At 40.6% G+C, this 270,690-nt stretch overlaps 6 protein-coding genes and 2 non-coding genes across 16 annotated transcripts; 4 read left to right on the forward strand and 4 right to left on the reverse strand.

Annotated features, from left to right (window-relative positions):
• Positions 1-32,150: 32,150 nt before the first annotated feature.
• On the reverse strand, positions 32,151-76,090 carry mapk8 (mitogen-activated protein kinase 8). 3 transcript variants are annotated; one of them, XM_008117741.3, is made up of 12 exons: positions 75,903-76,090; positions 69,151-69,312; positions 65,703-65,832; positions 63,180-63,238; positions 62,928-63,066; positions 61,425-61,590; positions 56,969-57,040; positions 45,965-46,147; positions 42,977-43,101; positions 42,379-42,442; positions 37,315-37,392; positions 32,151-33,571 (listed from the first exon to the last, which is right to left on the reverse strand). In XM_008117741.3, the coding sequence occupies exons 1-12, from the start codon at positions 76,073-76,075 to the stop codon at positions 33,426-33,428; spliced, it is 1,497 nt and encodes a 498-aa protein (XP_008115948.3). In that variant the 5' UTR covers positions 76,076-76,090; the 3' UTR covers positions 32,151-33,425. The 3 variants fall into 3 exon arrangements, with proteins under 3 accessions (XP_008115948.3, XP_008115947.3, XP_003225439.4); XM_008117740.3 differs by lacking the exon at positions 56,969-57,040 and adding an exon at positions 56,489-56,560 and having other exon boundaries at positions 75,903-76,088; XM_003225391.4 differs by lacking the exon at positions 56,969-57,040 and adding an exon at positions 56,489-56,560 and having other exon boundaries at positions 32,151-33,576; positions 75,903-76,087.
• A 24-nt stretch (positions 76,091-76,114) lies between these two features.
• ptpn20 (protein tyrosine phosphatase non-receptor type 20) lies at positions 76,115-113,196 on the forward strand. 4 transcript variants are annotated; one of them, XM_062975961.1, is made up of 10 exons: positions 76,116-76,482; positions 87,195-87,282; positions 90,366-90,436; positions 93,109-93,221; positions 95,935-96,086; positions 100,507-100,597; positions 102,316-102,650; positions 104,317-104,532; positions 108,466-108,528; positions 110,538-113,196. In XM_062975961.1, the coding sequence occupies exons 2-10, from the start codon at positions 87,199-87,201 to the stop codon at positions 110,616-110,618; spliced, it is 1,206 nt and encodes a 401-aa protein (XP_062832031.1). In that variant the 5' UTR covers positions 76,116-76,482; positions 87,195-87,198; the 3' UTR covers positions 110,619-113,196. The 4 variants fall into 4 exon arrangements, with proteins under 4 accessions (XP_062832033.1, XP_062832031.1, XP_062832032.1 ...); XM_008117743.3 differs by lacking the exon at positions 76,116-76,482 and adding an exon at positions 85,872-86,631; XM_062975963.1 differs by lacking the exon at positions 93,109-93,221 and having other exon boundaries at positions 76,115-76,482.
• A 2,353-nt stretch (positions 113,197-115,549) lies between these two features.
• On the reverse strand, positions 115,550-133,004 carry rbp3 (retinol binding protein 3). Its single transcript, XM_003225389.4, has 4 exons — positions 129,488-133,004; positions 124,934-125,124; positions 121,779-121,921; positions 115,550-118,010 (listed from the first exon to the last, which is right to left on the reverse strand). The coding sequence occupies exons 1-4, from the start codon at positions 132,527-132,529 to the stop codon at positions 117,694-117,696; spliced, it is 3,693 nt and encodes a 1,230-aa protein (XP_003225437.2). The 5' UTR covers positions 132,530-133,004; the 3' UTR covers positions 115,550-117,693.
• Positions 133,005-148,688: 15,684 nt separating this feature from the next.
• gdf2 (growth differentiation factor 2) lies at positions 148,689-159,001 on the reverse strand. The gene is made up of 2 exons (XM_062975965.1): positions 158,473-159,001; positions 148,689-150,480 (listed from the first exon to the last, which is right to left on the reverse strand). The coding sequence occupies exons 1-2, from the start codon at positions 158,807-158,809 to the stop codon at positions 149,564-149,566; spliced, it is 1,254 nt and encodes a 417-aa protein (XP_062832035.1). The 5' UTR covers positions 158,810-159,001; the 3' UTR covers positions 148,689-149,563.
• Positions 159,002-175,306: 16,305 nt separating this feature from the next.
• znf488 (zinc finger protein 488) lies at positions 175,307-183,952 on the reverse strand. 3 transcript variants are annotated; one of them, XM_062975966.1, is made up of 3 exons: positions 183,669-183,952; positions 181,063-181,182; positions 175,307-176,652 (listed from the first exon to the last, which is right to left on the reverse strand). In XM_062975966.1, the coding sequence occupies exon 3, from the start codon at positions 176,528-176,530 to the stop codon at positions 175,514-175,516; it is 1,017 nt and encodes a 338-aa protein (XP_062832036.1). In that variant the 5' UTR covers positions 176,531-176,652; positions 181,063-181,182; positions 183,669-183,952; the 3' UTR covers positions 175,307-175,513. The 3 variants fall into 3 exon arrangements, with proteins under 3 accessions (XP_062832036.1, XP_008115940.2, XP_062832037.1); XM_008117733.3 differs by lacking the exon at positions 181,063-181,182; XM_062975967.1 differs by lacking the exons at positions 181,063-181,182; positions 183,669-183,952 and adding an exon at positions 177,254-177,441.
• A 9-nt stretch (positions 183,953-183,961) lies between these two features.
• On the forward strand, positions 183,962-197,558 carry LOC100565131 (uncharacterized). Of its 2 annotated transcripts, none has more exons than XR_010004541.1 (3): positions 183,962-184,372; positions 188,363-188,478; positions 195,342-196,944. It is a non-coding gene; the product is annotated as an uncharacterized LOC100565131 (transcript). The 2 variants fall into 2 exon arrangements; XR_507118.3 differs by lacking the exon at positions 195,342-196,944 and adding an exon at positions 196,955-197,558 and having other exon boundaries at positions 183,963-184,372.
• Positions 185,392-185,574, forward strand: LOC134298128 (U2 spliceosomal RNA). Its single transcript, XR_010005085.1, has one exon. It is a non-coding gene; the product is annotated as a U2 spliceosomal RNA (small nuclear RNA).
• A 24,420-nt stretch (positions 197,559-221,978) lies between the features above and the next one.
• On the forward strand, positions 221,979-231,340 carry LOC134292280 (neuropeptide Y receptor type 4-2-like). The gene is made up of 2 exons (XM_008117738.3): positions 221,979-222,308; positions 229,605-231,340. Exon 2 carries the CDS (start codon positions 229,672-229,674, stop codon positions 230,800-230,802), a length of 1,131 nt encoding a protein of 376 aa, XP_008115945.1. The 5' UTR covers positions 221,979-222,308; positions 229,605-229,671; the 3' UTR covers positions 230,803-231,340.
• Positions 231,341-270,690: the final 39,350 nt, after the last annotated feature.

Consider the following 270,690-nt stretch of genomic DNA (forward strand, 5'->3'; position numbering starts at 1 on the left):
ATTCTTTCTCTAATGAAGAGGGGACTAACATATTTCATCAATTCTAAGACAGTACACACTGCTTTGTCTCTCTGGGCTGCCGCTCTTTGTCACTGTCATTGCTGAAAAAAGAGAACTGGCAGTAGTAGCTGAGAAAGCTGGAGAAGCCAATGTAAAGAAGGGGGAAGCCAACTGAGAGAGTGGGAAGGAAGAGTGGAGGTGGCAATGGTGAAAAGATGAGCCATGTGCCAGGAGCATGAGACAGCCACAATGGAGAAGTAATGAAGAGCTGCGGCTTCATGCTCCTGGCACAGCTTCTTTCCATCCCCTCCTCTCTTCACCGCTGTTATCCCCCACTCTCCCCTCCTACTCTCTCAGCTGGCTTCCACTCACTCAGCTGCTGCCACTATTGCTCATCTTTCTTTTTCAACAATGACAGTGACAAAGAGAAACAGCCCAGCAGGGCAGCAACACTGGGTGCAGCGTTGGGGAAACTTTTGGGGGACCAGTCAGGACAGCTGGCTTTCCTTTTACTCTCTCAGCCACCACTACCACATCTGATCTTTAGAAAAAAATCCCACGAGTCTAGGACATCGATTGTAAGATGTACCTGTTATGGAAATCTGGGACCCCAAAATCCGGGACCAGGAAAGGTCCAACCATAGTCAGGTAGGGTCTTTTAGAAAAGCATGACCTTTTAGAAAATGGCATTCATAACCTTTTACAGAAGAGCCAAAGCCCATTTGAGTTTAATCTTCTCAAGTTGTATACAGCCAAATGTAACTATGCAAGGAAATCGGCTTCAGTTGTGAAACTGAACAACCTATTGTCTCTGATCTGTTAGGAACAGAGAATATGCCAGTGCATAAAAATAGCAGTTCTTCAGAAGTGTTTTTCAGTGTCTATACACACACACACATACAGTGTTCCCTCACTTATCATGGGGGTTAGGTTCCAGGACCACCCGCGATAAGTGAAAATCCACGAAGTAGGGACATATTTATTTTAATAATTACACATTATTTTAGTAGTTATACACTATTTTAAGTCTTTATCAACTCATCGTGTGTTGATAAATCCCCTCCTTCTCCTGTTGCTGCTTGGGTTCCTTTTCTCTCCCTTTGGCTTCTCCTTCCTCCCTTCCTTAGGCTGTAAATTGTAATTTTTTATGATTTATAATAGTCTTTTAGAGTTTATTGAAAAACCGCAAAACAGCGAATCCACAAAAAGTGGACCACAAAGTATATATCTATTCTCCCATAAAACAACTTGTTTTATATCATGCACTCAAGAGACAAAATAAAGTAGAATTTGATAAAAAATAATATATTTGGTTTGCTCACAACCTTCATGTGTTCAGCATACACAGGTACACAACTTATCAGTCAGTTACAGATATGTTTGAGATAGTTTCTGTGTCGTTCGGTCACAACATCTCTCTTAGAATAAACAGCAGGCAAGTGTTTGCAAGTCTGCAATCTGAGCAGTCCCAAAGACTAAAGAAGTCTGTGCTCATCCCAGAGTGGATCATGTGCCCTGCAGCCCCTCCCACAACTTCTCAGGAAAAACATAGAGAAAAGAAAGAAAGCTGCATATCAGAACATGAATACAATAGAAAAGCAACATGATTATAAACAAACAAATCACTAGAGGAGGCTTGAAGAAGGTGGTAATTTCCAACAGGATCCCACTGGCTGACAGTCAAGAATGACCTTTTCCCCATATACACAGTTGCACAAACATACCTAGGGGCTAATTCTATTATTCCTCTGGGCAGCTGACACAACCACTGGATACCCAGTCTTCCTGGCCAACAATGAACCCTCAATTCACCGTCTTACCCATCATCCCATCTTTCTTTCTCTCTGGGTGTAAAATTCTTGCTGACAGGATTAAAACATTAGGATCATCAACCTCAGATCTTGTCCACATTCCTTCCTTTAAGCACCCAAAGGAGGTGGATGCAGAATACAGCTACAAAATGAGCAATGACATTATTAAATTTCCTGCCAGACTAGGAAACCAATTAGGCTGGTGACAAATCTCCACCAATCAGTGTACAGATTGTTGGTTTTTAAAAATTAATTTTTATTCAAATTTCAGTTATTAAATACAGCGAAAGTGTGAGAACATTTTTTTTAGAAAAAGTGAATGAAAAGATAGTATAGATCAAGAATAAGAAAAAGAAAACAAAAAATACCCACACCCATAGTTCCTCTTGATCTAAAAAGAAAAAGAAAGAAAGAAAGAAAGAAAGAAAGAAAGAAAGAAAGAAAGAAAGAAAGAAAGAAAGAAAGAAAGAAAGAAAGAAAGACCTCTTTGACTTCCGTTCTTCCTCCTTATGCCCTTGGGTGTTTGGATATAAATCCGTAACCCCCTTTAGTTCAGTAAAAATTACCCAATAGTATTGTTTCAGTTTTTCTTTCCTCCCAACACTCTTGTTATATTTCAAAAATATTCTATTTACTCATGTTTGTATAATCTTCAAAGATTGACCAGTCGGTCATTTTTATGCCTTTACCATTACTCTGTTTTAGTAAAAAAAAAAAAAAAGCTAGTTTGTCCATATTCTTTATTTCCAAAATTTTATCTAACCATTGTGTCTTTGTTGGAATTATTTCTTGTTTCCACAGTTTTGCAAAAACCATTCTAGCTGCCGTAGCAAAAAAAAGTGAACAATTTATCTTTGCTGGGATCCTTAAAGAGCTGGAAGTCGAACATTCCTAGCAAATAGGTTTCTGATTTCATTGGGAAGTCTGCAATATTTTTTTTACATTCACTATGAACCATTTCCCAACATTTCTCTGTTTTTTCACAAGTCCACCATAAATGATAATATGTCCCTTCTTGCTTTTGGCATTTCCAGCAATTTTTATCTACATTTTTATACATTATCCCCAAATTTTTTGGTGTAATAAACCAACGATGCAGCATCTTGAGCCAATTTTCTTTTAAATCTGCTGCATATGTATATTTTAAATGTTTAGTCCATATCTGTTCCCATTCATTCAAATTTATTTCCTTCCAATGTTCCTTGCCCATTTAATCATTGAATTTTTAATCTCTTCTGTTTCCATTGTTCTGTACACGGAAACAGTGTACAGATTGTAACTTGCACCAATCAGCGTCTGGAGCAGCAAAAGTCAATTATTTCAACTTGCTGTCAAGTCTCTGTAGATCAGTGGTTCTCAATCTGTGGGTCCCCAAATGTTTTTGGACTTCAACTCCCAGAAATCCTAAAAGCTGGTAAACTGGCTAAGATTCCTGGGAGTTGTAGGCCAAAACACCTGGGGACCCACAGGTTGAAAACCACTCCTATACATATACATACACATACATACACACACACACACACACACACACACACACACACACACACAGTATGTATCCGTTGCCTTTAAGTCTTATTTGGTAGTATTTTCTCCGCGACATCCTGTTTGTGTCTGATTCGAAACTTCAGAGCCTTGATTTTTTTTTGAGGGGGGTGCATCTTAGAATCTGTCAAATACAGTCTTGCTCATCTCAAACAATTGCAAAACTTAGTATTGCAAATGCATGAAACAGGTGTCAGAAAAGGTATTTTCAGAATGGAAAAATCTGACCAGTTTAGTAAATCTCCGTCAGGGAAAAACCCACAAAAGTCATAATGACATTTAAGAATTTGCAAATCTATATGAAAATCTAAATGTGTACAATTTCATGCAACACTTAACTTAAAATTTAAACCATTTCTTAAAAATCCACTGCATTGAAGTTGTCAAAATGATTGATGGGAGCACTGTTGTTTGTCTATGTTCTTTTCTCAGCAGTCCCAAATTGAATCAACATGCTAACTGAGCTTAAATTAATGTTATTAGCGCCATACCGCTTTCAGAAATTTGTGTCAACTTTGCTCTTGCCAAGGAAATGTTTCTGGCATATTTGATGTAGTTGTACAGAGTTAGGAAAAAACAATTGCAACTGTTTAAGCCAAATCAGTGTTGTTGAAACAATGGTCTTGCTCTTTTGTTAGGATAAGCTTAACTCCATACCTTTGAGCAAAAAAGAACAACAAAAAAGAATCATGACCATGAAAAAATAGTCCAGTTAAGAAATGTTAAGGTATCTCTTACCTTTAATTTAGCCATAGAAATAGACATTGGGTTGTTGTATGTTTTCCAGGCTGTATGGCCATGTTCCAGAAGTATTCTCTCCTGACGTTTTGCTCACATCTATGGCAGGCATCCTCAGAGGTTGTGAGGTATGGATAAACTAGGCAAGGGAAGGAAAGCTAGTGACAAAGGACTCTTGCTACACCCTGGACTTTCCACAGATATATATTTTTTCCTTTCCTTGCCTAGTTTATCCATACCTCACAACCTCTGAGGATGCCTGCCATAGATGTGGGCAAAACGTCAGGAGAGAATACTTCTGGAACATGGCCACACAGCCCGAAAGACATACAACAACCCTGTGATCCCGGCCATGAAAGCCTTCGACAACACATTAAATAGACATTGACGGTCAAATTATCATATTCATGAGTAATACTTCTTTTCTTTGAGACTGTGTAGTCAAATAAGATTAATTTACCCATTTACTTTAAGTGACTATATGTACTCATTTTGTCAAAGCACAGTGAAAAAGTAACTGTGTGTGCAACACATCTCTACAAAATGCCCCAATATTTTCAATTCATTGACTACCCTGGAACCCGATTAAGCAAATGCCATTCTGTAGATTTTGAAAATAAAGTTGAACAATGAGTCACTGTGGAGCCCCTGATGGCGCAGTGAGTTAAACCACTGAGCTGCTGAATTTGCTGACTGAAAAGTCGGTGGTTTGAATTCAGGGAGCGGGGTGGGCTCCCGTTGTTAGCCCCAGCTTCTGCCAACCTAGCAGTTCAAAAACATGCTAATGTGAGTAGATCAATAGGCACTGCTCCAGCGGGAAGGTAACGGCGCTCCATGCAGTCATGCTGGCCACATGATCTGGAGATGTCTATGGACAACACCGGCTCTTCAGCTTAGAAATGGAGATGAGCACCAACCTCCAGAGTCGGACATGACTAGACGTAATGTCGGAGGAAAACCTTCACCTTTACCCATAAGTCACTATCTTAAACTTGATTCTGATTGGGTTGCTGTGAGGTTTCCATGCTGTATGGTTATGTTCTAGAAGCATTCTCTCCTGACGTTTCACCCACATCTATGGCAGCCATCCTCAGAGGTTGTGAGGTCTGTTGAAAACTAGGCAAGTGGGGTTTATAGATCTGGGTGGGATAAAGACCTCTTGTCTGTTTGAGGCAAGTGTGAATGTTGCAACTGATCATCTTGATTAGCATCAAATAGCCTTGCAGCTTCAAAGCCTGGCTGCTTCCTGCCTGATTCTGATTGGCTCCCTGAGCCTTCGATCATAACATGTCACATTTAACGTTACAGGAATCTGTCCACACCAAATTCACCTGAAAGCCCATGATACCCAGGAGCAAGGAAGAACTTTGGGACATGGTGAAAGTGGTGTGCATCCAAGGCCAGGAACTGTGAGGTCAGCCTGGTTAAGACTTTGTCACAGGGAGGCAAGCATGGTGCTTGCTGTAGTATGTTCCACTGTTGAACACATCAATAAATTGGGAAATGGTTTGATACTGTGAGCGTTCTCTACATATATGCAAACCCTGCATGATTTTAAATTATAATAAAACAGGGTTCATGTGCAACTCTACATTATGTAGAGCAAGTACCAGTTTCAGATTCTCTACTCTCAGATCCTGTTGGAAAGAAACAGATTGAATAAGCAGGCTGTCAAGGTACAGATCATTGTGGGATTTAGAATCATAGAGTTGGAAGAGACACGTGGGCCCACATTTTACTAGTTTGTTTGCAAGAAGATCATTTATTTATTTGCAGTATTTATATTCCACCCTTCTCACCCCGAAGGGGACTCAGGGCGGATCACATTACACATATAAGGCAAACATTCAATGCCTTAACATAGAAAAAAGACAAAGACAAACGTGGGCTCTGAGCTGGCCTCGAACTCATGACCTCTTGGTCAGAGTGATTTGTTGCAGCTGGCTGCAGCTGGCTGCTCAACAGCCTGCGCCACAGTAAGACCTTCTTAAAGGTCTTACTGAAATCAAGATATACTACATCCAAAGCATTCCCTGCATCTACCAAGCTTGCAGCTCTATTGAAAAATAGTACTGTGCACTAGTTAACAATGGTACTGTGCACCAGTAAACTACTCATAAATTTCTTAGTTGGTCTGGGGTAATTTTTTAGAACTGCTAGCTGTGTTTCTACTCCTGTCTTTTTTTTTCTAATAAAGAAACAATTGTTTTTTTTATTTACTTGACTTCTTTTTGTTTTGGGGTCATTTTGAGTTAATTTTTATTAACACTTTTACCCTGCAGAGAGTTAGTGCCTGGGACAGCTTTTCCTCCAAACAAGTAAACTCAGACATTGCTCTTATCACTTTCCATTCACATATGTATATGAACTATTCCTATAGACTGCACCAGTGATTCCAGATGTTAAAGGACTTGGGAAATTATATGATGCTAGTCTGCATAGGAAGTTGACAGCTGGGAAAATGCAGTGAGGACTAATTATGGCTCCCTGAACAATCTCTGGCGACTGGTGAATATGCAACCTTACCGAGACTTAATTAAATTTCTGGACTCACTGACAAAGCAACCACAAGAGCACTACAGTCAGGTAACTAATTCCCCTTTCCCTTCGTAGTGTTATATATAACCTCATTTGGAGCTGCACTGGGTCCAAGAATTACCAGAGATATGAATGTTTAAAGGAGAAAACAATATCTGTAATATCTGTGCAGTATTTCATAAAGGCCGTGTAGTTACTATTATATATTTTATGCTACTGCTTCTTCTTCTTCTGATTCTTCCTCCTCCTTTTCCTCATCTTCTTCTGAGTTTCATGGCCTGTGACAAAAGATACCACAGATATGTTCCATCCTTTTCCCCATGCAATGTAGGGAAAAGGGAGTGGTGGCACGGGCACATGTGGATGGCTGGACCAGTTGGGATTACAGTGTTCCCTCACTACTTCGCAGTTCACTTTTCACAGATTTGTTGTTTTGCGGTTTTTCAATAAACTCTAAAGAATATTTGAAATAATAAAAATTACAATTTACAGCCTAAGGAAGGGAGGAAGGAGAAGCCAAAGGGAGAGAAAAGGAGCCCAAGTGGCAACAGGAGGAGAAGGAGGCGCTTTATCAATACACAATTGGTTGATAAAGACTTAAAATAGTGTATAACTACTAAAATAATATATAAATATTAAAATATATATAGTGTTGTGGCTCAGCCATCATGGCCCAGGTTACATCGAGAGTTGGAGTCAGAAACAGATGAGGCGGTGGAATTCGAAGACATTCCTGCTCAGAATTCAGGCCCCATGGCCTTGCAGGTGCCGGATATCTGGCAAACATTCCGAATTCTCTCCAGCGTTAACCATACCAGATGGTACAGACTTGGGGGAGAATGGAAGTTTTAATCAGAGAGATTTTGTTACCCAAGATAGAAGTAGAAAACAAGGACTGAGAAGAAATCAAAGACTCGCTCTCAAACTAGATAATGATTAGTTTTCCCATGAGAACTTTCATAGGCCCTGTACTCCCTAATTCTTACAGACTTGGGATCCTGTTAAAAGTACTTTGCACTGTATTTTCATTGCGGTGTCAACTTTGCCTATCCTAGGAAGAGGTTCCAGTTTCCAGCTCCTTGCCTTGTCTTCTGAATCCATGCCGAGTTTCCAGTTTCAGGAGAGCCATGCTGAGCCGCTACTCCCGAGTAGACCTTGCCTTGTTACCACGACTTCCTTGTTCCTCTGATAATTATTTTTATTGAAGTTTTGCTATACGTTACATATTGGGGGGGGGGAACAAAAATAGGGGAAGGGACAAGGAAAGGGACAGGAAAACCTAGGGAAGGGAAGGTTTGGACATGGGGAGGGAAGAGGTATGTTGAAGGGTTAAGGAGTGGGAAGGGGAGGGGCTAGGTGGGGTAAGGATAGATGGGGTAAAAGTGCGGGGAAAGGGGAAAAGGGTCGTGATAACTTCCAATCTTTATTCTTCTAGTTCCATTATCTTTGCTTCCTCAAATAGTCCTCCAGATTAGACCAGTCCGTCTCTTTCACCCTTCTGCCATCATTCTTCTTTAACAAAAAAGTTAGCTTGTCCATATCCTTTATTTCAATCACTTTATCGATCCACCAGTCTTTCATCAATGGTTTTTTAGATTTCCAGTGTTTGGAAATCACCATTCTGGCTGCTGTGATGAAAATGGTGAAAAGTTTGTCTGTGTTAGAATCCATTTTATCCAGTTGGTCATAAAGCCCTAGCAGGAGAAGCTCAGGTTTTGGTTCAAATTGTGTTTCTAAAATTTTGTTACATTCCCCTAGGATCATTTCCCAGTATTTTTTAACTTTCCTACAACTCCACCACATATGGATATATGAACCCGTTTGTTCTTTACACCTCCAACAGCTTGTATTCGCATTTTTGTACATTTGTCCTAAATTTTTTGGTGTAAGGTACCATCTGTGTATGGTTTTCAACCAATTTTCCTTCAGGTCTGTGGAATAGGTGTATTTCATTTTAACCCGCCAAATTGATTCCCATTCCTGTATTAAAATTGATCTTCCTATGTTTTTGGCCCATTGAATCATCGAATTGGTAATTTCTTCTTTTTCTGTTGTCCAGTTCAATAATTTGTTGTACAATATGGAAATATTTTTCTTCTCTATTTGGAGAAGTTTTTCCCAGAACCCCTGTTCCACATCAAATCCCACAATTTTATCTTTTTTGTATGCTTCTTTTAGTTGAATATATTGATACCATGATATATTCTTATTAATCCTTTGAATTTTGTCCATCTCTTTTAATTTAGGTGTTTCCAAATTCCCTGCCTCTACTAACAAGATTTCTTTATATGTGGGCCATTTCCGCCAGCCCAGCAGCCTTCTGTGGTTGGCTTCTAATGGTGATAGCCATGTCGAGGTTTTGAAATGAAAATATTTTTTTATATTTTTCCCAAGTTCTGAAGAGAGCTGATCTTATATAGTGATTTCCAAATTGCTTTTCTATTTTTGACTTTTCGTACCATAGGCACCCATGCCAACCCCTTCTTAATTCATGACCTTCCAATGTTAGTAACTTTATCTTCTCCAATTTTATCCAGTCTTTAATCCAATAAAGAGCACTAGCCTCATGGTATAATCTCAGGTCAGGGACTCCAAACCCTTCTTTGTTTTTCGGGGATATCATTGTAGTGTACTTAATCCTAGGTCTTTTATTTTTCCATATATTGACTTCCTTGTTCCTGGATCGAGATTGACTCCCCTTTGTTTACCTTGCTTCTTTGACTTTGCTACGGGACTTTTCAAGTGGATTTGCAGTGTTTTGTTTTTCACTATTGTTTCATGGACAAACTTTGATATCTAAGGGAAGCTATCGAGCTTCACTTGTGGATTACAAATTGGACATTGATTAACTCTTTCTGAATTGCAATAGACTATATATTATGGACTATTTTTTACTTTGACTTTCCACCTTAAATGCGCACAGACCTAAATATTTACTCTGCTTCAATAAACAGCTTGTGTGTTATATTGGCCTGGTTTTCGAGTCCTGGCCTGGTTATATTGGCCTGCCTGGTTTTCGAGTCCTCGCACTGCCTTGGGGTGCAACATATAGTGTCCCTACTTCGCAGATTTTTTACTTATTGGTCCTGGAACGTAATCCCAGCAATAAGTGAGGGAACACTGTATTGCTGGTCGAGCTCTCCACACCCCTGAATTTCAGGGCAGTTCTGGAATTTCAGAGACTCCAGCAAAAATGGCCGTCATCCAGATATTGATAGTACTCCATCTCAAAGCTCCAGATGACCTCTCCTAGTGGTTTTATGTATATGTTAAATAGCATGGGAAACAAAACAGACCCCCGAGGAACTCCACAGGCCCAGTAGCACTTTCTGAAAAGCACACATATCTTTGCCTCGAATGCCTTAAGCAGCATTAGAAACAAAGATTTGGAATCTGACTTGCATGTCACACTACAAAGAACAATTTATCAGGTTTGGAGCTGTCAGACACTGACATGATAAGGAATAACACAACATGAATAATGTTTCCCAGAAATTCAGCTTCTTTAATTATAAGCCTCTCTCCCCCTTTCAGCAAAGAAAGACAGAAGATGCAAAAACACTAATTTCATGCCCTGTGCCTGAATGATGTCTCTGTGCTGACTTTTCCAGATGGCAACCCCCTTCCACTGCAATAACTAATGATGTGGGTATATTTAGGGGAAATCTAATAACAGTCTTTAACCTTCAACAGCAAAAAGCATGTTGTACAAAATGTTCTTTGGGATGCATTAACAAATATCAATTACTTTAATCACTGATGTGCAATCAGCTGTAATAATCAAAATTAATTTTAAGAAATAATTAAACAGACCCTAAGGCAAATTGATGGGGCCAGCACTGTATGGTATCATGGACTCAGCACACCTGAAAGGAAGTGACTCATTCTAACTCCAAAGAAGGAAGTAAAGGACAAGTATTGTATTTACTCACCAATGGTTTATGGTATTTTGTATTGCTGGAAATGTCCTTCAGATAATTCAGAATTTATTATTTTAAAAATCTTCTAGTTGAAATCTGGAGTTAAAACTATCTTATTTTGGGTTACACCCTTACAAGGCCAGGAAATCGGAAGCTAAAGGTGATTTCTTAACCAATAGGCTCCATGATTTGTAATGATGATGTGCAATGCCATTAATTGTGCTTGTTTACCATTCATGCACCCGCGTGGAGTGCCTAGAACAAGCAAAGGTGTTCCATGTTGTCTTGGTTCTGTAAGCAGCAAGCAGGCATGGCTTGTCAACTCCTGGGAGAACTCTTTCCGCAATACAGAATTACTTTCTCTCAGATACAATGTGAGACTGTGGAGCCGTGGTGGCGCAATGGGTTAAATCCTTGACCTGAAGGTTGGGTTGCTGACCTGAAGGTTGCCGGTTTGAATCCGTGAGACTGGGTGAGCTTCCGTCTGTCAGCTCTCGTTTGCGGGGACATGAAGGTAGCCTCCCAGTAATACATCCGGGCATCACCTGTGGTGGAGGCTCCTTCTTTGGAGGCTTTTAAACAGAGGCTGGATGGCCATCTGTCGGGGGTGCTTTGAATGCAATTTCCTGCTTCTTGGCAGGGGGTTGGACTGGATGGCCCATAAGGTCTCTTCCAACTCTACTATTTTATGATTCTATGATTAATATCTCTGTAGACGGCCAATTCTCTCATGCCAAAAGCAACCTGCAGCATGTTCTCAAGTCGCTCCTGACGATCAAAAACAAATTGTGAGACTGGAATTGTGGACCGCACCTCATCCTCTTCATTCAGGTTTGACTTTAAAAACTCTGATGTAAATAAAATTATCAGTCCTAGGTATAAAAGAGACATATAAATCCTGATTTCCAAATTTCCAATTAATTCCATGGGTCTATTATAATTCGATTTGCAAGAATATCATGGGGCCCTTGTCAAAGTTCATACTGAAATCAAGATATGTTACATTCACAGCATTCCCTTCATCTACCAAGCTTGTAGCTCTATTAAAAAAAGAGAGCTCTGGCATGAGTTATTTTTGGGGGAGAAAGTTGATTTTTTTTATGATTATGACATTCCTTTCTAGATGCTGAAAAACTGTTTATTTAATGATCTGTTCTAGAATCTTTCCTGGTATTAATGTCAGGCTGACTGGGAGATAATTCCTTGGGTCTTTTTGATATGTTGTTATGTTTGAGCTCTCCTGATATTTTTCTCTTCTTGAGGGCATACCACCACGTTCAGGTTTCCTATCATTACTATATGACAAAGCTTGATTATAAGTGCTACATAAAATGCCACTCTGTCCTTATTAGGAGAAGATGACTCTAACACCAAAGGTTTTACTCCTTCCAAGTCTACCTGAACTCCCACACACCTGCCTTTATCTTCAGTCAAAAGTTGTTCTGGACCCAAACGTATATTTATATACAAGATAACTCAATTTTTCTTCCTCTGGTCAGTAAAAATGAATTGTTCCCCTAACTTCTTATTAATGATGTATTTGATATCTTTTTCTGCAATACATGTTTCTTAAGGCAAACTAAATTGTGATTAATTTTTTTTCAAATAATGGAATATCTTTCTCCACTTCTTTGCAGCTTTAGTTCCATTTATATTCCATACAAAACATTTAGAAACTATTCAAGTAGGTCTGCACCCACAATATCTATAATTCCATTTCCTTCTTCAGACCTGACATGAAACCTACTTCTTGCTTTTCTCCCCTCAATGAAATAATAATAATAATAATAATAATAATAATAATAATAATAATAATAATAATATAATAATAATAATAATAATAATAATAATGCTTTATTTTTCTATCCCACCTCCATCTCACTGAGGGGACTCAGGGCGGCTAACATGGGGCCAAGCCCAAAAAACAATACATGAACAAAATTAAAAGCATATATAAACAACATGCTGATCTTGATGTTGTTCTTGCCCTTATCCCTTCAAAGTATACAATTCATTTTTATCATCTTATCATTTCTACTGTGAATAATCCAAATTCTATTCTTTTCTTTTTTTGCTTTCTTTCAAAAATATTCCCTTACCTTCTGCATGGAATCCACTCAAAATATTTGTTGTTTAAAAGTAAAACTCAATCCTTCTAATTTATATAATTCAAATTTAATATTTCTCAATTTCAATGTGTCTGCTTTTATGCAGAATTCTCATTGGTATAAGGTATCTTCCTTATAACTTTTATCTGTTTCCCATTCCCCTCCATCTTTTTTTCTCAAAATCTTTTCATAAAATTAAATCTCTCAGTTTAAAACTTTAAATTTCCAACCTTTACTGTTTCTTTCCTTACACATTTTAGCAAGTTTTGCTGTGGTCAGATACTACCTGTTCATCATCTTTTTAAATATTTTCTCTAAAGTCGTAACATAAGTTTTTCTTTAAACCAATAGTAAACATTTTTTCCCTATTCATCTAATTCTATGATATGTCCAACATTTGCACCCATTTAACCATACATCACTTTATCCATTCTAATTCTACAGTAGAGTCTCACTTATCTAACATAAACGGGCTGGAAGAATGTTGAATAAGTGAAAATGTTGGATAGTAAGGAGGGATTAAGGAAAAGCCTATTAAATGTCAAATTACGTTATGATTTTATAAATTAAGAACCAAAACATCATGTTTTACAACAAATCAACAGAAGAAGCAGTTCAATACACGGTAACGTTATGTAGTAATTACAGTGTTTACAAATTTAGCACCAAAACATCACAATATATTGACAACAATGACTACAAAAATATTGACTACTAAAAGGCAGACTGTGTTGGATAATACAGAACATTGGATAAGCGAAGGTTGGATAAGCGAGACTCTACTGTATTTCCATATTCAGTAATACTTTATATATCTTCCAATAAGATATTTTTCATTAGTTCATCATTTCTTTTCAAATTCTGATTGTTCTATTTCAAATCCAATCATGTTGCTGTCAAATATATTCTTTTCCTTCAGTAGAGTCTCACTTATCCAACGTTCTGGATTATCCAACGCATTTTTGTAGTCAATGTTTTCAATATATCATGATATTTTGGTGCTAAATTCGTAAATATAGTAATTACTACATAGCATTAATGTGTAATGAACTACTTTTTCTGTCAAATTTGTTGTATAACATGATGTTTTGGTACTTAATTTGTAAAATCCTAACCTATTTTGATGTTTAATAGGCTTTTTCTTAATCTCTCCTTATTATCCAACATATTCACTTATTCAACATTCTGCCGGCCCGTTTATGTTGGGTAAGTGAGACTCTACTGTATCTGTACCACTGTAGGTGAAGTCCTGCATCCGTCAATTGGTCTTGATTTTTAAATGTATACTTATCATCTTCAGATATTATTAAATCTCCATATGTATTTCTTTCTTCTTAATTTGTAGAATGCTTCTTCCATTGTAAATGATAGTGAGGGCTTTGGACATAATTTTATATACTTATTCCATGTCATTAGCATGACTTGTCTTATAAAATGGTGATTAATATCTGCATGCACTTTTTACTTTTTGATACCATATAGCAGTAGTTCCCAACCTTTTTTTAACCAGGGGCCACTCTCCAACATTCGTACCAAAAGGGTTCTTCTTCTCCTCTTCTTCAATCACATAGTCGTTTCCGACTCTTCGTGACCTCATGGACCAGTCCACGCTAGAGCTCCCTGTCGTCCGTTGCCGCCCCCAGTTGCTTCAAGTTCATGCCAGTCACTTCAAGGATACCGTCCATCCATCTTGCCCTTGGTCAGCTTCTCTTCCTTTTTCCTTCCATTTTCCCCAGCATCATGATCTTCTCCAAGCTTTCCTGTCTTCTCATGATGTGGCCAAAATACTTCAACTTTGCCTCTAATATCCTACCTCCAATGAGCAGCTGGGCATTATTTCCTGGAGGATGGACTGGTTGGATCTTCTTGCGGTCCAAGGCACTCTCAGGATTTTCCTCCAGCACCAGAGTTCAAAAGCGTCTCTCTTCCTTCGTTCAGCCTTCCTTATGGTCCAGCTCTCGCAGCCATAGGTTACTATGGGGAATACCATTGCTTTGACTATGCGGACCTTCGTTGCCAGTGTGATGTCTCTGCTTTTCAGTATCACGGATCAACAATGTATAGTCTGATAGTTAAATGAATTATTTCATTTATTTATTTATTTACAGTGTTTATATTCCGCCCTTCTCACCCCGAAGGGGACTCAGGGCGGATTACAATGAACACATATATGGCAAACATTCAATGCCAACAGACAAACAACATTCAGTTTTAGACAGACACAGAGGCATTTTTTAACATCTTTCCAGCTTCACGATTCCGGCCACAGGGGGAGCTGTTGCTTCACCGTCCATTGGTGGCTGTTCTTCCTCTTCTTTTCTTCGTGAGCAGTTTTATGGTGTTGTAGATTAGTTAAATTAGCCTCCCGCATAAAGCGTCCCTAAATTTTCCCTACTTGACAGATGCAACTGTCTTTCGGGGCTGCTAGGTCAACAGCAAGCCAGGGCTTTTTTTTTTTTAATGGTCGGAGGCTTAACCCGACCCGGGCTTCGAACTCATGACCTCTCGGTCAGTAGTGATTTATAGCAGCTGGTTACTAGCCAACTGCGCCACAGCCCGGCCCCATGAACGCTGCTACTTGGAGACTACAGAAATGGGGTTGATGACTAGGATACCTGAATACAGAATATGGTTGCTAACTTTGGCTTAGATTATCAAATCTGATCTAATTAATGAACTGAAGTTGGCCATAGTGCAAATGCATTCTTTCACGTCTCCTCTTTCTAATAATTATTTTGCTTCAGCAAAAAGCAAGGTCAAAGGCGAAAAAACTGTATAGCTCTTGGCTAAGTAAATCAGTGTTTCTGGTCCAAATAAATTCAATATAGCTGTAATGGAGTACAAGGAATTGATTAGACTCATTATGACAGCTGGTCTGCCAATACCAAGATTGTCTTGTTTTGAGTAAAATGTGCAGTTTTCAGAGATGCTCATTCCAGTAAAAAAGGGGTTTTAGTGAAAAAAATAATAATGCTGACAGGAAACTAGTCTGTTTCCCCTGTTATTATTGATTGATTTTCCTACATATTACTCCCACAATCCATGAGGGATAATGGAGGTGCAATTAGAAATCACCAGAGTTCACAACTCTGCAGGTAAGGGTAAAAGTGTCACTCCACAACAGACCAGGTCTTTGTAAGAATTCGCTCCTCTCTTCTCCATTACATATGATTATTTTCATAACTGGGAAGTATACTTCTCTATCCTCAATTTGCAAATACTGTGATTGTATCATTCTTTGTAATTTCTGGTTTGTACATTAAATTAAATCCATGTATCTGAGACTGCTGGAAATGGCGATGAAGTGGAATATACGTTTCCTCATGCTGTAGAAATGTTTCAATTCATGTTCTCAAGAATTTACTTTGAATCTGAATTTTATGTACTTTTCTTAGATCAACAGGCAGGAGCCCCTGGTGGCGCAATGTGTTAAACCCTTGTGCCGGCAGGACTGCTAACCCACAGGTCGGTGGTTCAAATCCAAGGAGAGAGGGTGAGCTCCCTCTGTCAGCTCCAGCTCCCCATGAAGGAACATGAGAGAAGCCTTCCACAAGGATGGTAAAAACATCAAAACATCTGGGTATCCCCTGGGCAACGTCCTTACAGACAGCCAATTCTCTTACACCAGAAGCAACTTACAGTTTCTCAAGTTGCTCCTGACACAACACACACAAAAAAAGCATATAAAAATTTACACTGACCTATCCAATAATGCTCTATTAAACTCAGTGACTTTTCCCAAGGGCCGGGCTTCACAGTGAAGCCTATTTTTGCGTCTTCCTTATAACATTTTACTATATGAAAGAATTGAAACCATGGGAAATAATAATGCAAAAAGATTTAAAAAATTATTAGGATACTATATCAGCTATTGTTGCAATGGTCAACAGAAGAAGAGCAGATCAAAAACTGCCAAGTGAAGTGGGCAAAGGATATTGGACAAAACATAAACATAAACCAATGGGAAGAAATTTGGAACAAAAAATTAAAATTCACTACATCAATAGAGATCCGGGAAAACTGGTATAAAATGTTTTTAGATGGTACTACACACCAGCTAAATTAGCTAAATTTAATAAAAACAGCTCCAATAAATGTTGGAAATGTAATAAAGAAATAGGTACCTTTTTTCACCAGTGGCAGAAATGTTAAAAAGTTAAAGAATACTGGAACAACATACACAAAGCAACACAAAATCCTTTTAAAGTAAATTTCCCTATGATACCTGAAATGTACTTGTTAGGCATTACAAATGTGAAACTGAATAAAAATCAGGATAAAATGCTCTTCCTTATAGGGACAGCAGCAAGACTTGTTCTAGCTAAAGTTTGGAAGGAAAAAAATATACCTACTATCGAAGACTGGACTATAAAGTTGTTTGATTTAATACAAATGGACAGTTTAACGCAGAAACTAAGAGACATCAAGGATAAAAACAGATTGGTCTGGTTTCAACGCTTTTATTCGAAATGGAGGAAACACTCTTATAATAGACCTATCTGACGTTTGAAAACACTAAAATCTAAAGAAGGAAAACTGGGAAACACAAAGGACATTGACGAATCCACAAAAGTACTTCCCTGGGAGGACAATGGGAAGTCCCTCTCTATATATTTTTTATTTTATTTTCTCTCTCTTCTCTTTTGTTCTTTTTTTGTTTGTTTACTCTGCAGCACTTTTTCCTCACTATCCTATACTCATTATGTTTTCCTGGCTTTCACTGTAATATTACTTATAACATAATAAAAATTATTTTTTAAAAAAACCTCAGTGACTTTTGATCAGACATTTATAAAATGTCACTATTAGTGGTGCAAAAGATTTAATTTCCCAAATGTGCCAATGCAATTCTTGGCTCAAAAACAAAACTCATATAAAGTTTTACAGTGCCTTAAAGGCACAGCCTACATAATTGCCTATTCTAAGGACAGCCATGGTGAGGCAAGAAGGTAGAGAGAGAACGTCATGGTGTGTCACTATGCGTTCTAGTTATCTAGCCAGATTTTCCCTTGAGAAAACACATGCATAAAAGAAAGAATAAAAACTTGAAAGGACTATATTGAAAGGACTAACCGCAAACATATCTTGAAAGGTTTATGAACATAAAACACATCTCTTGATAAACATCAATGTAGAATGCAGATTTACTCAATGTTAACTGCCATGGTTCAATGTTACGGAATCATGTGAGTTGTAGACTGGATCTACACTGCCATATAATCGATCCAGTTTTCTGATCCCGGATTATTTGTTTTGAACAGGATTATATGGCAGTGTAGATTCATATACAGTAGAGTCTCACTTATCCAACATAAACGGGCCGGCAGAACGTTGGATAAGCGAATATGTTGGATAATAAGGAGAGATTAAGGAGAAGCCTATTAAACATCAAATTAAGTTATGATTTTACAAATTAAGCAACAAAACATCATGTTAAACAACAAATTTAACAGAAAAAGTAGTTCAATGTGCAGTAATACTATGTAGTAATTACTGTGTTTACAAATTTAGCACCAAAATATCACGATATATTGAAAACATTGACTACAAAAATGCGTTGGATAATCCAGAACGTTGGATAAGCGAGTGTTGGATAAGTGAGACTCTACTGTAATCCTTTTCAAATCAGATAATCTGGGATCAGAAAGTGGATTATATAGAAGTGTAGATCCATCCAGTAGTTTGTTGAGGAGTCAGCACTATTTGGCAGAGAAGGCTAAGACCTTGTAAAATTACAATTCCTATGATTCCATAGCATTGATAGTATTGGGCTGTGGCAGTTAAAGTGCTCTCAAACTGCATTAATCCTACAATGTAAATGTAATCTGAGTTTACTTGTGATTCTCACAGAAGCCGAAGGACAATAATATATTGTTTCAAGCTTGTCTTGTCGTTCAGCAAAATATTTTGGGGTGGAATTGTCTTGAACAGGAAATTAATGTATTAAGCTTTGGTGGAGATGGAAACTATTAGAACTTTTTTTTTGTTAAAAACACAATACATTTAATAATACATTTATACATTTTTAGCAAAAAAGTTAAACCATAATATTAAAGAGCTGATCAAGCCAATGAATAACTAAGGATGGTTTTGAACGAATGACTCCATGTGTTATTAGCTTTTTATAAATACACTATTCCAGCCTAATTATGCCCTCGTCTACACTATCATTTAATGCAGTTTCAAACTACATTTATATGACAACGTAGATGGGACCAGAGTTTTTCTGGTGAGAACTTTGGCTGGATCTACACTGCCATACGATGCAGTTTAGAACAGCATTTTGTGGTCAGTGTGGGTTAATGTAAGGCAGTTCCAAACCGCATTATATGGCAGATTAGATGGGATTTAAGAAGTGGTAGAATGCCTCCAGAAGGTTACAAATGAAAAATGGTAGCGTCTGGGCCCTTTATAAAATCTCATGTCTTAAGCACAATAAAAGCCTTTCCTGGTAGCATTCAGGTTCTAATCCGCACATTGACTCTTCAACAATGCTTTGTGCTTTGCATTTTCAGTTAACTCACCAACTGATTTTTACATATTCTAACAATATTGTCAGTGTAGAGCCATATAATGAATTATATGGGAATACACTGAACATATAAACTGTGTTATATGGCATTATAGATGTGATCCTAATGGCAGCAGTTTGAAACTGCTGTCCATATAAAGCAGTTCAATGCAGTTAAACTGCATTATATGAATCTACACTGACCATATAATGCAGTTCCAAACTGTGTTATATGACAGTGTAAGATCCTTTATACACTGCCTTATAAAATCCAGATTATCTGCTTTGAATGGCAGTGTAGACTCATAAAATCCAACTGAAAGCAGATTATTTGGATTATCTGCTTTGATAATCTGAATTATATGGCAATGTAGAAGGGGCCTCAGTAATAAGTGCAATAGATACGTTTTCCAATCAGTGAAAACTGATAAAAATTTATTTATTTATTTATTTACTATACCGTGTTCCCTCACTTATCACTGGGGTTAGGTTCCAGGATCACCTGCAATAAGTGAAAATCCATGAAGTAGGGACGCTATATTTATTTTAATATTTATACATTATTTTATTTATTTTATTTACTTATTTACATCATTTCTACTCCACCTTTCTCACCCGAGGGGACTCAAGGCAGCTTACAATAATAGGCAAAAATTCAATGCCTGACACAATACATTCACCAACAGGCACAATACATTCACCAACAGCTATTTTAGTAGTTATACACTGTTTTAAGTTTTTATCAACCAATTGTGTGTTGATAAATCGCCTCCCTCTCCTCCCATTTCCTCCCTTCCTTAAGCTATAAATTGTAATTTTTTATGATTTATGATAGTCTTTTAGAGTTTATTGAAAAACCGCGAAACGGCGAATCTGCGAAAAGTGAACTGCGAAGTAGTGAGGGAACGCTCTCTTCTAACCCCAAAGGGGACTCAGAACAGCTTACAATTTGGCCATATCAGTGCCACATTACAAATGCAGTGCATAAATACATAATATTAAACAATAACAACTAAACATATGAATACAGTGAAACTATTAAAACAGTTAAAAACATAACTCTAAACCCGTGGTTGTCCTTCAAGTTGCTGCATTCATATCTGTTCCATATTGCACTATTGCCCTATTCCCTGAATGCCTGGTTCCAGAGCCAGGACTTAACTTTTTTCCTGAAAACCAGGTGGGAGGGGCCAATTTAATATCATTGAGGAGGTAGTTTCATAACCGAGGGGCCACCACTGAGAAGGCCCTGTCTCTCGTCCCCACAAGTCGAGCTTGCGAATTGCGTGGGGCCAAGAGCAGAGCCTTCTTAGTGGATCTTAATGATCTAGCTGCTTTGTAGGGATAGATAAGTTTGGATAGTAAGTTGGGCCGGAGCTATTTAGGGCTTTACAGGCTAAAGCCAGCACTTTGAAGTGTCTTTATTAGTGCTTTTCTACCATTGTGAAACATAGACGTAATGACAATGAGACAAACAAGACTACATGTTGTATGACGACCGAACAGAAGTTGTGCCGACCCAAGTGATATATAAAGTATTAAATAAAAATACACATAGAAAAAAAGGAAAAAAATAATGAAATACAGGGCGGGGGGAAGAAAAATTAATTAATTAAATAAATAGATAAAATAAAAGGGAAGGGGAAAAGAGAGGGGAGAGGAAATTACTATTATATGGAAAAAATAATCATGATAAAAATGACAATAATAGTCATACGAGAGAAAGAGAAAAAAGAAGAGAGAGAGAAAGAGAGAGGGAGAGATAAATAAGAGCGAGTTTCCTAAGAAGTCCTATGAATGGATACATATGTACGTTGATATATATATATATATATATATATATATATATATATATATATATGTCTATATATAAACTTGGGTGTTTATATAGGTATATATATAACATTGTAAACAGTAACACAAATACAACCCCAAACCCCTTGTGTGAACATAAAGGTTGACTTCCATCTGATGCCCCACGTCTTTACCTGGGCAAAAAGTACATGAGTATCCTAGGACGCCTAAACAGGTAAACACTTTGAATTGTGCTCAGTAGCAGATTGGCAGCCAGTGGAGCTGACGTAGCAAGGGGGTTGTATACGTCTCTATACGTCTCTCTGGTGAGCAATCTGGCTGCCGCCCATTGGACTACTTGAAGCTTCCAGTCTTCAAGAGCAGCCCCATGTAGAGCACATAGAAGCAGCCTATTCAAGATGTAACAAATAGCACACAAATTTTAATTGTGCAAAATCACCCCTGGGGTACCAGGTTCAGCAATGAGTCCAGGCGGACTCCCAAGCTGCGAACCTGTGATTTCAGCAGGAGTGTAATACCATCCAACACAGGCTGCAACCCTATACCATGTTCGGCCTTTCGACTGTCCAAGAGTGCCTCTTTCTTGTCTGGATTCAATTTCAATTTATTTGCCCTCATCCAGATAATCACAGCTGCCAAGCACTGGTTCAGGACCTGCACAGTAAGTAGGTGGAAAGGAGAAATAGAGCTGGACATCATCTGTGTACAGATGGCATTGAACTCCAAAACTCAGGATGATCTCTCCCAGCGGCTTCATGTAGATATTAAACAACATAAAACAGTTGTGAAATCACTGATATAGCACACACATGCTGCCCTCTAGTGCCACTGCATTTTCATACAGTTGCTTCCACAAATTACCATACAACAGAAGTTAAAATTTCCAGGTTTAGGTATACAGTAGAGTCTCACTTATCCAATGTTCTGGATTATCCAATGCATTTTTGTAGTCAATGTTTTCAATACATCATGATATTTTGGTGCTAAATTTGTAAATACAGTAATTACTACATAGCATTACTGTGTATTGAACTACTTTTTCTGTCAAATGTGATGTATAACATGATGTTTTGGTGCTTAATTTGTAAAATCATAACCTAATTTGAAGTTTAATAGACTTTTCCTTGATCCCTCCTTATTATCCAACATATTCGCTTATCCAACGTTCTGCCGGCCAGTTTATGTTGGATAAGTGAGACTCTATTGTATCTCAAAAAACTACACATTTCTCTTTATGTTGCTTTAACTGTGAAAGTCGAGTCTGTTGTTTTAATAATTGTCACAAACTGTACCCAATTGCCTGCTGGTAAGAAGGAATCCCAAGCAGCTCAGGGAGCATGCATGAGGACAATAATGGGTGGAGGGAGATATCACATGGGTCGACAGTCTCATTATCATGGAAGAAAAGAGGTTCACAGGGTGTTGGTTATTCCCAGGGTGTCCCACACTGAAAACCTTGACAACTGGGCTTAAAAACCTGCTGCTTAATACCAAGACAGTGAGTAGTAATGCCTTTTCTCTGTCCCCTGTTAGCATTTCAGCATCATCTGTACACAGTGGCATGAAGCCGATTGACTGAGCCTGCAAAAACCTGGGGATTGATTTGATACTGTTTCTGTTCTGCTGCTGCAGAACCAGTTTGGACAAGTTTTCAGTGCTGGCTGAGTACTGCTGGTGAAGAGAGCTGCGTACTCAGAGATTTTTTGAGGCTTGTTTTTTGCTATTTTGAGGCTTGTTTGCTGCTGAGAAAAGAGGGAGAAGAACCAGGACTGTATTCTTCTCTGAAGCAGAATTGTGGACTGAGAAAGGACCATTTATGACTGTGGACTTCTGTAAGTGATCAGAGGGACCATTGTAAATACTATTGTTTTTTTGATCTCTTGGAATCAGTAAAGTTCCTATATTTTTTGGAGCCCCCAGTGGCGCAGTGTGTTAAAGCGCTGAGCTGCTGAACTTGCAGACTAGGTCACAGGTTTGAATCCGGGGAGCGGAATGAGCGCCCGCTGTTAGCTCCAGCTTCTGCCAACCTAGAAGTTTGAAAACATGCAAATGTGAGTAGAGCAATAGGTACCGTTCCGACGTGAAGGTAATGGTGCTTCATGCCAGCCACATGACCTTGGAGGTGTCTACGGACAACGCCGGCTCTTCGGCTTAGAAATGGAGATGAGCACCAACCCCCAGAGTCAGACACGACTGGACTTAATGTCAGGGGAAACCTTTATCTCTACCTCTATTTTTTGTTCTGCAAACCTGAGTGGGATGTTATTGTTCTGTGGGTAACTCTGGATCGCGGACACAAGTAAGAGCTTCCATTTATCATCATTAATCCATAACACTTATTGTATGGAATGATTATTTATAGGATGTCAGCAGCATAGCAGAAAGGTTACTACAAAAGTCAACCCCCATACTTCACTCAGTCTCTGACATTCTTACTAAAATGAAGCTCAGGGGCCAAAGGTTAGAAATATCACACCCTGGAAACTATTGCCAGATAGACTAGATAATGCTGGAGATGGTTGAAGCAGTGGTTAGACACGCTATGCAGCACAGTATGCAGCAGTTCCACATGCTCAGCCACTAAGGACTATTTAAATTTGGAGAATCCCAAAGGCTGTTCACACCAGGCAATCATATCCGAATGTGGCATAAATCTAATAAACTGGACTTCAGAGTATCAGAATGATTTTGACACTTATTTGGAGAGGTCAGTAGCAACTACATTTGTTCTCATTCTGACTCAGTTACAATTTAATTGTCTGTCTATCTGCATTGAATCTATAAAAGTTTTGCCTACAGTAAAAACCCCAATTGAGTTATAGCTAACAGAATTTATTTTCACACTGCATTATTTGTTATTCTTCATAAATGCCTTTCTCATGCCACTCTGGAATATTGTAGAAATAATCACATTAGAGTTTAGGGTTTAACAGCTAAATATACATTAGTAAATCAATCTGAATTTATGCATAATGTAATTGCAGGCCCAACAGCTAAAGATAAATTCATTTTCTTACATTATGTATTAACACATAATTTGTTAGAGTTAGGCCTCAAAACTCCTTTTATTATTATCTTTCAGTTCAAGGAAGCAACACGCTTTACTAAAACATTCATGACGGCAAAGAACAAATGCACATTGCCATAAAGATAATGCAGAATTGTTCACAATTAAAAAGTCTGCTGAGGTCTCTGCAAGTTTTAAAGATTGAACACACATAGGCCTTAGAGCAATGTGTGCTACCATTTCTTAAATAACAGTTATATTTAATAACTTTTGTTTTGTCCCCAAGGAACACCCCAGTGTGCATCGTGTGCTGAAACACATTAGGCAATATAACTATATATATGTGTGTGTGTGTGTGTGTGTGTGTGTGTTTATTCACTTTCTGTGCCCGGCCACGCGTTGCTGTGGCGAAATATGGTGGTATGGGAAATAAAGTATTGAGGAATTGGTGGTAGTTAAGGTAAAGGGTAAAGGTTTTCCCCAGACATTAAGTCCAGTCATGTGTGACTCTGGGGGTTGGTGCTCATCTCCATTTCTAAGCTGAAGAGCCGGCGTTGTCCGTAGACTCCTCCAAGGTCATGTGGGATGACTGCATGGAGCGGCGTTACCTTCCCGCCGGAGCAGTACCTATTGATGCACTCACATTTGCATGTTTTTGAACTTCTGGGTTGGCAGAAGCTGGGGCTAACAGTGGGGGCTCTCTCCGCTCCCCCAATTCAAACCTGTGGCCTTTTGGTCCAGAAGTTCAGCAGCTCAGCGCTTTAACACGCTGCGCCATCAGGGGATATTATTTCCTAAAGGTTGTGAATATACAATATTTCTGAATGGTTTTTTTTTCTGTTGGACGCAAGTGTGAATGCTGCAATTAGGAAAATGATTAGGATGTAATGGCCTTGCAGCTTTAAAGCCTGGCTGTTTCCTCCCTGAGTGAATTTTTTGTTGGGAGGTGTTAGCTGGCCCTGATTCTTTCCTGTTTGTAATTCCCTTGTTTTCAGAGTGGTGTTGTTTGCGATATTTTATGTGCGTCTACTGTCTGTGGCCCTGAGAAAACAGAGGATTTGCCAGACTTTGATGATGGGAAAACTTTGTTGGGAGGTGTTAGCTGGCCCTGATTGTTTCCTGTGTGGAATTCCCCTGTTTATTTACTGTCCTGGTTTTAGAGATTATATTGTTCTGTATTATTCTATCCCAATAATTATTTCATATTAAAGTAGAATCTCACTTATCCAACATTCACTTATACAATGTTCTGGATTATCCAACGCAGTCTGCCTTTTCATAATCAATGTAGTCAGTTTTGTAGTCAGTGTTTTAAATTCATTGTGATATTTTAGTGGTAAATTTGTAAATACAGTACAGTAGGGTCTCACTTATCCAACATAAATGGGCTGGCAGAATATTGGATAAGCGAATATGTTGGATAATAAGGAGGCATTAAGGAAAAGCCTATTAAACATCAAATTAGGTTATGATTTTACAAATGAAGCACCAAAATATCATGTTAGACAACAAATTTGGCAGAAAAAGTAGTTCAATACGCAGTAATGCTATGTAGTAATTACTGTATTTCTGAATTTAGCACCAAAATATCACGATATATTGAAAACATTGACTACAAAAATGCATTGGATAATCCAGAACATTGGATAAGCGAGTGCTGGATAAGTGAGACTCTACTGTAATTACTACATAGCATTACTGCGCATGGAACTACTTTTTCTGTCAAATTTGTTGTATAATATGATGTTTTGGTGCTTAATTTGTATAACGATTACCTAATTTGATGTTTAATAGGCTTTTCCTTAATCCCTTCTTATTATCCAACATATTCTCTTATCCTGCCGGCCTGTTTATGTTGGATAAGTGAGAGTCTACTGTTTATTGATAATCTTATATTATCTGCTTAGAACTGGATTATATGAGGCTCCTTCTTCACAGCTGTATAAAATGCACACTGAAGTGGATTATATGGCAGTGTGGAGTCAAGATAATCCAGTGCAAAGCAGATATTATAAGATTATAAATGGGTTATATAGCTGTGTGGAAGGGCCTTGAGTCTACACTGCTATATAATCCAGTGCAAATTAGATAGCCTAAGTCTGCCTGTCCCCTAACTGAACCCTGGCTGTCCCTTGGCTTGCTAGGAGTTGGTTGCTAGGAGACGAAGTGGGCAGAGATTAGCCCTCTAAACTGGCAGGAATTGGATAAAAAAATTATTGCTCTCCCTCTAATTAGGACTTTGTTTTTCTTTTCTTTTTGTTGTATCAACCTGGAGGCATGGATGATGGGTTGTGTTGTCAAATTTCGAGGTTGCGGGGCCTGTACTTTTGTTGTTTTGTGAGTCGCCGTGATGCCATCACTCTTTTATATATATAGATATGTGTGTGTGTGTGTGTGTATTAGATATATACACATTACGCAGGCATCTACCAGAATATAATACAGTAGAGTCTCACTTATCCAACATTTGCTTATCCAACGTTCTGGATTATCCAATGCATTTTTGTAGTCAATGTTTTCAATATATCATGATTTTTTGGTGCTAAATTTATACATACAGTAATTACTACATAGCATTACTGCATATTGAACTACTTTTTCTGTCAAATTTGTTGTATAACATGATGTTTTGGTGCTTAATTTGTAAAATCATAACTTAATTTGATGTTTAATAGGCTTCTCCTTAATCTCTCCTTATTATCCAACATATTCGCTTATCCAACGTTCTGCCGGCCCGTTTATGTTGGATAAGTGAGACTCTACTGTAAAATAATGGGTGGAGGGAGATACCACAAGATAATACATGGCATATCTCTCTTCACCCATTTTTGTATTATCTTCTTATTGCTTATTGCCTGGGCCTGGCCCCATGTAAGCTGCCCCGAGTCCCCTCGGGGAGATGGGGCGGGGTATAAAAATAAAATAAAATAATAATAATAATAATTCTGGTAGATGCCTGCCAACTTTGCTTTGTTTATGCTAAATGATATAGAGTATGTAAATCCTCACCCAGCCTGATAGCTTCAACTTACAGACTTAATTTTCCACCCCTAGTTCTCCATTACTGAATGGTGGAAGAGGAAATCAGAACTTTGAATATCTTTATCTGTTTTATAAGATGGATAATAGGAAGGCAGAATAACTTCTTAGATTTTATTTTGCTTCTTTTGCTATGTTTAATGGCAAGATGACCACAAATTCAGAAATGAAAAATGTAGAAATAATTGGAGATTTCAACTATTCCGATATTCGTTTGAAGAGAAACTCTGTCAAATCCTGCAAATGTCTTACTTGCCTTGCAGACCATGTCATGCTCCAGAATGTGGAAGAGACCACAAGGGGATCTGCTATTTTAGATCGGATATTCGGATCTTAACAAACAGTGATTACCAGGTTAATGGGGTGGAAATGGCAGGCTTGTTAGGCAGGAGTGACTATATTCTTCTGAGTTTGTTATACAGCAGAAAGGAGAAGTCAAACATAGTCAGACAGGCACTCAAGACTTTAAGATAGCTGGCTTCAGTAAACTTAGGGAAAACCTGAATTTTAAAATATTAAAAGCAAAAGGAGTTTATGATGGATGGTAGTTTTTGAAAAGTGAAATATTGGAGTGTTTTTCTGTACTGATACTGGAAGTGAGAGAGATGTGGGTTTAAAAAGAGAATTTTCAGAGATACTTCAAATGACTATATGTTCTGATTTTACTGCTATTTGACCTAATTTGCAAAAGGCCTTTGTAAGGCCTATGTTTGAAAGAAAACGCTGATGTTTGGAAAAAGAGTTGTTGAGGAAAGGGAGTTACTTTTCAAGGATAACAGATAATACTTCAGCAAAACATAAAGTACAGTACACTCAGTGAGATAATGCAAAAGAAAGCCAGGATGTCTTACTTCAGACAAAGAAACAGGCATAAATCCAGATGCAGACTTGGAGTAGGCACACAGAGAGTGAAGGCATTAGAGTCAGTTTGTTACCAGCAAGAGCTGGCTGCACCTGCTTCTGCTTTTATAGCCCTGGGTCCCCACACAGCTGCTAGGGCAGTTCCTAATTACTTATTTCTGCATTTCTGGCAGCTTATCTAGCTGAACGACGTCTCTGCTCTGTTTCCTTTCGCCTCTCTTGGAATGAGGGTACTAGCAAAGTCTCCTCCTCAGACTCCAACTCACCCTCAGATTCATGAACACTTTCCTGCTCCCCTTCCTCTTCTGAAGAGGAATCCCTGACACCATTTGAATTTCTCTCTAGCATCAATGATGATGCAGAACAAGAAGTACAACAGAGCTTTTCCTCAGGGAATGTGCAGGTGTCCCTGGAAGAGTCAGCACATGAAATGGGCCGTCAAACAACTAAGATGTGTGGTGCTGGAGGGGAGTCCCTGCTGAGGGGAACAGAAGCAGTGGTTTGAAGAACTGACAAGTTGACTTGAGAGGTCTGCTGTCTCGTGGAGCAAAAATCCAAGTTATAATGAGAGAGGCTGACAAGACTTGCCAAGCCCACAGACCGTTACCCCTTTCTTTTGGTTCATGTGATACTATAAAGTCTATCCTTCAGGAGATCACACAGGATTTCAAAGCTATGGGTAGGAAGCTGAAGGGTCTGACAGTCCATTGTAGTACAACTGGATGCCAATGACAGAGTCACGGAATTTGTCAGCATCTCTTAGAAGTGACACCTCACAAATTTGAAGTTTATACTGACCATTGTGATTTGGAAGCTCTCAAAATACTATGCAGAATGGGCCCAAAATAACTGAGGTGGGCAATGTTTTTTTTCCTAAATTCAATTTTGAATTAAAGTACTTCCCAGGAAAAAAATATATACAGTAGAGTCTCGCTTATCCAAGGTAAACGGGCCGGCAGAACGTTGGATAAGCGAATGTTGGATAATAAGGAGGGATTAAGGAAAAGACTATTACACATCAAATTAGGTTATGATTTTACAAATTAAGCACCAAAACGTCATGTTTAACAACAAATTTGATAGAAAAAGTAGTTCAATACGCAGTAATGCCATGTAGTAATTACTGTATTTACGAATTTAGCACTAAAATATCACAATGTATTAAAAACATTGACTACAAAAATGCGTTGGATAATCCAGAACGTTGGATAAGTGAGTGTTGGATAAGTGAAACTCTACTGCGTTTGTGTGTGTGTGTATATGTATGTATATGTGTGTGTGTGTGTATATATATATATATATATGCGCAGTGCTATGTCAGTTTTCAGCAGAATTATTGTGTTGTGTTGTTACCATTTGCAGAAATGACCTACAATAACTCTGTAAACACAAGCACAGGCTACTCACCTTTTGAGATACTGTATAGACAGAATCTTTATGCTTTGCTGATTCCTGAGGTCATCAAGCCTGACCTTGTGCCACTGACAGAAAGAGTGGCAAAATCATAGATCCTTGGTCGGTGATAAGCTAGGTGCTTATAAAAACCAGATAGACAAATGCAGGGCCACTGATTAGGTCCTTAAACCTAGGCAAAATATTTATCTGGCCACAAAATATTTTAGAAGTAGACAGCCTGCCAAAGAATTAACACCAAAGTATATTGGACCTTCCCAGATTACAAGATGATAAATGAAGTAACTGCTGAACTGGGGTTACTAATAGAAAGTTGCACCCAGTTTTCCATTTCAGTTTGCTCAAGAAAGTGCTAGAGGGATAGTGCTGTTGGGGTACCTATTTATACACTTGAAAAGGGAAGGAAGGCAGGAAAAGGAAACGGAAAAGATATGAGAGGGAAGGAAGGAAAGAAAAAAGGGAAGGGAAAGGAAGATAGAAGAAAGTGAAGGAGGAAGAAAGAAAAAGGAGGGAAAGGAAGAGAAGGGGAAAAGAAAAGATACGAGGGGAAAAAAGAGAAAGAAGAGAAGAGAAAGAAATTGAAGAAAAGAGAGAAGAAAGAAAAAGAAGGGAAGAGAAGGTAAGAAAGAGAAAAGAAAGAAAGAACAGTAGGGGAAAGGTGTATGTATGAAAAAGATCTTGGAGTCCTCATGGACAGGAAGGTGAACATGAGCCAACAATGCAATGTGATGGCAAAAAAAGCCAATGGGATTTTGGCCTGCATAAATAGTCTAGCGTCTAGATCCAGGGAAGTCATGCTACCCCTCTATTCCGTCTTGGTCAGACCACACCTGGAATACTGTGTCCAATTCTGGGCACAACTTAAGGAAGATGTTGACAAGCTGGAATGTGTCCAGAGGATGGCGACTAGCATCGACTGGTCCATGAACACATTTTTAAAGTTTGCCTAGCCTCTTAGCAAATTTTGCTTTAATCCTCTTGCTGCCTGAATCCTTCTATTAATTTCTATAATAAATTATATCATACATTAAATTTTTTATCTTGGATATTTAACTTGGTTTTCAAACTTGTATTTATTCTATAATTTTTCTCTATTGTTCATGTGGTTTTAAAAAAAACCTTTCACCTTCCTGTTTCTCTAAAAATTCTTATCAGTTTTCTAAGATTTGCTTAAATCTCAGCTTTGATATTTTTTCAAACGGACACTGTTTTATTTTGTTTTCTTTTCATTATTTTGTTTACTGTTCTCCTCCAAGTCCAGTTATAAATCTAAAAAACTGGTTCTAACACTTTCTTCAGTGCTAATGTTATTTTGTGTTCACCACACCACAGAAGTATTTGGACTTTTCTTCTGAAGTCTGTTCTTGATTAGGTTGCAATTTGAATTATTGCTAAATTATATTTTGTTGCCCTTGGCTATTAGCAGACATTTCCTTATTTAATCTGAAATCCTTCAGTAACAATGATTGCTTAGGATGTTTATTTTGCATCTTTTTTCTTTTACTTCCTAGTCCATCTTCAAGGTGGGAGAAAAGAGGAGTCAAATTAAAGACAAGGGGTTAAGAAAAATATAGAAAAATGGCATAAAACTGTGAACGTGAAAAGGGGGAAATTAAAAAGCAAAGTACTCACTTAATAAGGCCAGTTAACACCTCCCAACAAAGGATTCTCCCAGGCAGGAAACAGCTAGGTTTTGAAGCCGTAAAGCCGTTCAGTGCTAATCAAGGTGGCCAATTGCAACATTCATACGTGCCTCAAACACACAAGAGTTCTTTCTCCCACCCTAGACCTTCCACAGATATATAAACCCCATTTGCTAAGTTTCCAACATACCTCACAACCTTTGAAGATACCTGCCATAGATGTGGGCAAAACATCAGGAGAGAATGTTTCTGGAACATAGTCATACAGCCCGGAAAACTCACAGCAAGCCACTCACTTTATAATTTATCACTTTTTCCTCTCTTAAGTTGGCCACTTTGGATATTACTTTTTTCTTGCAACTCTGTGATTCTTTGAACCTCTAAATATACCCAAGGATTACTACTTACATTCAAGCAACAATGTCATACTCAGTTTAACCACCTGCTGCTTTAGCCACCAGGCCTGATTTCAAATTGTGAAGCTGTCAATTTGTCAAGGGTGCAGAAAGGTGGGAGGAATACTCTTCAGCTCTTCACATAAGCCGAAATAGGATACTAAAATGAGTAATTCTGTAGTCCTCATAGATACAGCTCCACCCAGACATTTCAGCTGGCTTTTACCCTTCTTCATTCTTGCTTCCTAATAAACTATTAGGGCGAAGTAAAACTGCAGTTGCTGTTCAGAGGCATTGCAGTTGCCTGTTTTTCTTTCACTGGAAATTCTCATGATATTGGACAAGCAATATTAAGTCACCATATTTTGCTGTATATTGGTCCAATTGAATATTTTAAGAAGTGAAGACAGTGAGTCCTCTGGCCCCTCCAATGACAGTTCTGTCAATCTTCTAACATGAAAAATGACATGTCTGCAAACAAAGTCTTCATGTAATCAGAATTAAAACATCAAGGTCATTACTTTCATGATCATCTATGTGTAGGAGACACTCTATGGGACTGTGACATAACGGAAAAGGAAAAACCAAGAAGCAAGCTATTGCCTTCTTCTCCTTGCTTCCAGAAGGAATGATAATGATTATGTTTTGACACATTTGCTCTTTTTGTAACTACTGAAACATGTAAATGTACATACATATACAGAAGGGTAGCTTCTCTTAAAAAACAAACTAACAAGCAAACCTGAGTGAATAAAACACCAAACAATGTAAGATGTATTGCTTAAGAATGTAAACATTAGTCTTTGTGGTATTATCCAACAAGATATTTGTGCTATTCTGTTTAATATTTGTTGAATTTACACTTTTGTTCACATTGAAACCCAATACACAAACACTTCTATCTACATAAGGCAGTCAGTACAGCCTTAATTCACAAAAACGTTGCATTTTCTGAGCACAACTTCTCAACTGATTGTTTTACTCACACAGAATGTAAATCAGCTGCACAATAACCCCATTCAATAATGTCTAGTGTAAGGAGTTAAGATATCTCAAAGAGAAGCAGCACCTTTTTACAACATATTTAACATTTCTACACACATCATTATTACTTTTTTTTTTAACAGGAGGGCATTACAAAATTGGGATTTCAGTGCTGAAAGCTACTCAAATCTCATGGCTTCAGAATGACCCACTGCCAGCCTTTGACACTTCTGCTGTCCAACGCTGCGATGAGCCAAAAGATTAAAGCTGTTGATCCAGTAGGATGAACTCCCTTGCAGCATTGTGTATCTATCCACTTATATAATACATTCTCTACAGGACTAGAACTTAGGAAAAAGTGCTCAAAGGCAAAATGGCTTGTAAAAGAAAGGACTACAGAAGAATAAACAAAGAAATACACCATTTTCCTATTACAATGAGGAAAAACAAGAATTTGCATTGTTAATGAACTTCACTATGGCTGAAGAAAAATGCTAATTGAACTACAAGTGAAGAATTATTTTCAACTGTTGGCATGTTTTATCATGTGCCGCCATCTTTTATGTAATAAGAAGCTCTGTCATGCTAAACATCTGAATATCATTCCCTCAGGTCATAGAATACTTTTGATTCTAGATAACCTGACAGAGACCTGATTCGATAGGAGCTCACAGAAAGAAACCTATACACCACGCCTTTGCCTACATTTAGCTGTTTCACCCCAAAAACATGGCTAAAAGGGGGAAAATATGCTTCTGAACTCAGAAAGTTCCTGCAAATATACACAAATAATCTAATAAAACTATTTTGAAAGACAATATAAACTTAAATAAACTGAACAACAATGTTACATTTAATAAAACTTCTTACAAATTCAATTTTAAAAAATAAAGTCAGCATCACAGTAGTAAAACACATCATTTTTAAAATCTGTGGTAAAAAAATTTAAGCTTAATACTGTACAATTAATTACAGGAAAGCATTGTGGCCCGTCATTAAAACATACAATTTAAAATTAGTAGTGTATCCCATAATTATTTTTAAAGATTTTTTAACACAAAATAATATAATTCTGTAACTAATTAGTCCTAGCTGATCTATCATCTACAGCATCCTAGGGGGCCGGCTGATGTTTCTAGACTGCTGTCTATATCGGAGATCAGTGTTGGGTCAGTGGACATTGAAGCCGCGTCATTGACAGATGATGATGAGGACTGAGGTTGGGAGCTATTGATCATTGCTGCACCTGTGCTATGAGAAACAAAATATCAATTCAGTTACATAGTGATTGGCCACCTTCATTGTATTCATAGTTTATTTCCCTATTAATGCTCCATCCTCACAGTTAAAATTAAGCTTGGTTCTTATGATGACTTGCCTAAAACCTGCAATAACTCTAGGGATGACTTACAGACTGAAGGAAAAACTCAAATTCATAGATATAAGAACTCAAATTCATTTTGGATTATGAATTTGTCTCTTTCATCTCAGATTGCAGCCTCTACAGATAGCAGTATGAGTAAAACCTTGGATTAACAAACGTTCGGTCTCTTCTAGCTATCACTTTTCTATCTCTGGAAGAGTGTGCAGCAGGGATCACCAATCTGTTGCTCTCCTTGTAAAATAGAAACCTCCAACTTGTAAGCTCTTACAAAAATTGAACACGGCTATTCATACAGTAGACTAGATATCCATGTGATCATCTGGTTGTGGAGGAAGATCTTAATACTATGTAAAGTAAAGGTAAAGGTTTCCCCTTGACATTAATTCTACTAGTGTCTGATACTGGGAGTTGGTGCTCATCCCCATTTCTAAGCCAGAGAGCTGGTGTTATCTGTAGGCGCCTCCAAGGTCATGTGACCGGCATGACTGAATGTAGCACCGTTACCTTCCCTATTGATCTACTCACATTTGCATGTTTTTGAACTGCTAGGTTGGCAGAAGCTGGGGCTAACAGAGGAAGCTCACCCCACTCCCCGGATTAGAACCGCCGACCTTTCGGTTAGCAAGTTCAACAGCTCAGCGGCTTAATCCGCTGCATCACCAGGGGCTCCTAATACTATGTATATACTCTCAAATTACATGATTGAGAGTACATATGAACCCACATAAATGGAAGAAAATTAAGTGGAATCAATGCTCATGTTAACTCATATTGTAACCCACCTTGAGCCACGAGGAGAGGTGGGTAAGAAATGATAACTGGACAGAGTCTGTTATTTCTCAAAGTGCTGATAAGGGCAGGTTGAAACCTATAATGCCCTTCGAGTGATAGTCTGTGCATTCACATTAACCAGATCCTTCTAGCTAGTAAAGTTTTGGCTCTGTCCTTCTTTTAAACAGGTCGTTTCTCTAGTTCTAACTTGTCTGGCACAGTGGCTGCAGTCAAGATTAGCAAGAAGTAACAAGGACTGTGTAAATATGCAAATGACCACTCCAAGTTAGAAGTTAGTAACCTGTTCTTCATGATTTCTACCAGTTGCACATTTGGTACCAATTAGGCAGCACATTTAAGGAAAAGGGAAGTTTATCAGTTGACAATTAGAGAGAAGATGGCCCTATGAAAGCTGCATCAGCTCAAGCCTTCATGTCCAAGTAGTACTGCTGGATGAACATAGAAGGATGTATTGTGGCCTGACATAGTTCTGGCAGAGGGATGCTTCTCAAAAAGACTGAGGATGTTACAGTGGTCCTTGTGGAGTAGCTTCTTATGTAGTCTCCAAGGAACAAGCATGCAAACCTATTTGGTGGTGACTTCTGGCAAGCATTTGAAGAAGAATATTTTGACCCTTCTTAGAGATAAAAGGTAAAGGTAAAGGTTTCCCCTGACGTTAAGTCCAGTCATGTCTGACTCTGGGGGTTGGTGCTCATCTCCATTTCTAAGCCGAAGAGCCGGCATTGTCCGTAGACACCTCCAAGGTCATGTGGCCGGCATGACTGCATGGAGCACCGTTACCTTCCCGCCGGAGCAGTACCTATTGATCTACTCACATTGGCATGTTTTCGAACTGCTAGGTTGGCAGGAGCTGGAGCTAACAGTGGCCGTTCACACCGCTCTTGGGGTTTGAACCTGGGACCAGCTCAGCGCTTTAACGCACGTTGCCACATAAACAAGAAAACACATAAACAAGAAAGGAGGTCTTAGTAGAAGCGACAAGTTATGAAGACTAGGAAGACTACCTTATAACGTACAGGAAAAATCAGTCAAGTATAATGGATGCCATGGATTCAAAAGGAAGCTTGATAAACTGCACCAGAAGAACAAACAAGCTCCATATTAGGGTGATCCCAACAGTTAAGAGATTCTGGAGAGGTTTCGAGAAATTTATTTGTAGCAGATAGATCTTAATCATCTGGTACTTCTGGCAGGTACTGCGACGAGAATGAAGACATTTTGGAGGCCAATATAACAGGATTCCTTAAGTGGAAGCAGAAGACTACTGCCCTCATGTGAGAAGAGTCTCGACGAGGCGTGAAAATAATTAGATGTTGACTAAAGAGTAACATCAGTCTTCTAGGCTTCTAAAGCTTGTGCTTTAGATTCAGCTTCTTAGCTGTCTTGGCATTGAATAATTTAACACCACCAAAGGCCATATCCTTTGCCTTCATCCTAGCTTCCTGCTCTAAAGCCATGAAGTAAAAGGAATGCCTTCAAAGGGCTATAGCTCCTGCTAATGCTATTGAGGCACATTCTGCTACATGATTGGCTGCCATGGCCTGGTTTCTGAAGATGTTCTCCAGTTTCTTGGGGGGAGGGGGGTCGTGAGCAAAGAGAGAAGATCCATGACGCTGGCAACTTGTGCATCATTATTGATGCTGAAGAGAACTTTAAATCAATTATGTAGCTCAAAACTTACAGAATGATTCCAGTTCCTGATCCTTCTACTCTTGTGTGTAACATTTCCCCAGGTGTCTACCTCCTGTGTTTGGGGTGTGACCTCCTCCTCCTCAGAGAGTTCCCCTGTATGATTTGCCTGCAAGACAATCTGCTGTGCTGCACCCAAGGCAACATCTTCCCAAGTTGGGTTGTTGTATGTTTTCCGGGCTGTATGGCCATGTTCTAGAAGTATTCGCTCCTGACTTCTAGAACATGGCCATACAGCCCGGAAAACATACAACAACCCTGTGATCCCAGCCATGAAAGCCTTTGACAACATATCTTCCTAAGTATCTCATAGTATGGATACTCGAGATGCTAGAGATCTTATCTTCCAAGAGAGCCACTAATTTGCACTTGCTGCAAATATAGATATCCATCTCCTCTGGCAAGAACACAAACATTCCAGAACTGTTGAAGGTGACAGCATGAATTCCCTCACCATCTATTCTAGCAAAGTTAGAGAATGAAGTAGAGAATGAAAATAAAATATGGGCCATAAACATCCCCAAGGAATGTGCTCATGCAGTTGTAGCAAATCACATAAGATTGTTGATTACAGAGATGGTGGCCCCTCTGGCTGTAGTTTAATTGACAGCATCAGGAAAGACAAAGATGGACTGTAACTGTAGGGCTGTTGGCACGAATGTACACAATGTTGAAACTTGAGTTGTCGGTGGTACTTTAGAACAGGAAGGAGTGGTGATAAGGACAGAACTCAGTTATCCAGAACAGGATCATAGTGTTAAGTATGGGGATCAGGAATGATACTACTGTGTATGCCAACATCTGGGTGGAGATCTTCTCAGTGCATGTGGAGCAAAGTCCGAAGAGAGGTCATAAGCCCATAAGCTCTACTTTTCTAAAGCAAAATACTCTCATCAACTCCATAATGTATATAAAAACAGGTACCACTAAAGTGATAAATTAGCTGAGGTTCAACTACAGTCCTGCTGCTGGGGCAGACAAATAAAAATTGGGGAAAAGGTCACTGAATCACCAAATCTGTGCAAGCTAAAAAGCTCTATACAATGTGCCTAGACTGGTCTAAAACCCCTTTGTATGATGTATAGAGACAATGAAAAACAATTTGCACTTTTATTGCAACCAACCTAAAGGAGATGGCTGTCCGCGTATAATTCCATTCTTGGTTTTCTCCTCCAGCTCTATAACTTCATTGTAAATCAGTTCTGAAAAACATCAGATGCAGTGTTACCTGATCAGGAAAAACGGCTAGTGAAAATGTCTCATATATCCAAATACTCATATATTATAGAGGATAAACAGGCACTAATCAAGCATTCAAATGAGAATGGAGTCATTTGATAAATCAAGCAATGCCATTCCCATACTATTTCAAAAAGCATACTAGTGAGCTGAAATTACTTAGAAGGTGTATGGATGACTCATTCTGTGTATGGTGCCTTGGAGCAGCAGCCATTGAATTTAACACACAGCACTTGAAAAAATTATAAAAGATTTTACCTCTCACATCTAAAGTATTCTGTTATCTTCCATTAGTAATAGTCTGAACCAAAGTCAATTCTCTACCAAATACCCTCAGCACTGAATTTAAGATTGTTCACAAAAAAAGTATGTTCACAAAAAAGCCCTCGTTTACGACTTATGTTTGTGGAATAAACAATTCCACAGCCATACAATTTGCAACTGGAGAAGGGATTGCCATAGTTTATCAGCAAGCTAGTTAGAGAAATTTGGATTACTTCCATCATCCATAGTTTATTACAGAAAGCAGCAATAAGCATTAAAACAGAACAAAAATGCCCCACCATGTATACAATATTAAGAGATTACACTTGCTGCCCTTTAGTTTGAGATGAAGCACAAAACTGCACTCTTCAGTCTTTATCAATGACATGGATGACTGAATCGAATGCATACATATCTTATTTGGAGATGGCACCAAATTGGGAAGAATGGTTAATACCCCAAAGGACTTGATCATAATCTAAAATGACCTTAACAGATAGACATCTGGTCCAAAACTAACAAAATGAACTCCAACAGGGAGAAATGTACATACTATACTTAGACGAAAAATGTGTAATGCAGAAATAGGTTGGGTGACACCTGGCTTGAAAACAGTACATGTGAAAGGAGTATTAGACTACAAAGATGAACTTGAGTCAACAGTGTGATGCGGCAGCTAAAAAAGCCAATGTGATTCTGGACTGCATCATCAGAAGTACAGTACCAGGGAAGTCAAAGTCCCACTACATTCTGCTTTGGTCAGACCACATTTGGAACACTGTGTCCAGTTCTGAGCACTACAATTCAAGGATATTGACAAGTTGGAAGGTGTCCAGAGAAGGGCAACCAAAATGATCAGAAGTTTGTAAATCAAGCCCTATGAGGAATGGCTAAGGGAGCTGGGTACGTTTAGATTGGAAAAGAGAAGGCTGAATGAGGACATGACAGCCATGTTTAAATATCTGAAAAGATGTCATATTAAGAAGGAGGCAAGCTTATTTTCTGCTGCTTTAGAGAATAGGACGCAGAGCAATGGATCCAAATTGCAAAAAAAAAGAGATTCCATCTAAACATTAGGAAAAACTTCCTGATGGCGAGAGCTGTCTGACAACTGAATATGCTACCTTGGAATGTGCTGAAGTCTCCTTTTCTGGAGGTTTTTGAGCAGGAAGTGTATGGGCATCTGTTGGGTATGCTTTGATTGAATGCTCCTGCATGGCAGGGGGTTGGACTGGATGACTCTCATGGACTCTTCAAAATCCAGAAACTGTACCATTTAATCTACATTTTAATCACCAATCAATGTAGGATTTCAAGCTACAGCATTCACTAAAAAAAAAAAAAGCTTTCTAGCCTCTTTCTGAAGATATTCAGAGGAGACCCCAACTACCCCTCTACCTAATGGGTTACACTGTCAAGCAGCTCTTACTGTTAAAACGTCTTTTCGATGTTCAATTAAAATCTACCCTCCTGTAATTTAAAATGATTAGATCTGGTCCTACCCTCAGGGCAGCAGAAAACAAACCTGTACTCTCTTCTTTGTGACAGCCTTTGAGAAAAATGCAATCATGTCACCCTCAGTCTTCTCTTAATGCGGCAGAATATTCCTGAATCACTAAACCTTTCCTCATAAGTTCTCCATACCTCTCAGCATTGTTGCCCTTCTCTGAACGTCCTCCAGCCTCTCTATCACCTAAAATGAAGTGCCCAGAACTGAATGTAGTACTCCAGATGCAGAATATTGTGGAACTTTAACTTTGAATATTTTAATGGATTTTAACTGAATTTTTAATACTGTTTGTGTTAAACTCTGTTTTAATGTTTGTATATTTTAAATTGGGTACTAATACTTTTATGTCAAGCCGCTTTGAATTGCCTTTGAGGAGATAAAGTAGGGTATCCCAGGGTAACAGCTCTGCACTTATTCTCAGTCCCTTGCTTTATTGTTTACAGCCTGGCCAAGTTTACATTAGTTATCACCACTGACGGATGAGTGCTGTTTTATTTTGAATGTTATGTTGTTGTTTACATACTTGTATGTTTTATTCAATTGTATTTTATATTGTGTTTTTATTTTGTGTTCTGCTTTTTAGGTACCATCTACTTTGGGGAGATGATAGTGGAATACATGAATAAAGATGTTGTTGTTGTTATTATTATTATTAAATATAATAATAATAATAATAATAATAATAATAATAATAATAAATGTAGTTCTATGACTGTAGCTTAAAATATTATTTGTCTCGTTGCTGCAGCACAACACAATTGTGTCATGATTAATTTATGATCAACAATAATCCCAAGGTTCTTTTCACATGCATTGTTGTTAAGTGTAGTATAACCTAATCCAGGGGTCCCCAAACTAAGGCCCGGGGGCCGGATGCGGCCCTCCGAGGTATTTACCTGGCCCCCGCCCTCAGTGTTATAATATAATATATTGTATATACATATAATATTGATAATAATATTATAATGTAATACAATATAACACTAATAATAATACCATATAATAATATTATATTCTATATTATGTATAATATTACTAATAATTTTACAGTATAGTGGTATAGTTCAATATAGTAATATATAATGCTAATATTGTGCTATGCTAATAATATAATATATTGTATGTACATATAATTTGTAAGCCACTCTGAGTCCCCTTTGGGGTGAGAAGGGTGTGATACAAATGTAATAATAATAATAATAATAAGTTTATTTGTATCCTGCCTCCATCTCCCCCGAAGGGGACTCGGGGCGGCTTACAGCAAAATCAAAATACAAACAATGATAAAATATAAAACAATATAAAATGTAGTAAATAAATGCAGTAAATAAATAATAAATAAATACATTTTAGACTTAGGCTCGCCCAAAGTCTGAAATGACTTGAAGGCACACAACAACAACAACAACAACAACAACAACAACAACAACCACAACCACAACCCTAATTAACTTGACTATCTCATTGGCCAGAAGCAGGACCACGCTTCCCATTGAAATCCTGATAAATGTATGTTGGTTAAAATTGTTTTTATTTTTAAATATTGTATTGTTCTTTCATTGTTCTTGTTCTTGTTGTTGTTGTTGTTGTTTTTGAACTACAAATAAGACATATGCAGTGTGCATAGGAATTTGTTTGTATTTTTTTTTTCAAATGATAATCTGGCCCCTCGACAGTCTGAAGGATTGTGGACCGGCCCTCGGCTTAAAAAGTTTGAGGACCCCTGACCTAATCTATCAGTATGCATTCAAGGTTTGCTTTTTTCACTTTTGTTCTAAATGTATATTTTTGCATTTGCCTCTGTCAATTTAATCCTACTAGTTTGAGCTCAGTTTTCTAGTTTATCAAGGCTTATACGAACTATGTTTCTATCTTTTAATCAGCAAACTTGATACAGATTTCCTCTAAGCCAGTGGTTCCCAACCTATGGCCCTCCAGGTTTTTGGGACTTCAGCTCCTAGAATTCCCAGTCAGCTTAGCCAATAGTCAGGAATTCTGGGAGCTGAAGTCCAAAATATCTGAAGGATCAAAGGTTGGGAACCACTGCTCTAACATATCAACTATGCAATTGATAAAAATATTGAAAAGTTTGGCCTCTGGTCAGAACCTTGCAGAACTCCACTTCATTTGAAGCACAGGCATTGATGATGACTTTCTGAACATAGTTTTCCAACCAATTATAGAGGGACCTAAAAGTGTACTCATCTATTCCACATTTCCGTTTGTTAATGAAAATGTAATGGGGAACCCTATCAAACATTTTACTGCAATCCAGATAAATGACATCAACTGCATTTCCACTGTTTACCTTTGGCATCTCGCCTGTTTGTTAAAATTTCTCAAATACATATGATGGCAAACAGTTCAGAGTACAAGGTTCTTAAGTATTCCTTCAGTATTTTCTCAGAATCCTTTCCTGCAAGTTCCTTCAGTATTCTGCAATGCAGTTCACCTCGTCCTGAAGATGTACAATCAATTACAACTATCTGATTCTTGAACATTTCATGGTCAATTCCGATTCCCTTGTCATAGTATCTGCTGATGCATACTCACACAACTATTTTGAGGAGAAAACTGTAACAAAATAGGTACTGAGCCTTTTTGCTGGGTTCTACTACCAATTTAGCATCCTTACTGAGTAGTTGCCCAACTATCTCTTTGGTGTTTTTGTTGCTTCAAATATATCTGAAAACCTTCTTTTTTGCTGCCTGCTTGTCTAGGCAGTGTCAGCTCAGTTTGAGGGACCTTCCAGACAGGCCCAGGATCTGATCTCAGGTTTTCTGTTTATCCCAGATTATCTGGCAGTGCGGACTCATATAATCCAGTTTAAAGCAGAAAACCTGGGATCAGAGCCTGGGATATAGGGCATGTCTGGAAGCGCCCTGAGTTTAAACTATTTCTGCTAATCTATACGCTTCCTGAGTGATTTGTTTTTCTTTCTATTCTTTATACATCCTCTTTTTTATTTTCACTTTCGCCTCGAATTTACTACATAGCTACATTGTTTTTTTCCAGATGTTTTCAGTCTTACAGACTCCACATGAACAGAGTCCAGTTTACAATACCTTAATATATCGGATGTGCCTTAATATATTAAAAAGTCTGTAGAAGAAGAGGGCAAAACAGAAATGATCAACCTTACCAGAGGAGACACCCAACCACATTTTATTCTCACCTTTCCATTCTTCTATTGTATGCTCTCTTTCATCTAACTGCTTGTCTGGTATCTTTGGAGGAGGCTGTTAACACAAACAGTTAAAATGCAATAAAGTTGACAGATATAATTATAAATATAAATTCACACCCTCAATGTAGTATACTGATGGGTGTGTCTCATTTCACTCTATTTTTTGCATTAGGTTCCAGTCAGGAAAATTCTGCAGCATTTTTCCCCATCTACAATTTTTCAACCCTGGAGACAGCTGGGAAGCAGCATTTTGGTTTCTCCATAACTGTCATAGTTCCTGTATAAGAGTGCTCCACCCCCTTGTTTACAAGGTCAGACATTAATAACAGAGAAACAGAGAAAACCTTTGAATCTGATGAAACTTTGTGAGACATACTGTCTCCCTATTGGGCTCAGCATTTGAAAAATATTACTTTGACACAACAGATTACATTTTATTCAATGTTTCCTGGAACTCTAACCCAATAAAACTGAATTAACTGCTGGTTGCACAGCAAAATAGAGCATCCTTACTGAGCTACCCTCTGGAATTCTACATCATGATTTCTCTTATTCTTTGCACAAATTAAAAAACCTTAGAACGTACCGCTTCTGCTTCTGAAGGGTCATACCAGACATTGATATAAGGGTGTTGTAGAGCTTCATCTACTGAGATTCTTTTTGAGGCATCAATCACCAGCATTTTGGATAACAAATCTCTTGCCTGACTGGCTGCAAAAGGAAAATTAAATAGAGCATGTCATGCCTAAAGATTCAAGCAGCAGAAAATTAAGATAGAATAATAAGCTTAGAAAGGAAGAGAAGAGAACAAAGAGAGATCAAATTTTCATACAATTTATTTTGAGGTACAGTAAATATCCTTTGTATTAATTATTGATTTACTGACTGAAAGGTTGGCGGTTTGAATCCGGGGAGCAGGGTGAGCTCCCACTGTTAGCCCCATCTTCTGCCAACCTAGCAGTTTGAAAACATGCAAATGTGAGTAGATCAATAGGTACCACTTTGGTGGGAAGGTAATGGTGCTCCATGCAGACATGCCAGCCACATGACTTTGGAGGTGTCTACAAACAATGCCAGCTCTTTGGCTTAGAAATGGAGATGAACACCCACCCCCACAGAGTCGGGCATGATTGAACTTAATGTCAGGGAGAAACCTTAATCTTTTACCAAGAATAGAATCACAGAATCATGGAGTTGGAAGAGTTTACATGGGCCATCTAATCTAACTCCCTGCCATGTAGGAAAAGCACAATCAAAGAACCCCTGACAGATGGCCATCCAGCCTCTGTTTAAAAACCTCCAAAGAGGCTCCGCACTCTGAGGCAGAGAGTTCCATTGCTCAACAGCTAACAGTCAGGAGGTTCTTCCTAATGTTTCGGTGTTCTCCTTTCCTGTAATTTGAACCCATTGCTCCAAGTCCTAGTCTCCAGGTCAGCAGAAAACAAGCCTGCTCCATCCTCCTTATAACATCCTTTCACATATTTATACATGGCTATGAGTAACCTTCTGGGGTGTCTACTGACATTGCTGAGAAAGGTATTTGTTTTAACACTAGAACTGGGGGAGAAGATATGACCCCTGAACAAAATGGGAGCAAGTTTGAAATGGTTCTATGACTATTGGATTACAAAGACAGAGGCAAAATTCTCAGGCTAATGAAGGGAGGAAGGAGAAGCCGAAGGGAGAGAAAAGGAGCTCAAGAGGCAACGGAAGGAGAAGGAGGCAATTTATCAACACACAATTGGTTGATAAAGACTTAAAATAGTGTATAACTACTAAAATAATGTATAAATATTAAAATAAATATAGTGTCCCTACTTCACGGATTTTCACTTATTGCGGGTGGTCCTGGAGCATAACCCCAGTGATAAGTGAGGGAACACTGTATTTCTCTTTGTTCCTCAGCAACATGCCTCTCCCTCCAAGAAAAAAAAGGGAGCAAGAGTTTAAACAAATAAGAGTTCTTCATCTATGTATATCAATAAGCTTTCTCCCTTTTTTATTGTGTCAGAAGCGAATTGAGAACACACTGAAATTTGCTTCTGGTGTGAGAGAATCGGCCATCTACAAAGATATTACCCAGGGGATACCCGGATGTGTTACCATCCTGCTGGGAGGCTTCTCTCACGTCTCCGCAAGGGAAGTTAGAACTGACAGACGGGAGCTCACCCTGTCTCGCAGATTTGAACCGCTAACCTTCAGGTCAGCAGTTCAATAGGCGCAAGGGTTTAACCCATTGCGCCACCACAGCCCCTACAACATCAATAAGCTTAGATCTGGAGATGGGAGCAGGAGTCTTCCTAACTTTACACAATGTCACAGAATAAGATAATGGCCAAGACTAAGGATAAACACAGTCTTGGTAATTTTTAGTCGGCCACCAGACTAGACAAAATGTATAGAACTTGGCAAAAAAAATCTACAAACAAAATACAGTACTAGAAATGAAAGTTAGAAGATAGACAACAGACTTGACTGTTAAACTCAGCTCACAAGGTGAAATGAAATAGAAAATAAATATGGCCATAGAATAGGATGATTATCATATGGTGATTAACTGTCAAAAACATGGATTGAAAGAGATGAATTCTGTGTTTTGTTTGTTTATTTCCTGCCATTCCCTCAGCACAGTATCCAAGGGAAGATACATTTTAAAAGCACTAAATTTCTAATTTCAAAAACACATTAAAACAAGTAAAAACTTGACCTTAAAAAGATACTTAAAACATTATAAAAGAAAAATGCTATAGCCCCATTACAAGCTCTAACAGTTGAAATGTAATATAAAAATGCCTCCTTAAATAAAAAGGCAGACCTCACCTCACCATCCCTGTGGGGGTGTTGGGACTGAAAGACAGTCTTCCTAGCAGAAGTTAAGAGTAGAATTTTCCAAACATGTCATGTTGATGACACCTTTTTTAGACATGCAAAATTCTGTGCTACAGTAATGTAGCTTTAACAGTAAACCGAAGGTTCAATCAACTCTTATAAGAGATAAGGACATATATATAAATTGTAATAACAAAATGTATTGGGATACAACATATCTCATGAAAACCTTTCCATTATATACAATTTGTTAGATAACAAATATTTCCAAAACTGTATTTATCATTTATGAGTAACAATATGTACATGTGCAAAAATTTTTTTTTTTAAAGTATAACATTCTTATAATTTCCTCTATAGTCCCTCTATTTTGTTCATTTGTTCCCAGCGGTGGGAAGAGGCAGCTTGCAGAGTAGAGGGCTTTTCCCAGCAGACTTTTGTGGCTAGGTGGGGTTACTGTCTCTGGCTGTCTTACCTACAGCAACCAATGGCATCTCAGCACTGTTGCTGCTCTGGCAAGCCAGGCACTAACAGGCCTCGGGAGCACATGGGTTTGCCCTCTCCCCATTTTGTCTCCCAACATTTGTTGACAACACACGTAGATGCTGCAAGCCACACACTAACATGTCACAACACACAGTTTTGGAAAGCTCTGTTGTAAAGAACAACTTGCAAGCGTGCATAATCTAATGTGTTTCGATGGCAGTGTTTGTAAATTTATCACAAAATTTTAACGAAAGCTTACCCTTAAATTTGTTGTGTTCAGAGTCAACTGGAAAGAGGACATCTGGGAAAAGCTTCTCAAAACTATAGCCAGCATATTTAGGCCTGTTCTCCACATAGGTCCTTACGGTTGGTTGTAGTTTCTTCATGAATTCAGGGCATGGGGTTCCTAGTTGCTCAATAACTTTATTCCACTGATCAATATCTGACATCAAGGAGTTAAGAAAAATGGCACATCTAGTGTTCAGGACAAAGGTGTTATTAAAAACATATCAATGAATGGGGCAGGCGGTTATGACCCAACAAGACCTTATCAAAAGAGCAATGGTTAATATTATTTAATAGTCCCACAAGGAGAGGCAGATAATAACTAAATTATAATTATAACACTATGTAGTAAAATTTGAAAAATGTTCTGTTCCTGGTTTGAAAGTGTTGCTTCTTGTTTAATTGTGTGTTACTTACTTTGAAAGTAGTTGTTATACTCCAGAAACTTCGTTTTTATTGCTGCCACAAACTATGTTGAATTAGTTGAGACTCTATGAGATATTCATTGCAAAACTATAGTAAAATGTGCTTCAGGTTTTTGCAGTTTAATACAATTTTTCCATGTTTTTATGACAGAAACAATTAGGAAATGACGTTTATAATCCAGGAACAAAAACCTTGTTATATAGAATAATTATTACGTACAGACTCCAACAGCTTCTCTTTACATTTAGTTGTCTTTAATACCACATCATCTCAATCAGGACTGGGAAGAATCATGCCTGGCATACAGATTATGTCTGGAATAGCTGCAATATGAATATCTTGTGCGTTTTAAAGCTTAGAATAGACAGAGGATTGCTGGAACAACCAATTAGTTAAATGCATTCATCTATCAAGCATATTAAGAAGAAATAGTGTTAAAGCCATTATCAAACTATAAGCATAACAGAATCATAGAGTTGGAAGGGGCCGTGTGGGCCATCAAATTGACACGTTGATCAATACTGAATTTCCAAGCTTTTAAAAAAGACTAGCTGAGACCCTACCAACCCTCTGCGCAGTTGGTTCCTTTGCCAAACCACTCTTACTGTCAAGAAGTTCTTTTTAATGTCCAATCAAAACATTTGTCTCTGCAATGCAAAACCCTTTGATAATTTGGGACAGCTTAAATAGGTCTTTTGCCCTTCTCTCTATAACAACCCTTGAAATATTTAAAGGACACAATAATGAAATGCTGTCCTCAATCTTATCTCCCAATAAGCTGCACACACCCAATTCCTTCAATCTTTCCTCATTTGTTCTTCCTACCGCCTACCTCTTACCATTCTGGTTGCCTTTCTCTAAGCATGCATTTACACTGTAGAATGGAATCATGGGGGTTGTAGTTTTACAAAGTCTTTAGCCTTCTCTGCCAAACAGTGCTGGTTCCTCACCAGACTACAAATCCCAGGATTCTATAACATTGAAGCACAGCAATTAAAGTGGTGCATTAATTGTATGGTGGAGATGCACCCTGAATCTACTTCAATCTGTCTATATCTTTATTAAAATGTGTGATCAGTGGAAAATAGCGTGGGACTATTAGATAGAAACTGTTTCTGAGAAACAGACCAAACAGTAGAATTCAGTCAAAAATGGTTATACCTGTGCAGAGATCCATAATTTAAACCCAAGTCAGGTTAAGCGCATCTGGGGGAAAATTGAGAAATAAATAACAGGGATCTCATTGTGGGGCTCAACTACAAACCACAAAGCCAAACTGAGATACAGATGACCACAAATTCAGAAAGGAGGGAAATGAGAGATTTTAACTATCCTGGTATTTGTTTGGGTTCAAATTCTACTAAGAATATCAAGTCCAACAAATTCATGGTCCAGAATGTGGGGGAGACAAAACGGGTTTCAGCTATTTTAGATCTAATCCTAACCAATACAATGACATAGTTGATGGTGGTAGCAGTGGCAGATTGCTTATGTAGGAGTTGTCATCTTCTCATGGAGTTTCTTATACAGCAAAAAGGGGAAGACAAGGATAGTCAGACATGCATTCTAGGCTTTAAGACAGCTAATTTCAAGAAACTCAGGGAAATATTGGGTGTGATCCCATGTTCACAAATACCAAAAGATAAAGGAGTTTTAAAAGATTTAAAAGAGATGTGTATTAGAAATGTAAAAAGAGAGAAATCACCAAAGGGCAGTTCAAACAAATAACAAGCATGTGTAGAAGGAAAATGTCAGAAAAACTAGGACAATTCTTATGGAACAGACAGATATAAATTAAAATGTTTTATGAGACAAAACAAGATTAATTTAAATTAAAAAGGGAAAAGGGTTATATCCATATTGCTTGTGCATTAATTATTAATTTAAAATATATTTGTTTTTTCTTTAGCAGAAGCTGAAATGCAATTAAGCAGAAACGGGAGGTATAACACAATAATAGTTGTCTTTGCTTGAGAAAAAGGGAAGTGAGTGGTGTTTATTGTTTTTAATGTCTCTTTTTTTAGAAAAGAGGAGATATGATTTGCCAGTGTTTTAGTTGGTAGAGGTAGGAATGGGATTGGAATGATGCTGGGTTATTTTTAGGTTTGAGTTTTCTGTGTTGTCATTTAGTCTGTATTTTTATTTTATTGTCTGTGCTTTGTTATTGTTTTATTTTGTTGTGTTGTATGTTGCAGTTTTGAAAAATCTAATGAAGTATTAAGAGAAAGAAAAGCCAAGAGCGCAGAGAGTTTCCAAGAGTAAAAACAAAAAAGTGGTAGGATGTTGTGTGAAAAAGATTGTGATATGCGAACAGGGGACATTGAAAAGTCAGTATTACTCAACACTTTCTTTGTCTAGATCTTATCCTCACCCTCAAAATAGAGGCAGATGATGCAGTAGGTGAAGTGCAGCACAGAGTAGGTAAAGAGAAAGTTCAGTAATGAATAACTACTCCAAATGAATTCATCTCAAGATGAATTCTATCCAACATTATTAAAGAACTGGCAGTGATAATTTCAGAAACACTGACAATCGTCTTTGAAAATTCCTAGACTGGAAGCAGGCAAATATTGTTACCATCTTTAAATAGTGGGGAAAAAGGTCCTAAACAATTACTGCCCAGCTTCAAATCAATACTAGAAACGATTCTGGAGCAGATCATTAAACAGAACCTCTCTAAGCAATTAGAAAGGAATGCCATGATCACTAACATCAACATGGGTTTCTCAATAACAAGTCATGCCAGACTAACATTATCTTTTTTTTTAAATAAGGTTTAAAACCTTGGTCAATGAAGGAAGTGCTGTAGATGTAGCACATGTTGATTACAGTAAGGCCGTTCTTCATTATATTTTCACAAATAATTTAGTAAAATATGGGCTAGACAATGCTACTGTTAGGTGGATTGGTAACTAGATGAATCTAAAGGGTACTTATCAATGGCTCCTCTGCATACTACATATGAGACAGAACAAGTGAAATGCACACATACAGAATAGGGGAAACTTGGTTTGCCTACAGTTAATGTAAAAGTCATCCAGGAGTCTTGGTAGAGCATAAACTGAACATGATTCAACAGTGTGATACAGCAGCTAGAAAGGCCACTGCAATTCTAGGCTGCATCAACAGCAGTGTCTAGATTGTGGGAAGGCATAGTTCCACTCTATTCTGCTTTGGTCAGACCTCACCTGGAATCACAGTGTCTAGTTCTGGGCACCACAGTTCAAGGGGGATATTGACAAGCTGGAACATGTCCAAAGATGGGCGATAAAAATGGTAAAATTCCTGGAAGCCAAACTCTACCTAGCTTAGGGAGCTGGGCATTTTTAACTTGGAGAAGACTGAGAGTGGACATAACAACCTTGTTTAAATATTTGAGAGGCTGCCATACTGAAGAAGGAGCAGGCTTGTTTTCTGCTGGTCCTATTCCTCTGCATTTTGGGTTTTGTCCAAAATGCAGAGTTTTGCATTCATTTATGCAAAACTTCATTTTATCTATTTCAGCCCATTTTTAGTTTACCAAAGTCCTTTTGAAATCTGTTCCTGTTTCCTAATTTTATTCGTTATTCATTACATTTGTATGCCCCCTTTCCCCTAGACTGGGAGCAAAGGTGGCTTTCAAAACCATTTTTAAATTCACAGCAAGAATTTAAAACAAGTAAAATCACATACAACTACAACATAAAAGCATTGTTAAAAACAACACAGATTTAAAAAGAATAAACCATCCTCATAAAAAGCTCTCCTTATATGTTAAAACCTTTTTTTTTAATAAGAATGTCCTTAAAAAAGGTAAAGGTTTTCCCCTGACGTTGTCCAGTTGTGACCGACTCTGGGGGTTGGTGCTCATCTCAATTTCTAAGCCGTTGTCCGTAGACACCTCCAAGGTCATGTGGCCGGCATGACTGCATGGAGCACTGTTACCTTCCCGCTGGAGCGGTACCTATTGATCTACTCACATTTCCATGTTTTCGAATTGCTAGTTTGGCAGGAGCTGGGGCTAACTGCAGGCGCTCATTCCACTCCTGGGATTTGAACCTGGGACCTTTCGGTCTGCAAGTTCAGCAGCTCAGCGCTTTAACATACTGCACCACCACCAGGGGCCCAAGAATGTCCTTGCCTGCTGGCAAAAGAAAGGTTGGGAGGGAGGAAGCCTAGCCTTTCAAGGAAGGCAGAGGGTGGGAGCAGCCATCAAGAAGCCTCTCATGTCCTCACCTAGTGAGTCTGTGATGGTGGTGAGACTGAAAGTCTTCTCCTTAACGTTCTCATCTATTCCACATTTAAGCAACCATTTGAACAAAAGATTATGCAGGATCTCTTCAAATGTTTTGTTGAAATCCAGAGAAAAGACAATCATCTACAAAATGAATAGTCTAATCGAACAAAAGATGTAAGATTTGTTTTGCAGGATTTATTCTTGACAAGCCCATGTTAGCTCCCACTGATCACTATGTTGTCTTCAAGATACTTGCAAACAGTCCACCTTATAATCTGTTCTAATATGTTTCTTGGTATTGAGGTCAGGTTGATTTGTCTGTAGTTTTCAAGATCTTTTTGCCACTTTTGAAGAGAGGAACAATATCTGCCCTTCTCCAGCCCACTGGCACCTAACCTGTGCTCAAGGGTTTCTGAACAATGATGGCAAGTGGTTCAGACAGTAGTTCAGCTAGTTCCTTCAGTACTTAGTAATGTATTTGTCTGGCCCTGCAGATTTGAATGCATTAAGATTAATTTATTCTTGACTAACTCCTTCTCAGTCTTGATTTACAACTCATATCCCTAGCCACTATTTCAATTAATGCACGGAAGCATTCTACATTTTTGTTCGAATTTGTTCACTTTTTATCATCTTTGTCGAGGATGTGGAGGCAATTCTGTTTCCATCATCTTCAGGAGACTAAAGACAGCACTCATTTAAAGCTATTATGTTGATAATGAAAAGTTAATACTAATTATTAATTTCAAGAAATGATGTGGAGGGTTTTCTCTCTGTAATCCAAGTGCACTGAAATCTGTTCAAACATGGACCTTTGCAAAATTTCAAAATACAAATTTCTACTGTACTACATTCCAATTCTTTCAGAAACAGCCTTCAAAAATCAAACCCCCATCAACTACCAAGAATGAGAGGGTGAAAAGGGAGAAATGGGGAAGTAGATAAACATATGTGTTTTGTGTCAGAATATCCAAAATACAAATTGCTGGAATTATCACAACGGACCAGTGGGACGTTCACCTTTTTGAAGAAAGGGCACTTCCATAGCTATAACATGGCTTTATTAATAACACTGCCAAAAACATAATGGTTGAATCTGGTGTCAAGTCAGCTTCCGCTTATGGAAACCCTATGAATGAGAGATGTCCAAGAGACCTTGCAATACTAGTTCTGCTATGGTCTTGCAGACTAAGAACGGTAGTTTCCATGTTTAATTCTGCCTACCTGTAAGACTTTTTCATGCTGTCTACAACTTTATTAAGCATTACTGTCTTTTCCAATTTGGCATGTTGTCTCACGATAAGTCATAGTATGGCTTCTAGGGAGAGTTCAAGCCTGGCCTGCTCTGTGACCCATTTATTTGTCTTTTGTTGGTCCATGGTATTCACAATACTCCAGTACGGCAATTCAGACAAAATGATCATATTTGTGAGAGTTTTCTTGACTGTCCAGCTTCCCAAACTGTACACAGAAATCAGAAATGCTATGGCATGGATGTTTCTGACTTTCATGATGTATCTTTATATTTAAGGATCTCAAAGTTGTCTTTTCAAGTGTTAGCCTTCTAATTCTTGAGGCTTCTTTCGCCAATTTTTATATTGCATTCCCTATTAATGTATTATATGTTCTGCCCATAAAATTAATAAAATACATATTGGTTGTCAATATGAATACATATTGGTTGTCAAGATTCTTCTTTTCATGTCAGGAGCGACTTGAGAACCTTCAAGTCGTTTCTGGTGTAAGAGAATTGTCCGTCTGCAAGGACATTGTACAGGGGACAACCGGATGTTTTTGATGTTTTACCAGCCTTGTGGGAGGCTTCTCTCATGTCCCCACATGGAGCTGAAGCTGACAGAGGGAGCTCATCCACGCTCTCCCCAGGTTGGATTCAAACCGACAACCTTCAGGTCAACAACTTCTTCTATTCTAGCTGGACAGTGGTATCTTGTCCAGGAATTAAAGTTACATATCTGGTCAATTACATATTGTTGCACACCCATTTTTTTGAGTACCTATAGTTTCATGAGCTACACAGTAAAAGGTTTTGTTGCAATCTAACCCCACAGTCTCCCTCTCGGTATAAAAGAGCAGTTGCTGCCAAATCCTCAGTTCCAGTATGATGTGAATGACGTAAAAGGCTGAGCTGATGAAAAACTGAAACATTTCTCAGTTGTTAGCATCTTATGAGGGGCCTCTGGTGGCACAGTGCATTAAAGCGCTGAGCTGCTAAACTTGCGGACCAAAAGGTGCCAGGTTCAAATCCCGGGAGCGGAATGAGCGCCCGCTGTTAGCCCCAGCTCCTGCCAACCTAGCAGTTCGAAAACATGAAAATTTGAGTAGATCAATAGGTACTGCTCCGGCGAGAAGGTAACGGTGCTCCATGCAGTCATGCCGGCCACATGACCTTGGAGGTGTCTACAGACAATGCCGGCTCTTCGGCTTAGAAATGGAGATGAGCACCAACCCCCAGAGTTGGTCACGACTGGACTTAAAGTTAGGGGAAAACCTTTACCTTACCTAGCACCTTATGAATGTGTTCCAATTTGGAATCAGTCTCAGTATGGAAGAGCCCTGCATTATCAAAGGAAAGGTCTTCAATTGCAGACCTTGCAGATGTAAAGACTCCTGATAACCTTAGCCACAAATACCTCATAGCTACCAAGTTTCATAACAATCCACAGTATGAATTTGAGAGCCGTGACCTCATGCTTATCATCTTCATCCACATGCTCAAAATATGGAGCCACTATTTCCCAAAGACATTTCTGATACCCCTGCATGTATCATTGGAGATTTTGGTTAGCAGGGAGGCAGAGGTGTATACCTTGTGCCTCATCATGTCAAGTGTCCTGCCTTCTGTGTCCATAGAGGCTGAGGAAACCTTTCAAGAGGTTGAGGGCTGAGCCACATCTATTATAATCAAATTTGGCTTTGGGTGCCAGTCAAGAGAAGAGTCCCGAATCCTATTTAGACTTCCTATTTTCCTTTAGGGAGGGGGAAAACCAAAGAAGTGATAGCCCAAAAGAACTGGGGAACCTCAGAAGAGAAGGGAGAATGCAAAGTATCATAGGAGATGGTGCTTGTTTATTTCATTGAATATAGCATCTTCAATAATTGGATTCATCCCAATGAAGAGGCCATCCATAATGTCTGATGTGTGAAGAATTGGACATCATTCTTTATTATTTTAATGTGGATGTCAATTTGTTTTGTGGTATTTTGGGTGGTTTTTGGTTATTTTGTTCTTTGTTCAGCACCTTGAATGTTTGCTGATTTGTTGTAAACCACCCTGAGTTCCTACGGGGAGATAAGGCAGGATATAAATAAAGTTATTATTATTATCATCATCACCATAATCATAATCATCATCATGTGTGGGGGAGGGAGGGTCTGAATCATTTATCAGAGGGTTAGGAGATGGGCCTGGACAGTAAGATGAGGAAGATGCAGATAAATCATTAAGTTAATGTAAATAAGCCCATGGGATTGATAGTCACTGCTAGGTGATGTATGTGCTGGCAAGACAGGGCAGGGAACACTACTGGTTGTAGAAATTTGTCAGTCATTGAGACCTGTGTGTTGGAGTCAATTTAGGCACAGTAAATTCTTGGGGTAGGGAGTGAGGATGGTGGCTCACACAATTTATTTAGAAGCTAACTGCAATGGAATAATCACAGTCCATGTAATGATTACAGTGCTAGTGGTCCTCCTAATGTTGACATTGGGCCAGACTGTAAGAATCACAGGGCAAGTAGTCTTGAAAATAGTATTTGCTGCACCTTGACCTACAGAATCTAAATTCTCATGAAGTCAAAGAGGCTCTTTTTAAACCATGCAAATCCAAATCAAACTTAAAGTTCATAACCAAAAACACCAAGCAAGAGAGCTGGGTACGAGCCAAAGGTTCCTTCACTGCTCTTGATATAGCAGACAAATAGAAACTGGGGGTTTGGCAGCAACTGCCCTTTTACACCAGGAGGGAGAGTGTATGGGATTACTGCAAAAATCTCCCTCTAAAGTTCTAATAGGTTCCAAAGGCACACCACGCAAATACAGAGTAGCCCATTTGTGAGTCACAGACCATCAAGAAACTCTAGTGTCTCCTTCTTTTCTAAACCCATCTTAAATGTCTAGCATTTATCAATCCATATAAAAAAAGCATTTCTTATAAAATCTTGAGCATCACTTTGCTTCCATGTAGGATTAATGCATTGTTCTGATGCCTAGCATTTTCCTGTTAATGGAATATATACAATTTACAAATAGCAGATTTGTCTTTTTTTTTAGATTTTCCAATAAGTCACAAGTGGCCATCTAGTCAAGATATGAGGGGGAAATCCTAAATGAAATGAAAGCATAAGTCCTTATCAAAGAGTACTAGAACTTCCCCATTTACACAGCTACTTGCTATGAATGCTCTGGTTGGATTCCCTGAATTGAGTGAGAGGTAGGACTCAATGGCCTACAGATCCCCTTCCAATCATAAATAATAGTTAAATGAACAGGGAGACATGTAGGGAAAAACAGAACCTTACATGCTGATTGCCCCAGGAATTCCAGTGCAGAAAGTTACTAGGCTGACTTAAGGAACACAGTGCAGTATTTGTGTCACATAACGTCAAATAGCACACTCCTTTTATTATCCCATTTTTTTGCAAGATCAGACACTTTTTGCTCTAACTTGCAAATATGTGTTAAATGTTATGCATTAAAGCTGATTACCAGCCTGCAGCAATGACATTCAACAATGAAAACAACTGGAGCACTAAGGAAACATTACAGTTTAAAAATTATTGCTGATCATTATGTTGAACAGTCAGAAAAACAACAGAAAAACTATCATCAATTATTTTAAAAGGAATAATCATAGCATCAAGAATATCTATTTCATATCACTCTCTAGCTTGTATCCAAAGCAGATGCCTCTACTGCACTGTAAATTGGAGCTCATCCCCATGGAAGAATAGGTGAGAGTATGATACACTTAATGTGAGGAAGAGAAAATCAAAAGATAATTGATAACTTTCAATAAATATCTGAATGGCTTTCAAATGGAAGAGAGAGCTGTGTCAGAGGAAAGGACTTACAGCAATGTATGCAAATGACAGGAAAAGAGATTTTGATGAAATGTAAGGAAAAATTTCCTGATGATAAAAGCTGTTCAATAATACACCAGACTACCTCAGAAACTGGTGGACTCTTCTTCACTGGAATTGTTTAAACAGATTTTGGATGTCCACCTTGGAACTACTTTATCTGTGTGTTCCTGCATTGGCAGGGGGGTTAGTGTAAATTGTCCTTGGCATCCCTTCCAACTCTTTAATTCTACAAAATAAAAACAAAACTAATGAAAGCAGAATAATAGGATTTTAGAGAACTAGTAAATTAGAACAAAACATGAAATTCAATTACACCTGAATGCTGCACTTGAGTACAATATAAAGAGGTACGTGCAAAACCAATTATGGTAGAAGAAAACAAAATGCAAGATGAATTATAGCAAATGGATCTTACTAATTGCTTTGCAGATGAGGGCTACCAACACTTTCTGTTCAATCCCAATGTACATAAAAACATAATCACACAGGATCCTACTGGCTGCTTTAACTCTTAATCCCATAAATCTTTTTTTTTTCTATTTTGGAGTGCATTGAAACTATTTGTTTACAAAGCAAACTGACCCACTGAAAAATCTTTGATGTTCTTAACTGTGAAAAAAACAGTAAAATTTAACATAAAAAGTATAATTTAATTAATTTAATTAACATAAAAACTCAGTAGTTGAAGAGAACATGCTTTGAATATGCCAGAGTACATTTCACTTTTGAGGTTACAGTCCCACAGTAAGGATACGGTCTGTACCAGGAAATAATACACCACCTTTGATCATTTCTCCCATGATGCACCCCACTGACCAAATATCAACTGAAAATAAAATGCAATGACATTAACTGATTGAAAGAAAAAGAAATAAGGACGTTAAAAGAGGACGGAAAAATAGTAACATCTGATGATAAAGAACTGTGCAGGTTGAGAATGAATGAAAGAGTCAAGATGTGCCTGTTTACCACAACAGAAGAAACCATTTTCTACTGCTAGATGCAGCTTCAACAATTTCTATAATTATCAGAAACAGAAAGTTTAGCCTTTAAAGGACAGCTGGACCAGGAAGTATTTTTAAGAAGGAGTATTTGGCATAGGGAGAAAACAGATCAATCATGACACTTTATTTATTTATTTATAAATATATAAATAAACAAATAAATAAATAAACAGATCAATCATGATACATTAGTCACCAAAATGCAGCATACTATAACAGCACAAGGATACAGTCCCTTCCTGGAAAGAGGATTTTGTGGCAAACCATTTCTCCCATAATGCACCCAACAGACCATATATCCACTATTTTTGAAGCACAAAAAAAGGAAGCAAGACAATCAGTCACTGAAAATTAAGAGAAGCAGCAGGATATGAGTACATCTTATGAAAAGCACAAACAAAAGGAATAAGCAATCATGGGATCAAGCTGTGAATGCATTTTCAGAATAGACACATGGCTCTGCTTGCCAAGGACATGTTATGGACAAAAATTCAGTGGAAGCAATGAACTGTCACAAGATAAAAGGTTGCTTACCTGTAATCTATGGTTATCTGTGCTCTCACACAAATGGTTTTGTGCCTGCAAAAAATCATGACTGGAATGTTCTAGAGCTGAGTAGCTTGGCAGGAATCCTGCCCCCTCCTTGCATCTATAACTGCACAGGCCCTAGACCTCCAATGCTACTCTCCCTTCAGCTGCAAAGCATGCCAGGGAGAAAATGAATGGGGACCTGAGCCAGAGGAAAAATAAGGCAGGTGGGGTAAGGACACAGATAACCACTTAAAGAACCACAGAAACAAGTAATGAAACTGTTCTTTTTTGTGGTCTCTGTACCTCTCAAATTGAGTGAATAACAAGATTACTCTTAGGGGTGAGGAAGGTCACTGAAAAATATATATGATAAAACAGCACAGTAAAAAAAAAGCACTAGCTTTAATCCTGGAATCCAAGTGGTGATTTATGTTTAATAAAGGTATCATTGAGCTGCCTTGCTAAGGTCTGGTATGGAAACATCAGGCAACAAAACAGAAAAAGAGGCTATAATAGCTATAGCAGAAAAATATTTGAAAAGGCTTCTTTACAAGTTTAATTTGATGGTCTCTATTAATGTGATGGTCTCAATTACCCATCTAGAAAGATGCTGAATAGAAACATCTTTCTTGGGACCAGAGTGGTAGGCGATTAACTTGTGAAAATGGTAGACACATAGAAAGCAAAAGCTCTACAAATATCCAAAGAATGAAAAGCAGCCTCTAAATCAGAAGACAGATTCTGGTAAAAGATGGGCATAACAATGTGCTGGTTGACATGGAAATGGGAAACAAAAAGTGATGTTAGGTCATAATATGACCATGTCTTTGTGAAAGCCGAAGACTGATTCATCACTCCAAAGCAAAGTTCACTTGTCCTCCTTGCTGAAGTGATGGTGACCAAAAGATGACTTTCAGTATTAGCAAACACTCATCAACAGGGGCTAAAAGTTCAAGTGGCTTTGACAGCTGCTGGAAAAAAAAAGAACCCAAACTTGGTGAAAGGGGTGTCACAGGAGGAAGATGGAAGGATATATGTGAGCTAGAACCTTGAGAAAGCTTTACACTGTTGGGTTGATAAATAACATACAGCAAAGAGGCAAAGTCATGGGCCATCCTTTTTAAGACTTGCACAAATGCTAGGAAGATGGTGTTCATCCACAACAATCACATCCCACTGATGATATTGTGGGGTGCATAGATTGTGGGTCTCTTAAGAGGGCGAAATTGTCAAAGAACCCGGAGGGCCATAGGTCTCATATGGAAAACTGGCTGAGATATTATCAAAAAGTCAAAACTACGATTTGGAGCTATCAGGTTATTTCTTAGAGCAGAAGTGTCAAACTTGTGGTCCTCCAGATGTTTGGGCCTCTAATTCCCAGGAGCCCTAGCTTATCCAATGGCCAGGAACTCTGAGAGATGAGGTCCAAAACACCTGAAGGATCACAAATTTGACATCACTGTCTTAGAGGATGACTATTGGAAGCCCTGCTATTTGTAACCCCATTTCTAGTAGGCTGCAGAGTATTGGAGGATTAACCTGTTTGAACAGACTGGAAATTTCAGTCTTTGGAATCCAAGCTATTGCCGGGCCATTCTCATTACTTTTGAGGCAGACAACCTATGTTTGTCCTGAATGACTGAGCAGCAAAGATATATTCAATAATCTTAATGCTCAATTAAATCTGAAAACAAATGAATTTAACTATCATTCTTTAGCAAAGGATAAGAGCACTGACTTGAAAGATGGTGATTTATACGTTTTCAGCATATTCGGGAGTACCTACGTATTTGAACAATCCTTCTCCATTATGAACTTGAGAAACAACTCCACCAGGGAGACATTTTAAAAACACTGATTTCAAACATTTGTAACAGATATGGTAGGAATTGCAACACAGTGTGTGATATGCCATTTTTAGTATATCACAGATAATTGGGTTGTCTCTATTAGTTTGATGAACCTCAAGACCCAATGTGCTCCTGAGTGAAGAATGTGTTCCGTAAAAGATCTTAAGTCACCTGTTGGGAAGGGTGGGCCCTGCTTGGACGCTCTCAGTTCCGGTGATGCATGCTGTCAATGTCAAGGTAAATTGATTATATGGATCTTTTAATCAAAAGATATAGCCATATTTTACTGACTCTATTTAAAAGAGGTTGCTTTTGTTAATTTTATCTCTGTTTTACATAAATGTGTTATTGATTTTATATATTGATGAATTGCATTTCACGTGTTGTATTACACCATTGTGTGCCATTTTGAAAGCCGTCCTGAGTCCCTATGGGAGATGGTGGCGGGGTATAAACAAAGTATAAATAATAAATAATTCACACCTGCCACAGAGGGTGAATGTTGTGATTGTCCGAGCTGATTGTGAGATGACTGAGTTGGGGATGATGGCATCTGGGTTTCTACGGAAGGCACGTTCGATGAAGGAGCTGGAGCCAATCGTGGACACTGTGACTGGGCCTGTCCAGTATATGACACTAAGGCCCCTTCTACACTGCCTTATAAAATCCAGATTATCAACTCTGAACTGGATTATATGGCAGCGTAAACTAATACAACCCAGTTCAAAGCAGATGTGGATTATCTGCTTTGATCATCTGAATGATATAGTAGTGTAGAAGGGGCCTGAGGGCCAACTACTGACATCATGGTGTCTGTGTGAGCGGCGATGATAGCAACAAGGTATCAAGTGGAAGTCTGTGACCATAATCCCCATGAGCTCAAGGACATCAGGGAACAGCAGCATTGATGGTGATGATGTTGTCTTGCCCAATGCTTGGATTTTGACCATGAGATCAAAGTAAAGTAACAGGATAGAAAGGCCAATGGTGTTGACACAACTCGAGAGGGACAAGCTCCAAGCATGCTTCCGACAGGACTCTTATCATCGTCAGTTGAGCAGGTATAGGAGTGTCCCAAAGTTCTCCTTCAGAATGATCAACTATTTCCAGTCCTTTGTGCCTGGCCAGAGAAGTAGTTGTTGTTTGGGTCTTCACAATAACTGAGTGATATTCCGACATTGGGGAAATAGGAAGTTTTTTACTCTTGGGCTTTTTACTCTTGTGGCACTTCTCTTTCTTCCCCTCATTTCATTAGCATGACTTTAGCAAATTTGCCTCATCAAAGAAATGAGAGGGGGAGCAGTCAGTATTGGCTCAGGTTCAAGAGCCAGGAACGCTGAAGGAGTCTGTACCAAGGAGCTCAGCAGAACATGAGCTGCAGAAGACAGTTCTGAGCTGGGAGATTTCTAACTTCAGGACTGTTTGAATGAGGATTTAGACAATACTAAAGATGTGGATGCCAAAAAGATGTTTGATAAAACAACAATTTCAGACAAGCCACCCAATTTTTCCTTGTTTGAGGTGTAAAAGTCTGGCAATGGGAGCAGGACTGCACCACATGGCCTTCTCCATAACACTGTAAGCATTTATCATCAGTGTTGGGCATTTTCCCTTTGCCATGTTCACAGTGCTAAAATTCTCTTATCTTCCTTCTTTTCAATTGGAAAGGACTTTTTATCTTTTGTCTCATGGTCTGAAATTACCAGCTGGGCACTGCTGAACTCCAGTTCAAATGCTGGACCTTCAAACTGCATCTCCTCACCCTCGTTATCAGAGCTATCCATGACAATGTAGTTGCAGAGACTCTACTGGGAGCTTGATAATTCCTTTAGGATCTTTTTGTACCTGGCAGACACCTCTAAACAGGCAGGCGAGTCTAAGAATAATTAATTGTAAAGAAAGCCACAAAGACAACATAGCAAAGCTCAAAGAAAGCAAGAACAGAAAACAGGATGTCTCTCCTTGAAGAAGTAACAGAAGCAACAATTGGCCCTGTGTAAATGTTTAAGAGACAACACAACCCCAAATTAAGATTCTGTGAGAATTTGACATTCGGTGGGAAGAAATGTTTTTCCCCCTAGAGCAAAGCAGTATCCTACTTTATATAAGCCAATTTTATCAAAGCAATATTGTGCACTGCCTTCTTTATGTAAATCTCATAATGGTTTCAACACAATATATTGGAATTACTGTATACTTAGCTCATGTCATTATATTTAAAATAATTTCAGAAGCTTTAGAAGGCAAGGAAAGGAAGGAAACTATGAAGCATATTATGTACAGAAATAAAATTAAAGTTTCTGACCATTTTCTTTGTATCCCATTCCTAAGATGACTTCTGGTGCTCTGTAGTAACGAGTCACTACATAAGGTGTCATCATAAAACTGGTTCCTGCTGTTCTAGCCAGTCCAAAGTCAAGAATCTTCAAAGTGCAGTCAGATTTTACTACTATATTGCTAGGTTTCAAATCCTTCCCAAGGGAGAGAGAGAGAGAGAAAGAGAATTTTAAGGTAAGTTTTAATTCCCTAATGTTGCTCAGTAGAAACTAAAGTACACTGACTAAATACCATGCATCTTCGCCATCAATTTTAAGACTCAACCTAATCTCAGTAACAACAAGAAAAATACATAAGATACACCTACAATTCTATAATGAATCTGTTTTAAATATGTGTGTATAAGAAAAAGGTGTGTCTTAGAACAAAAGAAATAGAGTAGTTTTCTACATTCAACTATATCAATAAAACATAATAGGCTCCACTCCACTAATTCCTATAGTGAAAAAGACAGTAAATCATAAGGTGAATTAGCAACAAATATTTAGATAACTTAAAGTGAATCTGGCAAATATGCAATAGCAAATTCTGAGATTCCAAAGCACCAGAACCCATAGTATTAGCATAGAAAGTATTCTTACTTGTAAAACTGCATAGCAAAATTATCTGCCTTTTAAATATGTATTAATTTTGCCTATTAAATAATTTTAGAAAATATTCACTTGAATCAATTTATTTAGGTTGAGGATCTAAAGTAGTAATCCTTTAGTAGTAGGCACTTCACACAAGATACCTTTTTTAGAGGAATCTAATCCAGCGGCTCTAAACGTTTAACAATGTAATTCAAACGTGACAAAAATAATTTCCGTTTACATCTCAAATATCTTTCACAAGCCAGAAGTGGACACAAAGTACTAAAAATTGTGGCAAGTAAGAAAAATAGTTCTGTATAAGATATACCATTTGATAATAGTTCTATAAATGTAAGGAACAGAGTTATGACTACGATAGCAGCACTGAACCTTCAGATCTGGAAGAAATATTCATAGTAATTTTATGGAAACAGAAGGCATCTTTGCAAAAAGTACAAATCAGAGACTTTTGAGAGTTTCCATAGAAAACTAGAAGTATGCAGCTTCCTGTGCCACATGCAAACAATTATACATATGAAGATGTTTAACTGCTTTGAGGTTAAATGTATGACTTCATTCAATGAAGTGCAATCTCAGCCTGTTAATCTCTTTGTCACATAAAATGTCCTATGTTTAGGTTTCAAAAGCATAGTAATTCAGTTCTGCAAGTGAAGTAACATTTTTTTATTCATGCAAAAGAGCAACAAGCTCTGACAAGTGATGCAAATATTTGTTTTAATCAAGTAAAATTAAGTAGATAACTTCAGAAATGTCACTATTTTGCTTTTAAGGGAACAGAACAGAATAGGGGGGAGATAATATACCCCCTTCCACACACACACACACACACACATATACACAAAGAGGCATATTAGATCTACCATAATAATCTCACTAACCCTATGTATAATTCCAGCTGAGTGAAGATGCTTAATACCACACAACATCTGATAGAGGAGATAGGACATGCGTTCATGGTCAAGCTCCATCTGAATCACCTGGCAGAGATTTGCATCCATGAGCTCCATCACTATGTAACTTTTGTGGGAGATCAAAAAATCAAATGAGATGGCAGCAATATCTTTGATCATCAATCAAGTATGTGCTCATAATATCATAAACTAAAAAGACTTTGTAATAATCATACTTACACATCTTGAAATTCTTCTAGCAACTTCTGTGGAGTGAAGACATTCAACAGGCCAATAATCTAAAAAAGTAACAAAAGTCCCCACATAATTTATTTTCAATTAAACAAGTCAGTTAATATATTAAAAACTAAACTCAGACACTACTTTAAAATCAAGTATAAAAAGCAGGAAACAAAAATCAAGCAGTTAATATAGGAAGATCAGCTATGAAGGATTTGTTAGGTTCACAGTGCTCTCTGGATGTGGGTAAATTATCACGGTAAATTCCCTCCAAACCCCACTATTACTCAAGGCTGGCCATATTGGGTATGCATACTAAGGTTGGTCCAAAATTGTCATCAGCTGGGTTCAGAGCACTCTTTGGATAGAAGTGAACAATAAATCCCAAAATGCAACATCCAAACCCCACTAATATAGAAAGTTGGTCATGTTGGGTATGCATGTCAAGTTTGGTCCAGATTCATCATCATTTAGGTTCACAGTGCTCTCTGGATGCAGGTGAACTATATTTTCCCAAAATTATAGTATTCAAAGTTGGGTATGCATGCCATGTTTGGTCCAGATCCATTGTTGGTTGGGTTCAGTGTTCCCTGGATGTGGGTGAAGTATAACTCCCAACCTCATAGGTCAATTCTCCCCAAACACCACCAATATTCAAAGTTGTTCATGTTGAGAACGTGCACCAAGTTTGGTCCAAATCCATCATTATTTGGGGACACAATGATTTCTGGATAAAGGCGAATTATAACTCCTCACTTCCAAAGTCAATTCTCTCTAAACCCCACCAGTATTCAGTTGGCTATACTGAGTATGTGTGCCAATTGTAGTAGAGATCCATTTTTGGTTGGGTTTATAATGCTCTTTGATTGTGGATAAACTACAGCTCCCAACAACATGGGTCATTTTTCTCCAAACTCTGCTAGTATTCAAGTTGGTCGTATTGGTTATGTGTACCAAGTAATATTACTAATAATATTACGATATAATGATATAGTACAATATAGTAATTTAATACTAGTATTGTACTATGCTAATAGTATAATGAATTGTATGTAAATATAATTTGTAAGCTGCTCTGAGTCCCCTTCGGGGTGAGAAGGGCGGGATATAAATGTAGTAAATACATAAGTGTGGTCCAAATCCATTGTCATTTGGGTTTACAATGTGGGTGTAACCAGTCAGTTTCCTCCAAACCCTGCCAGTATACAAAGTTGGTCATGTTGGGTATGTATGCATATTAAGTTTGGTCCAGATTTAACGTTGGTTAGGTTCACGGTACTCTTTGATTGTGGATGAACTATAACTTCCAAAACTGTGGATAAATCCCTTCTAAACTCCACCAGTTGAGTTTACATGCCATATTTGGTCCAGATCTATAGTCGGATGGGTTCACAGTGCTTTCTGGATGGGAATTAATTATAACTCCTGAAATTCAAGGTCAATTCCCTCCAAAACCTGTTAGTATTCAAAGTTGACCATGTTGGGTTTGCGATCAGTTAGATTCACAGTGCTCTCTGGATGGGAGCAAACTCCCGAAACTCAAAATCAATTCCCTCCAAATCTCACTAGTACACACAGTTGGCCTTGGATATGAGTGTCAAGTCTGGTCCAGATCAATTGTCGTTTGGGTTCACAATACACTTTGACTGTGGGTGAACTATAATTCCAAAGCTTGTGGGTCAATTCTCCGCAAACCCTGACAATATTCAAAGTTGGCCATGGTGGGTGTTGGTGCCAAGTCTGATCCAGATCCATCGTCAGCTGGGTTTAGAGTACTCTCTGGATGGGGGCAAACTATAACTCCCAAAATCAAGGGTCAATCCATCAATCCATCCACAAACCCCTCCAGGATGTTCTGTTGAACAAGGGGAGGTAGGACTGCCTTTTTATTTAAGTACATGGAGATGAAGTAAGGAATTTCACACATCCCGTTAACTGTGCTCTGCTACACACACTTTCTCAACAACCTGCTCCACCTTTGGTAGCAAAATTAAAAATCATCACAGCACCACTCCTTTGGACATACAAACCTGGACCTTACAGATGCCTACCATATATACTTGAGTATAAGCTGACACGAATATAAACCGAGGAACCTAATTTTACCACAAAAAACTCTAAAAACTTATTGACTCAAATATAAAACGAGGATGGGAAATGCAGCAGCTACTGGTAAACTTCAAAAATAAAAATAGATACTAATAAAATTCTATTAATTGAGGCATCAGTAGGTGAAATGTTTTTGAATATTTACATAAAACTGTAATTTAAGATAATAATAAGACTTTAAAAAGATAAGACTGTCCAACTCTGATTACATATATACTCGAGTATAAGCTGACCTGAATATAAGCCGGCTAGGACCCCCACTTGAATATAAGCGGGGAGGGGGGGTCTGTCCTAAAAAGGGCTGAAAAACTTGGCTTGTACTTGAGAATATACAGTAAATTAAACAAGGCTCTTTTCATCACACTTAGTTTACACTTCATATTTAACTTTAAAACATTACACAATTGTACTTACATTTTTGTGATTTACACACTTCATGAGAACAAGTTCTCTGTAGGCTCTTTTTGCATGGGTTTGGTTCTGAAATGGCCTACTTAGCTTTTTGATTGCAACATTTCTTTCAAGGATAGCATCATAGGCTGCACTGCAAATAAAAATGAATTGGTATAACCACCTTTATCCAAATTAAAAGAAATCTGAGTGGAGTCAAAGAGAGATTCAAAGGTATATAGTACATAGTCAGTCTGGAGTCTGGTATTTGTATTTTATATATTCTAATACTATGGATTGCTTATGGGGAGAACCTAACTGTTTAAGTAGAAGGCTCAGTCTTCTGGCAGGACAGACCTTTTTTATGCAAAGGTTATCTGAAGAAATGCCTCTTCCTTTATTATTAATCAGATAATCCAGATTATTTTATTTGAACTGGATTATGAGTCTACACTGCCATATAATCCAGATCAAATTAGATAATCTGGATTTTATATGGCAGTATAGAAAGAGCCTAAGACAGATGGATGTCTCTACTGAGGGAGATGATTCCCAAACGTAGGAGAAAGGCATTTGGAAGAATGTGACATACAGAAATAGAGCTGTCAGGTAAACAATGGAGATAACCTGGATGGTTCTCTGGATAGAATGGCTTCTGCCTATTTCAAGAGGAATACGAGATATAAGGTGGTAATATGTGATTCCTAGAAGAAAGCAACGAACGCAGCTGACAAGGTTCATTAAGTCCTTCTTATCAATAGTATCACCTTCAACACATTACAAGGAACTATGAGGCTTGAAGCACAGATATCATTGTTCCATCCTGTTGAAGGACATGACCCAGAAAATGACTCTGCAAATGGTGCTGTTGCCTTCTTAATTGGGTTTTGTACAATGGCTCCAATTCTCCCAGTATCATTGAGGCTAATGTCCCCAGTTTTTGATGCCCTGTATTTTCGGGAACACTGTGTTTCTCTCTTTATCCTGCATAACTCATTGGACCTTGAGATCAAGCTTGTGAGATTCCCTAGGAAAAATACATTCTTACCAAACTCTCAGAGATATAAACTCATCTCTTTCCAGAATCTTTGTTCCTGAAATCACAGACCATGTCCCAAAAAAACCCAAACCAAAAAAAAACCCAAACAAATCTTTTCTGACAACATCTGTGGAGTCAGTTATTCACTTCTACTACATTTCTCTCATTTCTTGGGCTATACATTTGACAGTAACAAGCAATGAATTAACTACATGTGCCCCATAATCCTTTAGCTTCCTATGCAGAGCCTCATAATCCCTTACCAGAAAGAAAGGTTAGCAATCAGTGGATTAGACTAATCTTGGCCAAAGGGAAAAAAAATATTCCATAAAAATAACTACAACTAGAATAACAGAAGGAAACTATAGAGACCTCCCAACCAATTTACCACTGCAGTAAATCAGATTATTTTCTTTAAACCTGTTTTTTTAATTAAATCAAATTTCAAAATATTTTTGAAATGACTAGAACAGAAGAGCCTGACAATTAATATCATTGTGAATACTGTCATGAGCCATCTAATCATAGTCTACAAATAAGATAACAGTAATTTATAGAAATTGGAGATAACCTAATCAATCTCTTTCAATCTTGACTCTATGTAAGTTGCAATGTGTCAAACATTCTGACAGACTGTTTCAAGGAAATGCCTTATTATCTTCAAATAGTGCTTTGTTAACAAACAGCAAAATTCGTCAGCATCATCTTTATAAAGCTGTATATGCCCACTTGCTCATGGGGTCATAAATCATACCTACAACCCTTTTGTAGAAAGAGTTTCTATTTCTCAGTCCCATCAGACCCCTGGGTAATATACTTTTATTTTTTTCTCTGATTTCCTTTAGATGATCCCATCCAAATAGATTTTATATATATACAACAATTATATGTCTCATGTTGATCTTTATAACGACTTCAAAGGAGTCATGACAAAAAGATACAGAATGTCAAGGAACAGAAAGTTTGGAAAAATGGAGGAGTCTATTTCCAGGCATACTACAACGTGTTGGCTATTATTAAAACCCTACATAGTTTGGGTCAGGGTTACCTGCAGGGTCGCCTTCTCCCATACAATCTGTCACATACACTCAGGTCCTCTGGGAGACACTTACTTCAACCAGATAGAACTCAAGTGGCAAAGGTCACTCAGAGGACCTTTTCACTGACAGCCCCCATGGAACGGCCTGTCAGAAGAGATTCAACAGCTAAACAAAGTGTCAGAATTTTAAAAAGAGTTAAAGATCTCTCTTCTGGCAGACCTACCCAGTCAACTTTACCCTATACATTTTAAATTGACAGTTCATTGGTCTGAATGATTTAAATGTGTGTTTTAATCTTATGTTCAAATTTTATCTATTGTATTTTAATTAAGTTATAACACACCTCAAGCCTTGAGGAGAGGTGAGTTAGAAATAATATTATTATTAAAAGCAATAAATACAATTTTTGATGGGAGAAAATGTTGAAAAGCATTCCGAATAACTATTTAATATGCACCAACCTTCTAATGAAACTACATCAGAATGTTCCTTTGAAATAATTATAACTACAGTATTAAAAGAAATTTTAAAAATATGGTTAAACAGAATCTTCCTCACATTTGAATTAAATCATTAAAACTCTTCAAAGAAATAATTATAGTTATTTAATAATTTCCAAATACATTTGTTTAACCAAAACGTAAGTGGAAGGCTTCTCTTTGTCATAAGATGCTTGAACACTTTTCCTCTTATTAGACAATATTGATCAAATGGAATGTGTTCAAAGAAGGGCAACCAAAAGAGAAAATACAGTCAGGGGGTGAGAAAGGGGCGTTGATCCCTTGAAAGCCCATGGCTGCTTCCACGTCTGGAAAGTAACTCATCATCAGGAGGCTGAATAACATGCTAAATAACATAAACACTAGTTTACATGGTACATTAGCTTTAATTAATCTATCCTAGAAATGGGAAGGACCCTCTTTAAGGTGCTATCAAGCCAATCTATTAATAAATGTCAAGTATAGTTATGTGATAAAGACAGAAGCACAAATTCTTGAAGAGTTATTCATCAGTGCAAACAACTCACTATCCCGGATTTTGCAGCTCAAAAGCAGATACTAATTTAAAAGAAAATAAGGACCAACATTTTACTATTTATAACACAGGTTTACTCTTACTATTCCTAGTCTTTCAGTCCTGCATAAATTAAACCTACTTCCTAGAGTCCTGAAGAAAGCCACCTGTAATAGAACAATCTGATTGCATTAGATCATATTTTTTAAAATTTCAACTCACAGTATACTGCTATTCACAAAAAGATAATATGCGAACAGTTACTTTCTCCCCTCACAAATTTGGTCATCTAGTAGTTATTTAACATGAAACCTTCAATTGCGTCCATTCCCATTTTTGTAAAAGTCACTGAACTGATCTGAAAAGAGAAGGACCTTACCATACTATGCCCTGAGCACCTGAGCCAATGGGTTTTAAATTCTGGTATCTTTTGAGTACAGTGAAGGTAGAATCTCCAATCTCTACACTGTAGAAGTTGTTTTCATGTTTGCTTCTGCTCATGATTCCGTTAAATGAACACCTTAACTTAAAAGACATGAATCTGTAAGAACACAAAACAAAATTATATTTTTTTCAAAAAAGTACAAACCGTTTCTCCCACCTATATCACCAGAGAAATGGAAACCAACAGTTTAGACATGGGACTGCTATTAGCAACATATTTCTCTTTTCATTAATTCAAAATAATAGAAATACTCTACAACATTGAACTTAAACATCAAAGACAAATTTTAGTTTCTCTTTTGTCCCTGGTACAACTTAGAGGGAGAGAAAGTACAGGTCAATTCTGAAAACCCTGTAGGTCCGAAGATCATGTTTATTATTTATTATACTTTTAGATGTTTCAGTTCAAACTAGATTGCCACTAATTTCAATCCTTTTAAAAAGAAAAATATATCTGAGAAAGATGTATCAATGGATCAAAAGAATCATGCTGTTTCACTTCTCCAGCTTGGACCATAACCAAGGACTATAGAATTCTGGAGGTATTTATTTTTATTTTGTGTCCTAGATATAGATATATATAGATATTTGGCTGGGGTTACATTTTTTTAAATGTATCTGTTCCGACTTACAAACAAATTCAACTTAACAACAAACTTATGGAACCTATCTTGTTCATAACTTAGATAATACTGATAATAAAAACAACATTAGTAACGTGGGCAATTTACACAATCATTGCAGGTAACAAACATCCTGACAAAAGTAGTAGAATTCAAACACACAGCTATCTTAGTTTACTTTAGCATAAAAAGATAAATTAATCATATGGCACCTTTCCGGCTATGTTTTTTGCATAAGGTTTTTGTGAACTACATGCATATGATGAAGTGGACTGAAGCCTACAAAAGCTTGTGCTAGACATTTTTCTTAGTCTCAAAGGAGAAATTGAGAAAATCCCTTTGTATATTTTTAAACTGGCAGTAAATAAGCCAATTGTTTTATTTAGTTCAAAAGGAAACTTTATTCTGGTTCATGCGTTTGGTAGTACACCGAAATTTCCTTATGAACAGCAGATCATTTGTTTGTTGTCCAGTGATCTAGTCCTCTCTTCTTAAATAGCGGGTTCTAACCCCAAATGGGTCCCCTTAGCTCAATGTTGGGGTCCACAAAATTTGGCAACAGCACATGTTTTTTGAATGCCATCTAGTGGCAATTTTAGACATTTACATGAATTTGTTGTGCAGGATTTACAGTAGACTCTGCAGAACACGATTCCTCTGTATTTATTTATTATATTTATACCAATTGGATAAAAACAATTATTCCTTTCCCTCTAATTAGGACTTTATTTTTCTTTTCTTTTTGTTGTATCAACCTAGAGGCGTGAATGATAGGTTGTGTTGTCTAATTTGGAGGTTGGGGGGTGTTTCGTTTTGTTGTTTTGCTCGGTGCCAGGATTCCATCACTCATTTATATATATAGAAAGAAAGACTAGCTGTGCCCGGCCATGCGTTGCTGTGGCTTATGGGAATCATTTGTTGGCCAGGTAGAATAGTGGTAAATAGCCTTGCAGCCTCAAAGCTTGTCCATTTTCTTCTTATGGGAATCCTTGTTTGGTGAGCTGGAATAGAATGGAATAGGCTTGCTGCTTGGAAGACTGGGTACTTGCGTTCTAGGGGAATGGTTTTTTGGGCTGATAAAATTGCAATGAATAGCCTTGCTGCTTCAAAGCCTGTCTGCTTGCTACCTAGGGGAATCTTTGGTTGGTCAGCTTCAATAGTACAGAGTAGTATCGCTGTTTCAAAGCCTGACTGCCTTCTACCAAGGTTTATCCCTTGTTGGTCTGGTTGAATTGCACTGAATAGCCTTGCAGCTTCAATGCCTGGCTGTGTTATACCTAGGGGAATCCTTGTTTGGCGAGCTAGAATAGCACCCTCAATCAAAGAGCCGCTTTGAAGCCTGGCTACTTCCTTTGTAGGAGAATCATTGTTTGGCCATCTTGAATTGCACTGAATAGTCTTGCAGCTTAAAAGCCTGGCCGCTTTCTACATAGGGACATCTTTAGTTGACCAGGTTGAATGGGATGGAGTAGCCCTGTGGCTTCAAAGCCTGAGGGTTTTCTATCTAGGGGAAATCTAGGTTGGCCAGGTTGAACAGCACTGAATAGCCTTGCTGCTTGCAAGCCTAGCCGCTTTCTTCCTTTGGAATCCTTGGGTGACCAGGTGGAATGGCAATTAATAGTCTCAGTGCGGCAAGTATGAATGCTGCAATTAGTCACCTTAATTAGCATTTAATGGCCTTGCAGCTTCAAAGCCTATTGAGTCCCCTATTGGGTGAGAAGGGTGGGATATAAATATTGTAATAAATAATAAATAAATAAAAAGCCTGGCTTCTTCCTGCCTGAAGAAATTCTTTGTTGGGAGGTGTTAGCTGGCCCTGATTGTTTGATGTCTGTAATTCCCCTTTTTTCAGAGTGTTGTCCTTTATTTACTGTCCTGATTTTAGAGATTATATTGTTCTGTTTTATTGTAGCACAGTAATTTTTATATATTATAACTAGATTATATGAGGCCCCTTCTATACAACTGTATAAAATCCATACTGAATTGAATTATATGTCAGTCTGGACTCAAGATAACCCAGTTCAAAGCAGATACTTTGGATTATCTGCCTTGGCATTCTGGGTAATATAGCTGTGTGGAAGGGCCTTGAGTTTACACTGTCATATCATCCAGTTCAAATGAGATAATCTGCATTTTGTAGGCAGTATAGAAGAGGCCTAAGTGAGGCCTAACTCTGCCTGTCTCCAGGCCATTGTGGCTGAGTGGGTTGCTAGAAGACGAAGTGGGTGGGGCCTAAATGGGGTGGGGCCTACCCTTCTGACTGCAGCGGGGGGGGGGGGGGGGGGGACGACGACGACAGTTCTTCCTCGTCCTCTAATTTTGACTTTATTTTTCTAGGTTTTTTGTTTGAAAGACATAGCTTGGATGACTATATCTCGTGTGGCCAAATTTGGTGTGATTGGGTTCAGTGGTTTTGTTGTTTACTCCATAGTAAAATGACACATTACATTTTTATATATATAGAGAAGAGATGTTGCTGGAGATGGCTCACTCAAACCCTTTTGGTGGACATTTGGGGATAAGTAAACCATCGCACCATCTGACTCAAAACTTTTCATGGCAAAGGTGGATCAGCAAGTCAGTAATTTTCCGCAGAACCTATGATATCTGTCAATGAATAGGTACTAATAGGGATAAAATTCCATACAAAACCTGTGATTGAATACCCTTTTAAAGGAATAGGCATAGATATTGTGGGTCACTTATCTAGAGCAACCAGGAAGAACACCTATCTTTTGACCGTAGTAACTTATGCTGTTCGGTACCCAGAAGTAGTTACCTTTTCAAATACAAAAACCACCACTGTTGCAGATGCACTGGTAACTCCTCTTTTGAAGAGTAGGGTTTCCCAGTGAAATGATTTCAGATTTGGGGATAACACTATTTATAGATTGCACCTCTACAGAATGAACAAAATACAGGCTGAGTATTTTGGATTTCAGATTTTGGGATACCTGTCTGTGCATAATCTTGGAGATGAGGCCCAAGTCTAAACATGGAATCCACTTGTGCTTCATACACACCCTATACACACAGCCTAAGGTAATTTTATATAAAATAATTTAATAGTTTTATGTGTACACAAAAGGTCACTATCCCGTACAACTGCAGAGTATTTGAGAATTCCAGATAAAAGGTGTTCAACCTGTACTTTCCTCATTAGATTCTGAGTTCTGGCAGTGGCACTTGGAAAGAGCAGATGATGACAATATTTTCCAGGCTAATCAAAATATTAATAGATAACAATTATTTTAAAAGGTTAAAACTATAGCAGAGTGTTGCACTGAGTGATATGTTCTTTAATACTCTATGGAAAGAGATCTTTAAGAATCTATTAATACATAAGTATCCTTGATTTTAGGATGCTATAGGTTTTTTTAATATTCTGGTTTTATGTTTATCAGCACTGTCAAATATTTGTTTTTCATATGTACTGTTTCAATGTTTCCATTATTGTATTTTATAATGCCATTAGCTGCCTTGGACCTTTTAAGTGGGGAAATGCAGGATAAAAATGACCTAAATAAGTAAACGAATACCTTAGGCCCCTTCCACGCAGCACTACAAAATCCAAATTGAACTGGATTATATGGCAGTCTGGACTCAGATAATCCAGTTCAAAGCAGATATTGTGGATTATCTGCCTTGATATTCTGGGTTATATGGCTGTGTGGAAGGGTCTTAAGTTTTACTTGGAATATGTTTTCACTTTCACAATAGCTTACACCAAATAAAACTTATTAAAGTTATAAAAAAGGTTTAAAGGTAATTTAAAATAACATGGAGTTCATGATTTATATTTTAAGAGCCACTGGTAGGGCTGTTTTCTATTCAATAGGAAATATGATAAATTAAACATTTTTTTTACCTTTTTTCTCCAATATAAAATTTGACTCACTCTTATTAATCAATGCACCCTTCGTTAGAAGACAACAAATGGTGCATATTACATTAATAAGACAGGGGGCAAATTTGATGTGAGGATGGAAGAACAAGGAAAAGACAGGGTTGCTGTGTACAGGTGATAGTGAACTACTAATAGGGGACAGAGAAAAGACAGGGCTGCTTAACAGTACAGGAGTATGTTTTGTTGAAGGCTTTCATGGCCAGAATCACTCGATTGCTGTGAGTTTTTGGGCTGTATGTCCATGTTCCAGTAGCATTCTCTTCTGACATTTCACCTGCATCTATGGCAGGCATCCTCAGAGGTTTGTTCAGAGGTCTGTGGGAATGAGGCAAGTGGGGTCTATATATATCTATGAAAGATTCAGTGTGGGAGAAAGAACTCTGGTCTGTTTGAGGCAAGTGTGAATGTTGCAATTAGCCAGCTTGATCAGCAACTGAGCAGCCTTGCAGCTGCAAAGCCTAGTTGTTGCTGCTTGGGGACATCTTTTGTTTGCTAAACCAACCTGGACACAGAACACTATTCAAACAAACAGAACTGCTAGACTATTCCAACAACTGCCATGTCACACTACACTGAGAAGCCATTGAAATCCACAAGCATGTGGACAATTTCAACAGAAAGTAGGAAACTATGAAAATGAACAAAATCTGGTTAAAAGGTAAAGGTTTCCCCTTGACACTAAGTCTAGTCGCGTCCGACTCTTGGGGCAGGGTTGCTCATCTCCATTTCTAAGCTGGAGAGCCGGCATTGTCTCTAGATGCCTCCTAGGTCATGTGGCCAGCATGACTGCATGGAGTGCCATTATCTTCCCGCCAAAACAGTACCTATTGATCTACTCACGTTTGCATGTTTTTGAACTGCTAGGTTGGCAGAAGCTGGGGCTAACGATGGGAGCTCACCATGTCCCACAGATTCGAACTGCTGACCTTCTGGTCAGCAAGTTCTGCAGCTTAGAGGTTTAACACAGCCCAAAATCTGGTTACCAGTACAGTAGAGTCTCGCTTATCCAACGTTATGGTTTATCCAATGCATTTTTGTAGTCAATGTTTTCAATACATTGTGATATTTTGGTGCTAAATTCGTAAATACAGTAATTACTACATAGCATTGCTGTGTATTGAACTACTTTTTCTGCCAAATTTGTTGTATAACATGATGTTTGGGTGCTTAATTTGTAAAATCATAACCTAATTTGATGTGTAATAGGCTTTTCCTTAATTCCTCATTATCCAACATATTCACTTATCCAACGTTCTGCTGGCCCATTTATGTTGGATAAGTGAGACTCTACTGTATTATAAACACCAGAATCAAGACAGCAAATAAAGACCACCACTCAGAAACAGTAGAATTCCATGCAGCCAACAATCACGTGCCAGTTAACACCTCCCAAACAGAGGATGCCCCCAGGTAGGAACAGCCAGGCTTTGCAGCTAATGCTAATCAAGCTTGCTAATTGTAACATCTACACTTGCTTCAAACAGACAGAGAGTTGTGTTGTCAAAGGCTTTCATGGCCGGGATCACAGGGTTGTTGTATGTCTTTCGGGCTGTGTGGCCATGTTCCAGAAGTATTCTCTCCTGACGTTTCGCCCACATCTATGGCAGGCATCCTCAGAGGTTGTGAGGTATGGATAAACTAAGTAAGGAAAGGAAAGAATATATATCTGTGGAGAGTCCAGGGTGTTGCAAGAGTTCTTTCCTCCCACCCTGGACATTTCACAGACCCCACTTGGCTCATTCCTACAGACCTCAAACCTCTGAAGATGCCAGCCACAAATACAGGCAAAACATCAGGAGAGAATGCTATTAGAACATGGCCATACAGACTGAAAAATTCACAACGTCCCAATACAGGAGTATCCTGCTAATCTTTTTGCTTGAGTGACAAGCTTGGCAGATGAAGAGAATGTAGTGGAGGCACTGAGGCAGCATATCTTGACTTCTAATAAGGCCATTTTCCTTACACCATACCCTTGCATTGCTTCCACAGCAAAAGGAGCCATGAGATAAACACAGGTCCGATATCTCTTTCCCTCAGGCGGGGCCCTCCAGCCTGCCTGCGCCTCTTGCAAGACCCAGCCTCCCTCCTCCAGCCCGGAGCCCGGCCAAGGCCGCGCTGACCAAGCCTTCCCGCCCCTTCAGGCTGTCTCACCTGGCAGAGAGCACCCGAGGCGGGTGGCGGCCGGCGCCGGGCTGCGACGCTCCTCCTCCCCCTCCGCCTCCTCTTCCTCCTCCCCGGGCGGCTGAGCAGGGACTGAGGCATAGGCGGGACGGGCACCGCGGCGGCGTTTCCGGTCTGCTCTGGTTGGCGGGCCTCTTCCGCATCCGCCGCTCGCGGTGACCAGGCGGAGTGACGTCACCGGTGCCGCACCTGCGCGTGGCGGCCTTCCCCTGGCTGCCCGTTCTTGGCGCGCCTTCCCGCCGTTTCCGGTTTTGTTCAGAGTGAAGGCTCCTTTGAGGCTGAGGAAGTGTGATGTGTCCACGGTCGCCTATTGGGTTGCCATGGCCACGCAGCGCGCTTTCTGAAGGGGCCTCGAGCTTTATCCCATTGGATCTGAAGGAGGCATCCCACCTGAAACCCTGCTTGAAAACTGTTAATGTGTTGTCGAAGGCTTTCATGGCCGGAATCACTGGGTTGTTGTGCATTTCCCGGGCTGTATGGCCATGTTCCAGAAGCATTCTCTCCTGACGTTTCGCCTACGTCTATGGCAGGCATCCTCAGAGGTTGTGAGGTATATTGGAAAACTAGCAAGGGAGGATTATTTATCTGTGGAAGGTTCAGGGTAGGGGAAAGGACACTTGTCTGTTGGAGGCCAGTGTGAATGTTGTAATTAATCACCTTGATTAGCATGAATATCCTTGCAAGCTGCCTGGGTGAATTCTTTGTTTGGAAGTGTTAGCTGCCCCTGATTCATGTCTGGGATTCCTCCGATCTTTCGATCAAAAAGTTCAGCAGCTCAGTGGTTTAACCCAATGCACCACCAGGGGCTCAATAGCCACCAAAAATTCCTGTGAGTGTTTTGCCATTATTAACGTAAAATTGCCATTATTAATGCAGTAGAATTATTAACGCAGTAGAATACCAGCTGCTTCTTTTCTTTTTATCAGAAAATCTTTCTCAGCCTTTAAGGGCAGACATTTCACCAGTCTTATCTTTTTGCCAGCAGCCTTTTCTGCCGACCAACAGAACATACTGGAGGGGTTTGTGCGGGGATTGACCCTAGATTTCAGAAGTTATAGTTCACCCACATCCAGATGGCACCCTGAACCCAGCTGACAAACGCATCTGGACCAAACTTGGCACACACACCCAGCATGGCCAACTTTGAATACTAGTGGGGTTTAGAATGGACTAACCCACATTCCGGAAGTTGTAGTTCACCCATATCCAGAGAGCACTGTGAACACAGCCAGTGATGGATCGGAACCACACTTGGCACACATACCCAGCATCCCCAACTTTGAATACGGGTGGGATTTGGGGGGAATTGACCTTGACTTTAGGGAGTTGTAGTTCATCCACATCCAGAGAGCATGGTGAACCCAGCTGACAATGAATTGGACCACATTTGGCACACATATCCAACATGCTCAACTTTGAATACTGGGGTTTTTGCGGAAATTGACCTTGAATTTCAGTAATTGTAGTTTATCTGCCTCCAGAGAGCACTGCGAACCCAACCAGCAATTGATCTGGACCAACCTTGGCACACAGACCCATCATGTCCAACTTGGAGGGGGGGGGGGGGGGATGACAGATGATGGTGGGACCTGTAGGCCATCTATATACTTATGCATTTTCTAATGGGACTACTCATTAACATCCAAAAACATACAATTACTTTTTCTAATTTTTATCCTTACCAAATGAGGCAGAGGGCATATAATACCCTCTACTTTGCAATATCCACTACGTAATATCTTGTATTCCTTCATGTCATTTCTGAGTTAGACCTTTATCATGAGGTTTTCTTAGCAACATTTGTTCAGAGGGGGTTTGGCTTCGCTTTCCTCTATTGAAGAGTTTTTCAAACTGTGCTCCCCCAGATGTTTTGAACTTCAGCTCCCACAGTTCCTAACAGCCAAGAAGCTGGATGGGATTTCTAGGAACTGAAGTCCAAAACACCCGGAGGAGCACAGTTTGAGAAACATTGCTCTATTGAATCATTAACCTGATCCAGCACAGTTTTGTTTCAGGTGTGAAGTCTGTGTTTGTATTCCAACATACAGATAAACAGTACAGGTTGTAAATAAATGCAGAGACTCCATTTCCTGATCTTTTATTCAACTGAGCACAGTGTCCATTTCAAGATAGGCCTTTGAGCACTGTGCCACAGCTTTTCAAGAGCAAGGAACCTGGGATATACAGTAGATTCTCTCTTATCCAAGACTCGCTTATCCAAGGTACTGGATTATCCAATGCATTTTTGTAGTCATGATATTTTGGTGCTAAATTCATAAATACAGTAATTACAGCATAATATTACTATGTATTGAACTACTTTTTCTGTCACATTTGTTGTATAACATAATAATAATAATAATAAAACTTTATTTATACCCCGCCACCATCTCCCCAATGGGGACTCGGGGCGGCTAACATGGGGCCATGCCCAGAGCAATACAACATAATAAAATATAAAAACAACATATCATAGCACCATTTAAAATACAATAAATAATAATAAACAGAACATCAAGAAATCAAAAAACAATGAAGCAAGGGCAGGCCGCGTGAACACAGAGATAAAACCCGGAGTGAGAGGGACAGAGGAGTACTCCACTATGGGCAGGGACATTTGGAAGGGGTAACATGTTGTTTTGGTACTTAATTTGTAAAACCTAATTTGATGTTTAATAGGCTTTTCCTTAATCCCTCCTTATTATCCAAGATATTCGCTTATCCAAGGTTCTGCCGGCCCGTTTAGCTTGGATAAGTGAGACTCTACTGTATCTGTGTTCCATCCCACAGAATTCTGGGATTTGTAGTTTGGTAAGGGGCTTAGAATTCACTGTCAACTCTCTGTTCTACAACATAGGAGTACAGTGGAGAGTTCCAAACTGCAAATTCCAGAATTCCATAGAGTGGAATTGTTCCGTCCCCCAGGACGATGGTTTGCCTTACTTATTGGTCGTTTGTTTGTTTTCCCTCCTTTGCATTTTGTTTCAGCCTCTGGCTGCAAAGCCCAGGAAAGGTGGCTTGAAGTCTGCAAGAGCTGGCTGCAGTTTTCTTTGCAATGATTGGTCAAAGAGTACAACATCTTAGGACCGCCCTTTTTACCAGGGTCTAGTCTCCATTTTAGAGTTTCATTCTGGCTATAGTCTTCCAACGTGCTGGAGCTGTGCAAGGCTAACTGGGACAAATCATCCTCAAAACCAGGCCAATCTAAGCCTATCCAAATTAGATAAGTATTGAATTATACTGATCTGGAATAGGAATTCTAGTTAGAGGAGCAGGGTTATTCCATCGCTTCTAGAACTAATCTTTGCTGTAAAGATAGGGAAGGAAAGAGTTTCTCCTTCTAATATAGACAGCGTGATTAGGGTATAGTGGTTTTATAATCACCTTTGCCTTCTGGAACCAGGGATAATTCTGCAACTAAAACCTATGGAAATTTGTTTCATTTTCTGCAACTTTAAGATCTGTGCCAGGTTTACAACCTTGTATGAATAAACATCCTTTTTTGAAGTTATCCAGACTCAGTCGTTCAATATCTATAGGACAGCTTATAGGGATTTGCAGTTCGCCCGGATAAAGGACAGCACGTTTCAGTTTTATAGTTTTTTATTGTCCGGCGGACGGCACAGTTTTGAGGTAGATCAGCGGTTTTTCCGCTTGAGCTAGCTTGCACGGCTTATAGTTTTTTATAGTTTAGGAAGTTTAGTTTAGCTTTTCCGCCTGAGCTCAGTCTGCATACCTAAAGACTCTACCAGCGTCTGAGGCAGTGGAGCCTGCTCTCAGACCTGAAGGAGTCAAATAGTGGGGCTCTATTTCCTTGCTATTTGGCTCGCGTGTGCGCACGTGGCCCAGTGGCTTTCTGGGTTTGCACAGGCTGTGCAGTTCCCAGCAACGTCCAGGGCTCCCTCGGCGGTAGACCTCGAGCCGCGGAGCACCAGCGACAGTTCTTTGGCTGGCTCTGAGGCGTGAAGCCCACCAGAACCAGGCTAGAACCTGGACAGGCCTGGCAACGCTGCTGCGAGTTCGGCCGGAGCACTCGGCCGGCTTCGACCTGCCTCATCGTCCTGCGGTGGTGACCTGCCTCATCGTCCTGCGGTGGTGACCTGCCTCATCGTCCTGCGGTGGTGACCTGCCTCATTGACCTGCGATGGTGACCTCCCTTCACAGCGGGGAGGAGGCGTCTCTTCTCTCCTCCTTTCCAAAGCCAGCCTCGGTGCTCCTTCGGCGGCAGGCCTCGAGCCGCGGAGCACAAGGTGCTTGAAAATTTGGCGAAGTCGCCATTTTGGCAGTTTACGTCACTCGGGCAAGGGAGGTATCAAGTGGCAAGTTGCTGTCAGTTGGCATTTTGCAGCTTGCCCACCAAAGTCTGGCGCCAAAGGTCACAATCTTTGTAAAGTATAGTTACTTAGTGATATATATTGCTATGGTTAAGTGCTGTGCATTGTATTATATATTGCATTTGCTTTTATTGTAAATTTACTTGCAGGTATATTGCATTTGCCTTTGTTGTAAATTTACTTGCTACTAAGAATATATAATGTCTATGCAATTTCAAGATGATACAGATGGTATATCTCCTCCTGAGGCTGAAAGTAGGAATGAAAGGCCCCAAAGGATAAAGCACCCTTCAGCCAAAATGCTAGCCCATCTAATAGACGAAAAGGAGTTCCTCCATGTGAGGTTAGGTTCGGCATGGGAGCGCATCACAACATTGATGGGCAGAATAGAGAGCTTGGGTATTACAAGGGTGCCATCCATATTACAGACAGACCTCGAAGAGACCTTCGGTCTTTGGAGGGGTTTAGTGTCTAAGATAGTCCAGGTCCTCGAGCGCATTAACGCCAAGGATTCAGAGTTAGAAATAGTGAGTGTTTTAGCTGACACTAATGAGAAAGAAAATAGGGTGAGGGCAATCCTAGCTTCCTTATGCAGCCATGAGACCAATCTTTTAAAATCACCTGCTGTGGCACTTAGTCTTAAGTCCAACCGGTCTAGCCAGGTATCTAAACTAAGGGAGCGTGCATCGTCTAAACACAGCCACTCTAGCAAGTCTTCTGCTGCTGGGAGTGCCATCTCTTCCCTAGCTGCCTTGCACATTAAGGAGGCTGCACGTCTGGAGCTACAGAGCAAGGTTGCGGAGGCGGAAGCTGATGCAAAAGCAGCTGACCACACTTTCCACCTTAAAGAGGAGGAACAGCGACTCCAAATAGAACAGGCCCAAAGGCAATGTGAAATAGAAATGCTTAGAATAAGGATGGATGCTACTGCCAAAAAGGTAAAAGCTGAGACTTTGGCCAAGGTCCTAAGTGGGCAACTCACAGAAGAAAATGTAAGTCAGTTGCCAATGCAGGACCCTTCCTCCAAGGTGCTTGTGCACCTTAATAGTTTAAACAGCCAGCTTTCTGACGAGGAACATGAAGACTTCTCTCTTCGGTCAGAACAGGGCCCTAAAGTTGCCTTCGGGTTGCCTAAAGTTCAGAGCATCATAGCGGGGAGCTCGTCTTTGCTCAGGTTGCCTGTGCCTCCTACTAAGATTCCCGAGCAGTCAGCCAAACCATCAAAGCCTATCACCAATTGGGCCCTACAAGCAAGTCCAAAAGGAACCATCTGTCCGTCTACAGACGATGCCTTCCCTCCAAAGGGTCAAAGGTCGACACCAGGAGCACGGGATTTCTCCCTGCAGCAGCCAACGCCACATAAGACACCGTCAACACCAGAATCCCAACTCGTCTCGATCCTTAGAAGTCCCAAAAGAGACCTCAAGGACAAGGGAGTCGAAAAGTTTTCAGACAAGCCTGAAGAGTTCCTTCTCTGGAAGGTTACCTTCAAGAGGGCAATTAGAGACTTAAAGTTGTTGCCTGAAGAAGAGCTGACCCTGCTAGGCGCCTGGTTGGGTCCAGCATCATCTTCTCAAGTTAAGAGAATATATTCAGCCCATGTAGCTGATCCCGACAAAGCCTTGGAAAAGGCCTGGGACAGATTACATCAGCGGTATGGAGCTAGCACGGAGATTGAAGCATCTCTAATGGACAAGCTGCAAAGGTTCCCAACCTTAAAGCTCAAGGACTGCAAGCTCTTGTGGGACCTCAGTGATCTTCTTGCAGAGTTAGAGTCGGCCAAGGAGAATCCAGAGTTGCCTGGACTGCAGTGCCTCGATCAGCATCTGTCCCAGCGGCAGATTCTGGACAAACTTCCCTTTGCCCTGCAGGAAGACTGGGGGAAACAGGTTTTTAACTACAAGGAGGCCCATTCTCAGGCGTACCCACCGTTTTCCCATCTGGTCCAGTTCATCACCAGAGCGGCCAGGGAAAGGAATGATCCACAGACGGGCCTGCCCACCTTATATCAAGGGATCCATACAGGGAAGGCGCCTGAAGTGGACAAGAAACCACCTAGAGAGGCCAATAGACCTGTCAGCGTAAAGGCAGTCGAAACTCAACACAAGACTGACAAAACCAGGTCAGAAGTAAAGGAGGTGCTCTGCCCCATTCACCAAAAGCCTCACAGTTTGGCCAACTGCCGGGAATTTGGCAAGAAGCCTTATAAAGAAAGACAACAGATTGTACAGAAGCTGGGCATATGTTTTAGGTGCTGTGGAGCAACTCCTCACTTTGCTTCCAACTGCAAAGAGGACGTCAAATGCGCAAGGTGTAACAGCCTTAAGCATTGCACCGCGATGCACAACTCTGACGCTGTCTCCCGCGCCAAAGGGGACACGTCTTCCAAAGAAGGGTCATCTACTGAAGCCACCAACATGCAGACCGCGTCACGGATGCAGGAGGATGCTCCATCGGTCGCCTGTACTGAACTATGCTCTGACGTGCACCAGTTCAGAGTCTGCCATCCCATCTGCCTAGCAGATGTATATCCAGCCAGAAGACCTTGGCTTAAAAAGAGACTTTACGTGGCTTTGGATTCACAAAGCGACGCCTCCCTGGCGACTCCAGAGTTTTTCCAACTGTTTGACATAAAAACCCAGACGGTCGACTACACCATGTTCACCTGTGTAGGGAAGAAGAAGTTGCAGGGTCGCATAGCATCCGGCTTTGTTGTCTCCTCTTGTGACCAGAAGAGACTGTTCGAGTTACCAGACCTCATTGAGTGTTCCTCTATTCCCCGGAACAAAAGGCAGATTGTCACCAGAGAAGTCGTGGAAGCCCATCCTCACTTGCGAAAGCTGAAGAACGCCTTACCTGCTTTCCGTCCAGATGTGGACATTGCCCTTCTGCTTGGTGCGGACTGTCCGAACTTGTTCTATGTGAACGACCAAGTTAAGGGACCTCCAGGGGCGCCCATTGCTCAGCTGCTACCACTAGGCTGGACAGTTACAGGCCCAGTGTGCATAAACAAGATGCACCCACCATCGTCGTTGGACTCCAATCAAGCACAGGTGCTTAAAGGTGGACGTCCTACACTTGTGCGCAGTTGCCTAAGTCACATCTCAGTCTACTGCCAAGGAATAACTCCAGAGTATTCCTCCACCTTCAAAGTCTCTGAGAGAGACGAAGCCATAGCGCTCTCGAAAGATGAGCAAAGGTTTTCGGACATTATGAATGCTCAAGTCTCACGAAGTGCAGAGGTGAAAGTTTGCAAGATGACCACAGAAATCAAGATGGGCCAAAGATCTTGCCTGGAACCACACCGTTTTGAATGTTTTTCGGAGTGGCACAGTCTTCTTAGAGCAGTTGCTAGGCTTATACATCGTTTAGCTTGCAAAGATAGTGAGCCTTTACAGGTCCAGGATATGATAAAGGCTAAGAGCGTCATATTCAAGTCAGTACAGAGATCTGCTTTCAAGCAGGAAATAGCTAGGCTAGAGCAAGGGCTCAACATCCCTAATCAAAGTCTTCTAAATGAGTTAAACCCATTTCTAGACAAGGAGGGTATTTTGAGAGTTGGAGGAAGGTTAGCCAAAGCTAAACTCAAGGCGTGCATAAAAAACCCCATCATCATACCCCCTAATAGTCACACTGCATTGCTGCTCGTTCGGCATCACCATGAAAGGATCCATCATCAGGGTAGAACTCTAACTGAGGCAGCCCTTAGAAATGAAGGTCTGTGGGTAGTTAATGCCAAAAGGTTGGTCAACAGTTGTATTTTCAAATGTGTTAAATGCAGGCGCCTTAGGCGAAACTGTCAAAGTCAGTTGATGGCAGAACTACCTCAGGATAGGACTTTGACAGACCCACCCTTTTCCCATGTGGGAATCGATGTGTTTGGTCCTTGGGAGGTTGTCACTAGGAAAACCAGGGGTGGTGTTGTAAATAGCAAGAGGTGGGCAGTTTTGTTTACTTGTTTAGTAATACGAGCTGTCCATATAGAAGTCATAGAAGGGATGGACACTTCATCATTTTTAAACGCATTAAAAAGGTTCATAGCCCTCAGAGGGCCAATTAAGTCAATTCGGTCGGACTGTGGCACCAATTTTGTAGGTGCAACCAAAGAACTCAATTGTGTGTCTAGGTTTGGGAGAGACCCAAAGGTTCAGAACTTTACGAATACTGAACAAATTATGTGGACTTTCAATGTTCCTCACGCCTCCCACATGGGTGGTGTTTGGGAGAGGATGATTGGTATTAGTCGCAAAATCCTTAATGCCATGCTTTTGAGTCATAGGTCATTGACACATGATGTTTTGGTGACACTTATGGCGGAAGTTACCGCAATTATCAACAACCGGCCGCTGGTTCCCCTTACCAGTGACCCTGAGAACTTACAACCACTGACTCCTGCACTTATTTTGACACAAAAGGTGCCAGGATGGAAGGACATCATGTTGCCAGTTCCGGACGGAACTCACCGTGCCCTGTGGAAACAGGTGCAGTCCTTGGCCAACCACTTTTGGAAAAGGTGGAAAGCTGAGTACTTAAGCCAGCTTCAAGCTAGAAGAATCTGGCAAAGCCCACAGGACAACATTGAGGTTAACAACGTTGTGTTGTTAAAGGACAAAGACTTGCCCCGCCATGCGTGGCCCATGGGCATTGTATTAAAGACCTTTCCTTGCCCGGACGGTAAGGTCAGGAAAGTTCAATTAAAGACTTGCAACAGAGCCAAAGTGTCCATTTTGGACAGACCAATTAGTGACCTCGTGTTGCTTATTGGAGATGTTTAAAGTTCTAGTGTTTGTATTGTCATATGTGCAAAGGTGTTTGTATGTTTTTGAGTGGTAAATTCCCACATCCTGGGAATTTAAGCGGGGAGTGTTCCGTCCCCCAGGACGATGGTTTGCCTTACTTATTGGTCGTTTGTTTGTTTTCCCTCCTTTGCATTTTGTTTCAGCCTCTGGCTGCAAAGCCCAGGAAAGGTGGCTTGAAGTCTGCAAGAGCTGGCTGCAGTTTTCTTTGCAATGATTGGTCAAAGAGTACAACATCTTAGGACCGCCCTTTTTACCAGGGTCTAGTCTCCATTTTAGAGTTTCATTCTGGCTATAGTCTTCCAACGTGCTGGAGCTGTGCAAGGCTAACTGGGACAAATCATCCTCAAAACCAGGCCAATCTAAGCCTATCCAAATTAGATAAGTATTGAATTATACTGATCTGGAATAGGAATTCTAGTTAGAGGAGCAGGGTTATTCCATCGCTTCTAGAACTAATCTTTGCTGTAAAGATAGGGAAGGAAAGAGTTTCTCCTTCTAATATAGACAGCGTGATTAGGGTATAGTGGTTTTATAATCACCTTTGCCTTCTGGAACCAGGGATAATTCTGCAACTAAAACCTATGGAAATTTGTTTCATTTTCTGCAACTTTAAGATCTGTGCCAGGTTTACAACCTTGTATGAATAAACATCCTTTTTTGAAGTTATCCAGACTCAGTCGTTCAATATCTATAGGACAGCTTATAGGGATTTGCAGTTCGCCCGGATAAAGGACAGCACGTTTCAGTTTTATAGTTTTTTATTGTCCGGCGGACGGCACAGGAATCATGGCTATTAAAATGGTACCAAACTGCAGCAGTTGTGCAATATGAATATACTGTTGCGGTGATGGTGCCTTGCTGCTATATGTCTTCCTTTTGCTCATTCACTTTGATGGTTTCACTCCTGTACTTCTCCCAACAAACTCCCTACAACGATGGATCTGGACCAAAATGGCACACATATCCAACATGAACAACTTTGAATACTGGCAGAGTTTGGGGGGAAATGACCCATGATTTCAAGAATTGTAGTTCATCCATATTTGTGGCAGGCCTACCCAACATTTGTTGAGGGAGGAAGAACAAAGATAATGAGAGATGATTAATGAAGATGAACAGCTTGGAGAAAAATAGGAAAGCTTTGAGATGCTTCCAAGTGAGACATGGGGGTGCTAGGAGGCATGAAGTGAAACTTGGGGGTGCTAGGAGGACTTTGGGACCTATGGCGGGGTGGTAGTATTCTATTTGCCTTACCATTCCTAGCGAAGCTTAAGCAGGAGCCAGAGCCAAAAAGTCCTTTACAGTGTACAGTCATTCGAACTATTCTCAGCGAAAGATATGTAATCTGAGTTTGTGTGACATCACAGAAGCTCAGGAAAAAGATTCTACAAGGGACTTTGGCAATTGACAATGATGCTGCAAAGTACGATGGCATCTGTTTAATTTGTGGGATACATAAGAGAACTCTCCTGAACACTGGCACTATGAGTATACCTGATAATGTTGTTTTCCTAAATTAAACTTCCTTTGAATCGAAGGCAGACTGAATACTACCTTCTGTATAAGGTTGTATCCATTTCGCTTACATGACATTACTGTATAGAGATCTGTAGATTAGGTTTCTCTTGTAAATGTGAAATATAATGTGTGTATTGTAACATGTACATGCTTTTAAATTATCCAATATATTAAGGCCTAACTGAAGATACAACATATTTCTTTGCCCGTTTACATTTGCCTATTTATCCAAACATATTGGATAAGTTGGATAAATGTATGATGACAAGTCTTCACTGATCTTTATGAGCTGAAAAACATGTTTTCTGTCTGCATCTGATTCTTTCTCCCTTTCTCGTTGGCCTTAGAATGCTGCTTTATCTTCTCTTATAGCTCTACGGTTTCAGATTAAACATTGTTTGGCAGCTTTCCTTATACATTTTGAAACCAGACATTTTAAAAAGACATGTCTTCATGCTACACATACCTTTTTCACAGAAGTTAGTCCTGTGGGTCATTGGAGGCTACCCACAGTTAAGTGTGTACAGGATTACAATCTGAGTAGACCACTTTCTCAGACTTCTAGATTTCATTGAGATTTTCATTTGTTCACTAATATTTTTTATTTCTAGATGAATGCGGTTACCTGGGACTACTAGAAAGATAGTAAGATTTCACTTTCCAAGGCCATTCACATATTCTAGTCAGATGTGTAGCAAGGTAAGTTGCAACTTAGACACATTTTGTACTACCTGACTGACTTATGCAATTTAATTAAAGACTCAGAAGGAATTAGCCTGTTTAATTACTTCTGTATTTCTTTAAAAACATAACATTTTATTAAGTTAGGACCCATACTCCTGTGCAGAATGAAATCTTATCTAGTATTTGTTGCCCAGTTAGGCAGTTATCTTGGGGAAAGAAATCTAACAACCTTTATAGGCTTCTCTCCAGTTCCCAAACTGAACTTTTTATCTTCATGATAAAGCAAAGGATGTATGATGAAATATATCAAAGGGAATGTTTGCCACAGTAACTGTTTTCTCCATTTGTGCCATATAGTCAAAGTAGTCTTCAAAAATGGGTTATCAAACATCAATTTTATCTAAACCTATTGTGTATCATTATCTTTATTAGTGGGAGAAATTGTTTCAATTGCAATGAGAAATACTATTTGGAATGATCAGGAATCCCTAATTCACTGACAAAAGATTTTCTCTTGAGTTCCATGGTTTCGTATTGATGTGGCATTGGGGGCTGTGCGGTGGTAGCTGGAGTGTGAAAGGATGAGTGTGTTGTTTTGTTGCATTTAATTTTGTTGTACAATGTACAAAGATAATATAGTTATCCTATTCTATTATATGCATTCGGGATTAATTTATTTTTTATTTTTCCCTTCAAATATAAATATATCAAATACTGTTCAACCATTATTAAGCCAAGCCTCTATTAAAGTACTTGGAACAAATAATTTCACTTTTGGTAATGCATTCATTTGGATCGCTGCAATTTGACCCAGCTAGGAGATTTTAGTTTTGGTCTATTTAAGAATGTCTAATTTCATAGAATCATGAAAACACAGTGTTAGTTCAAACTCCCACAAAAATGTAAAAAACAAAACAAAACCCTTAATAGGCACAAGTTCTCTGTGATTTGTGTAATCACCATCTGGGTCTCAAACTGGTTTCAGGATTTCCCATATAATCATCTGCACAGCAAAACCACTTTCTTGAATAGTACTTTGAAACAGTATAATGGTCAGTGTAGATGGGGCTTTAGCATATTTTCTTTATCTCCCAATTCAGGGAGCCCATGTACCCTAAAAGTTCCAATGGTGACTGATCATCCAAGTCTCCTAGCTTTAGTTGTATCTCCTATGGTTCTAGACAGGATATCAATGGTCTTTTTATTCTTCGCCCCCATTTCAAATACTTTATTTGCTGTGTCAAAGACTTTCCCAGGGAATGCTGAGATAGAGATTTCAAGTGGTTTATTTATTTATTTATTTACAACATTTTTACCCCACCTTTCGCACCCGAGGGGACTCAAGGTGGCTTACAACACCCGGCAAGATTCAATGCCAAACAATCAATTAAATTAACAACACATTAAAAACCATTAACAGTAATCAGTAAAAATACATTATACAAACATTAAAAACATATAAATTACTTATTTATAATTTATAAACATATAAGCCATCCATTTTGACTTCAAAGCTGCATACTATCAATATAATTGACTTTATATTTCTTTAAGGAAATCTTATTGCTGTGGATCCCCACCTTTAAATTTGTTTTCTTGCCATTGTGGAGCCAACTTCTTTCCCTGGGAGGCCACTTGAGCTGTCTTTTTCTTCTAAAAGAGCTCATTAACAACCCTTCCACACAGCCATATAACCCAGAATATCAAGGCAGAAAATCCCTGGGTTATCTGAGTCCACACTGCCATATATTCCAGTTCAAAGCAGATCATGTGGGATTTTATTCAGCCGTTTGGAAGGTGCCCAAGTCCCACCTTTTGTTCCCCTCTTTATTAGTATACCTTTTTTGAATATAGGAAGTGAACAGAAAGTGACTTCCAATTTTGTTTAAAAAGCTATTCCTGGATCTATAATGAGCAAGTGATGTTCAGGCCGTTGTGCCAAGCTCTGATCGATCCAATGAAGACACGCAGTTTGAGGGCAGTCAGAGATTGCTTTATTGCTCTATATGTCCGGGAAATTCTCCCAGAATGCTTTACGTGTGGTAGAGAAAGAAAAAGGGGAAACTGCCAGTACTGCTCAGCTGAGGATGATTTTCCAGCTTCCAAAACTGAACAGGGTAACCATAGATCATTCATGAACCTCAACTTTTTTGAGGGGTCCATCTTCAGGCAACACCAGGAAGGCCTAAAAACATGAAAAATGTCCCCCACTCTAGAGAGTTTGGGGACAACACATTTATTTGATTTTGGAGAAGTATGGCTCTCCAGTTCTCCCTCTAGCCTTCTACAGCTGCCCACTCCTGTTCTAGCCTGTGACTGATATACAGCTTGCTAGGGTTGCCTATTCAACCCAAAGTACTTCTATTACTTATGATCAATTATTAGCAGTGATGCAGGAATTAAAGATATTTAGATTTTGAATGCCTTGAATAGAATGACTGGATAGGAAATCTGTTATGTGGATTTGAGCTGTGCTATGTAAAGTGGGAAATCTATTGTACTAAGGCTTATTTCAGAGTAGACTCGCATAAAATTGACCTGTAACTCAAGTGAATAAGAATTTCATTTGTTTGTATCTACAATAGAGTCTCACTTATCCAACACTCGCTTATCCAACGTTCTGGATTATCCAACGCATTTCTGTAGTCAATGTTTTCAATACATTGTGATATTTTGCTGCTAAATTAGTAAATACAGTAATTACTACATAGCATTACTGCATATTGGACTACTTTTTCTGTCAAATTTGTTGTATAACATGATGTTTTGGTGTTTAATTTGTAAAATCATAACCTAATTTGATGTTTAATAAGCTTCTCCTTAATCTCTCCTTATTATCCAACATATTCGCTTATCCAACGTTCTGCCGGCCCGTTTATGTTGGATAAGTGAGACTCTACTGTACTTTGTTTTGGCCATATGTGCTCTATGTTATCCGATCCCCTTAGTCTGCTGGGAAATCTATCATCTGAATGCTACATTTGGAGAAATTCTAGAACAAAACAGGGTTCAGATAGTAAAATGAGCATATTCTATACATTATCCTAAGGTTCTTTTTAGATACAGTGTTCATAAAAAAATTCTTTTATTTTGTTTAGGATACAGATGGTAAGAATAGCACTCTGTGCAAAGACCATGGGCCGGAATATTCTAAAAATGCTTCAGAAAGGTATAGTTTTGGCATCTGGATGCATCTCCACTGGTATAATACAGTTTTGCTTGCAGTTTTTCTACTTTTGTGGGGGTCCTGCAGTCCAAACAATGCGGTCAGCCAAATGGCTTCAAACTAAGGAAAGGAGATTTCACGTGAACATCAGGAAGAATTTCCTAACTGTGAGAGCTGTTCGGCAGTGGAACTCTCTGCCCCGGACTGTGATGGAGGCTCCTTCTTTGGAGGCTTTTAAGCAGAGGCTGAATGGCCATCTGTTGGGGGTGCTTTGAATGCGATTTCCTGCTTCTTGGCAGGGGGTTGGACTGGATGGCCCATGAGGTCTCTTCCAACTGTACTATTCTGTGATTCTATGATTCTATGAATGCCAAGTCCAGGAGGACACCCAAACTGTGGAGGACCCCTGTGTCTTCAGTGAGAATGTCTGCATGTTCATCCAGCACAGGCTGAATCCCTATCCCCTGATCTGCCTTTTGACTTGTCTGAAATTAGGAGTACTTCTGTCTTGTCTGGATTAAGTTTCAATTTGTTTGTTCTCATCCAGTCCATTACTGATGACAGACACTGGTTTAGGGTCAGGACACCTTCCTTGGCCTTAGGTGGAAAGTAGTAATAGAATTGGGTCTCATCTGCATATTATAGGTAGCACCGAATGCCAAAACTACAGATTACCTTTCCCATCAGTTTTATGTATATGTTAAACAGCATGAGGGACAAAATGGGACCCTGAGGAACCCCACAAGACAATGGCCAGGGATTCGAACAGGAGTCCCCAGCACCACCTTTTGGATACAGTCCTCTAGGAAGGACTGGAGCCACTGTAAGACAGTGCCTCTCAATCCCATCCCAGCGAGACGACCCAGAAGGATATCATGGTTGATGGTATCAAAAACTGCTGGGAGTTCCAGGAGAACCAACAGAGACACACTCCCCTGTCTAGCTCTCTCACCAAGGCGACCAACATAAACAGGCCTGAAACAAGATTGAAATGGATCTAAATAATCCATTTCACCCAGAAATCTCTGGAGTTGGGAAGCCACCTCATGCTCCAAGCCCTGCTCAGAAAGGGGAGGTTGGACACTGGCCGATAGTTGTCCATTATAGAGGGGTTCAGGGATGGCTTTTTAAATATGTCTCACAACTGCCTCCTTTAGGCAAGCTGTAACCTTGCCTTGTTCCAAGGAGGCATTGACCACCACCTTCACCCACTTTTCCAATCCCCTTCTGACCTATTTAATCAGCAAGGAAGGACAAGGATCTAGAATATATGTGGTAGCTCTCACTTCTCCAAGGACCTTGTCCATGTCCTCAGGCTGCACAAATTAAAAGGTATCCATCAACACTGGGCAGGCAAGAGCCAAAGTTACATCAATTGGAAATGTATCAATAGCAGCATCCAAGTCGGAATGGATCTGAGCAACTTTATCTGCAAAGTGTCATGCAAATTCTTCACAACAAACTGCCGAATAGTCAGTTGAGGACCACTGTGTAGTAGCCCTCTGACCACTTGAAACAGCTCAGCTGGATGGTTCCTTGCAGAGGCAATGGTGGCAGCAAGGAATGATTTCTCTGTTGCTTCTAGTGCTGCGGAGTAGGCTTTAAGTACACTCAAGTCCAGGCATGGGCAAACTTGGGCCCTCCAGGTGTTTTGGACTTCAACTCCCACAATTCCTAACAGCCGGGTAATATTCCTTTTGAGAAACTCTCTGCACTTAAATTGGACATGTTAACCTTGCAACTCTGAAGATGGTGTTGGATTACAGTTCCCATCAACTGGAGCTAGCATGATCAGTGATGACAAAAGGTGGAAATTACTGTATTTCATTGCATAATAGTCACACCCACCCTTTTGCCTTTCCACACAAAATAGTCATACCCTTAGTTCACTCACCTGAGTGAAGGTAAAGGTAAAGCTTTTCCACCGGTATGAAGTCAAGTCGTGTTCGACTCTGGGGGTTGGTGCTTATCTCCATTTCTAAGCTGAAGAGCCAGCGTTGTCCATAGACATCTCCAAGGTCATGTGGCCAGCATGGCTGCATAAAGCGCCATTACCTTCCCACAGAAGTGGTACCCACTGATCTACTCACATTTGAATGTTTTTGAACTGCTAGGTTTGCAGAAGCTGAGGATAACAGCGGGAGCTCACTTCACTCCCCAGATTTGCACCACCACCAACCTTTTGATCAGAAAGTTCAGCAGCTCAGCGGTTTAACCCACTGTGCCACTGAGGGCTTCTGAGTGAAAGGCACAGACATATGGGCAAGTGACACTCCACCCATCTGAATGGCTGTGCCCTCAAAGGAAACTCCCATGTGGGCTGAGGACACTCCACCCACCTGCATGGCTGCAATTTCAAAGGGGCAGCCACACAGGGGGAGTGAAAAGTCACCTGCCTATTATGCAATGAAATATTGTATAGTCAAGTAACACACTCAAAGTATTATCACAATTGTGTTCAAAGAACTGTGCCTGAATATATGATATCCTGTTGGATCAAGTATAGCTTCAGGCAAGTATAGGAAGAGGCCCAAATTCTATACAGAAATAAGCAAGGAGAAAGAGAAACAAGCACACTTGCTTTGGAATAATGTCATTCTCATGCTGTTGAAAGTATTCAAAAGTATTATACCTTCTCTCATTCCAAATGTTAAATGAATAATGTTGTTTTGAAGCCTACAGAAGTACAGCCTCCAAACACAGCAAAGGCAGGATAGAAGAGAGTCAGGTGGTTATATGAGTGATGAAGATAGTGGCATAGCCCAGAGGCTGTCTACCTTCTCCAAAGGTATCTACATAAGCGCCTACCTTGACTGGTAGGAATGCTTCACTAAACTAGACAGAAAGGCCTGGATTATGATTATGGATGGTGTGATTTTAATTGTAATATTTTTTTAAATGTTTTTAATGTAATTTAATTTTAACATCTGTATTATATGTTTTAAATGCATTGAATAATTGCCTCCATGTAAGCCGCCTTGAGTCCCCTTTGGGGTAGAGAAAGGCGGGGTAGAAATAGAGCAAATAAAATAAATAAATAAAACTGGCTATGGGTTAAGAAATGACAGGAAATTATGATTTTGATTGTTTATGGACACTTTCACACCTCACATAAATGCACACTGAAGCAGGTTAAAAAAACCTGTTTTGGTGCACGTTTAATTCCCCACCCACCCCCCAAAAACCTGGGCTTTTCCTAGGAAAGCGGTGTCTACATACCATCCCAATTACTATCAGGATGGCATGCAGACACTCCAAAGCCCCCCAAAACAACCCCTTAAAAGAAAAAAAAACATACCCGGCTACCATTAGGGTCCTCTTCGGACCCCCGCGGCACGAGGAAAAATAAGCAATAAAGGCTTTACTAGCAACCAAACAATTCAGTCCCTTTAGTCATGTTATCCTCAAAAATAGTTTCAGTTGCTTCTTTCAAAATTACTTTCTTATCAAATAATAATATTAATTGAGTCTCTAATTAAACGCTGTCTTTCTATTGTACCAAATTAAAACAAGAGGACCATAATCTGATGTTGTTCTAGGCAAAATATTCATACTTTTCATTTTATATCATATGGATTTAGATATCAAAAACATGTCAGTCCTCAAAAATGATTTGTGTCTTTTATATCAGCAGAGAATTCCTTCCTCACCATTCTCATTTCATGTAACAGTTGGACTAATTCAGTTGATTTGGGGTGGTCTACAGATGTTCTTCTAGCTCTTTTAGCTGCCATTTGCCTTGTAATCATTTAACTTTCAATATATTCCAAAGTGACTACTTTAATAGTTGCCAATTGATTTTAAAGTAACTAGAACTTTTTCATAGAGGTATGTCCTGTACACATGGTGGTACTGAGCTGCAAATTCTTTCTAGTTCCCCTCTCCATTTTAGGCTCTTCTAGACATAACTAAATTCTGGGAGGAACTAGGATATTATATCCCAGTTTCTCCCAGGATTTAGTCCTGACATCGACTCCAAACCCCAGGCCTTCCCAGGGAGGTGGATGGCTACATGCTCTCCTGGGACAACCAGATGTCCCCCCACCCTCCCCTCCCAGCAGAGGCGGTCCAACCATAAGGCAAACTAGGCATTCGCCTGTGGCGCCATTGTCCTGGGGGCGCCATCGTCCTGGGAGGAGGGCGCCAATCTCTGCCTCCTTCTCCTTCGGGCCTCCCAGTGCCCGCGCTGGGCCTTCCAGCCGGCGCAGGCCCGCCTTCGCACCATGCGAGCCCACCTTTGGGGCCTTCAGAGATTGTGAGGTTTGTGGGAACTTGGAAGCTAGGTATGTGGGGTTTATATATCTGTAGAAGATAAGAGAAAGAACTCTTCTTTGAAGCAGGTGTGAATGTTGTAATTAATCACCTTGATTAGCATTTAATGGCCCTGTGGCTTCAAGACCTGACTTCTTCTTGCCTGGGAGAATCTTTTTTTGGGAGGTGTTAGCTGTCCCTGATTGTTTACTGTCTGGATTTCTTCTGTTTTCAGAGTGTTGTTCTTTATTTATTGTCCTGATTTTAGAGGGTTTTTTTTAATATCTGGGTTATCTAAGTCCACACTGCCCTATATCCCTGTTCAATGTTTAGTGCTAAATTCACAAATATAGTAATTCCTACATAACTTTACCATGTATTGAACTGCTTTTTCTATTGATTTGTTGTAAAACATGATGTTTTGGTGCTTAATTTGTAAAATCATAATGTAATTTGATGTTTAATAGGCTTTTCCTTAATCCTTCCTTATTATCCAACATTTTCACTTATCCAACGCTTTTATTTTTCAGTGATTGGTTTGGGTGGGGGCGCCAAAATTCTGTTCGCCTACACTTGAAAAATACTTGGGGCCGGCTCTGCCTCCCAGCCACCCATTACCCCCCAAAACGTGCATGAGGACTGCATGATCAGATGCCTCCATAGAAAGCTCCTAGCATGTCAAAATGTTGTGTTGGGAGGTCAGAGGAGGGGAATCCCTCCTCCCACCTCACCCCAACCTCCCAAAGTGCCCTTTTGGTACTCTAGGAGACTAGTTCTCTACCTAGGGTCCCCAGATGTTTTTGGCTTTCAACTCCTGGAAATCCTAACAGCTGGTAAACTGGCTGGGATTTCTGGGAGTTGTAGGCCAAAAGTATCTGGGGACCCCAAGTTGAGAACCACTTCTCTAGGATCTTTCTACAGAAGAGCCTAAGCATTCAGCCAGACCCATCATGTAAGTTTTTGGGGAAAAGGGGTGGGGGTGGGAGAAGAGGGTGGGAGCGACATCCAGCTCCTTTGGGCTCCAGGAGTCCAAAGAACTGGAATCGCTGTGGGGATTGACTCCCGAGATCATGAAAGCCCGCCACTTTTCAAAGCAAATGTGGATGCTTCCACACTCTGATCCCATGTTTAGGTTAAGATAGCAATCTTTCAGAAGACTGACTTCCACTCTGAAAGCATTTACTTTTTGAAAACCCTGTTGAAAAGACCTCTCCAACTAGAAATTATTTTTTAAATTATCTATCATTTAGGAGGGGCAACACTTGTCAGTGAAGAGGAATTGCTTCAGCTGGCACAGGTGAGGCCACCACAATCATATGGTGGCCCAAAATATAATACTGAAATTCTAATACAGAAGATTAAGGCACAGATAGAACAGCAGGAGGCAATTAAAGAATTTGTGGTAAGTTTCCCATGCTCTAGCGAGAGTTTAATTAATCAACTAATTTATTATGTTTATTTATACTTTGCTTTATCTCTCCCGTAGGGGACTCAAAATGGCTTAACATAAAAGCATTAGTACACAATTTAAAATATACAAATATATAAACATTAAAACAGAATTCAGTATTAAAAATTCATAGTTAAAAACTATTCAAACATATTAAATACATATACAAAGCAATAAAGCTTTCCTTTAATGGCAGGAAGTTCCAAGGAAAAAAAGCTTCATTATGTGATAACTGTGGTTCCATATTCTCAGACAATGACATTTCAGATATTCACATAATATATATCTACCTATACCTATAGGCAGGTATAGATACAATCTTGACATGTGACAAATATTCATTCATATTTGCATCCTTTATGAAATAAGAATTAATCAGTCATGCATCAGGTGTGCACAGAAGTATTTAGTGCATCAATCTATTTTCCCTGACAGGGAATAACTGGTCTATATAGAAACATTCTCTACATTTTACATTTAAAACTGGTTCAACACTAGATTGAAATAATGCAACAAACCACAAAAAAATGCCACAGGAACCCCACTTTGTACCTGATGATGGATGGATCTCTGAGTCACATTTTAATCATCCACGTCTAGTCCCGCATTACTTCCAAACAACAGTTAGGGACTTCTACAGCACAATTTGGCATAAAACAGAGACAGAACTGAATATCATCAACTTACTGATGACCCTGGCCCCAAAATGCCATATGATCTTTCCCAATGGCTTCATGTAAATGTTGCAAAGTATAGGGAACAGTTCTGAGTCTGTGAAATCCCACAGGATAATGGGCAAGAGGCTAAACAACAATTAATGTGCTTCTTCCCCCACAACCTTTGCCCCTAGGCAATTCTGAACAATGTACTCAAGTGCAGAAGTGTCTCCATTGGAAGCCACAGGAATTCACTTCCCCTATCCAATTCCCAGCATCAGTCATCCACCAAGGTGGTCAGAATTGTTTCTTTCCTCTTAACTAGTTATGAATCAATATTAGAATGGGTGACCTGTAGTCAGGATTTTGGTTCGGGGGGGGGGGGGGGGGGCTGAGTCTGAGTGAGAGAGGATCTACCCTAGCAAACCTTTTGTATCGTTATCCCAATACCCCCATGCATATGGGTTATATTGAGCATGGTGATCAGATCATGATATGAATAAACATAACAGTTTAAATAATAAATGTAATGCCTTCTCACGGACCACCCTGAGAATTTGGGGGGGGGGGGTTGAAGCCCCTTAACACCCCCCCCCCCCCCCGGCTACATGCCTGGGTCCAGGTAACATATTCCATCCAACAGATCTTGGAGTTGTAATACCATCCCTCATTCTGAGAACTAACTTTTAAAAGGGGGATTAGAAACTGGTCATTATTTAAGATAAGATCCTGTAAAACTTTCTTCAATAATGATCTATAAGTGCTTCAGTGTTGTGATAAAATCTCACCTGACGCTCCTTGCAAATTGAAAGCATTCTATTGTTGCATATTCTATCTTGATGGTTGTTTCTTTTCCTGAGTATATATTATGTACCAAGATAATCAAAAGACTTTACCTACTCATTTCATTAAGAGTGATTAATCCATCATTTTTCATGATCTACACATTAAAAGTTTTTGCTATAAAGCACACATTACTTTTCTTCTGAAATTACTTAGTATTAATCATTATCCAGTGTATATTTGTTATATGATCCCTAGTGCCTCTTCTTTTCCTGGACCCAACTTGGAAATCTCACATTTCGTGCTATGTATATATAGTAAAAATCTTTGCTATAGATTTTTTAAATTAAAATTTTTAAAATATTGTATTAAATTGGTACATTATATACAATATAATAATGCAGTAACAAACCATAATCTAAAATTATGCTTTATCCCATCCTGTCTATTCTCCTTCCCCTCCCCAAGTCAAAAATATGTATAAACGATTTCTCTATCAGTTCTCTAACTGATATATTATTCTCTATTATCTAATTTCTAATAATTTTATATTTTTGTTGCTAAATTCATAGCAAGACGTTTTAAAATATGCTACAACAGTGAGTATTTTATCAATTTCTAGAGATTCTACTTATGACCTTTGGCATAATTCTGCCCATGTTTTCTTAATGTTATTTTTATGCTTCCTTACCCTGTGTTTGTGTCTCAACTCTGATTATTTGTTTCTCTTTATTCATCCTTGAGCATTTCTTTATACAATTTCCTCTTCTGATTGCTTTGATTGTATCCCACAGAATGTGGGATACAATGATCTATTATTCCTAGCAAATAAATTTTCCAACATTCTTTTATTTTCTCTACCACAAGAAAAGTGCTTTATTTAGCCTCCAGTTTATGTTACCTGTTCTTTTTATTGCTGGTCCCATTTTGTAGTTATTAATGAGCGATCAAAGCATTAGACAGGCACAAGGGGCATCTTGGAATTTTAGCATAATGTCTTAGTTGGAATGCCTCAGTGAATAAATATATATAATCTCTTTCTTTTTAATGGAATTTCCTCAAAGCATCAACTTATCGTATTGTTGAGTCCCTTTCAGGAGAGATAAAGTGGGGTACAAATAATAATAATAATAATAATAATAATAATAATATATTTTTGACTTTGATTGCCCCTTCTCTTTTTCTTGACTGTACTGTCTAATTAATTGTCTGGTACACAGTTCATGTCTCCTGCAATAATTATAGGTCCTTCTGGAAATTCTTCTGTTACCCTCAGTATTTGTTCTGTAAAGGTTACTTTATTTTTATTTCTTAAGTAGTACAACTTAAACATTGCTGTTCTCCCCACTATTTACCCTTTCACAAATATGAATATCCCATATCTTTTAAATAGTCAATAACATCTAGTTTACAAAATGTTGAAAATAATATACCTACCCCTCTAGATCATGCATTCCATTTTGAACTAAACTTTTTTTTCAAAGTAAGATTGTGGTAATACTTTTTTCAAATGAGTTTATTGTAAAAACACAATTATTAGTTTTCAAGTTCTTAACAGAATTGCACACGATGTATGGTAGTTTTTGAATGGTAAGACTAAGAAAATCACATTTAAAGATATTATTACAATATTTTCATGTTTTAATTTAGGTTATATCTATGAACTATCTTGTATTGAATTTATTAAATTTGGGTGTTGTAACCTTGGATATAACAGCAGAGACATTTTCCCACTTGACTGACATTCCTTAACTTTTGCGCACTTCTTACCCTCTCCTTCCTTTTACCACCCTCCACCCACTGCCATGGTAAATTAATGCCATGGTCCTGTAATTCCTGATGTTCTCTTGGGGACTGGTATGTATACTGGGAGTTTTTATTATCTGTGGGCCATTGCTTAGTTTTTCATATTTGTTGATAGATTTTAGTTAGACTTGAGTAGATTCTCTCTCTGTAGACAGAAGTAGCTCTATTGTGCCCCAAGTGCCCCAAGCACAGGTTTGATCTCATTTTCTAAAATTCTAGATTAGATTTCAAGTGGTTCTTTCTTGAATGACTTTGTCATTCTTTCATCTCTTTTTATATAGTTTTCTGGTGTATTGTTTCCATTGCCTTTTTATTTGTACTTGGTTGTATAGCACCCCAACTCTTGGGTTAAATTTCCCTTTGATTGCTTTAGATCTTGTGGAATACACCTCTTCTCCCTGTTTGTTGTTATCTTCAATTTCTTGGCATTGATTATTATAGTAGTTCTCTTTGTCCCCACACAGAAGTCACTGAACAATTATATTGAGTATTTCTGACACTTTTTTTCTTTTTCTTTTCATCTGTCCCTAACTGCTTGCAGAGTTCTGTCCGTCATCCATTGAAATTTCTCTCCATCCCTGTCTCCATCTCCATCCCCCCCCCCACACACACACACACACTCACACAGTAACTTTTTGCATTCTTTGAAAATATCCTTGGCTCCAATCCAGAGGATACCCTTCAGGTTGTATTTTAGCTAATTGATTGGTTCAGAGTTCTCGTTCATAGTTCAATTGCTCTGTTTCTGACTTTTGCATTCCAGCTGTCTATGATTATCAACATAACTCCCTGGACTCCAGCAGAGAATCTTTCCATTTCTTCTTCAGTCTCTGTAATTAGAGCATTAACTTGGATTATGGTAATATTAATGGATTTTATTTGAGGTAAAACTGTAGTATTTCTAGGCTTTAAGAAGAAATGTTTTCCACCACATTGTAAATGAAAAGCTCAACAAAATAATGACCAACAATTTAAATTTGAGAATGTTAGAGATCTCTATGTAAATCTTAGATTGTAGTTGTGAAATGGAATGGGAGATGGATACACCAAATGCATTACTGCACACCTAAATGTACAATGGTAATATTCTTAGAAGTTAATCATGTTTAATTTTATTTTTGTTTTAGAGTCTAGAACATATCAAACCACTTGATGATTGCCAGGTTGCCAAAGCACCAGAAAATCGAGATAAGAACAGATACCGAGATGTCCTCCCATGTAAGCAAAAACAACTACTAGCGTAAATGAATTAATTATTCTGTTAGCCTCATCGAAAAAACTACACATGGTTGAGAAAAAATAAACACAAATCTGAATTCAGCGCAAAAAGAAATTCTATAAGAATGACCTAAAATTATATCTGACGAAAAATACTTGTTGGCTTGTGGAAGGACGGTATTTCCCTTTATTAGTCCATTAGAGATCTATGATGATCTCGAGAGTGCATTCTCTTGAGAGGGATAAGTTCCAGCATGTTCTGAGTCTTGTTGGCAAGAAAAGAGGTGAGAGCTTTCTCCATGACTGCTCCCAGATTTTTGGAACTGCCTTCCGACTGACTTTTACCAACTGAGTAGCATTTGACTCTTAGAGCTGTGCGGTACTGTTTTCAAGATTTTCAGATAGTCCTATTTATTTGTTTGTTTGTTTGTTTACAGGATTTATATTTCGCCCTTTTCACCTCAATAGGGACTCAGGGCAGATCACAATGCACATTTACATGGCAAACATTCAATGCTGGTTTTAAACATACAACACATACAGACAGATAGAGGTAATTCAACATTTTCCAACTTCGGCTTCTGGAGGTTATGCTCGATTACATCCACAAGGGGAGCTGTTGCTTCACCCACTATGACACCAAGACCTTTTTGATCATAGTATTTCCTCCTTTCTCTTTGATCGCTGGCAGTTTTATGGTGTTGTAAATTAAATTAACCTGCCTGCTTAAGCGGGCCCTAATTTCTCTATTCACAGCTGCAGCTGTTTTCAAGCTACTTAGGGTTTTTTTTGTGTCAGGAGCAACCGAAGTTGCTTCTGGAGTGAGAGAATTGGCCGTCTACAAGGACGTTGCCCAGGGGACGCCCGAATGTTTTGATGTTTTTACCATCCTTGTGGGAGGCTTCTCTCGTGTCCCCGCATGGAGCTGGAGCTGATAGAAGGAGCTCATCCACACTCTCCCCAGGTGGGATTCGAACCTGGCAGCTTTCAGGTCAGCAACCCAACCTTCAAGTCACTTAGTCCACTACGCCATCTGGGGGCTCCAACTAACTACTTAGGTGGACAGTAAGCTAGGCTATTGGCAATCAGGTACTCAATCCGATTTGGGCTTTGAACTTGCCACCTTCTGGTCAGCAGTGATCTATTGCTGCTGGTGATTAATCAGCTGTGCTACAGCCCAGCCCTTAGTGCATTCTAACATTTTTAATGTTTTAACTTCATAAATTTTAATAGTTTTTAATACACATATTTTTTATTTTTAGTAGTATTTCTTTATGTTTTAAAATTGGTATTGTTTAAATATGTGGTGTAGTGGTTTGAGCATTGGACTACAACTCTGAAGACCAAGGTGCAATTCCCTGCTGGGTGATCTTGAATAAGTGATACCCTCTCAGTCCAGAAAATATAGTGGTAAATTCACCTTAGGGTTGCTATAAATCAGAAACTACTTGAAAGCACACAGTGGCAACATTGTTTCAAAACAGTATAGTTTTAAATATGTTGTCAGCCAATTTGTTTCATTATTGGGAGAAAGGTGGGATAGAAATTAATAAAATAAAAATAGCTACGTTAACCCCCGCTCCAATCAATAAAGGGGTTCTATATTTTAAAATTACCTTAACATTTCCTTGATTATGAATAAACAATTTTAATTCATAATTTTCATGAATGCTTTGTTTCTTATTAATAGACTTGTAGGCTCTTGCTCTCTTTTTTAGATGACCGAACAAGAGTTACCCTTGGAGAAAAGAAAGACTACATTAATGCCAACTACATTCGTGTTCCAGTGGGTGAAACAGAGCTCTTTTACATCTCTACCCAAGGCCCTCTATGTTGTACCACAAATGACTTCTGGCAAATGGTCTGGGAAAACCACTCCAATGTTATTGCCATGATTACAAGAGAAACGGAGCATGGAATACATAAATGTCATCGATACTGGCCTGAGCCTCCCAATGATTCTGTTAATTTGACCCAGTTACAGTTGCGACTGGATAACTATCAAATCCTGGATTGTTTTGTTATTAGAATAATAGAAGTGATGAACAAGCAGGTATGGATACAATGCTTACACAAGAAAAGTACTGTTGATGCAAAAATTTGTACATTCATACCATTATATTGTTGTTCACTAAGCATTTAACTTCTGGCATTCATTCATGCCAAATATTCTAGCAATATTGAAGTTTATTCAAGTTAAAGCATTAAACCTTTGCTTTAATAAAAAAAATCTTAGAAAATGTACTTGGTACAGACAGTCTCCAAGTTACAAACATCCGACTTACAGATGACTCATAGTTGAGAATGAGGGTGAGACAACAGGAAGTGAGAGAAATTTACTCCTAGGAAGGGAAATTCACTCCTGAAAGTTATCATGGGGAAAAGATATCTTCACTGAAGCTTTCTCACTAATCCTTTTTTCCATGTCCACCCAAAATGTTCAAAATCCAAATGTCATGGGGACAGAAATTGATGTGAAATTGTCTGAATTAGAACAGTCAGCAAAGCAAATGTCACAGGAGTGTTCCTTATGTGATACCCTTTCAGCCCAGAAAATATAGTGGTAAATTCGCCTTAGGGTTGCCATAAATCGGAAACTACTTGAAAGCACACAGTGGCAACATTGTTTCAGATCTGTATTGTTTTAAATATGTTGTCAGCCAGTTTAAGTTTCATTATTGGGAGAAAGGTGGGATAGAAATTAATAAAATAAAAATACCTATATTAACCCCCACCCCAAAACTAAAACTAAATTAAAAAGCTATCCAAAACTAAAATTATATATATATTTGACTTGAGTTACACTTTTAACTCGAGTTACACATTTTAAAGTGTGCCTGTTCTAATTTACATACACATTCAACTTAAGAACAAACCTACAGAACCCATATTTTTTGTAACTGCCTGTATTGTGTTAGCCTAGTCCAATATCACAAGCACAGCAGCCACTTGTATGACACTAGCAAAAGTGGCTCTCTGAAAAAGCTTTCTTTGGCCTTTCCTGAACATTTTCTCAGTCAACCTTTTTAGGCAACCTGGAATCTTAAAAATGTATGCATATTTGAGAGAAATCAGTTTTCCTGACTCCATTGGTTTATTATTAGTTCTGTCTGTCAGGTCCTATATGGTCATACTAAGGGCCCTTCCACACAGCCCTATATCTCAGAATATCAAGGCAGAAAATTCCACAATATCTGCTTTGAACTGGGTTATCTGAGTCTGACATATATTCCAGTTCAAAGCAGATAATGTGGGATTTTATTGAGATTTGGAAGGTGGGTGGCCATCTGTTGAGGGTACTTTGAATGCAGTTTCCTGCTTCTTGACAGGGGGTTGGATTGGATGGCCCATGAGGTCTCTTCCAACTCTAGGATTCTATTATTCTAGTGGCCTAAGAACTCAGAAAATGTATATTTCCCTAGTGTCTATAATATTGCTGTCAAAGAACCTGGGTAGTACAAAAGAATGGCCGCCAGGAGGGATTCCAGCCATGTAGCAGACAAAAAGCAGAGTGGTTGTAGAACTGGATAACTACCAGTTGCAGTATTGACATTTGGATTGGATTATGAATAGACTGTTTTTAATTTTTGATAAGTAGTCCCTTTGTCTTGAACAAGGACAAACACAGGACATTACATAGTCTTTAATTTATCTCTAATTATAGAAGAACTGACTCAGACATGGATATATGACCCTCCTGTTGCATCTTTCTGTTGCAGACATTGGAGAGGCGCATTGTGCATCACCTCCAGCTCACAACCTGGCCTGACCATGGCACACCCAGATCATCAGAAGACCTTCTCAAGTTTGTTCGTTACATGAGAAAGGTTCACCAGTCAGGCCCTATTATTGCACACTGCAGTGCCGGGATTGGAAGGAGTGGAGTTCTGCTTTGTGTGGATGTTGTGTTGAGCTACATAGAAAAAGATTTGCCTGTATGTTCATTCAAACTCATTTAAATAATTTCTTCTTTGTATTTCTACAAAAAAGGAACAATTACTTCAGTTTAATATAAAGTTATTTTGCAATAATCTTTTTTTTAAAATATGACAATTCAATCATTGTATCTTTTTTCAATTGATTTTCTTTTTTAATGTTTTTTTTTCTATTTGGAAACAACTTCAACATATCAAAGACACACTTTAAAAAAGATATATACAGGTATACATTTAACTAAGGGCCCTTCCATACAGACCCAAAACACGCTTTTTACCTGAGGTGTCCAAACAATGCCTCAGGTTTTTTTTTCATGTCAGGAGCAACTTGAGAAGATGAAGGTTGCTTCTGGTGTGAGACAATTGCCTGTCTGCAAGGACGTTGCCCAGGGGATGCCCAGATGTTTGATGTTTTTGCCATCCTTGTGGGAGGCTTCTCTCATGTCTCTGAATGGAGCTGAGAGAGGGAGCTCACCTACTCTCCCTGGATTCGAACGCCAACCTGTCGGTCAGCAGTCCTGCCGGCACATTATGCCACCAGGGGTTCCTAACACCTCAAGTAAAAGTAATTTAAAGTGGAGAAAACTGAGTCTTCCCAGTTTGCTCTGCATTACTTTGACATCTGGAAAGATCCGGACCGTATTGATCTACTGTGATTGTTATGTATTTTATATTGTTGTATTTTATATTGCATATTTTATACTGTTGTATTTTATTGTATGTTGTTGGGCTTGGCCCCATGTAAGCCACCCTAAGTCCCTTCGGGGAGATGGGGCGGGATATAAAAATTATTATTATTATTATAAGCTAAGGTTTGAATCTTTCCAGGTGCTGGACCTGTGGGACTGACTCTCAGGACTGCTTTCATGCTCTTAGGAGTCAATCCCCACAGTCTTCCCAGTTCTTTGCGCTCTTGTAGCCTGAAGAAGCGGAAAGGTGTCCACCCCCTCCCCATAGCCCCCCATTTCCCCCCCAAAAAAACTTACCAGTGGGGTCTACTAGCAGTGCAGACCCCTCTGCACAATACTCCTAGTGCATGAAAATGGCGTCAGGAGGTGGTACCATTTTGATGCTCAGGAGTACTGTGCAGAGGGGCCTGCACTGCTGGCAGGCTCCTCTGGTTTTTGTTTTTTCTTTTTGGTGGGGGAATAGGGGACTGAGGGGGGCTGGATGCCAACCTGGTTCAACTTTTGGTTGACCTGGGATGACATCTAGCCACCCCTCAAGGGAAAACCCGGGGTTTGGGGTGGGGACAAAAACCTGGTAGGAAGCGGGTGATTTTAACCTACTTCCTTCCGTGTTTCTGTAATGTTTGGAATAGCCCCAAGATATACAGCAACATGCTTTAACAAAATAGTAAAAAGGCAACTTCCCACTTTCTTCCTGGAAGTGTTTGTGTGTAATTTAGCCAAATTCCCACTGTTAATTATTCATTTGTTAACCCCCAAACTTCTTGTAGTACATTTTTCAATGTTTACTTAAATTATTTAATTTTATCATTATTTTTCCCCACTGTAATTTTTGAGTTTGATATATTGTTCCTGGTCTTCTGTAAAACATTTGACTGTTTTTTCTCAGCAACATAGTTAACTTATTCATTTCCATCAAATATTTTAGCTATTACATTTTCCATTTTTGGCATTTCCTAATACGTGGGGGGGGGGGGGGGGGAGGGAAAGGTAAAATCCCCCCTTTTCTTCCCCTGCTTCCCAGCTTGTCTCATCACCTCATCCAATAATAATAATAATAAACTTTATTTTTATATCCCGCCCCATCTCCCCGAAGGGACTCGGGGTGGCTCACAACAGGGACAAGCCCGAAAACAACAACACAAGACATTTGACCAAAAACATTCCAACGATTCACAAAATAAATAATAAATACATTAAAATCCAAGCAATAAAATCAGAGAATTAAAAACAAACCAGCGGGGACAGGTTTCATAAAGTGCTGTGTCATGGAAATGAGTGATAAAGTGCCGTACGCTTTTAAACAGAGAGAAGTATTCTAATGCCAGCTGTATTGGGCCTGTTCATTCAAACGTGCTCTGGAACAACCATGTTTTTAATTCCTGGTGGAAAATGGGCAGGGAAGGAGCTAACCTGATCTCCTTAGGGAGAGAGTTCCAGAGCCGGGGGGCCACTGCCGAGAAGGCCCTCTCCCTCGTCCCCACCAGCCGCATTTGAGACAAAGGCGGGAGTGAGAGGAGCGCCTCCCTGGATGATCTCAGGGCTCGCGTTGGTTCGTAGGAGAGGAGGCGATCACGGAGATAGGCAGGTCCTGAACCGTTTAAGGCTTTATAGATAATAACCTGCACCTTGAATTGGGCCCGGAAACTTATCGGTCCAATGTCACTGCAGTCGATGGCTGACAGATAGGACCCAGGTTACAAACTGAGATGACTGTTGCGACATGGAGGGTGGGAAAGAACGAGACAGCCATTTCATGCCCCTGTTCCTCCTGAGCCTGAGAAATGCAGAATGGCAGTAGGGACAGTTGTGACCAGCTCTGAAACTATTCTCACTGGTCAAAGTTGAGGGATACGCCGATTATGTGCAAGAAATCGGACTTTCCCCCAATTTTGGGAAATGAAGTATTCTGAAACTATTGTCAGTGCAATGACTCCATGTCCCACTAGATGTCCTCCTTTAACTAAGTTATAAACCTGTGTTGGGTAGTCTAAAGCAGCACTTCTTGATGTTTTCCACTTGTGATCCCTTTTAGCTCGATAAATGTTTACGTAACCCCCAGGTATATAGGTATATAAAATAAGTATAGACATCAAATGTTTTCTGATAATAAATCAGCCTTTACAAGGCTTGCTAAACAGGATGATGATCTTTCTTAGGAAGTAAGCTGAGGCATCTTCTGCAAAGTCCACTGTAAACATTGCACAACTGATTTGTGAAAATGTCTAAAACAAGCACTAGGTGTCGTTCAGAAACCTTTTACCTTTGCCAATTTTTTTTAACCCTAACATATTGATAAAGAGAAGCTATTTGGGGCTTCTCTATTAGAAGCCCCGGTGGCGAAGTGCGTTAAAGCACTGAGCTGGAGACCGAAAGGTCCCAGGTTCAAACCCCGGGAGCAGCGGAAGCGGCCGCTGTTAGCTCCAGCTCCTGCCAGCCTAGCAGTTCGAAAACATGCCAATATGAGTAGATCAATAGGTACCGCTCCGGCGGGAAGGTAATGGCGCTCCATGCAGTCATGCTGGCCACATGACCTTGGAGGTGTCTACGGACAACGCCAGCTCTTCGGCTTAGAAATGGAGATGAGCACCAATCCCCAGAGTCAGACATAACTGGACTTAACGTCAGGGATTTGGGGTTGGGGTCCACAATTGAAGAAGCAGTGGGTCTGCTGTTTAATCCTTAACAGGAGTGGCCTTGCTATTCTCACTCTTGCCTTCCATAGATGGCAGGTCTGTATTTGTAGGTTTTTGGGAGGTTTTAGCAGGCTATGGACTTTATATTTAACTAGCTTAGGTACCCAGGGATGCCCAGGTTAGGGATTCTGTAATTATAATTATTAGGATTTAAAATGTGCTGAAACACAGCTGACCAGATGGTAAATGAGAGGAAACCACATCATTCCATGGCAATGCTTTCTTTGTTCCTCTTTGTTTTCATGTTCTATGCCCTGCGATGGTCTCTCGCTGATTCCTAACAGGCATGGCAATGTGTATCAATGCATCTCAGTGTACTGAGTAAGAAAAAAAAACTTTCCTGGGTTGGATTCCAATCCACAATCAGCAGATACTGTGGTCACTGGTCACTGTCCCAGCCTCGAAAAGGTTCCTGGGGAAATTGTGTATGTATTCCACAAAAGAACCATTCAGTTTTAGTATTTGTGTATAACTCTTTAATGTGTTTTTCTGTTGCTTATCCTATTTGTTATCATAAGTAGGAAATAAACAATCTTTCTTTCCTACAGTTTGACATCAAGATGATTGTAACACATTTGAGGCATCAGCGCGGTGGCATGATCCAAACCAAGGTAAAGATACTGAGGCTCAATTGTTCAATCGTTCAAGAGTTGTGACCCTATCACACTACACTTTATGAAACCTGTCCTCGCTAGTTCGCTTTTAATTACTCTGATTTTATCTGCTTGGAGTTTAATGCATTGTTCATTATATTATTTTGTTTACTGTTGAAATGTTTTAAGTTTTGTCAAATATGTTGTGTCATTGTTGGGCTTGTCCCTGTTGTGAGCCGCCCCGAGTCCCTTAGGGGAGATGGGGCGGGATAGAAAAATAAAGATGATGATGATGATGATGATGATGATGATGATTATTATTATTATTATTATTATTGATTGCCATGGGATCATTCTCTTGACTTCTGGAGTTTATAGTTTAGTTAGATGCAAGAGCTCTCTGGCTTAGAATTCAATGCCCCCTGCCTAAACAAATCCTAGGATCCCATACTCTGTTGCCATGGCAGTCTCCCACTCAGGAACATTTTTGTGTCTGATGGGTACTGAAAACGGCAGACCAAGGGGAGCAAGGTAAGGGTCATGAACTAGTTCCAGTGCTGCTCAGGGACATGATGTAGCATCTACCCAGCTCCTGAACCAGATCAGGGGCGAGCAGTGTACCACACTCCAAATCAGCATTGCTTTTTTTTTTTTTTTTGCCCTGTTAAGATGCACCCCAGGAATATAGGCTTGAGATTTTGTCAAAGCTTTTCTCTGTGAAGGGATGTATTTAGCCAAGGGTATAAACTACACTTCATGTGTGCTGAGATACGCTAGAGTGTAGCCCTGTTTTAACAGAACAGTGAATTCCACTCATCTGTAAAAGTTTCAGTAAAAAGGAATGGCATCTTCCAAGGAACAGGTCCCATAAATATTGCGTCTGAAAGTGTAGTTTCCAAGCAGAACTGAATCCTATTACTTTCACATTTTGTAAGTTAACATGCAAATGTGAGTAGATCAATAAGTACCACTTCGGTGGGATGGTAACGGCTCTCCATGCAGTCATGCTGGCCACATGACCTAGGAGGTGTCTGCAGACAACGCTGGCTCTTCAGCTTAGAAATGGAGATGAGCACCAACCCCCAGAGTCAGACACAACTAAAATAAAGCTAACCTTTATTTATAATTTAGGACATATTAAAGACTCCCATCTTTAGGGTTTATACTGAACATCCTCCCAGAGTATCTGACTTTTTGTTTCTTCCTGTTTTGAAAAATGGCCCAGAGGGACCTGAAATTATGGCAACAGAATTTCAACTCCAATTATTTTTTAAAAAAAATGTAATTGGACTGTTCAAACCTTTCATAGCCTGTGTATAGTAATTTGTAGAAAACAAAATGGAAAAAGGTCTTAAGTATTATCTAGTCTTATTAAGACACTTTACTTTTAGACTGCTAGTGTCAAATTTCGTTCATATCACTTCCTCAGTGTTGTAAGGACATAAAGTAGCACAAATGGGAGGGTAGTGCACCAGAACACTGGATTGGGCCCACATTATCAATCAGTATGAGTCCCTATTGGCGCAGCAGGTTTAATCGCTGAGCTGCTGAACTTGCTGCCCAAAAGGTCGGCAGTTCGGATCCAGGGAGCAGGGTGAGCTCCCGCTGTGAGGCCCAGTTTCTGCCAACCTAGCAGTTCGAAAACATGCAAATATGAGTAGATCAATAGGTACTGCTACGGTGGGAAGGTAACAGCGCTCTATGCAGTCATGTCGGCCACATGACCTAGGAAATGTCTATGGACAACGCCGGCTCTTCACCTTAGAAATGGAGATGAGCACCACCACCCAGAGTTGAATACGACTAGACTTAATGTCAATGGGAAGCCTTTACCTTTACCGTATCAATCAATATAGAAAGGCCTATAATGATATCAGAGGTAGTAGTACTTGACATTACCATAATAGTGGTAGTTCTACATATGTGTACATTCCCGTAGCTAGAATATTCCCACAACAACTGACTGTTTTACAGTGTCTGTAATCCTGTGATGAGGAATATAACTCTGTTTCCCACTTCTTATCCAGGAACAGTATGTGTTTTGCTATGAAATAGCCCTTCAAGTCCTGAAGAACATTCAAAGCATGAGTACCCAGCAACCGCAGTAAAGAAAATACTGCTTTTACATCTCCATGAGACTCTTATTAACTGCAACTCATTCCATGAAGATGTCCAAGGAACAATAGGAAGTCCTATATAAATGAATTGTGCTATATTTCTGTATCAATTTGATTTTTAAAGCACTATCTAAGCAAAGTAGACAGACATATGCAGAAAATGTAGATATAAAAATGTGTGCTTGTAACCAAATTCACTTCTGCTAGCCTTTGTAATGTTACCTTTTGCCCCAGAGTATATCAGAGATTAATAAGTATGCATGGCAGTTGAAAGAACATTGTTTTCTTTCATTCAGGTATCTTTAAATTACATAAGACCTTGCTGTTTCTGAAGAGGAGAGTTGTGAGACTGTATTCTGAATACTTACGCTATCTTCCTAGATGAATATTAATTTCTCGGAGCAATCTCCTATAGAACAATTTCTATGCTGATGTCTTCATGAGGAAGTTCTGGAGCTTTCCCAGGTCTCCGTTGGTGTATACCAGCTATTAGGAATTGTGGGAATTGAAATATAAAACACCTGGAGGGCCCAAGTTTGCCCATATCTGATGTATACCATGACACAGTTTTTATAATATTTACAATATTATATTAACTGGGACGTGCCAACTCTGGGCTTATCAACACCAGCCATATAATCCAAAGTGGAACCTGGATAGAAAGCAGATAGAGACTCCTGGTCCTTAATGCATGGCTCAGCAAAGGCACCCAATGACAGCTAAGAGCGGTCAAGTGTTCCAGCTGCCCCAATGACACAAACAACGGACTAGGGAAGGATGACAGTCCAATCATGCTATATTCATTTCAGCCAAGCTGAACCAGTGGGGATCCACTACCACTGCCCTGGGTCATGTGCAGAGCATGTGGATACATTATTGCTCTGGGTGGACCCCAGATTTTCTGGGAGATAGAGATGAGTCCTTAATTAAAATGTTAGAAAGGAAATCTGGACTACCTATCTTTGGTCTCTCTTATAACACTAATGTATTGAGAAGATATTTTAATTTTAATGAATTATGAGGCATGAAGAGAAACTTTTACAATATTTTCCCCAGCTAGCTATGTAAAAGAGCCCTCAGTGGCACAGCAGATTAAACTGCTGAGCTGCTGAACTTGCAGACCGAAAGGTTGGCGGTTCGAATCCAGGGAGCAAGATGAGCTCCCGTTGTTAGCCCTAGCTTTTGCCAACCTAGCAGTTCAAAAACATGCAAATGTGAGTAAATCAATAGGTACTGCTCCGGTGGGAAGGTAACGGCGCTCCATGCCGTCATGACGGCCACATGACTTGGAGATGTCTATGGACAACGCCAGTTCTGTGGCTTAGAAATGAAAATGAGCACCCCTAAAATCAGGTACGACTAGACTTAGTCAGGGGAAAACCTTTACGTTTACTAGCCCTGTAAAATTCAAGCTGGTTTTTTGAGGGAAATGAGCTTGGATGAAGGTTGTTCTGGGGAGACGAACAGCACACTTCCTTCTAGATCCCAATTTTTCTCCTCTATTCATGTTCTCTCTCAGGAAATGTAGGTTGGGACTCCCTTATTTATTAAGAGAAAGGCCCAGCCGTGTTAAATAATGTTGGGCATTACAGAAAGTTATTTATCCTCAAATAATAAACTGTCTTCATTTCTTCATACTACATTAGAGTTTCACTTATCCAACACTTGCTTATCCAACGTTCTGGATTATCCAACACATTTTTGTAGTCAATGTTTTCAATACATTGTGATATTTCGGTGCTAAATTCGTAAATACAGTAATTACTACATAGAATTACTGCGTATTGAACTACTTTTTCTGTCACATTTGTTGTATAACATGATGTTTTGGTGCTTAATTTGTAAAATCATAACCTAATTTAATGTTTAATAGGCTTTTCCTTAATCCCTCATTATCCAACATATTTGCTTATCCAATGTTCTGCTGGCCCGTTTATGTTGGATAAGTGAGACTAGTGTATATGCTGTATTTTATGGTTTTAGTCCAACTGTGGCATCAACAGGCACTTGATAGGGACTCCATTACATCTTAAACAGGTTCTCCCAGTCAACTATTCCCTAGGACAGCTTTCCTAATACCCAGGTCCCCACATTTCCTACCAGTTCCCATCACTTCCAACTGGAAGCGATAGATGCTAATATTCAAAATCTGGGGGTCGAAAGTTGGGAATGGATTCCCCTCAACAATAAATATTGTAACATCCTAATAAATTTATACATCTGAACAGAAAGCTAAACATACAGTTAGAACTAAAATAGAAAATGTGGGCTTTTCATAGGAATTTGATAGATTAGAAGAAAATAAATCCTGATAGGTCCTCATCCTGGCAGCCCTCAGTGACTACAGTTTTGAAGTGAATAGAATATCCTCTATGTTCTTGTTAATTTATGTTATTGTTAATCAAACGTTATTGCAGAATATGTTTTTCTTGGTTCAAGGTTAAACATGAATATGATCAAAAATGACAACCTATGAAAACATAAGGTTCATCGTGTTCCATCTCTTTTTAACTGATGTATCATGTTTTCAGATTTTTGAATGAAGAAATTAAAGTCTTTGAGCAAAGCAGCACGATTCTCATTTCACTATGAAACATTAGGACTTTATTACATGAGGTCAGCAAATTGGCATTGCAATTGTTGCTATCACATAATGCCACATACATCCCACAACTGGTCTACTTTCTCCCCAACCCTCCAGTTCTTCCATCACAGCTATTAACATTCCTGTTGCCTACCTTGGTGTGATGGATGCCTAACATGACACCAGCAGACATGATTCTCTCCGCTTTCTGCCCCCACTCATTTCCCAAGCTGGCTGTTTTCTTTTATATTTTCTATTTATATTTGGACTTTGCTTGTTTTTAAATCCCGTATTTCTGCAATTACACTAAAATAAATTAATTGAGGACCACAATATTGTGTAATAATGGAGTCACAAGGGTGTGCGGAAGTACACTCATAGGATCCCAAATGGGCAAATCAGCACAATCATGCTAATGAAGACAGGTACAATATTGAGATTGCTCAATGCAGTCTGTTTCCATTACCAACAATAACATGACTGTAGTGCATTAGTGGACTCGTGTAAAAAAAAAGTCCTTTGTTTACAATATAATCACATATGGTTAAATAAAAAAGGTTTTAAAGTATCTTAAGGAGAGCAACTGTCAATGATTTCATTTGAATAACATGGTATTCATTTTGGAAGATGAATACACATTGTTGTAGTGCAGCAGCCCATAGTTAAGGCTGATACTAATGTAAATGGGAAAGTGGATCATGGAAACTCTGGGCCTGTGAGCCAACATGAGAATTTAAGTCCTGAAAATGATCAGTGTTTGTCTCCAGCCGTTAGTGAAAGGTCATATTCCCGAGATGGTGCAGAGGAGTTGTTCTCTGAGGAAACTAGTTCAGAGGATGAAATCCCAGGTAGAGAGAATAATTAGTTGCAAGATAATGAGCTGGTTGATAGGAGACTCAGTTTTCGTAAACTTTGTGCTGCACAACAGAATCTCCGAAGGTCACAGTGGCTGTTACAGAAGAGACCTGTATCAGGCAGTCATGGGAAAAGGCATGATTTCATGTGTATATTAGATTGATTTCATGTGTATATTTGTTGAATTTTCTTGGTGGGTCTGTAGATTGTTTGTAGATTGTTTTTCTTCATCAGTTTCCCTATGAGGTAGTGGTTCCCTTGATGAATGGTAAAAATATTTTTTCTCTAAGTAAAGTCTTTGTCTTTACTCTCATGGCTTGTTCTTGATCTTGCAGGTCTTCTGATGTGTGTAGTGGAGTATCCATTGACTTGTACAGCCCAATTTAGGTGGTTCAGTTCACCTTGAAGGTGGTGGGATTCGAGGATCCTGTGACCGCTGACCTACCTCCCAAACAAAAGATGCCCCCAAGCAGCAACAGCCAGGTTTTGTAGCTGCAAGCCTACTCAATTGCAAATCAAGCTGTCTAATTGCAACATTCTCACTTGCCTCAAACAGACAAGAGTTCTTTCTCCCACCCTGGACATTCCACAGATATCTATACACCCTACTTGCCTCATTCCCACTGACTTCTGAACAAACCTCTGAGAATGCCTGCCATAGATGCAGGTGAAACATCAAGTGAGAATGCTACTGGAACATGGCCATACAGCCTGAAAAACTCACAGGAACCCAGTGATTCAGCCATAAAAGTCTTCAACAACATATAGGAACAGTTTCTACTAAAGCAAATATTTGAGAATGATAAACATTTGGTGAAATATGAACGATTTTGGATTTTATAGTGAAAGAATGCTTGGTTTGGCTCTTACTCCAAATCGGGATGGTCATTTATGACATCACAACCAGACCCAAAATATGATCAATAATGAGCAATTTTGTGCCACTCTGCAACATGTATTAGGTGTAAATTTTTGTACAAATATGTTTATAAAGTAAGAGTAACCAGGACCATAGACAGAAAAAAATTAGGTTGGGGGGGTGGGGGTTGAAACCTTTTTAGCGAATCATGAAGAGTAGTTCCATAACGCAAAATAATTTAGAAATCAGGCTCCATCGATAAAGCTTCAGTGGGCATTCAAGACAGATAAACTTCAGTGGACACTCATGGGGATTTGGTCAATCAGTTAAAATTCATGATTAAACCAAGTTTTTTTTAAATGTGAAAATTTGGGGGGGGGGTTGAACCCCTAACACCCCCCCCCCTTGGGAGAGTAATCTGTTAAACAGTACGTTTTAAAGTTCTGTCGAAATAGAGCAATCTAAAATGGCCATGGATAGTGAGATCCGAACCTCGGATAGTGGAACCTGAAGTGCAGGTACCAAGACCTGAGACAGAGTTACCGGTGCCAGCAACAGGTCACTCTGTGAATCCGTGCCCCTGCGAGACAAAGAAGCCAATATTCCAGAATAAATCTCACCAAGTTGAAGAAGAAGCCACCGAGGTATTTTATTCAGTCAGCTGAAAGTAATGCCAGCTTGTGGTTATTTGCCAAAACAAGCTGAGATCCCATACATTGCAAAACAGACATTGTTATACAGTTTACTCCTTTTAAATTTTTGCTTCCCCCCCTGCCCCCGCCAATTTGGGCTGGCTCTGCCGTGATTGGCTGAGCCCTGATGACGTCAGGGAGGATTCCCTGCAGAGGCTGGACTGCGTCGCCTGCTGGCCAATAGGAGAATATTCCTCACTTCCAATGCAGCTGGAGCACTCTCCAATGGCTGACGAGGGGCCGGATGGAATAGATCAATAAGTACTGTTTTGGCAGGAAAAGATAAAAACACTCTCCAAGCAATTATGCCAGCCACTTGACCAAGAGGTGTCTAAGAACAACGCAGGCTCCTCGGCTTGGAAATGGAGAAGAGCACCTCCCCCAGAGGAGCACTACCTCCAGAGCCGGAAATGAAAGAAGCCTTTGCCTTTGTCTGTGTATTCGTCTATCATTGTATTTCATTGTAACAAGACATTGAATGTTTGCCTGCGTCTGTTTATATGTTGTAATCTGCTTTGAGTCCCCTTGGAGAGAAGGGCGGAATATAAATAAAAGTATTATTATTATTATTATTATTATTATTATTATTATTATTATTATTATTATTATTATTAAAACAGACATGGGATGTCAATCTCTCAAAACTGCTTTAGTTGTGTATTCCTTCCTGCATGGAAGGATGTTGGACTGTATGAACTTTATGGTTTGTTTATTTATTTATTTACAACATTTTTATCCCACCTTTCTCACCTGAGGGGACTCAACAATGTTTTCAGGATCTTCTCTAATACTGGAGATGAAGAGCTTGATGTTCTCTGTGTGTGGCTATCTCTGCATAGCACTGTTTCAGTTGGTAGGTCAGAATATTTTCAAAGACATAAGGATATCTGTGATGTTCTATCCTTAGGTCCTGCCATGATCCCTAATGTCTTGTATAACCGCAGTGGCTACTGTATCTATACAAACATACTTTCTGTAATTCAGTGTATTACAATATGTATCAGCTACCCAGTTAAATGCTTATAATACTCAACAATTCTGTTCCCGAGTTTCTCAGGTATTACTATTTAGTATGGACTTTTCCATCTAGTTTTTACAGAACTTATTGGGCTGCAAAAAGATAGCATTTTAATTACATACATACGAAAATACATAAATCAGGAAAGAATCAGGGACATATGTTAGCAAGGCAAGATATAGGTGGCTATATGCTACATGGATTTGATCCAAGATATTTGCACCACTACAGAAAATGGAAATAGTTAAATGGAAAATTATATAAGCAACTTGAAGCCTTCACGCCAACTGCCTACAATCAATACAGAGTTCCCTCACTACTTCGCGGTTCACTTTTCACGGATTCTCTGTTTCGCAGTTTTTCAATAAACTCTAAAAGAATATTATAAATCATAAAAAATTACAATTTACAGCCTAAGGAAGGGAGGAAGGAGAAGAAGGAAGAGAAAAGGATCCCAAGCGGCAACAGGAGGAAAAGGAGGTGATTTATTAATACACGATTGGTTGATAAAGACTTAAAATAATGTATAACTACTAAAATAATGTATAAATATTAAAATAAATATAGTGTCCCTACTTTGCGGATTTTCACTTATTGTGTGTGGTCCTGGAACGTAACCCCCGCAATAAGTGAGGGAACACTGTAGTCCCTAATTCTATATGCATTCAGGGTTTTTTTTTAATTTGCCTTGTCTTAAAATTTTACTGGGTTCTGTCATGTTATTTTTTAGCCGCCTTGAATCCCTATGGGGGAAAAGGTAGGATAGAAATAAAGATCATCATCATATTAATACTAATCCTACCTATGAAGAAACTGAGAGTTTGGGGGTTTGAGACTATGAAAGAAAAGCTGCAATTTATGGAGTGGATCATCATCTTTTTTTTCTTTTCCTCGTTTTCTACCTTTGAGGTTCTACATAAGTACTCTTGTAGATTTTCAAGGGGGTGGGAAACTCACTTCCTAATGAAAATAAAGGAATATTTATTTGATATATTTCTTTCATAATTCTTCATTTGTACTCATTACTTCCATGAATATTTTCCCCTTCTTACCCCAAACTAATGGAGATGTGCTTTGAGCATTTCTTTTGCTTTGATGAGTGCCACGTCAGTGGAAACATCCAAGTGAGGGCTCACTCCAACACCTTCCCAGCTGTCATTAACAGAAAAGACAGATCTCGACACAGGGGTTGTGATATAGAGGTTAGTGCCATCCACATGAAATGTCTGAGGTGGGTGGCAACCCCCACTGGTCTTCTGTCCGATGATGAAGGCTCTACCCAGTCTCTTCATGATGTGTGCAAATTCTTCAGCAGCACCAGAAGTCACAGAGCTGGTGAGAATGATCAAGCCTTTATTGAGGCCATATCTTTTACCTTCAAAAACAAGGTAAAATTAAGCAAGTCAGAAAGTTTCCTTTCACTCTGGAGTCAGAAAATAGGTGTACAAGAATAGGGATGACACCAGACACGTAAAAAAAAAAAACCCAAATGGAAATGCAGGAAAGCAAAAACATTTTGGGCAATAATTCATGAAAGTATACAAAAGATCCTAGAAAAAAGATTTAGTAAATCACCCGAAACATACTTATTAGGCATCTCAAACTACCCACCGGGGTCAAATAATGAAAAAATAGTAACATACTTAACAACTGCAGCCAGAATTATTTATGGGAAATATTGGAGATAAAAAGAAACACCTAGGAAAATAGATTGGATAATTAAAATGAAATAAAAAACATGGATAGACTAACTTTTCTAATGGCTAAACAGCAGGGAAAACCAAGAAAAGAGACAAATTGGCAACAAGTAGAGAAGTATATAAATAGAAAAGAGAAAAATAAAAATAAAGAACAGAGAAGAAGATAATATACCTAAAAAACTATAAGAAAGATCCACCCTTCAGAAAATTATATATAGATATAGATAGATATAAATATAGATTTGTATATATGTATACAGGCTCAAATATAAATATATTCAAAGAAGCAAGAAGAATTGAATGAAGATTGAGAAAGAAAAAACAACAAATGAAAAATACTCCACCGGAAGAGACTTGGAAGATCCAGACTTTTATATACCTTTTTTTTCTTATTCTTTATCCTCACTCCAATTTTTCTTTTCTCCCCCCCCCTCCTCTCTCTCTCTCTCTCTCTCTCTCTCTCTCTCTCTCTCTCTCTCTCTCTCTCTCTCTATATATATATATATATATATATATATATATATATATTCTTTTCATTTTTTAATTTAATTTCCCTTTTGATATCCCACAATATGCTGTTTCTGGCTTTCTCTCTCTACTCCCCCCTGGACCCTTTCCACAATTCCCCCCTTCCCTAAACATTCTTTCTCCCTATTTTTTTATAAAAATTGTATGAAAAATCTCTAATAAAGATTTTTTTAAAAAAACAAAACCCAAATCCTCCATTTATATAGCGTGAGTTAGGACCTCATCACATTAGACAATTTTCCCATTTCTAGATGCTGTTAAATTGAAGTCCCTCAGTTTCCATGACATGACACAAGCCTACTTCCAGTGGTCGCCTGATGGTCCCTGGAGCTTTTGTTCAAGAAATTTGTATTATTTGGAGCTAGTCATCTGCATGTGCCTAGATGTGGGGGAAATCATGGATTTTCCCATGTGATGGCAACTGGTCATTTTTGCCTCGCCAAACTTTTATGATGTCAATTGGTTGGCAAAAAGTGGACAGTTACAGCCGTTAGCCATAAATCTTCTCTTGCCGCCATTACTCCCTCAAGTCTATCATTATTGTCAGTCTCTCCAGTCGAAGGTAAATTCCCACACCAACACCCCTTCTTAGGCCCCTTCCACACAGCTAAATAAAATCTCACATTTTCTGCTTTGAACTGGAACATATGACAGTGTGGAGTCGGATAACGCAGTTCAAAGCAGATATTATGGGATTTTCTGCCTTGACATTCTGGGTTATGTGGCTGTGTGCAAAAGCCCTTAAAAGAAATATTTTGCATATGGATATACTTTGACTCAGATATTTTGGCTTTTATTTAACTTATAGGAATCACTGTGTTTAAAGTAAATGTTTTATACTGCCTATTGCTTAATTATTATTATTATTTGCATGTCATAAACGATTTGAGAAACTGCAAGTCACTTCTGGTGTGAGAGAATTGGCTGTTTACAAGGACGTTGCCCAGGGACGCCTGGATGTTTTACCATCCTGTGGGAGGCTTCTCTCATGTCCCTGCATGAGGAGCTGGAGCTGACAGACGGGAGTTCACCCTGCTTCCCGGAACTGAACCACTGACCTTTGGTCAGCAGTCCTGCCAGCACAAAGGTTTAACCCATTGCACCACCGGGGGCTCCTTGTTTAATTTGTTTTATTTTGTTTTGTCTTTGATTTGTCATGTTATTGTCTGGTTTATTTTTTACTTTACATATATTACTCATTATATTTATTTATATTGTAAGCCTCCCTGAGTCCTTTCGGGTAAATGGGGTGGGGTATAAATAAATGTTGTTGTTGTTGTTGTTGTTGTTGTTGTTGTTGTTGTTATTATTATTATTATTATTATTATTATTATTATTATTATTATTATATCTGGAACCCCTCTCTCATTTTGCAAGTTCCAAAGTAATTAGATAGTAACTGCAGACTCCCATTTTGGTAGTCAGGCAATCTGAACACCAACCACTGGCACGATCTCATCCCTATTTCGTTCTCTGCACCACAGAGGTTTCATACTCCCGTTTTTGTGCAGTGGGTGGGTCTTTTAGGGGAGAAAATGGTGGGGGAGGTGGAATAAGTGGGGACTCTACGAATGCATGTGATGGCAAATGAAGTGGGCGAATCCAGATAAGAAGAACAAATGTGTTGGCAGAGAATTAATTCTGTTTTATTTAAACATGGGCTAACACTGAACACTAATGGCAAGGTCCAGATCAAGCCGAATGCACCCACATTATTTGTCTAATATGATGAGGTCCTTAGGCGAAGTTTTGGTTATACATGCAAGTGAATTGAATCAGATATGCATTAGTGACTAGCTTATATCACATTCATACCAATATACTTACTATAAGTAATAAGTGTGATTTTTATCAGATGTCTTAATTTTAAAATGCACTGTATTTTCCCCTTTATCTTCCCGATAATAATCTTGTGAAGCTAGTCCCCATTTCTTCCATTATATTGACAGGAAATGAAAGCTGAAAAGCAATGCTTATTTTTTTAAGCCTTGAGTAATGGCTAGGGTGGACCCTGTCCTTTCAATTTCTAGGCAAGTGCCTGGCAGTAGAAAAGTAAAACTGAGAGAAACAGAAGCAGAAAAAGTGATTATTCTCAAGTACTCTACAGTTAATTCAAACCCCTTTTACACTGCCATATAAAATCCAGATGAACAGCTGTGGACTGGATTATAGGTAAAGGTTTTCCCCTGACGTTAAGTCCAGTCGTGACCGACTCTGGGGGTTGGTGCTCATCTCCATTTCTAAGCCAAAGAGCCGGCATTGTCCATAGACACCTCCAAGGTCATGTGGCTGGCATGACTGCACGGAGCGCCGTTACCTTCCCTCCAGAGCGGTACCTATTGATCTACTCACATTTGCATGTTTTCGAACTGCTAGGTTGGCAGGAGCTGGGGCTAACAGCGGGCGCTCATTCCGCTCCTGGGATTTGAACTTGGCATCTTTTGGTCCGCAAGTTCAGCAGCTCAGCGCTTTAACACACTGTGCCACCAGGGGCCCCCAACTGGATTATAGGTCAGTGTAAACTCATATAATCCAGTTCAAAGCAGAGAATGTGGATTATCTTCTTTGATAATTTGGATTATATGGTAGTTAAAATTATATGGTAATTATATGGTAGTGTAAAAGGGGCCTCAGTTAATGCAGACCTCAATCCCCAGGCAAGTTTATAGGAAGCAATATATTTCTTCAACAATTGCGGTCTCAAGCCGTTTAAGCTTTTTCATGTCTTCATAAGCATCTTGAATTCAGACTAAAGTGGATAGACAAATTGAGTTGGGTTATATATGATTATATGCATAAACTATGATTATCACATGAGTCTTGGCATTCTGCCACATTATCTCTTGCAAATGATGAGCTAATGTGCTATTTTTAGTCTATCTAAGGAAAAAATACTACAATATAACTTTTATTACCTGCAAGCTTTGAAACAGTCCAAATATTACTGGTGGTATCATTTGGTCTGTTGTATACTTTGTCCAGAAGAACTGGATGTCCTTCGTCAAAGAAGTAGGAGCACAACAGTGGGACAGAACATGCAGGCCCCCCTACATTGTATCTATCCCAAAATTGAGGAAAGAGGGGATAAATCACATTATATTCAAACTAGGAAAAAAAAACATATATTCTAAATTTATTATTTTATTTACAGTATTTATATTCCGCCCTTCTCACCCCGAAGGGGACTCAGGGCGGATCACATTATGTACATATAGGGCAAACATTCAATGCCCATAAACACATCGAACCGAGACAGAGACAACAGACAGACAGACGCAGAGGCAATGTAACCTTCTTCTGAGGGAATGTTCAATTCTGGCCACAGGGGGGAGCAGCTGCTTCATCATCCACTCTAATGGCACTTCCTCACTTCCTCATTCCAGCGTTGTAAATTAGTTAAACTTGCCTCCCCACTTTTATAAGTGGTACCTTATTTCCTACTTGATAGAATCAACTATCTTTCGGGTTGCTAGGTCAGCAACGAGCAGGGGTTATATTTTATTTTTAATTGACGGGTGCTCACCCCGCCACAGGCTGGCCTCGAACTCATGACCTCATGGTCAGAGCGATTTATTGCAGCAGCTGTTTACCAGCCTGCACCACAGCCCGCCCCCTAAAGTGTGCTGAGGAGGCATTAGTTCACTATGTTCCTATATTCAGTGAAGTGGGCAAACCTTTAGAGGAGGAGTGCTGCAGGCACCGAGAAGGGCAACATAAATTCTGAAAAGCAGTATTGGAAGAGAAAAGATTGGGAGTAAAAATAATAAGCCTGATTTTGATTGGGCATGTTTTCAAACGTTCACTGATGTGATTCCATTAATGTGGAAATGGTTTGGAATTGGTTGTGCATGCATTCAAATCCCTTCACTATACTTTAGATAGAACATTTGGGTTTGCTCCTCCTTAAAATGTACATCCACTGACAGAGCCGGCCCTAGGTATTTTTCAAGTGTAGGCAAACAGAATGTTGGCGCCCCCCTCCAAACCAATCATTGAAAAATAAAAACGTTGGATAAGCGAAAGTGTTGGATAATAAGGAGGGATTAAGGAAAAGCCTATTAAACATCAAATTACATAAAGATTTTACAAATTAAGCACCAAAACATCATGTTTTACAAGAAATCAACAGAAAAAGCAGTCTCAACTGCGCCCCCGTATGTTTTGCACCCAAAGCGACTGCTTAATTCGCCTCATTGTTGGACCGGCTCTGTCCACTGATTAGTGGAATCATAGAACCTGAGAGTTAAATGGGATAGTACGGGCCATATAGTCCAGCACCTTCCATGCACTGCAGCTACAGCTACAAAATTCCTGAAATATGCCTATCCAATAGGCTTGTACAATTCAGCTGGAGAGCGATCTGTTTTTTGTATCTGAATTTCATTGGGTACCCAGATCCATTTTCAGGAGCCTCCTGAAAATTGGCTAATGGAAATATCTGTTTTCGGCTAGGCAGACGAAAGATCTGGGAAGATCCGGCCAATTGGCAACAATGGGGAACTTACAAGGCTCTCTTTTCCATTACTGGGATTCTTTCCTTTCTTCCTTCCAAGGGAGTCTGAGTTTGAGCAATGCATTTAAGGGACCCTTTCCTTTCTTGCTTCAAGGGACCCTTTCCTTTCTTGCTTCAAGGGAGTCTGGGTTTCAGCAACGGGTTTAAGGAAGCGCCCCTTCTGAGACCATTTTCTTTCTTGCCTTCAAGGGAGCCTGAGTTTCAGCAAAGGGGTTAGGGAAGCATGTGCCACGTACTCCCAAATAGAAGGGGAAAAGCCATGCCCAGCAGCCACATGGGCCGTATCAGGCAAAAAAAAAAATGATGGCTGAGCTCTTGACGTTACGTCCGTCCAAACAACCTGAAGAAACCAAAGTGGCCGAAGGGAACCAACCAACCCGAATCTATGCACAAGCCTACTATCCAAGCTCTGATAAAGACCTATAAGGAAGGGGAGTGACCATCCCCTTAGGCCATCTATTGTGAACAATTATTACAGTAAAGAAGTTCTTCCTAATGTTTAAGTGGAACACCCTTTCTTATAATTTGAATTTTTTGTTTCATGTTTTTGCATTCCAGATGTTGTACAGCAGCTTCCATCAGTCTAGAGATAGTGAGTGCTGCAGTCTAGCAACATCTGAAGGGGTAAACCTCCCTTTTTCCTCCACTAGCCGATCAGAAAAATCAGAATGGGAAGGTCCTGTGTGGGCGGGGATAGGAGGGGGGAATATGTGCCTTATGCATAGTCCTTGGGGTTATTTTTTGGTTCCCAGGACTAACTTTTGTTTTTTAAATTGCATTTGGTTTCCCCATAAATGTTCCAGGTGTCTCCTATGGAGTGTGGGGAACAATTTATCCACATTCTGCTCAGGCCATTTTAAACACAGGAGAAGCCTTTAAAAAAAAAACCAGCAGGAAATGACCCAGAAGTCCTGTCAATAGAAGGTGTTTTTGGAGTGTATTGGCCAAAATTGTTTCACCTGCACCATTCACTTATGCAAGCCCATTTGGGTCATGACCCCAAGTTTAAGAAGCTTTGGAAGGAAGTGCATCCAGCCTCAAGGTCATTATTATATATTTTCATGTATAAGTATGAGATCATGTATGTCTAGAAATTTAAGTCAAAATAATCAACCCCCAAAATATCTATGGGTCAGTGTGAGTACTGTACTTTAACCAAAAAAAGAGCCACACTCTTCTCAGAATAGAGTGATGAAAAACAAGAGATTTGCCCATGCCAGGGGAACCTAAAAGAAGCACTAATTTCCCTATATTCTCTGTCATGGCACAGCTTCTGATATTTTTGAATGTTCAGGTAGAAAAATGGCTTTCACCTCTCTTTGGAATGATCCTCAACTTCTCTATGGACCATATCAAGATCCATAATTTTGGCCTCAAAATTGCCCTTGACTTAGACTTGAGGTCGACTTATACATGAATATATATAGTAGTTGCATACACAGGAAAGCCCTAGATAAGTTCAGATAACTTTGATTATATGGATTCTATTTTGAAAATACCATTACTTTCACACTATTTCTGATCAATGTCTTTGTCTCATTTTGGTCCAGTACTCACCTCATATCTATAATTAATGCATCAGTGTTGACGATTTTATTCCACACATGTTGCACTAGCAACTCAGAGACTTGGGACATAAGCTCACAGTCCCCAAACATGTCAAATCGCAGGTAGCCAATATTATTTTCAAACACATTGGTGTGCAAAGAAAACTTAATGAGGTCTTCTAATATTTCTGGTGGAGGGATCTGAAACAGTTTGAAAAAACAGCCATTAACTTCCAAGAGCAACAATTCACTGTATGTAAATATTACTGGTCTTACTAAAACAAAATTGGCATGGTAATAATATAATTTTGGACTATCAGGAAGACTTGGGTTTAAATCCCACAAACCTCATGTTGGGTGACCTTGGATCAGGCCCCGTTTTTCCAGAGCCGTATAACATTGCTGGAAGAATTATATGGAAACAGATAAATCAATAAATGAAAAGCATGATAAAGTTTTTTTGTGCTTAGTACCAACTATATTCTGCACCCATCGGAAATGATTAACTATTGTCCAAGTTGGACAAATGTATGGCTTCATCTACTGTGTTCAGTTCTGAGCATCTTTATTTTTGGAAGGGCGGGTTCATATGAAGGCTACTCAGGATAAGTGAAATGGAGAACAAACTGTTCGAAGAAAAGTTGAATGAATTGGACATTTTTAGCCCGATGAAGAGAAAACTGGAGTTGGGGTGGGAGACATGATTGTACTCCTTAAATATCTAAAAGACTGCCATAGAAAGGAGAGTGAAAGGTTTGTTCTCTGCTACCCTAGAGGGTGAGATTTAATGGATGGTGGATTTTGGTTAAACATTAGGAAAAAAATTATTGACATTAAGAGCATTCAGGTAATTGAACCAATTGGATAGAGTGGTAGGATCTCTTTTTCTGGATGTATTTAAAAAGAGACTAAGAAGCTACCCGCAGGGGAATGCTCTTCAGTGGTTCTGACCTTGTGGGTCCCGGTGTTTTGGCCTATAACTCCCATAAATCCCAGCCAGTTTACCAGCTGTTAAGATTTCTGGGAGGTGAAGGCCAAGACATCTGGGGACCCACAGGTTGAAAACCATTGCAACGTCTAGCTGGATTTCCTGCATTGTGTATGGGATTGACCCAATGCCCTGTGGAGCTCCTTCCAACTCTATGATTGTATGATTATGTGTGTTTCTTTTAAATTTAAAAAGCATTTTTTTTAAACTTTGAATTGAAACTCTTTTAACTTTCTAAATATTTATTTTGCAACAAACAGGTTTAAGAAAAGTGGCCTGCCATGCTCCCATTTTGAGGCGGCAGAAATTAAACAGATTTGCAATCATTTGTCATCTTTACTGTCATTGCAAGCATTTATACATTTACCTTGGAGTTAATGTTATTTATCATCATATAAACTGGAGCCTTCGGTCGCATGGGGGATAAAAGCCTTGTGACTTGAAGGTTGGGTTGCTGACCTGAAGGATTCCAGGTTTGAATCCCACCCAGGGAGAGTGTGGATGAGCTCCCTCTATCAGCTCCAGCTCCATGTGGGGACATGAGAGAAGCCTCCCACAAGGATGGTAAAAACATCAAAACATCCGGGCATCCCCTGGGCAACGTCCTTGCAGACGGCCAATTCTCTCACTCCAGAAGCAACTTTGGTTGCTCCTGACACGGAAAAAAAAAATCATATAAACTATGAGCAGACATGCTTGGGATTAGACTATAATTTCAAAATGGCCTTTCTGTGTAGATGAATGAATCATAGCATAATTAGGGATCAAAAGAATATTCAAAATATTTGAAAATTAGATTAAAATGTTTTTCAAGTGTTGAAGGTCCTCACAAGAAGAATCCTGAACTGGTAAGGATTTTTGCAGTTCAGAGCTTATCCTGTGCAAATTTTTTTTTCATGTCAGGAGCGACTTGAGAAACTGCAAGTTGCTTTCGGTGTGAGAGAATTGGCCGTCTGCAAAGACGTTGCCCAGGGGACGCCCGGATGTTTGATGTTTTTATCGTCCTTGTGGGAGGCTTCTCTCATGTCCCCGCATAGAGCTGGAGCTGATAGAGGGAGCTCATCCGTGTTCTCCCCGAGTGGGATTCGAACCTGGCAGCTTGCAGATCAGCAACCCAAACTTCAAGTCACAAGGCTTTAATCCACTACGCCACTAGAGGCTCCTGTGCAAAATTCATAAGTGGTGTTTTTGTGTCAAAAATAGTATTATTTCTGTGTTGAAATTATTACAATGCAAAGGAACCGTGGTGGTGCAATGCGTTAAACCTTGTGCCGGCTGGACTGCTGGCACAAGGTTGGATTGCTGACCTGAAGATTGCCAGTTTGAATCCACAAAATGGGATGAGCTATTAGCTCTAGCTTTCGGGGACATGAGAGCAGCCTCCCAGCAGGACGGTAACACATCCAGGTGCCCCCTGGGCAATGACTCTGTAGATGTGTTGTCGAAGGCTTTCATGGCCGGGATCACAGGGTTGTTGTATGTTTTTTGGGCTGTATGGCCATGTTCCAGAAGTATTCTCTCCTGACGTTTCACCCACATCTATAGCAGGCATCCTCAGAGGATGCCTGCCATAGATGTGGGCGAAACGTCAGGAGAGAATACTTCTGGAACATGGCCATACAGCCCAAAAAACATACAACAACCCTGACTCTGTAGATGGTCAATTCTCTTGCACCAGAAGCGACTTGCAGTATGTTCTCAAGTCGCTTCTGACACGATTAAAAAAATACAATGCAGAAACATTAATTCCTGCACAGAAAATGCTGTTTTATATATAAAATGTTTTGTATATAAAATGCAGCAATTGAGAATTTAGTCTATTTAAAATTTGCAAACTGTAGTTTCCATACAAAAATACATTTTCTGAACAGGAAATTTTCTGCACATATTACTGCACAGAAATATTATTTTCCACATGGAAAATGTTTCCTGTACAGAAAATGCTATTTTCTACACACACACACACACATGAGGGAAATTTTATGCAGAAGACATTCCAAATTGCAAAATACCCTTCAAAAACTGTGGTTTTTAAAAGACAACAGCAGCAGTACAGTAGGGGGGGAATGAGTGTCACTATCTTTCCTGAATTGTGGTGCTCAGAACTGAACACAAGTTAAAGTCTGAGCAAAGCAGAATTTGGGATGTTTCAAAAAGATGGATCTGATTCAAAATGGCTATATTTTTGCAACCATAAGCCAATCATGAATTAAATCCTTACCATTTGAAACGATGGGGTATGGAGTTTCAAATGATTACTTCTATATGCCTCTCTCAGTACAACCCCCAGCTTCATTCTCCATTTGCAGAGGTATTTTTTATAGTAGAGTAGACCCAATAAATAAAAATAGCTTTAAAAATAGCTTTAAATACTGATATCAGTAGTTGGACTTAACCATTGTATTTCACCTCTGAAAGCTGCAAAAGCAAAAGAGACAGAAGGGTCTAGTTTCATTGAGAGGGCTGACACCCTTGATCTCTGTGACATTAAGCCCTTTATGTAACCTTTCCTTTCTTTTCTTGCAGAACTTCCACTAAATAAGGGCCAGGGTGGCCTTTTTAGAGTCGGCTGAAGCTCTAATAGACATATGGCATGCAGAATTTTCTGACATATTTTTTTTTAGTGTCAGGAACGACTTGAGAAACTGCAGGTCGCTTCTGGTGTGACATGAAGATGGCATATAGTACATGCACGTACAGTAATCTAAATTTAACTCTCCACAGCCTAACACTGTACAGGAGACATTAAACCATGTGATATTGTTCGCTATATTTACAGTGTAGCCTTCACACTTTCAAATCTGGAAATCTTCCCTAGCTACATTAGAAGATGCTAAAGATTGAACCTAGCTGGAAGCATGCTGTAGAAGACTAAATTAGACAAGACTACTATTGATGTTAAAAATTAAGCTTAAAATTAGCTTTCTTCCTAGTGTAGTGATACCAATCACCATTGGGTTTTTTTTTGTTCAGGAGAGGATGTATAGATTTCTCTCCAGTGCTAAGTAACTACATGAAGTTTGTCAGAAACATAGGAGTGGAAAAGATTACATTTCCCTGCTATGGTTGTTCTGCTGCTTGACAAATTGCTGTCTACATTTTTCTTTAAAAAATCACATTACAGTTGGGTTGCAGTTTTTCAGGCTGTATGGCCATGTTCCAGAAGCATTCTCTCCTGACGTGTCACCCACATCTATGGCAGGCATCCTCATAGATGTGGGTGAAACATCATGAGATAATGTTTCTGGAACATAGCCATCCAGCCCGGAAAATTCACAGCAACCCAGTGATTCTGGCTCTGAAAGCCTTCAACAACACACATTACAACTATCAAAGGCAATCCCCTCTGAACAAATCTTGCCAAGTAAATCCCATGATAGGTTGCCATCAATTATAAATGATTTGAAGGCACACAATAACATTAATGCAATAGATCTTAGATGAACAAATTCTATTTCTACCAGTTCTGTAGGACATAAGATTATGCATACGTGACCTTTTTTCCTGGAGCTCTTTATTCCTTTTTGCACAACACTTCCCGAAAATAGCTAGTAAGTTAGACTAGTAAAAACATACCTGCATGGGCACAAGTCCTAGGATTCGGCCCTTTGAACGTTCAGGAATATGGGATATCATCAGATGCCTATCTCCAGAAAGAGCTTTTAGATCTGCTGCTAGTTTCCCAGAAAGTTCAATTTCACTGTTGATCTTTCGGTAAGTCCCTTTCTTAGCGTAGTCAGCAAACTTGGCTGCCACTGTAGCCCCAATATCGGCAAAGGCATAGTTGTCAGCCACCAGTTTTCCAATAGTATTTAAGACACTAGGTAGTTTGGTGCGAAAGAGAATAATGTTCTGGGCTGAGGCCAGGGCTTCATTAGACTGGGTAGTGACATGTGGCTGTATCCCAGACAGGCTCCACACTTTACCAGAGACTGGACTAAGCACAATCTGGCTGGGAATGGAAGCATACAGTGGAGTACTGCCTATGTTGTAAATACTTGCAGAGAGTGAGCCACCCACAGTGGGTTCCCCAATTACTGTGGCACGATGCAGGTCCTTCAAAGAGCGAGTAAAGGCTTCAGCAGCTGACCCACTAGCGTGACTGATTAGAATGTAAAGATCTTTAGTTGAGCCGTAACGTTTGCCAGATACCTGGGATGAAGTCCATACTTCAGTACTCTGAGAGGTGCTACGGTCAATGATTGTGTAAAGGTGCTGTTGAGGCTCAGCATCAAAAAAATAGGAGCAAAACATGGGCACTGCAGTAGAATAACTGCCAGTGTTGTAGCGCATGTCAACAATCATGGCACTAGTTTCTACTAGTTTTTCCCAAACCATGTGAAGGATTTGTGGCTCAATGGTCTTCACAGACTCGAACTCGGCCATCATGTCAAAGCGTAGATATCCCACATTGCCTGGTAAGACATCCACCTTGAAGAGAGCTTCAATGATAAAATTCAGCTCCTCGGGGGTGAGTGTCTTGAAAGGAGACTGTTCCTCTAGGGAAGGCTCAACATGACTGTGAAAGACGTGCAGCTGGTGATCCCCAGAGGTTTCCTGAAGGTCATTAGTCAGCTGAGAAGCAAGTGTCTCAAAATCCACTGCGGTACGATATCCTCCTTGGGCCAACTTGGAATTCAGCATGCTACTGACTCGTCTAGCCATTTCAGGTATAGCATAGTGAGCCTCAAGCAATTGTCCAACTCTTTCAATAAGTGACCCCATGCCCTTATGGAACTCCAACACTTCTCTTGCCTTCTCTAGAGCCTCGTCGGCTAGCACAATTGAATCAGGTACCACCCCACCTCCAAGCCAGTACTCTCCATGGTTGTCAATGAGAGTAATGACAGGCACATTAATAAGGAGGCCACAACCCCCTCCAAGCTCTAAGATGCAGAAGGTGTGTGTGTGAGATAAGCTACCAGCAGTAATCTCACCAACCAGGGTGGCACGGCCAAGGGTCTGCATAAGGTATGCAAATTCTTCAGCTGCTGTAGCTGTGTTGTGGCTAGTGAGTAAGTAGACGCCACGCCGTGCCCCATAGGGCTTGCCTACCATTTCAGCACTACTGCTATAAGCCTGGGTCTGGTTTGTGAGCCTGTTGTAGGTGGTAAAAAAGTGCACAGGGCCAGCAGAGGGATCTTGGAAGTAAGAGAGCAAGACTGGCACAGCACTTGATGATGGGCCACCAATGTTGTAGCGCAGATCTATGATCAAATAGTCAGTTGCTTGCAGTGGCTCCCAGACGTGCTGCAGGAGGTATGGCCCTAACTTTACCAGTACTGTAGCATCACCAAACTCATCAAAGCGCATGTAACCCACGTTGCCTGGTAGTACAGACACCTTGAATACAGTCATTACTAGGGCTCTCATGAGCTGTTCGTTGTTGGGCAAATCACTTGCCATAGCAACCTTCTCGTCAGTTTGGGACGTTACAGCTTCATCTGAGGCAGGGACTCGTAAGAAGAGACGTGGGTCTTCAGATATGGTCTGTAGTTCAGCATTGAGTTTGGAAGCTAGGTCCTTTACTGACAAGACAGAAGAATAGTCAAAAGTGGAGAGGTGTTGCAGCAATACAGGGACTTGTTCCAACATGGAGTAATTGTTCTTTATAATATCCACTAAATAGCTCATACTGTTCGGAATAGCTTTGCGTAGTGAAAGAATGGCCAGGGCTTTATCCAGAGCTTGTTCTGCTGAGATGACTACACATGGCGTTACCCCACTGATTTCCCAGCTTTGCCCACTGCCACTTAAGGGGCTCACAGAACATGATAAAGGTACTGTCATATAAAATTGGGAATTTCCAATCTGCATTTTCTGGGTATCCAAGGAGCCTCCTGCTGATTTTTCTCCCACTATTATTGTCCGATGCATATGTTTGAGGATGTAGGCCACATTTTCAGCCACACCAGTAGTGTATTTGCTTATCAGCAAAATTACATCCTTGTCTTTGCTGTACCTCACACCCAGGACTTTTGGCAAGGTCAAGATTTCCACAGTAGTATTAGAAGGCCGATTGTATACAGTATCCACATGCAGCACTTTGTCCCCATTGTACAAATAAGAAATAATGAATGGAATGCCTGAAACATCCCCTCCGGTAGTGTAACGCAGATCTAATATCAGAGCAGATGTCCCCAACAAGGTCTTCCATACCTTTTCCACTAGGAAAGAACCAATCTTCTGCACAATATCCTGGCCCATGATGTAGTCAATCCTTAGGTAGCCCACATTGTCATCCAGCACTTCATACTTCACTGTATGTTGGATAAGACTTAAGAGTTGCTCTGGTGTTAGAGAAGTCTCCATTCTTTGCTTGGGAGCAGCAGGAGCTGTGGGTTCATAAGAGATCACCAGCCGTGGGTCATTCAGGGCTCCTTGCACTCCAGCTGTCAGAACAGTTGCTAAAAGTTTCGGATCGGAGATATCCAAGACCTCTCCATTCTTGATGGCTTGTTCAATGGCTTCTCGCATTCCCACCAGGTTTTCAGGAAGGCAGTAATTATCCAACAGAAGCTTGGCCATATCCAACACCAGTGTGGACTGTAACACACTGTCAGCATAGATACTGCAACACACCAGGACTATTGACAGCCATAAACACTTTCTCAACATTTTTATTCAGTTAAGAAAGTGCACTCTGAAATGCAGCATGAGAAAAATCGCAAGAAGTTGCAGACTGAGAGGAGCTTAACTTCCTGCTGACCTCACTGTTCTGTCTGAATCAGTGCTGAGTGCCGAGTGTTAAATCTGAAAACAGAATATCCCTTTTATCTAACACTAACACTTAATCTTACTGTAACTCTTTAATCTCATTAAATAAGAAGGCGTCATCTAGAGTACAGATAAAGTGCAGCTTTTTCCTGGTTGCAACAGCCATCTTACAAAACCTTCTTAATGGACCTCAGTAAACCCGATAAGGTATAGGGCATTTTCTGTTCCTTACAAGACTATAGGTCACTGCTTCCTAAGATCATGCCTTCTGCAACCGATAATATTTTTCTTCACACTAAATGCTTGAGATAAATAATTTGGAACTAACTTATTGTTTTATTATTTAAATTATACTTAAAATAAATGTAAGTATTACTTTTGTATTATCATTTACACTGATTTACACTAATTCCTACCTTAACCTTAGTGCTAGGTAGGGGTACCCACCAAGATCCTGTTTTGGGGGGTTGTCTGCTTCAGGAAGCTATGTTTTTATGACTAAGCACTCTCTTTTTCAGAATGACTGTTGTCCATCCCATGTTTCAGTGAGCATGCAGTCTATTTGCATTTGGCAGTTTGGATTCTTAAAACCTTTCTTAATAGTAAAACACTGGTATTGTTTACACTGGTGCTTCATTAATGTTTGCTTCAGGATGGCACGCCTATATCTCCTTGTTAAATCCAAGGTGACTTTAATCTTCATAATTTGCAATCAATTAGGATTTACTTGTAATACCACTATAGAACATATGGTCACCGCTTCCAGGGAAGAGAAATTAATCTCATAGACTGAAATAGAATGTGTGTGTGTGTGTGTTGATGCACACAGGCGTAAACACACTTTTTTGTTCCTTGGCTGTCTTCTTTATGTGAAATGCTATTCATAGTGTTAGGAGATTAGAACAATTCTGACAGTGCCATCATTCATATCTGTTTAAAAACTGACAGTTATTTCAATTAAACACAGTTTCAATGAAGGTAAAGAAGTAGAGCATAAATGGACCCGGTGTAACATTGATATCATACAAGGCTCCCAGAGCTGTTTTTAAAATTGATAAACCTCCAGATTACTAGGACTGCCGTTTTTCTGGCTGGAAAAAAAGAGGGTAAGTCTTGGTTAAAAGTATCCAGGATCATCTTTTAAATACACTGTAAGCCTGCCTCGCCCGCCTTTCTAAACACTTGATCTTAACCAAAAGGCCGAGAAGCTATTGCCTTGCTCGCTTTTCTATAGTGTTGGCATTGCATGCTCCTGTGAGGTGAGAGGCTATGCTGATGGCTAGGGCTGTCGTCAAGGAGGGTTCAACACCCCCCGGTAATTTTTCAATTTTTTTTTAATCTGGTTTACTCATTAATTTTAACTGGGTAAGTGTGTCACATACCTACTGGAAACCATCAGGAGTGAAGGGTGACACTAGTCGAAGATCCCTCCGAGACAACAGCAGCGGCCCCATAGTAACACTGGCTAGTAATGCACAAAAAAGAAGGCACAGTCACTCTTCTTTTAAAGATCATTTACCTAAAAAATAGTATGATGCTGCAGTCCAAAATGGAACGATAGAGCCAGAAGATTAAAATCGCAGGCTGGATGTCACTCAATAAGTTACTGAGGTACAGCAAAGGATTAGTATGAGTAGTAAGCCTGTGCGATCGACGAAAAAAATGTTTCAATACTCATTACAAAATTGGGGAAGGGGGTGAATAATTTTTCAGGGTGATTCCGAAATTATGGACCTAAAATTTTTTGTAACTACAGTAGAATCTCTTATCCAACGTAAACGGGCCGGCAGAACGTTGGATAAGTGAATATGTTGGATAATAAGGAGAGATTAAGGAAAAGCCTATTAAACATCAAATTAGGTTATGATTTTACAAATTAAGTACCAAAACATCATGTTATACAACAAATTTGACAGAAAAAGTAGTTCAATACACAGCAATGCTATGTAGTAATTACTGTATTTACGAATTTAGCACCAAAATATAACGATGTATTGAAAACACTGACTACAAAAATGCGTTGGATAATCAGAACGTTGGATAAGTGAGACTACTGTATAACGAAGTAACTTTTTTCATTAAGTAATTGAACAAGTGGGGAAACTTCAGGGGCTCCTTTCTCCCTCAATTTAGAGCTATCATAATGAAATTTGCTATAATTGTACCATACATTTTCCATTGTTAGCCCACCAAGTTTCAAAATGTTACAGTCATCCACTAATATTTGGAGAATTTTTGAATTTTTCACAAACAATATATATATTTAAAAACTACAAGAACTATCTACTTGAATTTTATATACAATGCAAAATATAACCAGGGCATCACACACTTACTGATTTTTGGGGATTTTAAAAAGTTTAGACAAAAACATTTATCCCCCAAAAAGCCACAACCGCAATCACTCTGAAGGTCTGTCTAACAGTGTGTCTATATGACACGCAATTAATGGCAGAACTTCAACTTGGCACAGATTTATACTACAGTAGAGTCTCACTTATCCAAGCTAAATGGGCCAGCAGAACCTTGGATAAGCAAATATCTTGGATAATAAGGAGGGATTAAGGAAAAGCCTATTAAACATCAAATTAGGTTATGATTTTACAAATAAAGTACCAATACAACAAATTTGACAGAAAAAGTAGTTCAATACACAGTAATGTTATGTTGTCATTACCTTATTTACGAATTTAGCACCAAAATATCATGATATATTGAAAACATTGACTACAAAAATGCCTTGGATAATCCAGAACCTTGGATAAGCGAGTCTTGGATAAGTCAGACTCTACTGTATTACTTACTTACTTTAGTCCTTTTTGCAGATTCAATCATTTTATTTATTATTATTAGATTGATTCTAAATGGCTGGCTGCTGCAGCCCTCATTGGGGTTTTCTGATGCTGAGCACTGCATTCTGGGAAATGTAGTTTAGGGCAGGGCCTTTTGAATTGCATGTCACAGGGGGCCTCACCTTCCCAAACTACATTTCCCAGAATTCTGTGTTCTTAGTGTCCTGCCCAGCTCAGCTAGTCCTGCCATAGCTGCCCTTCCTTATGGTGACTGACAAGCAACCTGGGTCTTAATTTAGACACTAGTAATGGCCTCTTTGGTTTTGTCAAAGTTGATTAATGCTTATACTGAAAATTAAACTGACTTTGGAAGGCATCTGAATGTTACAGAATCTTAACAAAAATTATTGGTGAGTGTTTTGATTCTTTCTCTCTCTTTCCTGCATGTTTCTTAATAGTGATTCATTTGCACAAATCCAATGAATTGCTAATGACTTACGTGGGATAACAATAGTTTTGCACAGTCTTAATGAGTAACACTGTAGAAATGATGCAACAGGTCTCAAGCCAAAAAAGAAGTTTAGTTGTTGACATGCTCAGCTGTGAAAGGAAAGTCTGAAGCTGCATAACTTATGTTATACAAACACTGAACGTAAGAAACACAAATCATGAGACACTAGAAACAGTCAAACAAGAAATGGAATGTATAAACATTGCAATACATGTAGTGAGTGAACAAAAGTGGTTAGAACTGGGACATTTTTAGTCAGATTTTTGCTTGGGAAATGAAAATCTAAGAAGAAATTGGTGTGGTTGTAATGAGGAAAGATTTAGCATAAGAAATCAATCATGTCAAAAAGACATCAGGTAAAGCCCATCAATATAACCTTAATGCAAATTTATGCTCTAACTACAAAGGAAGAAAAAGAAACTGAAAAATTCTATGTTGGAGTCCAGGAGGAAATTGATCACATCCTTCCTATTTTTTTTCAAATGACTTCTTGTTCACCATAGGCAACAGAATGCAAAAATAGAAAACAGAACAAAAGCTTGTAGGGAAAAAAATTTGGCTTAGGATCAAGAAATGAAACAAAATACTTACTAACTGAATGTTGCATTTTGTTCATCACAGACAGTCACACTCAATAAGTGACTGTCTACATGGACAAGCTGGGGTCATTTTTGGCTATGTGTTGCTCCCAAAGTTTCCAGAAACAGAAAATTAATTCCGAGGCATGCTACATACTTTGCCAAGGCACTTATTTTGCCTCAGCAGCATAAAGGTTAGATAGGAGTCATGAAAAGAGACTTGTCCCATTGTGGTAATTTAGACACCCACAGCAAAAAAGAATGTCAAACTGCTGGGTTTGAAGAAAAAAAAAATGAAGGTTTTACCTGATGAAATTCACTCCTGTCTACTGGATAATTGACCTCCCATTCATATTATCTTCCATTGTTGGAGACATGAATAACTTAAATTTATTATCTGGAGCTAAATGGAATGCAGCTATCACACACAGCCACTGCAAACTCTCCCACAGAGTTGTTGGACTCTTAAGAAAGATGTAAGAAATAACAAGGCTAATAAATTTTGTGCAATGGGATGATTGCAACAGTTAGAAGTGTACACACCCAATAAAGAATTAAAGTTTTGTATTGCTTTGAGGCAAAACAATTGAAATTTCCCAGAATTAAGTCATACAGGTAATAAACATTTAAACTTTTTTAAGTATAATGCCTCCCATCTTTTGGGGAAAGCTAGTAATTCAGCAATACTAATTTAAAAACAACAGAGAAAGGAAGTGTACTCTACTGCCACCCTGAGTTCAGCCACAATAACAAACCTTTTTATGTGGAGATTAACTAACAAGAATGGAGCCCCTGGTGACGTAGTGGATTAAAGCCTTGTGACTTGAAGTTTGGGTTGCTGATCTGAAAGCTGCCAGGTTCGAATCCCACACGGGGAGAGTACGGATGAGCTCCCTCTATCAGCTCCAGCTCCATGCGGGGACATGAGAGAAGCCTCCTGTAAGGATGATAAAAACATCAAAACATCCGGGAGTCCCCTGGGCAACGTCCTTGCAAACAGCCAATTCTCTCACACCAGAAGCGACTTGCAGTTTCTCAAGTTGCTCCTGACACACACACACACAAAAAACTAACAAGAAGTAAATGTACCCCATGGGGAACTAGAATAAATTCATATTATGTCGATTTTAGCGATTTTTTTTACTGTAATTGATGTTTTTATTGGATAATTGTTTTATTGTTGTGCTTTGATATTTGATTGTTTTATCGGGCAAGGCCCCATGTAAGCCGCCCCAAGTCCCTTCGGGGAGATGGGGCAGTGTATAAAAATAAAGTTATTATTATTATTATTATTATTATTATTATTATTATTATTATTATATTGCTACAATTGTGTCTTTAAGTGAAACCAATGTAAGAAAATAACTGATATTTCAGATCAATTGAAAACCAAATGACTGTAAGGCAAATGGCTACTGAGAGAACTGAGTAGATTATTCTGAACCCATTGGATTAATCCAAATTATGGAAGAACTGAAATTGAGAAATGAGCAGGAATGAAATCAGTGGGAATGAAAGAAATGCAGTATTCTTCAGCGAGGATCCAATTCAGACAAATCAGAATTCAACTATAGCACTGCGCAACAAAATTTGGAAAAAATTCTGTTCCTGCTTTGAAAGTGTTATTTCCTGTTTAATTGTGTGGTACTTATTTTGAAAGTACAGTAGAGTCTCACTTATCCAACACTCGCTTATCCAATGTTCTGGATTATCCAACGCATTTTTGTAGTCAATGTTTTCAATACATCGTGATATTTTGGTGCTAAATTCATAAATACAGTAATTACTACATAGCATTACTGCATATTGAACTACCTTTTCTGTCAAATTTGTTGTATAACATGATGTTTTGGTGCTTAATTTGTAAAATCATAACCTAATTTGATGTTTAATAGGCTTCTCCTTAATCTCTTCTTATTATCCAACATATTCGCTTATCCAACGTTCTGCTGGCCAGTTTATGTTGGATAAGTGAGACTCTACTGTAGTTGTTATACTCCAGAAGCATTGTTTTTGTGGCTGCCACAAACTATGTTAAATTGGTTGAGACTCTATCAGATATTCTTTGAAAAACTACAGAACCAATTAAGAAATGACATTTATAACCCAGGGACAAAAAAGTGTTACATTTTCCTCACTTGAGGCAAACAAGACCAGAAAGAGAGAAAGAGAGAGAAAGGTGGGAAAGGCTTTCCTAGGTATCTCCTCCGGAGAGGAGCACACACTTTCACAGCAGCACTTTGTGAGGTGTTGGCACTGAAGGAGCCTGATGGGATGATGGGAGTTGAGGTTTTTCTCTCTCTCTGTTTCTTTCTCAGTCAATCAGAGACATGGTTAACTGTGTCCATTCTCCTCCCTTCTTGTGACACGCACTGGTTGGGACTTCAATTCCCAGAACCCCCTCTTGTGTTTTTTTAATGTTCTGGTAAAAACTTTAAAAATTTCCCCAAAATCAGTGGATTGGTGAAACATTCTGAAACTTGGCAGGCTTGGAGTCGTAAATGTAGCCAACACGTGAGGTGAGTTTCATCTTGATAGAATTAAAGATTATGGAAAAATTAGCCTTTAAAATTTCCCAATTGACAGCAATGGAACAATTCTTACCAGAACGAAAACCATACCCCCCTCCTGATTTTGGGATTTTTCTGGAAAATGGAGGGCGGGCATCCAAAATTGGAACCGAAAACAGTACGGTTTTTGGGCATTGTGCACACCCCTATGGTTTCTTCTACTTTTCTCTGAGAGGTTTGCAGGTCCATTGCAAGTACTCTCTCTGTCATTCTGGTTGAAACCCACACACATGCAATTGGAAATAAAATGTAAGTCACATTCCAGGATTTTGCTTCTTGAAATCACACCCCTGTCCCATGCATAGGGAAGCTTTATGAACACCACTACATTCTCCCTGGGGGCCCCTGGTGACACAGTGTGTTAAAGCACTGAGCTGCTGAACTTGTGAACCAAAAGGTCTCAGGTTCAAATCCCGGGAGCAGAATGAGCGCCCGCTGTTAGCCCCAGCTCTTGCCAACCTAGCAGTTCGAAAACATGCAAATGTGAGTAGATCAATAGGTACTGCTCCGGCGGGAAGGTAACGGCGCTCCATGCAGTCATGCTGGCCACATGACCTTGGAGGTGTCTATGAACAATGCCTGCTCTTCAGCTTAGAAATGGAGATGAGCACCAACCCCCAGAGTTGGACACGACTGGACTTACCGTCAGGGGAAAACCTTTACCTTTTACTACACTCTGCCTAGTTTTTATATCGACTTGTTGGAAGGTGCTGGTGTTTCTGCAATCAAGTAACTGGAGTGAAAAGTCTGAAATATCCTGTCCACGCATCCTCAGCAATCAGACCCAGAGGGAAACGGTTTCAATCTTATTTTTTTTATTTATTATTGATTTACAGTATTTATATTCTGCCCTTCTCACCCCGAAGGGGACTCAGTGCGGATCGCAATGGACATATACATGGCAAACATTCAATGTCATATGACATACAGACAGAGACGAAGACACAGGGGCAATCTTATCTTAGGCTGGATTTACACTACCATATAATGCAGTGTCAGAATGCAGTTTAACTGTATTGAACTGGATTATATGGCAACTAGCTATGCCCGGCCACGCGTTGCTGTGGCGTTGTCTGGTGGTGTTGGTGAGAACTTGTTGAGGTAGTGGTGGTATTGAATGTTTGTTGTATGGTTGTCTTTATGTTTAGTATGCATTTGGTTGTTTGTGTACTGTGAAAGTGGTGAGGGTAGAGGGGGTCTATGTCCCTTTGTAGTATTGTATAGTATTTATACGTTGCCCATGTGTTGTGTATGCTTGGATTGTGTCCTGCTGCATAGTAGAAAGGGTTGGGCTGGATGGCCCTTAGGGGTCTCTGCAAACTCTTGTGCCTGTCCCCTGGGCTGAGTAGGTTGCTAGGAGACCAAGTGCGCGGAACTTAGCCTTGTAACTGGCAGCAATTGGATAAAAACAATTTTTCCTCCCACTCTAATTAAGACTTCTTTTTTTTTCTTTTTGTTGTATCAACCTAGAGCCGTGGATGATGGGTTGTGTTGTCAAATTTCGAGGTTGGGGGGCCTGTAGTTTTGTTGTTTTGTCCGCTGCCCTGATGCCATCACTCTTTTATATATATAGATGTAGACTCATATAATCCAGTTCAATGCAGTTAAAATGTATTCTGAAACTGCATTTTATGGCAGTGTAAATCCAGCTTTACTGCTTTTACTAAAACAAGCTGGCCCAAGAGGACCTGAATCAATTTGTAGTTCTCTCTCCTCCTCTGCTTCACTGCTGCTGTTGATTCACAAAAAGACAAGCCATACAAGCGTAGGTAGAAAAAAAGTGACTGGCTGGCAGTGATTGACTTTGGGCTGTTTTCATTCACTCTCAATAAGCACAAATTCCCAAGAAGGAGGCACAATGTTGAGAAAGTCGAAGGGAGGGAAGGATGTCTTTGGACGGTCACGGCTGGGAATTTCAAGTGGCAGAATTGCACTCAGCTAAAGCACCAGATTCCTGAACAAGGAACACTGACAGTGACCAATTGCTGATTGAATGCTGTACGTCAGGGGTCCCCAAACTAAGGCCCGGGGGCCGGATGCGGCCCATCAAAGCTATTTATCCGGCCCCCATGGCACAAGGGCAGAAGGGGGTTGGACTAAATGACCCAAGGGGTGTCTTCTTCTCTTACAACCATTATTATTATTATTATTATTATTATTATTATTATTATTATTATTATTATTATATTGTATGACACGGCAAACAAGATAGATATGCTGGATTTCGTATCACAAAATCACATTATTATTATTATTATTATTATTATTATTATTATTATTATTATTAACATTGAGGCTGGATGGCCATCTGTCAGGGGTGCTTTGCTTGTGCTTCTGGTGCACAAAGGCAGAAGGGGATTGGACTCAATGGCCCAAGGGGTCTCTTCCAACCCTCTTTTTTATTATTATTATTGTTGTTGTTGTTGTTGTTGTTTTTAATTATTCATTATTATTATTATTATTATTATTTTATTGTATGAAACAGCAAACAAGATAGATATGCTGGATTTCATATAACCAAATCACAAGTCGAACAGTTCCCAAGTGTCTAGGACTGTGTGATGTATTTATTATTATGATTATTATTAACATTGAGGCTGGGTGGCCACCTGTCAGGGGTGCTTTGCTTGTGCTTTCAGTGCACAAAAGCAGAAGGGTTGGACTAAATGGCCCAAAGGCTCTCTTCCAACCCTCTTTTTATTATTATTATTATTGTTATTGTTATTGTTATTTATTATTATTATTACTATTATTATTATTAGTTTATTGTATGACACAGCAAACAAGATAGATATGCTGGATTTCGTATCACAAAATCACAAGTCGAACACTTCCCAAGTGTCTAGGACTGTGTGATGTATTATTATTATTATTATTATTATTATTATTATTATTATTATTATTATTATTGCTTGGTGGCCAACTAAAGTCCAGCCCTCCAACGGTCCGAAGTATCGTGAACTGGCCCCCTGTTTAAAAAGTTTGGGGACCCCTGCTGTACGTTTTTGCGAAAGAATGCTATCTGAAAATGCCTTACCTGCAAGTTTTTGTGGGATGAATGCTATGTGAAATGGGCTGTCTACAAACCTACGCTTCCCTGTCCTTTGTCTCTAGTGTTTTTCATTTACTGAGTTTCCCTGGGGCCTTTTTCACTCTGACATCTTTCATTCTGTAGGATGTACAGAAGGTCAGTGCTTCTCCTCACAGGAAATCATTCTCTTAGGGAGTGGCTGGCTCTGTTTCTTATCACTCAAATATGTCTTACAAAGGGCTAAAAATAGAAACATGCAGGGTCAGAGAACTGAAGAAGTTGCACTGAACTTCCTGCAAAGGAGACCATTGAGAAATACTGGGCTTTGGGATTTTATTTTATTTCTAGCCACCTGTCTCCTGTTTTGCTCTTACCCTGTCACACTTGGAATCCTCCTCACTATCACAGATACGTTAAAGGGGAAACCAAGACTTGGAAGGCAGTGAAAAAGAAGAAAAAGTATCCATAAATGCACTGCCTCCCAATCAGTAGCAATTTTAGAAATGAGAGGGATAATCTTTAGGTTGCATTCTAATAAGAAAAATCATTTCTACAGAGCATTTCAGATGTTAAAGTGATTCATCTACATTATTTCAGTAATTTCTGTAAGAGCCTTTATATGATATATTGCATTTTTATTTCCATAATTTAGTCGTAGACTTACAAAACTGGAATATCTAGGGGTATGTAGTCCAACCTTTTGTCAGGCAGAAATATTTTCTTACCTAAAGCATTCCCAGGAGCTATCTAAACTATGCTTAAAAACTGGCTGGATGCAGCTGGGGGGTTACCTTTTCTCAGCTTTGTCCTAAACACCTGATCCCATCTAATCTTGAAAGCTAAGCAGAGTCAAATCTGACTGGTACTTAGATGGGAGGCTCCCAACAAATGTCAGCTGCTGTCAGCTATAGGCCGTTCCATACAGACCAGGGGTCCCCAAACTAAGGCCCGGGGGCCGGATGTGGCCCTCCGAGGTCATTTACCTGGCCCCCGCCCTCAGTTTTATAATATAATATATTGTATATACATAGAATATTGATAATAATATTATAATGTAATACAATATAACACTAATAATAATACCATATAATAATCTTAATTATATATTCTATATATCCATCTATATATCCACTATATTCAATATAGTAATATATAATGCTAATATTGTGCTATGCTAATAATATAATATATTGTATGTACATATAATTTGTAAGCCACTCTGATTCCCCTTTGGGGTGAGAAGGGTGTGATACAAATGTAGTAAATAAATGCAGTAAATAAATAATAAATAAATTTTATTTATTTATTTATTTATTTATTTGCAGTATTTATATTCCGCCCTTCTCACCCCGAAGGGGACTCAGGGCGGATTACAATGAACACATATATGGCAAACGTTCAATGCCAACAGACAAACAACATATATAGACAGACACAGAGGCATTTAACATTTTTTTCCAGCTTCACGATTCCGGCCACAGGGGGAGCTGTTGCTTCACTGTTGTCAGACCCCTGGCTGCTGGGCACCAATAACCGTACACGGAGGCCAATCTCTATCCAATATCTTTATTAAGGAAATATATAAAAGCAATAAAAACAAGTGAAGAATATAGTTCAGAAGCAGACCTTTCAAATGAGGTCAAATATAGTCCAAAAATGTATTGTCCAATAAATGATATTAGAGTTCAAAGTTTTAATCCACTTGACCTAAACACACACTTTTGCCAAGCAATAGTGTGGGGAAATGACAGAGTCTTAGAGTCCAATGAAGCTTGACAACAAGGCTGGAAATAAACTTGGTGCTTGGCTAGGTCCGTGACTAGAAACAAGGCAAAACGTGAAGCGTGGAGCAGGGTCTGTGGTTAAACAGCAAGGCAAGGCAAAGGCTTGAAAGCTTGATCCGGGAAACAAGGAACTGGGGTTACGAAGTCCACACACGATCTCTCTCCTGAAGCTGATCAATTGACTCCGCAAAGAATCTCCCGCGCCAAACACCTATATTGGGTCTCGTTTTCCCGCCAACAATCTCTTTCCCTAGAGAACGAGAAGCGAAACCCAACTCTGTCCAGATGCATGACTCCTTAGAATTTCCCAAGGGAAGCAGTCCTAATCAGCCTGTTGTTTGGCAGCGATCCATAAACTTCTCCGATTTGCTTCTCTAACTCCTCTGTCTCTAGAGTAAGATTCCTTCCTGGGAAACGGAGGGGAGTACTGTCCAAGGCCTGTTTTACTGAATTCTTGAGGGCAAACATCAACATCCGGCAGGTGAAGGGACTCCGGCTCTTGTTGAACCGGCGAAAACCCCATGTTTTCATCTTCATCTGCCACGATAGTACTTGGAACAGGACTACAAGGCCCATGAGGCATCACAACTGTCCAGTAGTGGCTGTACTTCCTCATTCCATTCCTCATGTTTTGCTGGCAGTTTTATGATGTTGTAAGTTAGTTAAATTAGCCTCCCGCATAAAGCATACCTAAATTTCCCTAATTGACAGATGCAACTGTCTTTTGGGGCTACATAGGTCAACAGCAAGCCGGGCTATTTAATGGTCGGGGGCTTAACCCGACCTGGACTTCGAACTCATGACCTCTCGGTCAGTAGTGATTTATTGCAGCTGGTTACTAGCCAGCTGCGCCACAGCCTTAGGCTCACCCAAAGTCTGAAATGACTTGAAGGCACACAACAACAACAACAACAAACCTAATTAACTTGACTATCTCATTAGCCAGAAGCAGGACCACACTTCCCATTGAAATCCTAATAAATGTATGTTGGTTAAAATTGTGTTTATTTTTAAATATTGTATTGTTCTTTCATTGTTGTTGTTGTTTTTGCACTACAAATAAGACATATGCAGCGTGCATTGGAATTTGTTTGTATTTTTTTCAAATGATAATCCGGCCCCTCAATAATCTGAAGGATTGTGGACCGGCCCTCGGCTTAAAAAGTTTGAGGACCCCTGATACAGACATATAATGCAAGTCAGAACCAGCATTAAAATGCCATTCCAAGGTTGTGCACTCCCTATGGTCAACCCCAGTTAACAATGTGGATGCAGATCTTTGGACCAGCTGAAGTTTCTATATAGTCTTCAAAGTCAGCCCCATGTAGAGTACGTTGCAGTAATCCAAATGGTGTGTAACTAACACATGTACCACTATGGTCAGATCCATTGCTATAGTTTAATATGTGATGTAATTTTACCTTCATGTTTATGCATTCTGGCACTTATATGTGCTTCTGTAAGCTGCCCCAAGTCCTTCTGGGAGATGGTGGCAGGGTATAAATAAAGTTATTATTGTTATCATCATCATTATCATCATCATCATTATCCAATATCTCAAGAAATTGGTGCAAGTGGCACTCCTGGCCACTGCAGAAACCTGGACCTCCAAGTTTTATGCGGAGTCCAGGAGGACACTGAAACTACAAACCTGTGTTCAAGGAGATTGAAACACCATTGAGCACAGGCTGGATCCCTTTTCCCTGATCTGCCTTCAGACTGACCAGGAGTACTTCTGCCTTGTCAGTGGTGAGGAAGTAAGATGAAAGAGCCATATGTTGCCGTCACCTGGCACAGGGCTTCTTCCTCCATCTCCTTGCTCCCTTCATTGATGCAACCTCCAGAGAGAGGGCTTCTGCTCTTGTCACCTCCCTTTATCAAGCAATGGCGAGCAGCAGCCCTGAGCTAAAAAGTCATGTGTGGATTGGCACCAGGAGCTGCCAACGGTGCCGTAAAAAAGTGTGTCTTGTGGTGGGCACTAGCAGCAATGGACACACCCACACCTGATCTTCCTTTATTTTTGAAAAATAAATTGTGATTCTAAGATATTCGTAATACTAAGACATTCGCAATTTTTTTTCAGCCTCAGTTTTTTGATGGAAAGGTGCATCTTAGGATCTGTGAAATACAGTAATAACTTTGCTAAATGTAAACCAGAAGAAAATCTAAAAAATATATATGTTGTCGAAGGCTTTCATGACCGGGATCACAGGGTTGTTGTATGTTTTCTGGGCTGTATGGCCATGTGCCAGAAGTATTCTCTCCTGATGTTTCACCCACATCTATGGCAGGCATCCTCAGAGGTTGTGAGGTATGCCTGCCATAGATATGGGCAAAACGTCAGGAGAGAATACTTCTGGAACATGCCATACAGCCCGAAAAACATACAACAACCCTGAAAAAATATATTTAAGCTTGTGCCATTTGGCAAAATAAGCTGTACGAGTTTGAAACATAAATGTTAAACATGATTCCGAAGCATTATAGGCGCACCAGAAACTGAACTACAACTCCCAGCTCTCTCAACGCACACACTCTGCCATTATAGCAGCCCCAAAGAAGGTGCTAGAATACCCAAACTAGCATGGGTTTTCAAGAAGAAGCCAGTTAAAAAAAAAAGATTGGAATCATTTATATATTATTTGATTAATAATAACTGCAATAATATAATAACTGGTGATTATGGTTGTTGATAATTTTAGTAGGATTATTTAACTGAATCTGTAACGGTAGAATAATATATATTTATTGATTTTTTCTCTTTCATTACAGTTTAAATGAAGGAGGGCCATAGCCCTTTAATGTGCTTCAGTCAGTGTTCATTGATTTGATTTACTGTATATACTCGAGTATAAGTCTAGTTTTTCAGCTCTTTTTTAGGGCTGAAAAAGCTCCCCTTGGCTTATACTCAAGTGAGGTTCCTGGTCGGCTTCTATTCAGGTCGGCTTATACTTGAGTATATAGGTATTCAGAGCTGGACAGTCTTATCTTATTAAAGTCTTATTATTATCTTAAATTACAGTTTTATATACATATTCAAAAACATTTAACCTACTGTTGCCTCAAATAATGCAATTTTATTAATATCTATTTTTATTTTTGAAATTGACCCGTAGCTGCTGCATTTCCCACCCTGGTGTTATATTCGAGTCAATAAGTTTCCCCAGTTTTTGTGGTAAAATTAGGTGCCTCGGCTTATATTCAGGTCGGCTTATACTCGAGTATTTACGGTATGTTTTAGTATTGTGTTTTCATTTTAGTAACTTTTTTCTTTTTGCTTCCTCTTTTTCTCAATGTATCTTACGCTGATGGTGAATTACACTGTATTAAAATTAATCAAGCAATAATGAGTTAAAAATTTGAGGGCTTATACAGTACAACATTTAAGCAAATACTACCTTACATATGTGTTGTAGAAGGCTTTCATGGCCAGAATCACTAGGTTGCCTTGAGTTTTCCAGGCTGTATGTTGCTTCTGGTGTGAGAGACTGGCCATCTGCAAGGGCATTGCCCAGTGGATGCCTGGATGTTTGATGTTTTACCATCCTGTGAGAGGCTTCTCTCCTGTCCCCGCATGGGAAGCTAAAGCTGACAGACAGGAGCTCACCCCACTCCCCGAATTTGAACCGCCAACCTTCCGGTCAGCAGTCCTGCCAGCACAAGGGTTTAACCCATTGCATCAGTGGGGGCTCCATGAACTAAATAAGATTATATCATGTAGTTCTATGTGTTGTATAACAATGAAAGAAAATAAACATGTTCATATTTCCACATATTTGTTAGTGATACCATTTTACTACTCTTTTTGAGAAAGAAAGGTTTCATAGGACTCCCTCGCCACAAATTTTCAGTTTTCTGATTGGAACTGATTCAAAAACCCAATAAACCCCTCCCTACCCTTTGGGAAATGACTTCTCAAAATATATTACTGTTTGGAAACAATTAAATTAAAGAGACCAATAGGCAGTGTCCTGAGCAATAAAGCCAAGGGTTCCGGCAATGTTTTATTGTGTAATATCACATTATTAATAAGAACAATTACATATGTTTGATAGTAACAAGAATAGGTTTCGAGGGGGGTTATTCATCTGGATATATGATGAATAACCGCTTCGCACCTTCTTTACTGCTCCGTGCCGGTATGCTGCATAGCTACGCCTATCACTATGTTTTATTTTTGGGTTATGGCTTATATTGAGAAAATGCTTAGGAATCCTGCTACGGCTTATTTTATGGGTATGTCTTATGTTCTGGGAAACACGGTATATATATGCTTGATGATTTGTTAGTTGATTTGCTTGTCCCACAAAGGGAAGGAAGGAAGGAAGGAAGGAAGGAAGGAAGGAAGGAAGGAAGGAAGGAAGGAAGGAAGGAAGGAAGGAGAGAAAGAAGGAAGGAAGGAGGGAGGGAGGGAAGGAAGGAGAGAAGGAAGGAAGGAAGGAAGGAAGGAAGGAAGGAAGGAAGGAGGGAGGGAGGGAGGGAGGGAGGGAGGGAGGGAGGGAAGGAAGGAAGGAAGGAAGGAAGGAAGGAAGGAAGAAGGGAGGGAGGAAGGAAGGAAGGAAGGAAGGAAGGAAGGAAGGAAGGAAGGAAGGAAGGAAGGAGAGAAAGAAGGAAGGAAGGAAGGAGGGAGGGAAGGAAGGAGAGAAGGAAGGAAGGAAGGAAGGAAGGAAGGAAGGAAGGAAGGAGGGAGGGAAGGAAGGAAGGAAGGAAGGAAGGAAGGAAGGAAGGAAGGAAGAAGGGAGGGAGGGAGGAGGGAGGGAGGGAGGGAAGGAGAGAAGGAAGGGAGGGAGGGAGGGAAGGAAGGAAGGAAGGAAGGAAGGAAGGAAGGAAGGAAGGAAGGAAGGAAGGAGGGAGGGAGGGAGGGAGGGAGGGAAGGAAGGAAGGAGGGAGGGAGGGAGGGAGGGAGGGAAGGAAGGAAGGAAGGAAGGAAGAAGGGAGGGAGGGAAGGAGAGAAGGAAGGAAGGAAGGGAGAGAGGGAGGGAGGGAAGGAAGGAGGGAGGGAGGGAGGGAGGGAAGGAAGGAAGGAAGGAAGGAAGGAAGGAAGGAAGGAAGGAAGGAAGGAAGGAAGGAAGGAGAGAAAGAAGGAAGGAAGGAAGGAGGGAGGGAAGGAAGGAGAGAAGGAAGGAAGGAAGGAAGGAAGGAAGGAAGGAAGGAAGGAAGGAAGGAAGGAAGGAAGGAGGGAGGGAGGGAGGGAGGGAGGGAGGGAAGGAAGGAAGGAAGGAAGGAAGAAGGGAGGGAGGGAGGGAAGGAAGGAAGGAAGGAAGGAAGGAAGGAAGGAAGGAAGGAAGGAAGGAAGGAAGGAAGGAAGGAAGGAAGGAAGGAAGGAGAGAAAGATGTATGAGGAAAGCAAAGGAAGAAGAAAAGCAAGAAATAAAAGAGTGCGACAAGGTGTATGAGGAAAAGAAAGGAAGAAGAGAAAGGGCCACAAACAAAATGCAAACCCAGCAGCACTGAGTATATATATTAGTATACATCTAAGTAGTGGGGGAGGGAGGGAGGTAGGATGGGGAAGAGAAAAGAGAGAGACCAATAGGAATTGAAGCTGCAATCCAGCACCCTTTATAATCAGACATTTATTTACAAACAAGTAACATCCTAGGCAAAGTCCACAGGAAAATTTCTGCATGCATGATTTCATATTTAAGTTACGGAGCGGTCCCTGATGCTCTCTACCTACAGCCACATTCTGCCACTTTCATCCCCTCATATTGATATTTCAGCGTGGGAGTCCCAGCATTATCTTTGTAAAGCATGGAAATTGCATCAAGCTTCGTTGGGACGCAACAGGCTTTAGAAGCTTTCTTGGGATTTTTGTAGTGCACCAAGGTCTGGACAATCGCATGTTTGGTTGGTGTGACATTGTCCGTCAAAGGAAAGAAGCAACCTCCTTTGCATTCAAATGCATCATAATCTTGAGGAGCAATTATCCAATTCCAGCCAATTTCTTTGAAATTTACTCGGAGAGAGGTTCTCCTGCAGTGATTGTGTTCCACACTTCGTTTCCCTCTGGACAGAAGATGATGGATTCCATTAGCATTCTCTTTATGGGCAGTGTCATTCTTTACCAAATTCTTAAGCATGCTTTCCTGTTCATGCACTATCATTTCTTGAAGTTCCTTATAGTTCTCCTTGATTCTGTTATTGGGATCATTAGAAAACACTATCAGCAAGGGTAAATGGTTAGAGTTCGGTGTTACACTGATATGTACATTCCCACATGTAAGATCACTTTGAACATCACTCTCTATAATAATCTCCAACTGATTGGTATTCATTGTTTTGTCTGCCTTGGTCCATCTTTTCACAGTGTTAGACACATCAAACATCGTCCAACCACATTCTTGGATTTCTTTGGAGACTAGAATGGATTTGACATTATTTGGTTTCTCCCAGTTGTTTCCTTCAAGGACATCATACACAGCTATATTTCCTTTAAAGTTAGCCAAACTCTTTGTTGCCTTTTGACAGTCAGTGTGGATTCTGAATTCGGCTCTGGTGACATCTTCATGCCATGGGATGGAGACATTGAACAGCAAAATATATTTCTGAAATTGATTCATTTCCAGAGGAGAAAGAGAAGTAATATCTGGAGAAGAAAACCGATAAACACTATTACCATAACTACTTCTCATAATGTGAAATTTCTCAGGAAGTACATGTTAGTCTTGAATCTTCAGTGCCTTGATCAATAACTTGCTGTTTTATTTTAAATATTATTTAGTTTCACTTGTTTTTTTCAATCTTAGGAAATGGGGCTACAAAGTGGAGTCCACGACATGTGAGTGTGGAGAAGAGCAAACCACAGACCACTTACTACAATGCAACCTGAGCCCGCCAAATGCACAACGTGACACCAGAGGCACTCCAAATGGCCAGCTTCTGGTCAAAGGAAATCTAGTATACTGCCAAGTTTTTCACTTTGTTTGTGTTTTTAAATACATTATAACTGTATCCTCAATTCGCCTCTAACACGATAAATGAATATTTGTTTTTACCCACTTTTCTCTATGATCAATATCCATGGTAAGTCAGAACAGCAATAGAAAATAGCAGAGAATAAAGAAAATAGAAACTAAAGGGAATAAAGGTAATAACTAATAAGTTATTCCACTGGAAAAACTGATTGTCATATTGACATCAAAAGAATTGAAGCACCATTAAAAGGACTCCCATAAAACTCTCCAAATAAGGTGTTTATTTGCCAGTAGGAGAGCAGAGATGAAGCCAAGATAGAAGCTTTCCATAGTATGAGAAAAGCTTTCTGTTACGGCCTCACCAACGGCACCAGTGAGAGTGGAAGAACTTAGGGCGCTTCTGCACTGAACATACAATGCAGTTTGAAGCTAACTTGAGACTGAGGTGACCTTAAAATACCAATGTGCACTGCAATTTGTATAAAAGGTGATATTGCACTTTCAAATTCCCAAATTTTTTTGTGTGTCAGGAGCAACCGGAGTTGCTTCTGGAGTGAGAGAATTGGCCGTCTGCAAGGACGTTGCCCAGGGGACGCCCAGATGTTTTGATGTTTTACCATCCTTGTGGGAGGCTTCTCTCATGTCCCCGCATGGAGCTGGAGCTGATAGAGGGAGCTCATCCGCGCTCTCCCCTGGTGGGATTCGAACCTGGCAGCCTTCAGGTCAGCAACCCAACCTTCAAGTCACAAGGCTTTTATCCCCTAGGCCACCGGAGGCTCCTAAATTCCCAGTGAACAGCACTTTAAAGAAGTCTCAATGAAATCTGTGTTCAGCCAAAAAGTATACTGCAGCCGATCCTTATGTATTCCAGATCCAGGGCAATATGGTTCTGCAAAATGCAGAATGCATTGTAGACACTAAGCTCTGCTGAAGTGTTGTAAAAGATCCCAAATGGGAACTGCCAAAAACACCCAAGAGCATGGCTGGGCAGCATTGCTTCCTCTTCCTTTTTCACCCTATATGCCCCTAGTGAACTGATGCCAGAGCCAGTCCAACAATGAGGCGAATTAAGCTGTCGCTTGGGGCGCAAAACATACGGGGCCGCAGTTGAGACTGCTTTTTCTGTTGATTTCTTGTAAAACATGATGTTTTGGTGCTTAATTTGTAAAATCTTAATGTAATTTCATGGTTAATAGGCTTTTCCTTAAACCCTCCTTATTATCCAACATTTTTGCTTATCCAACGCTTTTATTTTTCAGTGATTGGTTGGGGGGGGGGGGCAAAATTCTGTTCGCCTACACTTGAAAATTACCTAGGGCCGGCTCTGACTGATGCACATGCATTCCAAAAAATGGGGGGGGGGGGGGGGGGACGAGACACTGCCAAGTGGTTTGAAGCCAGGTTCCATGTTCAATGTAACTACCTTCCTGCCCTCAAACTGGTTCTATATCTGTCAATCTAATCACCGCACAATGAAACTAGTTCCAAGCTGGATTATAGTGTCAGTGTACAAAAAAGCTTTCTTCCAAAAATATCACCTGTGAATGGGAAGGTGCAGTTTTTCAGACAGCCTGTATCCAAGCCATACAGGAATTTATGGGTAATAACTTGTACTTTGAAGTGTGGTCGAAACAGGCACAGGGCTGAGTTTTCAGGAGGAAATTAACCCCATGTAAATGGCATTCTTGTTCCATAAATTGCCTTTCAACTGACTAGAACAGTGATGGGCAGCCTTTTGAGCTTGGTGTGTCAAATTTCACCACAAAAAAAAACAAGCATAACTTGGGTGGTGTGTCACTTTGGGAAAAACCCTATAATATTGCTATATTTATAGTTTAATAACAAAAATGGATAATTGTAACTATATTTAATACAGTGCTCTCTCACTTGCGATAAGTGGAAATCTGTGAAGTAGGGACACTATATTTACTGTATTTTAATAAATATATAAAATAAAATAATAAATATAGCATCCCTCCCTCTCTCCCTCCCTTCCTACCTCTTTTAATGTACCGTATTGCTCAAAGCCACTCCCTCCTGTTGCATCAGGGAATATGGTGGCCACCGCTAGTGCAGCAAAAGGGGCTCCACAGGCCAGGCACCTGGCTGTGCAGGAGCCAATGATGAAATGTCCTTTTTGGCATGTGGCCACGTGTCAGCAAAAATGGCTAGGCGTTTCAGTGCTGACACGCGTGTCATAGGTTCGCCATCACTGGACTAGAATAAACTCATGACCTCATCACATTGGGCTAAAATTGACGACATGGGTGAAGGAGGGCGGAGCGTGTGCCACCAGCAAGGCAACACAAAGATCTCCTGTGTTGCTATGGGGAAAACCTGTGTGCACCACTTTACCCCATGTGATTGTCCTCCCTTGGATCTGGGCGATGTGGTGCGTGGGGTGCCGGACTTGCCACACCCCCATGGCAAAGCGGAGTGCCGCCACTGCCAATTGGTAGAGGTATGATGAGGTGGTTGGTCTTGTTTGGATTAGATTTCAGTTTCATCCAGTTCCATAGTGGCACCAAATTAACTTCATTGGAGTTGCAATGGAGACATGGAATCAAATATCAACTGCATATTGCTAGCACCAAAGTTATCTGAAGAACTGTATCTCTTTCTACAAACCTCTGAGACATCTATAATCAACTAGGGAAGAACCTTCTCTCTGTGCTCAAATGTGTTTGATGGGAACATGGGAGAGGGTCTTTTTGGTGGCTGCTGCCAGGCTGTGGAACTCCCTCCCAGGAGAGACCAGGATGGCTCCACCCCTGCTTGCCTTCCACAAGACTTCCCGACCTTTCTCTGTCAGCCAGCATTTGGGGAAGTATAAGGGGGTATGTTGCTGAGTGGGACTCTGGAGTGAATTGTGAGATTTAAGGACCTCATCACACGGCCGCTGCCAGCTGGCGATGGCACTCCTCTTAAGAGCAAGAAATGGAGCCTTTGTTTCCCCTCACATCGCTTAGTTTCGCTGGCCGTCCATACAATCACATGGAGGGAAGTGAGAAGAGTGTGTAGTGCACGCAGTTTCCCCACATGGAGCTGGCATGGAGCAGTCAATACAGGAAGTCTCCTGTATTGCCAGCGCTATAGGAGGAAGAAGCGCACATTACGCGTGCTCCTCACTTCTCTTCATGTGATTGTCTGGCTGGCCAGCGAGACTAAGGAATGTGAGGGGAGATGAGGGCTCCATGCCTTGCCCTTAAGAGGAGCACCGCAGTCGGCCACCGCCGGCCATGTGACAAGGTCATAAATGCTATTTTAAGTGTATTTATTATATTTAACTATATTTTAATGCCACTTTGAGTCTCCTTGTGGAAAGAAAAAGCAGGGAATAAAGAAACATAAAAATAAATAATAATTCAACCTAAATCCACACTATATTATTTAATTGTTTTCTAATTTTGTTATCACTTTCTTTTAAAAGTGATAACAAAATGGGGCTGTGGCGCAGGCTGGTGAGCAGCCTGCTGCAATAAATCACTCTGACCATGAGGTCATGAGTTCGAGGCCAGCCCATGGCGAGGTGAGCAGCCGTCAATTAAAAATAAAAATAGCCCCTGCTTGTTGCTGACCTAGCAACCCGCAAGATAGTTGCATCTATCAAGTAGGAGATAAGTTACCACTTATAAAAAATGGGGAGGCAAATTTAACTAATTTACGACGTTGGAATGAGGAAGTGCGGTCAGAGTGGATGATGAAGCAGCTGCTCCCCCTTGTGGCCAGAATTGAACATCCCCTCAGGGGAAGGTTAAATTGCCTCTGCATCTGTCTGTCTCTGTCTCGGTTCGATGTGTTTATAGGCATTGAATGTTTGCCCTATATATGTATAATGTGGTCTGCCCTGAGTCCTCTTCGGGGTAAGATGGGCAGAATATAAATACTTTAAATAAATAAATAAATAATAAAATGTGATTACAGTAGTTAGGATTGTTAGCCACCTTGAATCTACACAGAGAGAAAGGGGGGATATAACAAAAATAAATGAATAAATTAAACAAATACTCAGATAGGCATGGGTTTATCAGGAGAGACTATCCCAACTGTTATAGAAAGAATTGGGCAAAAGTATAAGAACTCAACAAAGGGAAGGAAATAACTTAAATATGCAGCTGGGGGGATGGGACATAGCCTTGAGTGTCTACATTAATACGCTAAACATGGGAAATAAACAAAATGAATTGAATCATTAATACAATAAAACAGATATAATATATTTGGCATCACTGATACCTGGGTATATTTAGCTGAAGAAAAGAAGAGTAAGAGGGAACATGATAGCCATGTTTAAATATTTGAAAAAGACATCACATTGAAGAAGGTGCAGACTGGTTTTCTGTTCCAAAGAGTGAGGACCTCATCACATGGAGATCCTCGAGCTGGGGATAGCGGGGAAATCCATCTAGCAGCAGGGCAAATCCACTGGACAGAGCGGGAAGTTGGTGTTAAGTGCCCCAAATCACCCTATCATCCCCTTCTTCATCACACGGGAGAAACCATTGCTGCCCGGCTTCCTTACAAACTATCCCAGGCTTATGTAATGAGAATATGGATAGCCTCCAATGTCCTCAGGCTTCCATCCTATGACGCTTCCAGGATGGAGCCAGGATGAGTCTTGCCTCATGTGATGGGCTCCAGCAGGCTCTGTCCTGGCTCTGTCCTGGAAGCATCATAGGACAGGGCAAAAGCCCCATGTGATGGGGTTGTAGGACACCAAGTAATAGATTAAAATTGGAGGAAAATAGATTCCATTTAAACACTAGAAAAAACCTCCTGATAGCAAGAGCTGCTCAGCAATGGAATATGCTCCTTTGGAGTGTGATGGAGTCTCCTTCTATAGAAATTTTAAAAATGTTGGGAGCATCTCACAACCTCTGAAGATGCCTGCCATAGATGTGGGCAAAACGTCAGGAGAGATTGCTTCTGGAACATGGCCATACAGCCTGGAAAACTCACAGCAACCTAGTGATTCCAGCCATGAAAGCCTTTGACAACACTTGGATAGTATGTTCTTGCATGGCAGGGGGTTAGATAGCATGGCCCTTGTGATGTATTCCAGCTCTATGATTTTATCATCTAAGGCCTCCGGTGGCAAAGTGTGTTAAAGCACTGAGCTGCTGAACTTGCGGACCAAAAGGTCACAGGTTCGAATCCAGGGAGCGGAATGAGCACCCGCTGTTAACCCCAGCTTCTGCCAACCTAGCAGTTTGAAAACATGCCAATGTGAGTAGATCAATAGGTATCGCACCAGCGGTCATGCCGGCCACATGACCTTGGAGGTGTCTATGGACAACGCTGGCTCTTCGGCTTAGAAATAGAGATGAGCACCAACCCCCAGAGTCGAAAACAACTGGACTTAACTTCAGGGGAAACCTTTACCTTTACCTAAGGGATGAAGATAATGCTGATTTTTAGAGTGAGTACCATCCCTGTGACATTCTTGGGAATATAAAAAAGGTAAAGGTTTCATCTGACGTTAAGTCCAGTCATGTCTGACTCTGGGGGTTGGTGCTCATCTCCGTTTCTAAACCCAAGAGCCAGTGTTGTCCATAGACACCTCCAAGGTCATGTGGCCGGCATGACTGCATGGAGTGCCGTTACCTTCCCGCTGGAGCGGTACCTATTGATCTACTCACATTGGCATGTTTTCGAACTGCTAGGTTGGGAATATAGTAGACCCTAAAAGCCTTGGAGATCATTAATTCCTCTCTTATTGTATATTAGGATGATGTCCATGTCAGTAAAGTTAGGTAAACTCTCTATGCTATTCTCAATTATTATACGATAAAAGGATACTGATATTATATTTATGTACATATTTAAGACATGGATGCTTAAAGCACTGGACTATACTATTGAACCCAATTCCTTTCCCGAAATCGCCATCTGTAGAAGGCTCTTAATGAGCATGTTTACATATCTGTATCATAAAAATTGATAAGTATTTTCTCTTCCTCCTTCTCCCTTCCTCCAGCATAGTGCAGCAAGAGAGCTACTGTTGCTGTTTTTCTTTCTCACTGTTTCAGAGGATTGCCTATCTATAATACCTGCTACTAGAGTGAAGTCTTCATGTGAAGGGTTAATGAGAGTAAAGGAGGAAAGAGGTATATTTTGGGATACTCCTGGGAGTAGTCTGGATGTGATCCAGCTTTCCAAGCCTTAATGAATCTCTTTGACATACTTGCTAAATCCATAAAATTGCTAAATCCATAATATTTTGATTATTCTGTCATCTACTTTTGATTTATTTCACTTCTTTCTAGATTGTGATCAATACTCATATTGTTATAGTATATTTCTTTGTTATTTTTTATGTATCCCTCTTCACATAGGTGAAGCAATGAAAATATTTCTAATTTCATCCTGTGGTTTGCAAAAAGGAATAACTGATAGCTAAGAGCACTTTCTTGATAAGTTGTATTAATTATGAACTTTCTGATGCATCTCAATTTGGTCACTGCTGAAGACATAACTCTTTGGTTTGGGGGTGGGATCGTTGTTATCTGCCATAAACTTCAGAAGGATTAGCCTTTGGTTCTATTCTACTGTATGAACCTTTCTCACATTTCCCTTTGGAACATCTGAAAATTACATTGATTCCTATTAAGGTAAAGGTAAAGGTTTCCCCTGACATTAAGTCCAGTCATGTCTGATTCTGGGGGTTGGTGCTCATCTCCATTTCTAAGCCGAAGAGCCGGCGTTGTCCATAGACACCTCCAAGGTCATGTGGCCGGCATGACTGCATGCAGCGCCGTTACCTTCCCGCCGGAGCGGTACCTATTGATCTACTCACATTGGCATGTTTTCGAACTGCTAAGTTGGCAGGAGCTGGAGCTAACAGCGGGTGCTCAAGCTGCTCCCAGGATTTGAACCTGGGACCTTTCGGTCTGCAAGTTCAGCAGCTCAGCGGTTTAATGCACTTTGCCACCAGGGCTCCTTGATTCCTATTACTGTATATAATTTAATATGTACTAGACGTTTTCGTAATATGTGGAGATTGTTCCAGTCCGAGAAAATTGTTTTAAACATATATTTTCTTTTCTATTAACTTATTTCTATATAAATGAGCTGGAGCCATCGATGGCGCAGCGTGTTAAAGAGCTGAGCTGCTGAACTTACAGACCGAAAGGTCACAGGTTCAAATCCGGGGAGCAGAGTGAGCGCCCGCTGTTAGCTCCAGCTTCTGCCAACCTAGCAGTTCGAAAACATGCCAATGTGAGTAGATCAATAGGTATTGCTCCGGCAGGAAGGTAACGGCGCTCCCTGCAATCATGCCGGCCACGTGACCTTGGAGGTGTCTACGGACAACGCCGGCTCTTCGGCTTTGAAATGGAGATGAGCACCAACTCCCAGAGTTGGACACGACTGGACTTAACATCAGGGGAAACCTTTACCTTTACCTTTTATATAAATGAGCTGGAGGAGAAATAAGGTCAAAAATATTTGGAAAATATTCTTCTCAGTTTCATGCATCCAACTCCTTAAGATGTTTTAAATGTCTACGTCATGAATAATATAAGGAAACTGATGATACAAAATTGTTAATAGAGCATTTAAAATAGCAATTAGGATTTCCTGAGAACACAAGGAACTAAGATGCCTATCTCCTTGGGAACATCTTAGCCTCTATATTTGGGGTGGGGAAAAGCCAAAACGCCTACCTTCAGGACTGAAGCTGCGCACAATATTGGATATGGGGCTGGTAGACTTGTCCTTGCTATATATATTATACAAATCAATCATGAATTGGGGTGGTTCCTCTTTCATCTTCTCTTCTGAAGGTACTTCTGACAAGTTCAAGTTCCTCAGGAAATCAGCTTTCAAAGTCTCCAGAAAAGATTTAAAGTCAAATTGGGCTTCTCCCGCCACGCTCCCAATGTCACCAGAGTATTCGTGAGAGTTTGGGGTTGTAAGTAACCTGTCCCGGTCTTCCATGGGTTTCCCACTTGTCAAAGGAATCATGATGCTTAGAAGAGAGAAGGCCCCCAAGTAATACATTTTTCATGAATCCTGTTTTCAAATGAGGGTAAAATTCAATAAGGTTCCAGGGAAGCAGGCTGAATGAAGTCTGAAATGCAAACACAGAATGCCAATGGCTGACCACTTTCTCAAGCTGCATTGCAGCCGTGTTTTTTCCACTGCTAGCCCCTTGTGAATCGTCAAGCAGATTGGTCGTACACTTGCCCTTATCTTGACCGCAGTCTCTTATCTATCAGCGCTCTTCACTAATGAATATTCTGTAAACATAAGACAAGTACATATGGTCTGTAGAAACACATAGCACCCAGAAAAGAATCCATGTTCCCCTTTGCGGTCACCATTGCCTAATTATGTTCCTTTATCATTTTCTTGCCAGCAAACAATACTCATTTTAAAAGGCCTGGGAGAAGGCATTAAGGCGAAGTTTCCTCGTGTTTCCCACAGCATACTAAATTAGGATGAAAAGAAAGAAATAATACCTGTTCTAAAATATCTTGACATACCATTCAAAATGTCACCTATGTAGGAGCTTTAATGTTAAATAAATATTTCAATATCCTCATTTCTCAATCAAGTACAGTAGAGTCTCACTTATCCAACACTCGCTTATCCAACGTTCTGGATTATCCAACGCATTTTTGTAGTCAATGTTTTCAATACATTGTGATATTTTGGTGCTAAATTCATAAATACAGTAATTACCATATAGCATTACTGCATATTGAACTACTTTTTCTGTCAAATTTGTTGTATAACATGATGTTTTGGTGCTTAATTTGTAAAATCATAACCTAATTTGATGTTTAATAGGCTTTTCCTTAATGCCTCCTTATTATCCAACATATTCGCTTATCCAACATTCTGCCGGCCTGTTTATGTTGGATAAGTGAGACTCTACTGTAACATACTGTTGTTTGTAGGAAGAAAATAAAAGTCTGATCCTGCTAGTACTAGGAGACTAGGACATAGAGCAATTAATTCAACTAACTCAAATTTCTTCAAAGTGAACAAGAGCAAAGTGGACAGCAATCTCCCAAAGTGGACAAGAGCATGAGGCATGGAGGCTGCTCCCTTGAAGCCCTAGATCAATGGTTCTCATCCGGTGGGTCTCCAGGTGTTTTGGCCTACAACTCCCAGAAATCTCAGCCAGTTTACCAACTGTTAGGATTTCTGGAAGTTGAAGGCCAAAACACCTGGGGACCCACAGGTTGAGAACCACGGATCTAGAACCCTGTACTCTCGTGCTAGCACTCCCTCTGGTGTTAGTTCTTAACTCAAAATGCTGCTTTTATATCAAAGCGAAACCTGGGCCAAGTAACAGCTCTTAATTCAAAATGCTCTTAAGTTGGGATGCTCTTAAGTAGAGGTTTCACTGTCCTTCCGACATCTATTTTTAATTACCTTGTACATTTCTGATTATTTTTCTGGAGTCAAATGACATCATTGTGTAAACATTCTTTTCAAGGATAATGTAAATTTTAGACCCTTGTGCTATGTTTTGCCCATTTAATCATACATTCTGTGATTTGTTCTTCTTCCATATCTATTTTCAATAATAACCTATACATCTTACCAATCAAGTGATTAATTGCACATAATTGCTCAAATTCTTTTTTCTTATATTCACAACCATACTGAATCATAGAATCATCGAGTTGGAAGAGAACACACGGGCCATTCAGTCCCGCCATGCAGGAGTACACAGTCAAAACTTTTGGTTCATCTTCTATCTTTCAATCAACTAGTAATTGATGTTAATTCAGCAGTTCAATATGTGTTTGAAAACTACACTGATGTTGTGACTCAGCTGGAACCTCAGATTGACTCTGATAAGGATGATGGGATTTAGGCTCACAATCAGGTTAAAAATGTCCCTGTTGTAGAAGATGAGGAACAGGGAGTGCTAGTTCATTTTCCACCAGCAAGGAATGATGTTGTTGATACTGAAACTAGCCAGGTGCAAATGGACTTGGAAAAGGAGGGCAGTTCTCAGTCTGATAATGAGGCTCAGCAAACTAACGAGCAGGCTGACCTTGACGAAACAGGTTCCTTAGATCAAGCTGACCGTTTGGAATTCAGGGTTCGGAGGAGTGTGAGAATTGCAAACAAGAGGGAGGCTAGAGGCCAGAGAAATGCCTTCATGCTTTGCAAAGGGTATTAAAGCAATGTGTTTGGAGACAAACCTTTGTCAAAGCAACTTTCGTTCATCCAAGAAGCAAGCTCTCATTTTCCTGGATTACCTTGCAGCTTTTGTGTTCATGTTCCTGGGACTTTGTCATGCTCTATTGGGACCTTGTTTATTCCTCGTGGTTTCTGGATTTATTCTCTATGGCTTTATTTTGTAACCATTTTGTGGAACTTTACTTTTGCTTTTAAAGAACCTTTTATCTTCTATTTTCTAATAAACTAAAAAGACTTCAACCTGTGTGCAGTTTGGTGTATATAGCAAGGTGAAGCTAACCTGAGATGTGACAACTGACTACCTTCAAACATCAACGAGTCTTGATAAGTCAAAAGTTCTCTTTTCATTTGTATCAATCATAATATGTTTCCTATATAATGGTGTTTTGGGACATAATCTGGATTTATATTGGGTCTAAATCCTAAAAACAGTTTGTTTAACATAATTATTAGTAAAGTTAGCTTTAACTTTAACTTTATCACACCATAGGTGCATCCATATTTTCAGATTTTGAGAGCCTTGTTTCCTCAACTGACGTTTGCTTGTACATGATAAGAAGAAGAAGAGTTGGAAAGGAAAAGCTAAGAGATTCAATAACCAGGTTATATGCTTTTGCCTCGGCTTGCTCAGAAAGGGAATTTCCAGTGTCACCACTTGAGTCCTCATGACCCCTTTTGACAGATTCTCTGAAAATAGCCTTCCATCCAAGTTCAGTGCTTCTTTTGCTACAGAAAGCAGCAGTTGGTCTAATTGCACCAAGATTACAGAAACTTGGCACCTGCCATATCTCTGGCCTGGCCCAGTGCCCAGACTTTATAATGAAAGTATGAGGAGCTTTTCCGTTTCACAAATTCCATGCACAATCCACAAACCCATGCAGCAGCTGTCAGAGAAGTTGAATGAAGACATGTTGATGTACTAAGAAAAAGTAGCCTTCCCATTCATTTAATAGGGATGCTTCCTATTGCCCAGTCTAAAATTAATTTTACAACTTGGAACAACAATGTGGAAGGCACACAGAAGCCTAAAAATATATAATGTTCCTAGATGTTGAGCCTAAAAATCTTGAATGTTTTTAATGAAACAGAGATAGCTCTTCTGTAAGTGTCACTATAAGAGAAGCCCTTTTCTCTCTCCCACCCCTGCATTCCTAAATTCTTTTAAAGTTTCTTCCAAGAAAACAATTTGGAATTCCTCTTGAATCCTGGGTTAAGAAAAAATGGCTTATTATGATTATGCTATGTTCTGTTATTTCTCTTGTATCCAAGCAGAATCATATGTAATGGTTTGGTGGTGTGAAAGAGGAATTATTTGTGGCTTTTGAAACTCTCTTTGTTTCTTGTTTTCTTACTATGCTTTACTATTCCTCATCCAGTTATTTTCCTAAATTCTCCCAGTTCTATTCTGATCTGATTAAAATATTGTTATGATTTAATTTAATTATTTCTGTAGTGTATCCAATCAAACCTTAGCTTTAATCCTATTAATAATTTACTGTATATACTCCTATAAGCCTAGTTTTTCAGTCCTTTTTTAAGACTGAAAAAGCCCCTCTCGGCTTATACTCAGGTGAGGGTCCTAGTTGGCTTATATTTGGGTCAGCTTATATTCAAGAAAATATGGTACATTTATTATTTTTCTCTATTATTATTGATATTATTACATTTATTATTTTTCTCCATTATTGTTGCTACTATTACATTTATTTTACTCTATTTTTATTATTATTAATACATTTATTATTTCACTCTGATCTTATTATTATTGCATTTATTATTTCACTCTATTTATTATTACTTGTATTATTTTCCTGTATTTATTATTATTATTATTACATGTATTATTTTACTCTATTATTATTAAAAGGATACATAAGCACATTTACATTGAAGAAGATGAGAATAATGATTTGATCAGAGTTGGACAGTCTTATCTTAAATTTGAGCTTTATGTAAATATTCAAAAATTTTAACCTACTGATGCCTCAATTAATGTAATTTTATTGGTATCTATTTTTATTGCTGAAATTTACCACCCTCGGTTTATACAGGAGTCAATGTTTTCCCAGTTTTTTTGTGGCAAAATTAGGTGCCTCGGCTTATATTCGGGTCAGCTTATACTCGAGTATATACGGTAATTGCATTTTAACTTGTGTATGAGATTTTTAAAATCCTATGCATTACATTTAAGAGAAAATGTGGCACCAGGGAAAATAATAGGTATAGATACGTTTCTACATTATAACAAAAAGGAGAGCAGCTCAATATGTTTTACTAAGCCATTTATTTAAAACAAACCATACACATTTGCAAAATGAAACAACGGGATCAGGTAAACCACACATAAGCAGACAAAAATATGTTGAGACTTCTAAAGACCATGTGAAGATTTCATCCAAACTGCATTCAGGGAATGGCCCTTTTCCCATCAGCCCCCATGTTTCTTATGCTTTCCATTTTATTTGCCAGACATACAGATCTACACTTTCTTTTTTGTAACAATGCTGGAGATAATGTAGCAGGTTTATCTGCTCTTCCCTTTTCTCTCTGTTCATTGAAACTATGTTTCTCCAGATCTTTTCCATTATCTTCCTTATACCAAAGCTAGGGAAGAAAATACTAGGTAAAAAGGAGCCTCTCTATTAGAGGCTCTCATTGTTCCATTTCACTATGCATCTTGCTATTTGTTTACTTGCCCTCCCATTTTACTTACTTCATCACTAAATAAATGGTGGTCCTTGCATGTTATCATTTTATTATCTTACTGTTTTTGTATTATATTGCATTACTATGGTTTTAATGTGTTTTCAACCAGGGGCAGCTAACGACTCTGAACAAAGGATGCCCCCAGGCAGGAAGAAGCCAGGAGATGAAGCTATTCAATGCTAATTAAGGTGATTAACTACAACATTCACACTGGCCTCCAACTGACAAGAGTTCTTCTCTCACCCTGGACTTTTCACAGATATATATAAACCTTCCTTGCTTAGTTTCTCCATACTTCACAACCTCTGAAGATGCCTGCCATAGATGTGGGCGAAACGTCAGGAGAGAATACTTCTGGAACATGGCCATACAGCCCGGAAAACATACAACAACCCTGTGTTTACTCTGCTTGAAGATGTTGTTTTTTAGTAAAGGTAAAGGTTTCCCCTGATGTTAAGTCCAGTCATGTCTGACTCTGGGGGTTGGTGCTCATCTCCATTTCTAAGCCGAAGAGCTGCCGTTGTCCGTAGACACCTCCAAGGTCATGTGGCCGGCATGACTGCATGGAGTGCCATTACCTTCCCGCCGGAGCGATACCTATTGATCTACTCACATTGGCATGTTTTCAAACTGCTAGGTTGGCAGAAGCTAGAGCTAACAGCGGCCGCTCCCGCCGCTCCTGGGGTTTGAACCTGGGACCTTTCAGTCTGCAAGTTCAGGAGCTCAGTGCTTTAACACACTTTGCCACCTTAGGGTTTTTACATGTATTTTATTTTATTTATTATTTTTCTTTTGCCTTAGCCACCCTAAGTCCCTGTGAGGAGATGAAGGCAGGATAGAAAAATAAAGTATTATTACTATATTATATTATTACTTTGGCTTGTACCAGTGAATTTCCATTTTACAAATGTGCATGCACAGACACATTCTACTGTGGATAACTTAATGTACACAAGCACTCTTACTGTTTATAACACATATTGTGAAATATATCATTATTTGTGGTGACAATCAAATCAGTCTCTGATAGGTTGTGCTTCACAGCCAGGGCCGGCCCTAGGTAATTTTCAAGTATAGGTGAACAGAATTTTGGTGCCCTCCCCCCAAACCAATCACTGAAAAATAAAAGCATTGGATAAGCAAAAATTTTGGATAATAAGGAGGGATTAAGGAAAAGCCTAAATAAAGAACAACACTCTGAAAACAGGGGAAATCCAGACAGGAAACAATCAGGGCCAGCTAACACCTCCCAACCAAGGATGCCACCAGGGAGGAAGCAGCCAAGCTTTGAATCTGCAAGGCCATTAAATGCCAATCAAGCTGGCCAATTGCAACATTCACACTAGCCTCAAACAGACAAGAGCTCTTTCTCCCTCCCTGGACTTTCCACAGATATATAAATCCGACTTACCTAGCTTCCAACAAACCTCAGAACCTCTGAGGGTGCCTGCCATAGATGTGGGTGAAATGTCAGGAGAGAATGCTTCTGGAACATGGCCAGGTAGCCCGGAGACCTGGCCTTGAGGAAGGGGCGAGAAGGAAGGTGTTCGCCACTTTGCAGAGCAGAGAAGCGCTGCTTCTGTGGTCTGCAAAGCGGGGAACATCTTCTTTCTCGCCAGGGAGGCATTCGCCACTTTGCAGAGCAGAGAAGCGGCGCTTCCCTGCTCTGCAAAGCGGTGAATGCCTTCCTGGCAAGAAGGAAGGCGTTCACCGCTTTGGGATGCAGAGTAGCAGCGTTTCTCTGCTCCCCAAAGTGGCGACCTCCTTCCTTGCATAGGCAGGCATGGTGGCAGAGGCAAGAGTTGCCTCAACGGCGCCCCCTACAGGATGGCGCCACAGGCAACTGCCTAGTTTGCCTCACGGTTGAACCGCCCCTGATCACAGCTATGCAGTTTGCACACCAGGATAAAGAAACTGGAGTGGGAGTGTCTGCAATAGACCTCCACAGATCTGTTGACAATACCTGAGAGTGCAAGACCAGGTTCTTCTACTTGGGGCAGGGAAGCGTAGCTTTAGCTCGTCTGAAGAATCTATTTTCATCTAATTCTGTCAACCAGATTTAACAAATTATAGCAATTTGGAGATTTCCAGTAATAGTCAACAGCAGGCACGGAGCTTCACACTTTATTATTTATTTATTTATTATTTATTACATGCATTTATACCCCGCCCTTCTCCCCGAGGGGACTCAGAGCGGCTTACATTCTGCCACGAGGGCCAGCAACAAATATACTATAAAACAAAACAATTAAAACATGATAAAAACATGATAAAAACATGATAAAAAGTATATAAAAATTAAAACGCTGCAAGGCAGCGATATTGCACCATCCTCAGTCATTCACTACTGCTACAATTACATTACAATTTCTAATCTTTCAAATCAGGCTCATCCACACTGATGAAGTGGAATCACAGTTGAATTTTGAAGCACACCCTTACTGGGAAGAGGATATGTTTTTCTGTAGTTATACTCTTGTGAAAAAAAAAATAAGGTGAGAGATACTCCTTAATTCAAGGTAAAGGTTTTGCCCCGACATTAAGTCTATTTGTGTCCGACTCTGGGGATTGGTGCTCATCTCCATTTCTAAGCCGAAGAGCTTGTTGTCCATAGACATCCCTAAGGTCAGGTGGCTGGCATGACTGCATGGAGCACTGTTACCTTCCCGCCAGAGTGGTACCTATTGATCTACTCACATTTGCATGTTTTCAAACTGCTAGGTTGGCAGAAGCTGGGGCTAACAGCAGGAGCTCACCCACTCCCTGGATTCGAACTGCCGATCTTTTGGTCAGTAAGTTCAGCAGCTCAGTGGTTTAGCCCGCTGCACCACCGCCTTAATTCAAACATCTATTTAAAGAAAGATATGCGACAGCATTTTAGTAAATGTGATTTGGAATAAAATACTAACTTTATTGCTGAAAATGCAAAAAAAACACTTCTTTTGAGGTTTCCAATAGCCATTGAGGAACTTGTAAAAGAAAAATGTGTTGTGCTTATCTTCTATTAGCCTTTAATGACAACCTGGATAGAAGCAAGTGGACTCATCAAGCCAAATTAAGGAGTACAGCTGTGAAGCCTCTCTCACACACATTAATCAGGGAAAGATAATTGGTGAGAACATTAATGAATACAGATTGATCCCAAAGTCTCCATGTGGGGCCTGTGATACATTCTTTTCTCTCTCAACAATAATTATTCTTATCATCTTTAAATGAGAAATTCCTGTCAAGCTACCAAAGGAAGGTAGGACATAATGAAGACAAATGATATGCTTTAGGTGTACATGCTGCTGTCAGTTTGGCTAATGCCTTCCTTAGTATGAAGTGCAATTTAATCAGGGCTCAAATTTCTCTTATGTTGAATTGTAGGAAACAAGTGCTAAGAATAATGTATGTGAAATGCATAGAGGCGAAAAATGAAAAGGGAGAGGACAGTTTACAACAAAACACCCAGACGCTTTCATGAGACTTGAGAGCAACTAACCATCGTTCATGATATACAGTTCTTCTTTTGTGTCCACACATATTTCTAACAGAGGAAAGACTTTTTCTATGTGTCTAGTAGATAGCAGAATTGAAGTTTGCATCCCTTCTCTAGAGCAGGGCCTTTAGAACTTTTTCCACTCACAACCCAAGAAACTTTAATGTGACCCTAGGCATATCAGTGTGTGTGTATATGTTTCTTTCTCAAACACTTCTATATAGCTTGATGGATCTGTACCTAACTTGGTACACATTCCCTTCATTATCCAACTTAAAATCTGTCAGGTCTGGTACGTGTACTGGGTTTATTTCGCATGCATTAAGCCATGTAGATTGTAGAACAAACACCTCCCTATATAAATAAAAGTCCAAATCTGGAGAGCCATGTGAATCCTGCTATCACTAGATCTGGACCAAACTCGGTAGACAGATCCCTTATTATTATTATTATTATTATTATTATTATTATTATTATTATTATTATTATTATTTTATTGTATGACACAGCAAACAAGATAGATATGCTGGATTTCATATCACAAAATCACAAGTCGAACACTTCCCAAGTGTCTAGGACTGTGTGATGTATTTTCGGATGATGCGTGCAGATCCCAGCAGGGTGGCCTTTTGCAGTTGGCAGATCGTAATTTTGTCAATGTCTATTGTTTCCAAATGCCGGCTGAGATCTTTTGGCATGGCACCCAATGTGTCGATCACCACCGGGACCACCTGCACTGGTTTCTGCCAGAGTCTTTGAAGTTCAATTTTGAGGTCCTGATAGCGGCTGAGTTTTTCCTGTTGTTTTTCGTCAATGCGACTGTCACCTGGGATGGCGACATCAATGATCCAAACCCTTTTCTTTTCATTATTATTATTATTATTATTATTAATTATTTCTTACCCACCTCTCCTCATGGCAGCTTACAGAATTATTTCTTTAACACCAACACTTATATTTTATATACACTTATAGTTTTATATACATATCATAACAATGAGGCGTGGAGTGGGTACTACTGCTACTTCCAGTGGCCAAACTGGCCATCTTGGTGGCTCCAGGGCCCAGCAACTTGGAGAGGGAGTGGAAGAGGGATAGTTTCTCTTGGTGTTGCTGCTGCTTCTGAATCTGTTCCTCCTTCTGCTGTTGCTGCTGCTGTTGAGGCAAGGGCAGAACTTGTTGGAGCCTCTCAATCTGAACTGGCAGTGGCCATTATTGCTCAGGAGAAGGCAGTTGGAGTTGTCCCTTCAGACAATTGAGGAGCTTACACAGGATTTGGAAGAGGGTCTGATAGGGATTTTGAGATGGCATTTCCTTTAAGCTCTCCTCCATGTGGGCATGCATCCACAGCTGGCAGTGGGAGGGATGAGGGACCTGCAAGTGATCAGACTGCACCCTGGCATCTGGAAGGCCTAGTTCCACTGTTTGGGACCACTTCTAGGTGCTGCTGGAGGATCTCATGCACACAGTGTGCAACTACTTCAAAATAAAAATCAGTAGGGGAAAAGACATAAAACATCTGTTTATGACTGGGATGCAGATGCAACTTAAGAGGCACTACCACCTGCAAGCTGGCATGGCTTCTCAGGCCGGGACTACTAGCAGCAGAAGTAGAAGCAAGACTCCTGCTACTGAAAGGGAGACGAGGCAGGCCTCTCTCGAGCAATGGGGCATGATGTCCAGGGATCTTCCTGGAAACCATGGAGACCCTGAGTGCTTCAACAGACCTTATGAGTCACATCCTCCCTCTGGTGCTGGGACTGAAGGTGCATTTGGTAGGGCTAGGAGAGGGCAATACTCTTTCCAGCCTGTCTGAGATGCTAACACTCTAGGTACAGGTGGTGGTGACACACTTGACTGACACCATCACGAAACAACTGGAGCCACTCTTCATCAGCTGGACACACATGCTGGCAAGCATGCGTTATCTGCGTATAAAAGGCACCATCTGCTCCGGCAACTCGGACGCACGCTGAAAGGCTGAACTGGTGTCAGCGGTGAGATCAGCAGAACAGCACAGGACCAGAGAGGCTACCACCTTGCCACCCTCATCCACGCCAAGAATCTCAAGCAGGCCAATCTCCCCCTCCTGGATTTCCCAGAGCTGGACCCCAAGCTGAAGTGACTGTGTCAGGCACTCTTTTCATTTCATTGGCAGAACATTGGCAGAAAAACTTTATCGAGTGCAGCCAGGCAGTCATTGGCTATACTGCTGCTGCAGGAAAATCATCTTCTTTCATTCCACAACCTTTGATTGGCAGAAAACTTTGTCAAAACACTTTATCAAGCAGCAGACAGTCATTTCATTTCATTGGCAGAACACTGTCAGACAAACTCAAGTTGCCAGCAGTCCAGTTCATTTCAATGGCAAAACATTGAAGATGGTCTACCTTAAGATGGTGGTGCACGCACTGGTAACCTCAAGGTTGGACTTCTGCAATGCACTCTACATTGGGCTACCTTTGTACCAAGTTTGGAAACTCAATTGGTTGGAAATATGGCAGTCAGATTGATTACAACAGTGGTTCTCAACTTGTGGGTCCCCAGATGTTTTGGCCTTCAACTCCCAGAAATCCTAATAGCTGGTGAACTGACTGGAATTTCTGGAAGTTGTGGGCCAAAACACCTCAATACTCACAGGTTGAGAACCACTGGATTACAGGAACATCTAGGAGTGAACATATTACACCTATCCTAAAGTCACTCTACAGGCTGCCAGTTAGTTTCCGGGTAAAGTATAAGGTGTTGATAGTAAAGGTAAAGGTTTCCCCTGATGTTAAGTCCAGTCATGTCTGACTCTGGGGGTCCGAAGACAAGGTCATGTGGCCAGCATGATTGCATGGAGCACCGTTACCTTACCGCCGAAGCAGTACCTATTGATCTACTCACATTTGCATGTTTTCGAACTGCTAGGTTGGCAGAAGCTGGTGCTAACAGCAGCCGCTCCCGGGATTTGAACCTGCAACCTTTCGGTCTGCAAGTTCAGCAGCTCAGTGCTTTAACACACTTCGCCACCGGTTGATATTGACCTTTAAAGTCCTACATAGTTTGAGATCAGGTTATCTACAGCATCACCTTCTCCCATACAATCCCCCCCTAACATTTAGGTCCTCGGGGGGGGGGGGTCTACTCCAGCCTGCCAGAACCCAACTGGCAACCACCACCCAGAGGACCTTTTTATCGGCTGCCCCACAACTGTGGATCAACATGCGGGCTAGATCAGCTGTCGGAACTGAAGACACAAGTGAATACCTATTTCTTCCAGCAGGCTTATCCAGGCAGTTTTAATAACAAATTTTAAACTTCCACTGTAGGTCTAACTTTCATTTTGTGTGTTTTAATATGTATTTTATGGAAATATATTTTAATATGTGTATTCAATTGAGTATTTTTACATTTTTAAATGTCAGAAACACTTTATCAAGTGTCCTTTTAGGGAATGTAAAATTCTTTAAATTCTCAGGTGAGTTTATCAGAGTTTTCCAAGTACAATTTAACCAGGTGGGGTTGCCTTTACCTTCCTCTGAGGCTAAGTGGAGTGACCTGCCCACTGACGTTCCATGTCTGAAAAAGAATTTGAACCTTGGTGTACAGAATACTACTACTTTGTACTTTGTACAAACTCCCACTCTACTAATTAAAAATTTCACGACCCTTTCCATAAGCAACTTCTTAACTCTGACATGCTTCTGCCCCCACACCCAGCAAATCAGACCTATAAGAATCCTACTTACCTGCCTTTTCCTCTGATAGAAACACCATTTCACTTTACAAGTATGTAGTGCTTGCTTGCTTACTGCTTGTAAGTGATTTAGGTTAATCATAATCACTTGTGCTTAAATTGAAAATTTTCTTTATAATCAGGGGATGACCAAAACACTCTGAAACTTTGAAGGATGATGCCCTACTTATGTTGTTTCATCATGCAGAAATTCAAGGGGATACCTTTATATATATATATATATATATATATATATATATATATATATATATATATGCAAAAACTTTAAAAAAATTTCAAAAAATCAGTGCATGACCAAAACATTCTTAAACTTGGCAGGCTTAGATTTGTAAATGTTGCCTACACGTGTGCCAAGTTTCATCCTGATAGCCATAAAAATGGAGAAACGAGCTTCGCAAATTTCCCCATTGCTGCTAATGGAACAAATCTTAATAAAACATTTACAAAGCTTCAGAGATTTGGATTCTGAATCGGAACGGGATCCCCTCCGAATTTTTATGAATTGAGGCAGGGGCCATCCGCATCTCTGAAACAAATTACTAATCGGATTTCAGACATTTTACACACCTCTACTGCATATAGAAGTAACAAGTGCTGAATATTTTTTTGCTATCGATTATTTTTGTAAATGATTGGAAATATTATAAAAAAATTATATATTGAGATATAATGAAATTTTGTACAAATTTTGTCCATCACCAGCAAGACTCCTCTTTGAGATAAATATATGGCCATCTGTCTATCCATCTTCCTTGCCTGCAAAAGCTTTTAACATTTCTTCAAGCTATCATTGATTCCCTATGAGGACACTGTGATCTCCAGCGGTCTGCAAATCATAGGTTAAGAAACACTGGAAGCACACTTCTCCTTTTGGGAAAGCTTGTATTGAGTAGTTCTGCCTTTTTGTTCTGTTCTGTTAGCACTTTACTGTCCATATTGACCAGTAGCCCTACTGTCTCCTCGGTTGTTTTCTTCCCTTGAATGTATCTGAAAAAGAAGCTTTTTGTTCATTTTGAGCTTTATTTCTTTATACTATCCCTGCAAGACAGTTGTGTGTTGTAGAGAGTTGAGAATTAGACCATGACTTTGGAGACCAGGTTTTGAATCCCCACTTGGGTCATGAAAACCTACTGAAACAAAACACGTTCTCTCAGTCTTGGAAGGCAATGGCAAACTTCGTCTGAACAAATTTTGCCAAGACAGATTCACTTTTGGGTTACCATAGGTCAGAAATTATTTGAAGACACACAGCAACAATGGTCCTGAAAGCTTGGGCTACACTTCTGCACACTTACTTGGTGTTGTCCTTACTTTCATTTTATACACATGCTTTACATTTTTCTGAGTTTTCTGTGCAGCCACATTGAAGATTTTTTGTAGACGATTCCCTTTTTCCCCTACCATGAAGATGTTTGTGATTGTGAATTTTGCAATTCCGTCTTCAAAAACTCATCCTTGCTTTTTCCTTTAGCATGTCTACCCTTGGGAATCCACCAGGTATTTCCTTGTACTCATTAAAATACAAACCTTTGTAAAATGGATGTGACATCTGCTACACAAATTATCTTCAGGATTGATTCTGCTGATCTGGCTAGTGTTCCATTCATCCCTCATCACTTTATGTGCTTCCCTCCCGAAGCTATGCACCCAGGTAGGAGTGGACCAAGGTTTCTGGCTTTGGTCCCATACATATGATAGCTGTGCGCCCCTGATAGAACCTCCAAACAAGCTCAAGCCTTCCTAAAACCCAGTCTGTGTTTCACTATACCCTTCTTCTGACTGTCCCGTAGTTGTGAATTCTGGCATTACATGATCACTTCTACCTAAAATACCAGTTACGTTGATTCTTAATAACCCAAACTCCTCCCTATTGCTTACAATTAAGTCCAGAATTAGGGAGCCTCTGGTGGCACAGTGGTTTAAAGCCTCGTGACTTGAAGGTTGGGTTGCCAACCTGAAGGCTGCCAGGTTCGAATCCCACCTGGGGAGAACATGGATGAGCTCCCTCTATCAGCTCCAGCTCCATGCGGGGACATGAGAGAAGCCTCCCACAAGGATGGTAAAAACATCAAAACATCCGGGTGTCCCCTGGGCAACGTCCTTGCAGACGGCCAATTCTCACACTCCAGAAGCAACTCAAGTTACTCCTGACACGAAAAAAAGTCCAGAATTGCTAAACCCCTTGTTCCTTCTCCTATTTTTCGAAACAGAAAATTATGTGCAAGGCCTACCAATAATTTGTTGAACAGACTATTCAGATGCCAGGATAACTGAAGTCCCCCATTGCTACTAATTCTGGTATCTTTGAGAGTTCTAAGATTCATTTTTGAAAAGTATCATCCACCAATTTTCCTACCAGTTTTACATTTATTTCTCCATTTATTTTTACCCAAATGTTCTCAATTAGTTTACACTGATCACTTTCACTGAGTTCTCTACATGTTAATTTGTCTTCTACTTATGTTGCTTTCTTCTTTTTCTACCACATCTATTGTAATATTCAAAACATGGGAGTCATGTCACCAGGCCTCAATTTTTCATATATTTACTTTTCCTGCACTAGGACTTCAAGCTCATCTTGTTTTCCAAGATGGATATATATTGAATGTCTATCCTATTAATTTACAGTCAATTTCTCTGTGGATCACCTCATTGAAAAATGAATATCCAGCCCCCTAGGACAGGAATGGGCAAAGTAAGGCCAAGGGCCAGATGCAGCCCCCTGGGTGCTTATCTCAGGATCTCATTTTCCCTGTTCTCTCAGCATAAGGACACAGTGGCCCGCTGCATCCTTATGCAGAAAGGACGGGGGAGGATGGCACACAGAAACTGAAACTCTCAGCCGCTGCATGTCTTGCCCTCCACCCAGCATAAGAATGGTGCAAGTCCTTATGCTGAGAGCCCTCTGGAGCGCTTCCAGCCGTCGCCTGTCTCGCCCTCCTTCCAGCATAATGCTGAAAGGACAACCCAAAGATTGGGGGAGGAGGATTGGGGCAGTCACCTCATGTCTTGTTTTCCTCCCAGCATAAGGATGGGGCGAGCAACTCCATCCTTGTGCCAGGAGGACAACCTGAAAATGCCCGGAGCCCTGCTCTGCCCCCTTCCAGCCCCACCCTTTCACAGGCCCTGTCCTTCCTGGGCTGTCCCACCCAGTGTGTGCCCGGCCACCCTCTCTCCTTGCCCAATTCTCTCAGTCAGGCCCACAATGCAGCCCCAAGATAAAAAAATTTCCCCATGCCTGCCCTAGAAAACTTCTACAAGTACATTGGTGCCTAAGAAGAATAAAAAGATAGGATAAGGATAGCCTGCCAATTCTTGTCCCAGCTACATGAGAATCATCAGTTCCTGCTTCAAATGTCACATTTGTACTCATCTCGTATCTGACTTCTCGTGTCTCCACAATGTTCCTATCCTGGAGAGAATTATTAATTTTTCTGATATGGGCCACATTTCTGGCTGCTACTTGAATGGGGAGATTCTGGACACATCTCTCTCCTACAGTCCTGCTATCAGCCAACACCAAAAACCACCGACTTGACTCCGAGGATGACTGGTACTAAAGTTGCCAAAATTCCTAATTATCCTACCATGGTGGATGGAAGTGAGCTTCAACAGGAATGTGGTTTATATCCATACAAGTGAGGGGATGGGGTTGCTGCCAATATGCATTTCTAGAAGCTTTTGAGGATCCATATGTGTAAATAACTGAGAACACAAAGAATAGATTTTATTACGTACAAATTCTTTGTTCCCTCTGGTTATAAAGTCCTTTTTCAAGGAGCAGCATGCTTAACCAGAGGACTGCTATGATTGTTAAAGGGTTGTGCCCCTTTTCTCTCAGCAGAGATCAAACAACTTTTTGCTCCCTGCCCCTCAGTATTTTTCAATCCAAACTCTTATTTCAAAAGAAGAAGAAGATATGAAGTTTAGAGTGGGTAAAAGGTACAGTTGGAAAACTGTCAGGACTTCCGTTCTCATCAATGCAATCTGTTCTGATCATTAGTGAGAGAATAGCAGTTTCTCAGTGTCACAAGTTTTAAGGGCTGGTAGAGTGCATGTATCTTATTAAACCATGTTAGCTTTGACAATATCCAGCCTTTCTGTGTACTGCTTCAGTATTTTGGAGCCTCTGAAAAAAACACTGATATAGAGAATACTAAGAGACCCCACCTTTTGCTAGGTGGACACCAGCTGTCAGTTTGACACAGGTATTACCAATGATTTGTGACTGACGTACAACAACACATAAATCTGTTGACTGAAGGTGGCTGTGCATCTCAGGTCACTAGATTCAAAGTAAATCTGAAGCAATAAATTATCATCTCTCACAATAAACCCAGCAAAACATTTCAGAATAATACACCTCAGTAGCATCTTAATTTTTTAAAAAACATTTCTTTGGAAATCTGGAAATCTACAGAGTTTTATTTTTTTTTTCAGAATTATAGCTAGCTGAAGTTCATGTATGTGTATGGTGTTTTTCTGAAAACATTGCAGATGGCTGCCTCCTAGAAGATGCTAGTTAAATCTGGCTGCAAAATACATGCAAATAACTCAACACAGTCAAGGGTGTACCTACAAACACACACACTGCAAATGATCAGTGATAAGCCTAATAATGAGAAGTCATATGACGAGATAAGTGATGCCGCTCCTGAAAATATTCCTGACAGACAGGACAGGATAGTTTCTCTTCCCGCCTCCTTTTGCCATGGGACTCTGGAAAAACGCTCTCCTTTTTGTGATGGGAGCGCATGTGGAACACAAGGTCAGATGTCATGCGAAAGGAGAGGTTACATTTTGCACACCAGTTTTGGGCTGCTACACCAAAGGAAGTGAAAGTAGGAGGTAACAGAGTCAAGGAAGCAAATGAAGAGCTTGCATTTGGTGTGGATGTGGTCTGCATGTGGTCTTTTGTTTGCCTTGGCCATAGTCCTGCAGCGTAAGGGAAAGTGTTGCTCTGAACAAAACTGGTCTGCAGCAGCGGAGAGCTGTTCAAATCACCCAGAAAGCACTTGGAAGTCAGAAAGCTTTTGTATCTCATGAAGTCAATGGCACTGATGCATTCTGACAGCTTTCCTGAGCCTTTCCATGGATCATTCAGATGATAAGTGGCAGCCACTGCTCTTTGGTCCATTAGATTTTTCAGTGGTTTGCTAAAAGCACTCTTTGTTTCCCCAGAAGCTCTGGTTGGCCACACAAAGGAGAACGCACTGCCTGATGAACAAGAAACTTGGTGCTCTTTGCCAAAGTAAGTCTCTCCATTTCCTTGTTCCATCTTTTTGGTTTTCTCAATTATCAGCTTCATTCTCCTCACTTCAGTGAATGCACTCTCCTTCTGCTCCAGAACATCCTTCTTGAGAACTATTTGTTTCCCTGTACTGAACTTCCAGAACGGTCCCTCTAACGTGTACTGCACAGCACCTTTATCCCTGTTCTCACTATAAAGTTCTTCATATAGACAATTAGTTTTCTCCAACAACACAGTTTTTCTGTCATGTTTATTCTCTACTTTGTCACAGTTTATTCCCTTTTCCAAATGGGAATCATAAGTTGCCATTTTGAGCTCTAAGTCCCTAGCAAGATTCTGGAAATTGTTAGCTTGCTCCAATAACCCACTCTTCACCATTTTGAAGTCAGAAAGATTTCACCAGAGCTGCAGGATATTTTTTGAAAAACAGAATAAGTGTGCATGAGAGAGACGGTATTATTCACACTTGAAAATTTGCTTGCAGTTTGAGCAATTCCACTCTAGAAAGAAAGAAAAGAAATTATTAACAGAAAGTATTATTTATTCTTTTATAACCCACATTTGTCTCAATAATGGAGCTCAAGACAGAGAACAATATATTAGAAACAGCATAAGTCAAAAGGAAATTGCAAAGTCTGGGAACAGCCATCAAGAAGGCAACCCCTCGTTTCCACCTGAGAATATGGTAGGCCTGAGAATATGGTGGGGTAGAAAAACGAGCCTCTCTATACTATACGAGAGCCCTGATAGGTTCATAAGGGGAGATACAATCCTTTAAATAACCTGGACTCAAGCAGTGTACACTTATATAGGTTAAAACCAGCATATTCCCCGCAAAAGAGAATGGCAACTAGTGGAGCTGTTGCAACAGCCAAATTGAATGTTTACTCTTTTGTCCATCTGACATTTAGGAGCACTTTTTAAAGGCAACCCTATGAAGAGTGCAATTTAAACAGGATTTAACCAAGGTGCATACCACAGTGGCCAGACCACATCTCTCTGACAACAGAGAGATGTGATCCTTGCCTCAGATACATCTGTTCAAGGCTTAATGAGTCCCTCCAAGAGTTAGCATCCACGCTGGAGAGGACTGAAACCTACCATGAATCAGCCTGGACTGGAACAGGCTGTTTGATCCTGAGAATTGACCCTTTGATCCCAGTTCCCTTCTACTTGAGGGAGATTGACAGTTTGATCCTGAATTATTCCACCTGCAGATACCTGGTGTTGGATATAGAAAAAGAGGAAGAGGAGGAAGGGGAAGAAAAAGTGGAAGAGCAAGACTAGGGAAGCCTCCTACTCAATGTATTTGGTTAAACCTCCTCACCCCAAGCAGAGACTCTATGAATACAGCTTCAGTTCCAAACTCCAGACCATCCTCAGTCCAAATGGAAGATAGCATCCAAAGCCCAGGCAAAGACTCTTCGTCAATACACCCAGTACACAGAAGTCTCAGTTCACAACTCTGTCAACACCAGACCATCTTGATCCAGACGGAAGATAGTACCCATGAGACTTTGGGGGCATGGTCTACATTGGAGTTCTCCTCCACATCTCCTCTGATTCTCTGAGATACAAACCACAGAGAAAAGTCTGTTTTCTGGCTTCAAAACTGGCAGAAAAATTCCTTTAGGATTATCCACATGAGCAAAAAAATGATCTTACTATTCTGTGAAACTGGCTTGAAGTAGCAGTCATATAAAAGACAAGGCCTGAGGTCAGCCATCTCTAGAATCTCTGTAGAATTTGCTCCAACTTTTGAACTGTGTAAACTCCAGAAAAAACAGCTTTCCATCTGAACAATAAATCAGCTTAAAGAAGATCTCTTCCATTTAAAGTCAAGATTTTTTACTTCTGAAATTACTTTTGACTAAGGGCATATCTACACGGGCCAAATTAGTTGGATCAGGGATGAATATGCTCTGTGGTCCTTAATATTGCTTTTGTCTTGCATTAGAAAATGCTGTAGAGCTCATCGGCATTTTGGACCAGTGGAAACAGTTGTGCTGCTTTCTACTTGAGAAATATCTATGGCTGTTTACACCACCATGGTGCTTCATGTGCTCAAAAATTGTGGTATCTATTGCTGTTCCTGCTGCTGCTTCTTCATCTTCTTCTTCATTGTCTTTTTATTCTTCCTGATTTACAGTCTTTATAGTTCCGGGCATATCACTTTTCTACCATAAAAAAGTTAAACTGACTACCATCTCCCCCCTTGAGATTGCAAAATAAAACTTTTTTTCTGTTTCTGTAATTGGGAAAGGAAGATAAAATTGTGAGTTAAAAATACTTTGTCACCAATTGGATAATATTCTCAACAATTCCAAAGGAAAGATAAAGAGCAGAATGATATGCCCAGAACTATAAAGACTGTAAATCAGGAAGAATAAAAAGACGATGAAGAAGAAGAGAAAAAAGAAGAAAATGTTTACATTCAGAAGGAGGTAAGTGCAGCTCTGGTTTCAACAAGTGAAAAAATTATGACCTCTACTGGTGGAAAGAAATATTCTACCACTTTCTCTCAACTTGTAATGTCACCCCCACCCCAAAAAACAAAAAAACAAAAAAAACATGTGAATGATATTGAAGTAAATAAAATAATGCAAATGTTATAATTGTTATCACCATTAATTGCAATTGCAATTAAAATGCAACTGGAACTTAGAAAGGCATTAAAGATACAATAACAGAATCCATGCAGATCGTAGGAGTCACAAAACAGATAGACTTAGGAAAACAGCAGACACCAAAATGCAATGATAACAATAGAACTAGATGGAAAGAATCACGGGCATCTCCAATTTGAGACATCAAAATTTAAAAGTGTCAAAGCAGATGCGATTGAACCAAGGGAATCAATACAAATGTATCACCACACTGAGGAGAAACAAAAAATACTACAAGAAAACACAGGAAAAAAATTTCAAACCCTTAAGCTCTGTTCAAATAGCTAGACAAAGCTTATACCAAATGTATGGGAGCCTATTTAAATGACAAAAAATGTCAATACTGTTCTATTTAAATTATGGCCTGGTGAATGAGAACAATTCTAAGGATAACTAAGAATTTTGGCAGAATTTTAAAAAATAAAAAAATCAGTTCATTTCATACCCAGAATCTGACAAACAGAAAGAGTAGTCAGATACCTCTTCAACATCCTCCAATCTTCTAGCCTTCCAGTCACCTCCAACCCTAGTTGGAGACCATGGTGCCACTTCATGCATTAACAGCTCCTTCGTGAACCTGATAGTGAAAGCTCTCAAACTCAGGGTCAAGCAATCTGAATCTTCCATGCCAGATGGACCTTCAAATGGATCCACAGTCAAGCTCAGCTTCTCTAACCATTTCTTCTACATTTCCACCAGGCAGCCAATGAGTCCTAGTTTCAACCAACTTCAATTCTATCCACTGTGAAATAGAGCAAATAGCTCGACAGAGTTCTTGAGGCAGGTCTGGACTGGGTTTTCTGTCATCTCCAACCTAACTCCATCATTATGAATGTGACTCACTATTAGTCTTCCATTGATCACATTCCATCCCAATGAAGAAAGAGGGGGGAAGCTGGACGCCATATACAGTTTGTTCCACTGCTGCTCTGTCACTTTGCATTGTCAGCTATAAGACATACATGGGAGACTACCAACAACTCCTTTTGGAGAAAATATCACATTTCCTGGAGGATTGAAGGCTAGCTTCTATACTTTTAAGCTCACACTCAGTGAATTATCAGAGCTCATCATGATGTGTTGAGTCTCCTTTGTGGAGAAAAAGGGGATATAAACAGCAGGAGGAGGAGGAGGAAAAGGAGGAGGTGAGGAGGTAGTGGCAAAGCCTTGGCAGAGGTAATGCTTAACTCCATTTGGCCTCTCTCATCACTCAAGGGCTATGATGCAGGACTCCCATTTTGACAAGAAAGGCTTGTTAGTGCTGAGACAGGCAAGAAGCTGGAGCATACCCGAAAGATGCATACAGTGGCATGAACATTTGGCTTCTACACAGTCCAAGCTGCTCTCCTGATCTAGCTTCTCTTAGTCAGGAGGCACTTCCTCTAAGCCAGTGGTTCTCAACCTGTGGGCCCCCAGGTGTTTTGACTGACAACTCCCAGAAATCTCAGCCAGTTTACCAGCTGTTAGGGTTTCTGGGAGTTGAAGGCCAAAACATCTGGGGACCCACAGGTTGAGAACCACTGCTCTAAGCGATCTTATAGCCCAACTAGTAAAAGACAAGACACTTCCCCATTCACCACTTTGGTCCTGCAAAAATTTCACCTTACATGTCCATTTTATCTGTTGCTTCCAGCTGGACTTTGACACACTAACCTAGGCTAAGGGCAATACAGGACTCATCAATACTGACCACTTTAGGTTGATTTGGTTCCAGTTTGGGAGGTATCAGTTTCACTGTGCAGATGACTGACATGTCTGGAACAGGTTTGAGTCCAGGAGGGTGATTACACTAACCACAGAATGTGGCCTCAAGCTAGTTCCAGAATCCACGGTATCTGCATCTTAATAGCTGCCGAAAAATACAGTGTTGTTATTTTGGGTCAAGATGCAAATCAGCAGTGATTGCCCATCTGGGTGTAGGACTGATTCGCCCCAGGTGTTTTTCAACAGATGCCCCCCTCGCATTCTGAATTTTACAAAGCACTCCTATAATATGCTTTGCATTCTGCACAGCCAATGTCCCATGGTTTACATTTGAGGCTCTCTAACTTGGACCAGCTTTTCTTAATGTGCTTTATATCCTTGGGGAGGAGGGGGGGGGGCATGTATTTTGTAGTTGCCATTGTTTGAAGCTACATTAAAACTGGATTATATGGTCAATGTAGATGTGTCCATGGCCTGAAAAAAATAGGTTTGTGAGGCTAGGAAACAACAAGCAGAAAGGTTACATGTCCCATCTCTCACCTATTACTTGTGTCTTGAAATGCCTCTCTATCTGCCTTATGTTTTGTTTTGAACACTCTGAAAGGTCCAACCACACTGCTTCTGTCCCATCATCAAGTATCATATGTCAATTCAATAAACCTATAGAAAAGAAACATGTAAGTAACTTGGATGCTTCTATACTCATTCCATTGTGCAAACTGAAAATTGAGTCATATTCTACGAGTTTTGTTAGATCTGATTGTACCCAAGATTAACTCCTTTTTTCTTGTAAGATTATAGTCCTCTCTAACAATCTTAACTGTTTAAAATGGGGAAAATACAGCATTTTGCTATACATGCTACGGCATCAAATTTATTTCCCCCATATACTAAGAAGAGAGCATTTTTAACAGATTTGTATATTGCTTGGAAAAACACCTGGATCTACATTTGCTAAAATATCAAGTAATATTTATGGAAAGCATCCGAACACATCAAGACCTTCTCAAATGCATTTTTCAAGTACAGGCAGTCCCCCAGTTATTAACAAGATAGATTCTGTAGGTTTGTTCTTAAGTTCAATTTGTTTGTAAGGTGGAACAAGGGATATTTTTCAGTGTAACTCCAGCCATATATACAGTGGGGGGGGGGGTATTTAGTCAGATATCAATTGTACAAGTTCTCCCACTTAAAAAGATGAGAGAGGCCTGTAATTGACATCATAAGTAGACCTCAACTATGAAAGACAACATGAGAAAACACATCCAGAAAATCACATTGTCTGACTTTTCACATATTTATTTGCAAATTATGGTGGAAAATAAGTATTTGGTCACCTACAAACAAGCAAGATTTCTGGGTCTCACAGACCTGTAACTTCTTCTTTAAGAGGCTCCTCTGTCCTCCATTCATTACTTATAGTAATGGCACCTATTTGAACTTGTTATCAGTATAAAAGGCACCTGTCCACAACCTCAAGCAGTCCCACTCCAAACTCCACTATGGTGAAGACCAAAGAGCTGTCCAAGGACACCAGAAACAAAATTGTAGCCCTGCACCAAACTGGGAAGACTGAATCTGCAATAGGCAAGCAGCTTGGTGTGAAGAAATCAACTGTGGGAGCAATAATTAGAAAATGGAAGAGATACAAGACCACTGATAATCTCCCTCGATCTGGGGCTCCACATAAGATCTCACCCCGTGGGGTCAAAATGATCACAAGAATGGTGAGCAAAAATCTCAGAACCAGACGGGGGTTAATCCCTGAATACAACCCTCAATGACATACAACGATGCACAATAACAATAAACTGATTCTGTTCTATTCTGCATAAATAGGAGTATAGTGTCTAGATCCAGGGAAGTCATTCTACCCCTCTTTTCTGCCTTGGTCAAACCACACCTGGAATCATACTGTGTCCAATTCTGGTCACCGCAATTGAAGGAAGATGTTGACAAGCTGGAATGTACCCAGAGGAGGGTGACTAAAATGGCCAAGGGTCTGGAGAACAAGCCCTATGAGGAGCGGCTTAAAGAACTGGGCATGATTAGCCTGCAGAAGAGAAGGCTGAGAGGAGACATGATAGCCATGTACAAATGTGAAGGGAAGTCATAGGGAGGAGGGAGCAAGCTTGCTTTCTGCTGCCCCGGGAGACTAGGACGTGGAACAACGGCTTCAAACTACAGGAAAGGAGATTTCACCTGAACATGAGGAAGGACTTCCTATTGTGAGAGCTGTTCAGCAGTGGAACTGTCTGCCTGTGGTGGAGTCTCCTTCTCTGGAGGCTTTTAAGCAGAGGCTGGATGGCCATCTGTCGGGGGTGCTTTGAATGGATTTTCCTGCTTCCTGTCAGGGGGTTGGACTGGATGGCCCGTGAGGTCTCTTCCAACTCTATGATTCTATTCCATTCTATAAGTAGAAAGCTACATTGCCTTCACAGATGCGAGATGGCTCCTTGCGTCTCCTTGGCTCCCAGATTGCTTTTTGCCATCACACTTTTTCCGACTAAGAGGAAACGAGGATCAAGGGGTTTTCTTGGCCAGTTTTTTTTTCAGGGGGGTCTCCCTACACCTTCCCTTGAGGCTGAGAGAGTGTGACTTACCCCAAGGTCTTTTTAAGTGGTCTCCTGGGCTAAGCAGGGGTTTGAACCCCAGGGTCTTGGGGCGCATCTATGGCCCCTTCTATACAGCTGTATAAAATCCACAGTGTGGACTCAGATAACCCAGTTCAAAGCAGATACTGTGGATTATCCGCCTTGATATTCTGGGTGATATGGCCGTGTGGAAGGGCCCTATATTGACCATTTAATGCGATTTCCTGCTTCTTGGCAGGGGGTTGGACTAGATGGCCCATGAGGTCTCTTCCAACTCTACTATTCTATGATTCTATGAATGCCGTAAAAACCAGTATTGAAGAAAGCGATTACATAGGAATTCCTGGAACCACGTTGCATAAACAAACCCCAGATAGGGTTTTCGTTGCCTCGCTGCCTCCGTCTAACACTAGCTTCCAACTGCATTAAATGGTCAGTATAGATGGGGCTCAACCCACTCACGACATGGCGGTGAAAGAAGTACAGTCCGCGCGCAAATAAAGTCTCCGCCGCCAGCCGTAATCGCTCCCTTCGGTCGGGTCAAGCTCTTACCTCAGATTCCGTGGGTTTTACATCCGAATTGGCATGAGCACCGGAACCCGCCGGTCGCTTTTGGGCTTCTTTCTTTCCCTGAGGACTTTCCAAGAAGTTGTCTCCGAGCTTCCTGCTGCTGAGGCGATGATTCCACCTGAGGCGGCGGCGGCGCGCGCTTTCTGCCGAGGGAGGGGCGGGGGCGTGGCTTTGGAAACGAAGAGCGCGAGGAGAGGAGCGCGCGCCCTCCCGCCGTCCCTGCTACTACCTGAGGGATGGACAGCGCGCTCCGGCGGGAGGGGTGGGGGCGTGGCTTTAGGGGCGAAGAGCGCGAGGGGCGTACGTGGAGCTCGCGCTGCTTCCTGAGGGACGCACCGCCACTCCGAGCCCTGAAAGGAAGGGGAGGGGGATTTCGCTGAGCTCTTTCCCCCCCGCTAACCTCTGGTCCAGGCTTTATAGCAGAAAGATTCCTTCCCAGGACAGGAGAGTTCACTTGTCTTGACATCCTCCTCAAGCCAAAGGTGGCCCCGGCTCTTTAAAACTTGGCATCGGTAGGAGGGTCTCCTGAAAGAAGAAGCGCGAGACCTTGGATATGAAGGCGGGGAGAGGCCGCAAAGGCCATCCAGCCCAACCCCCTTTAAAGTAGGAAGAGGCCACCAAAGCATCTCCGCAGATTATTTATTGATGGTGTCAGAAACGAACTGAGAACACAGCTATAATGTATAGTAAGTAAATAAGTAAGTAAAGGTTTCCCCTGACGTTAAGTCCAGTCCAGACCGACTCTGGGAGTTGGTGCTCATCTCCATTTCTAAGCCGAAGAGCCAGCGTTGTCCATAGACACCTCCAAGGTCATGTGGCTGGCATGACTGCATGGAGCACCGTTACCTTCCCGCCGGAGCGGTACCTATTGATCTACTCACATTGGCATGTTTTTGAACTGCTAGGTTGGCAGGAGCTGGGGCTAACAGCGGCCACTCACGCCGTTCCCGGGGCTTGAACCTGGGACCTTTTGGTCCGCAAGTTCAGCAGCTCAGCGCTTTAACGCACTGTGCCACCAGGGGCCCCAAGTAAATAAGTAAACATTTATTACAGTCAATGACCAGCTCAGTATTGTTGTGGTAATCTCTGAGCGGTTAGACTCAATTTAACCCTCTCAGGGGGAGATTCCACCAAAAATCAGCAGAGTAGCAAAAGCAAAGCTTTCAAATGCAGCAGTTACTTACACCGGGTAAGCAAAGAGAAGCCTTTGACCATTTAGGATTGCCTTGGACTGCAGAGTCTCAATAAAAGTTCAAAAAGTATTTATTCAAGTAAAAAGAACTCCATTGTAGATAGAAAGGCTTGGGAGCTGTCTAGTCTACTCGAGACTGGTTTCTAAGGAAAAATAAGAAAGGAAAAATAACAAACATCTAAATAGTTACATCTTGCCAGGAGAGATGCCAGGACGTGTTGTTAGCTAAAAGAACAAAGGGAGAAGAGACTGAACCAAAATGATTCCAACCTCATGGTCCAGTTTATTGGGGCCATAAAAGACATTCTGACCAATGGAAAGTTAGTGTCCCTGGAGAGTCACATTTCTGCTAACTTCAAAGTAAAGGATGTGACGTAAACAGGATAGAGTGAAACACAGTAAAGCCTGTCTAGGCATGCTTTGGAAACAGGGAAAGGATTCCCTCAATCTAACTCTATCATCTATCTAACTACATCTAGACTTGAGTAGTCCAGGATGATTCCCAACAAGTATATCGCTTCTCGGCCTTTTGGCTAAGAGCAAGTGTAGTATCTATAATGTATAGAAAAATCACAAAGTTAAAAACTTAGCATTGTACTAAATTTCCTTTGACCAGAAGCTGGCCACTTGGGGTCAGGCATGTAGTGGGGTGGGGGGTGGGGCTCGAGGGGTTTCAGCTCCCCCCCCCCCCCGAAATTCTCAGGGTGGTCCGTGAGAAGGCCTTACATTTATTTATGACTTTACTGGTACTGTTATGTTTATTCATATTATGATCTGACCACCATGCTCAATATATCCCATATGCATGGGGGGTTGGGGATAACGATACAAAAGGTTTGCTAGAGCAGATCCTCTCTCACTCAGACTCAGCCCCCCCCCCCCCCGGAATCAAAATCCTGGCTACCAGCCTGCTTGGGGTGCCTTTAGTGTCGCTGTGAGAAGATCCTCCATTGTGCATGTGGCAGGACTCAGGCTGCATTGTAGTAGGTGGTCTGTGGTTTGCTCTTCTCCACATTCGTGGACTCCACTTTGTGGCCCCATTTCTTAAGCTTAGCTCTGCATCTCGTGGTGCAGGGGCAATCTGCCAGGTTGCCCAAGTTTTCTGTGCGCCCAGGGGTGAGTTTCTAATCCAGTATCAGCCATGAATTGAGATTCCGAGTTTTAATCTGCCACTTTTGGACTCTCGCTTGCTGAGGTGTACCTGTGAGTATCTCTGTTGATCTTAGAAAGCTATTTCTTGATTTAAGGCAGTGATTCCATGGTGGGCGCTTTAGCGACCCAGGGGGGTGGTGATGGCACCTATTAAGACATGGGGGTGGGGCCAGAGGAGGGGTGGGGCCTCTTCCCAAGTGCTTGAGACAGGGCTGATCACCTGAGGTGCCTGCTAGGACACAGGGGGCAGAGCTAGAGGAGTGGGCATGGTTTCTTCCCAAGAGCCCAAGACAAGGCTGAGAATCTATACCTCTCCTGAGGCGCTTGTTGAGACACAGAGGGCAGAGCTAGGGAAGGGGGCGGGGCCTCCCAAGAGCACGAGATAGGGCTGAGCCTCTGTATACCTCCCCTGAACACGGGGGGCAGAGGGGTAGAGGTTCAGCCCCATCAGGCACTTGTGAAAAGTCCCTGCCCCCTCCTCTAGCCCCGCCCCCTGTGTCATGGTAGGTGCCGCAGGACAGGGATAGAAGCTCAACCCTGCCTCAGAGCTCATAACTTCACCCATCCCAGTCCTGGCCACCCATTTGTGGCCCCGCCCACCTCCCCCTCCCAGCCCTACATCTTGGACTAGGGGAGAGGCTCAGTCCCACCCTCTTGAGCAGGAGCCACGCCCACCCCTCTAAGCCACGCCCCCCTTTCCAGGGGGCGCTAATATATTTTGTGGAAAGGGGGTGGTAAGCCAAATAAGTTTGAGAACCACTGATTTAAGGCGTTGACATGCTGGCTGATATCAGAACAGAGGGTGGGCTGGAGACAGGCATGTAGCCAGGGAGGGGGGGCTTGAGGGGCTTCAACCGCCCCGCCCCCCCCCCCCCCCCGAAATTCTCAGGGTGGTCCGCGAGAAGGCCTTACATTTATTATTTAAACTGTTATGTTTATTCATATCATGATCTGATCACCATGCTCAATATATCCTATATGCATGGGGATATTGGGATACAAAAGGTTTGCTAGGGTAGATCCTCTCCCACCCAGACCAATGCCCCCCCCCCCGAACCAAAATCCCAGCCCCTCCTGAATCAAAATCCTGGCTACGGGTCTGGCTGGAGATGTCACTGCCTTGGTCCTTTCATTACTGGCTGTTACTACCTGATGAATGTCAGGTAGTGCAATACCAGCCAAATAGTACAATTTCTCCAGTGGTGTAGGGCATAGACATCCTGTGATAATGCAGAATGTCTCATTAAGAGCCACATCCACTGTTTTAATGTGGTGGGATATCTTCCACACTGGGCATGCGTACTCAGCAGCAAAGTGCAAGGGCAGACGCCTTCACTGTGTCTGGTTGTGATTCCCAGGTTGTGCCAGCTAGCTTTCATGTGATATTATTTCTAGCACCCACCTTTTGCTTAATAGTCAAGCAGTGGTTCTTGTAAGTCAGAGCATGGTCCAGAATAACTCCCAGGTATTTTGGTGTGCTGCAATGCTCCAGTGGGATTCCTTCTCAGGTAATTCTCAGAGCTCAAGATGCTTGTCTGTTCTATTTCTATTTGCTGTTAACAAAATTGAAAGCCAAATCTTAAGAAACTGACACAAGAAAAGGTTGAAAGGCAACAGAATAATAACTAGCTAAGCTGGGTTCACCTATCTTGCAAGGTAACCGAGTAGGTTACATAAAGTCGCCTCCAATATTGAATTTTCCTCTAATATTGTCCTTTGTCAAAACAAATATAAAGGATAAGTAGCTCTACACATCAAAGAGTTTATGTGACTGCCTCACCTGAAGTTTGTAGCTTTCTTCAATCACAGATGATATTACAGTAAAGTCTCACTTATCCAACACTCGCTTATCCAACGTTCTGGATTATCCAACGCATTTTTGTAGTCAATGTTTTCAATGCATCGTGATATTTTGGTGCTAAATTTGTAAATACAGTAATTACTACATAGCATTACTGCGTATTGAACTACCTTTTCTGCAAAATTTGTTGTCTAACTTGATGTTTTGGTGCTTAATTTGTAAAATCATAACCTAATTTGATGTTTAATAGGCTTTTTGTTAATCCTTCCTTATTATCCAACATATTCGCTTATCCAACATTCTGCCGGCCTGTTTATGCTGGATAAGTGAGACTCTACTGTATTAGAATAGAATCAGACTGTCCTAACATGGACTAAATTACTATACATAGTGCCTAGTGCTTATCACATTTGAGAAGCTACAAATTTTAGTTTAGAACTGTGTATATAGAGTTTCAAAGATGTTTTTGCTTTTAAACTAAAATACATCTGTCTTCAGGTACAGCTTACATTTTGGTTTTCTCCCTTTTAGATAAAGCACAAGAGAAAAAGAATGTGCTGAGATCTGTGTTAACATGTCAACAACCTAGCTCAATTCTCATTCCTACATCGACAGAATAGAATCACCTTACATTGCCAGTAAAGAGTGTATGTATAACTGAAACATTGTCCTTTGTTTTTTTTCCTTTTGATGACATTGAAGATTTAACTGGGAGAAGTAAATTAATCTTGAAGCGCATGAGGTGTAATTACCATCAGCTCAACACAATGTGAATTTATTCATTTGTGATAACCAATCAATAAACTATTCCTCTTGGCTCATAAAAGAAGATGGTCAGTTAGCATACTTGATGAGGCAAATGGAAACTCTTTGATCAAAGACAAGGCTGGGCCGTCATCTTTTTCTACTGGCTTGGGGACTCCCATGCAGTCCATGCAACAATAGAGGGTTTGGCCAGATCAAGGGTGCTGTGGTTTTAGCTTTGAATATGTTTTTAATCAGTTTTGATGGATTTTAACTGTATTTAAAAACATTTATATTCAATTATGTTTGTATGTTCATGGATTTTAAATTCTATTGAAATGTTTTTAATGTAAGCTGCTTTGTGAAGAGAAAAAACGGGGTATAAATAAATACCACCACCACCATCATAATTTTCTGGCACATGTGGCATTCCAGCCTCTCCCCCTTACATGAATAGTTCTCCTATTCTAGAAAGTGAGCCATGACATCTGAAAAACATAGATGCCTAATATGGCCAATGAGAACAGACTACCGTCTCTGTCATTTGGAATCTCCAGCTAGTCTATTACAATAGCTATCATGATACCCAAGCAAACAGTTAGAGGGAGGAAAATTACTTCTCCTTTGTGGGTTGATTGTGTGTATTTATTCCTTAGGGAACTGAAACACAACAGGTTATCTTAATCTCCTATTTGTGCTGCATCATTTATTATAATTTGGATTGATAATTCCTACAGTGGATTAACTACTGTTGCCTGCTGTTTTCTGGCGAGAGGCTCAGCTGCTCTATGGTCTATGAGCAGGATCTATGGTTGAACAGGCATGTCAGTCATGTGTAGATTGCTGCTTACACACACTAGAAAAACCCATCTACATGTGTATAATGCAAAGACCACCTGAACCTTCTTCATTGACACAGTTAAATACAGTTCTCTGTACAAGTTGGGCAAGATTTTTTTGAATGTAAAAAAAAGTTTCCCAATTGTCATTGTTGTGTGCCATTACATCATTTCTGGCATATGGCATAAGATTGGTGAAGGCAGGACAATAGGTCAATATAGATGGCTTCATTGGACAAGAAACCGACTAACATATTGGTGTTTTCCTTTCAGACAGATCCCTTTCCCAATAGCTCTAGCATAGGTTTTATACGTATCACATTTTTCTTTTAAAATAGTCTGTTTGATTTCCAAATCTATCTTAAACATTGTCATGAAATTCACATGACATAAGTTTTAAAATAAATTAAGTTTGCAAGAGGTGCTTAATGCTTGGTTGGCCTTAATTGATTAACAAAAGCATTTGCTGAAGATAATTTATGGCTCTTCATAGCAAATGATTTGTGGCGCAGCTGGAACATAAAATATAACCATCAAATGTCTTGTCAGAATCAAATAGGCCCAGAATTGGGACTTGCTACATTGTTTCTGAAAGATGTCGTTCCATATAAATGCCTTTAATGTCTGATAGAACATTCTTATGAGCACGATGACAAATGCAATAACCAGATTTATTTGATTAATGTCCAAATAAACTGAATATTGCTTGTTCTGAAAAACCAAACGTCAACCTACTAATGGTTTTGAAGGAGAGACATTTTCTACAATAAATCAGAAATTGAATTCCCTGCCAAAAAATGAATGAACAGACAAGCAAACTTTGATGTAAGGGGTTGAAGAATAAACAAGACAAGGGTTTTTGCTTTGAAAAATTCACTGATCATGCAAAACAGCTGTGGCTAAACAGGTATTTTCTTCATTAGTGGAAACAAAGAACTTGGCTGCTTGTTTTCATTAGGTGTATTTCGGTGATGCAAGATGGAGCCTGAATATAAAAGGGCATACTTACATATATGTCTATCTGTCCATCCATCCAGTGAAATGACCCTAATTTTTATTCTTCATGAGTCTAATTGGCTCAGGATTTTATAGCACACTTGTAATAGAACCAAGGGAAGCATCCAGTATATCATCTGATCGTTTTTATGGGGTCAGATTCAGTTATTGAGACCTGATGATGTGGATAATATGCTTGAAATAGTTTAGTCTACCATATGTAAGTTTGACCCTTGCCCGATGGTATTTATTTATTGTGTCAGAAGCGAACCGAGTATACAGTCCCAGGGATCGTAAATCTCTTACTGTGTTTTGGGAGGTACCTGCTACCTTGATGCACCCTCTCCTGGACACGGAAGGATATTGGAACTATCTCACTATTGTAAATATATTGTTTTAGAATAAGGTACCTGAGTGACTGGACATTTTCAGGTGTCTTGGAAAAAACATTATCTGGACCCATTTCAGTCTAATTTCATTCTAGGGCATGACACTGAATGGCCTTAATTTCTCTGATTGTCAACCTACTCCAGGAGAAAAATGAGGGTACATCTAGACTGTATAATTAATGCAGTTTGATACCACTTTAACTGTTATGGCTCAGTGCTATGCAACCATGGGAGCTGCAGCTTTACAACATCTGCCAAAGGGTGCTGGCATTTCACCAAACTACAACTACCAGAATTCCATAGCATTGGACCATGGCAGTTAAAGTGATGTCAAACTGCATTACTTATACAGTGTAGATGCAAACACCAGTTCCCCCATTTCTGAAAAGAAATCACTTTCCCCCTTTTTTGAGTTGAAAGATGAGTTCCGTCATTGATTCTCCTTCGATCGGCTGCTGCAATTCAACACATTTCTCACAATGGGATAGGGACAAAATACGTTGTTCTGTTGGATCCATTCGGCATGAGGGAAGCTTTGTGGGGGGGCTGTGGGAGCTTTTTTGCAGTTCCTGGGGTGTTTGTGGAGACTTTCCAGAGTGGAACTGTATTTCTTTAATCCACAATCTGATCCAGATTATGCGGCTGTGTAAAAGCAGTCCTTGCTAGTCACAGTAGTCCACGCACTGATAATGTCCCAAATAGATTACTGTCTATAATGAACTCTTGAAGAATACTTAAGAGATGCTGCTAGTGCAAAATGCAGCCAGTTGACTGCTGACTGGAACATGATATAGACAGGACATAATGCCAGTCTTAAAAGTATAGCACTGTCTGCAAAATATTTTCAGTCCGAATTCAAGCTGCTTGTAATAACATTGTAATTCTCTAAACAGCTTGGAACTGCAATCCCTGTGTACCTTATTAAGGATTAAAATCTTCTGAAAGTTCCTCCTCCATCTTTCACTAGTGACATCAATATACTGTGTTGAGATGTGGGAGGCCCCTTCCACACAGCTGTATAAAATTCACATTGAACTGGATTATATAGCAGTGTGGATTCAGATAACCTAATTCAAAGCAGATATTATCTACCTTGATATTCTAGGTTATATGACTGTGTAGAAGGGACTTCTCGGCTGTGGCACCCCAACTGTGGAAGGTTCTCCCCTTGAATGCCCGACCAGTGTCAATGCTCTTCACTTAAAAGCCTTGGCTGCTCACTAGGCTTGCTCAAATAATTCGTTTTCCCCGTTTACCGTTATTGATTCGTTATTTTCGTTTGTTTTGAAGCAATATCGAACCTTGGTTGTCCACACGCCTGGATATCGCGGTTTCGAACCGCGATTGGCCGTTTTCCGTTATGGCGCCTTTTTTTTCGTTTTTAAAAAATGCTTTGGCAAATCATCCAAACTTGTTTAAGTCCACTGGGGCAATCTAGCGTGTTGTTTGCACCTTGTAGCCAATCAGAGAGCACGTTTAACCAGGGGGAGGGGCTGGTAGGACGTCCTGAGCGTGCACACGCCTCGTGGCTCAGTCGCACTGGGAATTTTGGAGAGGGTGGAAGGGAGATTTTGGTGCAGGCACTGGCAGGCAGGAAAGATTGCTGCGTCACAGCATGGCTGTGTGAAGACCGGGAGAAAAGGTGGGGTGGCTGGCTGAGTTTGGGTGGTGTGTGTTAGTTGGGTCTTTCTTTTTCTTTTGTTTTTGCAAAGGGCTGTCCTGTGGGTGTTTTTTTCCTGGCGCAGCAATTTTTCTGCTGCGCCATTTTTCCTCTTGCGGGCGGGGTGGGCTTTCTCCTTTCTTTTTTCCACGCAAAAGTGTTTTTGGAAACAAGGGATCCGAGCCAGGGACGCTTCCTGATAATCCTAAGCCAAGTTTGGGAAAGAGTTGCATATCCCATACTTCCCTGTACAAAATACAACTCCTTTTGGGGAAAGAAGAGGGGGTGCCTTTGTCCCTTCACTGCTCTCAAACACAAGCGGGGCTGCTTGTGTCTCAGCCGGGGACGCTTCCTGATAATCCTAAGCCAAGTTTGGGAAAGAGTTGCATATCCCATACTTCCCTGTACAAAATACAACTCCTTTTGGGGAAAGAAGAGGGGGTGCCTTTGTCCCTTCACTGCTCTCAAACACAAGCGGGGCTGCTTGTGTCTCAGCCAGGGACGCTTTCTGATAATCCTAAGCCAAGTTTGGGAAAGAGTTGCATATCCCATACTTCCCTGTACAAAATACAACTCCTTTTGGGGAAAGAAGGGGGTGCCTTTGTCCCTTCACCGCTCTCAAACACAAGCGGGGCTGCTTGTGTCTCAGCCGGGGACGCTTCCTGATAATCCTAAGCCAAGTTTGGGAAAGAGTTGCATATCCCATACTTCCCTGTACAAAATACAACTCCTTTTGGGGAAAGAAGGGGGGGGGGTGCCTTTGTCCCTTCACCGCTCTCAAACACAAGCGGGGCTACTTGTGTCTCAGCCGGGGACGCTTCCTGATAATCCTAAGCCAAGTTTGGGAAAGAGTTGCATATCCCATACTTCCCTGTACAAAATACAACTCCTTTTGGGGAAAGAAAGGGGGGGTGCCTTTGTCCCTTCACCGCTCTCAAACACAAGCGGGGCTGCTTGTGTCTCAGCCGGGGACTACACCAATTTAACAAAGTTTCAGCCACAAAAACAAAGTTTCTGAAGTAGAGCAATGACTTTCACAGTAAAGACAACCCAATTTAACAGGAAATAAGACTTTCAAACCAGGAACAAATTTCTGCAATTATTAAAAAATGGTTTATTATAAAAGCTATGAAAATTTGCCAAAAATCAGAGGATAAGGGAAACGTTCCACATTTTGGTGAGCTATCAGTGTTAAATGTGTTCTACCACTGTACCAAGTTTGAAGAAGATCACTCAAAAAATGATGGCGGGAGAGCCCCCTAAGTCCCCCCCCTTCGGGCTGTTTTTGGGCCACCGCGTATGCGCGTCCGCCATTAACGAATTAATTTCGAAAATAACGAATTTTCGTTAATTTCGAAAAATTTTGGGGGCCAAATTCGTTATTAGCAACAAAAACGAAAAAATGCCCCCTCTAGTTTTGAAACGAGTTTAGAATCAAATTTTTCATGGATCGATCAAGCCTACTGCTCACCAAAGTCTTTGGGCCTCATTAATTCAACCCAAATCTGCCTTTAACTCACTATATTGTTTAATATGTATTTAGCTTATTTACATCATCTTGCTGTTTTTAGTCTGCTAACCTGTCTTAATGCTATTGTAAGCTGTCTTGAGATCTCTTGATACAGAGTGGGGAGTACATACTTTATTTTAATAAACAATAAAATAATTATGTGGTTTTATTTTGCACAATGGAGGATGAACAAATGAGGTCAGACAGCACTCTTGTAAATTGACCAGCTGGGTCTCCCCATTCATGCAGTCCCCCAACCCCTCTTTTTATTAGATGTGACTAGACTCACCCACCCATAACAAGGATTGCTAAGATTGCATGGCACATAAAACAACCACCCGGGCAGCCTAATGAAGACGGCAAACTTCTGCATGAAAGGCTTTTGACTTGTTCTAATAGCAATGTCATTTCTTTCCAGAAAGATATACAGATGTGATCTGACCATACAGGATTGTGCTGGTTGAGATGTTGCTTGACCAGCAGTCAATCCTAATCAGTCTTGATAGATGTCCAATGAAAAAGATAGCTAATGAGTGCTATGCTTTCTAAAATAGCCCTGTGTACCTGACTTAACATACTGCATTTTAATAGTTTTTTTTCCTGTGAAAGAAATAATTAACAAAAATATTTCCAAACCCTTGAATTCTGAAAAACTAGAATATACACTTTTTCAAGCCTTCTGATATACAGTTTCCCTTTATACCAATTAGCTGTAAAAAAGCTTATATTAGTTTCAGGAATTTATATAGAATTACATATTTATTTGTATATATTTTTGAATAATTTATATTCTATTTTCTTTATTGGGAGAAAGCTTAAAGTGGCTCATGAGACAAAAATCAATAATATCACATAACAACATTCTGAACATATTACAATGCAAATTTTAAGGGAGCAAAAAAAACCCCTTCTACTTCTACAGCATCATCAAATAACACTAAATTGTGACAGTTAGTTGAAGGCATTCAACTAATAGCCATAAAGTTTTGGCTTTATGTCTATTTTATAAAGGTATTACTGGTATTTTGGAAACTATTTAAGGAGAGCAATCTATGAGGCATAGGAGACAATAATGGAAACATTATTGAAGACAGACAGGTGCTAATGGCATTGACAGGAACACTTGGAGCAAGTATTTAGATCTAGGGTCTTCAGTATAAAGCCTGTGAGCCCTAATGTGCCTGTAGTTACTTCTATCAACACCTGCTAGGCCCCCTACCTATCTTGCCTAATTTTAAAAAATACACTTACCTTTAAATGAAAGGCTAGCGTGCTACAAAGTGAACATGGACATAACTCAGTTAACAAAGCCTTTGGAAAAAACCGCTTTTTTTCCTGCTGACCCCTCCTTTTCTCCTCATCTTCTGTCTAGTTTCTCAGCAGCATTAGCATTAGGAAGATAGTGATGGAGAACTGGAGGAATACAGAGTCTCGGTGCACCAATCACAAACTGTAAATGAATGTACTTTTGAACTAATGGGATTGTGGAGCCTAATTTGCACCAACCACAAACGGTAAATGAATGTACTTTCGAAGCAATGAGACTGCAGTTCATAATTTGCACCAATCACAGCACATGTCCACTCTTTGTAATGACTGTAAATTCCCTATATAATATCCATGTATGTAACTGGAAAGCATGCTGGATGTCAACAAAACACATTTAATATAAGTTGAGTTTCTTCCTATCAGCATTTTTCACCATCCAGTGTTCACCGCTATGCATAGAAATTGGCAATACCATGGTGTACACCAGTGATGACGAACCTTTTAGAGACAGGGTGCCCAAACCAAGGAGAAGGGACTGGGCTCTTGGGGTGGTGAGTGGTGGGGGGCAGCCCAGGATAGAGAGCAGTGGGGCAAGCGGGGATGGGCAAGCAGGCAAGCAAGTGGGGAGCAGGCGGGTAAAGGAGCAGGGGCCAGCGAGGGAGCAGAGGCAAGCAAGCAAACAAAATGGACAAAAGAGCGAGCGGGGGCAAAATGGCAAGTGTGGGCAGGCTATGGTGTGCATGCCAGGAGAGATGAAATTATTTCCTTTTTCCCACTTTCCACAGTCTTCGCAGCCTTATTTATTTATTTATTTACTTCATTGGTATACAATTTTTGTTCCCCCAACCAAGGTCTCAAAGCGGTTTCCAACATAATTATGGCAAAATGAAATGCCTTACATACAAAAACCTAACACAATAATAGTAATATATAATCGATTAAATCATAAAACAACAACATCATTTAATATTAAACCATAGAATTTAAAACATACTGTATCAATATAACATTAAAATCACATAATCCAGCAATCATGGTCCAGGCCGTTCCGAATGTCGTATCTATTGCACATAATCCTTGATCATTCATTGTATTGCCCCATGGTGGACCAACAGCAGCAGATCCCCAAAAGTCAATCTCCCACCTTATGTGCTCTTATTTCTTTTATTAATAACCCATAGATATGCCCTGATTCGTACCAGTGCACATGCTGACTGAATCTACAGCAGCAAATCTCTTGCATAGCAAACCCAACCTCCCCCTTGATAAAATGTATCCCTTCCTCCAGTGTGTCTTTTTGTATCCCTATTTACAACCTACTCATATTATGCATTTATTCCCTACCTCATTCTTTCCAATATGTTCTATCTACTTATGTTATAATTTTTGCCTGATCAAGCCACAGGGGTCATCACCCCTCATTGACCTCCCGGAGAAATTTCCTGAACCTTTGAGATGGGCTAATCTGGGGACAAAGAGACCATCAAAGATTCATCAATCATAAATACCTCCGCTGATCCTTACATGCTCACAAGCGCATAAGTTGGACACCAATTAGAAAAGGGATAATATTTAACCTCATCAACTGAATGTAACTAGTATGATTTGCTTTATCTGTTACCTCCCTTCCCTACCTCTTTTATGAAATATGTTTTATATTTTGAGAAGCTATTACAAAAGGACAAGCAGCACTGACTTTTCCATCTCTGTGCCCAGCCTCGAACTGTCGAACTGTGCCCCAGGCAGAGAGCGCAGCCTGGACACGAACTACCTGGCCATTGTCCACAGACAACAAACATTGAATCCCATCTGAGACTGCCTCAGTTGCAAGCCAGCTATCAGCAGGCAAATATCAAAACAAAGGCGCTGATTGCCCAAGATACCCCAATAGATATTTTTGGACTTTTCCTTTATTCCGCCATGCCTGAGAGTGGAACTGGAGATCACCACCTTTTGTCTTTTGTGCAGGAGGCTGTACAAGATTTACCATCAAGTCAAGCCTACAATTTTGAATTCACCATTGTTAGTTTTGTCCAAGCCGTCCCCAATGTTTTTTGAAGTCCGTTATGAAGAGTAAGAAGATGTGTCATCTTGTTGTTTTTATGTGGTGGTTTTGTTATTTTATAACCTGGGTTACTACTGTTACCACATTCTGCTGTTTTGTGTCGTTCCCCAACAGTACCCTATAGTGTGAAGCTGAAAGTTATGAGAGAAACGACTTTGCATTTCCAAAATCTGTATTATGTAAACATCTGTTTGTTTTTATTCAAGTTATGTTGAGTTTTTAAGATAAAATTAAAGAGCGTTTGAAAACAGGGAACAGGCATGGGTCTTGTCTAGCATTCTTAAAGGAAGCAAGAAATTATGTGCTCTATTTTTTCTTGCCCTTTCCAAGGGTAAGGCTACCTTGAAGAAGTCTTTCTTTGACATGAGCAAGAAAGGAACATTTGGCATTAAGAAAGCTGTCAGCAGTGATCAGTGTCTTTAATGTAAAGCAATACTGAAAGAGACATTCAAAATAGAATGGATTGCAATAAGAAGTACTTCCAGGGCAATAGTAGTATGGAATCATAAAGTTGGAAGGAACTTCAATAGCCATCTAGTCTAAATCTTTTTTGGCCTTTGAATCAAACTTTTGACTCATGTTTAGTCTGTGGCCTACTAAGGCCCCATCTACACTGCCATATAAAATCCAGATTATCTGATTTGAACTGGATTATATGGCAGTGTGGATTAATATAATCCAGTTTAAAGCAGATAATCTGGATTTTATATAGCAGTATAGAGGAGCTTAAGAGCCCTTCAATACAGCCCTATATCCCAGAATATCAAGGCAGAAAGTCCCACATTATCTGAGTATGGACTCAGATAATCCACTTCAAAGCAGATATTGTGGGATTTTCTGCCTTGATATTCTGGGATATAGGGCTGTGTGGAAGGGCCCTAAGACTTCAAGACTCTCCAAGATGTGGACCATTTTCAAGTCAAGTGTCACCCATCCTTTACTGATATTTCATTTTTCCTAATTAAATGTAATACTTTGCATTTACTGCATTTGACTATCATTTTCATAGAATCATAAGAGTTGGAAGGGACCACAAAAGCCATCCAGTTCAACCCTGTCATACAATTAAAGCACTCCAGCCTTTGTTTAAAAAGTTCCAGAGAAAGCGACTCCACCACATTCCAAGACAACATATACCACTGTCAAACAACCCTTACAATCAGGAAGTTTTTCCTAATATTTAGGCAGAATCTCTTTTTCTGCAGTTTGACTCCATTGCTGCATATCTTAGTCTGAAGACCAGCAGAAAACAAGCTTGCTCTCTCCTCAATTTACCATTTTTTCAAATACTTAAACATGATATCTGTACCAGATCATTTTTCAGACACTGAACAACATGCCTAGAAACTGGATTAAGCCTGGCAGTGGCCAATAAAGTGATAGACCAACCATATATGAAGGAAAACAAATTATCTCTCTTTCCTGCTCATTCTCTCTTCTCCTTTACTTTTCTTGATCATTCTCATTTTCTCACTGTACATGCACCTTCTTTCTACACAAAGCTACATATGAGTAAGGATATAGAGACATACAGTTGCTATGAAGACGGCAAAATTAAGTAAGCCCTATCACTTCCCCTCACACATATACATACAGATAAAAAAGATGGTGTAGAGATGGGTGACTTCTTTCCCTGACTCATCACCATATGAGTAGTGTATGTGACTATCCATTACATAGTAATCATGTGTGAGAGTGTAAACATTTTTTAATTTTTTATTATTTCATCAATTTAATCAGTATATATCCTACCTTCCTCCTGAATGAGACTTAGTGGGACTTGGTGTGCATGCAATATATAGGTATGCATATAAAATCAATGCATATAGTTGTGAGCTGCTTAAACATAATAATAATAATAATAATAATAATAATAATAATAATAATAATAATAGACATTGACAAAATCACGATTTGCCAACTGCAAAAGGCCACCCTACTGGGATCTGCACGCATCATCCGAAAATACATCACACAGTCCTAGACACTTGGGAAGTGTTCGACTTGTGATTTTGTGATATGAAATCCAGCATATCTATCTTTTTTGCTGTGTCATAATAATAATAATAATAATAATAATAATAATAATAATAATAATAATAATAATATAAAATCAAATTGAAATTGGACAACTGTGGCAAAAGAGAACAACAATGGTACCAATAGTGGTTGGTGCTCTTGGTGGCATTCCAAGAAATCTCAGAAAGCACTGGAAAAGTCTTAATTTGGGCAGAACATCAGTCCACATGCTGCAGAAGGCAGCACTTCTTGGAACTGTGCACATTCTGCGAAAATACCTCTAATATCCTAGGCCCTTGGGAAGAGCCCGATATTCAGAGACGAATCTCAGACACTTGGACCTAATATGCATGTGTACTGTGGTGTACAAATAAATCTATATAAAAACATAGAGTTGGAAGAGACCACAAGGGTCACGCAATCCAGCCCACTGCCATGCAGAAAAACACAAAGTACTCCTGGCAAAGTTTGCAGTGGATGTGAACTGTCTTTCTGCCCTTCACTATTAATTAGCATTTGTTCCTCTCTGTTTATTGAATGATGTTTGGAACTGCCAGGTTAATGTAACTTCTAAGTGTCTTGTATTTCAGAGCAGTACATTGGGAGTGTTTTGATCATCTTCTGATTTAATCATTTTCATATGTATCTATCCATGTAAGCTGGAATATAGTTATCTGGGGAAATGAATCTGTCTAGATTTTGGCAATTCTATAGTGCTTAATGTTTTGAAGTGCTGTCATTTTACGGCCCTCACCCTCCATATCTTGATCTTCCTTTCTTTTCTTTGATTCAAAGTGACCAACATACAGAGCCTGCTAAAAGGCGATCAGTCTGGAGTCAGAGGTTCCCAGCAGCTTCATTGCTTTGATTATGTTGACTTGATTGAAAGGTTGTGCTGGATGTGACATCCAGCTGACCATGTCAACTCCCAGGTGTGGATCCAAAGAGTCAGCTCCTCATCAGAGTCAGAGAAGCAAAGCCGACAGGCCAGCCAGTGCACACCAGCTTCAACCCACCATCTAGCTGCTAGCACCGCCTGCTTAGTTCTGTGGTGACCTTTTTCTCTTCATTGTCTTGTCAAAATCAGCAATTTGAAACTGACAATAATGAAGGAAGAAAAGGACTCAGGCAGAGTCAAAGCCCCACATTAAATAGAATTAGCCATTTCAGCAGGCCTACAGTCCCCAGAACCAACTTACACTGCCTAGTATGAGGCATTGAGGGTCACAAGCCATGAACCCAGCTGTTTTCTTGGCTCTTCTGGTCAGTATTTGGGAAAGGATGGGTTTTCTGCTTTGCACTTAAACTTGCTAATGGGAATGAATGACACATACTGTTTATTTCTGTAGAGAATTGTGACAACTCAGCTAAGAGAAATAAATAGAATGGTTTTGAAGGGGGGGAAAGGGGGAAATAAAGAACTTTCAGATGATGAAACTCACATTTCTGTAAACATTTCTGGTGCTTGCTGCTGTTCTTACAGGTTTTAAAAATATGTATAAAATGTTGAAGAGTAATGAGATTTTCTCTCACTTCCTGTTGTCTCATCCCCTCCCCCATTCTTAACTACGAGTTGTTTGTAAGTTAGATGTCTGAAACTCGGGGACTGCCTATAGTCCATTCTAATATTTTTATCGTGGTCATGCTGGCTGGTCTATAGTTTCCTGGATTGTTTCCTCCTCCCTCCCTCCCTCCCCTCTCTCTTTTTGCAATTTTTGAAAAGAAGGACAATGTTTGCCCTTCTCCAGTCTTTTGGCACCTCAAAAAATAGAATCATAGAGTTGGAAGAGACCAGAAGTGCCACACTGAACTTGCCACCTCATCACCATACACACAATGTTTGTATGGCTATGGCTATTCACATACGCAACCTGCCTTTAAAGGTCTATTCTTAGGCACTTCATTCAGTGCATCTGAGGAAATTAACTCACCATAGCCTATGAAAGTTTATGCTACCAACTTTCTACTCTCAATCTCTAAGGTGCTACAAGATTCCTTTGTATTACGTCAAGAATCCAGGTCTGGGTTTGTATATTCTCTTTAAGGAGACTGCTTACCATCATAAAATTGCTCTTTTTGAGAGTCCAACTTTCCAAATTGATCATCACTTCTTCACAATGGACAGCATTTTCCTTGATTGTTTCCAACCTTTCATCCTTCCATTCAGTGTTATTTGGTTCTGATGCAGTAGATTATATCAACATCTTTTCACAGTACTCTTCTTCCTAATTGCCCCAATCAGTTTACTTATCTCCACTTCTTTTTTCACCCTTCAGTCACAAATCAGTTGTTGATTCCTTCTGAAATCAGAACTAGACATTTTATTTGCTTGAACGTTGCCCTAATTTCCATTTTCAGATTTTTTTAGAAGTCTGATTTTCAAATCTTTCTTTACTTCAAATTTGTGTGATTCATTTCCAGCAGATCTAATTCTTCCAAAATTACTTGGTTCAAGACAATCAACTTAGTTGGCTGAGCCACAAAAATTCTTCTGCCTGTGATCATTTTGACAGCTGTCACTTAAACTATTTTGACACCTGTCAAATACAGCAAGCCAAAAATGAATTATCTTGTAATTTATCTTTCTCATCACTGGGTGTCACTATCTCTGTCAGCCAGCAATCTGCCTCACTTGCAGTCAGTACTCTCTAATCCAAAAAGTAAATTCAATTTTTTATCAGCTCAGGCAAAATTCACTTCCTTCCCAGATATGTCCTGCTATTATCAGAAGAGAAGGTAACTAAAATTTCTTCCCTGTGGACTTTGAGATTTTTTTCAAGTTTTTCCATAAATTGAATGATGATAATGAAGAAGGAAAAGAAGAATATCCACAGAGGAATAACAGTCTTATTCATTTTCATTTTTTAATTGAATTCAATTGCACCGATTTTCTCTTTAAAAAAAATAAACTGAAAGATTATTTACTCAGTCTTTTAACTGTAGAAGTGTTGGTGCTGGAACTTTCCATCTGATCCCATCAGCTGGAATGTTTCCTTAAGTTCCATTCATAAAGTTTAAAATGGAATAGGAGAAAGTTGGAGACACTCAACTGTTTGCTAGGCCAGGCATGATGTTTTTCTCAATCTCCTACATTCTACCTGCATTTTGATGACACTATCACGTGTCCTAAGATGCCAGGAATGGGGAAAGGGTGCATGAGTGTGATTCTTTGAAATCACTTCTAGACAGGATTCAAATGCACCCCAAAGCGGGATTAAATAACCTGCTTTGATGCAGATTTGAGTCCCTAGTGCCTCCAAAAAAAGGGGCTTTTCCATGGAGGGAGGTGGCTACGTGTCATCCCAATTAAAATCAGAATGGCATGCAGCCACCCCAAAGCCCCCAATTTACCCCATAAATGGCCAGGTACCATTTATGATGGTACCTGGCCATCATAAATTTCTTCCTTATGCCAGGACAGTGAGAGGAAATGACACACCAGGAGACAGGGGAACTGAGGACAAAAATCCTTCCTCCTCACTGCATCATTTCCTCCCACCAGGAGGAACCCCAGGTATCGGCAGTGGCCAGGGGAGCTTTTGCACAATTAAAACTGGTGTACCAGTTGCACCCATACCTTGAGAAGCCAGACTTGCCCCACAGTAGTCCATGTTATTGTTACACCCTAAATAGACTAGTGCAACTATGTGGGGTTGCCTTTGAAAACTGTTCAGAAGCTTCAAGTGGTCCAACAAGCGGCAGATAGATTCCTCACTGGAGCAGGGCACAGGGAGCACACAACCTCCCTGTTGCGCCAGCTCCACTGTCAGCCAGTCTGCTACTGAACCCAATTCAAAGTGCTGGCTTTAGCCTATAAAGCTTACCTATCTGAACGTACTGTATCTCCCTCTATGAACCATCTCGGAGGTTAAGATCTTCCGGGGAGGCACTGCTACCGATCCCACTCCTTCACAGGCGCGACTGGTGGGGACAAGAGACAGGGCCTTCTCATGTGGTGGTCCCTCAGCTATAGAACTCCCTCCCAAGTGATGTTAGGTCAACCTCCTCCCTCCTGACCTTCAGAAAGAAAGTGAAGACATGGAGGTGGGACCAAGCCTTTGGACAGTACTTTTCAATTCAATAAATGACTATGGGATAGTGCAATTTATGACAGGAATGGCTCCTGGAATATGCCTTTGGATTGCGTGTTTTTAATTAATTGGTTTTAAGATTGTGATGTTTTAATTATTTCATTTTAATTTACATGTTTTGTTTTATCCTATGTATGTATATGTGGCATCGAATTGTGCCTTTTTTGTGAGCTGCCCTGAGTCCCTTTTGGGGTGAGAAGGGCATGATATAAATGCAGTAAATAAAAAAATAAACAAAAAAAATATCTCAGTTTATATCTCCAAATCTTTACATAAAGTCTTTCTCTTTCCCTCAAAAATATATTGCTAACAGGGTTTCCATTCTTCTAAAAATGTGTCCAGTGACTTATCCTTCAACAACATTGTTAACCTGTCCATTTCTATTAATTTCTGTATCTTCATTGTTTAATCTTCTATTGTTGGTGTTTCGATCTTTTTTCCACTGTAGAGCATATAGGATTCTTGCTGCTGTTAAAATGTACTGCAGTATTCTCTCATGCCCATTTTTTTAACATTCAACAGTCCTAGTAGTATAATGGCAGACAGAAAGAGAAAATGGAGCCAGATCTACAGAGTAAGTGAAGTGGCACACAGGACTAGATCATTCTCTTTCTATGTGATACATGTGCCTATTTTACCTGCACAAAGGAAGAGAGGTACCAGGCAAAATAGAAACATGTAGTATGCCTGTCTTCTGAATAGCTCTCCCCACCACTCACCTATATTGAATATTCACGTGGCAGCTCTAACTTCAAGAGGTGGGCCATCAATACAGGATCAGCAATAATTAAAGCTATGAGAGTGAAACCTGTGAGTAAGAAATAGTATTTTGGGAAAAATGTTCCAATTTCTTTTTTTTTAATTGTGCAGGGAGCAGTATGATACTTTTATCATATGACTGTACCTCAGCTTTTTTTTTTAAATCAAAATTCAAGCTATGAAGGTCTTATGCAGCTTCTTTTAAAAGCTAAGTAATTTTGCGGGTTTCATGCTTGTGGCTTTGATTATTTGTGAAGTTGTGTTGCAGCCCCTGCCTCTTGAAATTAGTGCTGCCATGTAAACACTCACACAGCAGCCTTGTCTAAGGAGTGGATGGGTGTTTGGTAGACATTTTGGATCCTTAGGCTAAATGATATTGTGGGCATAATGGGACTGGTTTCTCTTCCTCTTCCTGTTTGCCTCATGTTTCTATTCCCTTCCTTTGTGTAAGCAAAACAGAGGCATTCCTGGTACTCAGGAAGAGGAAAAGGAGCTGGAATTCAGAGGGTAAACGAAGTGGGTTTAGATCTATGAAAGCTCATGCAAAAATAAAAACCAGTTAGTCTTAAAGGTACTGGTACATTTTCCCCCTCCCACTTCCTTTATCTTTTATATACAGTTATACTATGTAGCAGTGTGTTACTGTGCAGTAATATTAGTACTTCAATGCATTTACTATATAGAAGGGCTATTCACGTATTCATTTTCTAAAACAGGATTCATCTGATTCGGTGTAAAACTCATAGCAGGATTTTGGCATTCTGTCAGAGAGAGTGAAGGCTTGTGACCAGAGAAAGGAAAATGAACAACCCCAGCATAAGCCTTGAGGAAGTTGTGTAACAGTGGGAGAAATACTGTCCAATGTATCCAGTCATTCCAGGTACAATGGTAGCTTAAACTCGGATGGATCAGTCCGATGTGCAAACTAGATGAATTACCATTCCTACAATTAACAAATGTTCAAGTTGTGTTTTAAAAATCGATAGCAAGTGTAACTGTAACAGTGTAACAGTTTAATTTCCCCACTACCCTTCTTATTCCATGTCCCCAGACCCAATAATCATCTGCTATTTACTTTTTACAAACCATTCAAGCAATTCCTGGTGCTATGGATCAGATCTTTTCTCATTTGGTCCCGAGAAGCCTGTAAGCAGAGCATGAAAGCAACAACCTGCTCATATGGTTTGATATCCACATTTAGGATTCAGAAGTATCATGATTAATGACTGCTGGTTTACCTGTCCTCTGTAAATTTGTCTAATTTTCTATGAAGTTATGAGTCACATTTAACAATCTTTTCTGCCTTTAAATGCTACACAGTTCCTGCAGGGCTTCTGATCTTGTCTGTGTCTTCAACTATTTGATAAAATGGCAGTTATCTGGATATAATAGATTACTCACTGGGGAATCTTTAGGAGGCCTCGCTGCTCTCTTTCAGTGCCTTCCAACAAGTCTTTCATTGCCATGACAGAAATGACTTGCTTGCCTTCCAGCTTAATAATTTGCTTAATATCAGTGGGATTATCCTAATGCTTCCTGATTTATTCAGACCATGATTTCTGGGTGTTCTGGTTTACGCATACATCACATCGATGATATCACACATATTTGTTCCTTTGATCCTACGTTACAGATGATTGTTGTTAACAAATCAAATCATTTATGTATGCCAGTTTAACATAGCCTATGTTCAGAGATATGCCTATCCTGTATTTTGATGCTCTGACATGCTTCACTTGCTAGACATTTGTATATCTTTCTGTACTATTTCTCATCACAGAATCCTGTGACTATTTTTCCCCACAGCACTCTTTTCACCAGTTTTCAGATTGGGACTGAGTTGAAGAGTGAGAACCAGATGGTTCCTTACCCTAGACAGAAGAAAATGTTCATGTGGAGAAAATCATATAACTTGTTTGTAATATTATAGGAATTGACCGAATTATTTGCCAGAAAACACCCAGTGTTTGTGAAACAATTCAGTTTAAATTTAATCATAACTGTCCATGTCCTTTAAGTTTGTTATTTAACTTTAATGCTTTAACTATTTTTCTTAAACTTCAGGGGTGTGCAATACCATACATTGCAAGCAATGTCTGGTACAGCGAATCAGCTGATCTATAGACAACTAGCAGGATTTCTGTCATATATGAAAGCTACACTTTGTTCTCTCTTATATGGTTCCTTAAAGCTGTTAAATATTAGTTGGTTGTTTTCTCTGCTGATGAAAGTAGAGATAAAGCAATGTTATAGCAGCAACAGCAAAGCATCATACTGTTGACTCCTCTGACCAGCTTTTCTGAAAATTTTATCAGATAATTTCATATACAGTGTTCCCTCACTACTTCGCAATTCGCTTTTTGCAGATTGTCATTTGCAGATCGCTGTTTCGCAGTTTTTTTTAATAAACTCTAAAAGAATATTATAAATCATAAAAATGATAATTTACAGCCTAAGGAGGAAGGAGAAGCCGAAGGGAGAGAAAACGAGGCCAAGCAACAACGGGAGGAGAAGGAGTCAATTTATCAACACAGGATTGGTTGATAAAGACTTAAAATAGTGTATAACTACTAAAATAATGTATAAATATACAGCATCCCAACTTCATGGATTTTCACTTATTGTGGGTGGTCCTGGAACTTAACCCCTGCAATAAGTGAGGGAACACTGTAGATGTAGAAAAGGTAGTATGGATTACTAAAAGAATGGAATCCCTGAATAATAATAATCATCATCATCATCATCATCATCTTTATTTATATCCCGCTTTTCTCCGTAAACGGGACCCAAAGCGGCGCACAACATTATATAAAAGACAATACAAAACAATATATATATGTAAAACAATAGCTTACAAAAACAAATTTACAATAAGAGATAAATAAACACATTTAAAAACATTAGTCTAATACAGTTATTGCAAGCGACTCAACAAGATAGATGGGGATCTTAGGGAGACTCAATAAAAGTTAGCAAACAGGAAGGTCTTTAACTGTTTTTTAAAAGATGTCAGGGATGGGGCAGTTTTAACTATGTACCCCATAGTGTCCCAATTCTATCTTCTGAGATGCATTCACCAGCAAATATTCCTTTGTAGGCAAATCTCATTAATTAAAATAAGCAGGCCATCTGCGGCTTTCCAGCACTAGTCAGAAGATAAAATAATGTGGAAAACTAATACATTCGTAGACCTTGTGGGAAAAAGTGAAATATATATGATGACCGAGACCCCGGCTTTCAAATTAATTTGAACCCGCAGCGGAGAGTTCCGCAGATCCATCACCAAAAGGAACGGAGCGGGACCGCAGCAGACTATTATTAAAAGATTTTTTTTCTTCACTTTCCCCTTCCCTGAACTATGTAACAAATCCCCCAATAAAAGTAGCATTTATTTTAACAGTAACACTCTCTATCTGGTTATTTTGTGTCTTTCTCTGACTCCTTCCTTTGCATGCAATTTCTCTCTCTCTCTCTCACTAACCCGTCTGATCTTTAAACCCTGGCGGAGGCTTTCCCGCCATAGGTTAATACAGCGGACGATACAAATTGGCTCATATCTTTATCAAAATTACCCCTAGCACGCTCTTCTTTTAGTCCTAATCCTTTCTAAGGCTCCTGACTCAAGGACCACCAGCGGAACCAAAATCGGTCCAGTTCTCGGCACCTCATCAGCTGACTGTCAAACGGAACCGACTGCTCCTTTCAAGCCAGACTGCTCTCTTCCAGCCTTATCCCGGACTTTCCTCTCTCCGCGACCCGCGGGATGGTTTTAGGAGATCCCTGGTCCCTTTCTGTGATGACTCATGGGCCATGTAGTCCCGTTCCTAGCGCTGTGGTGACAGATGAAGAGGAAAACTTGGGTTTTCCACCAATTCAGCCAGAATTGGAATTTTCCCAGCCAGAATTGGAGCCCTTGCACCTGCAGGAGGTTTGTCTTCCAGAAAGCTGCCAAACAAGCCCTGAGTCAAAATCTCCCCCATTTTCTCGCCGTAACTATTATCAACAACAGAAAGGAGTTCAGCAGGCTAATCGCAGAAGCCTGAGAATCGCAGCCAGGCATTCAGCTGATTAAGACTGCTTTCATGAGAAATTTTAGGGAGTCATGCATCTGCACACAGAGATTGACTTTCGGTTCTGGTTCCCCAGAGAAGTGTTCTTTGGTGGGAAAACGAGACCCTATTTAGGTTCTTTGCCCTGAAGGGATTTTGCGGAGTCAATTCGTCAGCAACTGGAGTAGGTTGTGTGTGGACAGCGCTACTCCGCTTCCAAGCCTTCGTTCCTGTTTCCAAGCCTTCGTTCCCGTTCCCAGCCTTGTTTACCTCCACGGACCTTGCCTTGCTTCCTAGGACTCAGCCTTGTTTTCCAGGACCTTGCCAAGTATTTTACCATGGATTTTGTCCCTGTTCCTCGTTCCTTGCTGCCTTGTATCAAGCCTTGTGTTCCAAGAATCAAGTTTACTTCCTAGCCTTGCCTCAAGTTCCTTGGACTAAGAACCTTGTCATCTCCCCTCACTTTGCTTGGCAAAGTGAGTGTTTCGGTTATTGGATTACAACTTTGGACCTTAATATTTTATATTGGACATTGTTTTCCTGGACTATAATTGACCTTTCCTGAAAGGTCTTCTTCTGAACTACATTCTACACTTATTCTTATTGACTTTATATATTTCCTTAATAAAGATATTAGATAGATTCTGGCCTCTGTGTATGGTTATTGGTGCTCTGCAGCCTGGGTCGTGACAGTTTGACTCCGCCACCCTAAGCACCAATTAACCTAGGCCAGAATGTCTACCGGAGCCGGACCGGGGGCCCAGCCACTCAGCTACACCATCGACAAGGATGAAGTGGACCGCATCCGAGATAAGCTCAATGCGCAGGACGGAGAAATAAGGGGATTGAAGGAACGCGGGGTCCGTCTCCCGTCCATGGCGTTGCCAACCAAGTTTTCTGGAGAAGCTTCTAAGGTTCATGTTTTCCGTCGCCAATGCCAGGCTTATCTAGAGGCCCGTAATGCCGAGTTTCCCCAAGAAGACATCAAGGTGGCGTGGATCTACAGTCTCCTAGACGGGCCAGCGGCCAACTGGGCGACGGCACTGTTCGACCAAGTCTCCCCACATCTAAGATCAGCGCAACACTTCTTGGATCACATTAAGGCGACTTGGGGGATCGAAGACAATTTGGAGGCAGCCGGCCACAAACTCCGGCGCCTCTCCCAAGGGGACAGACCCTTGTCCCAGTACATAGCCGAGTTCCGAGTGCTGGCCCATAACACCGGCTGGAACGACATAGCCCTCAGAGGACAATTTCGGGAGGGTCTCAACATCGAGATGCTGGAGGAAATCTCCAAGGTGGATCCTCCACACTCCCTTGAAGGACTCATTGAACAATGTTTACGGGCTGAAGTCATGCTTGCCAACAGAAAGCAATGGATCCGAGGCCAGAGCGGCAGGGCTGGAGCGAAACCTCCCGCTCCCACCGGCGTCCAGCCGCATCCAGTGTGGAGACCCCCGCCACCAGCCCCATACCCCAGAGGAAGCGAGGAGGTGCCGATGCAGCTGGGCAATGTGCGACCCAGATTAGATGCTGCCGAGAAGGCCCGCCGCCAACGCCTAAATCTCTGTTGGTACTGCGGGAACGGGGGCCACTTTGCCAGAGAGTGCCCAGCCAAAGGGAAGCCCGCCGCCCGTCTGGCGGCGGCGTCCTCCACGGAGACGAAGGCGTCTGAGGCGGCTGGCGTGAAGCCGGCGGGGGAAGCCAGCGACCTGGCGTAGAGAGGCTCGCCAACCCGGTCAAAAACCCCACTCAAGAGCCGCCAACCGGGGTCCTATTTCTCCTAGTGGTCACCTTGTGGTCAGCGAAAAAAGGACCCGTCATGATCCATGCCATGATAGACTCAGGAGCCACAAACAATTTCATTGATAGAGAGTATGCCGACTCTCTGGGATTACAATATCACGATTTCAAGAACGCCCGTGTGGTGCAGGCCATAGACGGCCGCCCCCTCAAGACAGGTCCAGTAAGCCAGTGGTCAGAACCCACCAGAATGTGGATAAGGGAACATATGGAAGAGATTTCCTTCTTTGTTACCGAGGTTCCCCACTTCCCTGTGATTTTGGGAATCCCATGGCTGACACTCCACGACCCAAACATCTCCTGGTCCAACAGAGAACTGCAGTTTGCTTCAAAATATTGCCAAAACCATTGTCTTGTAGCCAAGGTCTGCCATGCCACAGACGCTGAACCCATCATCACCTTGCCCAAGAAGTACTCAGAGTATTGGGACGTATTCAATGAAAAAGAAGCCGAGAGACTACCCCCGCATAGACCTTATGACTGTGCCATTGACTTGGTGGAGGGGGCCCCGATCCCACGAGGACACCTCTACTCCCTGACTGAACCGGAGCAAGAAGCTCTCAGGGAGTTTTTAGAGACAAACCTCCACAAGGGGTTTATTAGACCCTCTCAATCCCCAGCCGCTTCCCCAGTGATGTTTGTAAAAAAGAAGTCAGGGGACCTACGCTTGGTGGTGGACTATAGAGCATTGAACAATATCACTAAGCGAAACCGGTATCCCCTGCCCTTGATCTCGGACCTATTAGACCGGCTTCGAGGGGCCAAGGTTTACACCAAACTGGATCTTCGAGGAGCTTATAATCTAGTTCGCATCAGGGAAGGGGACGAGTGGAAGACCGCCTTCCAGACTAAATTCGGTTTATTCGAAACCCTGGTCATGAATTTCGGTTTGTGTGGAGCTCCCGCAACGTTTCAACATTTTGTCAACGATATCTTTCAGGATTATCTAGACCGGTTCTTGATTATCTACCTGGACGATTTTTTGGTGTTTTCTAGATCACAATCAGAACATGAGAACCACGTTAGAATGGTGTTACAACGATTGCGGGATCATGGACTTTATGCCAAGCTGGAAAAATGCGCTTTTGATCTACAAGAGGTAGATTTCCTGGGATATCGTGTCTCGCCACTAGGGCTCACCATGGACCCGGCAAAAGTTTCAGCAGTATTGGAATGGCGGGCGCCAACCAACAAGAAAGAGGTGCAACGCTTCTTGGGGTTCGCGAACTACTACCGCAAGTTCATTCCAGACTTTGCCCGCTGGTCTGATCCAATCACCAGCTGCATCCGTGGGAAGCAGCCTTTCCGCTGGACAGAGCAAGCAGAGAAAGGATTCCAACAGCTAAAGAAATTATTCACGTCCCAGCCTATCCTTCAACACCCAGATCCTGAAACCCCTTTTGTTGTACAGGCGGACGCCTCCGATGTGGCAATTGGGGCTGTACTCTTACAACCAGTGGGAGATCATCTTCACCCTTGTGCCTTTTACTCCCGTCAACTGACCGCACCAGAGAGAAATTATACTATTTGGGAAAAGGAACTTTTGGCCATAAAGGCAGCCTTTGAAACTTGGAGACATTGGTTAGAAGGGGCCAAATTTCCCATTGAGGTCCATACTGATCATCGGAATCTAGAGCATCTAAGAACTGCCCGCAAGCTAAATCAGAGGCAACAACACTGGGCTTTATTCTTTGAGCGTTTCAACTTCCAAATCCACTATGTAACCCCAGCCCAGACCAAGCAAGCAGATGCTCTGTCACGGAAACCGGAATATGCTGCAGGGCGCAAAGAGACCTTTGAATCCCAACTGCTGCAGCCCGAGAACTTTGCCACGCTCACTGTGGGAAATACTAAATCCACTCTAATTGATTCAGCTCCCTCTACTCCAGGGCCCCTTTGTGCTCAGGAAATCAGGGCCAGTCAACAAGCAGATGCCTGGGCTCAGGACCAACTTCGCCAAGGACTACAGTTTCCCTTCTCGCTTAAGGATGGGTTACTTTGCTATAGAAACCATGTCTACATCCCTCCAGGACCGGGCAGGGAAAAGGCACTTCGTCTGTGTCACGACTGCAAGCCAGCAGGGCATTTCGGACTATTTAAAACCATGCATTTGATCCTAAGAGATTTTTGGTGGCCCAAGATCCGCAAGGATGTGGAAAATATGTCAATTCCTGCCCAGTATGACAACGCTCCAAGACAAGAAGAGAGAAGCCCTCAGGGCTTCTGCAACCCCTTCCTACCCCATCTCGCCCATGGGAAATAATCTCTGCGGATTTTATCACCTATCTACCACCTTCCTGTGGATTCACCACGATCCTAGTGGTGGTGGACCTTTTTACCAAGCTAGCCCATTTCATTCCCTGCGATGGCCTCCCCACGGCCAAGGAGACTGCAGATTATTTCCTTCAGCATGTTTTCAGATTGCATGGTTTGCCCAAGAGTTTGGTCACAGACCGTGGGTCCCAATTCACCTCTCGTTTCTGGAAAGCACTACAAAAACTATTGGGCATAGACTCTCGTTTATCTTCGGCTCACCATCCCCAAACGGATGGGCAAACTGAGCGCACCAATGCCACTCTGGAACAATACCTTCGCTGTTATGTAAACTATCAGCAGGACAATTGGGCTTCCCTGTTACCGCTGTCGGAGTTTGCCTATAACAATGGTGTCCAGGCTTCAACTAAAGAAACCCCGTTCTTTGCAAACTACGGCTTCCATCCACGTTTCTTCCCTTCTATTGTTGAAACCTCAGAAGTTCCCGCAGCAGAGGACTGGCTGCAGGAACTCACAGCGGTGCAACAACTTTTGCTCCAGCAACTAGACCAAGCCAAGGAGGACTATAAATGCCACGCTGACAAGCATCGCCAGCCGGGCCCCGAAATCAAGGTAGGAGACCGGGTTCTTCTGTCCACTCGCTTTTTGCCCTCCCATCGCCCTTGCCGGAAGTTAGATGCCCGTTTCATTGGCCCCTATCCGGTGGTGGCGCAACTTAACCCCGTGACTTTCAAACTCCAACTTCCGCGCTCTATGCGCATTCATCCAGTGTTCCATCGCTCCCTGCTCCTTCCGGCGGATGGTGTGCGCCCTGATGCAGACCGGCCGGCCCCCCCTCCTGTTTTGGTGGATGGGGAGGAGGAGTTCGAGGTTCAGGACATTTTGGATTCTCGCTTTCACCACCGCCGCCTGCAATATCTCATTGACTGGGTGGGTTTTGGCCCTGAGGAACGCTCTTGGGAAGACGCTTCCACAGTCCATGCCCCCGATTTAACCCGCCGCTTCCATCAGACCTACCCCACCAAGCCCTATTTTGAGAGGGGGCTTGAGGAGGGGGATAGTGTGATGACTCATGGGCCATGTAGTCCCGTTCCTAGCGCTGTGGTGACAGATGAAGAGGAAAACTTGGGTTTTCCACCAATTCAGCCAGAATTGGAATTTTCCCAGCCAGAATTGGAGCCCTTGCACCTGCAGGAGGTTTGTCTTCCAGAAAGCTGCCAAACAAGCCCTGAGTCAAAATCTCCCCCATTTTCTCGCCGTAACTATTATCAACAACAGAAAGGAGTTCAGCAGGCTAATCGCAGAAGCCTGAGAATCGCAGCCAGGCATTCAGCTGATTAAGACTGCTTTCATGAGAAATTTTAGGGAGTCATGCATCTGCACACAGAGATTGACTTTCGGTTCTGGTTCCCCAGAGAAGTGTTCTTTGGTGGGAAAACGAGACCCTATTTAGGTTCTTTGCCCTGAAGGGATTTTGCGGAGTCAATTCGTCAGCAACTGGAGTAGGTTGTGTGTGGACAGCGCTACTCCGCTTCCAAGCCTTCGTTCCTGTTTCCAAGCCTTCGTTCCCGTTCCCAGCCTTGTTTACCTCCACGGACCTTGCCTTGCTTCCTAGGACTCAGCCTTGTTTTCCAGGACCTTGCCAAGTATTTTACCATGGATTTTGTCCCTGTTCCTCGTTCCTTGCTGCCTTGTATCAAGCCTTGTGTTCCAAGAATCAAGTTTACTTCCTAGCCTTGCCTCAAGTTCCTTGGACTAAGAACCTTGTCATCTCCCCTCACTTTGCTTGGCAAAGTGAGTGTTTCGGTTATTGGATTACAACTTTGGACCTTAATATTTTATATTGGACATTGTTTTCCTGGACTATAATTGACCTTTCCTGAAAGGTCTTCTTCTGAACTACATTCTACACTTATTCTTATTGACTTTATATATTTCCTTAATAAAGATATTAGATAGATTCTGGCCTCTGTGTATGGTTATTGGTGCTCTGCAGCCTGGGTCGTGACACTTTCTGTGAACTGGGGATGGGGGGATCGCTCTCCCGCTGGGGAGACATAGTTCTCCAAGGACCTTCGCCCTCTCTACAGCCTGCCAGGAGGGTGCCTGGACGGGCGCCCTCCACGTTTCATTCATACCTTCATAATTTTATGAAGGAGAAGAACACTCTTCCCCAGACCTATCCCTGGACTTATGAACTCTTATACTTCCAAAGACTGCAACCCACATGTGCCCCTTCCCCATGCCATCTCTATGAATTCCTTCCACCACAGATGAACTCTCTTCCTCATGTATCCGTGAATTTTCATATTCTATGTACCTGGACACCCTCATGAATCACTGTTGTATGAATTTCTAATCGTTGGGCTAACTTCATGAATTGTGAGATCATGCTGCTAAAACTCCACTTTTATGAATTTCCATATTGGGTTCCCCAGATGTTGTGAACTTCGTTCTTATCAAATGTTTTCAAATTGTTTATATCATTCATGATTCCCCTTCATGCAATGTAACCCACCTCTATGGATTCTCCCTTACTTCCTTGAAATCTATCTATCTGCCTATATGTATTTGTACTCTTTGGGATCCCCGGAAAATATGTATTTTTCCCAGCTGGGTTTATATTCCAACTTTATTTTATTTTTCATTTTATTTCATATAATTTCCAAGTCATGAAATCAGATAGGGAATATTTCGAACTCAACTTGAACCCCAGGACCTGCCCCATTTTCTATGACCCAGGCTTACCTTCCCAAAAACAAAAGGTTAATCCGCTGCTGCTTAACCTAATCAGATTCAGATTGCATGGACAATATAGGGCTTGAGTCGCCGAATTCGGAGTATTTTGACCTAAAGGTGATTCGCCCTCAAGGCAAACATTGTCATATCTCCTCCACTAAGGAAATTCAGGACACCTCAGGAAGGCGCCCTGCTGAGCCCATCACCACCCATCCCTACTTCCACCCCTGACACCCCAAGACATATCTGAAATCTGTGTACGTGACAGGAACCCTTGATTGCTGTCATTAATCCCTTTAGAATTCGGCCGGGCAGGAATTAATCCGATCCTTCCTGCTCAAGTAACTTCATTGTTTCAATAACTCCCGCCTTCTCCTCTCTGATTGGCCCGAGTGGGGACAAAAAGCAGCTCCCTATTGGGCCAGCAGAGCAAGGCGGGAAATGAAAGCCCGCCTCATTCAACACTCTAGCCTATCCGCGATCAGATGGGCGGGGGAGCAGGGCGGGAAATTCAAGGGGCTGTCAGACTGAAACATTGTATAAATATGGCTTTATTTTGGATATATGGTACGCTAGTAGACTGAATGATCACTTCTAGAGTCCTTTTCAGCTGAATCGCTCAATAAAGACTCCTTGGCGGATTTTCCTTCAACTTTGGCGGACCTTCTTCATTTCGGCTTCAGGTTGTATTGCGGCTCATATTCTCCTATTGGCTCCGCCAAGGTCCGTTCTCTCAGGACCGGATCGGCTCTCTCCTTAAGGGGCCCGATCCCCTAGAAACGCAGTCGACAACATATATATATATTAATCTGTATGTCATTTGAAGCAACAAAAAGCCGCCATTAGGGACTTCATCACATGAAGGCAATGAAATGGATGAAAATGTTTTGCTCAGTAGAGCTTAATAGAGTTCCCTTTTTATGAAACAGATGAATGCCTTACCTTCACCACATTTCCATGCAACTGAATAAGTTCTCTGCATTCTTTGAGTTAATTTCTCAGCACATTACAGATCTGAGGCCCCTCCCACCATCCCTCTCCTCACATTATTTGTTGGAAGAAATCCTCCTCTCCTTGAAATCTCAGCCTTGCTCTGTATTAACGTGAGAGCTGAGAAGTTTCTGAGCATACTCAGTTTGTCCCTTTGAGATGCTGCATAAAAGAGAGGAGGAAGCAAGCAAGCAAGAGAGAAACAAGATGAATTTCAGTGTTATTTCTGGCATGAGGGCAGGGGGGGAAACTCTGCAATTTAGTTGTATGTGCTCTGGGAACAAAGTTTTATATACTGTAATATACAAACAAATTAGTAGGGGATACTTGCATCATAGTGTAATTGCAGCCAGGCTTTGAAGCTGCAAGGCTATTCAATGCCAATCAAGGTGACTAGTTGCAACATTCCTTTTGCCTCTGATAATAATGAGATAATTCTTCTGGAACACTGCCTAGACAGCTCTGAAAGGCGCTAGAGTTTAATTCAGCTCAGTGGGCCTTAATTCCAAGGAATTTTGTCTTGAAGTGACATTATCTAGGGCCCCATCAGCACTGCCATATAATCCAGCTTCTGAATCCCGAAGATCTGGATTCTTGGATCATTGCAGAATTGCAGCCAGGCTTTGAAACTGCAAGACTATTCAATACTAACCAAGGTGGCCAGTTGCTAAATTCCCACTTGCCTCTGATAATAATGAGATAATGCTTCTAGAACATGACCAGACAGCCCTGAAAGGTGCTAGAGTTTAAGTGAACTAAGTGGGCCTTATTTCCAAGGAATTTTTTCTTGATGTGACAATTGCAACAATCCCACTTGCCTCTGAGGATGCCTGCCACAGATGTGGCTTTTTAAAAAGAAAGAAATTGTTTTGGAAACTTGCTCCTTGAGGAAAAGGTAATGGCTGCAGAATTCTTCCTTACCAGGGTGGGTGGTTTAGCTCCTCCCACAACCTCCCCTCCCACATTTTCAAGAAAGGACACTACATTACAGAAAAGGCCAACCTTCCAGATGATTGCAAAAAATCCAGTTCCCCACCACCTTCTGAAATGCTGAAAAAGACTGCTGGCCACCATGCTTAAAAATATACGAGGGTTGAATGAAAAGTAATGCCTCCACCTTCTTTACTTGGGTTTGGATGGGAATATTTTAATAATTCAAACGCAGAAATAATCCTTAGAATGTGCTCTTTAACTTCCACTATTCACTTTTCCACATAATCACCAGACAGTTGGATACATTTCTGCCAACAATGAACAAGTTTTCTGAAGCTTTCACGGAAGAAGTTGATACTCTGTTTCCGCAACCAGCGTCTCACAGTACCCATCGTGCACAGATCTTCCAATAGTCAAGCAAAGCCATAATGTGACCTACACGTTCTTGTGAAATGCCGATTATGCTTGTAATTTCTCTCTCAGTAATATGACAATTGTCCTGAATCAATCTGTCAACCTTTTGCTTGTGAAATTCGGTGGTTGCTGTCACAGGACGTCCACCTCTTTGTTTGTCACGCAAGTTAGATGTTTCCACCTCAACATCTTTAAACTTACTCGCCCAATGACGCACAGTACTCACATCAACACAATCACCATAAACAGCTTGCATTCTCTGATGAATTTCCTTTGGGGTGACGCCTTCTGCTGTCAAGAATTCAGTGACTGCACGTTGCTTAAGTCGCATTGACCGACCGTCTGCGCAGGGTTCTATACTTCGCACTTTAACAACACAACCGTTCAATGCTAAGGCTTCCCGCCAAATGGAATTGTAGAGGAGAGTCTACTGAACAAGCCAATACCTGCTTTGAATGCGATTTCCTGCTTCTTGGCAGGGGGTTGGACTGGATGGCCCATGAGGTCTCTTCCAACTCTACTATTCTATGATTCTATGATTCTATGCCACATACTAGTACTGTCATCTGTTGAGGAGTTACGAAGGTGGAGGCATTACTTTTTATTCAACCCTTGAACACAAGGAATGCTCTCTTCTATACTTGAAGCCAAATTAATGTGGTGGGAGCACCAGGACTGACATGTTAAAAGCAATACAGATTAGAACTATCAAATTTGCCTGAGTCTAATGCTCACCTTGTTTGGATAAATTACATCACTAAAATTGTGAGGTGCAATAGATACTATGGTGCATTAGAATCATACACCTAAATTTCTGGAATTTTCCACTCTCTTGTTTCCTAGGTTGTAAGTAACCAACCTAGGTCAGAATCAGTATCTTTTTCTTATCGGTAATGGGGTTCTTTTAATAAAGATTACTTTAAACTTTAGTTGCTATTGCCCTCACTCATTGCTATTGTTGCTATTGCCCTCACTGTCTCAGGGCCCTTCTACACAGCCATATAAGGCAGAATATCAAGGCAGAAAATCTCACAATATCTGATTTGAACTGGGTTCAGCCCCTTAGAAGTGAGAGTTCTTGCTTTGTCAAGTGGGGCGTCCAAATGACTTCCCACATAAAAGTGATTGCATTTGCCACAAAGCAGTAAAAACCCTATTTTGTAGTGAATTAATTTCATAATGGGTTTTATCCGTGCCTTCTTGAAAGGCTTGGGTTGAAACCACTATTTCAACTGTCTGGACTGCTCCCTCAGAAGTACTGAACTTCTGAGTGGACAGTCCAGATAGCAGTCTTGAGTTTTTCTGGGCTAAATCAGCCCAGAAAGCTGTGAGTATTTCTTGAGATATTTATATGTCCACCACATAGGGTAGAAAAACTCCACTTGCAAATTTATTTATTTATTTATTTATTTACAATATTTATACACCGCCCTTCTCACCCGAGGGTACTCAGGGCGGCTTACAGAAATTGGCAAAATTTAATGCACAAAAGTGCAATCATAAAAGCAAATGATACATATAAATCCATTAATAACATTATTATAAAAACCTTAAAAACATATATAATTATATATAAATATATACATATAATTATATATATATATAACTAGCTGTGCCCGGCCACACGTTGCTGTGGCAAGTATGGTGGTATGGGAAATAAAGTATTGAGGAATTGGTGGTAGTTAAGGTAAAGGGTAAAGGTTTTCCCCTGACATTAAGTCCATTATAAATGGGTTATATAGCTGTGTGGAAGGGCCTTGAGTCTACATTGCCATATAATCCAGTTAAAATCAGATAATCTGTATTTTATAGGCAGTGTGAAAGAGGCCTAAGTGAGGCCTAACTCTGCCTGTCCCCTGGGCTGAGTGGGTTGCTAGGAGACCAAGTGGGCGGAGCTTAGCCTTCTAACTGGCAGCAATTGGATAAAAACAATTATTCCTCTCCCTCTAATTAGGACTTTATTTTTCTTTTCTTTTTGTTGTATGCACGTAGAGGCATGGATGAGGGGTTGTGCTGCCAAGTTTAGTGTTTCTGGGATGTGTAGTTTTGTTGTTTTGTCCTAGGCCGAAATTTCATTACCCTTTTATATATATAGATTATATATATAATTAATTCCATTCCAAATGCTGCTAACAGCATTCCCAACCAGTCTACAGGCCCTTGTGGAAGAAATATCATCAGGGGGTTTATGAAATCTGTGGCTTTGGGGACAATGGTGGTATATAGCGGCTCAGCAGTTCCAGGCTTTCTTGGAGAACAACGGCTATGGAGGAGCTGCAGTTTTTGCACTACATTTCCCACCTGAAAGATCTCAGATTGGCCTGGAGATTGGTCGAGAATCAGCTAGCCAGTATATCCTTTTTTGCTAAGGTGGGTGGGTCAAAGTCATGCAGGCATGTGACTTGTCATGGTCATGCAGGCACTAGAGGTTTAGGCCAGGAACTTCCCTCACCTTCCAGGTGCCTGCAGGCCTGTATTCTATAGGATGCCGGGGGGGGGGGGGGGGGGGATTAGTCAAAGTGCAGACCAAGTGTGTGACTCCAAGTACGAGGCAATTTTATTCAGAGCGGCATTTCCCATGGCCTTTTTTTGGGTATTTGCAGGTTGGTGAATTGGTGGCTGAATCCATAAAATGTCCTTCAGGGAGAGAATTATAGGTGGGTGACATCTCCATCATGGGCCCTGAAGTGGTCATCTATGTGAAGCAGTCCAAGAAGGACCAAAGGGAAAAGAGGAGTCAAGCTTTGACTCAAAAGGTGCCAGGCAGTGACCACTGCCCAGTATCTTTATAGGAAGTCTATCTTGTTACCCGGGAGGCGGGCAGCAGGCCTATTTTCATGCACAGGGATGACTCTCCTTTACCCAGGTTTCAATTTTTGGTTGTTCTGCACAAAGCAGTCAGGTTACTACCCTGTTTCCCTTAAAATAAGACATCCCCAGAAAATAAGACCAGGTAGAGGTTTTGCTGAATTGCTAAATATAAGTCGTCCCGCAAAAGTAAGACCTAGCAACGTTTTTGTTTGGAAGCATGCCCGCCAAACAGAACACCAGAGCATGCAGAATCGTTAAATGTACGTACCATTCCATGTTGTACATGGAAATATTGGTAGTAACAAGAAATTCTTGATAAGATTCACAGTTTGTCTGGTTATGCTGGTTTATGATGACAACTACTGTACAGTATATAATAAATGTTCATTTTTTTATTCAACAATAAATGTGAATTCTTCTTCATGGAAAAATAAGACATCCCCTGAAAATAAGACCTAGAGCATCTTTGGGAGCAAAAAATAATATAAGACACTGTCTTACAGTATTTTCGGGGAAACACTGTAGGTCTCCCTTCAGATGAGTTTGGAGGCCACTCTTTCAGAATAGGAGCAGTTATGGCGGTGGTAACACATGACTTGATGGTTTCAGCCATAAAGAGCATTGGGAGACAGCAGTCAGTGGCTTTCTGTGGTTATTTCCACCCAGGCCAAATCAGGAGACAGACAGGTTAGAAGGCAAAAGCAGAGGTTTTTATTCTTCCTAGCCAGAAAGGATGTCAGCAGAGAAAAGAACTCCAAAAAACTCTTGTGCCATAATGGAGAATAAAGAGTATTTTTATTTCAAATTTTACTACTATTCAGAATACCTGTGCCTGCCTCTGATTGCACTCCAGTCAACTGGAGGCTCTGATGATTGGTTCCCACTAGTGGCGGGAGAACTCAATAAACTGTCATAAGAAATGTCAGTCTGTTTAACAGACATTTTGGAAAGAACGTGGTGTGACAAATGCAAAAGGGTTCATGAAAGACTTAATGGTTAACACAATAGGGGGAGTCCAATGTACACAGTGGATATTTGTGGGTGATAGTTTTAGAAAGAGTGAAGCTTTCTTGATGCATGGGTGGTGGATGTGATCAGACCCAGCATTACAAAGATATTTTTATAGAAAAGAGTTAAGGAAAAATAAGAAGCGCAGCCCACTTGATCTCACGAAGCCTTGGGTGCCACTTCATATAATTTCATATAATTAGCGGGGGGGGGGGTCTGGTTTCTTAATAACACTATATTATTATTATTATTATTATTATTATTATTATTATTATTATTAATAATAATAATAAGTTTATTTATATCCCGCCTCCATCTCCCCCGAAGGGGACTCGTAGTAGTATTATTATTATTACTGATTATTTCCCTAAAATAATAAAGCAGGGAAGAACCATTGTAGGCACTCATGTGACTCAATAGAACTAAATCCAAAGTTTTTAGGATATTTCTGAATTCATAAATATTAAATCAAAGAAACTTCAGTTTTATAATGGAGTTAATACTGGGCAAAAATACTGCAAAACAACCCTGTAAATAATTTGATTGGAAGCACTGCTTTAACTGTGCATGTTCTTCTGGCCATTCTGTTTAATCTGCATGTATGAAGATCATTAATTGTTTTCCCCCTTCTAGATAGAGTATTTTGTGTCTTTTTTGTTTCCTGGCTTTAGAGACCAGGGAGTGGTTCTTATCATGGAGGCCTTCTTAGGAAGTCAGGACAAATTAAAGGGGAGGAGCTTCAGTGCCTTCCTCTCAGGCTGTGTCTTGAATGAATGGCAGGCTATTATTGGATAGGTACGTCACCGCCTTCTTGCATTCTGAGTAATTTTCAGAACAGCTGCAGGATTTTGATGTGCTACTTCTCTTTCTTTTGCTCTCTTTCCAACTTTATGGTTTTGCCATCTACCTTGTATTCTGTAATCTACTTTGCTTGGTTTACATTTTGTGCATACAACTTCGCCATCTGTTCCAGATAAACCACCTTTCCTTTGATACTCCACCTTCTAATTTCTGGCTCTGAAAAACTGACACTTCAAGATAAGATGGTCCTGACTGACAAACCAATCTTTGATGTTGGATTCCCTTGAGAAGCAGCCTGGCTGGAGGACAATCTGGTAAAGATGCTCTGCTAAGTGGCAAGCCCACTAGACTGGGATTTCTAGGAAGTTAGTTTAGGTTGTTTTCTACATACTCATCTGACATGCTTTCTGGCAACTCTGTCTATTAATTGCAATCTCTCTGTTCTATTTCCTTCCTTGTATGTGTATGCACACCTTTGAGTAGGCATTTATTAAAAGTCTGAGGAGACATTACAGATGAACCAAAGGGAGCCACAGACTTATAGTTCTAAAAGTTTAATGCTAGATAACTTTTGGAAGTAAGAAATCTTGAGAATAGCATATGGTATCCAAGTTTAATGCTAAATAACCTTTGGAAGTATGAAATCTTAAAAACAGAGTATATAATCCAAGTTTAAAACCTCGGTGCTAGTTTTGTTGTGCTGTTGCTCTATTTGGTTTTGCCCATGAAAGTACCTGGGTGTGTGTGCAAAACTGATTCTCAGAACTGTCAAAAGGTAGGATTGTTTTGTTGTTGCTGCTACTGCAAATATGTTTAGCACTACCAAACATTGTGTGTGTGTCTTTCACTTTGTGCAGCTCTTCTTGTGTTTGTCTAAATAAAATACAACTGTCTTTGTAAGCTCTTGGGGGATTGGGGGCCCTTCCACAAAACCAAATAACCCAGAATATAAAGGGCAAAAATTATTATTATTATTATTATTATTATTATTATTATTATTATTATTATTATTATTATATAAAAACTGATATATAAAATCTGAGTCCACATTGCCATATATCCCAGTTCAAAGCAGATAATATGGGATTTTATTCAGCTGTGTGGAAGAGGCCTGGGAGGGACTGGAAAGATTAGCCAGAAAAATACAGTAGAATCTCACTTATCCAACAAAAATGGGCCGGCAGAATGCTGGATAAGCGAAAATGTTGGATAATAAGTAGAGATTAAGGAAAACCCTATTAAACATCAAATTACGTTATGATTTTACAAAGTAAGCACAAAAACATCATGTTTTACAACAAATGGACAAAAAAAGCAGTTCAGTACACAGTAACATTATGTAGTACTGTATTGCTGTAGTTACGAATTTAGCACCAAAACATTGCAATGTATTGAAAACATTGACTACCAAAAACATTGGCTACTAACAAGTTGACTGCAAATGAAGATATAATTGCATAAAATGAACTTACAGTAACAACATTGTTGGAAGTTAAATCTGTAAAAAGTTCATTCCTTGCTGCCTAGAGAAACAGCTGTGGATCCGGGCGGGAAGCAAACTGCGTTGGATAATTCAGAACGTTGGATAAGCGAAGGTTGGATAGGCAAGACTACTGTAATGTATTCTGTCAGTTTATCAGCCCAAATGAGACGCCTCCATTATAGTAGAATTATAGTAGAACTCTAAAGTATTTAAGAAAGATGGTTTTCACTACAACAATGGTGAATTTATTTGACTTTCCCTGGGTTGCAATTTACTTATCACCAAGCAGAATTAGCAACCAACTGTTAGCTTATAGGAAAATGAGAGGAATACATCAAAATGCTACATTGAATCAGTTACTGAATGGGAAGTCAACAGTTGTCTAGATTTCTTGATTCAATATATCTGGTTGGGACTAGAAATTGAATTTAAGCCAATGTATCCAGCTAGTATATTGCTACTGTGCGATATCTCTGTATCTACATTTCCTGCAGCAGCATGATATCAGACACACATGGCCAGCCACACTCAATTTCCTATAGGCCTGCAAAAGGGGGAAATGGATATTGAAAAATGGAAGTACATCCATCATCAGGGCAGTGACCACAATCTCATTGGTCTCTAAATAATAGCCACATGCATTCTCCTGCTTCTTTTTGACTGAAACGGAGAGTTGATATGTCCTGGGAGTTTTTATAGATGTTACTACCTTTATTATAGCCTAATAAGGATATGAATAAAATCAAAGATTGCCACAAAAGATGTTTTATGACCCACACAACTACATTATGTTTTGTATGAATACTTACATGATTCAGTATTGTTTTCAGTTCTTGCCTCCATGTGCTATTAGGATTTATAATGTGGTTAATTATATCATATAAGTTATAAAAACTACTGACTGTACATGACTAAGGTAAAGGTAAAGGTTTTCCCCTGACGTTAAGTCCAGTCATGTCTGACTCTGGGGTGTGGTGCTCATCTCCATTTCTAAGCTGAAGAGCCAGCGCTGTCTGTAGACACCTCCAAGGTCATGTGGCCAGCATGACCGCATGGAGCGCCGTTACCTTCCCGCCGGAGCGGTACCTATTGATCTACTCACATTGGCATGTTTTCGAACTGCTAGGTTGGCAGGAGCTGGAGCTAACAGCGGCCACTCACGCCACTCCCGGGATTTGAACCTGGGACCTTTCGGTCTGCAGCTCAGTACTTTAACGAACTTTGCCACCGGGGCATGACTAGGGGGCTAGAATTTTATGAAAACATAATGTGTAAAATTGTATAAAATTCACACAATCTATGATTTATATGTGCCAATTTCCCAGACTGAAAAACAGTTGGAGAGTCCACCCCACCTCTGACTTACAGATAAGGTTTCCCCTTTCTGAGCTTCAAAATCATGTCTAAAGTATGCCTAAATGAACATTTACATTGATCCTCTGCAATGTATAAAAACCTCACCATGATATATGACTACACGCCCATTTGGCTGTGGGCTCAGTGATGTCTAAGGAAGATATTTGGATTTTTTTCCCCAGTGGTTAGGTTTAGCTTCTGGTGTTGTCCCCAAACATTTCACAGGCCGGGTTGTTGTATGTTTTCCGGACTGTATGGCCATGTTCTAGAAGTATTCTCTCCTGATGTTTCGCCCACATAAACGTCAGGAGAGAATACTTCTAGAACATGGCCATACAGCCCGGAAAACATACAACAACCCTGTGATTCCGGCCATGAAAGCCTTTGACAACACATTTCACAGGCCTCTTTTCCTCAGCCCTATTATTTCCCCTGTTCACTGCTGGCAGCTTGGTTTCCATGTTGGCTATAGTTGGAAAGCTTTCTCTTCACACAATACAGTAAAAGCTGGGGGGTACAGAAATTGAGACCCAACCCTGATCAGGACTGTCTTTGAAGAGTGATAGAATTAATGCCTTTAGGGAAATGTGTTTGTATAATATGTGGGGAGGAGAAATAACCTCCCATAATGTGTTGTCGCAAGCTTTCACGGCCGGGATCACAAGGTTGTTGTATGTCTTTCGGGCTGTGTGGCCATGTTCCAGAAGTATTCTCTCCTGACATTTCGCCCACATCTATGGCAGGCATCCTCAGATACTCCCATAAGTTACTCAATGTAGATGCTCCCCCCCTCCCCCGCAAACAGCAGGTATGGGAGCCTTGATTTGGATCGGGACCACAACTAACTTAAAGCCAGGAAACATGACTTTATTGTATAAAACCACTCTTCCATGGCAGTGACATGATCACTAATAGCAGCAACATACCAGGATGGGCGTGGAGTTGTACTTCTTCATAAGCCGCATACTCCTACTGCACTGTAATTTTAAAAAATTATTTAAGCAATTTCAGGATTTTAGCAAAGGTTAATTTTTAAACAATCTAAAAAATTAAATGAAAAAAATAGTGCCTCAAAAATAATGGATGACGGAAGGGAGGGAGAGGAGGAGAATCCAGTGCTAGAAATGGAATGACATTACAACAAACATTATATTCATGTTTGTATGTTTTTTCAATAACAGATAAGTATGTTCAGTAACCGAGTACAACACTTAGTTTCCAGTATTGTCCCACATAAATAAAAGTCTTAGAAATGCATGGTCAAAGGAATAAACAACTGATGATTTGTTCTGTAAATTGTGGTTCACACTTTAGATAATTTCATCATTGTCCCATGCAAATAATTGTCTTGAAAATGCGCAAAAGCTAATTGCTCACAAATGGAAGGCAGAAGGATCATTATCCACAGTAGAAGTGCTACAGCAGAGCCACAAACTCCTCAGTGGAAGTAAGTGTTTTTCTTTGTTTAATGGATGTTAAACTAATGAGAAATTGCATAATGTTACTGGGTGCTGGCAACAGCAAATCTATTATGTTGTCTTTTTAAAATATAGTTTACAAAAGCTTCAGGAGAGTCCACTACAAACTCATGAAAGAACCCTCAGAAGCTACCTGAAGAAGGGATTTTGATCCAGAAACAAGGATTACAAAATACCCGGGAATCCTTGTTGTTCTACATTGTTTTACAATTCTTTTGCGCATTTTCAAGACAATTATTTGCATGGGACAATGATGAAATTATCTAAAGTGTGAACCACAATTTGCAGAAGAAATCATCAGTTGTTTATTCCTTTGACCATGCATTTCTAAGACTTTTATTTATGTGGGACAATACTGGAAACTAAGTGTTGTACTCGGTTACTGAACATACTTATCTGTTATTGAAAAAAACATACAAACATGAATATAATGTTTGTTGTAATGTTGTAAACAATTTTCATTTCTGCATTATTCATGCGCCTGTAAGGATTATAATTTGTTTGATACCAGTGTTCTATTCTGTATATTAGTTAGTAACAGATAACTGTATCTCTATACTTATCATAGATTTCTGTGTATTTTAGTGAGAAATGGAATGACCTCATCACACCAGGTAGATGATGGCAACATGCCATGATCTGCAGCTATTGACAGCTTTCCCCATCTATAGCAGAGGATGGGTTTATCACAGGGAGAAGGCAGACCAGCAGTGGGATGAGCACCCAATGATCGTTTGCCACCTTCATGCAATAAATAATAACGATAACACTTTATTTATATTCCACCCTTCTTCCTATAGGGGCTCAGAGCGGATTACGGTATAAACAGATACAGGCAAACATTCAATGCCTTGATACAATACAATGAGACACACATACACAGGCAAAGGCTTCTCCTTTCATTTCTGGCTTTGGAGGCAGTGCTCATCTCTGGCTTCGGGAGAGGTACTCTTCTCCATTTCCAAGCCGAGGAGCCTGCGTTATTGCCTCCTGGTCGTGTGACTGGCATGATTGCTTGGAGCATCTTTATGCCTTTCCCACCAAAGTGGTACCTATTTGTCTGCTCATATTTGCATGTTTTCAAACTGGTAGGTTGGCAGGAGCTAGGGCTAACAGCGGAAGCTCACACTGTCCTGCGGATTCGAACTGCCAGCCTTCAGGTCAGCAATTCAGCAGCACAAGGGTTTTACCCCTTGTGCCACTGTGGCCCCAATCTCTTTTCACATGTTCATTCTATGCTAGATCTACACAACATAATGCCCATCGGCTGCATGCAACCTCTCAGGATTTTGGGTGGCCCAAAGAATCTGTCATCATTGCCAGTTTCCTTGCTACCAGTGATGGGAATGGACTTGATCTTGAAGCTCAGAAAGGAGAAATCTTATTTCTAAGTCAGAGGGGGATGGACTCTTCAACTGCTTTTCAGTTGGAAATTGGCACATGTCTTAGTCTTTAGTCTTAGTCTTCTCTGACAAAGAGCACTGGTACCCTACCAAAATACAACCTCATGATTCCTTTGCCAGAGAAGGCCATCCCCCCACCCCATGACCAACTTCTATTTGGGTGAGGTGGAGAGGGAAAGGCAGCCTGAAGTAAGAGAAGGAGAGGTGACCTAACCTGGAGGCACATCCCGGCTTGCCCACCACCACCAGTACCACTCTGCTCTCCTTTAACCTATGGCGGACCTGTACAACATACAATCCACTTATTCTGTGAAGGAAGAAGAAAGAGAAGGGTGGGTGAATTGGCGATCAAAATTGAGTGTGGACGAGGAGTGGCCTGAAGAAATTTAACCTATTTTAATATTAGCCCCTTACTACTACCAAATTGTGCAGGCCTGTTCTATGCCATCTGTTTAAAGCTACTCTATACAAACTTAATAATTACTCATATATTTCAGCTCTTCTCTAGCTACCCATAAGCTGATAAGATTCAAAGATACTAATTAAAAAGACCTTTTGTTGTACTTATCAAGAGGCTTTGTTTAAATAGACTATAGAAAACTTTGTATACTTTGTAATACAATGTCTAATCTCTCTTTTACCTATTGGACTGGGCCAGCAGAAAGAAAAGTCAGTTTTAACAGAAATATAGCTTATAGTGGGCTGGGAGAAACTAGAGCTGATGTGATCTATTCAATGTAATTTTCTGAATCAGCATCCCAAATAGCCAAACCGAATCTAAAGTTGACCAAAAACTGATTCGTAACCCTTTTGGTACTAATGTTGGAGAGTGGTCCCTGATCAAAGTGGTCCCTGGTCAAAAAAAGGTTGGGAACCACTTATTTAGAATGATCTGAAGTTGCATCTTTTATATTTGATATTATTTTATTTCTGTCCCCTCGGGTGAGAAGGGCGGGGTATAAATGTTGTAAATAAAATAAATAAATTCTGATACTTAATGTCCCTTTTAATATTGCTGGCATTTTATTTTATGGTTGCTTAGATTATTAGCTTTGTAAACAAATGAGAGGACCTTTTGCCTACTGAGCTTATATCTCTCTACATAAAAGTCAACGTTTATATGTATGTTTGTTGTCTGTCTATTGTGCCATAAAGTTTATTGCTTGGTAAAGTGGCCCTCTGTGATGTCACTGAGAAAGAAAGGTGATGTGTATTTGGGGGGGGGGGGAGAGCCACAGAAAGAGCCTGCCCACCATTGTCAGAGTGTTGCCAGGAGACAGAGCTGGAGAAGGGAGAAAGTAGGCAGACAGCAATCCCAATGGCACGCAGGCAATGCTGGTTATATATGTATTTGATATATACAATATAAAGGTAATGTCCCTTTAGTTAAGATGACATATCAGTTTTTAAATATTTCTATTATTATAAATATGATTGACAGTTACATAGTTTCAAGTTACAAGTTCACAGTTACAAGTGCTCTTTAAAATAACCAGGCTTGATGAAGTTTCTATTAAACATTGGCAATAACTAGAAATAACTAGGAATGTTTTTTTTTCATTTCTGCCTCTCTATTTCACTGCTACCCCTTCACTTCCCACACACTCTGATGCTCTAGCCCTGACCTTCTACCTCTGTTTATTTACTTTGGTTCAAATGCCTTTTTTAGGATTTCTGCCTCAGAGCAAGGCAGTGTCTTGGGAGCTGGCATGGGTTCAACCTCCCTCCCATTACTATTCCAATCAGATTCTACCTCAACGGTGATATTAAAATAATACATTTTTTAAAATGAATCTTCACTTTTGAGCTACTTTGTCCATCAGTTCCTATTTTTCCAAGTATTGCTAAGATTTGCTCAGATTGAAATTAAAATATATATTTCTTTTACAGACCATTCCGACAGCTGGTGATCACAGGAAGTGGCTGACTCATAATTCACCTTCTCTTGGGATTCAAAATGAACCTGACCATATCTTTTAATTCAACATCTCAGCGCCAAACCAATTGGAGTTTTCCCTACCACGCCATCCTGACCTGTAGGAACACGACCGACATTACCATGTTTCTGGTCACGTTATATAGCATGGAAACCATTATAGGTATTCTAGGAAATTTGTGCTTGATTGGTATCTTGACCAAACATAAGGACAAAGCCATAGTGACCAATATATTTATTGCCAATTTAATAGCTTCGGACCTGATCATGTGCATCTTCTGCCTGCCATTCACCATTGCTACCCTCTTGATGAAGTACTGGCTATTTGGTGAGGGTATGTGCCGAATGATCTCATTTATTCAGTGTACCTCTGTGACTGTGTCTATTTTGTCACTTGTACTTATTGCTCTGGAAAGGCACCAACTCATTATTAACCCAACCGGCTGGAGACCCAGCATCTCCCAAGCCCATTTGGGCATTGCTGTTGTCTGGATCTTTTCTGCTATCTTGTCCCTGCCTTTTGTAACTAACTCCACCTTGAATAATGTTGACCTAGCGCAGTTCCACATAACGGATTCCTATGCCACCAAGGACATGTGCATGAATTCGTGGCCTTCAGAAAAATATAAGATCATATATTCTACTGTGTTATTGCTGCTACAGTACTGTATTCCCCTTATCCTTATTGTTGTGTGTTACCTACATATTTACCTTCAGCTCCAGAAGAGGGAGGGCATGTTTAAAAATCATGACTACAGTTGCCGGAGAATTCAACTCAAGCGAATAAACATCCTGCTGGCTTGCATGGTTGTTGCCTTTGCGGTCTGCTGGTTGCCATTACATGTTTTTAACAGCATTGCTGACTGGGACTACAAAATGATTCCTAATTGTCTCCATGATTTGATCTTCTCATTATGTCATCTTGTAGCTATGGCATCTGCCTGTATTAACCCTATTATCTACGGTTTTCTAAATAAGAATTTCAAAAAAGAAGTGAAGGATCTGATTCTGAATTGCCAGCACCGTCCTTCCCTGCAAGACTATGAAAATGTGCCTCTATCCACCTTGCAGACAGACATCTCCAAGGGCTTTGCACAGTCAAACTTTCCACAGAATCTCACTTGTCCTGTGACAACAATCTTGAAATCCTGAAATGAATGTTACAACACTATACCCCTGTGTGAAAATCCCACTGAACCCCATAGAATTGATTTCCTAGTAATTTATTAGTAAAGATGGATAGGACTGTACTGCTTGGATTTTACATGTGAAACTTAAAATAATGTAATTGAAATACAGATACATTGACTAAACCACTCATTCAGTTTCTATTTGTCTTCTACAGCAGTGACATTTTTATGAAAAATCATTACTAAGAAACTCACAAGTCTCATGTACAAGTACTTTCTTTAGTAGTACACAAATTGTGATCCCCAAATGTTATAGAACACCCAAGTACTATAAATATTGATGGGAAATTAAGATAAGGAATAGCACAGATATGCTGCCTGCTACATGATAGCACCACTGAAAGGATGTAGCAAGAGCACCTGCTTGTCCCATTTTGATGGATTCCTTTCAATTGGTTCAGCCTGAGGATGTGGACAAGGTGCTTGGAAATTGCCTCTGCGTCTGTCTCTGTCTCTGTTCTATGTGTATATGGGCATTGAATGTTTGCCCTATATGTATATAATGTGATCCACCATGAGTCCCCTTCAGGGTGAGAAGGGCGGAATATAATACTGTAAATAAATAAATAAATAAAGGTGAGGGCTACCACATGCATCCTAGACCCCTGCCCAACCTGGCTGGTGAGAGAAGCCAGAGGGGGATTGGCCGAGTGGGTGAAGGTGGTGGTGAATGCCTCCCTTCGGGAAGACATTGTTCCAGCGAGCCTTAAACTGGCTGTGATAAAACCGCTATTGAAAAAGCCATCACTGGACCCCAGTCAATTGGATAAATATCGGCCTATTTCCAATCTCCCCTTTTTGGGCAAGGTCGTGGAATGTGTGGTGGCCGCACAACTGCAGGCATTCTTGGAGGACACCGATTTTCTAGATCTGGTGCAGTTTGGCTTCAGGCCGATATTGAGACAGCCTTGGTCGCCTTAGTCAATGATCTACACCGGGAACTGGACAGGGGGAGTGTGTCCCTGCTGGCTCTGCTAGACCTTTCAGCGGCCTTCGATACTGTTGACCACAGTATCCTTCTGGGACGCCTTGCCGGAATGGGGCATGGAGGTACTGTTTTACAGTGGCTCCGGTCCTTTCTGGAGGGTCGTTCCCAGATGGTGTCTTTGGGGGACACCTGCTCGGCCCCACAACCATTGACTTGTGGGGTCCCGCAGAGTTCAGTACTGTCCCCTATGTTGTTCAACATCTACATGAAGCAGCTGGGAGACATCATCTGGAGTTTCGGGGTGAAGTGTCATCTGTACATAGATGATGTCCAGCTCTGTCACTCCTTCCCACCTGTCACTAAGGAGGCTGTTCAGGTCCTGAACCGCTGTGTCTGGCCGCTGTGTCGGACTGGATGAGGGCGAACAAATTGAAATTGAATCCAGACAAGACAGAGGTCCTCCTGGTCAGTCGGAAGACTGAACAGGGAATAGGGTTACAGCCTGTGTTGGACGGGGTCGCACTCCCCCTGAAGACACAGGTTCACAGTCTGGGGGTCCTCCTGGACTCATCGCTGAGCCTGGAGCCCCAGGTCTTGGCGGTGGCCAGGGGAGCATTTGTACAACCGAGACTTGTGTGCCAGCTGCGCCCGTTCCTTGGGAAGTCTGACTTGGCCACGGTGGTCCACGCTCTGGTTACATCCCGTTTGGATTACTGCAATGCATTCTACATGGGGCTGCCTTTGAAGACGGCTCGGAAGCTCCAAGTAGTACAACGGGCGGTAGCCAGATTGTTAACTGGGGCGACATACAGGGAGCATACTACTCCACTGTTATGCCAGCTCGATATGCTACCAAGCCCAATTCAAAGTGCTGGTTTTGACCTACAAAGCCCTAAACAGTTCTGGTCCAACTTACCTGTCAGAACATATCTCCTCCTATGAATCATCAAGAATGCTAAGATCATCGGGAGAGGCCCTGCTCTCGGTCCCACGTGCCTCTCAGGCTCGGCTGGTGGGAACGAGGGACAGGGCCTTCTCAGTGGTGGCTCCTCGGCTGTGGAACGCCCTCCCCAGTAATATCTGACAGGCCCCGACCCTTCTGGGCTCTAGGAAGAACATAAAGACATGGCTTTGTGTGCAAGCATTTAATAAGTAAGCAAATATTGACACGGTCTGACTTAAGGTCTATGTACAAGGTTCTTGGAAATATGGAATTAAGTAATTTATAGGTTTTTAATGGTTTTTAATGTTTGTATAATGTATTTTTACTGATTACTGTTAATGGTTTTAAATGTGTTGTTAATTTTATTGATTGTTTGGCATTGAATCTTGCCGGGTGTTGTAAGCCGCCTAGAGTCCCCTCGGGTGAGAAAGGTGGGGTAAACATGTTGTAAATAAATAAATAAATAAATAAATAATTGTTTCTTTAGCAGAAAAATAATAAGTAATTCATTCTTCATAGATGGCTATAAGCTTATTTCTATTGGGCTATTGGATTGTGACCTGTTAGAATCATAACCTATTGGGTAGCAGAGTTTCAGGAGTGTTCCTTTAGTTTATTGGGTAATGGAAGATCATTGGGCACATAGATATTTTGTTTCTATTCGATGCTCTCAGCAGACAAAAATTCAAGTAGGTTTCTTTAAAATGACATGTTTGTTTTACTCATAGGTAAAAGTAAAGGTTTTCCCCTGACATTAAGCCTAGTCGTGTCCAACTTCGGGTATTGGTGCTCATCTCCACTTCTAAGCCAAAGAGCTGGTGTTGTCCATAGACACCTCCAATGTCACAGGGCCGATATGACTGCATGGAAGGCTGTTACCTTCCCGCTGGAGTGGTACTTATTGATCCACTCACATTTTCATGTTTTCGAACTACTAGGTTGGCAGAAGCTGGGTCTAACAGCAGGAGCTCACCCCATTCCCAGATTTGAACCACCGATCTTTCGGTCAGCAAGTTAAGAAGCTTTTGCTTCTTTGCACCACTGAGGGCTCCAGTTTTACTCATAACTTCATGTATTTAAATATACAGGTACATTTCTTGTCAGGTTAAGCTTTAAAACATTTCAGTTTGTATCTTTAATTTATAATCTTTATCAGTTTCTTCAAAAGTTATGTTTCTCTGTATTGCTCTTTTTTATAACAGTCTACTTCCAAAGGAAACTCAAGCCTCAACTGACTTCTGACACTAGCATCTGTACTCAAACAGACTCAAGCCTAGCGTCTTCCAACTGTCATCCTTTTACAATAGAACATTCATCACTGAACCAGTCACATGGTCTGCAGCCTCTCCCGCTGCTTTAAGTATATGGAGCTAAGAAAACTGCAAACCAAAGAAGACATATACTTCAGGAAATAAACCGGCACATTATAAAACCGACAAAACCTTAAATAGAGGAGGCTTGAGAAGGTAGCTACAGTAGAGTCTCACTTATCCAAGCTAAACGGGCTGGCAGAAGCTTGGATAAGCAAATATCTTGGATAATAAGGAGGGATTAAGGAAAAGCCTATTAAACATCAAATTAGGTTATGATTTTACAAATTAAGCACCAAAACATCACGTTATAAAACAAATTTGACAGAAAATGTAGTTCAATATGCAGTAATGTTATGTTGTAATTACTGTATTTACGAATCTAGCACCAAAATATCACGATATATTGAAAACATTTACTACAAAAATGGCTTGGATAATCCAGAAGCTTGGATAAGTGAAGCTTGAATAAGTGAGACTCTACTGTATCTGCAACAATTTCCTACACTGTCCAGTCACAAGATTCCAATTTTAATACACAAAAGCATTTTCTTCAAAGGACAACGCTGAGACAAATACACCATGGTACTTCTAGAGCAGGGCTTCTTAATTCTTTTCAGCTTGAGACCCCTTTTTGCCCAAGAGATTTTTATGTGACCCTAGATATACAAAATAGGTATACAAATAAAACTTTAAAAAATATTTTATTGATACGGAGAACCAAATGTACCACAGCAATAATAATTAGTGCATGCCTAAGTCCCAAGTACACAAAAACCAAATCTTTTAAGTAAAATACAGTGGGCCTTCAATATCTGCTGGGGTTTGGTCCATGGATACCAAAACCCACAAATGCTCAAGTACCATCATATTCAAGCGTTTGGTGAAATGATGTCCCTTATATAAAATGGAGAAATCAAGGTTTGTTATTGGGGTATATGTATGTTAATATTTTCAAGCCGTTAATACCAAGGGATTGTCTGGGGTGTATCTAAAAACTTGTAAGATCTTTTGTAGTATCCAATGAAAACCATTTCCCTATGTCTTTGCTTCTTTTGGGTCCTTTCTTTTCCCGAAATTAATACATTTGGTAGCGTTTAAATGAAATTTGTGTCTTGCCTATATTGCATACTGATTGCATCATCCAGAGTGTAACATAGTCTGGAAAGAGTTAATTCCTAAGAAGCTGTGATGTCCTTGATGTGTGGCTGGAGCTGGGGAATATCCAGACACACGTGTGTATGCATTACTGATTGCATCAGTTCTGTTCTGAGTTGAGCTGAGTGCTGTCTGCTGAGAAGTCAAGTCCTGTGTCCATTGTCTTCAAGTCTGTTTGTCTTTATTACTGCTTTCAGTAAAATTTGTATATAGTTTTACCATCGTCTCTGATGTCTCTTCGTTCTGCGTTCCACTGACTCCATCCAACTACTGCTGTGCTGCAAATTACTCTGACAGGAATCACTCTATTTCAAGTCAAGCTCTGCAGAAAAGTTAAGGTGATATCCTTAACCAAAAGGAGAAAAATCAGATTTCTTTCAAACAAAGGCATGCAGTTGGGGAGAAGGAAGACAACAAATAGCTGGAGGGGTTGGCAAGTGTTTCCTCTTGCTTCTTTGCCCATATTTATCTCCCTTGCCATTCCTTGACCCACACCCTCCTCCTCCTTCTCCATTCCGGACCATCTTCAAGGGCAGCCCCACATAGAGCACGTGGCAATAGTAACTAAGACATGGACCACTATGGTCAAGTCAGACTTCACGAGGTACGGTTGCAGCTGGCACATAAATTTTAGTTATGCAAAGGCCATCCCAGCCACCTGTGCATCAAGCATCAGCGCTGAATCCAGGAGGACCTCCAGACTGCGGACCTGTGTCTTCAAGGGGAGTGCGACCCCGCCGGGCACAGGTTGCCACCCTATACCCCAATCTGATGTGCGACTGACCCAGAGGACCTCTATCTTGTCAGGATTAAACTTCAGCTTGTTGCCCTCATCCAGCCCGTCACTGGTCCAGTATCCAAGGGGCTTCCTTGGATTTCTGTGGAAAAGAGTAGTAGAGTTGGGTGTCATCTGCGTAGAGATGACACTGAACTCCAAAACTCCGGATGATCTCTCCCAGCAGTTTCATGTAGATGTTATTTATTTATTTTGTGTCAAAAGCATTATACATTTCAAATAATGGAAATAGAAATAAAATTTTAAAAAAGAAAAAAAAGAAATCACAAGCAACTAAATAGTTTTGGACCAAAAGCGGGCGACAGCAACCGCATTGTCTGTAGCTTTAAACAACTCCTCCTCCATACATGAGGCAGGGCATTGTGGGCAAGCATACATATGCTGAGTTGTTTGTTCAGCTCCACAGTCACACAAGGTGGAGGATGTTAAAAAGCATGGAGGACAGAATGGAACCTTGTAGGACCCCACAGGTCAATGGCCAGGGGTCCGATTGTTGGGGAATCGAGGAGTCTTTACGCTCAAATCACTCCCTTTATGAGGTACTGTATATACTCGTGTATAAGCCTAGTTTTTCAGCCCTTTTTTTTAGACTGAAAAAGCTCCCCTTGGCTTATACTCGGGTGAGGGTCCTGGTTGGCTTATATTTGGGTCAGCTTATACTCGAGAAGATATGGTGCATTTATAATTTTTCTCTATTATTACTGGTATTATTACATTTATTATTTTTCTCTATTATTGTTGCTACTATTACATTTATTTTATTCTATTTTTTATTATTATTAATACATTTATTATTTCACTCCGATCTTATTATTATTATTGCATTTATTATTTTACTCTGTTTATTGTTACCTGTATTATTTTCCTGTATTTATTGTTATTATTACATGTATTATTTTACTCTGTTATTATTTAAAAGATACATAAGCACATTTACATTGAAGAAGATGAGAATAATGATTTGATCAGAGTTGGACAGTCTTAATTTAAATTTGAGCTTTATGTAAATATTCAAAAACACTTAACCTACTGATGCCTCAATTAATGTAATTTTAGTGGTATCTATTTTTGTTTCTGAAATTTACCACCCTCGGCTTATACAGGAGTCAATGTTTTCCCAGTTTTTTTGTGGTAAAATTAGGTGCCTTGGCTTATATTTGGGTCGGCTTATACTCAAGTATATATGGTAAATTCCCATTAAAATAGCAGAGTGTATGGAAGCATTTCTTCCAATGCAGCAGTGAGACTTACATGGCGTGAATTTAGGAAAGCCTCTGTCTCTTCAGGATGGCGAAGGACCGCAAAGCCAGCTTTAAAGTTTAAAAGCATTTATTGAGGTAAAAAGAAATCCATTGATGGATAGAAAGGTTTGGAGCTAACTAGCTTATCTAATCTGATCTAAGACAGGTAGACGGATCAAAATAACAAAGATCTAGATAGCTACATCTTGACTACAAGAGGGGACGAAAATGTGTCTTCTCTCTGGAACAAAGCAGGAAGAACTAATGGTGACCAACCTTGTGGTGGGTCTCTTTCTTCTCTAGGGCCATAAACATTCCAAAGGCCAAATTGGGGAAGTTACATCAATCCCTAGGAGAGATCACATTTCTAAAGTATCAAAGGGTGGGATTGACCTAAACAGGACAGAAAGGAGGAAACAATAGTGAAGCCTAATCAAAGCATGCTTAGGACTGTGGGAAGGTGTCCCTAACTCTTTTCTAGGCTTCCTATCTAACTATAGAGACTTAGGCAGTGCAGGATGACATTTTTCCAACACCGATCAGGTGTCCCCCAGCTTTACCAACTGGGAACAGCCTTTCAGGAAGGACCGGAGCCACAGCAAAGGCCTATCCCAGAGAGCTGACCCAGAAGGATGCCATGATTGATGGTATCAAAAGCCGCTGAGATGTCCAAGAGACCCAGCAGGGTCACACTCCCCCGTCCAGTTCCCTGCAGAGCTCATCCACCAAGGCAACCAAAGCCGTCTCGGTCCTGTACCCAGATCTGAAACCAGACTGCAACTGATCTAGAAAATCGGTGTCATCCAAGAATCCCTGGAGCTGAGAAGCAACCACCCGCTCTAGGACCTTGCCCAAAAATGCACTTTTTTGTGGGATGCTCTTAAGTCAAGAGGGGCCCCCGGTGGCACAGTGTGTTAAAGCGCTGAGCTGCTAAATGTGCGGACCGAAAAGTGCTAGGTTCAAATCCCGGGAGCAGAATGAGCGCCCACTGTTAGCCCCAGCTCCTACCAACCTAGCAGTTCAAAAACATGCAAATGTGAGTAGATCAATAGGTACCGCTCCAGCGGGAAGGTAACGGCGGTCCATGCAGTCATGCCGGCCACATGACCTTGGAGGTGTCTATGGACAATGCCGGTTCTTCAGCTTAGAAATGGAGATGAGCACCAACCCTCAGAGTCGGTCACCATCAGGGGAAACCTTTACCTTTTACCTTAAGTCAAGGTTCCCCTGTACTTTTCATTTTTCTTAGTGTGGGAACCAAAGCAGCTTACAATGTAAATTTATTGTAATAAAATATACATTTTAATAAGTTAAAATGAAACATTAATTTGCAACAATACTTCCTCAGCCTAATACCCCATTCTGACTGTACAAGCAAAATTAAAAGTTGTAGAACTTGACAAGACTTTTTTGACACAGCCAGCACTGTTGGGAAATATAAAATATACAGTACATAGATTTATGAAAAATAAGCCAGTTCAAAAGACATAAAATGTCAATCTAGTTTTGGCCAGGAAGGTCATTAAAATCCCTGTTTAAGGAAAAAATTTCCTTACTTGTAAGTACACTCTTTTTGAAAATTTAATTGTTTGTGTCCTATAGTACAGATAATATCTGCTTCTATGCTTGCTACGTTTTCTAACAGTCCAAATACTGGGGTTTCACAACAACTTGCCAAACATAACTTTGGTCACTTAAGCTTTTCCTGATATGAAGATAAAGTGGAGATAAAGGAAAACCTGACCTGCTTAATTTCTGCTATTCGCGTTGTTGTAATAAGGCCATAAAAGTCTGTATCCCATCTGTTTCTATTTGAAATGAAAGTACACAGAAGCTATTGCCCTGGTGTTAAAAATACATTGAGGCCCTTCCTTTATTTGTACAAGAACTGATATGATTTTGTCCAGCTAATCAACCTTTCTTTGGGACAGTGGGAGGTAATTTGCTTTAGGATTATTTCTATCATAAATCAATATGCTTTTGTATACAGAAAATAATGCAAAAGTATCATAAGCTTTTAACAAATGTTGAACATTTACTTTCATTGTTTTTCTTCAGGTGTTGGAAAGGATGTAATGAAGTGTGCAAAATGTGGGCATTTTGTGGAACCAAAGGGCAAAAAAATGTGTTACCATGTTTTTAGGGGTCCTTTTCAACCCAGTGAATACTAAGCCCTGGAGAGACTTTAAAAAAACCCAAAGATAACAGAAAGTATCTTCTACTCACTTCTTAGTTTTTAAAACTCATCTTCTGGCCTTCTTCTTCTTCTTCTTCTTCTTCTTCTTATTATTATTATTATTATTATTATTATTATTATTATTATTATTATAAAATGTGGCACCATGACACCTACAAACATTTGGAGGAACATTTATTTTGTTTGTTTGATTGATTGATTGATTGATTGATTGATTTGGAGGCTGGCTGTGTGTGTGTGGTGGCCTTCAAAGCTCTTTTGGGCAGCTAATGCACTCCATACCTTCTACAGATGCTCACTTCCAGTAAATAAAATAGATTTAAGACAATCTGGTACCTTCTATGCTGCCATATAATCCCGATTATCAAAGCAGATAATCCACATTATCTCTTTGAACTGGATTATATGAGTCTACACTGCCATGTAATCCATTCAAAGCAGATAATCTGAATTTTATATGGCAGTGTAGAAGAGGCCTTGGAGCCCCTGGTGGTGCAGCAAATTAAACCGCTGAGCTGCTAAACTTGCTGACCGAAAGATCAGTGGTTCGAATCCGGGGAGCGGGGTGAGTTCCCGGTGTTAACCCCAGCTTCTGCCAACCTAGCAGTTTGAAAACATGGAAATATGAGTAAATCAATAGGTACCGCTCCGATGGGAAGGTAATGGCATTCCATGAGTCATGCCGGCCACATAACCTTGGAGGTGTCTATGGACAATGCCAGCACTTCGGCTTAGAAATGGAGATGAGCACCACACCCTAGAGTGGGACACAATTAGACTTAATGTCAAGGGGAAACCTTTACCTAGAAGGGGCCTTACATGAATATTTGTTGTATCTAGAGAGTGACAATTAGATTTAAATCATTAGTGTGGGCACTTGCCTAATCTCTGAAAATCCTCTGAAGATGCCAGCCACAGATGCAGGTGAAACATCAGGATAAAACGCTGCTAGAATACAGCCATACAGCTTGGAAACCACACAACATCCTAGTGATTCCGGCCGTGAAACTATTTGACAATACAGTATACTACTGCACTTATAACCTCATCAGACGGGCTTCTTGGTCCATCGTACGCCGCTTGTTCTCCTCTTGTGATATGTCACCACCATGGCAGCAACACAGGAACCTTCCCATGTTGCCTTAACAGCATGGGGGGAAGTTGGGTGGCAACACTTCCCCCCCGTGGGATGCGGGGCACAGTAAGTCACAGGATATGGGGCGTGATTCTTCACACACCCCACCAGAAGTCTATGGATTCACCATGATGCATGGCAAATCCATGAGCCTTTGTGATGAGGTCCCTAGGCAAAAAAAAAAAAAAAAAAATGAAATGCACAGGTATAGGATGAGTGGCACCTGTCTTGAAACAGTACATGTGAAAGTCATCTATGAGTTTTAGTAGACCACAAGCTGAACATGAATCAATGTGTTGTCAAAGGCTTTCATGGCCGGGATCACAGGGTTATTGTGTGTTTTCCAGGATGTATGGCAATGATGGGCAAGCTTTTGTGCTTGGTGTGTCAAAATTCACCAAAAAACCTAGCATGACTTGGGTGGTGTGTCACTTCGAGAGAAAAACCATAATTTCGCAATATGTATAGTTTAAATAACAAAAATATATAATTGTAATATATAACTGTATTTAATAAATCAAAAACTATTTACTACCATTATTTCCATGTACAACAATCTATGGTACCTCTTGCAGTTTCCCCGCTGATTTCTCTCTATTCTAGTTTCAATGTAGTCACGAATAATGAATAATAATATAATAGTAATAATATGATAATATATTACAATAATAATAGAATATATATATATATATATATATATATATATATATATATAAATGTAATGTGCATAATTCCCATGGACTAAACAACAAAACCACTGAACCAAATCGCATCAAATTTGGCCGCAAAAGACATAGTCATCCAATCAATCTGCATGCGGCAGCGTGTCAACAAAAATGGCTAGGTGTGTCAGTGGTGACACGCATGTCATAGGTTGGCCATCACTGATGCATGGCCATGTTCCAGAAGTATTCTCTCCTGACATTTCACCCACTTCTATGGCAGGCATCCTCAGAGGTTGTGAGGTCCTCAGAAAACAGGAATTCCAGACGTGAAACAAACCAGGGCCTGCTAACACCTCCCAACAAAGGATTCCCCCAGGCAGGAAGCAGCCAGACTTTGAAGCTGCAAGGCCATTCACTGCTAACCAAGGTGGTCAATTGCACCATTCACATTTGCCGCAAGAAGACAAGAGTTCTTTCTCCCACCCTGTGCCTTCCACAGATATATAAACCCCACTTGCATAGTTTTCCAACCACTGAGGATGCCTGCCATAGATGTGGGTGAAACGTCAAGACAGAATGCTTCTGGAACATGGCCATACAGCCCGGAAAACTCACAGCAAACTAGAGCCATTAATTTGATTGACTTATTTATTTATTTATTTACAGTATTTATATTCCTCCCTTCTCACCCCGAAGGGGACTCAGGGCGGATTACAATGAACACATATATGGCAAACATTCAATGCCAATAGACAAATAACATTCAGTTTTAGACAGACACAGAGGCATTTTTTTTTTTAACATCTTCCAGCTTCACGATTTCTGGCCACAGGGGGAGCTGTTGCTTCACCGTCCAATGGTGGCTGTTCTTCCTCTTCTTTTCCTCGTGAGCAGTTTTATGGTGTTGTAGATTAGTTAAATTAGCCTCCCGCATAAAGCGTCCCTAAATTTCCCTAATTGACAGATTCAACTGTCTTTCGGGGCTGCTAGGTCAACAGCAAGCCGGGGCTATTTTTTTTTTTATGGTCGGAGGCTTAACCCGACCCGGGCTTCGAACTCATGACCTCTCGGTCAGTAGTGATTTATAGCAGCTGGTTACTAGCTAGCTGCGCCACAGCTGGTTACTAGCTAGCTGCGCCACTAGCTGCGCCACATGCAAAGCCTTATCCAATGCATGCTTACTTAGAAAGTAGTCCCACAACATTTATGCAGGTGTTCATAGGAATGTACAAAGGCACTTAAGAAGTGCAAATCCTCTGTTTGGTAGAATGGACTAGCATGCCAATAAGGCACAAGTCATGTATTTTAAATAAGAGAGAACAACTAGGAAATACGGTACCTTTTATATTAAGGCATCTTTTGCAGGACGCAGGAGAGAGTTCTTGTGTTAGAGAGACATGGCGAGCCTCTCTTCTCTGGCTGAGTTATCCTGCAGTGCTTTTCATATTCCTTGATTCGTGTTTGAGCAATGCTGCATTTGGTGTTCCTGATGTAGTCTTGTCCACAACTGCATGGTATGCGGTAGACTCCTGCAGAGGTGAGGAGATCCCGCTTGTCCTTTGCTGAATACCACTCTTAACAACCACCATGGTTACATACAAATCATTCAAGTGCATCTTTATTTTTACAATCAATTCGCAACTTTACATACATATTTATTCAAAAATCAGTCATATCACTTAAATTCCACAACATTGGCATTTTTGACACTCCTTTCTTTACCATTGATTTTGTGTAGATTGAATTGTTTCCCAAATGGTGTGCCTAACTGTGTATTCTGTCACTCACTAGGGGGAATCATACATCTTTTCATTCTCATGCTTTAACTTTTTATCTTCTTGGCTCTTTCCACATAAGACTTGCATTCTTCCTTCACCTCTTTCACTCCCATTTTGTATCCCTCTTGAATTTCTGCTTCCTGCTCTGCTAGCATTCAAAAACAGCCATTCCTTTCTCTTCTTTTTTCTATGGAAGGCATCTCTCATTTGCATTTCACTTTCACCATTTTGCAATGTTTCATTTGCACTTTGTGTTCTTCTTTTGGCCACATCATGAGAAGACAGGATAGCTTGGAAAAGATCACGATGCTGGGGAAGATGGAAGGAAAAAGGAAGAGAGGCCGACCAAGGGCAAGATGGATGCACGGTATCCTTGAAGTGACTGACTTGATCTTGAAGGAATTGGGGGCGGCGACGACCAACAGGAAGCTCTGGCGTGGACTGGTCCATGAGGTCATGAAGAGTTGGAAAAGACTGAGTGAATGAAGAAGAAGTTCTTCAGCTTAGACATGTTTCAACTATGCTGCTTAAATGGGGTGATTTGCATATGTTGATTTGTATTCACTTTGCAGCCTTTCAGTGTTCCTTGCATTCTGATACCTTGCATGTTATACACTCTGCTTGTCACATGGTTGTGCTGTTCATATTTCAAACACACTTTGGTTTCTGGACACGTTTTCTTCATTTGTTCTGACACATAATAATAATAATAATAATAATAATAATAATAATAATAATAATAATAATAATAAGCACGCAAAGATAATGTGGGACTTCCAAATCCAGACTGACAAAGTTCTGGAACACAACACACCAGACATCACAGTTGTGGAAAAGAAAAAGGTTTGGATCATTGATGTCGTCATCCCAGGTGACAGTCGCATTGACAAAAAACAACAGGAAAAACTCAGCCGCTATCAGGGCCTCAAGATTGAACTTCAAAGACTCTGGCAGAAACCAGTGCAGGTGGTCCCGGTGGTGATCGGCACATTGGGTGCCGTGCCAAAAGATCTCAGCCGGCATTTGGAAACAATAGGCATTGACAAAATTACGAACTGCCAACTGCAAAAGGCCACCCTACTGGGATCTGCGTGCATCATCCGAAAATACATCACACAGTCCTAAACGCTTGGGAAGTGTTCGACTTGTGATTTTGTGATATGAAATCCAGCATATCTATCTTGTTTGCTGTGTCATACAATAAAATAATAACTTTATTCTTGTATCCTGCCCCATCTCCCCAAAGGGTCTCTAGGTGGCTCACATGGGGACAAAGCCTAGCAATACACAACAAAATACAACAACATAAATACATTCAAAACATATGGAATTATAAAATCATAGAGCATATAGGGTAAAGGACATTAAGTCCAGTCATGTCTGACTCTGGGGGTTGGTGCTCATCTCCATTTCTAAGCCGAAGAACTGGTGTTGTCCGTAGATGCCCCCAAAGTCATGTGGCCGGCATGACTGCATGGAGTGCCGTTACCTTCCCACCGGAGCGGTACCTATTGATCTACTCACATTGGCATGTTTTCGAACTGCTAGGTTGGCAGAAGCTGGAGCTAACAGTGGGCGCTCACTCCGCTCCTGGGATTTGAACCTGGGACCTTTCGGTCTGCAAGTTCAGCAGCTCAGTGCTTTAACACACTTCGCCACCGGGGCAAAAATATAAAATACATTAAAAACATAGAACCAATATGCAGTGAGCATATTCAAAACTGAAGGCAAGGCACTTTTTATTATGGCAATTCAATTTCATACATTAGCATTCAAATACTCATGTTACTTTCACTCATGTTTCCTATCATGTCCTGCAGTTGATGATGGTTGGCGTCATGCCTAGCAGTTAGTGATGGGTAAAACAGAACAATGACTAGCAGGGTGGTGATGCTGCAAAAGGTATGGAAGGGGTTAATCTGAATCCTGGGTTCTAAAGGTCAGAGTAATCTATCTATAAGAACTCACAGGCGGCTGCAATTCAGGAAGGATGCTTTAAAGATAGGATGCAGCTGTGATTAACTGCATCAAAAGAGCTAGCCTAAAGATCGCTCTTTGGGAGAAAAATATCCATCATAACAGACCATGGAGGCTGGTGGCTGGTGAATATCTGTATGGTGAATTCTTGTACCTTGTGGAACTTTGAAGACTTTTGTGTTGATAAACTTAGTTGCTATAGTATCCTGTGGTGGACCTTGGTGGACCGTGAAACTCTGGACTGACTCTTGACTATGGCTTTTGGATTACCCTTGAACTTTGCTTCTGTGACCCCACCATGGAACTATGACTATGTTTTAGACCAGGCATGGGCAAACTTTGGTCCTCCAGGTGTTTTGGACTTTAACTCCCACAGTTCCTAACAGCTTACTGGCTGTTAGGAATTAGGGGAGTTGAAGTCCAAAACACCCGGAGGGCCAAAGTTTGCTCATGCCTGTTTTAGACTATTGCTGCTTGGAACATTATCTGTGAAATCCAAGCATTCAACCCTTGGACTGAACCTTCTGACTACTGTATACTCCTGAATACTGAACCGACGTTTGTAGTATGCTCCTAGTCTATGAGACTTTGCTTTATATCTTGCAGCGGTGAGCTATCTTTATGTTTGAACTCAGACCTTGAAAACAGTCAAGTAATTTATGTATATGTTTAAAGTAAAATACTTTGGGACACAAGCTAGGTGTTGTTCTAGGTTCACCTCTACCTGCATACTGGCAGAATCCTGGATTGTGACATTTCCCCCCTCCTATCCTCCTTAGCACTGAGCTGCTGAACTCATAAGATGTATGAGATATGAGGAAAAACTCAGCCGCTATCAGGACCTCAAGATTGAACTTCAAAGACTCTGGCAGAAACCAGTGCAGGTGGTCCCAGTGGTGATGGGCACATTGGGTGCCGTGCCAAAAGATCTCAGTCGGCATTTGGAAACAATAAACATTGACAAAATTACGCTCTGCCAACTGCAAAAGGTCACCCTACTGGGATCTGCACGCATCATCCGAAAATACATCACACAGTCCTAGACACTTTGGGAAGTGTTCGAGTTATGATTTTGTGATACGAAATCCAGCATATCTATCTTGTTTGCTGTGTCATAATAATAATAATAAATATAAAATAATAATAAATATAAAATAATAATAATAATAATAATAATAATAATAATAATAATAATAATAATAATAATAAATCTTCTTATTTACATTTCATAGGAAATTTCCTGCCCACACATTTGGTGATATGAAATGGGCCAGAAAAGTCATCTCGGCAAAACCTGATTTCAAGAAAGTAAAATAAGACATATTGATCCATCCAAGAACATTGTCCAAGCCTCAGTGTGTCCTTGGGTGGTTAAGTTCTTCTTTAAGGGAAGAAGACAGAAGGATCATAAAAGCCAATTTAATGTCCAAATAATTTTGCAGTTTGCCTTTTGAGTGCAATTATATTTTCTCACAAAATACATAGAACGGGGCTCAAGTCCACCCTGTGGTCACAGAGCATGGCAAGGTGCTTCAATCATTCCTCGCTATTGGGATTTCAGTTGAACCCCAGGATCTTGCACTTATTGGAACATTTCTTGAGGAAATTGGGACCTTCCTCTTCCATCCAAACACTAAACATGGACGGAGGAAGAAGCTCCCTTGCCAGATCAGAAATCCATTAGGGAAGAAGGAGTCGAAGAACCTCCTGCCAGGAACCATCCATCTCAACTGAAGCTGTTCAGTTGACTACAGAAGGACTTACAGAACACACTCTGTACCATGCTGTATTAGACTTACTTGTAGGAACCATTGCTGAGGAACAGGGTGCACCCAAGGAGTTCTGATTCCCGCATTCTTCTCCTGGTGCAGTTCCTCAAAGGCCACCCCATGGATGCCTCAGATTTCCACTCACAGGAGAGACCAAGAGATGAGTGACCTTCCAGAGTTGGGCAAGGCCTGTAGTTCTATTTCAAATGCCTGTCAACATTTCTCTTCAATTGTGGTGCCAAAAATTGGACACAATATTCCAGGTGTGGTCTGACCGTGGCAGACTGGAGGTATGACTTCCCTGGATCTAGACACTAGACTCCTATTGATGCAGGCCAAAATCCCATTGGCTTTTTTGCTGCCGCATCACATTGTAGGCTCATGTTCACCTTCCTGTCCATGAGGACTCCCAAGATCATTTTCACACATACTGCTGTCGAGCCAGGTGTCCCCCATTCTGTATGTTTGCATTTCATTTTTTCTGCCTAAGTAGAGTATCTTGTAGAGCATTTGTCCCTGTTGAACTTCATTTTATTAGTTTCGGCCCATCTCTCTAATCTGTTAAGATCATTTTGAATTCTGCTCCTGTTTTCTAGAGTATTAGCTATCCCTCCCAGTTTGATGTCGTCTGCAAACTTGATGATCATACCTTCTAACCCTTCGTCTAAGTCGTTAATAAAGATGTTGAACAGAACCGGGCCCAGGACCGAACCCTGTGGCACTCCACTCGTGACTTCTTTCCAGGATGAAGAGGAAGCATTGGTGAGCACCCTCTAGGTTAGTTTACTTAGCCAATTACAGATCCATCTAACCGTAGTTTTGCCTAGCCTATATTTGACTAGTTTGTTTCCCAGAAGGTCATGGCTTTACTGAAATCCAGGTACGCTACATCCACAGCGTTCCCTGCATCTACTCAGCTTATAACTCTATCGAAAAAAGAGATCAGAGTAGTCTGACATGACTTGTTTTTGATAAATCCGTGTTGACTATTAGCAATGGCTACATTCGTTTCTAAATATTTGCAGACCACTTCCTTAATTATCTTTTCCAGAATTCTTCCTGGTATCGACGTGAGGCTGACCAGACCATAATTATTTGAGTTGTCCTTTTTTCCTTTCTTGAAGATAGGGACCACATTCGCCCTCCCCCAATAATGCCTTCTTGAAACAGACAATTTATACACTCAGAAAGGAGAGATGTAGTAGGGGTGACCCTTGTGGTTTTGTCAAACTCTATGATTCTGTTCTTTGGTGTGTCATGAAGATTGAAAGGGCTTGTATCATACAATGATTTTAAAATGCACTATAGCAACATTATCTAGCAAGAAGAAATTATCAGATGTACATGATACAGATAAGACAATTTAAATGATATTCTCTTCCTGAAAATGGCTGGAATTGATGCTAACCAAACATTCTGAGGACACTGATTCAATTACTGGTCTGGTTTCTATGGATGGTTGCTTTGCTCAATTTGTCATATTTAATAATTTTCAGACTATCTTCATTTCCCCCATTAATTGTTTGGCAAAGGATGGACACAATTATGTAAAAAAAAATCTCTGTTGTCTACCATCATGATGCTGGAAATGACCTATTAAAAATAATTTTGAGACCCATCATTATTTTTAGGGTCCAGCCTTGAAAACCTTTAGAAGATGAATTTATCACAGCAGACACCCCTCAACTGTAGTGCATATACACATCACTGCACTGAGAGATTCATTATGTCAGTGCATTGCTTTGTTTCTCCTCTCCGCCTTATTGCTTTTCCAAACCATCATGACTTGGAACTCCCCAAGTAACCAAATTCCTCCTATGAAATGGACTATTTCAACTACTCTATTGATTCCCACAATAGGTCTGACTAATGCAAAGTGTATTGCATCATACATTGAACATGTAGTTGATATGTGGGTATAAAGATGTACAAGTGACAATGTCACTCTGCCAATTCAATCATTGGATTGGATCTACACACTTGGGGAATTAAGTTAGCCATTACTAACATTTTGTTGGTTTTAGTAGGACTTACTAATGTTTTGGGTTATGCTTTTTAAATTTATACAAGACACCTGAAGACCAAATTATGGCAAAAAGTGACAAAACTTTTAGAAAAAAAGGTACGGTTTTTCACTTGTCGGCTTACTTATGTCTGTAGTTGTTCCCTATCAGAAAGAAAACATTATACAGAATATATATTTCTTGCAGAATCAGCTTTCTCCATTTTTTTCAGACAAGGCAGGGTCTTCCTATTCCCATGAGCAATTGATGAAATGCATACATAGCTGAAGAACTATGCCATGATAGCTGGTCAGTTGAACTATATAATAAATTAGATGAGTGCAAATCTGGATACATTGTGCCACCCACGGCACAGTGTAAATATTGTTGACTAATGGGGATAAAATTACTACAATGGTGTAAAATGTATAGAGTAGGCTTCAGCAATCCATGAAAAAATTGATTCTAAACTCGCTTCAAAAGTAGGGGGCACTAGCGTTTCGTTTCTGATGTCATTTCTGAATTTTGCCCTCAAAAATTTTGAAATTTAATGAAAATTCGTTAGTTTCAAAAGTAATTCATTAATGGCAGATGCGCATGCGCAGTGACCCAAAACAGCCCGGGGGGGGGGCTTTTACGGGGCTCTCCTGCACTCATTTTTTCAGCTATCCTGATCAAATTTGGTACAGTGGTAGAACACAATGCACCCTACTTGCTCACCAAACTGCAAAGCGTTTGCCCTTTCCGCAGATTTATTGCGCAATTTCATAGTTTATATAAAAAATATTTATTTAACAATTGCAAAAATCTGTTCCTGCTTTTAAATTGTTATTTCCTGTTCAATGGGGTTTCCTTCACTGTGAAACTCCTTCTTCTACTTGTGTAATATTGTTTCAGTGCCCGTAAATCTGTCAAAATGTTAGGACATTGGTGGCCAAGAGACACATTGCGCTGCCACAATGTGCAATGACTTTCCCCAGGCATCCAGGTTGGAGGCCATTCTACCACAGTGGTCAAGCCCCTCCACCTCCCAAAAAATGTAAGATTTGTGCGACGTTGGTTTGAGTTATTGCCTTATGTTAAAATGGGGACTTGGATCCCACTCCCTGGGGAACCAGCCACTGTTGGGCGGCACCCACCCTAGACCCTTTCCCGAAAGCATCAGGGGGGGCTTAGCTGCTGTGATAGACAAGGGGGCTTGGCTCCCACTCCCCTGGGGAGCCGGCCACCGTTGGGCGGCTCCCACCCCCGCCCCTTTCCCTAAAGTAGCAGGGCGGGGGCTTAGCTGCCGAGATAGACATGGGGCTTGGATCCCACTCCCCTGGGGAGCCGGTCACCGTCAGGCGGCTCCCACCCCTGCCCCTTTCCCTAAAGTAGCAGGGCAGGGGCTTAGCTGCTGTGATAGACAAGGGGACTTGGATCCCACTCCCCTGGGGAGCCGTCGGGCGGCTCCCACCCTCGCCCCTTTCCCTAAAGTAGCAGGGCGGGGGCTTAGCTGCCGAGATAGACATGGGGGCTTGGTTCCATTAAAAACACTGGCAGGGGGAGGGGAAGGTAGGACTGCAGCCGTTTTGCAGCCTTGGACGGTGTTGTTAACAATTCAGAAAGACCTGCTTTCATGAAGGTCCTCCAAAGAACCTGGGGCGACCATCCTGAAAAAGGAAGGATCTGGCCAAAGTAGCCCAATTCTGGACAGAAAGAAAGCTGAGAGAGAACTGACATGCATCGCGGGAAACTCGACACAATTGGACAAGAGGAAACAACAAAAGAAAAGAAAAAATCCCCGCGGGGATCCAAACCTCTATGTCTATCTCAGCACTAAAGACCACACCCTGCGCCAGCCATAGTCGGCCGGATCACGTCCCAGAGATTGAGAGAGAAAATAAGAGGACCCCGCGCTAAAGAAAGCTTCTTGGCCAAATCGCCCAAATACGGACAGAGGGAAAGCTGAGAGAGAGCAGAGATGCATCGCGGGAACCTCGACACAATTGGCCAAGAGGAAACAACAAAAGAAAAGAAAAAATCCCCGCGGGGATCCAAACCTGTCTATCTCAGCAGTAAAGACCCCACCCTCCGCCGGCCACAGTTGGCCGGCAAGCTTCCCAGAGAGACTGGCCCGCCCCACCCACAAAGTTTTCTGTTTTTGTGAACTTAGGCTCCGCTCTGCGGAGACCCGCACTACCTTAAGGTCTCTGTAACGGCTGTCCTAAAAGCCCAAATGTCACATCCCAGAGAGACTGGCCCGCTCCACCCACAAAGTTTTCTGTTTTTGTGATCTTATGCTCTGCTCTGCGGATACCCGCACTACCGGAAGGTCTCGGTATCGGCTGTCCTAAAAGCCCAAATGTCATCCCACCCCAACGTGGGAAAGAAAAATAAGTATACCGCCACTCGATCAAACCGAAGAGGCTTTACTGCCGGACAAAAAGGCAGTTAAACCAATCCAGCACTCCAAGGCCTTAGCAGACAGTTTATCGCCCATTGCGACCAGGAATGCAGAAAACTTAGGGCCTCCTGACCTCACGATTTCTCTTCTATTTGCTTTGCCTTTCCTCTCCTTTGCGTTGCTTCCACAAAGTTTTCTGTTTTTGTGACATCGCTTTCTGCTTCACTCAATGCTAAATCTTCACCATCCCCAAGTCGATGGATACTGCCGCTCGATTAACCCAAAGCAAAAGGTTGTTTTGAGTGGCACAATCTCAGCCACTTCCTTGTTATCAAGGTGAGGTAGCCCGTTGTTGACTTTGAGGTAGAGATGCGATGCAACAGTAGTGTAGTCTCCATCATCCAAGACTCAGTGATACTATATCAAAGCCATTACTGTTGCAAATGTTTTCAATATGTCATGATATTATGGTGCTACAGTTAAATTACAACTTTATATCGATGCGTGTTATTGAAGTCCTTTTTTCTACCAATAAGTGGCATTACATCATCTTTTGTTGCATCACTCGTAAAATCATGATTTCCAAATTGGATGCTTCTCATCAATCTCTCCTCATCAAAGTTTCTGCTGGCCTGTTATCTCGGATAAGTGAGACTCTACCATATTCTTTTTCCTGAATTTTTTAGGGAAGGAACCACATCGATTAGAACAATGTTCTTTCTCTAGAGTAACTGCGAGGATCTGGATAAGACCACAGTCATAGTACTTTCACGGAAAATAATTTAAAAAAAGGATCGAGATTTGATTTTAATCCGTTCTGTACCCAAAGCGGATGCATTTCCTACCTTGGTTTTTATAGACTAAGTTCCCCTTGAATATCAGACCAACTTCTTCCCAGCCAGAATCATTAATAAGGGAGACAAAACCTGGCCAAACTGCGGGTACTGACCCCTAGGGATTGGTGTCTCTGAAAATGAAAGCGGACAACGGTGTGCGATGATGAAGACGAACAGGAAAACTCTAGAGTACAGAATGGATAACTGAGATCTAGGAAAGCTTTGGAGGATAGAGGAGAGAAGTGTGGGACATAAGGGAAAGGGACCCCCCCCCCAAAAAAAATTAGCCAAAGTTAATCAGAAGCAGAGCAGCTTAAAGGAAGATTACTGTTATTCTAGGAGGCGTGAGTGTCAAAATCCAAATCGGGGAAATTCAACACGGGAAGGTTGGCCTTCAAGAAGACCAGTTTCTCAACTGTTTGTGGGTCCAGCAAGCTGCGGTGGGGTGTGACTACATCACCAGCTAGGCTGAAGACCCTTTCGCTCTGCACGCTGGTGGGCGGACAACTGAGAAACTTGCGGGCTACGTGCAACAGATCCGGCCACATGTGATCACGTGAAGCCCAGTAGGCCAATGGATCACAGGAAATTATCTCTGGAGGCTCCTCAAAGTACCGGTTGACCGAGCATTCGGCCGAGTCTATCTTTTGCACAGAAGCCAGCAAAGAGGTATCTTCCGAGCAGGCTAGTATGGCCACCGTCTCTGCAAAGAAAGTGTTTCCTTGTCGCTGCTGGAGACCCATTACCCTACGGCAACTCCCAGCCAGCTCCCCGGGACTGTCGCTCTTGCCACTTGCGCTAGTGCTGGGAGTGGCAGGCATCTCCGGTAGAGGGGCCACTGTGCCCGTTTCCCTCACCCTGGCAGCAAAGACCTCCCTCACAAGGTTTACTAGCTGGGCCTTCCATACGGTAAAGTCTTTTGGGCAGACGGTGTACTTTAGCCGTGGATCGCACAAGGCCGCCAGCATATGGACCTTGTTGGTTAGAAGTGGCTCTAGGCGTTTCCATACAGCAAAGGACAACCTCCTCACCACCTCCTGGACCGGCGGTGTCAGCGGGCCAGCCAGGGAGTCCAGTGTTCGACCGGGCCCAAGCATTTCAAGGTGCCTCCTTAGCCCCAAGACAAGGGGCACCACTTGGCTAAGAAGGGCTTTTGATTCTGAAAGGGTCTCTGTGACATCTTTGAATGGCTTCAGGACGTCTACCAGCTGATGGTGTCCCACTCTTGCTTACTTGGCACAAGGTTGCTTACAGGCGCAACTAAGGAAAGGGAGATGCCGTGTACCGCCTTCTGCTGCTCGACCATGCGTGTCAGCATCTTATAGGTTGAATTCCACCGGGTAGAGACGTCCTGGAGCAGCTTGTGCTGCGGGAGCCCTTCCAGGTTCTGTCTCTCTCTCAGCTCCAAGGCTGCCTTGGTGCTCCTGTGGAAGTAGCCCGCGATCTTTCTGCAGCGCTCGATCAGCAGGGCGATGTTTGCGGTGCTGGTCGGCTGCTCTTCAGGGCTCTTTAAACCTTCCTTGATGGTATTGTGAAGCAAGTGGGCCATGCAGGTGACATTCGAAAACCCTGCATTTTCCACCGCTTTGATCATATTTTTACCAGCGTCAGTCACCATGAACCCCCTCCTCATATCTTCTGGCCTACACCGCATCCACTCCCCCATCATGTTTCCCAGATAGCTGCAGATGGTCTCTGCCTTGTGATCACGGTCAACTACCTCCATAGCGAGGAGCGCCCAACGATGGGATGTATCCATACTGCCTTCTTTCTCCCACCAATGCGCCATGAGAGAGAGGTAGGAATGGCCCCCTCCCAAGCTCAACCAAATATCAAAGGTAAAATGGATGTGTCCTCCCATGGCGCTCTGCAACATCTGGACAATGCGTTCTTTGCAGCCCTCATACAAGCCGGGAATAACTGTTCGGGAAAAGGTGTGACGGGAGGGGATTTTGTAGCGGGGGCACAGGAGTTTCATAAGGCGAACAAAGCCATCTTGTTCAACCATGCGGCATGGATGGTGATCAAGGGCTATTATCTCTCCCACACGTTGGGTTATCTGGTGGGATGTGGGTAATGTTTCCCCCATTCTCTTCCTGGCTAATGGCAGGCCCCAATCCTCCAAGGTGGACTGTGTCTGCCTTCCACCTTCTAAACAAGGAGAACTTTGTGTGCTTATGCTGTCGCTGCAAGGGCTTGCAGTTCCCCCTCCTAGCGATATCGACGGGTGATGCCGCTTCATGTGAGAGCTCAACCCCAAGGTCGCAAGATGTCTCGGGTCTCTCCCTCTGCTGATATTTGCCCCACAGTGTCTACAAACTGCCAAAGTGGCATGCTGAGCATGGACATTAAAATGGTCCCAAATATATGACCTTGGCCTTCCCATAGCCACTGTGCCGACGCCCAGGGAGGTTGGAGTCGTGGGCACCATAATAGCAGCCCGAGAAAGTCTAAGATTTGATGGTACTACTTCATCTTCCTCCTTCTCACTGTCAGTAGCGGGTTGAGGTGTGGGGTTTCCAAGATCCTCACTATCCACCACCTGTACTTCCAGGACGGCAACACCTCCATGTTCCATTGTTCGGGCACTTGTCTCAGCTCCAACAGACAACTGGCTGTGGGTGGAAGGCTGTGAACTTCCAACAGTCGAACAGCCAGCTTCATCATCGAGTCCACCCACTCCCATCGAGGCGCGTTCAAGATGGATGGAATTCCCCCTAACTTTTTTGGCCCCCCACAGAGTCCGGGCTGTGGCTTGACCACTACCAGGACTTGGTCCACCAGACACGCGTTCAGCTGAACGCTTCATGAGCGTGAACACTTCACGCGGGAGTGTTTTCAGCTTTCAGAAGGGAGGAAGGGATTGCGTTACAGGGGGGAAAGAAATGTTGTTTGTTGTTTGGCAACGTGTCCCGGGTGTAACTATCAGAAACCCTTTTACTGTTGTTCTTATTCTGATACTGTAAAATGGGTATACCAGTATTTGCCTGACTTTGCAAGCGTTGATAGGAGTAAGATAGATTAGCCAGCCAAACTGCACTAATGTGCACTGCAGGAAAACAAAAGGCAAAAATACAGCCTCCCTTTTTGTACAAAGTTCTATTTCTGTGGATAATGGGTGCTGCTGCACTATTTGCCTGACTTTGCAAGCGTTGATAGGAATAAGATAGCCAGCCAAACTGCACTAATGTGCACTGCAGGAAAATAAAAGGCAAAAATACAGCCTCCCTTTTTGAACAAGTTCTATTTCTGTGGATTATGGGTGCTGCTGCACCGTTTGCCAGACTTTGCAAGCGTTGATAGGAGTAAGATAGCCAGCCAAACCGCACTAATGTGCACTGCAGGAAAACAAAAGGCAAAAATACAGCCTCCCTTTTTGAACAAGTTCTATTTCTGTGGATTATGGGTGCTGCTGCACCGTTTGCCTGACTTTGCAAGCGTTGATAGGAGTAAGATACCCAGCCAAAGTGCAGTGCAATAAAATAAAAAGGAAAAATACAGCATTCCTTTTGTCCAAGTTGTATTTGTGTGGATTATGGGAGTTGCAATGAAAAGATTCCTAATAAAAGCCCCCCAAAAGCTGCTGAATTAGTAATCCTTTTGCCACCAGCAGAAAAATTGCAGCGCTGGTGGGAAAATGGCAAACGCCAAGCTGGTGGGGGAAAAAAGCCCACACACAGGCCCTTTTTAAAAACACCCTCCTTCCTCCACAAACAACACCCACCCTTCTTTCCCTCCTCACCCACCCTTCCCCCCCCCCCCCCCCGGTCTTCTTTGGATCAAGCTTAGCTCAGCCAAGGAAGCTGTGACACAGCACTGAAATCTTGCTGGAATCTCACTCTAAGCCTAGCCTTCCTACCAACCACCCTCTCTCTCCAGATTCCCAGTGCGAATGAGCCACGAGGCTCCCTGCAGGCTTTTTTCATTCAGCACGTTCAAGCCCCTCCCCTGAGTTAAACGTGCTCTCCGATTGGCCACAAGAGGGAAACAACATACTAGGTTGCCCCAGCGCACTGAAACAAGTTTGGGTGATTTGCAAATGCATGTTTTTCTAACGAAAAAAAAGACATCAGAAAAATTGCCTATCGCGGTTCAAAACCGCGGGATCCACACGACAGGATAATGCGATTCGAATATCGCTTCAAAAGCAACAAAACAAATTACTAACGACAAACGGGGAAATTGAATTTTTTGAGCAACCCTAGTATAGAGTATGCAAGCAAACTAACTAGAAAAATATCAGGCAAGTCCAACATTATCACAATTCACTGCAAGATGATAGAATTGTTTAAAATGTCGAAAAGGATTTTTTTAAAGTAATTTTTATTCAAGAATAAAAACAGAGCACACAATCATATTTTTAAATATATATAAAATAACTGCACATCTACATATTATGTACCACAGTACTACACAACTACAACTAGGAGACTGATAAAAGCAACAAAACAGTAAGTCAATAACACACATAAACACAAAATACTTTCTGAAATATATAAAAGCAGCTGTAGAAAATATTGGAAATCTGAGTACAAGGTTGGGACAATTCTTTATATGTGGTGAGCTTATGGAAATGTCCAGAAATATTGGACTCAAATACATTTATGCTGGAAGAAAGTGTAAAGATTATATTGATGATACCACAGCTTTATCTGTTGGGAATGCTGGTCAATCATTTAGAAAGAAAATCTGGAAAATTATTAAAATATATGATAACTGCTGAATGAATTGTTTATGCCCAGAGATGGACATAAACACAACACTAGAAAAATGGTTGATGAAGATCATGGTTTTTTTTTCCTTTTGATGAATAAAAATTACTTATTAAAAAAGAAATTAAAATTAAATTAGCCCATCATGAAGAATCTGGTAATTTATTCTTCAACTAGGTATTCATGGTTTGCTATAAAGTACTAAATAATAGAGGCTTAGCTGGAGCATATCCTGCAGGTTAAGAGTATTATCAGGACCAAGTTAATCAGATATGTTTGTTTATTTAAAAAATTGCTCCTTTTTAAAAGTTGAGGTATTTTGCAAATGAAGAAAAACAGGGAAAACTTACATTTTTTAAAAAAAAAAAACAAGCAATGAATAAGAATGCAGTAATTATTTAAGTATATCACTAATGAAAAGCAACAATTAAAAAAAATATTCAAAGCGACCAGAACCAAGAAATGCAATTTGCTATACACTCATAAGGAGTAAGCCCAGGCAAACACAACAGAATATTTTTAGTAGTAGTAGGCTTATACTATAACAGACCTGCACAACACATGCCACACAGACCACTTCCAAAGGATTTGAGTAGCCTACAAAAAATATAGAAGATATTAAAGAAAGTACAGAGCATGTTCTGAGCATGTTCAGACTCAGGACTCCACTTTGTATTCCAAGTTTGCATTCGACCTCAGTGGAGGTGGATGCATGTTGCTGTTTGGACTTTAGTAGAGAGATATGACTTATGGACTTAGTGAGTACAACTGTACCTAAACACTATGGCCTATTGATTAACATTGATATTCTGTGTACTCCACATGTATAACTTCTGCCTGATGTTGTCTAGTGCCGTCTTACTTAACCCACCTTCCAGAAGTGACTATTGTGCCGGTCATGTAATTTGGCAGATGAGTTGCCACAGCACTCTTTCTCCTGTTTGTCGTATGACTTATATCATCATCAAACCGTCTGTAGTTTGGGAGGAGTGAGAGTTGTTTTATCTTTTTGCTCTGTTTTTGGTTGTTACTGCCACTGAACAAAGTGAGTACAACAACGTGCCAATGCAGCTGATGCCTGCTATGTGATGAACAGTAACAACGCGGGGACTTTTTCTCCTTCCTCACTGCATGGCTGCCCACCAAGGTCAGACACTCTATTCAGAATTACAGTAGAGTCTCGCTTATCCAACCTTCGCTTATCCAACGTTCTGTATTATGCAATGCAATCTGCCTTTTAGTAGTCAATGTTTTTGTAGTCAATGTTTTCAATACATTGCAATGTTTCATAAATACAGTAATTACTACATAACGTTACTGTGTATTGAACTGCTTTTTCTGTCAATTTGTTTTAAAACATAGAATCATAGAATCATAGAATAGTAAGTTGGAAGAGACCTCCTGGGCCATCCAGTCCAACCCCCTGCTAAGAAGCAGGAAATCGCATTCAAAGCACCCCCGACAGATGGCCATCCAGCCTCTGTTTAAAAGCCTCCAAAGAAGGAGCCTCTACCACGGCCCGGGGGAGAGAGTTCCACTGTCGAACAGCTCTCACAGTGAGGAAGTTCTTCCTGATGTTCAGGTGGAATCTCCTTTCCTGTAGTTTGAAGCCATTGTTCTGCGTCCTAGTCTGCAGGGCCGCAGAAAACAAGCTTGCTCCCTCCTCCCTATGACTTCCCCTCACATATTTGTACATGGCTATCATGTCTCCTCTCAGCCTTCTCTTCTGCAGGCTAAACATGCCCAGCTCTTTAAGCCGCTCCTCATAGGGCTTGTTCTCCAGACCCTTAATCATTTTAGTCGCCCTCCTCTGGACGCTTTCCAGCTTGTCAACATCTCCCTTCAACTGCGGTGCCCAAAATTGGACACAGTATTCCAGGTGTGGTCTGACCAAGGCAGAATAGAGGGGGAGCATAACTTCCCTGGATCTAGACGCTATTCCCCTATCGATGCAGGCCAGAATCCCGTTGGCTTTTTTAGCTGCCGCATCACATTGATGGCTCATGTTTAACTTGTTGTCCACAAGGACTCCAAGATCTTTTTCACATGTACTGCTGTCTAGCCAGGCGTCCCCCATTCTGTATCTTTGCATTCCATTTTTTCTGCCGAAGTGAAGTATCTTGCATTTGTCCCTGTTGAACTTCATTTTGTTAGTTTTGGCCCATCTCTCTAGTCTGTCAAGATCGTTTTGAATTCTGCTCCTGTCTTCTGGAGTGTTAGCTATCCCTCCCAGTTTGGTGTCATCTGCAAACTTGATGATCGTGCCTTCTAACCCTTCGTCTAAGTCGTTAATAAAGATGTTGAACAGAACCGGGCCCAGGACGGAGCCCTGCGGCACTCCACTTGTCACTTCTTTCCATGATGAAGATGACGCATTGGTGAGCACCCTTTGGGTTCGTTCGCTTAGCCAATTACAGATCCACATGATCCACATGATGTTTTGGTGCTTAATTTGTAAAATCATAATGTAATTTAATAATACGCTTTGCCTTAATCTCTCCTTATTATCCAATATTTTCGCTTATTCAACGATCTGCTGGCCCATTTATGTTGGATTCCACCAAAATGCAGCAGAGTAGCAAAAGCAAAAGCTTTCAAATGCAACAGTTACTTACACAGGGCAAGCAAAGAGAAGGATGACAATGGAGTGCAGAGTCTCAGTAAAAGTTCAAAAAAATTTATTCAGGTACAAAGAATTCCATTGTAGATAGAAAGGCTTGGGAGCTGTCTAGTCTACTCTAGAATGGTTTCTAAGGAAAAATAAGAAAGGAAAAATAGCAAACATCTAAATAGTTACATCTTGCCAGGAGAGACAGCAAGATGCTGCTTGTTAGCTTGAAGAACAAAGGGAGAAAGTGAACCAAAATGGTTCCAACCTCATGGTCCAGTTTATTGGGGCCATAAAAGACATTCTGACCAATGAAAAGTTAGTGTCCCTAAAGATTCACATTTCTACTAACTTCAAAGTAAGGGGTGTGACGTAAACAGGATAAAGTGAAACACAATAAAGCCTATCTAGGCATGCTTTGGAAACAGGGAAAGGATTCCCTCAATCTAACTCTATCATCTATCTGACTACATTTAGACTTGAGTAGTCCAGGGTGATTCCCAACAGATTTTGGGAATGACTTTGTAAAATGGGTGATAAAAAGAAGCAAAAGGTCTAATCAGAACCTAGAGTGTTTAATCCAGAACAGACAAATAATTCGGATTAGACTTGTTCACCTACACTAGAGACAAAATGTTGAGCCTTGTTTGCCGAGAAGTAATCACCGTTCCTAAGAAATACAATCTTCATCAGTTTTTTGAAGCAAAACATCCTGACTTAACCAAATTGGACACCTAATTAAAAACAAATGCAAGCATCCAAATTGTTGAAAAATATTAGCTGGGAACAATGGTTTTTCAAGAGAGTAAACTCAGAAAATGTGATGACTCATGGGCCTTGTAGTCCTGTTCCTAGTACTATTGTGGCAGACGAAGAGGAAACCATAGGATTTCCGCCGTTTCAGCCAGAATCGGAGCCTTTCCACCTGGAGGATGTTTGTCCTCAAGAATGTAGCCAAACAGGCCTTGGGCAGAATTCCCCCCCGTTTTCCCGGAGGGACAATTATAATAGAGATAGGGGAGCCAGGGAGGCAAATCGCCGGAGCCTGAGAATCGCTGCCAAACAATTAGCTGATTAGGTCTGCTTCCCTTGGGAAATTCTAAGGAGTCATGCATCTGGACAGAGTTGGGTTTCGCTTCTCGTTCTCTAGGGAAAGTGTTCTGTCGACGGGAAAACGAGACCCAATATAGGTGCTGCTCGCAAGGGGAACTTTGCGGAGTCAATTGTTCAGCTTGAGGAGAGAGATCGTGTGTGGACTTCGTAACCCCAATTCCTTGTTTCCCGGATCAAGTTTCCAGCCTTGCCTTGTTTTCACGGACTTCCTTGGACTCTATTCATGTTTCGTGTTTGCCTCGTTCCAAGCCTTTGATCTAGCCAAGAATCAAGTTATTTTCTAGCCTAGTTGTCAAGCTACATTGGACCTTAAAGACTCTGTCATTCCCCACACTATTGCTCGGCAAAGTGTGTGTTTCGGTCAAGTGGATTATAACTTTGGACTCTAATATCTTATATTGGACAATACATTTCTGGACTATATTTGACCTCATCTGGAAGGTCTGCTTCTGAACTTTATTCTTCACTTGTTTTTATTGACTATATATATTTCTATAATAAAGATATTAGATAGATTCTGGCCTCTGTGTAAGGTTATTGGTGCTCTGCAGCCTGGGTCCTGACAGAAAACAAGGCAGCTACCGAGGTTAATTTTTACATTCCTAAATAAATTGCAGCTGCTGGGAAATCTTTCGTTGAAAGTTTTTTGGTTGACCCATGGAAGAGAATTGTAATGTCCTATCCCTCTCAAGGAAGAAATTGTTCAATTCTTAAAGAAGAACTCAAAAAAATTCCAGAGCTGCACAATGAAGTATGGAATAATAACTTGCATTTTTAATGTGACATCACAGGTCATCTAAATGAATTTAATATCTTCATAGCAATGATTCCACACCTTGTTGATGGGAAGCTTCCCACCAGTGTGTAAATCACATAGAATCATAGAATTGTAAGAGACCACATGGGCCGTCTAGTCCAACCCTCTGCTATGCAGGAAAAGCATAAAGTACCCCTGACAGATAGCCATCCAGCCTCTGTTTAAAAGTTTCCAAGGAAGGAGTTTCCACCACACTGAGGCAGGGAGTTCTACTGCTGAACAGCTCTTACAGTCACTATATATGGCAAGCTTTCTAATCTCAGCAGGCTGTTGTAGAACTCCAATATGCTGATGATAATTTAGTTTGTGCTCATTCAGAAGACCTACAAACCACTTTAAACACCTTTGGAGAAGCATATGAAAAGCTTGACCTCTCACTGAACATCAAGAAAACCAAAGTGCTCTACCAGCAGGCACCAACCAATTCCTCTGTAATGCTAGAAATAAAGCTTAATAGTGTAACGCTAGAAAATGTTGACCATTTCTGCTACCCTGGCAGCCACCTCTCCACAAACGTTGGCATTGACGCCAAAATACGACACCATTTGAGCTCTGCGAGTGCAACATTTTTTTCAACTGAAGCAAGACAGTGTTTGAGGATCGGGACATTTGTAGGGATACCAAGGTGTTTGCTTATAAAGCTGTTGTCCTTCCAACTCTGTTGCCTGCTTGCGAAAGATGGATTGTCTACAAATGTCACACTCAACTTCTTGAAAGATTCCATCAATGCTACCTTCAAAAAAATCCTGCAAATCCCTTTGGATGGAAGGTAGACAAATGCCAGTGCTCTAGAAGAAACAAAGATCACCAGCATTGAAGTGATGATCTGCTCACTGGCCATGTTGTCCAAATGCTCAATCATCATCTACCAAAGCAGTTACTTTACCCTCACCTCAAGAATGGAGAACGTAATGTTGGTGGACAGCAAAAAATATTTAAAGACAGGTTTAAAGCTAATCTTTAAAATGTGGCATAAACGCAGAGAATTGTGAATCCTTGGTCCCCAAATGTTCTAACTGGAGGTCAGGTGTCATCAAGAGTGCTACAGATTTTGACAAGGCATGAATAGAGGCATCTAAAGAAATGGGTTTATATTAATGAAAGCTCATGCAAAAAGAGAAACCAATTAAAGATACTACCACGTTTCTCCTACCTTCCTTACTTTGTTCTGTCTTTCTTTCCTTCTTTTTATCCTGCAAAAAAACTAATATGACTTCAACGAAATTGCACATTTTTGACTAGCTAACATCAACTTCTGCTAAAAGCATTTAAATCAATTCTACGGTTAGTAGAAATTTGAAGGATGACTTATGTGAGTTCAGACATGTGGAAATTGTGATTGTTATCAAATGAATTGTTTCCTTATGGCAGAACCCACCAAATGTTATTTTTCTTTTAGTCTCTCCTCCCCCAAAAGATGGTTGACAACAGGTCATTTGTACTAGTGCTGGATTCAGTTTTTTTCCCCAAGGAGCCCCAAAATATATCACTCACCATGTTTATGATGGTTGCTTTATGATATTCTTTACAGTTAATACTGTCTTTGCATTTGTTTTGTTTAGCATGTTGGATAGGCCTTTCTGACTTTGTTCTCAGCACATGCAAATGTATTTTTTAAAGATCTTTTCAGCCAAAACAAATGAAAAAAAAAACACCAATATTCTGTTTTGTACTTTGTGTTATAGTTCTTTTCTAACATCCATATATACATGCCAGCATTTTAGAGATTTTTCCGCAATCTGTTTCTTCTCTGGATAATATTTGCAGTGAGGAAATTTGATTAAAGCTATTAGTATGGAATGTTGCTTGTTGCTGCCTCTAATTAATAGCATAATTTTATTCTATCCCGGTAGTATGATACAAAATTAAATGCCATAACAGATCATTTTCTTGTATAACAGTTGAGTTCCAGGCTACATTTCAAGCAGGATCAGGGCTGTTTTCAATTTACTTTTGAATGAAAAAAAAACAAAAACCCTGGGGTCTTCAGTTACAGCATACATATTTAATATAGTCCTAAAATCTCCCGACTTCCTATAGAATTCCTTCACAAAATACTTTGAAATTGCATTTGCAGAGCTTTAAACTTTTTAACATAAATTATTTGTATATTTATGCATTAAAACATAAAATCACTATGTATGAGAAAGAAGTCAGAAGACTACTCTAACAGGGAGTTATAGTAGTCTTCTACAAGCGGCTGGGCTTTAGCGCAGCAGGTTAACTATCAGCTGCAATAAATCTTACCAATCAAAAGGTTGGCAGCTCAAAGCCCGGGTCGGGGGTGAGCACACAACCTTCAGCCCAGCTCACTGCTCATCTAGCAAATCGAAAACAGCTGTGAGTAGATAAATAGGTATCGCTTAAGTGGGGAGATATTTTAATGGCACCATAAGGAAATACCAGAAAAATGCCGGCGATAAAAAAAAGGAAGAAGTCTGTGAACATGGCTGTTTGACATGCAGGATGGAGTAACAGAAGCCCCTCCCCGGTGGCCAGAATCGAGCACAACCTCCAGGATGCCGAAGATGGGAAATGCCTATATACCTCTATCTGTATTGTTGTTCTGTCCTGTCTGTGTATAACAGCATTGAATGTTTGCCGTATATGTGTTCTGTGATCCATTCCAAATCCCCTTCGGGGTGAGAAAGGTGGAATATAAATGCTGTAAATGAATAAAAAATAAATGAGTTACTTGGTTGTTGTATGTCTTTTGGGCTGTGTGGCCATGTTCCAGAATACAACAACCCTGTGATCCCAGCCATGAAAGCCTTCAACAACACAAATGAGTTACTTGATTTGTGCCATCTCTGCCCATGCCCAAGAAACTACAGAGTTATATAGCCTTACTTAGGTGATCCCTTGTAGGTTGAGTAAGATTGTCTTCCATTTCTGGTGTCTTGGGGGTGGGTCCGTAGGTTTGTTTGGTTTTTTTTTTTACATGTCAGGAGCGACTGGAGAAACTGCAAGTCACTTCTGGTGTGATTCACAAGGCTTTAATCCACTACTCCACTGGGGGCCCCCGGGTCTATAGGTGGCTGAAGAGACCTATTCTTGACCCGCATGTTCTCCCGCAGTGAGGACATTGGTTTACAGGTGGAAGGCGGTTCCAGTCAGGGTTGGCTTGACACTCCTTCCTCTTGGCACGTTTCTCCCTTAAGCCCTCCATTCGTGCCTCTTCGAACTCCGCAGCACCGCTGGTCACAGCTGACCTCCAATTAGAACGCTCAAGGGCCAGGGCTTTCCAGTTTTCAGTGTCTATGCCAGTTTTTAAGGTTGGCTTTAAGCCCATCTTTAAATCTCTTTTCCTGCCCACCAACATTACGTTTTCCATTCTAACTGCTTTGGGAGACGGTGGTCCGGCATTCGGATAACGTGTCCAGTCCAGCGGAGTTGATGGCATAGGAGCATCGCTTCAATGCTGGTGGTCTTTGCTTCTTCCAGCACACTGACATTTGTCCGCCTGTCTTCCCAAGAGATTTGAAGGATTTTTCTGAGGCAACGCTGATGGAAACGCTCCAGGAGTTGAGTGTGACATCTGTAGACTGTCCACGTTTCGCAGGTGTAGAGCAGGGTTGGGAGGACAATGGCTTTATAACCAAGCACATTGGTATTTCTACGGATGTCCCGATCATTAAACTCTCTCTGTAATGATAGCCTACAATCATTATTGATGGACGATATTCTAATACCCTTCTGGCCCTCTGTTTGATCCCAAGATTCAAATTCTTGGGATCTATTCTGTATCATCTACAGTCCAATAATGTGTTAGAAAAGATTTTCTATCTCCTGTGTGATATCAATTCTATGGTAACTCATTAGGTTTCTCTTTTCACCCTGGCAGCAATGAAAATGCAGTCTAATTTGGTTGTTGATAATACAATTGATTGCTATGAGGATGCTCTTAGCTAACTGAATTTTATCTAATCTAAATCTTAATTTCATTGTTTGTATATGATGCATATAATATCTTTTATTTTAATGGGATTGGATTTTAATAGGCAAGATCTGTATGCTAATTGTTTTATGCAGTACTGTTATATTGCTTTATATTGTTGCACTGTTTATAATGTATTTTTTGTATGCAAATAGCCTATGTCCGGGCATTAATAAGTAACTAACCATGGAGTTTTCTAATGGGATTTCAGAAAGATCGAGTCTTGAGATGAGAATCCTATCAGTAAGCAATTCAAAAGGTCCAAGGTTCAAATCCTGGGAGTGAAATGAGCACCCGCTGTTAAGCCCCAACTCCTGCCAACCTAGCAGTTTGAAAACATGCAAATGTGAGTAGATCAATAGGTACCTCTCCAGTGGGAAGGTAAAGATGCTCCATGCAGTCATTCCGGCCACATGACCTTGGAGGTGTCTACGGACAATGCCGGCTCTTCGGCTTAGAAATGGAGATGAGCACCAACCCCCAGAGTCAGTCACGACTAGACTTAACGTCAGGGGGAAAACCTTTAAGCAATTTATATTCATGTTTAATCATAGTTAAAGTGGATATCTTTCAGTGGGGAGAGGAAGTAAAGAAGCTGGATTTAAAGCAGAACACCTTACAATAGTGACATTTTCAGCTGTTTATATTTAAACAAGCATCCATTGGAAGAATGTTGACTTTACTGCATGGGGCACTGTCAAAGTTAATGAGTGTCTTAGAAACAGGTCAACTGTTTTTCCCCAGATTCCAGCAACAATAGCAGCAGCCATTTCACACAGACAGATTTTGTATGTGTGCATGTGTCAGGAGTGACTTGAGAAACTGCAAGTAGCTTCTGGTGTGAGAGAATTGGCCTTCTGCAAGGACGTTGCCCAGGGGATGCCTGGATGTTTTTTGATGTTTTTACCATCCTTGTGAGAGGCTTCTCTCATGTCCCCGCATGGAGCTGGAACTGGTAGAGGGAGCTCATCTGTGCTCTCCCTGGATTGGATTCGAACTGGCAACCTTCAGGTCAGCAACCTAACCTTCAAGTCATCAGTCCTGCCAGCACAAGGGTTTAACCCATTGCGCCACCGGAGACGCAGACAGATATGCAACCCCTATCCCCACCAGTTCTAAAGTGAGTAAAATAAGTAGCAGGCTACTTGTTTTTGGTTAGGGAGAAGAGGTTGCATAAGTCAGCACCAGAATCTTTGAAAGTCAAGTGCTGGAGCTGTTGGAGAGGGGGGAAACTGCTTTAGGGACACAAATATATTTTTGTTTACTTTGCCAAGGTATAGGATGACCAGTAAAGAAATCCTTGTTGAGACCATACTGTAGGCTATCACTTGTGGCTGAGCCTGATTGCCTTCCATGTGTAGAGTCTTGGCAGGGGGTCCGTAAGTGACTGCGGAAACCTATTCTGGATCCACATGGTCTTTCATAAGGAGGACATAGATTTACAGATTATAAAGGAGCCTACCTCAGAGACCGCATCTCCCTCTATGAACCCACACGTTCTCTTCGCTCGTCGGGGGAGGCCCTTCTCTCGCTCCCCCACCCTCACAGTCACGGTTGGTGGGGATGAGAGAGAGGGCCTTCTCCGTCATGGCCCCCCGGCTTTGGAACTCGCTGCCTAGAGAGATCAGGCAGGCCCCTACCATCCTCTCCTTCCGGAAGAGCTTAAAAACCTGGCTCTTCCAAAAGACCTTCGATGTTTAGTTGTTGCTGGATTGATCTATCTGTCCATTCCATAATAGTCCCATTGTTGTTATCTTGCCATTTTATACCGCACTTTATTGTCCATTCAACTGTGAAATTTCCTTTTCCCATTTCGTAACACTCTGCACTTTGCCTGGGATCTACGAATTAGTCTCCTGTTTTTAACACTGTATCCTGCTTGTTGATTTTAATGATTGTTTTTATTGATGTTGATGTTTTTTACTGGGATAATTGTTTTATTGCTTTGTTACTGTTATTTGTTTGTTTTATCGGGCCAGGCCCCATGTAAGCCGCCTCGAGTCCCTTCGGGGAGATGGGACGGGGTATAAAAATAAAGTTATTATTATTATTATTATTATTATTAGCAACAGAAAAAAAATTGGGATCCATTGGCGACCGTAAATGGCAAGCACCACGTACCTTATCACATTGAGATATAATCCATTTATATCAGTATGCATCCCATATTTTTTGGAGCTGGATGCATGACGTATTGAGACATGATGCATACTCTCTTCATCACACCTGATTATTACTATTCTTATGATTTGAAATTATTGCGCTTTGACTCATTACACCATAAAAGTCTGGCTTCTCCCAATGCATTCAAAACACCCCCTACATCACTCTATGGCCCTTAGGATGCATATAGATTTTCCTATCATACACATCAGCAATGAAGAATCTGTAGTATTTTTTTTTTTAAAAAAAACACTATTAGAATTATGTTTGCAAATAATCCGTTTCTGCAACACTTGGCAGACAAATTCTGACGCAATACTGACGGGATGGGGCAACCGTCATGTGATGTGACCCATTCAAAATCATTCTCAGTCTCAGAAACAGAGAATTTCCTAATGTGATAAGGTTCCAAGAAAGGCACACCATTTTTTAGGAATTGGTCTGGCAATCGTAAGTACTGATTCAATCCAATCTGCCTCTGATTCAGAACAAATATTTTATGTCAGTTGTGTCTTACAAAACCACACTTTTGGAGGCCTTGTGCCTCCTAGTGGCCAGTTCATAGAGAAGATATATTACAGTAGTACAGTAGAGTCTCACTTATCCAACATAAACGGCCGGCAGAACATTAGATGAGTGAAAATGTTGGATAATAAGGAGGGATTAAGAAAAACGCCTATTAAACATAAAATTACATTATCATTTTACAAATTAAGCACCAAAACATCATGTTTTACAACAAATTGACAGAAAAAGCAGTTCAATACACAGTAAAGTTATGTAGTAATTACTGTATTTATGAATTTAGCACCAAAACATTACAACATTGACTACAAAAACATTGACTACAAAAAGCCAGACTGTGTTGGATAATATAGAACATTGGATAAGTGAACCTTGGATAAGTGAGACTCTACTGTATCTGTTTGACAAACCTCGAGAGGAGAGGAGGCATCCAATAAAATAAATAATCTATATACTGAATCAACGTAGCCCTGCTGGTAAGGTGATGCAGTTGAGAGCTGGGAAAAATATTGGCCAGTTTGCTCAGAATTTCATAGGCAGTCTATGTAATTTGTCTGCCCCTAAATTCAAACATTAAAATTCATTGACTTATCAAGGTTAAGCGGAATAGAAAAGATGGATGAGCACTGATCGATAACAGAGCAGCATTTAGCAGATGTTGAGACAAAAGTGTAAGAATAGTAGCAGACCTAGAAAGTACTGAATGAGACAGGATAACAAATGGATTAAGAGCATTTAAATCCTGCATAAATCTGTATATACGGTGACCCCCTGAGTCTATCCCCGGCTTGGGCAAACTTCAGCCCTCCAGGTCTTTTGGACTTCAACTCCCAGCCATCTTACTGGATGTTAGGAATTGTGGGAGTTGAAATCCAAAACACCCAGAGTGCTTAAGTTTGCCCATGCCTGATCTATCTGCTTCTCCTTTGAGACAAGTGCAATAGGAGAATTAGCTGGAAAACAATAAGGACTTCATCAGACAGTTGACCTCCTCTGTTTCTACACACTTCAAAAACAGACTCCCACAGAGGCCCCTTTCACACCGCTGAATAAAATCCCACACTCTGTTTTGAACTGGAATACATGGCAGTGTGTACTCAGATAACCCAGTTCAAAGCAGATATTGTGAGATTTTTCTGCCTTGATATTCTGGGTTATATGGCTGTGTAGAAGGGCCCTGAGTCTCTGGTCCACTCCTTTGCCTGCACTTAGAAATGCCTCAAAATAGAATGGGAAGTGGTAGATTTCTCAGGCCCCTTCTACACTGTCAGATAATCTAGGTCATCAAAGCAGAAACTCCACATTATCTGAGTTGAACTGGATTATCCTAGTCTACACTACTATATACTCCAGTTTAAAGCAGATAATGTGGATTTTATATGGCAGTGTAGAAGGGGCCTCAGTTTATACTCTGCTTTATGAAATGGCTGTCCATGATCCTTCTGTTGTCATTAGTAGTTTAAAGACAGTGTGGGTCCCATTGAAAGAAATAACAACAACAATAATACAGTAGAGTCTCACTTATCCAAGTTTCTGGATTATCCAAGCCGTTTTTGTAGTCAATGTTTTCAATATATCATGATATTTTGGTGCTAAATTCGTAAATACAGTAATTACAACATAACATTACTGCATATTGAACTGCTTTTTCTGTCAAGTTTGTTGTAAAACATGGATGTTTTGGTGCTTAATTTGTAAAATCATAACCTAATTTGATGTTTAATAGGCTTTTCCTTAATCCATCCTTATTATCCAGCCTCAGTCGGTATTATAATTCTATCCTGAATTTTATTAGGTCTCTTTTATTTGGGTATTTTATCCTGATGATGCTATTTTTATATTGCTACTGCAGTCCCCCCATCTATGAAGTCGACGGAATTGTACTTGGTGGTTGACTGATATTATTACTGTTGTATTAACTCTTGTTTTATTGCCTTATTGTGTTTTATCTTTTGTATATTGTGCAATGTATTTACACTGTTGTTTTTGTAAATTATACTGATCGGGCTTTGCCCCATGTGAGCCGCCCCGAGTCCCCGCGGGGAGATGGTGGCAGGGTATAAATAAGGTTTTTTTATTATTATTATTATTATTATATTCGCTTATCCAAGCTTCTGCCGGCCTGTTTAGCTTGGATAAGTGAGACTCTACTGTAATTGTATTTCTCTTGGGAGGACATGAGAGAAGCCTCCCACAGGAAGGTAACACATTTGGGCGTCCCCTGGGCAACGTCTCTGTCGATGGCCAATTCTCTCATACCAGAAGCAACTTGCAGTATGTTCCCAAGTGACTTCAGAAAGGCATTGCAGACTAATTCAACCAGATAAGTCAGCCATAGCAGAGCAGCTGATGAACCAACCTGGACACAGCATATTATTTGAGAACACAGAAATGCCGGATCACTCTGACAACCATAAGGTCAGGCTGCACAGAGAAGCCACTGGAATCCACAAGCAGGTGGACAATTTCAACAGAAAGGAGGAAACCATAGAAATGAACCAATTCTAGCCACTAGTATTTAAAAAACTCTAAAATCAGGTTAGTAAATAAAGAACAACACTCAGAAGACAGGGGAATTCCAGGCAGGAAACAATCAGGGCCAGCTAACACCTCCCAACAAAGGATTTCCCCAGGCAAGAAGCAGCTAGGCTTTGAAGCTGCAAGGCCCTTCAATGCTAATCAAGGCAACCAATTGAAACATTAACAGACAAAAGTTCTTTCTCCCATCCTGGACCTGCCACAGATATATAACCCTCACTTGCCTCGTCTCCAATATACCTCACAACCTCTGAGGATGCCTATCATAGATGTGGGCGAAACGTCAGGAGAGAGTGCTTCTGGAAAATGGCAATA

The sequence above is a fragment of the Anolis carolinensis genome, chromosome 3, assembly GCF_035594765.1.
Source record: "Anolis carolinensis isolate JA03-04 chromosome 3, rAnoCar3.1.pri, whole genome shotgun sequence".
In the NCBI taxonomy this organism is placed as follows: domain Eukaryota; kingdom Metazoa; phylum Chordata; class Lepidosauria; order Squamata; family Dactyloidae; genus Anolis; species Anolis carolinensis.

Coding starts and splice junctions, on each gene's coding strand:
- mapk8 (XM_008117741.3), bottom strand. CDS start 76,075: ATGCGGAAGAGGCCCGCCAACCAGAGCAGACCGGAAACGCCGCCGCGG. Junction 69,313..75,902: donor CCTCGGGTGCTCTCTGCCAG/GTGAGACAGCCT, acceptor GTGTTCTTACAG/ATTCATGTCTTTTAAGTTAA. Junction 65,833..69,150: donor GGTGCTCAGGGCATAGTATG/GTAAGGTCCTTC, acceptor TTTTATTTGCAG/TGCAGCCTATGATGCTATCC.
- LOC134292280 (XM_008117738.3), top strand. CDS start 229,672: ATGAACCTGACCATATCTTTTAATTCAACATCTCAGCGCCAAACCAAT.
- gdf2 (XM_062975965.1), bottom strand. CDS start 158,809: ATGTATTACTTGGGGGCCTTCTCTCTTCTAAGCATCATGATTCCTTTG. Junction 150,481..158,472: donor GCGCAGCTTCAGTCCTGAAG/GTAGGCGTTTTG, acceptor TTTCTTCTCCAG/ATATTACTTCTCTTTCTCCT.
- rbp3 (XM_003225389.4), bottom strand. CDS start 132,529: ATGTTGAGAAAGTGTTTATGGCTGTCAATAGTCCTGGTGTGTTGCAGT. Junction 125,125..129,487: donor TAGGACTTGTGCCCATGCAG/GTATGTTTTTAC, acceptor AAACTGTTTCAG/ATCCCTCCACCAGAAATATT. Junction 121,922..124,933: donor GCATTAATTATAGATATGAG/GTGAGTACTGGA, acceptor ATTTTGGGATAG/ATACAATGTAGGGGGGCCTG.
- ptpn20 (XM_062975961.1), top strand. CDS start 87,199: ATGCGGTTACCTGGGACTACTAGAAAGATAGTAAGATTTCACTTTCCA. Junction 87,283..90,365: donor CTAGTCAGATGTGTAGCAAG/GTAAGTTGCAAC, acceptor TATTTTGTTTAG/GATACAGATGGTAAGAATAG. Junction 96,087..100,506: donor AGGCAATTAAAGAATTTGTG/GTAAGTTTCCCA, acceptor TTTTTGTTTTAG/AGTCTAGAACATATCAAACC.
- znf488 (XM_008117733.3), bottom strand. CDS start 176,530: ATGGTGAAGAGTGGGTTATTGGAGCAAGCTAACAATTTCCAGAATCTT.